This window comes from Pelophylax lessonae (genome assembly GCF_965119305.1).
Source record: "Pelophylax lessonae genome assembly, chromosome: 1".
NCBI lineage: Eukaryota > Metazoa > Chordata > Amphibia > Anura > Ranidae > Pelophylax > Pelophylax lessonae.
In genome coordinates, this window is record NC_138768.1 from 863614086 (window position 1) to 863902443 (window position 288358).

Genomic DNA, 288358 nt, shown 5'->3' on the forward strand with positions numbered 1-288358 from the left:
TCTGTCCGCCGCAATGTCGCAGTCCCGCTAATAATCACTGATCGTCGCCATTACTAGTAAAAAAAATAAAAATGACATAAATCTTTCAGTCTAGTTTGTAGACACAATAAATTTTGCGCAAACCAATCAAAAAACGCTTATTGGGATTTTTTTTTTTTTTTACCAAAAATGTAGCAGAATAAAAATTTACCTAAAATGATGAAAAAATTTTGATTTTTTTTTTTTTGGGGAATGGTATACAGGCATACCCTGCTTTAAGTACACTCACTTTAAGTACACTCGCGAGTAAGGACACAGCTTGTTCAGCTTGGCATGACACTACTCCCGGTTTTTAACATTGGCGTCTATAGGAAATCTTGGTCAGCTTGACATGGCACTGCTCCCAAACCATAAGTGACAGGGTTACCAAACTTAGGGAGCACCGAGAGGGGACCCATGACTACAACATATCTTGTTTGTGGCTGGCCAGCTTGCCTAGGTAATCTACTATGTCATAGTCCTGGATCCCCTTAACATGCTCCCCAAGCTTGGTGTCCTTGTCACATGGTTTGGGAGCAGTGCCATGTCAAGCTGACCAAGATTTCCTATGGAGCTACTGTATTACATACATTGAGAAATGAAAAAAGGTATTGCTTCACTTTAAGTACGTTTTCATTTTACATACATGCTCTGGTCCCATTGTGTACTTAAAAGTGGGGTATGCCTGTATAGCAGAAAGTGAAATATATATATATTTCAGAATTGTTGCTCTTTTTTGTTTATAGTGCAAAAAAAAAAAAATCACACAGGTGATCAAATACCATCAAAAGAAAGTTCTATTTGTGGGAAAAAAAGGACATCAATTTTATTTGGGTACAGCGTCGCACAACCGTGCAATTGTCCGTTAAAGTAATGCAGTGCCGAATCGCAAAAAAAGGGATCTGTGTTCCTAAATAGGAGGAACGCTGGAGCTCTGTGCTGCCATGTTTACAACAGCAGACCGCCGTTCTCTCTTCGCGGGGAGCGATCGCGGGTGCCCGGCGGCAAACGCGGCTGCCGGCCCCGTGGATCAGCTTCCAGCTCCCTCGGACCGCTGTAGAGGTATGGAGATTCGCGGGAACCTGCAGACCTGCTGCTGTATAACTGCGGCGACTGGTCAGAAAGTGGTTAATAAATTACTATGTAGCAATGTCCTCACTTGACTTTATTCTTGCTGTTTTTTTTTCTTTCTTCAAAGATAATATTGTTTGCTTCATTGATCTTTTTTTTTTTTTTTTCTGTAATATCCCTTCTCACTTTGTTCTGTCTTCACGGTATTGAGTTGATCTTTTGTCTTCAGAGCTCCTAATATGTGAGGGTGAATCTCTCCAGTGGCGTCCAGTCCATTAACTTCTGGCAGATGCATCCCCTAAAGCTGGCCATAGATAGATCGAAATGCGGCCAGTTTACCAAGGACCAGCCGAATTCCGATCCATCTATGGCTGTTCCCGTTCATGAGATGTCAACCAAATTATTGATTTCTCACAAAAAGGCTTGTTGAAAATTTTTTGTTTGAGCAGCGATGCAGCCAATCAGCTACAGTCAGAGGATTCTGACCGCGGAGGAGTCCCTGCAGTCAGAATACATTAGCGCAGTGGAAAGAATTTCCCCATCTACCTCGATTGTGAGGAAGAGAATCTGTACCATTATTTTTTTTTTTCTATCAGTCCTCAGGCTGATCCAAAAAAAATGATTAACTGTTTCCCACCCGCTATATGAATATACAGTGCCTTGCGAAAGTATTCGGCCCCCTTGAACTTTGCGACCTTTTGCCACATTTCAGGCTTCAAACATAAAGATATAAAACTGTAATTTTTTTGTGAAGAATCAACAACAAGTGGGACACAATCATGAAGTGGAACGAAATTTATTGGATATTTCTAACTTTGTTAAAAAATAAAAAACTGAAAAATTGGGCGTGCAAAATTATTCAGCCCCTTTACTTTCAGTGCAGCAAACTCTCTCCAGACGTTCAGTGAGGATCTCTGAATGATCCAATGTTGACCTAAATGACTAATGATGATAAATAGAATCCACCTGTGTGTAATCAAGTCTCCGTATAAATGCACCTGCACTGTGATAGTCTCAGAGGTCCGTTTAAAGCGCAGAGAGCATCATGAAGAACAAGGAACACACCAGGCAGGTCCGAGATACTGTTGTGGAGAAGTTTAAAGCCGGATTTGGATACAAAAAGATTTCCCAAACTTTAAACATCCCAAGGAGCACTGTGCAAGCGATAATATTGAAATGGAATGAGTATCAGACCACTGCAAATCTAAGTAGACGTTTTTTGTGAAGAATCGACAACAAGTGGGACACAATCATGAAGTGGAACGAAATTTATTGGATATTTCAAACTTTTTTAACAAATAAAAAACTGAAAAATTGGGTGTTCAAAATTATTCAGCCCCCTTAAGTTAATACTTTGTAGCGCCACCTTTTGCTGCGATTACAGCTGTAAGTCGCTTGGGGTATGTCTCTATCAGTTTTGCACATCGAGAGACTGACATTTTTGCCCATTCCTCCTGGCAAAACAGCTCGAGCTCAGTGAGGTTGGATGGAGAGCGTTTGTGAACAGCAGGTTTCAGTTCTTTCCACAGATTCTCGATTAAATTCAGGTCTGGACTTTGACTTGGCCATTCTAACACCTGGATATGTTTATTTGTGAACCATTCCATTGTAGATTTTGCTTTATGTTTTGGATCATTGTCTTGTTGGAAGACAAAGCTCCATCCCAGTCTCAGGTCTTTTCCAGGCTCCATCAGGTTTTCTTCCAGAATGGTCCTGTATTTGGCTCCATCCATCTTCCCATCAATTTTAACCATCTTCCCTGTCCCTGCTGAAGAAAAGCAGGCCCAAACCATGATGCCCCCACCACCATGTTTGACAGTGGGGATGGTGTGTTCAGGGTGATGAGCTGTGTTGCTTTTACGCCAAACATAACATTTGCATTGTTGCCAAAAAGTTTGATTTTGGTTTCATCTGACCAGAGCACCTTCTTCCACATGTTTGGTGTCTCCCAGGTGGCTTGTGGCAAACTTTAAATGACACTTTTTATGGATATCTTTAAGAAATGGCTTTCTTCTTGCCACTCTTCCATAAAGGCCAGATTTGTGCAGTATACGACTGATTGTTGTCCTCAGCTGTAGATCTCTGCAGTTCATCCAGAGTGATCATGGGCCTCTTGGCTGCATCTCTGATCAGTCTTCTCCTTGTATGAGCTGAAAGTTTAGAGGGACGGCCAGGTCTTCGTAGATTTGCAGTGGTCTGATATTCCTTCCATTTCAATATTATCGCTTGCACAGTGCTCCTTGGGATGTTTAAAGCTTGGGAAATCTTTTTGTATCCAAACCCGGCTTTAAACTTCTCCACAACAGTATCTCGGACCTGCCTGGTGTGTTCCTTGTTCTTCATGATGCTCTCTGAGCTTTAAACGGACCTCTGAGACTATCACAGTGCAGGTGCATTTATACAGAGACTTGATTACACACAGGTGGATTCTATTTATCATCATTAGTCATTTAGGTCAACATTGGATCATTCAGAGATCCTCACTGAACTTCTGGAGAGAGTTTGCTGCACTGAAAGTAAAGGGGCTGAATAATTTTGTACGCCCAATTTTTCAGTTTTTTATTTTTTAACAAAGTTTGGAACATCCAATAAATTTCGTTCCACTTCATGATTGTGTCCCACTTGTTGTTGATTCTTCACAGTTTTATATCTTTATGTTTGAAGCCTGAAATGTGGCAAAAGGTTGCAAAGTTCAAGGGGGCCGAATACTTTTGCAAGGCACTGTATGTAGCCTTATGTAAACATATTTCTGTGCTGAGAGTGCGTGCCCTGCACCCAGGGCCGGTGCTAGACTATTTTACGTCCTAGGCAAGACCAGCTACTTGCGCCCCCCCCCAAAAAAAAATAAAAAGGAAAGGGTTAAAAACTCCTCTATGTAATACCCAGTGACCCTGATCTGATGGTTCCTCCATGTTATGCTGTCGTACCCAGTGACCCCCATATTCCTTCATGTCCTTATGTCCCTCTATGTCACACCCAGGGACCCTGATGTTTTTCCATGTCACATCCTGGGAGCCCAATATTCCTCAATGTCGTGCTGTCATACCCAGTGAACCCAATGTTCCTCTATGTCACACAAGGGGCCCCTGATGTTCCTCCATGTCATACTCGGAGAGACCCTGATGTTTTTACATGTCACACCTGGGGACATCAATCCCCCATGGCACACGAAGGGACCCCAATTTATCAGGGCACACATGGTGACCCCAAACCCCTGTTACACCCAGTGACCCCTATCCCCATGTCACACCTGGTGACTCCGATTCACCATGGCAATCCTGGTGACCCTGATTCGCTTTCACACCATGGATCCTCCATGTCACACCCCGGGACCCCGATCCCCTGTTCTGGGGACACCCACTGGGCAGTATGAAGAGAGTGGTCCACTGTAGTAGTGCCCTCCTTCACCGTGATTCCTTTTCCCAGGACGCTCCACTCCTGGACCACAGTGCTCACCACGGCTCCAACCAGCTTGTGGTGGATGGAGAAGCAGCAGTCAGTGCCGAGCTCCGGCTCAGGTTCAGCTCTCCTCTGCTCCCTGCTTAATACCAACCCAGGGACGTGAACAGCTGCCCACCAGCTCAGTGCAGAGTATCACTTCCTGCTCGGGGTTTAGGCCACTCAGCTCCAGCCGAAGAGGATCATCATGCAGGCAGCACTCCGGTGGACTCCCTTCCTGCCTATTGGGCCCCCCCCAAACAGTGGTGGAAAGCCAAGGCCTGGTAGTTCTGCCACTGCCCCAGACACCTATCATCTTCCTCTGTCCCTTCTTCCTCCCCCACTGCCGCCTCTCCCCTCAGCTCACAAGGATCATTATTGATGGAGAGAGAGTGCCAACTCATGGCTGCGCCCCTAGGTGGCAATGCGCCCTAGGCGGCTTCCTAGTTTGCCTAGTGGAAGCACCGGCCCTGCCTGCACCCTCCCAGCACAGAGACCAGCAGGTACTGGAAAGCTCCTGGTGCATACTTGTGATCAGGAGCTTTCTGATCATGTGACCGCTGTGACAACCAATGACAGTGATCACATGATTTGGAATGCCCACCTGTGCCTCCTGGCATTTACAACCTCTTTAACCACTTATAGACCGCACACCGTTACACTGCTGCAGGCATCCCCTCCTGTGCAAACTGACGTAGGTATAAGTCGGTAGCGCACCTGCAGCTAGGGGGCGAGCGTGTGGGGACTCCGATGCATGGGGCAGGTGGCTCCAATTGCCGCCTGACGCCCACGATGTAGGTCTACATCGCTTGCCCTCAGGAGCCTAGGAGGCGCGCTCGCACCGCCAGCGGCGCGCTCCCGCCCCCGCTCGTCAGTAAGGAAGCCAATGCATGTGTCAGGCGGCTCCGATTGCCGCCTGACACCCGCGATCATTCCCCGCTGAGAGAGAAGAACGGTCGGCTGTTGTACACACAGCTAACCGTTCTTCTCCCTGGAATGATCATAGAGCGCCTGTGATCCTTCTATATATGATCGCAGGTCTCTATGATCATTTCACAAGCCACACCTCTATACAGTTAGAATCACTCCCCTAGGCTCACATTTAACCCCTTGATCACCCACTAGGTTAACCCCTTTCCTGCCAGTGTCATTATTACAGTGACAGTGCATATTTTTAAAACTGATTACTGTAGTAATGTCACTGGTACCCCCAAAAGTGTCAAAAATGTCAGTTAGGGGTCCGATCTGTCGCAGTCCCGCTACAAATCGCAAGATCGCCGCTATTGCTAGTAAAAAAAAAAACAAAAAAACAATAAAAATGACATACATCTTTCCCGTAGTTACATAGTTACATATGGTTACATAGAAGATGAGGTTGAATAAAGACAATAGTCCATCCAGTTCAACCTGTGTAGGTGTGTGTGGCCGTAATCATCTCTCATATCCCTGAATGTTCTGATCCTTGAGATGTACGTCTAAGAGTCTTTTGAAAGCCACCATACTTCCCGCAGAAACCACCTCTTGTGGTAGAGAATTCCACAATCTTGTAGCCCTAACAGTAAAGAACCCCCCACGTTGCCTGAGGTTAAAACGCTTCTCCTCTAATCGCATTGTATGCCCTCGAGTCCTCATGCAATCCCTGCGACTGAACAGCTTTTCTTCTAAGCCTAGATCCCCATTGAGATAGTTAGTAGACCCAATACCTTTTGCCCAAACCAATCAAAATACGCTTATTTTATTTTCACCAAAAATATGTAGCAGAAAACAAATTGGCCTAAAATGTTAAAACATTTTGATTTTTAATTTTTTTTTCTTTTTTTTGGGAATGTCCTATAACGGAATGTGAAAAATATTTTTTCTTTTTTTTTTCAGAATTGTCGCTCTTTTTTTGTTTTTAGTGCAAAAAATAAAAATCGCACAGGTGATCAAATACCACCAAAAGAAATCTCTATTTGTGGGAAATATAGCACATCAATTTTATTTAGGTACAGTGTTCGTTAAAGTAACGCAGTGCCGTATTGCAATAAATGGCCTGGTCATCAAGGGGGTAAAATCCTTCTGGTCGAGAAGTGGTAAGGGCAAGCGACTTCCCATGGGGGGCACTGGACAGAGAGGAGAGGCCAAGAGCGCAGGCAGAGGACATAGTTGCATAGTTAGTCAGGTTGAAAAAAGACAATAGTCCACCTGACTCAACCAATAAAAGAAGAGGAGGTCACAGGCCACTCTGTGCAATTCTATTGCATAGAACAGGTAAGTATAGACATGTTTGTTATAAAATATATATATATATTACCTTTACAATCGCTTTAACCTTTTTTTTTTTTTTTTTTTGCCTTTCATTACTTTCTTCTGTCTTGGCAGCATTGTGTCACACTTTCATATTTGGAGTCAATATATGAGGGTGTATCCATCCAGTGGCATCCAGTCCATTAACTGTGAGTCTGGCAGAATTTTCTCCATTGTGGGACTTCCTAAAGCTGGATACACACTATCCAATTTTGGTGGTTAGATTTTCTTTAGATTTACCTTTTCTATGTAGTGCAAGGGCCTGCCAGATTGCATACAAATTGAAAGTGTTTAGGTTTGACCTCATATTATCTGGTTTTGGTAAGTCTAAAGGAAAAAGTCTTCAGAAAATCTTATAGTGTGTATGGCCCATAAAGGTGGCCATACATGGATCTAAATGTGGCTGGTTCAGCAAGGACTGGCATAATTGTGATCCATGTATGGGCAGGCTGGTTGTACAGAAGTTGATCTACTGATTGACTTCTGTATAACCAGCCTGCCGGATTTTTCCTGGAATGATCAGCGCTGATGGCTAACGCCGGCTGCACTGATCACTGTGTTCTGACAGACAGGAAGGCTCCCTGCCATTAGAAAATGCAATAGCGCAGCAGGAGTGATTCCTCCATCCACCTCGAATGTGTGGATGGGGGGACCGGGTCATTTTTTTCTGTTCAACCTGCTGGGTGAACAATAAAGAGGATTCATGTATGGCCAGCTTTCGATTCTCTTGGTTTTCAATTTGAAGGCTCTTTTAATAAAGCTATAACATTGCACTCACTTGACTTTATTCTTGCCGGTTTTTCTTTCTTTGAAAATAAGTCGAAGATAATACCATTTACTGCATTGATCTTTTTTTTTTTTTTGTAATGCCCCCTATCACTTTGTTTTGTCTTGATGATATTGAGTCGATCTTTCACCTTTGGAGTCCGCAGTATGTGTGAGTATGTCTCACTGGAGACACACATATGATCTAAAGGACAATAAATGGTCCTCTCTAGGTCTCCCCTGCAGTGTCATCCAGTTCATTATCTGTGCGTTTGACAGACTGATCTTCCTCGTGGGTCTTCCTTCTTTTGGGTTCCAAGTTTAAGCCCCTGCTAATAACCATGTCCTCACTTGACTTCATTCATTACTTTTTTCTTTCTTTGTAGATAAATATTTTTGCTTCATTGATTTTTTATTTATTTTTTTGCTTTTTTGGACTTTCTTCTGTCTTGGCTATGTTGAGTAAATTTTTCATCTTTGGAGACTACCGTACGTGAGAGTGTGCCCCCCAGATATATATATATATATATATATATATATATATATGCATAGGACAATAAATGGTCCTCTTCATGTATTCCCTGCAGTGCTGTCCACTCAGTCCATTAACCATGAGTCTGGCAGAAATTGTCCTCATTGTGGGTCTTCCTTAGTTTCTCTTGGTTTCCAATTTGAAAGCCCCACTGAGAAATCTATATCCATGTACTCACTTGGCTTTATTCTTGACTTTTTTCCTTCTTTGAAGATAATTCTTTTTACATCAATATTTTTTGGGGTTTGTTTTGTCTCTTTTTACTTTCTTCTGCCTTGGCTAGGTTGAGTTGATCTTTCATCTTCGGAGACTACAGCATGTGAGAGTGTGTCCCCCCAGAGACACATATAGGATTTAAAGAACAATAAATGGTCCTCCCCAAATATTACCTGCAGTGCTGTCCAGTCCATTAACCATGAGTCTGGCAGAATTGTCCTCATTGTGGGACTTCCTTAGCTTCCTTTGAAAGCCCCACTAAGAAATCTATATCTATGTCCTCAGTTGGCTTTATTCTTGACTTTTTTCTTTCTTTGGAGATAATTATTTTTGCATCAATATTTTTGGGGTTTGTTTTGTCTCTTTTTACTTTCTTCTGTCTTGGCTAGGTTGAGTTGATCTTTCATCTTCGGAGACTACAGTGTGTGAGAGTGTGTCCCCTCAGAGACACATATGATTTAAAGAACAACAAATGGTCCACCCCAAATATTACCTGCAGTGCTGTCCAGTCCATTAACCATGCGTTTGGCAGAATCGTCCTCATTGTGGGACTTCCTTTGTTTCTTTTGGTTTCCAATTTGAAAGCCCCACTAAGAAATCTATATCCATGTCCTCACTTGGCTTTATTCTTGACTTTTTTCCTTGTTTAAAGATAGTTCTTTTTGCATAAATATTTTTTGGGGTTTGTTTTGCCTCTTTTTACTTTCTTCTGTCTTGGCTAGGTTGAGTTGATCTTTCATCTTCGGAGACTACAGTGCGTGAGAGTGTGTCCCCTCAGAGACACACATATGATTTAAAGAACAATAAATGGTCCTCCCCAAATATTAACTGCAGTGCTGTCCAGTTCATTAACCATGAGTTTGGCAGAATCGTCCTCATTGTGGGATCTCCTCACTTTCTTTTGGTTTCGAAGTTGAAAGTTCCACTAAGAAATTTATATCCATGTCCTCACTTGGCTTTATTCTTGAATTTTTTGAAGATAATTCTTTTTGCATCAATATTTTTTGGGGTTTGTTTTGCCTCTTTTTACTTCTGCCTTGGCAAGGTTGAGTTGATGTTTCATCTTCGGAGTCTACAGTGCGTGCGAGTGTCCCCCCCCCAGAGACACATATAGGATTTAAAGAACAATAAATGGTCCTCCCCAAATAGTACCTGCAGTGCTGTCCAGTTCATTAACCATGAGTTTGGTAAAATTGTCCTCATTGTGGGATCTCCTTACTTTCTTTTGGTTTCGAAGTTGAAAGTTCCACTTGGAAATCTATATCCATGTCCTCACTTGGCTTTATTCTTGACTTTTTTCCTTCTTTGAAGACAATTCTTTTTGCATCAATATTTTTTGGGGTTTGTTTTGTCTCTTTTCACTTTCTTCTGTCTTGGCTAGGTTGAGTTGATCTTTCATCTTCGGAGACTTCAGTGCATGAGAGTGTCCTCCCAGAGACACAAATATGATTTAAAGAACAATAAATGGTCTTCCCCAAATATTACCTGCAGTGCTGTCCAGTTCATTAACCATGAGTTTGGCAGAATTGTCCTCATTGTGGGATCTCCTTACTTTCTTTTGGTTTCGAAGTTGAAAGTTCCATTTGGAAATCTATATCCATGTCCTCACTTGACTTTAATCTTGACTAGTTTTTCTTTGCAGATAGTTCTATTTGCTTCACTAATCTTTTTTGTCTATTATTACTTTCTTCTTCTTACGTCTTTGTATTGCGTAACTTTTCCATCTTTGGAGACAGTATATGAGGGTGTGTCCGTCCAGTGGCATCCAGTCAATTACCTGTGAGTCTGGCAGAATTGTCTTCATTGTGGGACTTCCTAAAGGCGGATATACATGAATTGAAATTCGGCTGGTTCAGCAGGGACTGGCAGAATTTTGATCCATTTATGGGCAGGCTGGTTGTACAGAAGTTTATACTCGAACAATCAGTGCTGCCGGCTATATCTGATAGAACAGATAAGTGTGCTCTGACAGAGGTGAAGGCTCCCTGCTGTCGTAACATAAAGGCAAAGCTGGATTAAATCCCCCATCCACATTGAATGTGGGAATTGGGTCATTTTTCCTGTTTAACCCGATGGTTGTAAGATACAGATGATTATTGTATGGCCAGCTTCAGTTTCTCTCAGTTTTCGGTGAAGGCCCTTTTTAATGAAGCTATAACAATGCACTCACTAGACTTTATTCTTGCCGGTTTTCCTTTTTTTGAGAATAATTCTAAGATAACACAATTTACTTCATTGATCTTCATAAAAAAAAAAATGTTTGTAGTGCCCCTTATCACTTTGTTTTGTCCTGGTGGTATTGAATTGATCCTTCACCTTTGGAGTCCGCAGTATGTGTGAGTGTGTCCCACTGGAGACACATAGATGATTTATAGAACAATGAATGATCCCCTCAAGGTCTACCTTGCAGTGTCATCTGGTTCATTATCTGTGAGTTTGACAGGATGATCCCCACTGTGGGACTTCCTTCTCTTCCGTTCCAAGTTGAAGCCCCTGCTAATAACCATGCCCTCACTTGACTTTATTCTTGACTTTTTTCCTTTCTTTGACGATAATTCTATTTGCTTTATTGATTTTTTTTTCTTGCTTTTTACTGTCTAAGGCTAGGTTGAGTCGATCTTTCATCTTCAGAGGCTACAATACGTGAGAGTGTGTCCCCCCAGAGATACATACTGTATATGATTTAAAGAACAATAAATGATCCTCTCCAAATATTCCCAGCAGCACTGTCCAATCCATTAACAGTGCGTTTGGCAGAATCATTCTCTTTGTGGGACCTCTTTGGTTTCTCCTGTTTTCCAAGTTGAAAGCCCAAGAAATCTATATCCATGTGCACACATGACTTTATTTTTGACTCTCTTTCTTTCTTGGCAGATAAATTCTATTTGCTTCTTTAAGAGTCGGTTCACACTATGGAGACACGACTTCGGGGGCGACTAGTGAAGTCGCTGTGCACCGCGACTTTGGTCGCGACTTGCACGGACTTCACATAATGGAAGTCAATGCAAGTCGCTCCGACTTCGGTCAAAAGTAGTACAGGAACTATTTTCTAAGTCGGAGCAACTTGAGTCACTCCTATTAGAACGGTTCCCATAGCACAGAATGGAGCACGACTTGTCAGGTCACCAAGTCGCCTGACGAGTCGCGGTAGTGTGAACCGGGACTTAACCTTTTTTTTTTTTTTTTTCAATGCCCCTTCTTACTTTCTTCTGTTTTGGCAGCATTGTGTCAATCCAATGGTGTCCAGTTCATTACCTGTGAGTCTGGCAGAATCGTCTATACTATTGTACTTCCTCATGCCTCGTACACACGCAACGATTATCGGCCGACCAATCGTCCGACTTTTGTCCAGTGTTGTTGTGTTGGTTGGAATGTGCCTAGACTGCACACAAATTTTTTCGGCCAACAAAAATCTACTTCAGAAGTGATGTCATGTGCTGGTTTACTTTCCGTGTGTTTTTTCTTCTCTGAGCATGCCCAGTCTTGCCCATCAGATTTTTGTATGCCGAAATCTGTACTGACTGACGGAAAATCGGCCGTTGTGTTGACGGCCAACATAAATTTTATTTTTGTATACAAACTTTTATTGAAAGAAAACAGAAGATGGTGGTACAAAGAGAATTGGTACATTAATATGACAAATAATGGTATCACGTAGAGTAAATAGAAATATAACCATCTTAAGTAATTTCAGGTTGTCTCCATTAAATATGGGAGTTTGATATCAAAATAACAACAAGGATATCAAAAATATAGTTCTTGGATATAGGTACATAGCAGTATAGTTAGAAAGAGAGTTTCATAACACTAAATTTTATAGCCTGCACACCAGATTTTTTCGGCCAAGAAGTCGGAGTCAGTTGTCGGAAGCATCATACTAACAAGCCGAAAAACGGCCGATCGGACGTTGGCCGAAAATTCACGGCCAATAATCGTTGCGTGTGTATGAGGCATTAGTCTTCATCTTTGGAGTTCACAGTACCTGTTTCCCTTGGTCTTCACAAGTTGAAGACCCCACTAATAAAATCTTTATCTATGTCCTCACTTGACTTTTTTTCTATTTCGAAGATAATTCTATTTGCCTCATTGCTTTTTTTTAATGCCTCTTTTGATTTTAAGTTGACCTTTCATCTTTGGATTCAGTATATGAGGATTTGTCCATCTGGTGGTGTCCAGTCTAATAACTATGTGTCTGGAAAAAAATGTCCCCATTGTGGGACTTCTTTCGTTTCTCTTGGTTTCCAAGTTGAAGGCCCCAACTATAACAATGTCCTCTATTCTATTCTTGCTGTCTTTTTTTCTTTAAAAATAATTATATTTTGATCATTTATCTTTTTTTTTTTTTTGTGTTGCCCCTTCTCACTTGAAGGACCCTCTAATAACCTCACTTAAATTTATTCTTGATGTATTTCTTTCTGAAAAATTATTTTATTTGCTTTATTGATCATTTTTTAAATGCCTCTTCTCACTTTCTTTCCATCATGGAGGTATTAAGTCAATCTTTCATTTTTGAAGTCCATTATGTGAGGTTGTGTCCCTCTGGGGACACATACAGTATATAATTTAGAGAACAATCAATGGTTCTCTCTATGTATTCCCTGCAGTGCCGTTCTGTCCATGAACTGTGAGTTTGGCAGGATAGTGAATAACACAATATATCTTGCTTACTGTAGTCTGGTCACATGTTATGAAGTCAGTCACCCTATCTGGGTGAAAAGAAAAGGTATCTCTGGGATAAAATACACTGACTGTGAACCCCACAGGTCTTCTTTTGAGGAGTATTTAAACAACAAAAAAATGTAATATATTCCAACTTACCAGTCCCTGTGGTGGCTGCATTAGTTTTACATTTTCAGGTGTTTTTTTCTTTATCTTTTCCTGTGCCAGGGTGCCATTGCTGGTTCCCCATACTGACCAACATATTAGTCTCAGCCCCTGGGACAATGTCACCCTTGCTCAATGCCCACTATTAACATGCCCACCTTCCAGACAGTCCTGCTAACTTTCTGGGCAGTCCCACCTCACCCCTGCCCATGGCCCTTACTCGACACACCCACGTTCTTCGGCAGTGCTGCCTAATTTCCAGGTGATCCTTCCCCTAAATATTCTTGAACTGCCCACTTGTGGCAGTGTTATGTAATGGTATCAGCCAAATGATCAGACCAGTGGTGATGTGCAATTTCTACTTTACTTAACAATGTAGAACATAGATTACATAGGAGATCATGTGGAAGGAGGGGTTTGCAGTACAAAACAGCAATATGAGGAAGGGAGAAACAGGTATAACACATATGAAAACAATTCTATTGCAGTTCTACTAATGGCCACTAGATGGCAGCAGAGTGCTCTGAGTTCAGGTTACTGATAGGATAAAGAACTGAAGATTCTCACGTGTTCCAAGAGATTGATCGCTCATTCAGAAGACTGTGAGCTGAGGGGATTTCCTGCTGGCACAGACTTCACGCTGGCACTGCTGATGCTGACTTCGGTCAGGAGGCTCTGGGGGCCATAGATAGGACACACCCACTGCTTGGACAACTTCTCCACATGGACTGTAACAGAGTCCTCTCCAGTGACTGGGGCTTGGATAGATGCTGCGTGCTCTTGTGCTCACTGCTGGTGGCCCACACACCAGACTGATCGAATGAGGACCCAGCACCTGGGGACAGCTCACTTGCCCAGTCACTGCTGTCCCATCAGGCAGGATCTCTCTGAGCACAGGAAGCGGGGCGGAGCTGGCATTTATACTCCCTGGGCGTGTCCTGGAACTCAGGGGATGCTGGGAGCCCAGAGGATTGTGGGAAATTGAGTTAAAGGGACTTGCACCTGCATCTGGATAAAGGGGCACACCACTACAGCCACTATTCCTCAATTAATATATTCTTTGAGTTATTGTGCAAGCCCAGTAATGAACATAATAAATGCGATCCTGGGGCACAACATCATCTAAATGGAGGACCAACATGTAGGATTGTCCCAGAAAACCCAAGGCAGTTGGCATCCATGTCTATAAAAGCGCAACATTGTTACCCAAGGTGAGAACTATGGTAATCCCCCCACCACCACCTCTTCTCTTTCAACTGCGGGTATAGGATTGTGTACATGGGATTGTATGGTTGGGTTTTCATTACTGTTTTGTTTTTTGTCTTTTTATTGTTTGAGCCAGATGGACTTGTGTCTTTTTCAACCTGACTATGTAACTATGTAATAACATATGTGGGAGGGGTTTTGTATTCTGCAAAGGTTGCTGGGATTAATGTTAACTCATTAGGGTGCAGCACAGGTAGTTACCAGCTCACTGGATTTATGGCTGGATTAACTGGTATTGTTTGTTTGTTTTGGTCAGAACCACATTGTTACTCCAGTTCATCACATGGATTTCTGAGACAATGGGAAATATTCTCTAGCGGCAATACGGAGTGTGAGAACCTTGGTCACAGCAATCACAATGGTGATTCAGGCAGTGGCAGCTGGTGCGTTGGGGGTGCAGGGGCGCCGCCCCCTATCCGTCTGGCCCCCTAATTTACATGCAGGACGCCGGACGCATGGAGTTCAATGGGGTTTTTTTTTTTAATCACCTGATTAGAGCCAGAGGCTCTAATATGCTTCAGAAAAGGGTGGAGTCGGGGCGCAGAGCAGTGTGCCCCGAGCCCACCCATTGTGTGACAATAGCGAATGAAAATTCGCTATTGTCACACTGATCCTCCTCCGAGACCCGCTTCCTGATCGGCCGAAAGGTGAACGCATGCCATTGGCCGAGGAGGAGGCAGGAGGACTCGAGGAGACCCAGGAACTGACGTCGCTGCAGGTAAGTCTCTCTGCATTGAAGGGGGCACGCTGGTCACTCTGCATTGAAAGGGGGCACACTGGTTTCTCTGTATTGAAAGGGGGCATGCTGGACACTCTGCATTGAAAGGGGGCCCGCTGGTTACTTTGCATTGAAAGGGGGCATGCTGGACACTCTGCAATAAAAGGGGGCACGCTGGTCACTCTGCTTTGAAAGAGTGCACGCTGATCTCTCTGCATTGAAAGGGGGCACACTATACCTTATATTACTGAAGGCCCCTTTCACACTTTTGTGACCTCAAAGTCACGGCCTTATTCCAGAGGGGCTCCAGCCTCCTTTACTACCTTTTTCTAATTCTTACCAAGTGGAATCCACCCTGTGAATTAGCTTAGATGCCAACTGCCCTAGATTTGCAGGAACATGCACAACGGAAAAATTGTTTTGTTTCAGATCTGTTTGTTAAGTTAATAATTTTGTTTCGTCTTATTTGTTATGTTACAGTGACTCGTTTTCGGAATTTGTTTTGTATATTCAGATTTAATTATTAGTTAGATTTGGTTAGTATAATCGTTAATTTCGAATCGATGCGGATTTCAGAAGACAGTTATATTTGTTCAGTATATTCTATTCTATTCTAATTTTTTCTATTCTTTTCTATTTTAATCATCGTCTTATTTCATTTTCTTACCTTACTGTATTGTGGCAGGGCGAGGCCGTGTCACTGGGTTTTATGGCAGTCTGGACCAGGTTTTCCAGGAAACAAAACACATTAATGGTGCAGGTGTGAGCTGGCTTTATGTTAGAGACCAGTTAGAGGTCAGTGCCCCACCATCCTGAGGGGGTCGGTGTGTGAAGGGAGCAGTGAGAGGTGCATGTCTGCACCGTGTTATCCAGGTCAGGACAGACCAAGGCCCAAGCCAGGGGCAGACTGGCAACTTTCGGCCTAGGGGGCAAGTACAAACCAGAGGTCCATGGTGCAGCGACTCGGTCCTCCCACTCTCATTCTTCCCATCCTCCTCCTGACCCCCATTCCAAGCTGAAGCCTTGCTCCAAATACTCTCTACTTAGCAGCTGAATCCGGGTTCCCAACCTGGCAAGCAGGGTGCGGTTGGGGGGAGCTGGGACAGCTATGTCGGGGCTGGCCGGTGGAGAAGAGTCTCCAGTGGGGCATGGAACCAGCTTCTGCTCAGACATAGTTTACACCATCCATGCTGGAGGGGGGGGGGCTGTGCTCTGTCCTTGTCTTCAACCCGCACTCATCAGGAATCCTTTAGACATGTCTGTGGTAGAAGCAGTGCAGCCTTTTTACGGGGCATCAGAGCAGCCCAGGGGGAATTTGCCTCCCTGCCCCCTGGCCCAGTCCTCCCCTGGCCCAAGCCTGAGAGAGAGAGAAATAGTCTATGAGAGACGGAGAAGCTGGGAAGCTGCAGGAAAGCCAGGCTGACAGAGGTACATCGTGTGGTGCATGAGCACTTGGAAATGTGTTTGATGGTCAGGAGGATTGAGGCACGAGGCCTTAACCGCAGGGCTGATACAGAGCCGGGAGTCTAAATTCTATGTTTTGTTGCATTGATGGTAAGAAGCACCTGCATGGGAAGATATTAATTTGTGAACTTTTTTTAGTTTAAATAAAAGTTTAAATAAAAGTGGGCTGAAAAAGCCCTGCAAAGACATGAGTAAACTCCTTGTTTTGCACTACCACTGAGCTACAAAACCCCCAACATGCCACAGTATTCATTGGAATATATTTGCATTCTGAATTCAAATTCATTTTTACATTTCCTGAATATAAATTTGTTATTTTGTTTTGATTTGTTACAATTTTTCTCAGATTTGTTGAAGTTTGTTACTATTGTGATTCGGAAATTCGGATACATCCGAATTAGGGATCGTCCAATTATCGGCAAAGCCGATATATCGAGGGCCGATATGCACTTTCCCCGATATATCAGAATCGGCCCCGGAGGTTACCGATATTGCCGATATTTCGGGAAAGTGCTTATATCGGAGTGATGCTTGAAGCTAGAGGCATCACCCCGGTACCGGCGTCCATAGCCGAAGGTCAGCTATCTTGTAATGACAACCGATGCGGCTGAGAAGCCGCTCGGCTGTCATTACAAGGAGCGGGAGGGGACATCCTCATTACAAGGAGCGGGAGGGGACATCCTCATTACAAGGAGCAGGAGGAGACACCCCCCCCCTCCTGCCACCTTCCGCGGCTCGCCCGGGCCCCCCATGCCACCCGGAGACGCGGGCAACCAGCCTGCACGGCCGCCGAACACCCGATCAAAGCCGCATTCGGCTCTAATTGGGTCTCCATGTAAAAACCCGGAAGTGATGGACATCACTTCCGGGTACTCGGCGCCAGATTAAAAAAAAAATTACAGCATTCAAAACAGCCAAACTTGGCGTTTTGAATGCTTTTAAGTGCAGAGGAGGGGTTTGGGGTCTTTTAGACCCCCAGATCCCTCCACAAGAGTACCTGTCAAGAAAAAACAAAACATTTTTTTAATGGTACGAAAATATCGGCCCATATCGGCCGATACCGATATGCATTGGCCAAGATATCGGTATCGGCAACGAAAAACTGATATCGGTCGATCACTAATCCAAATCTCCAACAACAAACTTTTTATTTGAAAAATGAAACATGTCTAGCAGGATCAGTCCTGCATCTTTGTTCTCTGTCCTTCGAATGCTGTGTCCTGGGCCATGTCCTGGGATCACAGCAGCAATCCTATTTCAGTTACTGCACAGGCGCTGTAACTCCTAAAAGCATTCAATGTGAGAACTGGGGCCACAAAGCTGACTGACCTGTAAAGCTGATGCAGTAAGCAGTTCCTGTATATTTTGGGGGTTGGGTCTTGGAGGAACCAGCCTATAAACACTTGACGACCACCTTATAGCAAATTTACTGCTACAGGGTGGCCGCGCTGCACAGGATCACGTATATGTATATGTATATATATATATATACACGTAATCCTGCACTCCCAGGTATCAGGCCCGAGAGTGCGTCGCCAGCGGCTTGCTCCCGCTGTGATTCTACACAGTGGAAGCTGATCAGCAGGTCCTGCAGACCCAATGTCTGCCGGCACCCACTGATCGTTCGGTCCACAGGCAGTTCGCCATTCTGTCAGTAGGGAAGACATTGATCCTGTGTGACAAGAGTCCATCCCTTCCACTAGTAAAAGCACCTCCCACACTGTTAGAAAACACTGGCTAGGCACACAGTTAACCCTTTAATCGCCCCTACTCTTGAAGGTCACGGGCTCCATCATGATTAATATTAGTATATAGTCACTGCCTGTAGGTATTATAAATCTTATAGCTAAATAACGTTATAAGTATAATAGTTGAGAAACGGTGGCGCCCGTGACCTTCAAGAGTATGACGCCGACCCGGGTATATATTGACTGACAGCCCTACCGTCCAAGTACCATTTCCCCTGAGGAAGACACGTGGCCCTGTGTCGATACGCGTAGGGGAGGGGCCAGGACGGTGACGACACCTAGTAACCAATGTGGAGCTGGAGGCTAGGTCTGTTTGTGAGCCTGCTTTTTACACTGGATTGTCCCAAAAACGATGTATTTTTGGATTGTGAATGCTTGTATAGGTTTGGTGCGCTGCAAGCACCTGTAAAGAGTGAGTACCCTGTGATTTATTTATTTTTTTTAACCTCTTGCTGATCCCCCACCATAGTTTTACTGCGGCACGGCTGCGCAAAATCACGTAGTACTATGTGGTTTTGTGCACAAGGTTTCGGAGCCACGCTCTCGCTGTGTTTAACCACTTAAGCCCCGGAGGATTTTCCTGCTAAAAGACCAGGGGGTATTTTGCGATTTGGCGCTGCGTGACTTTAACGGACAATTGCGCGGTCGTGCGATGCTGTACCTAAACGAATTTGACGTCCTTTTTTCCCACAAACAGAGCTTTCTTTTGGTGGTATTTGATCACCTGTGCGATTTTTTGATCACGCGCTATAAACAAAAAAAGAGCGTACATTTTGCAAAAATAACAATATTTTTCATATTTTTTTATATGAAATTCCCCCCAAAAAAAATGTAAAAATCAAAATTTTTTAACATTTTCGGCCAATTTGTTTTATGCTACATATGTTTGGTAAAAAAAATCGCAAAAAGCGTATTTTTATTGGTTTGCGCAAAAGTTATCGCGTTTACTAACAAAGGGAAAGATTTTTGTTGTTTTTTTTTTAACGCGTAATGGCGGCGATCTGCGATTTTTTTTGCGGTACTGCGACATTGCGGCGGACAGATCGGACCCTTGATTGACATTTTTGACACTTTTGGGGTTACCAATGACATTTCTACAGTAATCAGTGCTATACATATGCACTGTTACTGTAAAAATACACTGGTAGTGAAGGGGTTAACTTTATTTGGGAGGGAGGGGCTGTGTGTGTCCCTAGGGGCGTGCTTTCTACTGTGATTGGCTGTGGCTTGAGCTGTAAGGACACTGATCAACGGATCTACATAGTAGATCCATGTGATCAGTGTCTTTACAGCGAGGAGAATGACAGGTGGCTTGTTTACACAAGCTGCCTGACATTCTCCCTCTCCCCCGCCGATCGCCGAGTGACCGGCGGACAACGGGTCCGCTGGTCACACGCGTGGGGGGGTCCGTGACCGCGCGGGAGCGCGCCTCCGCGGGCGCGCGCTCGCTCCCCAGACCCTCCCAGGCTAGTGACGTTAATTAACGTCACTCTGCCTGGCAGGGGCTGACCGCCGCAGTAAATCTACTTGCGGCGGTCGGCAAGCGGTTAAACACAGCAGGAGGTGGACCATGGGAAAAGCAGCGGCGATCACCGCCTTCCTCCCACGATCATCAGATAAACTGACAGAAGACCAGCCTGCTTATGTAAACAAAGCAGGCAAGTCTTCTGTCACACAGGCAGGGAGAGTTTAGGAGTTTCAGCTAAGCTACAACCCTGATCTCTCTGTGCCTGTCACAGAACCCTTCCCCCACACAGTCAGTAAGCATATTTAGGCACACATTAACCCCTTTGATCACCAGGCAGATGGCTCTAATTGCTGCCTGACACCCGCAATCGTTCCCCGCTGAGAGAGAAGAACGGTCGGCTGTTGTAAACACATCTGACCGTTCTTCTCCCTGGAATGATCACAGAGCGCCTGTGATCCTTCTATATAGGATCACATGTCTCTATGATTATTTCACAAGCCCGCCCCCATACAGTTAGAATCACTCCCCTAGGCTCACATTTAACCCCTTGACCACCCACTAGGTTAACCCCTTCCCTGCTAGTGTCATTTATATAGTAACAGTGCATATTATTTAGCACTGATTACTCTATTAGTGTCACTGGTCCTCAAAAAGTGTCAAAAATGTCAGTTAGGGGTTCGATCTGTCTGCCGCAATGTCGCAGTCCTGCTAAAAATCGCTGATCGACGCCATTACTAATAAAAACAAAAAAATAAAAATTCCAAAAATGTATCCCGTAGTTTGTAAACGCTATAAGTTTTGCGCAAACCAATTTAAATACCAAAAATATGTAGCAGAATACAAATTGGCCTAAACTGATAAACAAAAAATAGATTTTTTTAAATTGTTTTATTGGGAATGTTTTATAGCAGAAAGTAAAAAATATGGGTAGGAACCAGGAAAGGCAAAATATAAGTGGGTTAGACTTCAACTTTATTAATAATCACACTCCTGTGATAAGAGATGAGACATGGAGGGTTACGCATTAAAAATCCATCCTGAAATAGAAATCTGCAGGATATATTTATCCAGGTGACAGGGAATCGGAGAAGCATGACATGCCCTGCAGTAAAACAAACCATCTACCTGCAGACTGCACACCTACTGGAGTCAAAAGGTGAAGAGATTGGATTACAGATTGTGTGATTTTATTTATGTACAGTATTTTTATTTTTTATTTATTTATGTATTTATTATTTATTTATGTATTTAATATTTATTTGTTTTTGTATGTTTGCACTTATTATTCATTTGTTTGTTTTTGTATGCAAGTACTTATTATTATTTTTTTTAATTTATGTATTTATTATTTATTTGTTTATTTTTGTATGTTTATATTTATTATTTAATTGTTTGTTTTCGTATATATGTACTTATTATTTATTTACAACATGTGTATATACAGAATGTACACTCACCGGCCACTTTATTAGGTACACCTTGGTAGTACCGGGTTGTACCCCCGTTTGCCTTCAGAACTGCCTTCATTCTTCGTGGCATAGATTCAACAAGGTGCTGGAAACATTCCTCAGAGATTTTGCTCCATAGTGACATGATAGCATCACACAGTTGCTGAAGATTTGTCGGCTGCACATCCATGATGGGAATCTTCCGTTCCACCACATCCCAAAAGTGCTCTGTTGGATGAGATGTGGTGACTTGAGTGTGGAGGCCATTGTTATACAGTGACCGGATTTGGTGAGTGTGGAGGCCATTGAAGTACAGGGACCGGATCTGGGGAGTGTGGAGGCCATTGGAGTACAGTGACCGGATCTGGTGAGTGTGGAGGCCATTGGAGTACAGTGACCGGATCTGGTGAGTGTGGAGGCCATTGGAGTCCAATGACCGGATCTGGTGAGTGTGGAGGCCATTGATGTACAGTGACCTGATCTGGTTTGTGTGGAGGCCATTGGAGTACAGTAACCGGATCTGGTGAGTGTGGAGGCCATTGGAGTACAGTGACCGATCTGGTGAGTGTGGAGGCCATTGGAGTACAGTGACCGGATCTGGTGAGTGTGGAGGCCATTTGAGTACAGTGACTGGATCTGGTGAGTGTGGAGGCCATTGGAGTACAGTGACCGGATCTGGTGAGTGTGGAGGCTATTGGAGAACAGTGACCTCATTGTCATGGTGAAGAAACCAGTGGTGAGATGATTGGAGCTTTGTGACATGGTGCATTATCCTGCTGGAAGGAGCCATCAGAAGATGGGTACACTGTAGTCATAAAGGCATGGACATGGTCAGCAACAATACTCAGGTAGGCCGTGGCGTTTAAATGATACTCAATTGGTACTAAGGGGCCCAAAGTGTGCCAAGAAAATATCCCCCCACACCATTACACCACCACAACCAGCCTGAATCAGTGATACAAGGCAGGATGGATCCATGCGCCAAATTCTGACCCTACCATCTGAATGCCTCAACTGAAATCAGACCAGGGAACATTTTTCCAATTTTCTATTGTCCAATTTTAGTGAGCCTGTAAGAATTGAAGACTCAGTTTCCTGTTATTAGCTGACAGAAGTGTCACCCAGTGTGGTCTTCTGCTGCTGTAGCCCATTGAGTCCTAACACTAGTATCTAAGTGGCACACCATATGTGATGTTTGTAAACCTTTTAGGCTAAGTTCACCATCAATGATGGAAATGCATGCAACATCATGCGCTTTCCCCCCACACACAGAAACACGCTGCCAATTAACATACAGTGCCTTGCGAAAGTATTCGGCCCCCTTGAACTTTGCGACCTTTTGCCATATTTCAGGCTTCAAACATAAAGATATAAAACATGTGGAAGAAGGTGCTCTGGTCAGATGAAACAAAAATCGAACTTTTTGGAAACAATGCAAAACGTTATGTTTGGCGTAAAAGCAACACAGCTCATCACCCTGAACACACCATCCCCACTGTCAAACATGGTGGTGGCAGCATCATGGTTTGGGCCTGCTTTTTTTCAGCAGGGACAGGGAAGATGGTTAAAATTTAAGGGAAGATGGATGGAGCCAAATACAGGACCATTCTGGAAGAAAACCTGATGGAGTCTGCAAAAGACCTGAGACTGGGACAGAGATTTGTCTTCCAACAAGACAATGATCCAAAACATAAAGCAAAATCTACAATGGAATGGTTCACAAATAAACATATCCAGGTGTTAGAATGGCCAAGTCAAAGTCCAGACCTGAATACAATCGAGAATCTGTGGAAAGAACTGAAAACTGCTGTTCACAAACGCTCTCCATCCAACCTCACTGAGCTCAAACTGTTTTGCAAGGAGGAATGGGCAAAAATTTCAGTCTCTCGATGTGCAAAACTGATAGAGACATAACCCAAGCGACTTACATCTGTAATCGCAGCAAAAGGTGGCGCTACAAAGTATTAACTTAAGGGGGCTGAATAATTTTGCACGCCCAATTTTTCAGTTTTTTATTTGTTAAAAAAGTTTGAAATATCCAATAAATTTTGTTCCACTTCATTATTGTGTCCCACTTGTTGTTGACTCTTCACAAAAAATTACAGTTTTATATCTTTATGTTTGAAGCCTGAAATGTGGCAAAATGTCGCAAAGTTCAAGGGGGGCGAATACTTTTGCAATGCACTGTAACTCTTTGTAATATTTTGTTCACTTCTTTTGGCCATGACCACCAAATCTGTCTTCAGGACTCTGCTGAAAAGTTTTGTTTAAAGGCTCCGGGATGGCATAACGAGACAGAAGGATGACAGAAAGAAAGTTGGAGCAGCTCAGGCAGCCAGATTGCCGATGTCTTTGAGTAGACAAGCAGTTCTTTATTGAAGGGAGCAGCATTAATTAGCCATTCCCTAATTAGCGGATTAAAGACAAAACGTCCACACGGCAAGGTGAAGGCACAATCGACTAATTTTTAGACAATCTCCAGAAAGCAGAACAATGACAACCAGCTGTTTTCTGACAAGTCCACCCCCTCCAATTGCATTGTTTGTGGAAATGTAATTAGAACGCTCAACGACCCTCCTGTATGTTTCCTAGAGGATGAGAACCTTGACAGCTCACTCAGAGGGGTTGTGTAGTTGTCGCACCGCGCGAATGACAGCCGCTAATGTTTGTGTGGAAAGAACGAGGTAGAGGACAATAAAAACCCTTTGAACACATCCGGGAGAGAGAGAGAGCAAAAGCTTGTCTGTAAAAACAGGAGCTGCCATCTGCCGGGGCCCGGTGTGTGGGAGGACACTGGCTGATGTTGCAGTTGGAAGCGGCAGAACCATCTGCTCCACTGACAGGATCTTGGCGCTGTGCGTCCTCGCTATCTTAGAAGATAAAACAGACGCAAGAGCGTTTGTCGGCTTTGAGTATCTGTTATGGTGGTAATTGGATGAAATCTATGGTGGACCATTTACCAAGTCTCTCCTTCTTCTCAAAATTCTGGTACTCATGGCCTGGGACCTTCACACCATTTTAGGAGAGCCTGAAAAAAACCTAACCTTCCACGATCCAATATGAAAAAAAAAAAATTGCCTTCAGTTCTGCTTTGAGTCATGACATTTGTCCAGTAAGTAAGTTACTGAAAAGTCCGCTTTAGTCCACATGGAAGATGAAATGGAAGATAAAACAGACGCAAGAGCGTTTTTCAACTCTGAGGACGTCACCGGAAGTGACGAAACGCGTCAGATTGGACCGCACAGCGTCATTGCGTCACATCGAGGTGTAGCGCAAGCCGGAAGTAGCCTGTCTCTCTACGAGGAGGACGAGCAGCCCGCACCGCTAGACCACCAGTGATGTGATACGACCCTTTTAAACTACTATACCCGATTTATGGGCAATAAAGGATACCTTAAATTGAATTACACTATTTGGAGCCTCTCTTTCTTTCAAATACCGCTAATGACACCCCGGAATACAGCGGAACCATCTACAAGTGGATACCTATTAAGCCCTGGAGGCTTTTCAAACGTGAATGGTTCTAATACCATATGGTATATAGAACCCACTCCATCTGGTAAGTGATCCAGCTTATATACTCACAAAGGAATTGATGTCACAGCAGAATATACCAAAGCACGTGCACTTTTGAATTGAAGATCTAATTTCTGTCATTAAGGACATTCACCATGTTTTGAACACTGAAGTCACCTTTTATTTATTTTTATTCCTTGGGACTTTATATATACATTTCTGATCATTCACGGATAATTTTATAGAAATTAATTCACAGATACTTGATTTTTTATATATATTTATAACATTTAGTCACTAATAATCTGCACATTATTTATTAGATTAAATTTTTTATTCACATGTTGTATTAATTTTGCAAATATTTATACTGGTATCATATTTACCATTGAAACAAAGATATAGCTATTGGTATTCACTAGTTTGAGCAAGCGCTGTATTTGGTCTAATTTTAAGGCCATATATATTCCAAATTTGTCCAGTAAGTAAATTACTGAAAAGTCTGCTTTAGTCCACATGGAACATGAAATGGACGCAAAAGCGTTTGTCAACTCCGAGTATCTGTTATGGTGGTAATTGGATGAAATCTATGATGGACCATTTACCAAATTTCTCTTGATTCTAAGAATACTGGTACTCACGGGCTGGGACCATCACAACATTTTTTGGAGAACCTGAAAGAAAACCCTCTCTTCCTCAATCCAAAATAAAAACAAAAAAGCCTACAGGTCTGATTTTTGAGTCATGACATCATTTCTCCAGTTGGTAAGTTACTAAAAAGTCAATTTTAGTCCTCTTAGAAGATGAGAAAGACACAAGAGTCTTTGTCAACTCTGAGTATCTGTTATGGTTGTAATTGGATGAAATCTATGGTGGACCATTTACCAAGTCTCTCTTGCTTCTCAGAATTCTGGTACTCATGGCCTGGGACCTTCACACCATTTTAGGAGAGCCTGAAATAAACCCTCCCTTCCTCAATCCAAATTGAAGAAAAAAAATGCCTTCAGTTCTGCTTTGAGTCATTACATCATTTGTCCAGTAGGTACGTTTTTGACTTGCAAAGTTACGGAAAAGTCCACGACAGTCCCCTTAGAAGATGAAACCGAAGCAAAAGCATATGTCAACTCTGAGTATCTGTTATGATGATAAATGGACAAAATCTTTGGTGGACCATTTAGTGCCAGTTCACATTGATCCGACTTGGACCGCGACTTGTCAGCCTGACAAGTCGCGGTCCGTCGCGCTCCCATTGTTCGGTACAGGAACCGTTCTAATAGGAGCAACACAAGTCGCTCCGACTTAGAAAAAGGTTCCTGTACTACTTCGGGGGGACCTGGAGTGACTTGCATAGACATTCATTTTATGAAGTCCGTGCAAGTCGTGCCGAAGTTGCGGTGCACACGACTTCACAGGTCGCCCCCGAAGTCGTACCGCTGCAGTGTGAACCGGCACTTACCAGTTCCTTCTTGCTCTTCAGAATTCTTGTGCTCATGGGCTGAGACCTTCACAATATTTTTCGGAGAGCCTGGAAATAAAAAAAAAAAAACACTCCCTTCTTCTTTTCAAAATGGATAAAAAAAAAAGTTTTGCCTTCAGTTCTACTTTGAGTCATGACATAACTTTTCCAGTAATTAAGTTTATGACTTGCAAAGCTACTGAAAAGTCCACTGAAGTCCTTTTAGAAGAGCGTTTGTCAACTCTGAGTATCTGTTATGGTGGTAATTGGATGAAATCTATGGTGGACATTTTACCAATGCCCCAAAGACACCAGCTCTAGATAAAGGTCTCTGTTGGACTTTGTACTGCATGCAGTGCCGGTACAAGGTCATCCAGCGCCCAGGGCAAGGATGCCAAACTGCGCCCCCCATTCCCTTAGGTTTAGGGTCAAGATGCCCCCCCAACCCTGCAATAAAGCATTGCGCCCAGGGCAACCGCCCCCTCCTGCCCACCCTTTGTCCCGGCCCTGACTGCACGAATACTACCTTTGCAGATATACCAGGGAAGCACACAGCCTGTAGTTAGAATTAGGGATTCAGGGAAGAATTAAGCTTTTGAGCATTGGACTTTGTAATTACGTTTTCTAAGTAAATCATTCGGACTGTTTTCCTTGACTGATCTGAAGTTACAGAAAGGGGTGTATTGCAAGTAAACTGCACACACATAGTTTACCGAGTTGGTCTTAACCACTTCTGGACTGGAATTTTTTTCCCCCTTAATGACCAGGCCATTTTTTGCGATTCGGCACTGCGTTACTTTAACGGACAATTGTGCGGTCGTGCGATGCTGTACCCAAATAGAGCTTTCTTTTGGTGGTATTTGATCACCTGTGCAATTTTTATTTTTTGCGCTATAATTAAAAAAAGAGCGACAATTAAGAAAAAAAAAAAACGATTTTTCACATTCTGCTATAGAACATTCTCAAAAAAATAAAAAATTTAAATATATTTTTTTAAACATTTTAGGCCAATTTGTTTTCTGTTACATATTTTTGGTAATATAACATTCTGAAAAAAAAAAAATATATATATATATATATTTTAACATTTTAGGCCAATTTGTTTTCTGCTACATATTTTTTGTAAAAAAAAAATCGCAATAAGCGTATTTTGATTGGTTTGTGCAAAAGTTATCGCGTCTACTAACTACAGGAAAGATTTATGTCATTTTTATTGTTTTTGTTTTTACTAATAATGGCGGCGATCTGCGTTTTAGCGGGACTGCGACATTGCGGCGGACAGGTCGGACCCCCAACTGACATTTTTTACACTTTTGGGGGACAGTACTAAAAATATGCACTGTCACTGTACTAATGACATTGGCAGGGAAGGGGGTTAACATTGTGAGCGATCAAGGGGTTAAATGTGAGCCTAGGGGAGTGATTCTAACTGTGGGGGGTGTGGCTTCTGAAATGACAATAGAGACCTGTGTTCCTATATAGAAGGATCACAGGGGCTCTATGATCATTCCAGGGAGAAGAACGGTCAGATGTGTTTACAACAGCTGACTGTTCCTCTCTCTCAACCGGGAACGATCGCGGGTGTCAGGCAGCAATCGGAGCCGCCTGACCCGTGCATCTGCTTCCCCGCTGCCAAATGGGGGCGGGAACGCGACGCCGGTGGCGTGTGCTCACCCCCTAGCTCCCTGCTCGCGACCGACGTAGCCCTACATGGTAGGTATTTCAGAGTCTGGGCCACGGTTTAGCTGATAAGGTGTTCCAAAATAACAAGATATAATGCCTCTTGTAATTAAATGTATTTTAATGTATTTGCTTGTGTAAATTCTAGTGTATGAATTATAATGTGCAGTGAGGAAAAAAAAAAAACTCTTGATCTCCTGCTGATTTTGTACGTTTGCCCACTGACATGATCAGTCTATAATTTTAATGGTCGGTTTATTTTATCAGTGAGAGACAGAATAACAACACAAATATCCAGAAAAACGCAGTTAAAAAAAGTTATGAATTGATTTGCATTTTAATGAGTGAAATAAGTATTTGACCCCTGTACTTGGAAAAGCCCTTGTTGGCCATCACAGAGGTCAGACGTTTCTTGTAGTTGGCCACCAGGTTTGCACACATCTCAGGAGGGATTTTGTCCCACTCCTCTTTGCAGTTCCTCCTCAAGTCATTAAGGATTCCAGGCTGACGTTTGGTAAATCAAACCTTTAGCTTCCGACACATATTGATGGGATTAAGGTCTGGAGACTGGGCCAGTCCAGCACCTTAATGTGCTTCTTCTTGAGCTATTACTTTGTTGCCTTGGCCGTGTATTTTGAGTCATTGTCATGCTGGAATACCCATCCAAGACCCTATTTCAATGCCCTGGCTGAGGGAAGGAGGTTCTCACCTAAGATTTGACGGTACATGGACCCATCCATCGTCCCTTTGATGAGGAGAAGTTGTCCTGTCCCCTTAGCAGAAAAAACACCCCCAAAGCATAATGTTTCCACATTCATGTGTGACGGTGGGGGATGGTGTTCTTGGGGTCATAGGCAGCATTCCTCCTCCTCCAAACACGGCGAGTTGAGTTGATGCCAAAGAGCTTGATTTTGGTCTCATCTGACCACAACACTTTCACCCAGTTCTCCTCTGAATCATTCAGATGTTCATTAGCAAACTTCAGACGGGCCTGTACATGTGCTTTCTTGAGCAGGGGGACCTTGCGGGCGCTGCAGGATTTCAGTCCTTCGCGGTGTAGTGTGTCACCAATTGTTTTCTTGGTGACTATGGTCCCAGCTGCCTTGGGATCATTGATAAGATTCTCCCGTGTAGTTCGGGGCTGATTCCTCACCGTTCTCATAATCATTGAAACTCCACAAGGTGAGATCTTCCATGGAGCCTCAGACTGAGGGAGACTGACAGTTATTTTGTGTTTCTTCCATTTGCGTAAAATTGAACCAACTGTTGTTGTCACCCTTTCACCAAGCTTGGCGATGATATTGTAGCCCATTCCAGCCTTGTGTAGATCTACAATCTTTTCTCTGACATCCTTGGACAGCTCTTTGGTCTTGGCCATGGTGGAGAGATTGGAATCTGATTGATTGATTGCTTCTGTGGACAGGTGTCTTTTATACAGGTAACAAGCTGAGACAGAGGCGTAACTAGAACCTTCAGGGCCCTGATGCAAGAAACCATGAAGGGCCCCCCAGACCCCTGGCCGGGGCCCTTACCTTCAAGCCCAGGGCTCTTCCCACTAATCCTGGGGCTCTTTACACGCGTTGCATGGCCTTTCATTACGGTCCCGCAGCAGGATTCTTTCACAAGTTCTGCAGTGGGCCCCCTTCCTGCAATCTTGTGGGCCCCCTTCCTGCAATCTTGGGGCCTCCCCACAGTGGTGCAATGCCAGGGTCCGGTCGCAAGTGTGACCTTTGCGATCCTGGAAGTTCACCCACTGGTTTGCTACCGGGCCCCCTGGAGCATGGGGCCAGGTAGCGATTGCAACCCCTGCAACCCCTGTAGTTACGCCCCTGAGCTGAGATTAGGAGCACTCTCTTTAAGTGTCAGTTCACACTGATCCGACACGACTTCGGGCGACTAATGCCGTCGCCCGTGCACCGCGAATTCGGACCGGCTTGCAACGACTTCACATAATGGAAGTCAATGCAAGTCGCTCCGACTTTGCAAAAAAAAAGGTGCAGGAACCTTTTTCTAAGTCGGAGCGACTTGAGTCGCTCCTATTAGAACGGTCCCTATTGCACAGCATGGACCGCTACTTGTCAGGCGACCAAGTGGCCTGACAAGTCGGAACAGTGTGAACCGGCACTAAGAGAGTCCTCCTAATCTCAGCTCATTAACAGGATAGAAGACACCTGGAAGCCAGAAATCTTGCTGATTGATAGGGGATCAAATACTTATTTCACTCATTAAAATGCAAATCAATTTATAACTTTTTTGAAATGTGTTTTTCTGGATATTTTTGTTGTTATTCTGTCTTTCACTGTTAAAATAAACCGACCATTAAAATTATAGACTGATCATTTCTTTGTCATTGGGCAAACGTACAAAATCAGCAGGGGAGTAAATATTTTTTTTTCCCTCACTGTATTTCATCTGTATCCCCACGGTACAGCACCCTTGACTTTGGATATTCCAGCACTGCATCAAAGAGACGATGGACAGGGCCATGTACTGTCAAATCTCGGGTGAGAACCTCCTTCCTTCAGCCAGGGCATTGAAAATGGGTCTTGGATGGATATTCCAGCATGACCAAGACTCAAAATACACAGCCAAGGCAACAAAGGAGTAGCTCAAAAAGAAGCACATTAAGGTCCTGGAGTGGCCCAGTCACTCATTTGCCTTGCCTGAGGATTTCCGCGTGTGTTATTATTTTCTACTTATAATCTTCACTTTTACTTGAAACATATTTCTTCTAAAAAAAAATGTTTGAAACCTTTTACGCAGAGGTTGCTTCTTTTCTTATCAAGAGAAAAGACAAGAGAAAGAGAGAGAGAGCAGTCATGTCTGATCTTATGTAAAAATCCGCACGCTATTAGTATAATTGTGCATGCTTACTTATGAAAGATTTATATTTTCTGCCGCATTTACTGTATCTGAAGAAGACTCTTAAGAAGAGAAGTCAAGGGGTCTAACGGTAGCTGCTTTGTCAACTGCTCAAACTCAAGTCTTCCCAATACTTAGTAGGAATGAGAGATTATGGTTAAATTAATACTGATTCCCGAAGCTGAACCTCTTAGGCTGCATTCGCATTTTACGTTCTGTAAATGCGTGCAAAATCACGGCATGTTTTTGCGCCATGTCCACGGATTTTAATAAGCTGTGCGAAAAATTTGTCATTTTTTTTTCATTAACCACTTTATCACCAGGCCTATTTTTCGACACTTTTTGTTTACAAGTTTAAATCAGTATTTTTTGCTAGAAAACTACTTAAAACCCCCAATCATATATATATATATATATATATATATATATATATATATATATATATATATATATATATATATATATATATATATATATATATATATATATATATATATATATATATATATATATATATTATTTTTTTTAGCAAAGGCTCTGGAGAATAGCCTTTTGTGATCATTGCAATATTTTTTGTCACGCGGTATTTGTGCAGCGGTCTTTCAAACGCCATTTTTTTGGAAAAATTACGAAAAAAACACATTTCACTGCATTTAAAAAAAAAATAAACAGTAAAGTTAGCCCATTTTTTTGTATATTGTGAAAGATGATGTCAAGCCGAGTAAATAGAGACCCAACATGTTATGGTTTAAAATTGCGCACACTCATGGAATGGCGACAAACTACGGTCAATAAAAATCTCCATAGGCAACGCTTTAAAATGTTTTAACAGTTACCACTTTAGAGTTAGACTGCAGCTCTTTTTTTTAAATTATTGCTCATGCTCTGGCAATCGCGGCGATACCTCACATGTGTGGTTTGAACAGCGACTTCCATATACCTTTTCTTTCGTGCGCGAGTTAACGGCGACGGGGGCGGCTAAATTTTTTTTTTCCCTTTTATTTTATTTATTTATTTATTTTCATTTTAACACAGGTTTTTAAAAAAATAAAAAATCTGATCACTTTGTTTGCTTTCACAAGCAATGTAAACATCCCTTGTGACAGCAATATGCAGTGACAGGTACTCTTTTTGGAGGAATCGGGGGTCTAAAAGACTCCAAACCCCTCCACTGCACTTCCATGTATTCAAAACGCCGAAAACAGCATTTTTAAATACAGTTGTTTTTTGAATCTTCTGACATCATGGACGACGCCTCCGGGTTACGTCATCGGAGACCCGATCGAAGCCGCTTCCGGCTTTTATCGGGACTCCATCCAGCCGGTGGACGTGCCGGCTGGGTGCTCGAGTCTCCCGGTGGGACGGGAGACCCGGGCAAAGCCGCGGAAGGCAGCGGGAGGAGGGGACGTCCCCTCCTGCTCACCTGGGTAACGATCGAGCGGCATCAGTCGTTACCGCCGAAAAGCCGACCGCCGGCTCTAAAAAGCATTCCCGGGATGATGCCTCTAGCTAGAGGCATCACCCCGGTACAACCACGCAAACTCTGCTGACGTAGGTCTACGTCGCTGGTCGTAATATTCCTTTTTTGAGTTTCCAAATTTGTATGTTTTTCTAAATGCGCGTCCCACTGCATTTCTTCGTGAAACAAACACACGTTTTTTTTTTGTTTTTTTTTGCCACGTTCGAAGTGCCATTAACAATGAATGACAATGCAAGAGCAATAGGCGTTTTTTTAATTTTTTTGCACATTTCATACAGTGCAAAAAATTGCGTGATTTTACACACATTCACAAAACACTAAGGCCCCATTTACACTTCTGCATAGCGGAAACCAGCATTCCCACTTGCGTGTTTCTTTTGTTTTTTGTTTAGCGATTTGCATGCAATTTACTTGAATAGGCTGCCCTATGTGGGTTTGTCACCCAAATAGAAGCTGCTTTTCTTTTTCAGGTGACAAGCTTCAAATGTTTTTGAAAGGCCCAACAATCGCAGCAGAATCGCATTACGTTTAGGGTGTCATTCAGTGATAATGGCAGCCAAAAGCACATTTGCAAATTGTGTAGCGATCGTCACACGATTTGGGATAGCAGACATGATCGCAAAATGATCCCAAAATGAGAGATGTGAATGGGGCCTCAGGTTGCATTCCAAAAGATGAGATGTGAATGGGGTCGCAGGCTGCATTCACACCCGAGCAGTGCGTTTTGTTGCATGTTCTTTGTGTTTTTGCACGTTTTGTTACAGCAGGTGTTTTTCTATTAGCCTTTAGAGAACAGGATCAGCTGTGACATCATTTGTTGCTGTGTTGACATCATGCACCTGAGCTCAGTTTTGAGTGTCATGGTAAAGGGCTGTGAATACTTATGTACATGGGATTGTTTTCGTTTTTTTATCTATAATACATTTTCAAAGATTTGAAACAAACTTCTTTCACTTTGTCATTATGTGGTATTATTTGTGGAATTTTGAGGAAAATAATAAATTTAATCCATTTTGGAATAAGGCTGTAACAATTCTAGGACAATATCCCCCCGGACAATTTCCCCCCTGGACAACATGCCCCCGGACAATATCCCCCCAGGCAATATCCCCCCGGGCAATATCCCCCCAGGCAATATCCCCCCGGGCAATATCCCCCCGGACAATATCCCCCCTGGACAATGTCCCCCGGACAATATCCCCCCTGGACAATGTCCCCCGGACAATATCCCCCCTGGACAACATGCCCCCGGACAATATCCCCCCAGGCAATATCCCCCCGGGCAATATCCCCCCGGACAATATCCCCCCTGAACAACATGCCCCCGGACAATATCCCCCCTGGACAATATCCCCCGGACAATATCCCCCCTGGACAACATCCCCCCGGACAATATCCCCCCTGGACAACATCCCCCCCGGACAATATCCCCCCCCTCTAACCCTAACCCTCTAACCTTAACCCTAACCCTATGTCCAGGGGGATGTTTTCTGGGGGGATATTGTCCTGGGGGATATTGCCCGGGGGATGTTGTCCCAGGGGGATATTATCCAGGGGGATGTTGTCCCGGGGGGATTATGTCCAGGGGGATGTTTTCCTGGGGGATATTGTCCCGGTTGTCCCGGGGGATAATGTCCGGGGGGGATATTGTCCTGATACCGGCTGTAACATAACAAAATGTGGAAAAAGGTAAGCGCTGTGAATACCTTCCGGATTCACTATAACTTAAAAAACGACTACATGTTTTTGGCACAGGAACAGGTCCAGGATAGTCGAAAGAAGCTTCAGAAACCCTCATAAGCCATTTAAAGCCAATAGCACTCAACCACCAAAAACCCTTACTTTCTTCCTTTCCATTAACTGCAGTATTTTTCACCAAAATTATGAAATTTTGCCAAAATTTTCGAATGTTTTAGGGAAATGAAAACTCTCACTTTTGCCTATCCCTAATTATTTTCAACCATAACAGTATCTCACACAGAGCCCTGTAGACATGTACATTCTTCTAAATCAGGGGTCTCCAAACTTTCTAAAAAAAGGGTCTGATTACTGTCCTTCAGACTTTAGGGAAGCTGGGCCATGGTCAGCTAGGGTAGAAAATGCCCCAGGGTCAGAGGGAGTAAACATTGCATCAGGCTTGATTGTCAGTAGGAGTAAGACAATTAAATGGTGACTGTTGTCAGTGAAAAATGAAATGGTACCCCACCATTGGCACTGGTGGGAAGGATAGTGCCTCATTGTTAGTGTCAGTGGAAGGAATAGTGCCTCATCTGTGGTGTCAGTGAAAGGAAAAGTTCCCCATTGTTGGTGTCAAAGAAGGTTATAGTGTCCTATTGTTGGTATCAGTGAATGGAATAGAGCCCCATCGTTAGTGTCTATGAAGGGATGTCCCTCATATCAGTGGAAGGAATAGAGTCACATCATTGGTTAAATGGAGGGATAGTCCCTCATATCAGTGGAAGGAATAGAGCCCCATCATGGTGTCAATAGATGGAAAGTTCCTCATATCAGTGGAAGGAATAGAGCCACATCCTTGGTGTTAATGGAGGAATAGTCCCTCATATCAGTGGAAGGAATTGAGCCCCATCTTTAGTGTCAGTGAAAGGAATAGAGCCCCATCGTTGGTTTCAATGGAGGGAAAGTCCCTCATATCAGTGGAAGGAATAGATCCCCCTCATTGGTTTCAATGGATGGAAAGTTCCTAATATCAGTGGAATGACTAGAGCCACATCATTGGTGTCAGTGGATGGATAGTTCCTCATATCAGTGGAAGGAATAGAGCCACATCGTTGGTGTTAATGGAGGAATAGTCCCTTATATCAGTGGAAGGAATTGAGCCCCATTTTTAATGTCAGTGAAAGGAATAGTGCCCTATTGCTGGTATCAGTGAATGGAATAGAGCCCCATTGTTTGTGTCAATAAAGGGATAGTCCCTCATATCGGGGGAAGGAATAGAGTCCCCTCGTTGGTGTCCATGGATGGATAGTTCCTCATATCAGTGGAAGGAATAGAGCCACTTTGTTGGTGTTAATGGAGGGATAGTCCTTCATATCAGTGGTGCCCTATGTGTGACGAGTGGAAATGCTCCACAATAACCATGAGCGGGAACTCAAGTTCCTGCTATGCTCAGGTGTGAACCCAGAATAATGGTGAAAAGCCTCTAGAAATGTTGACTCCTAAAATGCCAGATTTGCCATATTATTGTGCTCTTTGCAGCCAATATCTTGCTCTTATCACTCCTTCTGCCATCCATATCATTGCTACCACTCATTACCGACCTTTGGCTTGTTCCTTCACTACACTTCTACTTGATCCCAACATGCTACTGGATCCTGGCTTGCTCACCTCCTAGTGGGATGTACCTGAGGACTGCCACTTGGTACTAACACGCAGCAAAATCCCATCTCCACCATCAGGAGCTCTGGTGAATACCAGTTAGTAGTATCAGGGTTTTTTTCTCAGGTAATAGGTGCAGGTACTCCCCCCACCCCCCTCTAAATCACCGCTTGTCTCCGCCTTCTACCTAACTTGGAGCACCGTCCCTTGGTTCCACCCCCGACCACCTCCCAGTAAGGAATACAGAACCAAGTAATTTGTACGAAAGTAATTTCTATGGGATTTGACACTGATAGCAAGAAAAGCAAAAAAAACAAACAGATCCCCTGCAGCCAGCAATAGACCCCCCACATCAACAATAGATCCCCCCCCCCCAAAAGATCCACCCTGCAGCCAGCATCAATAGACCATTCCCTCAACAGTCGATCCCTCCCAGCAACAATTGACCCCCCCTCCCCCCTCCAGCAATAGTAGATCCTCCATCAGCAACAATAAACCTCCCCAGCAACACTAGACTCCCCACACTGATAGACCATAGATTCCCCAGCACCCAGTATCAATAGACCCTCCAGTACACCCTAGTACCTCTACATTCTGTGCTGGAGGTGCCGAAACTACGTTCCCCCACATTGCCGCGGAAAAAAAGCCCTGGTAGTTAGACTCCGTACCTCAGATAAGCCCTCATCATCCACCAGGATGACCTTCTTGTTCATCTATCCTGCTAGTCGTTGGGAGTTTTTCTACTGTGATAGCTACTGGCCTTCGGGCCTGACCCCTGACCATGACAGTAGTGTGTGGTAGTATAATGTACTACTATGGTCCAAAATTGATTGTTTTTGGGCATGGCCAAAAGTGAACCATGGCGCATTTTCCATACGTAAACTTTCTACAATAAATCTTGCTGTCTACTGTCTGAGATGGCTTCAGGTTCGCGTATTTCGTTGACTTATTGGGTCACTAATTGAGTTCAGTTCAGGTTTCTTCTTTCGTGGGGTAGGGACTCTTGTATTTGGACAATATTTGATTATCCGGAGTTCAGTTTTAATGAATGACACAGATTGGAAAAGAATGTAAACAGCTTTTGGCATTTCATTGAGATGTTAAAGCTTTGATGAGATTTTGTTAGGTTGGGTTGTCATCTACTTTTAAAAGGAAGTTATTACGGCATGGCTTGGTGGGATCCAACCACATCACATACAGGAAATATTCCACAATTTGCTGTGACTAAAGAGATTAACCGTAAAAAACACGAATGTCATTAACTCATTTATAACCCACCAATAGCTTCTAAAACATATTAAGATTTGTGGGGCGGGATCAAAATTCTGGCATTTAAATGCGCTCAGTAATGAAAAGCGTTGAGCCCATATCCTGTGTATATAAATGTTAGAAAATAAGTCTGGATACGTGATATTTTATCTTCTAATGCCAAAGACTCATTTACATATCAGTCAGTCTCTGCCGCCCATCTGACATTTACCGAGCACATACCATTCAATAACTGTGGGCGTTTAACGAGGGACACCAGGAACAGCACAGAAAGCAAGAGGACAAAATGTATAAAGTATAACTAAAGGCAAAACTTTTTCTTTAGTTTTGGATAGAATGGAGAGGGATTAGAACCCCTGTCAGTTTTTATTGCTGTCAATGCCCTCCAGTAACCATCCAATTTCTGAGATTTGAGATCAGTATTTTTTGGTAGAAAATTACTTAGAACCCCAAAACATTATATATATATATATATATATATATATATATATATATATATATATATATATATACATATATATATATAATTATCCTGTATAATAATAATAATAATAATAATAATATAGAAAAAATGAAGTAGGGGGTTTCTGCACAAAAAGTAATTTTATTCCAGATATAAAATTACATAATTACATACGTATTTAATTATGGAATTTTATATCTGGAATAAAATTACATTTTGTGCAGAAACCCCCTACTTCATTTTTTCTATATATGATCTGTGGGAAGGTCTGGGTGCTAGCACAAGCTTGAACTGCCGTAGTGCACCTCACCCTTTAGACTATATATATATATATATATATTAATGGTTAACGGAGGTATGAAGGTGCAGGAATTGGGTTGATCTGAGGTATGAAGAAGCAGTAATTGGGGAGATCTGAGGTATGAAGAAGCAGGAATTGGGGAGATCTGAGGTATGAAGGTGCAGGAATTTGGCAGATCTGAGGTATGAAGAAGCGGGGATTGTGGAGATCTGAGGTATGAAGAAGCAGGAATTGGGGAGATCTGAGGTATGAAGGTGCAGGAATTTGGCAGATCTGAGGTATGAAGGTGCAGGAATTTGGCAGATCTGAGGTATGAAGAAGCAGGAATTGGGGAGATCTGAGGTATGAAGGTGCAGGAATTTGGCAGATCTGAGGTATGAAGAAGCAGGGAATGTGGAGATCTGAGGTATGAAGAAGCAGGAATTGGGGAGATCTGAGGTATGAAGGTGCAGGAATTTGGCAGATCTGAGGTATGAAGGTGCAGGAATTTGGCAGATCTGAGGTATGAAGAAGCAGGAATTGGGGAGATCTGAGGTATGAAGGTGCAGGAATTTGGCAGATCTGAGGTATGAAGAAGCAGTAATTGGGGAGATCTGAGGTATGAAGAAGCAGTAATTGGGGAGATCTGAGGTATGAAGGTGCAGGAATTTGGCAGATCTGAGGTATGAAGGTACAGGAATTGGGGATGATCTGAGGTATGAAGAAGCAGGAATTGGGGAGATCTGAGGTATGAAGGTGCAGGAATTTGGCAGATCTGAGGTATGAAGAAGCGGGGATTGTGGAGATCTGAGGTATGAAGGTGCAGCAATTGGGCAGATCTGAGGTATGAAGGTGCAGGAATTGTGAAGATCTGAGGTATGAAGGTGCAGGAATTGGGCAGATCTGAGGTATGAAGGTGCAGGAATTGTGAAGGTCTGAGGTATGAAGGTGCAGGAATTGGGAAGATCTGAGGTATGAAGGTGCAGGAAATAGGAAGATCTGAGGTATGAAGGTGCAAGATTGGGGTTATCTGATGTGTAAAGGTGCAGGAATTGGGGGGCTGGGTGATCAGAGGGGTGAGGGTGCAGGAATTGAGTTCACCTATGGTGTGAAGGATCCAGGATTGGGTCTGAACTGAGGTCTATCATATGCTATTGTTCACTGGCACATTGGTTTGTACTTTGACACATAATGTGGATATAGTCCCGGACCCCCTCCGCCTCAAAGACTTTTCTGTTGTTTCTAATGGCGGAGATCTTTGGATTTAATGAAGAATAATTCTGCCAAGTCTCTTAAGCTGGAAAAAATCATCTAATATACATTGTAACTCAGAGGTCAGAGATAACCGTAACTTGGTTCTACTCTGCCAACTTCCTGATGTCCCGCTAATTACACCTCCAGATTGTTCTTAATGTGGTCCTTCACCCATCAGAGAAACTAAATCTTTTCTGCTTGTGTTTGTGTTATGTTTTTGTTTTATTATTAATATACAGGATTTATTTTAGCTAGGTAGGGTGAAGTTCCTGATAGCAGAATCCTGTAGTTTAGAACAATGGTCTCCAAAGTGTGGCCCATGGGCCAATTTTGGCCCTTTTCCTTTATCTGGCCCTTGGGGCACTATTTCATCCACTGACACCATTGAGGCGGCATCCCTTCCACTGACACCAATGATTGGGCATAATTTGTCAGGACAATAGGACCTTTAATGTATTTAGCAGATTTACTGTAAAACTTGGACTTTTAATGTGCTGACAAACTGTCCTAACAAATTGCAGTCGACTTTAATCCATAATATACTTCTGTCCTGTAGTAATGCAGTATAAATACCTCCACTAATTGCATGCATTGAGCAGGGTCAGGAGGGGCGGAGAAATGGAGAGGCAGTTGTCCAGGGTGCAGTATGCGTTGGGGGGGAATCACATACACATCAATAAACATCTTATTATTCCGCCGCTAGACAAGTGCTAATGACTGGATTCCACAACATTGTGCATTGAAAGGAAAGCTTGCTGTGCGGGGCAGTAGAGGGGTCAGGTCCTCCTGGATGTGATCTCTGTGACCCCCCGTTCTCTGTCTCTAACCTCCTACGCATTTCATCATGAAATTTACCTAAATTAGGCTTTTACCACTTCCATGACTTTAATTGTTTGCAGATTTTTTTGTCTAGTCTTCTGGGGTTTAACTGTCTTGTAGCTGCAACTAAACATATGAGCAGATTTCTGTGTGTGCGGCTTCTCTCCTGAGGGAGGCCTGAGCTGCACTGTGTATGCCTGCCATTTACCATCAGGATGGGATGATTGCAGCAGCAATTTGTATGCATAAGGACTCCGACAAAAAGGTCCTTTCAGCAACTGTCAATTCTCCGCTTTCAATCACAGTGCGGTAATTAATTCTTCCTGAGAGCTGCGCTGATGTGACGGATGTGAAGGATCGACTTGTGTCTTTTTCCAGAAACAAAATCGTGTAGACGCCGGGAACTTCTACTCTATTATTGCTGCATCTAGTTGTCACTGGAGGTGATTTATCCCTGTTTACTTTATACAGCAGCATGAAGGGTGATTCAGCTATATCAACGATTAATAATAATAATAATAATAATAATAATAATAATAATAGTAATAATAATAATAGTATTAATATTAATCATAATAGTCATAATAATAATATCAATTTGAGTAGTAGTAGTAATAATAATAATCGTAACAATCATTATAATAATAGAAGCAGTAGTAGTAGTCATATTATTCATAATAGTAGTAGCAGTCATAATAATAATAATAATAATAATAATAATAATACTATTGTGGTTATTGTTTTTGTTAATGGTATTATTATTATTATTATTATTATTATTATTATGACTGCTACTACTATTATTATTATGAGTATTATTATTACTACTACCACCATAATGATGATGATTAATTATGACTATTATGATTAATAATATCATTACTACTACTACAATAATAATAAACATTGTTATTAGTACTACTATTATGATTAATGATTACTAGTATTGCTACTATTATTATAATGATTTTTATTATCAATATGAGTATTATCATTTGAATTATTACTACTAGTATAATAATAATAATAATGATGATAATAATAATAATAGCAATTCTTATTATTGTTAATGATATTATTATTGTTAGTATCATTGTTATTAATAATATTACTGTTTGTATTAGTAATAATAATAATAATAATAATAATAATAATAATAATAATAATAATAATAATAATAATAATACAAGTAGTAATAATTGAAATGATAATATTCATAATACTATTAACAATCCTCATAATAATAGTAGCAGTACTAGTAATCATATTAATCATAATAGTACTAGTATATTAAAAATAATATAAGTTGATATTATTATTATTATTATTATTGTACTAGTAGTAGTAGTAGTAGTAGTAGTAGTAGTAGTAGTAGTAGTAGTAGCAGCAATGATATTATGAATCATAGTAGTCCTAATTATTCATCATCATCATCGTCGTAGCAGTAGTAATAATAATCATAATGACAACAATAATAATAATAATAATAATAATAATAATAATAATAATAATAATAATATCAATTATATTATTCATAATGATAATAATACTTATTATAATAAAAGTAGTAGTGGCATGCAATATTGACAATAATATTCATATTAATAATATTAATTATTATTATTATTATTATTATTATTATTACAATTAATATAATGGATATTATAATAATAATAATAATAATAATAATAATAATAATAATACTCATATTAATTGTAGTAATAATAATATTATTATTATTATTATTATTATTATTATTATTATTAATATCAATTATATTATTCATAATGATAATAATACTTATTATAATAACAGTAGTAGTAGCAATAGTGAAAATAATATTCATATGAATAATATTTATTATTATTATTATTATTATTATTATTATTATTATTATAATATTAGCAGCAGTACTATTAATAATTATAATCATCATAAAAGTACTAATAATAATTATATATGTGTATATATATATATATATATATATATATATATATATATATATATATATATATATATATATATATATATATATATATATATATATATATATTTATTTTATTTTTTTTCTATCGATACTATTTTATATGCGCACAACTGACAGTTCAGACAGCAGTGCATTAAAGTGGTTGTAAACCTCTGAAACAAAAAAATCAACAAAGCATATTCTTCTATAGTATGTACCGGCCTCAATCCAAATCACCTTCTATGATTCCTATCTGCTCTCACTTCCCTTTGCTACCTGCATGAGTCATCTCTGACAGTCTATGTCAAGACCACAGAATTCTGGGGACAGCCCCTCCCCCCCCTTAGCACGCAGAAGTTGATTAAAAGCCTCATCTGTGCATGTTTTCCTATGGGACTCAGGTCTCAGATTACACTCAGCTCTCTGCTGTGCAGTGAGTGACGTCAGATCCCTTCTCCCTGCCTTCTGGAAGCTCAGAATTTCTGTGTAACTATACACTGTGAACAATTGTGGTGAGAGAAGGCTGCAGATAACAAGGTACATCTTATGTAGGAGGATTTGTTTCATCTCTGTGTATCACGTGAGGCCAGTCACATTCGCTGGGTGTATGTGAGGGTTTATTATCACTATATGGGTTTTGTTAGAGAGAAGAGGTCCTATCTGTACATATTTTATGTTTGGATTAAACCATATTTGTTGGCCATTGGCCAGCATTTGATTCTGATATTCAAGGTGCTTATAACAGTTCTAGGAGCACTGAGCAGGGAGCAAATGTTGAAATAAATCAGGATTTCAGGTCATTATCTCCATGTATTGTGTATCAAAGCCACGGGGAATATGGGACTGATGGGAGATCAGGACTGAGCAATGCATGGTCTACATAGAACTTATAACAGCTCACTGGTAAAATAAATATTTCACCATCTAAAAATGTCCTATGTTTAAAACTGACATTTAATCGGTTTACACACTCATCTGCCACTTTATTAGGTACACCTTGCTAGTACCGGGTTGGACCCCCTTTTGCCTTCAGAACTGCCTTCATTCTTGGTGGCATAGATTCTACAAGGTGTTGGAAACGTTCCTCAGAGATTTTGCTCCATAGTGACATGATAACATCACGCAGTTGCTGCAGATTTGTCAGCTGCACATCCATGATGTGGATCTATCACATCCCAAAGGTGCTCTATTGGATGAGATGTGGTGAGTGTGGAGGCCATTTTAGTACAATGACCTGATCTGGTGAGTGTGGAGATCATTGGAGTACAGTGACCGGATCCGGTGAGTGTGGAGACCATTGGAGTACAGTGACCAGATCTGATGAGTGTGGAGCCCATTGGAGTACAGTGACTGGAGCTGGTGAGTGGGGAGGCCATTGGAGTACAGTGACCGGATCTGGTGAGTGTGGAGGCCATTGGAGTACAGTGACCAGATCTGGTGAGTGTGGAGGCCATTGGAGTACAGTGACCTCATTGTCATGGTGAAGAAACCAGTGGTGAGATGATTGGAGCTTTGTGACATGGTGCATTATCCTGCTGGAAGGAGCCATCAGAAGATGGGGACACTGTAGTCATAAAGGGTTGGACATGGTCAGCAACAATACTCTGGTAGGCCGTGGTGTTTAAACGATTCTCAATTGGTACTAAGGGTCTCAAAGTGTTCCAAGAAAATATCACCCACACCATTACACCAACACCAGCCTGAACCGCTGATACAAGGCAGGATGGATCCATGCACCAAATTCTGACCCTACCATCTGAATGTCGCAGCTGAAATTCAGACTCATCAGACCAGGTAACATTTTTCCAATCTTCTATTGTCCAATTTTGGTGATCCTGTGCAAATTTTAGCCTCAGTTTCCTGTTCTTAGCTGACAGGAGTGGCACCCGGTGTGGTCTTCTGCTGCTGTAGCCCATCTGCTTCAAGGTTGGATGTGTTGTGTGATCAGAGATGGTATTCTGCATACCTTGGTTGTTACGAGTGGTTATTTGAGTTACTGTGATACTGTATTTGGTTGGTTCCTCAAGCCAAAAGAAACCATACATGAAAAAGACAGTGAGGAGGAAAATGAGGAAGGAACTAGCAGTATGCCAGTATTTCGGAAAAAATCAAGCAAATTTCCTGCACTAAGCCTTAACCCTGCAATATCACTTTTTGTGAGACAAACTAGCCAAGACATAGAGAAACTTGGCATAAAACAACACAAAACTGACAATCTAACTAAATTACAAAGAACCTCCCTCTTAAATCTACAAAAAAACGAATCGATAATCATAAAAGAGGCTGATAAAGGAGGGAACATAGTGGTGATGGACAAATCCCACTATAAACTTATGTGCTTGAAATTACTCGAAAACAGGCAATGCTACAAACCAATCTCACCCATCCTCATAAAAACTTATAATGAGGAATTCTATAGGAAAATAGACCGATCGTTCAATAATGGTACGATCTCCAAAACCCTCTGGGAATATATTCGCACACCACATCCACGTACTCCAACCTTTTATGCACTGCGAAAGGTACACAAGAATGCGCAGGACCCACCGGGAAGACCAATAATATCGGGGAACGGCAACATCACCGAAAAAATTAGCCAGGTCATAGACTCTTACCTCAGACCTCATGTGACTAACCTCTCATCCCACATAAAAGATACAATCCACTTCTTACAGATCGTGGAAGGATTGGAAGTTCCAGAAGACGCCTATCTAGTGACTATCGATGCCGAGTCACTTTATCCCCCATGAAAAGGGTATTAAAGTCATCAAACATGTATTAGAACAACAGAGCCTCAAGGATCAAGCCTTTAACGATTTTATTTTATTAATGTTGGAGCACATACTCTCATACAACTATTTCTCCTTTTCAGGCTCTTACTACTTGCAAATCTGTGGCGTAGCGATGGGGACCAGTTGTGCCCCCTCCTACGCCAACCTATACCTGGGGGCTTGGGAACAAAACTTCTTATCCAATGAAGATAACATTGACTTTTCACAACATATTATGTTGTGGCTCAGGTTCATAGACGACCTCTTCATCATTTGGAATGGTCCTGAACAAAAACTCAAAAACTGTATCCAACAAATGAATAAGAACAACTTTAATCTCTTCTTTACCATGTCATACGATATACAAAAGGTAACCTTCCTTGACACTGAAGTTCAAAAAGACAGATCAGGAAGAATACAGACCAGCTTATACAGAAAGGACACAGCTGGAAATACCATTCTACATGCTGATAGCTTCCACCCAGCACCCCTGATACAATCGATACCATACAGTCAATTTCTTCGAATAAAACGTAACTGCACTAAATATGAGGATTTTCAAAAAGCTTCGGATGCCCTAACTGAACGATTGTTAAAAAGAGGATATACTAAATCATGCCTCAGAAGAGCCTTTAACCGGGTGAGAACACAGGAAAGACTGGACATACTTTTTAAGTCCAAAACTAAACCCTCCCAAGATGTGGAGAAAGAGACTCCTCGTATCATACTCAGATATACCGACAAACACCAACAAATCAGAAAAATTATACAGAAAAATTGGAACATCCTGACACAGGACAATACCACCAAGGAACTTATATCTCAAGTACCAGCCATCACATTCAGGAAAGCGGGCTCAATAAAGGATTCTCTTGTTCAAAGTGAATATCATGATGCCCCGAGAAAAGACCCCTGCCGAGACAAGGGAACATACCCTTGCGGCAGCTGCAAACAATGCAGTGTAATTTGTAAAAGCAAATCCAAAATACTCCCCAATGGAGAACTATTTCATCCCAAACATTTTGTCAATTGTAAGACGAAGGGTGTCGTATATATCATGGAATGCGAGTGTGGAAGTTTTTATATATCGGAAAGACTCGCCAACAATTTGGCGATCGAGATAACAAACATGTGCAAAGTATGTCCATCGCCAAGTTCTATCTTCCACTCGGCAGGCATGTTAAAACCATGCATAACAACAGGATGCCCAAAGTTACCTTCTCTGCTTTGGATCGTGTCCATATACCTTCTCGAGGGGGGGACTGGAACAAAGTCCTCCTTCAAATCGAGATGCGATGGATCAAAAGACTGAATGCAACTGTACTCCCAGGTTTAAACGATCATGAAAGTTATCGCCCGTTCCTGGAGGGCTTTTCCTCCGGGAAAACGGACTAAAAAACCCCCCGACTTAAAGCGGAGTTCCACCCAAAAGTGGAACTTCCGCTTTAGGGAGTCCTGACCCCCCGACATGCCACATTTGGCATGTCATTTTTTGGGGGGGGGAGCGGGTACCTAGTTTTGACAGGTACCCGCTCCCACTTCCGCTCGGAGCGCCGCGGCGCCCTGAGCAGAAGTTCTCCTCTCCCCCTCCCTCCCTGCAATCTTCTGGGACACGTCAGAGGTCCCAGAAGATTGCCGGCCAATCACGGCGCGCAGCGCGACTCGCGCATGCGCAGTGGGTACCCGGCTGTGAAGCCGCAAACTGTAACAGCCGGGTGCCCACAGCAGTGATGCCGGCGCCGAGGGAGAGGATCGAGGCTTCCGGCGGCCGCATCGCTGGACCGTTGGACAGGTGAGTAAATGGCTGGAACTCCGCTTTAACATCACATGCATCTTAAACTTGACAGATGTCCCAACTGATGTACTTATCAAATACTTATCACACAATTAACCACCTACAACAGACACGTAGGATCCCCCCATTGTTGAAATGCCTAAATCTCTTCTGTCTTCTAATTTGGGTAAAATTGATCATTGTATATAAATTATATTGTGAAATGTCTTAAATATCGTGTGTTTGAATATACCTAAATGGTATATCTTCATACCAAATAATATGCTAGTTGCGATTTATTTGCTGCATTATATGCTTTCTGGGCGATTGTGAAGGAGATCTCTGGAACAGCCTTGCTTCTGTGGGTGAACGGGCTGGCAGGTACTGGTTTCCGTTCGTTAAACCCAGTCCTTTTCCTGATCTGCTCAGAAGCATTAGCAAAAACGCATGAATATTGTCTAAGAATGTAAATATTTTTTCTATATCTTGTTTCCATTGTATAAAATCACTAATATTTAAATTATTTACTTTTCTAGAAAATTTTTGGTGATACCTTGATAAAGGCTATATCTCTAGAGCCGAAATGCGTCGGAAACCGTTCAGTTTGGCTCACATCCAACCCGGATGTCTTCACAGCTCAAACGACGGATCACCTCAATAGAATTTATGTAATAAGTAAAACTAGCGACAGCTATAAATACTGTTATCTTTACTGCACTTATATGCTTATTGTATTTAATAAATATATTTTTTAACCTATGCTACTGCCTACACAATCCCAATTCTTTTGGCTTGAGGAACCAACCAAATACAGTATCACTCATTCAGGGATGATGGCAACCACCTTTACTCTTTAGTAACTCCATAGACACCCAACAAAATTTGAGTTACTGTTGCCTTTCTATCATCTGGAACCAGACTGTCCATTCTTCTCTGACCTCTGACACCAACAAGGCATTTTCCTCCACACAACTGCCACTCACTGGATATTTTCTCTTTTCCCACCATTCTCTGTAAACCCGAGAGATGGTTGTGTGTGAGAATCCTAGCAGATCAGCAGTTTTTGAAATACTCAGACCAGCCCGTCTGGCACATGCAAAGTCACTCTTCACCACGTCTAGATGCCTAAATACATTGAGTTGCTGCCATGTGATTGGCTGATTAGCAATTTGTGTTACCAAGCAATTGAACGGGTGTACCTAATAAAGTAGCCGGTGACTATATTTTGCCTCCTCTGGTTCCTCCCTCCCCCTCCATCATCAACATGATAATTATATTATTAAATTTAACCTTTCGTTTTGGAAAAAAAAAAAATTTAACCTTTTCCTTTTTATTATATTTTATTTTCACTGCCATCGCTGGTTTTCTGTGCTTCTCTATGCAATGCAGGCAGAGTACGGCTGGTGGGAGGGGCCAGCAGTTGCTGTACGTAACCTACCTGATATCTTTGCTGCTGGATTTGTGTTGGAAAGAAGAATGTAGGGGGGGGGGGGGGCAGGGGGTAAGAATTGTTCTAAGAGGGGAAATTTGGGGAGCGGTGATTTGGGGGGATTCATGTGGGTATCTGTGGCAGTCAGCCCTTCCTGCGCAAATCGACGTAGCCCTACATCAGATGCGCACCTGCTACTAGGGGACGAGCGCGCGCCGCCGCTGGCACGCTCCTTCCTCCCACTCGGCTAAATAGCGACAATTGTGAAAAAAAAAAACAATATTTTTCACATTCTGCTATATTAAATTTCCCCCCCAAAAAATTATAAATCAAATTTTTTCATAATTTTAGGTCAATTTGTTTTCTACTACATATTAAAAATCCCAATAAGCGTATTTTTATTGGTTTGTGCAAAAGTTATTGCGTCTACAAACTAGGGGAAAGATTTATGTCATTTTTGTTTTTTTTTTTTTTACTAGTAATGGCAGCGACCTGCAATTTTTAGCAGGACTGCGACATTGCGGCGGACAGATCGGACCCCTAACTGACACTTTTGGGGGGGACCAGTGACATTACTACAGTAATCAGTGCTAAAAATATGCACTGTTGTTATTGTAATAATGCCATTGGCAGAGAAGGGGTTAACCCATGGGGTGATCAAAGGGTTAAATGTGTACCTAGGGGAGTGTTTCTAACTGTATGGGGGGTTGGGCTTGTGAAATGACCATAGAAACCTGTGATCCTATATAGAAGGATCACTGGAGCTCTGTGATCATTCCAGAGAGAAGAACGGTCTCTCTCAGCGGGGAACGATCGCGGGTGGCAGGCGGCAATTGGAGCCACCTACCCCGTGCATCGGAGTCCCCGCTGCTGAGGGGGGGTGGGAGCGCACCGCCGGCGGCGCAAGCTCGCCCCCTAGCTGCAGGCGCGCGACCGACGTATACCTATGGCGGTTCATGCAGGAGGGCCAGCCTGCCGCAGTATTTCTGCGGCGGGCAGTCCAAAAGTGGTTAAAGTGCAACATATCAGTGGTGTTTCCACATAGAGTAACACATCCTGCTGTGCAGTGGATCGACGCGTTTCGTCCACAACATGAGCTTCCTCAGGTTCCAGATGTGTTATAGAGTTTGCAAAATATACACCCCGAATAAAATCAAATAAATGAATGTCTCAAACCAATGCAAAGAGGTCTTAACCACTTGCCGACTGTATTTACTGCGGCGGTCAGCCCCTCACAGGCAAAGCAACGTAGGGCTACGTTGCTAGCCTGTGAGGGTCTAGGGAGCGAGCGCGCGCCGCCGGAGGTGCGCTCCCGCTCCCACGCGGTCACGGACCCCCCCGGCACTCGCGATCTTCCGTTACACCGGAAGAAAGGCAGGCGGCTAATGTAAACAAAGCCGCCCGTCATTCTTCCCTGTGTAAGAATGGAGATCATACGGTTCTACTATGTAGGACCGTTGATCTCTGTTCTTACACTAGTAGCCACAGCCATTCACAGTTAGAAACACGCCCCTAGGACACACTTAACCCCTCCCTCTCCAATACAGTTAACTCCTTCACTGCCAGTGTCATTTTACAGTGACAGTGCATATGTATAGCACTGATTACTGTAGTAATGTCACTGGTACCCCCAAAAGTGTCAAAAATGTCAGTCAAGGGTCCGATCTGTCCGCCGCAATGTCGCAGTCCCGCAAAAAAAAATCGCAGATCGCCGCCATTACTCGTTAAAAAAAAAAAAACAACAAAAATGACAAAAATCTTTCCCTTAGTTAGTAAACGCGATAACTTTTGCGCAAACCAATCAAAATAAGCTTTTTGCGATTTTTTTTTTTTTTACCAAACATATGTAGCATAAAACAAATTGGCCGAAAATGTTATAAAATTTAGATTTTTACATTTTTTTTTTTGGGGAATTTCATATAAAAAAATGTGAAAAATATTGTTATTTTTGCAAAATTGACGCTCTTTTTGTGTTTATAGCGCATGATCAAAAAATCGCACAGGTGATCAAATACCACCAAAAGAAAGCTCTGTTTGTGGGAAAAAAAGGACATCAAATTCGTTTAGGTACAGCGTCGCACGACCGCACAATTTCCGTTAAAATCACGCAGTGCCGAATCGCAAAATAGGCCCTTGTCAGGAAGGGGGTAAAATCTTCCGGGGTTTATGTGGTTAAATAATGAGCTGAAAATTGGCTGTTTGGTCTGGGCAGGAAAGGTAATTGTAGAATCCCCCATGGAAGGATAGTTCCATCAAACATTGGGCAAAACTAACCCCTCAAGCCAAAAAAATATATTTTTAAACACCACATGGATCAAGGGTTCAAATCCAATATGAAAAGATCCCGTATCAGAAAGTGATCAGTCCTCCATCTGCCCACACCGCAAAGAACTGGACCAGAATCTGCAGGAAGGAGATTTTGGAACTTTCCGGTGGAAGATTATGGAGATCAGGGTTAAAAGTGGAGTTTTCCTTTTAATACGGGTAAATGGATGAAAAGGACCTGCTGGCATCCGATAAAAGCCACCTGCGTCACGCATCTCATTTCTGAGGACAATGGAATTCCTCCGTCTCCACGTTCTATTATTATCTCAGTTTGCTCCGATACAATTTATGTAACGAAAGGCGCTCCATCGGGAAAACACAATTAACGATGGCACACCTGGAGCTCACCCCCCACCAGTCCTTCCTTCACAAAGACCATCCAGAGCCATCAGGGCCAATGGATGAATGGAGGAAACACAGACTTCATTAGAATCATATTATGATAAGAACTTCCTCAGCCCGGATTTCACTAATTGTAAAAATAATTCTATACACAGGGAGGAGGACAGGGAGCTTCCCAGAATCCTCCACGAGGAAAACATTGTGAGCCCTCCGAGAGATCCCTTCAATACACAGAGAAAAATATAGAAAAAAAGGTGCAAGAGAGCGAGAGATGGGAGAGGAGGGGAGAGAGAGAGGCAGAGAAAGGGAGAGATGGCAATAGAGATAGGAAGAGAAAGGAGGAGAGGAGAGAGGAGAGGGGAGAGGAAAAGAAAAGAGAGAGGAGGGGAGAGAGCGAGAGAAAGGAGAGGAGGGGAGAGAGCGAGAGAAAGGAGAGGAGGGGAGAGAGCGAGAGAAAGGAGAGGAGGGAGAGAGAGAGAAAGGAGGGGAGAGAGAGAGAGAGAAAGGAGGGGAGAGAGAGAGAGAAAGGAGAGGAGGGAGAGAGAGAGAGAGAGAAAGGAGAGGAGGGAGAGAGAGAGAAAGGAGAGGGGGGAGAGAGAGAAAGGAGAGGAGGGAGAGAGAGAGAGAAAGGAAGGAGAGGATGGAGAGAGAGAGAGAGAGAGAGAAAGGAGAGGAGGGAGAGAGAGAGAGAGAAAGGAGAGGAGGGAGAGAGAGAGAAAGGAGAGGGGGAGAGAGAGAGAGAGAAAGGAGAGGAGGGAGAGAGAGAGAAAGGAGAGGGGGGAGAGAGAGAAAGGAGAGGAGGGAGAGAGAGAGAGAAAGGAAGGAGAGGATGGAGAGAGAGAGAGAAAGGAGAGGAGGGAGAGAGAGAGAGAAAGGAAGGAGAGGAGGGGAGAGAGAGAGAAAGGAGAGGAGAGAGAGAGAGAGAAAGGAAGGAGAGGTGGGGAGAGAGAGAGAGAGGAGAGGAGGGAGAGAGAGAGAAAGGGGAGGAGGGGAGAGAGAGAGAAAGGAGAGGAGGGGAGAGAGAGAGAGAGAGATAGAGAAAGGAGAGGAGGGAGAGAGAAAGGAGAGGAGGGAGAGAGAGAGAGAGAAAGGAGAGGAGGGAGAGAGAGAGAGAGAGAAAGGAGAGGAGGAGAGAGAGAGAAAGGAGAGGAGAAGAGAGAGAGAGAGAGAGAGAGAAAGGAGAGGAGGTGAAAGAGAGAGAGAGATAAGAAGAGAGAGAGATGAGAAAGGAGGGGGGAGAGAGAGAGAGGAGAGGAGGGGAGAGAGAGAGAGAGGAGGAAGGGAGAGAGAGAGAGAAAGGGGGGAGGCAGGAGAGAGAGAGAGAGAGAGGGATAAGAAGAGAAAGAGAAGGGAGAGGAGGGAGGAGAGAGAATGGAGGGAAGAAAGGAGAGGAGGGGAGAGAGAGAGAGAGGCAGAGAAAGGGAGAGAGTGAGACAGAGATAGGAAGAGAAAGGAGGAAAGAGTGAGAGAGAGAGAAAGGAGAGGAGGGAGAGGAAAAGAGAAGAGGGAGGAGGGGAGAGAGAGAGATAGAAGAGAGAGGTGAAAGAGCAAGAGAGAGAGAGAGAGAGAGAGAGATAAGAAGAGATAAGAAGAGAGAGGAGGGTGAGAGAGAGAGAGAAGGAAGAGGAGGGGGAGAGAGAAAAAGGTTGGGAAGGCAAGGAGAGCAGGAAAGGGAGGGAGAGAGAGGAATGAAGGGGGGGGGGGTGAGAGAAAGAGAAGGGAGAGGAGGGAAGAGAGAGAGAGAGAGACAGGAGGGAAGAAAGAGAAGGGGTGAGAAAGAGAGAGGAAATGAAAGAGAGAGGGAAAGGGAGGGAGAGAGAGAAGAGGGAGGAGAGAGCGAAAGAGAGAGAGATAGGAAGCGAGAAGACAGAAAGAGAGAGAGAAGTGAGAGGAGGGGAAAGAGAGAGAGAGGGAGAGAGAGATGGGAAGAGAAAGGAGGAGAGAGAGAAGGAAAAGGAGGGGATAGAGAGAAAGTAAAGGAGGGGAGAGAGCGAGAAAGAAGGAGAGAGAGAGAAAGGAGGGGAGAGATAGAGGGAGAGAAGAAGAGAGGAGAGAGCGAAAGCAAGAGAGATGGAAAAAGTACGAGCAAGAAGAAGGAGAGAGAGAGAGAGAACGGAGAGGAGGGGAGAGGAAGAGGAGGGGAGAGAGAGAGAGAAGGGAGAGGAGAGGAGAAGAGCGGAGAAGAGAGGGGAGGTGAAAGAGCCAGAGAGATAAGAAGATAGAGAGAAGGTAGAGGAAGGGGGAGAGAGAGAAGGGAGAGGAGGGGAGAGAGAGAGGGAAGGGAGAGAGTGAGAGCGAGAGAAGGTAGAGGAGAGGAGAGAGAAAGAGGTTTAGAAGGCAGGGAGAGAGGGAAAGGGAGGGAGAAAGAGAGGCAATGAGAGAGAAGGGAGAGGATGGGAGAGAGAGGGAGGGAGAGAGTGGGGAAGGGCAGGAAAAAAGGGAAGGGGGAGAGAGAAAGGGAAGGATAGAGAGAAATGGGTGGGGGTGAGAGAAGGAGAGAGGAAGGGAGTAAAAGAGAGAAGGGAGAGGGGGAGAGAGAGGAAGGGAAGGGAGAGTAAGGAAATGGAGGGAGAGAGGATGGGAAGAAGAGAGAGAAGTGTGAGAGAGAGAGAGAGAGAGAGAGAGATGAAGAAGAGAGGGAGGAGGGAAGAGAAGGAGAGAGAGAAAGGGAAGAAAAGAGGGTAAGGGAGAGAGAAGAAGGGAAGGAGAGAGAGAACAAAAAGAGGGGGGTGAGGGAGAGAGAGAGAGAGGAAGAAAGATAAAAAGAGAAGTGAGATGGGGGGGGGGGGAGAAAGGGACTGCAAAAGAAAGGGAGGGAGGGAGGGAGGGAAATTAATTAAGAATAAAAAAAAAAAAGGAGAGAGAGGTAACGAGGGGAGGAAGAAAGGGGGAGAGAGGGAGGAAGGGAGAGGGGGAGAGGATGGGATGGAGAAGGAGAGAACAAGAAGGCAGAGGGAGATAGGAACAGAGAGGAAGAAAATAAGTGAGAAAGAGAGGAAAGGAAGGAGAAAGAGGGAGGGGAAGAAGAAGGGAGGTGAGGAAAGAGGAGGAGTGGAATGGAGGGGAGGGAGAGAGGTAAGAGAGAAGGGGGGGGGGGAGGACTTATAAACCCTCTGCATGGACTCACCTCCTACCCCCCCCCCCTTTATATTATCTTTTATCCCCCCAAACCCTCCCACTCTGAACCAAGGAAGGAAATGAAGGGGAGGAGGGAAAGGTAGGAAAGGAAGGAAGGAAGGAAGGAAGGAAGGAAGGAAGGAAGGAAGGAAGGAAGGAAGGAAGGAAGGAAGGAAGGACAAGGTAGTGCAGAGAGACAGAACTGAATAGAAGTAGGAGGGAGAGTGAGACAGCGAGAAGAAGGGGGCGAGCTGGAAGGGGGTTGGAGATGTTAGCAGAGAATTAGTGAACGCTGGAATAGTCAGCACGGTACTGGACAGAGAAGCTCTTTGTAAATAGAGAAGGAGAAGCTCTACAGTTGTTCCTACAGATCTTCCAGAGACATGTTGCCACCTCTCCTTCCAAGCCAGCCAACCCTACGGGCAAAGTGTACACACAGTCAATTAAAAGGAATAATTGCCTTCATGCTTGGAAGCTCTCAATAACTTCAAACCATTTTGTGGCTGAAATTTTACACCAAAAAATTCCATCCCCCATCTCGCTCCTTGGGGATTTGGGGGCTCTCCTTCCCCCCCTAAGGTGTATAACATAATGGAGATATAGTCAACTGGATCCACGTTGCTTCTAGGGCAACATTAAAAATACATTCTGCACAAGATACAGAAGTGTAAAAAGGCATCTGCTGCTTTCCTGTGGGTTAGCTGCCTTTTGCCGTAGAATATTTTTTACAAGTGTGGTGCCCTTTCAGAAAGCGCACCAAACCTGCAAGATATAATAGAATTCTATGTGCCCTGCACCTGCAGATCAGTTTGAAAGCAGGCTGAGAACTATTGCAGAACTGATAACATAGATATGATGCCCGTTTCTGAACTGTAAATGATATATAATGATATATAATGTACATTGGCCATTAATTTAATCCTCCACTTTCTGATCTGCAGCAATTGCCTCTCTGCTATAGAGAAAGCATTAGCTTAAGCGTCTCTGCTCCCTCCACAGCCGCTTGCTTCCTCTGCTGCCAGTTCCATCTACACCGTGATCTGGGCTTGCCGACCCGCCATCCCAGAGCAGCAGGTTTTAGGCCACATCAGAAGTCTCCACGGGCCACCGGTTGGGCACCAATGTTATAGAGACTATGCAATGCAGCCAAGTGTTACCAGAGACATGGATGTTAAGAGTCCATGTTTGTACAGCCTATATTATTCTGCAGTGTTTGCATGGTTTTTGCCATTCTGAACCTGTTTTGCATTATTGATTCTGCAAGTTACAGTTACTCTCTGTCTGATCATTCGGCTAATTACCTATTCTGGTAAAGGTGATCATTGTTCTTGCATTTAGTCTTTTTTTCCTTTAAATAATGCAGCGGCTTGCTGTGATCAAAAAGCATTTTAGAGAACAAATGGACGGCAACAAGTGAATGCGCCGCTTTGAGTATCTTAAACTTACAAAAGGCCCTATCAACATAAAATAAAAGCACACAAAAGGAAGAAAACCCCCGAAGGGCTAATTAAAGCGTCCTTTCCTAACTGGCCCTAATTGCCCGTTATGCAGTTTTTTTTTTTTTAGCTTTCTCTATCCTCTATCTATGACAGTTTCCAATCTGGCTGTTATTTGCCCACTTTATAATGAGGGGCTAGTGTATCCAAAACCATTCTTACTGGCCCTTCTAAGCTTGTTGGCCATAGTTCAAAGGCCATGAAGTGCATTATAGAATAAAAAAAAAATATTCAGGGCGAATCTGCACACAATTGTGCTGGGGCCCTGAATCTTAGACCCAAAGACAAGGTAGCGACAAATGTGAACCCCATCCCTAATAGCCAGTAAGTAATTAAAGGGTAAGTTCACCTTTTTGTGAAAAATGAAAAGGTGGCACTGTATGAATTGTTCCATGTTGCATGCTAAGAAGGAAGCTTTGGATAATACAACCTTGAGCAAATTTGATTCCATTTGGTACTTTTTTGGTAATGCCCTTGTGCATGCCGGCTCATAAGTTATGTGAATATCTGCCCTATTTGAGATTTACAGAGATGTATAGTAACTAAGTAGAACTACTTCACTACTGTACTTAAGTACCGAAAGGCGGTATCTGTACTTTCCTAGAGTAGAATTTTTTTCTCCTACTTCCACTTTTACTTCACTACATTTTTTCGATGATTTCAATACTTCTACTCCGATATTTTTTTTTTGTGCTGCATAGTTACTCGTTACAATTATAAAAATGACCACTGCCAGAACAGTAGATGGCAGGTTTCATGAAGCTCAAAACATGTGTATTATCAGCGCATAGGAAAATAAATGCTACTGTATGTATAAATAAAAGCTGCATGTTCAAACTTTTGACTTCTTTCTTTAATAACTACATAACGCAGTACTTGTACTTTTACTTTCAGTACTTGAGTAGCAATTTTTTTTTCAAAACTACTGGTACTTTTACTTTCAGTACTTGAGTAGCAAAAGTTTTAAAAAAAAACTACTTGCAGTACTTAAGTACAAAAAATGTTGAATACTTAAGTACTTCTACTCAAGTCACTTTTTGATTGAGCACTTCCACTTCTACTCAAGTCACTTTTTGATCGAGCACTTGTACTTTTACTCGAGTATGGGTTTAGAGTACTTTATACAACTCTACTTCTCACTCTTTCATAGTTACATAGTTGTTGAGATTGAATAAAGACAATAGTCCATCCATTTAAACCTGTGTAGGTGTGTGTAGCCGTATTCATTACCCATACCCCTGAATGTTTTGATCTTGGAGATCAAAATGTATGTCCAAGAGTCTTTTAAAAGTAGCCATACTTCTCGCAGTTACTACCATTTGTGGAAGCGAGTTGCACAATCTTATTTCCCTTACTGTAAAAAACCCTTTGCATAGCCTGAGGTTAAATCGCTTCTCCTCTAATCGCATTGAATGGCCTCGTGTCCTCTTGCACTCCTTGTGACTAAATCGTTTTTTTTTCTATGCTGAGATCACCTTTGAGGTATTTGTAAATTGCTATCATGTCCCCTCTCGTGCGTCTCTTCTCTAGGGAGAATAAATTGAGCGCTTGTAAATGCTTCTCATAATTTAGGTCCTCCAATCCCCTAATTAGTTTAGTTGCCATTCTTTGGACTCTTTCCAGTTCCAGCACATCCCTCCTGAGGACCGGCGACCAGAACTGGACAGAATATTCCAGGTGTGGCCAGACCAGAGTTTTTTAAAGTGGTAGGATTATAGATTTATCTCTGGAATACATCCCTTTCCTTATGCATGCCAATATTCTGCCGGCTTTGGCAGCTGCATCTTGACATTGCATGCTATTGCTTAGTCTATCTTCTACTAAGACTCCCAGATCTTTCTCTTCTTTCCCTTCTTTCCTTGACTCTATCGTCTTCTCATCCTGTCCTTTTCTGCTTGCCCCCCTCTTTTCTCTACCCTTTATCCCCACATCCTTATTATGTTGCTTTATTTATCTACAATAATTCATGGCTACAATTATTTATTATAAACTCAGGTCCTAATTCATGATGCCTTTAGAGGACTCTCCATGTCTGGACTATGTTTTAATGTTTTTATTGTGCCAAATGGAACACAGTTCGTCTTGATGCTCCACAATTCTCATGATAGATAAGTCTGTATGATGGATACTCTCCTCGTCTGTTCTTTCTCCAGGTCAAAGTTTGAACCCTTTAGGGGTGACCTGGAGGAGATCATGACCTTGTTCCATCTTTCCTTCTACCCCGCTTGAGCTCTAAATTTACAGTATAATCTCCATGTCTCAAATTTGGCAGTCAAGTTTTGTCCATGTTTGGACCCTTTGTTATACATTTTTATATATTTGGAAAATGGCTTACATATCCTTATTGTATCTGTTGTATGTTCATAAAATTAATAAAATATTTTGAACGAGAAAAATGAAAAGGTGAATTAGCTCCAGATATCCTGGATACCCCTCCAGAACCAGTTGCACATAGCAGCTGCAATGTCCTGTGGTGCCTGTGTAACGATCCGTACACCATGCAACACAATACACAGCCTTCAGTTTGAGTATTCCTCATAATGCTCACAATTGCAGGTCAGCATGGCCATGTCAGCATGAAAGACTACAAGCATTGAACTTATTCTCTCTGGAGAGGAGACACTTGAGAGGGGATTTGATAGCTATGTACAAGTACTGTACTGGTGACCCTAGCATAGGGAAAAAAACTTTTCAGTGAAAGAGAATTTAAAAAGAAGCAGCTATTCACTGAAATTAGAAGAGAAGAAGTTTAACCTCAAACTGTGTAAAGGGTTTAACCTCAGAGTGGTAAGGATGTGGAATTCTCTTCCACAAGCAGTGGTATCAGCAGGGAGTGTCGATAGTTTTAAAAACCTATTAGATGGGCACCTTAACGATCCCAACCTACAGGGATATACAATGACACAGACACAAGCACACACTCCACAGGTTGAACTGGAAGAACTGGTGTATTTTTTCAACCTCACCAACTATGTACTTTAACTCTGCCTACAATCTGAGGCTTCTTCTTCCAGTAAGGTGTCCCAGAAGAATGATGTATTTTGTGACCATGCTTACCAATGAGAAGCTATCTGAGGCTTCTTCATCCAGTAAGGAGTTCAAGAAGAAAGAAGTACCTTGTGATCATGCTGACCAATAAGAATCTCATCTGGTATTTCTTCTGGAAAGGTGTTCCAGAAGAAAGGCATACTTTGTGACCATGCTGACCAAAGGTCAGCATGGCCATGTGAACGTGCCTACCAATGAGAAGCCCATTTGAGGCTTTTTCTTCCAAGTGTCTCAGAAGGAAGAAGTACCTTGTGATCATGGAGAAAGATATATAATAGATAGATACTCAGCAATATCCCTATATATATATAGTAGCGCAAACTTGTCAAGAAGCAAGTGCCAAAAAAATACTGTGCCCACTGCACAAAAGTCCGAAATGCAATAGATGTCACATAGGCAGCAGGAAAAAGTTCAGAAATGACTCAAACAGTCCATAATCCTTCACTCCATCTCCTGGGATGATAATGTACGAAGACGTGTTTCTCAAAAGGATCACCACCACCACCGTGCTCCAAGGGGGGAGGAGAATTGCCCACTCACCAGATGCTGTGGCCCAACCCACTTTCGTGTTTGAGCATTCAGGCTTATAATGATGGTCACTGGTCCAGAGTATCCACAACAGGAATCGCACCAGCGCAGTCAAAAAAAGCTCAGCAGCATATGGGGAGGAGAGAACATAATCCCAATAGCGTGATACCGTTTGAAAGGGTTTTATTAAATAAAATAAAACATAAGGTAACACACTCACATGTCTTGTATGTCATCCAACGCAAAAAAACAGTCACGAATAGGGGAGGGATACCCTTCGGGAGATGATGTCCAGGCTCCACGCCGTGGACGCCGCGCCTTCTGGGTAATCCGAACTCCTCTTACACAGCCTGGTTACACCGCCTGGTCACGCCCCGACGCGTTTCGTGATTTCCACTTCTTCCCCGGGAGCGTGACCACGGCGGCTTGGCGGTAACCTTAAATACCCATGCCCATCAACCCACAGGGCGGGGCCAGGGTTGACATCATCGGCCATTGGTGGTTGCTCAGGTGTGTCGACCAATCACAGACTAGATTTACAGGATCACTTCCTCTCAATTCACTAATCTCTATGGTACATTACCCTATAACCCGGAAGTAGGGTGGTGCCGAGGTTCACACCATCGGTTATTGGTGGATGCCTGTAGAATACTGGCCAATAGCAGGCTAAGACAGCACAGTAACCCTCCATCTCGCCACTATTCACTACAATGGGCCGTCCTACGACCCGGAAGTATAGCACAACGGAAGTTAATTGCACCCTTATGCTGAAAGCAAAAAGACACCAACCACTCAACCACCAATAGACCGATAGTATCCATACAAAATCGCTAGTGTATATACATACTTAAAACGCTGTAAATTACATCACTTTCCATTGGTAGTGACGATCGTGCTCTGACCAATCATAGTGATTCAGCTTTACGCCCAATCAGCTAAAACTTCCTCCTTAATTGACATATGACCCGGAACAATAATAGCACGGATTCCCGGCCGGATGTAAGGTCTCCATGACCCGGAAGAATAATAACATAGAGTCCCGGCCGGATGTATGGACTCCACCCACCAGGAAGACCAAGAAGTTATTTATGTGTACTCAGTACACTATGCACAACAGCGCCATCTACCAATGGAAGTGTAACAGTGTAAAGAAAATTTGTATGGAAGTTTAATCCATATACCAAAAATATCATAATAATAAACAAAAACATGTCACACCAGAAAAAAGAACACGAATCTATTGGAAACTAATAGGCAAAACTAAATATATAAAAAAGTAAAATCATTAAAATATTTAAAATAACCCTAAGCCCATAACCAACGCTAGACAGCATGAGTCACAAGCCTAGGGACATTTGTGTGTGCGGACACTTTGGGGGATCACGGTCCTCCCAACGCACATCATCCAAAGATGAAAGATCAAATAACAAAAAAGATCAAGTATAAAATAATATAATATAGAGTTGGAAACTAAAATCAATGATCACTAATAAAACAATTTAAATCCAACTCTATATTTAATCCTACAGGGCTCAAAGATTGGATCTGGAATATCCATTTTGTTTCGCACTTTGATAATTCCCTAACCCAATTGGCACCCCTCCACGGGGGTGTGACCCGCTCGACACCCCAGAATTGTAAACAACTGGGGTCCCGTTGGTGATGTGAACGGAAATGGGCTGGGACACTGTGCTCTGTTTTGCCCTTAATAATATTGCTGATGTGCTCCCCAACTCTAATTGTCAAAGTGCGTTTAGTTCGTCCTATATAAATGATTTTGCAGGGACACATTAAAGCATACACCACATGCGTGGTATCACATGTGATGAAATGCCTAATGTCGAAACTCTTGTCAATTGCTGCAACATAAAAGGACTCACGTCTCCTCTGATTTTGGGGGGTATACGAACATGACTTACATCTCCCACATTTGTGAAACCCTCGTCTACCCGGAAAGAAGGAAGTATCCGGGGGATTAAGGATCTTCTTCACCACCCTGTCCCCAAAGCTCGGGGCCCTACGGTAAATGAAGGATGGAACATCGGGCAACACAGGTCCCAATACTGCATCCATCCGCAAGATGTTCCAATGGGTTTTGAAGATGGCTTCTACTTTTTTGTGGTCCTCACAGTAATCAGACAAAAAACTCCATTGTTTATCTTCAGATCCATTTGTGGGTCTCGTCACGTTCTGCAAGCATGCAGCTCGAGGGATATCCAGAATATTTTCAATCTCTTTCTCAAGACATTGTTCGTCATATCCCTTTTGGATAAACCTCTCCTTAAGAACATTGGTTTGGGCGATATAGTCTTCTTCAAATGTACAGTTCCGTCGTACTCGCATGAACTGGCCACGCGGTATATTACGCAGCCAGTTCGGGTGATGTCCACTTTGAATAGACAGGTAACTGTTTCTATCTGTAGACTTGAAGAAGACCGACGTAGTTAGTCTGCCCGAACCCTTCTTTATATTTACGTCCAAGAAGTGGATATCCGTTAAACTCCAATTGAACTCGAGTTTGATGTTATTTGTATTAGTATTCAAATAGCTCATGAAGTTCAATAATGAGGAATCTGTGTCGTTCCATACAAAAATAATATTGTCTATGAATCGACGATAGAAAAGGAGTTCTGGTCTCTCCCTACAAAATACATGTTTGTCCTCCCACTCTGCCATAAAAAGGTTGGCGAGAGATTGCCACACCTTTCTTCTGGCTGTAGAAGGACTGATTATACCAGAAATAGTTATGCCCTAGACAAAAGTCCAGGGCATTCCGGATAAACAACCAGAAGTTGCTGTCTAGCGTTGGTTATGGGCTTAGGGTTATTTTAAATATTTTAATGATTTTACTTATTTATATATTTAGTTTTGCCTATTAGTTTCCAATAGATTCGTGTTCTTTTTTCTGGTGTGACATGTTTTTGTTTATTATTATGATATTTTTGGTATATGGATTAAACTTCCATACAAATTTTCTTTACACTGTTACACTTCCATTGGTAGATGGCGCTGTTGTGCATAGTGTACTGAGTACACATAAATAACTTCTTGGTCTTCCTGGTGGGTGGAGTCCATACATCCGGCCGGGACTCTATGTTATTATTCTTCCGGGTCATGGAGACCTTACATCCGGCCGGGAATCCGTGCTATTATTGTTCCGGGTCATATGTCAATTAAGGAGGAAGTTTTAGCTGATTGGGCGTAAAGCTGAATCACTATGATTGGTCAGAGCACGATCGTCACTACCAATGGAAAGTGATGTAATTTACAGCGTTTTAAGTATGTATATACACTAGCGATTTTGTATGGATACTATCGGTCTATTGGTGGTTGAGTGGTTGGTGTCTTTTTGCTTTCAGCATAAGGGTGCAATTAACTTCCGTTGTGCTATACTTCCGGGTCGTAGGACGGCCCATTGTAGTGAATAGTGGCGAGATGGAGGGTTACTGTGCTGTCTTAGCCTGCTATTGGCCAGTATTCTACAGGCATCCACCAATAACCGATGGTGTGAACCTCGGCACCACCCTACTTCCGGGTTATAGGGTAATGTACCATAGAGATTAGTGAATTGAGAGGAAGTGATCCTGTAAATCTAGTCTGTGATTGGTCGACACACCTGAGCAACCACCAATGGCCGATGATGTCAACCCTGGCCCCGCCCTGTGGGTTGATGGGCATGGGTATTTAAGGTTACCGCCAAGCCGCCGTGGTCACGCTCCCGGGGAAGAAGTGGAAATCACGAAACGCGTCGGGGCGTGACCAGGCGGTGTAACCAGGCTGTGTAAGAGGAGTTCGGATTACCCAGAAGGCGCGGCGTCCACGGCGTGGAGCCTGGACATCATCTCCCGAAGGGCATCCCTCTCCTATTCGTGACTGTTTCTTTTGCGTTTGATGACATACAAGACATGTGAGTGTGTTACCTTATGTTTTATTTTTATTTAATAAAACCCTTTTAAACGGTATCACGCTATTGGGATTATGTTCTCTCCTCCCCATATGCTGCTGAGCTTTTTTTGACTGCGCTGGTGCGATTCCTGTTGTGGATACTCTGGACCAGTGACCATCATTATAAGCCTGAATGCTCAAACACGAAAGTGGGTTGGGCCACAGCATCTGGTGAGTGGGCAATTCTCCTCCCCCCTTGGAGCACGGTGGTGGTGGTGATCCTTTTGAGAAACACGTCTTCGTACATTATCATCCCAGGAGATAGAGTGAAGGATTATGGACTGTTTGAGTCATTTCTGAACTTTTTCCTGCTGCCTATGTGACATCTATTGCATTTCGGACTTTTGTGCAGTGGGCACAGTATTTTTTTGGCACTTGCTTCTTGACAAGTTTGCGCTACTATATATATATAGGGATATTGCTGAGTATCTATCTATTATATATCTTTCTCCATATGTTTTAGTTAAGTAGCTGCATAGCCAATTTATTTATTGGTGAGTGGTCCTCATTTGAAGCGCTTGGGATAGCTTATACCTTTATTTGGTTTTCGTTGGGCATTTAAGCTGTCATATTATATACCTTGTGATCATGTTGACCAATAGGAATCCCATCTGGTGTTTCTTCTTCTGGTAAGGTGTGCCAGAGGAAAGATGTACTTTGTGACCATGCTTACTAACGAGAAGCCCATCTAAAGCTTCTTCTTCCAGTAAGGTGTCCCAGAAGAACAATGTATTTTGTGACCATGCCTACCAATGAGAAGCCCATCTGAGGCTTCCTCTTCCAGTAAGGAGTTCAAGAAGAAAGAAGTACCTTGTGATCATGCTGACCAATGAGAATACCATCTGGTATTTCTTCTGGAAAGGTGTCCCAGAAGAAAGGCATATTTTGTGACAATGCTGAGAAAAAGGTCAGCATGGCCACGTGAACGTGCCTACCAATGAGAAGCCCTTTGAGACTTTTTCTTGCAAGTGTCCCAGAAAGAAGAAGTACTTTGTGATCATGCTAAACAATAAGAATCCCATCTCGTGTTTCTTCTTCTGGTAAGGTGTCCCAGAGGAAAGACGTACTTTGTGGCCATGCTTACCAACGAGAAGCCTGTCTAAAGCTTCTTCTTCCAATAAGGTGTCCCAGAAGAAAAACTTACCTTGTGACCATGCTGATTAATAAGAAGCCCATCCAAAGCTTCTTTTTCCAATAAGATATCCCATAAGATCACTTGTGACCATGTTGACCAATGAGAGGCCCATCTGAAGCTTCTTCAAATAAGGTGTCCCAGACGAAAGAAGCACCTTGTGACCATGCTAACCAATGGGTGATTGCCATTGCGTCTGTTATGATAGATTTTCGTTCTGGGACATGGGTCATCGCGGTCGCTATGTGCAACGGGTTCTGGAGCGGTGACTAGGATATCTGAAGTTAGTCCACCTTTTAAATTCATCCTGAAAAAACTGTGAACTTACCCTATAAATGCTTTGAAAATAAATTAGTGATGGCAAGAAAGAACGTTCTAAGAAAGATCTTGTAAATGTTTATACAGAATTCCTATATTGTATGGTCAGCCTAACTGGCTGGATCGCCAGATGAAAATAAAGGAAAAAAAGAAGGAGAAAACGAATGCAGCCACCTCATCTAAAGAATTGGCAAGCTGCAATATATTACATTATTGCTTTTAGGTTTAATACCGCTTCAAGCTGTAAAAGTCACATTATGTCTTGTTGTCTCATTTTTTTTTCCTTCTATTTTCTTCGAACTGTGAAATTAAAATACAGCTTACCGCAGTCCCTGCAGAGTCAGCGTCGCGCCCCTTTGTGCCACCGAGTGTTTATAAAACTCTTTTATTATATCAATGACGGTTTATTGCCCTTATGTAGCTTTCCAATGACTTCAGCACATTGTACACAACCTCTAGAGCCATTTCAAGAAATTTGATTCTGAAGAAACCTTTTATATTATTCATGCCAACAGTAATAAGACTCTCCTGTTCTATGATGGAGCTTGAGGTTCGTAAATCACGTAAATCACGTATTCCTTATGGGTGTCGTGCAGCACAAAAGCTTTACTACCTTTGAAGTAGAACTAGCATTGTGTTGATTGAAAAACAATATCGTCAGCTATACACCTAGTAATTATCATTGCAAATCTTCACCCAGTTCTAATCTGTAGGGATGAAGGCAACGGTTACGGCAAAATTACTATTTGTGCCAAAATGGAAACTCTCTGTTGCTTAAGCAAAATATGCTAGAAAAAAAAACAGGGATATATATATATATATATGTATACAGTACTTTTATACTTCTAAAATACTTCTAAAATAAGTAAAAAGAAAATATGAATAAGTGAGTACACCCCTCACATCTTTGTAAATATTCTTTAACCTTTTTTTTATATTTTTTTATGTGACAACACTTTGCTACAATGTAAAGTAGTGAGTGTACAGCTTGTATAACAGTGTAAATTTGCTGTCCCCTCAAAATAACTCAACACAGCCAAAAAAAATGAGTATACCCACTAAAGGAAAATGTCCAAACTGGGCCCAATTAGCCATTTTTCCTCCCCCGTGTCATGTGACTGGTTAGTGTTACAAGGTCTCAGGTATGAATGGGAAGCAGGTGTGGTAAATTTGGTGTTATCACTCTCACTCTCTCATACTGGTCACTGGAAGTTAAACATGGCACCTCATGGCAAAGAACTCTCTGAGGATCTGAAAATTCTCCAGGAGAGGGTTTACCCTGAGGAAGCTTTCTCAGGAGAGAGCTTCCCTTGATGAGGATTTCTTCTGTAGAGGGTTTCTTCTGAAGGGTTTTTTCTCAAGTTGGGCTCCTCCCCTGATCCTGGGACATAGGATCACTGAAGATGGGTAAAGACTGTTGCAATTATTACCACAATGTTTGCCTGCTGAACTTGCTGCTGTATCATGGAAATCTATCCGGCAAGTCCTTAAAGATATTGACTTCTACTTGGAGTGATGTTATTTAAAGGAGATGCCTGAATACCTGAGTGGGGGTCAGTGCATAGTTAGGCTGCAGATGGCTGGATAGACCCATAATAGACTGATCTGGTGACAGGATCTTGAATACAAGAGACATGTATAACAATGGTCAGGCCGGCAGCTAGGTGTGACTAGTGAAAAGAGGTCTACACTCCTGTCAGAGAGTGACTTTAACTGAAACAGATGGAATTGGCAGGTAACCTAAACCCCCCCCCCCGAACAAGGAGATTGAGTAGGGCTTTGGGAGGGACCAAACAGGCCCCACTGACTGCAGGCTGCCTGCGGAAAACTACAGGAGGGGCAGAGAGACAGTCACCCTGCAAAGGAGATAAAATAGACCCGTGGGAGGGACCAAACAGGTCACACCCACTACAGACTGCCTAGAGAAAAATACAGAGGGGGCGGGGACAAAAGCAGTCATCCTGATCAAGGACAGAGAGCAGCAGTGAGTGGTCTTTAATACAAAAAGCCCCTGCACAAAGATAGGTTTTACACTGGATTACTGCACAGGTCTGGAAGAAATACACAAAACACACCAAGAGTTAAGGGAGAATACACACGGCTCTTGTATTAAGACAACATTTGCCTATCCTTAAGTTCAGATTTGACTCTCCAGCATTCAGAGGGATTCCTCTGGAAAGGGTTTCCCCTGGAGAGGGTTCCCCTGAAATGGGTTTCCTTTGGGGACAGTTTCCTCTGGAGAGGGTTTCCCCTGGAGAGGGTTTTCTTCTGGGGAGGGTTTTCCCTTGGAAAGGGTATCCTCTAAAGGGGGCTTCCCCTGGTGCTGGGTTCCTCTGGACAGGATTTCCTCTGAAAGGTGTTTTTACTAGACAGGGTTTCCTCTGGAGAGGATTTGCCTTGAGGAAGGTTTCCCCTGGAAGGAGTTTTCTCTACAAGGGGTTCCCCAGTAGAGGGTTTCCTCTGGCTAAGGTTTTCCCGGAACAGGTTTTCCTCTACAAAGGGTTATTTGCCCTGAAGAGGGTTTAACCCTGGAGGGCATATCCTCTGGAAAGGGATTCTCCTGGAGAGAGTTTACCCTAAGGAAGCTTCCTCAGGAGAGAGCTTCCCTTGATAAACATTTCCTCTATAGAGGGTTTCTTCTGGAGGGTTTTCCCTCGAGTTGGGCTCATCTCCTAAAGACTGTTGCAATTATTACTACCACAATGTTTGCCTGCTGAACTTGATGCTGTATCATGGAAATCAATCCTACAAATCCTTAAAGATATTGACTTCTAGCTGGAGTGACATTATTCAAAGAAGATGCTTGAATACCTGAGTGGGTCAGTGCACAGTTAGGCCGTAGATGGCTGGATAGACCCATAATAGACTGCCCTGGTGACAGGATCTTGAATACAAGGAACATGTGTAACAAGGGTCAGGCTGGCAGTTGGGTGTGACTAGTGAAAAGAGGTCAGTGAGTAAGGACCCTTTAACTGGAACAGATGGCAGGTAACCTGACCCCCCTGAACAAGGAGATAGAGTAGAGCTTTGGGAGGGACCAAACAGACCCCGCCGACTACAGGCTGCCTGCAGAAAACTACAGGTGGGGGCAGAGACAAGACCAGTCACCCTGCACAAGGAGAGAGGGCAGCAGTGAGCGGTCTTTATTACAGGAAGCTTCTGCACAGATCTGGAAGAAATACATAAAACACACCGAGATTTAAGGAAGAATACACACGGCTCTTGTATTTAGACAGTATTTGCCTATCCCTGAGTTCAGCTTTGACTCTCCAGCATTCCCCAAAAAATAAATTGCCGGTTGTTAGTGGACAGATTCACTATAAATCGTTTTCTTGAAACGATTATGTACAGATTGTGACAGGCAGAAAATGATTTGATGGTTTTAAGAAAGGAGAAGCTGGGATTGCTGAGAATTCCCATTTAAATGAGGGCTCTCATGAATAATCCTGAACTGCGAGATGAATGCCTCGTTACTGCTAAACACCAAAACATCGCGGCAATATTGATGAGAAACAAAAACTCAAATTACATAAATCTCTCCTCATTTGCATTTATTACTTAGAAATGCATGAAAAAAAAAAAAAAATAAAAACTGCATGACAGGCAAAGAAGATATACAGAGTGGAGGGGGATGGGTGGGTGCCCCCCAAAAAAAAGGATGGTGACTGAAAATTCCTCAGGCTGGATTCTTATTTTTCTATTGCATTAACACACATGGCATACTTACCAACGCTTTAGTCCAGGTCCGTGGGACACAATAAACCTTGCCAACAGTAAGTCTTTTTTCCTGTCTAGACCCTGCCCATCACCAGAGTTACCCACCCAATTTCCATCTCTAATCATGTGGATACTGCCCACTCATGTGAAGGAAGGAGTTAGGGTTCTAGTAGTAGTGGGCCTCAGGGCCTAGCCACTTTGCACAGCCACTTTTTTATTTATTTTCCGAGAGCCTCTCGACCAAGTATTCGATGGTATAAAGATATTGACCTCTACCTGGAGTGACGTTATTCAAAGGAGATGCCTGATTACCTGAGTGGGTCAGTGCACAGTTAGGCCACAGACGGCTGGATAGACCCATAATCGACTGCCCTTGTGAGGTATACAGGATCTTGAACACAAGGGACAAGTGTAACAATGGTCAGGCCGGGAGCTGGGTGTGACTAGTGAAAAGAGGTCTACCCTCCTGTAACTGAGTAAGGACCCTTTAACTGGAACAGATGGCAGGTAACCTGACCTGACCCCCCCATGACACAGGGGCTCTCAGTGAAATTGCCAGGACCATAGCCTTGAACCACCCAACCAGAAAACAATATAAATTTATAAATGTATACATTATAAATGTTTTAAAAAAAAACACTTAAATGTTTGCAAAAAATAAATATATCAATATTAATATAAAACATATATGAATAAATAGATCATAAATATTTAAAAAAAATGAATATATTTAAAAAAACATAGGTATATAAAAACATATGAATAATTATATAAATAAAAAACAAAATATATAAAAATATATAAAAAATAATATAAAGAATCTATTAATCCCTTGACGACGTATACAGTATATGCTGCCACTCGGCGGGTGGGGCCTTAACGCCGAGCAGCTGCATATATGTGGCCCTGTTAAAATACCTTGCTGTGCTGGGAGTGTGCTCTCGACACGTTCCCAGTAATGTAGCCGGTGGGGATCAGGATACTACGATGCATTTTGCGACAGCCAATCACAGCATTCACCTGACCTAAATGCCCGACTCCTGCTCCCGCCATTTAGAACTCTTTAAAGGGCCAGGAGGTGGTCAGTTTGAAGAGGTCAATCATAAGATAGATAGGTAGAAAGAGAGATTTAAAAAGTCCTTGGATCTGTGATCTATGTGATCATATACCACCAATCCCACCAATGCACCACAGAAAATCAAGTGAAAAATATTATTAAACTGTGATAATGAATAATCTGCTGCCACTTTAAAATAGATAGATAGATAGATAGATAGATAGATAGATAGATAGATAGATAGATAGATAGATAGATAGATAGATAGATAGATAGATAGATAGATAGATAGATAGATAGATAGATAGATAGATAGATAGACAGATAGATAGATAGATAGATAGATAGATAGATAGATAGATAGATAGATAGATAGATAGATAGATAGATAGATAGATAGATAGATAGATAGATAGATAGATAGATAGATAGATAGATAGATAGATAGATAGAAAATAAGAAATAAAAAAATCTACAAAATCATAAATATTTTAAAAAATAAATATATAGATAGTAACAAACTATATAAAAATATATATAAATATATACATAATTAAATATTATATATATGTTATATTATAATACAATATTATATATACATTAATATATACATTTGGGGGCTCGTCCGGGATGTCGCCCTGGGTTTTCTTTTCTGAGTTTTCTTTTTTTGTATTTCATTAGAACTTGGATGGGAGAAGGGATGAGTGGGATACTCCAACTTGCTAACTATGCACAATCTTGAGGACTTCTATCTGTATTGAATGCGGCAAGGCCGCTGCTTCACCCTGCCACTGAAGTGAAGTATTGAAAGGTGAACTACTTGGTAGATTACAACTGAAATAATCAAATGTATATAAAACATGTCTCTATAAATAAAAATTATATATAAAAAATAAATATGAAAAAAATAAAAATGTATTTTATAAAATATTACACTATACAGTACATTTGGTAATTATATGAGTACATAAGGCTGAGGGTTCTTGAGGGTAATACTGAGGCAAGTGCTGAGATGTTTTCAGAAAGCTATGTACAGCACTGTGCCAGCCCCTCCCACCAGCCACGATCTGCCTACATTACATAGAGAAGCACAAAGGCTCAGTGATGACATCGCTATGTATAAAATAAGGTATGTAATGATAACAGGTTTTATTTATAAATGTCATTAGCATGATGATTAGCGGGTAAGTAGAGACCAAAGAAGACAAAATATAAAGGGACCAAACTTCAGCTTTAACAGACCACGTGCAGGCAATGTGTGCTGCTCCGGCTGCGTTGGGGCATGCTGGGATATATTGCTCCTCAACATCAGAATCCAGGCAGGTTTGCCGACCCTTTTCCTTGATGTTATTTTAAATCACTTAAAAATGTATAGGCAATTAATTTGCCATTTTCTATAAAGCTCTGTTATTGTATTGCTGCCAAACATTCGCTCCCGCGTCCGCGGCTAATCTGCTCAATTTGATGTCAATGTTTACTGCAGTGTTCACATCACAGGCTTGTTAATTTGCTGCATGCTGTGTGGAAGGACTGCAGTTTGCTGACCTCTCTCCTGTGGAGGGCGCTCAATCCGCCACGTGCCATGCTAAGGTCACTAATTGTTCAAGAGCGTCCAGTGACCTCTTTACTCTAATAAGAATCAATTGCTTGGAGTGTGGGGGGGGGGGGGGGGCGACGACGACTTAGAGAACAGCAAACAGCTCCATTCTGAACAATAGGGGGCCAGTAGATATATACCATTCTAATATGACTGTGTGGACAGAAGGGGGAGGGGTGAGCAGTACAGAGGGGCCAGAAATATTAACTGCTTGATTTCCCAGGCCTTTACTCACTAAAACCCCCTTGAGTCTTGGAAGGTAATGATGATGATGTTCTGCACATTATACCTTTTAGCATTTGTAGTCTACCCTAACCTATAACATCATCATTTTTATCATATTTGATAGCAAATTTGGATACATATATTTTTATTTTTTCGTTTTTTTTTTTTTTTTTTTTTTAAGAATATATAGTAAAAAAAAAAAAAATCTGCATTTACCTGTAATTGTTACCAATGCAGCATTTATGTATGTTATGCATCCCCATATAAATTATCCTAAAATACACTATATTGTCGAAAGTATTGGGACGCCTGCCTTTACACACACATGGCATCCCAGTCTTAGTCCGTAGGGTTCAATATTGAGTCGGCTCACCCTTTGCAGCTATAACAGCTTCAACTCTTCTGGGAAGGCTGTCCACAAGGTTTAGGAGTGTATCTATGGAAATGTTTGACCATTCCTACAGAAACGCTTTTGTGAGGTCAGGCACTGATGTTGGATGAGAAGCCATGGCTCACAGTCTATGCAGGCCAGTCAAGTTCCTCCACCCCAAACTCGCTCCTCCATGTTTTTTTTTTTTTTTTTGGACCTTGCTTTGTGCACTGGTGTGCAGTCGTGTTGGAACAGGAAGGGACCATCCCCAAACTGTTTCACAAAGTTGGGAGTAGAGATGGGCTTGGGCTTGTTCGAGTTCCTCCCCGCCAGGGAGTCGACACTGCACACCTCTAATCACAGGCACTGATGTTGGACAAGATGGCCTGGCTCGCAGACTCTGCTCTAATTCATCACAAAGGTGTTCTATCGGGTCGAGACCAGCCAAGTACTTCCACCTAAAACTTGCGCATTCATGTCTACATATCCCATCTGCCATAGCAAGCAATGTGTAGAGAACGCTGGTCATCCATCCTCCCTCTCCACTCGATAGTCCAACCACACTTCTTCCAGTACTTCTATAAAGATAGAGGAAAGCTGAGGGCGGATAGATAAAGGAAATGTCTAATGGTGTGAAGGTAGACCACAATTCTTAGGGTGTGAAGGTAAAGGACAGTTTTGAAGTTGTGAATGGCTGGAACAAATCTTAGTATGTAAAAGCAGAGGACAGATTTAAAGGTAAGATAGGACAGGACAAGTCTTAGGGTGTGAAGGCAGATGATAGGTTTGAGGGTGTGAAGGTAGAGAGCAGGTCTGAGGATGTAAAAGTGGAGTAGAGGTTTAAGGTTTTGAAGGGATAGGACAATTCTGACGGTGTATGGAGGTGAAAGACAGGTCTGAAGGCATAAAGGTAGAGGACAGGTCTGAGGGTGTGCAGGCAGAGGTCAGGTCTGAGGGTGTGAAGGTCAGGGACAGGTCTGAGGGTGTGAAGGTCAGGGACGGGTCTGAGGCTGTGAAGGTCAGGGACAGGTCTGAGGGTGTGAAGGTAGAGGACAGGTCTGATAGTGTGTAGGTAGAGGACAATCTGGTGATGTGTAGGTAGAGGAGAGGTCTGGGGCTGTGAAGGTAGAGGACAGGTCTGAGGGGGTGAAAACAAGGGACAGGTCTGATGATGTAACGGTAGAGGACAGGCCTGATGGTGTGAAGGTAAAGGACCAGTCTGGTGGTATGAAGGCAGAGAACAGGTCTGATGGTGTGAGGGGAGAGGACAGGTATGATTGTGTGAAGGTACAGGACAGGCCCAAGGGTGTGAAGGTACAGGACAGGCCTGAGGGTTTGAAGGTAGAGGACAGGTCTAAAGGTGTAAAGGTAGATGACCGGTCTGAGAGTGTGAAAGTAGAGGACAGGTCTGAGAATATGAAGTTAGAGGACAGGTATGAGGGTGTGAAGGAAGAGAACAGGTCTGTTGGTGTGAAGGTAGAAGACAGGTCTGAGGGTGTGAAGGTAGAAGACAGGTCTGATGGTGTGAAGGTAGAAGACAGGTCTGATGGTGTGAAGGTAGAAGACAGGTCTGATGGTGTGAAGGTAGAAGGCAGGTCTGATGGTGTGAAGGTAGAAGACAGGTCTGATGGTGTGAAGGTAGAAGACAGGTCTGATGGTGTGAAGGTAGAAGGTAGGTCTGATGGTTTGAAGGTAGAGGACAGGTCTAATGGTGTGTAGGTAGAGGAGAGGTCTGAGGGTGTGAAGGTAGAGGACAGGACTGAGAATATGAAGTTAGAGGACAGGTATGAGGGTGTGAAGGAAGAGAACAGGTCTGTTGGTGTGAAGGTAGAAGACAGGTCTGAGGGTGTGAAGGTAGAAGACAGGTCTGATGGTGTGAAGGTAGAAGACAGGTCTGATGGTGTGAAGGTAGAAGGCAGGTCTGATGGTGTGAAGGTAGAGGACAGGTCTAATGGTGTGTAGGTAAAAGACAGGTCTGATGGTGTGAAGGTAGAAGACAGGTCTGATGGTGTGAAGGTATAAGGCAGGTCTGATGGTGTGAAGGTAGAGGACAGGTCTAATGGTGTGTAGGTAGAGGAGAGGTCTGAGGGTGTGAAGGTAGAGGACAGGACTGATGGTGTGAGGGTACATGACAGATCTGAAGGTGTGAAGGTAGAGAACAGGTTTGAGGGTGTGAAGGTAGAGGACAGGTCTGATGGTGTGAAAGTAAAGAACAAGTCTGATGATGTAAAGGTAGAGGACAGATCAGATCGTGTGAAGGTAAAGGAGAGGCCTGATGGTATGAAGGTAGAGGACAGGACCGATGGTATGAAGGTACAGAGCAGGTCTGATGGTGTAAAAATTAGAGGACATGTCTTAAGGCATAAAGGTAGAGGACAAATCTGAGGAGTTGAAGATAGAGGACAGGACTGATGGTGTGAAGGTAGAGGACAGGTCTGAGGATATGAAGGTAGAGGACAGGTCTGATGATTTGACAGTGCAGGACAGGTCTTAGGGTGTGAAGATCAGGGACAGGTCTGAGCAGTGGCAGGCTGGCAACTTTCGGCCCAGGGGGCAAATACAAACCAAAGGCCCATGGTGCAGCGACTCGGCCCCCCTCCCACTCTCCCTCTTCCCGTCATCCTCCTGACCGCCATTCCAGGCCAAAGCCCTGCTCCAGGTACTCTCTACTCACTGGCTGAATCCTGTTTCCCAACCTGGCCAGCAGGGGGTGGTTTGGGGGAGCTGGGACAGCTCAGTTGGGGCTGGCCAGGGGAGGAGGGTCTCCAGTGGGGCATGGAACCGGCCTCTGCTCAGACACAGTTTACACCATCCATGATGGGGGGGTCCCTGCGCTCTGTCCTTGTCTTCAACCTGCACTCAGTAGGTCAGTGGTGGGGACAGAAGCAGTGCAGCCCTTATACCAGACATCAGAGCGGCCCAGGGGGCAATTGCCCACCTGCCCCTGGCCCAGTCCTCCTCTGGATCTGAGGGTTTGAAGGGAGAAGTCAGGTCTGATGGTGCAAAGGTATGGAAAAAGGTTTGAGGGTGTGAAAGGAGAGGAAAAGTCTGGTGGGGCTGTGAATGGGAAGGACAAGTCTAAGGTTGTGAATGGGGAGAACAGGTCTGTTGTTGGAATAAAATAGTGAATAAAAGGACAGACAAAGCAAATATTATCAATGTTGTTATAATTTCATAAATACCTATATTTCTGGGGTAAATTTATCCATTTTAACCCTACTTGGTTTTGTGTAAGCCACACATTATCTTTTATAAGTTGCCATGGCAGTGCTAGTTGATTAGGATTCAGGGGAGTTAGGTGCAATTGGCTTTGGCATAACCGATTGTCTGTTGAGTACAGAGTGAGCTGTAGAAATGAAATATATTTTATCATAAATATATAATATTGAAATAAAATATAATGGAGACACATTTTCAAATCACACTGGGATCCTATATCCAGCTTTTTTAGATCAAAGTGACAAAAATAATAACTTTAAAAGCTAGCTATAGTGAAAATTGTTGCAATCTTTCAAAGCTCAAAAGGTTCCTTCATCTGCCAGATTAAGAAGAAGAAGAAGTAGCCTCTGAAAAGCTTTGAAAGCTTGCAATGGTTTTCACTATGGCTCGCTTTTCAAGTTCTCAACTAATGGGCAGACCTAGCAAGATAAAGCAATATGTTTAACTGTAAAGTCTACAGTGCCCACATCACTTTTAAAATTACTGGATTAAAAATATATAAAGTCATGCAAAAAGTTTAGTTGTGCCCATCCCATGCTGCCAGCTCAGTTTAGCATGCAGAGAATTCCGAAATGTTAATACTGGGAGTGTGTACAGGCACACAACAGCACTAGATATTCTGCTATATACAGGTGCATTTTTAAAAAATAGAATATCTTTAAAAAGTTAATTTATTTCAGTAATTCAATTCAAAAAGTGATATATTTCAAGCATTTCTTTCCTTTAATTTTGATGACTATGGCTTACAACTAGAAAAAAAACAAAATTCAGTATCCCAGAAAATTAGAATATTACATAAGACCAATAAAAAAAAAGGATTTTTATTACAGAAATGTTGGCTTACTGAAAAGTGTATCCATGCACAGTATAGTATGCACTCAATACTTGGTCGGGACTCCTTTTGCATAAATTACTGCATCAATGCGGCATGACATAGAGGCGATCAGCCTGTGGCACTGCTGAGGTGTTATGGAAGCCCAGGTTGCTTTGATAGCCATATTCAGCTGGTCTGCATTGTTGGATCTGGTGTCTCTCATCTTCCTCTTGACAATACCCCACAGATTCTCTATGGGGTTTAGGTCAGGCGAGTTTTCTGGCCAATCAAGCACAGTGATACCATGATCATGTGACCAGGTATTGGTAGTTTTGGCAGTGTGGGAGGTGTCAAGTCCTGCTGGAAAATTAAATCAGCATCTCCATAAAGCTGGTCAGCAGAGGGAAGCATGAAGTGTTCTAGAATTTCCTGCTAGATGGCTTCAAACTTAAAAATATACAGTGAACCAACAATAGCAGATGACATGGCTCCCCAAATCATCACTGACTGTGGAAACCTCACACTGGACCTCATGCAACTTGGATTCTGTGCCTCTCCACTCCTCCAGACTCAGGGACCTTGATTTCCAACATTTTCCACAGTCTGTGATGACTTCGGGAGCCATGTCATCTGCTGGTGTTGGTCCACTGTGTTTTTTTAACTCCAAAATCAGCGCAGCCCTCTATCAGGAAATTCTAGAGCACTTCATGCTTTCCTCTGCTGACCAGCTTTATGGAGATGCTGATTTAATTTTCCTGCAGGACTTGGCACCGCCCACATTGCCAAAAGTACCAATACCTGGTCACATGATCATGGTATCACTGTGCTTAATTAGCCAGCAAACTCGCCTGACCTAAACGCCATAGAGAATCTGTGGGGTATTGTCAAGAGGAAGATGAGAGACACCAGACCCAACAATGCAGAAGAGCTGAAGGTGGCTATCAAAGCAACCTGAGCTTCTATAACACCTCAGCAGTGCCACAAGCTGATCACCTCCATGCCACGCCGCATTGATGCAGAGACTTGTGTCTCTTTTTCAACCTGACTAAGTAACCATGTAACTATGTCCCTCTTTGAGTCATTTACCAGTCTAATACGTTAGTGGAAGGGTTGTGTCCCTCCTCTGCACTGCCTGTTCACAAGTCTGAAAAAATAGTGGATGAGGTATGTCCTTCCTCTGAGTCATTCACTAGTCTAGTAAGGCAGATTAAGGAGATGTGTCCCTCCTCTGAGTCATTCTCTAGTCTGATAAAATAGTGGAAGGGGTATGTCCCTCCCCTGAGCCATTCACCAGTCTGATAAATAGTGGAAGGGGTATGTCCTTCCTCTGAGTCATTCACTAGTCTAGTAAGGCAAATTAAGGAGATGTGTCCCTCCTCTGAGTCATTCACTAGTCTGATAAAATTGTGGAAGGGGTATGTCCCTCCTTAGAGCCATTCACCAGCCTGATAAAATAGTGGATGAGGTATGTCCTTCCTCTGAGTCATTCACTAGTCTAGTAAGGCAGATTAAGGAGATGTGTCCCTCCTCTGAGTCATTCACTAGTCTGATAAAATAGTGGAAGGGGGCATGTCCCTCTCTGAGTCATTCACCAGTCTGATAAGATAGTGGCAGGTGTATGTCCCTCCTCTGAGCCATTCACAAGTCTGATAAAATAGTGGAAGGGGTATGTCCCTCCTCTGAGCCATTCACCAGTCTCATAAAATAGTGGAAGGGGTATGTCCTTCCTCTGAGTCATTCACTAGTCTAGTAAGGCAGATTATGGAGATGTGTCCCTTCTCTGAGTCATTCACTAGTCTGATAAGATAGTGAAAGATCTGTGTACCTCCTCTGGCATGTGTGCCAGTCTGATAACATAGTGACAGGGGCACGTACCTCCTCTGAGTCATTGACCAGTCTGATAGGATAGTGAAAGGAGTATGTACTTCCTCTGAATTATTTGTCAGTCTGATAAGATAGAGGACGAGGTGTGCCCCTCCTCTGAGTTATTACCCAATTTCACAAGATAGTGGAGGGATGATGCCCCTCCTCTGAGTCATTCACTAGTCTGATAAGATAGAAGACTGGGTGTGTCCCTCCTTTGAGTCATTCACTAGTCTAGTAGGAGGATAGAGGGGGCATGTCCCTCCTTTGAGCCATTCACTGATAAGATAGTGGAAGTGGTATGTCCCTCCTCTGAGTTATTTACCAGTCTTCTAAAACAGATAGAGGGGGTGCGTCCCTCCTTCGAGTCATTCACCAGTCTGATGAAATAGTAGAAGGGGTATGTCCCTCCTCTGAGTCATTGACCAGTATGATAAAATAGTGTAAGGGGTATGTCCCTCCTTTGAGTCATTCACCAGTCTGATAAAATAGTGGAAGGGGTATGTCCCTCCTTTGAGTCATTCACCAGTCTGATAAAATAGTGGAAGGGGTATGTTCCTCCTCTGAGTCATTCACTAGTCTAATAGTACAGATAGAGGGGGCATGTCTCTCCTTTGAGTCATTCACCAGTCTGATAAGATAGTGGTAGTGGGGTGCCCCTCCTCCGAGTTATTCACTAGTCTACTAAGACACATATAGGGGGTGTGTCCTTCCTCTAATAAGATAGTAGAAGAGGCGAGTCCCTCCTCTGAGTCATTCACCAGTCTGTGTAGCCTGATCTCCATGCCATGCAGGTCTATATAATAAAAATAGTTGGTCGAAACCAGGATTAAGCCTGTAGAATAGATAGTTGTTTTTCTGCTTGGAGTGTTAGCAGCTGCCAGTTTCTAAACATTAAATATTAATATTCAGTGTTTAATGTTTGCAGGATTAAAAAATGAATGATATAATAAACCGAGGTTTAAAAAGTTTATGAAGACTGGGAGAAATAATAAAGCTTGGCGAACAAGAGTCTTCCTGATTGTGAAGGCCAAAACAATTAAATATATTGGATTAAAAAAATAAATAAAAAAAAGAGACTATGACTTTAAATTATTTAATCTTTGTGACTATGGAGATTTTAGTCTTTTTTTTTGTAGCAGGTGGCAAGTATATATTCATTTTGAGAATGATGAAAAAATAATCTGGCACCAAAAACAATCGATGGTTATACGTTTTCCTAAAGATGTACTATAGTATTTAGTTGCTGCTAATTGGCTTCAGACATGTGCAGCATGAGGCGAATCAGCAAGTTGTAAATCAGCGCAAATCTACACTATAGTGTACTAAAAAAATTCCCTATCCCAAAAGAGTGCAAGTGAAAATCCTATTGGTGGTTGGTATTCATCCAAAAATTACATATTTTGAAAAATATAAAAACATGTTAAAAAAAAACACTGCAAAAAATATTTAAAAATATTATCTCAAAAAAATATAAAACATATACTGTATATCATATATAGGTAATCAATGTGAAAAAACAATCATATAATAATAAAAAAAAAACATTGTCACAGAAGATTTATTTGCACTTTCCTGCACTTTATTGGATTTTCTTTTGGGGCGTTTAGGAATAATAATGAATGGACATTATATACAATGAATAATTTTTTGGACTTTTTTATAATATTTATTTACTTCATTGAGATTTTTTTGCACTGATATGAATGTTTTTTTTTTTTAATATGATTGTTTTTTCACATCGATTATCTATATATGATATATATTTTTTATATTTTTTTTAGATCATATTTTTACTTTTTTTTTTGCTCTGTTTTTTAACACATTTTTATATTTTTCAAAATATGTATTTTTTTTGGCGAACACCAACCACCAATAGGATTTGCATTTGCACTTTTTTGGGATAGGGAATTTTTTTAGGACACTATAGTACTTAAGTGTTGATTCGCGCTGATTTACAACTTTCTGATATATTCATTTTGCTTTTTTTTTTTTTTTTTTACATTTTGAGGTGATATCTGGAGGTCCCAAAACTTAATAAGAACAAGAATGCTTAAAGCAGAAATACAGCCTTATCCATATATTCTCCCCTGCAATCATTAATGTGAACGGAGTTCAGCCTTATGTATCAAAATGAAAAAATCCCAGTTTTTCCCCCTTTATTTTGCAGTATTCAGTGGTGTCACATGACTACAATCCCTCTTCCTGCTGAGTACAAGAGCAGCAAGTGGGCGTGGTTACTGAAAGTCAGTGACAATGATCATAGTACAGGCAACCACACTGAGTTTACGTTTCCACTAGCGCAACTTGTCATGTGACTTTGGATACAAAGTCGCATGACAAGTCAACCCATTGGTTGTCGCATGACAAATCACAGCCCGTTGATTTCAATGGCACCTGTTCCCATCTATGCAACTTTGAAAATCAGCAACTTTGAAAAGGTACCTGCACTACTTTGCTGCAACTTTTGATGCAACTTTGATCCAGAGAGTGTAAAGTTGGATCAAAGCTGCACTCCAAAGTCACACTCTAGCCTAGTGGCTACATTTCAACTAGTGTGACTCCAAAGTTGTGCGATTTAGATTGTGACTTTGAGTGCAGCTTTGATCCCACTTTACACTGTCTAGATCAAAGTCGCCTCAAAGGCGCTGATTTTCAAAGTCGCATCGATGGGAACAGGTGCTGTTGAAATCATTTTTATGTGCTGCTGGAACTATGAAGAGTGGACATAACATACTTCCAAAGGCTGCCCCCTCCCTCTCTCTCTCTCTCTCTCCCTCTCTCCCTCTCTCTGTCCCTCTCGCTCTCTTTCCCCCCTCTCTCCCCCCTCCCTCTCTCTCCCTCCCCCCTCTCTTTCTCCCCCCCTCCCCCCTATATCTCCCTCTGTCTCTCTCTCCCCCCTATCCCCCCTCTCTCTCTCTCTTTCCCCCCTCTCTCCCTCTCCCCCTCTCTTTCTCTCCCCCCCCTCTCTCCCCCCTATCTATTCCCCCCTATCTCTCGCTCTGTCTCCCTCTCCCCTCTCTCTCTTCCCCCCCTCTCTCCCTCTCTACCCCCTCCCTCTCTCCCTCTCTCTCCCTCTCCCCCCTCTCTTTCTCCCCCCTATCTATCCCCCCTATCTATCCCCCCTATCTCTCGCTCTATCTCCCTCTCCCCTCTCTCTCTTCCCCCTCTCTCTCTCTCTTCCCACCTCTCTTCCTCTCTACCCCCTCCCTCTCTCCCTCCCCCTCTCTTTATCCCCTCTCTTTCTCTCCCCCCCCCATCTCTCCCTCTCCCCCTCTCTCCCCCCTCTCCCTCTCTCCCCCTCCCTCTCTACCCCCTCCCTCTCTCCCTCTCTCTCCCTCTCCCCACTCTCTTTCTTTCTCCCTCTGTCTCCCTCTCCCCGCCCCCTCTCTCTCTTCTCAGGAAGAGCTGCTGGCCTAAACGAGGCTTGGAAGACAGGAGATCATGTTCTGTGAAGGATAGGAGGGATTGGGAGGGGGGGGGGGGTGGGCAGGTCTAGGCATGCCTGTCTAAGAAAGACCGACAACCTTTTCAGGAAGTGAAAGACAGCTTAGCAAATTCAGATAAAGGGAGATAGAGTTGTCAGTGAAGAACAGGAAGAAGCTGATTGTCCAGCTTAGATAAGACTTTCTAAGCTGCACAAGCAGCTATCCAGAACAATGAATAATATCAAAGATAAAGGTATTAAACATACTAATAATAGGAAATGTGTAATTTTGACTGGGGTTACCCTTGATTAAAAAAAAACTTTTTCTTTTAAAAAATAGACCCCAATTCTAGTATTACTTTATAGAACCCGAAAGCGATACATTGTAACAGAGAGAGCTGTCTACATTATCTATCGCTGATTACTGACCCCTCTCCTTAATCCCCGTCCTTCATCTTGGTGTTGCCGCACCTCCATTAATGTCAAGCACTCAAGAGGATCTTGCAAGGCTCCCCACTTGTCATCCTGAGTTAATAGCCTACTCCAGGCTGTCTGCTAATGCAATCCATTCCAGGCTGACACGGCGTCTGCTACGCCACATGGTAACACCGAAGCCTGAAGTGACTCCGCCACCGATCTATTCCCACCGCGCAGCTGCTCGGGGGCTGCTGATGGGCTGTTAGTGTATAACGGTCTGGAAAACCATTAATTCCTTCAAGCGTCCTGTCACGGTGTATATCAGCAGCATCCATCTTCTTTTCTCCCACGCTGCACAAATTGATAAAAATGGTGCTCCACCAAAAATGGGCCTTTTCTTATCCCGGTAAATGGCCGGCCTCTCAGCTGTCTCTCTCTGTTACCATCGCTCATGGTGAGGAACAAGCGCCAGAAGACAGGCAAGCTTTTTTGGGGCTAAAAATAGCATGCGTAGACCTGGCAGAATTCTCTTGTCACTGCGAGATACGCTCTGGTACTCTCAGCACCAATGTGCTCAGTCCTGCCTGAACTGCTGAACTCCCGGCAAACAGCTATATATAAAGTGGAAAAACCCAAAAATGTGTTTTTTGCAAATAAGTCCTTAAAAATCCAATGGTGGCTATTAAAGCTCCAAATATTCCCACACTGGTGACAGACTTATAACAGTGTTTGCTCCACTTCCTTACATGCCAGCATATACCACACTCACCAGTAGAGTTGGGCGGACACTTCGAGCCGAGCAAAAGTTCAGCCAGAACATCACCTGTTCACTCGTTCTGCAAACACTTGAATTTGCGGGACGCTCTACGAGATGTTTGCCCGCCGAGCAGGGCCATCTTACTGAATGGGCTTGCTGGGCAGTTGCCTGGGAGGCCTCTCCTGCCCAGTGACCCATCCCCAGCCAAGCATTAGTCCCGATTCCCTTGTGCATCCCGCTGCCAAACTTAGGGAGTGGCAAGCACCTGTCGGCCCTGCGCTGCTGTCAGGCCACTTGGGCAATGGAGGGGGAGCCCACAACTGCAGGAATGCCTGTCTACCTCCACAGGAACAGGCACACACAGGAAAGTCGTGTCTGACTCCTGTCTGTGTGTGTGTTCATAGGACCCAGCTGCCGAACTTGGAAGCCATCTTACCGAATGGGCACACTGGGCAGTTGCCCGGGAGGCCTCTCCTGCCCAGTGACCCATCCCCAGCCAAGCATTAGTCCCAATTCCCATGTGCATCCCGCCGCCAAACTTAGGGAGTGGCAAGCACCTGTTGGCCCTGCCCTGCTGTCAGGCCACTTAGGCCATGGAGGGGGAGCCCACAACTGCAGGAATTCCTGTCCACCTCCACGGGAACATGCACACACAGGACAGTCTAGTCTAGTCTGACTCCCGTCTGTGTGTGTGTTCATAGGACCAAGCTGCCAAACTTGGAAACTGTCATTAGCCTGGCACTGCTGTACCAATAAATATCGCCTGATCAATAATTTGCATTTTTATTCTTGTGGGTGATTGTGTGTGGGGGGGGGGGGCAGTGCACTGCATTGCCCGGGGCCCTTTAATGCTCTTAAGATGGCACTGCCACCGAACGCCCCACAATGCACTGCATAGCCGGTTGTGGACTGGAAAGCCGACTGCGGTGTCCCTAACAACGGATGAGTCATTAGCTGTCAATGGGCTTCCCCGCTGACAGCTGAATAAAGAAAAACATTGCCGGCAATAGAAAAAAGTGAAAAAAAATGGCCTGGGGGGGGGTCCTCCCCCAATCAAAATGGCCCTTATCTGAGCATGCAGCCTGACAGCTCCGGGAAATGGGGGCAGGGGGGGGGATGAGCAAGCGAGGGGGGTGCTTGGGGGCAGCACACAATGTATCCCATACTTAGTCACATAGGGAGGGGGCCGGGATCTGGGGGCCCCCTTGTTAAAGATTCCCTGTGCCCCAAAGCACCCCCCCATGTTGCGGGCATGTGGCTTGGTATGGTTCAGGAGGAGCTCACCCCCCCCTTTTCCTGACCTGCCAAGCTACATGCTCAGATAAGAGTATGGTATGGATTTATAGATTTGGGGGGGGGGGGGGCACTCCGTTTTTTTTTTTTGCTGTGGGGTTACCCTTAAAATCCATACCAGACCCGAAATACAAAAAATGGTGACTTCCCCCACCTATAACTGGTCAGACCCGAAATGCTTGGTATAGATTGGGGGGGGGGGGGACACACCCTCACTGTGTTTTTTCGAACATTTTTGTATTGCTGGCAATTTAAAGTGGAACTTCAGTCTTCCAATTAACACTGATTATTGATAACCCTTATGCTGCTAGCATTAGTAAATAGATAAGAAATTATATCATATTTACAGTACTTGTATTTTTTTTTTTTTTCTTCAGTTACTGTACTTCCTGTTTTTTTTTTTTGCCTAGGCAAATGATGTCATACATCCCAGGAGTCTTCAGGATGGGGGGGAGCAGGAGGGGTTTTCTCAGCTAAGCACACTCTCCTGCATGCATGCCTGAGCTAAGGGCAGATGGATTCCAGAAAGTAAATGCTACATGAATCATCTGCCCTTACTCAAGATGGTCATGGCCAGAAATGCTAGAGGTTCTTTTTTCAAAGCGATTTCTCAACAAAATAAAGCATGGAGACATGGATGGATGGGGGAGTTTGCTTTGAATATTAAAAATGAAATAAATAGTGTTTTTTGGTTTGTGGTGCTGAGATACAGTGAAGATCCGCTTTAAATGTCATTTTTTTTTCTTTATAACTGTCATTTTTGATGCAGCAGGTTCTATACATGACACAGATGCGCCACTACAACACTAGCCCAGCAACACTAGACCCCCCCCAAAACTTAATAACCCCACAGCAACCATAGACCCCCCATCAGCCACCATCAATAGACCCTCCAGCACACTCTGGTACCCCTTGCCTACATTTTGTGCTAGAGGTTCCGGAACTGTGTCCCCCTGTGTTCCTGATGAAAAAAAGCCCTGCTCTATACTATTTTAATTCTACAAACACATACAATGTTATGTAGGGAGGTGAGGGGAGGGGTGAAGGAGCTGTGTCTGCACAGACAGTAATTAGACATTCCCAGAAAAGGGGAGGGGTAAGACATGCAAGGAGGGAGCGAGATGTGCTAAGGAGTTGACTCTTCCTGGAGCAGTCAAATTTTCTTGCAATTTTAATCACTTGCCGACCGCCAGCCGCGTATATTCTGCGGCAGGCTGACTCGGCTGCGCTCCTAGGGGTACGACGGTTTGCGGGAGTGGTGCCACCGGCAGCACGCTCCCGCTCCCACTAGGCAGCGGGGATACAAATCCACGGGGCCGGCAGCCGAGATTGCCGCCGGGCACCCGCGATCGCTCCCCGCTGAGAGAGAACGACGGTCTGCTGTTGTTCGTGCCTGTGATCCTCCTATTTAGGATCACAGGTCTCTGTGTTAATTCAGTAAATACATCCCCCCCCCCCCACACAGTTAAAAAACACCCCCTAGGTCAGTGATGGTGAACCTTGGCACCCCAGATGTTTTGGAACTGCTTTTCCCATGATGCTCAACTACACTGCAGAGTGCATGAGTATTATGGGAAATGTAGTTCCAAAACATCTTTGGGTGCCAAGGTTCGCCATCATTGCCCTAGGCTCACATTTAACCCTTTGCGCACCCTTGGGTTAACCCCGTCCCTGCCAGTGTCAATAATACAGTATAAACAAGCAAAAAATTGGGGGAGCAAACCCTGAACATGTATATCTAAAGCCAGTGCAGCTATGGACCAAGCAATATGTATATTAAAAAAGAATAGCGCACACATGCAAAAGAAATGGCTATCAAATATGGAGACAATCCATAAATAAAAATGGGGATTTAGTCCCAACATATGGCCATATCGTGCACAAGGCCACCACTGCTTCAAAGTACCCCATTATCAGTGGGTCCTACACTATCCATAAAAAAGGGGTGAATCCAGCCTCTCCAACCCTTGGAGACAACACTCCTTGCTGGGAGAGATGTGCTAATGCACTACAGGGGACTCCTCCTATATCTACTTGATAGTGGACACCAATAGAGTACAGGTGTGTGACAGTGCATATTTTTAGCGCTGATTACTGTAGTGACGTCACTGATCCCCCCAAAAGTGTCAAAAATGTCAGTTAGGGGTCCGATCTGTCCGCCGCAATGTCGCAGTCCCGCTGAACATCGCAGATCGCCGCCATTACTAGTAAAAAATAAAATATAAAAATGACACAAATCTTTCCCCTAGTTTATAGACGCAATAACTTTTGCACAAACCAATCAAATTACGCTTATTAGGATTTAATTTTTACCAAAAATATGTAATAGAATACAAATTGGCCCAATGATGAAAAATGATGGATGGCCTGATGATTGAAAATGATGAAAAAATGTGATTTTTACATTTTATTATTTTTTTTTGGGGGGGGGGGGGTGGTGTTATATAGCAGAAAGTGAAAAATATATATTTTTTTTTTTAATTGTCGCTCTTTTTTTGTTTGTTACTACTACTAATAATAATAATAATTAATTATAATAACAATAAATACTTGATTTTATTTTGTGCTTCTAACACAATTCTTTTAAAGTTGATGACAAGGTATCTTTGCGCTGTTCCTGTCTTTTTACCATGCCTATGTCCTTCTCTGGCCTGCAGGAGGATGGGTGTGTTGATGTCCAAGAGGCAGACGGTGGAGCAGGTGCAGAAGGTCAGCATCGCCGTCTCTGCATTCAAGGACGGGCTGAAGGATCGGCCGCCCAGCAAGAGGAAATCTGAGGGCTGCATCCGGAAAGGGAGCAAAGGGGACATTTTGGACAAGGTTCTGGAAGAGGACAAAGATGAAACTGACTCGAACAATGGATCCCCATGCCAGTCCCAGCCTCGGCAGGAGAACCCCATAAACCGAGCGGCCTGGGAGAGACTGCGAGACGGCAAAGGGGTAGAACCCGACGAATTTGATAAAACCAAACGTTTCACCCCGCCCGCCTTCATCAGACCTACTCGGGCTTTGAATGACGACGATCCTCCAGGGATCAGCCTGGAGCAACGAGAAGAGGTGAGGAGATCTATGACATTTTCACCGCTGCTTCTACTGTAAATACCTTCTGTAATATACATTAAATGTTTCCTAATTCATGCTAATTATTTGGGTGCTTCAGTTCAACAAATCCATTCAACCGAAATGTAGTCAACATATAGGTGACTTTATCCATATGCTATGGAGATGTCCGAAATTAGTGAGATATGCAATACATACAGTATCACAGGTCTCTCAGGTTCCTTTGGCTGTTGACCCACTAGTGTGTCTATTGGGTACCTTAGATCCTGAACCATTCCAAACAGGGACCTACACTATGGCACTTAGCTAGAAAAATGGTTGCTAGATTTCGGATGAGTTCTTCTGTTCCAATGGATAATGGATAAATTCCAATGGCACAATGGATAAATCAAGTTAATTCTATTTTGTTGAGAGAACAACTGGCCTACCGCCACCGTAATGCTGCTCGAAAATTCTATACGGTCTGGCAGGGTTAGCTTGACCACCCAGGACTGGCCCCGTCACAACTGGTGATGAGCAGGATAATGCAAATTTAACCTTGGTAACTGTCATTAGCCCTCTTCTTGAGGACCTCACCTCTTTTTCTCTCCATTTTTTCCTTCCTTCTCCTCTCTTTCTTTTCTTGCTTTTCTATGCCACTTCTCTCTTCCTACTCTTCTACATTATATTCTTTCTCACCACAGGATATATACAGTTGGCTAGTTCACTGCACGAGCTGTTGTGGGCCACTAGTGGTCTTGACCTTTGACCCTGATTTTTTATGCCAATATTTGCTGATGTGGAAAATCGAGATTTGCTAATTGGGTTTTATTGTACTGTGTATCTGTTGATGTTTTTCTCTTATTTGTTTGAATGTGTGGTTACGAATACTGTACAATGTAGTGATCGACCGATTTTGGTTTTTCATTGCCGATACCGATATTTTGCCCATTGCATATCGGTATCGGCTGATATTGGCTGATATTTTCGTACATTTAAAAAAAAAATTATTTTTATCACTAGACAGGTACTCCTTTTGGAGGGATCTGGGGGTCTATAAGACCCTAAACCCCTCCTCTGCACTTAAAAGCATTCAAAACGCCAAGTTTGGATGTTTTGAATGCTGTCATTTTTTTAATCTGGAGCAGAGTACCCGGAAGTGATGTCATGACATCACTTCCGGGTTTTTGCATGGAGACCCGAATGCGGCTTTGATCGGGTCTTCGGCGGCCGTGCAGGCTGGTTGCCCAGTGGGATTGGAGACCCGGGCGAGCTGCGAAAGGTGGTGGGAGGGGGGGGGGGTCGTAATCGGTCGATCACTAGTACAATGTATTCATGCACTACTTGCTCTATGTTCCTATCTTTGTCTTTTTGGTAATTAATATAATAAACTTTGGATTAAGAAAAATAAATCCATTCAAGTCCTTTAGTACTTTTCAAAAGGTTCATAGATCCATGACTTGCTGGACACCAGAAGTGACATCAGTTGCTTTGCCCGACGCGTTGCATCACACGTCGTCGGGCAGAGCAAGTGACGTCACTTCCGGTGTCCTGCATGTCGTGGGTCTATGAGCGTTTATTATGGAGGAAGAAGGGATAACATCTTAATTACGGTACCCGCGATATTGCTATAAGGCTCTACTTCCGGTTCCTCTCTTACTGCTGAGTCCTGAGACGGGGAGGAGAACAAGTAATATGCTGACTTACATCTTACTGTCGGTGAGTGTAAATTCAGGAGGGGAACATTATGATTTCACCTATACCTTAGTTTTTTGAAAAGCACTAAAGGGCTTGAATTTATGCACTGCAATTTAATTGTTATTATTTTTTTATGCATTATTTATGTACCACGTCAAATATAGGTTTTGGGTTATGCGCTATTTTAAAATAGAAAGGTTATATGAATGGATTTGTTGAACTGAAGCGCCCAATTATTTTGCATGTATTGGGAAACATTTAATGTATATTACAGAAGGTATTTAGAAGCAGTGCTGATTTACTCTTTTTTTTTTTTTTTTTGTGTTGTTGGAGGTTTCAAAACCTTTATAATCAGCTGCAGCTTTTTTAGAAATGTAATTAAAGCTACATAAAGGTACACATCTATTCATTTATTTTTAGCGCGGGTATTCACGTTTATTCATTTATTACATTTTCACGGGTAGATCTGTTACCCTAAAGTGCACGTGACCACTTTAACCTGTTGCCGACCGCCCCACATCTCTTGTGTACTCACAAAAGTGAGTACACCCCTCACATTTTTGTAAATATTTTATTATATATTTTCATGTGACAACACTGAAGAAATGACACTTTGCTACAATGTAAAGTAGTGAGTGTACAGCTTGTATAACAGTGTAAATTTGCTGTCCCCTCAAAATAACTCAACACACAACCATTATTGTCTAAACCGCTGGCAACAAAAGTGAGTACACCCCTAAGTGGAAATGTCCAAATTGGGTCCAAAGTGTCAATATTTTGTGTGGCCACCATTATTTTCCAGCACTGCCTTAACCCTCTTGGGCATGGAGTTCACCAGAGCTTCACAGGTTTCCACTGGAGCCCTCTTCCACCCCTCCATGATGACATCACGGAGCTGGCGGATGTTAGAGATCTTGCGCTCCTCCAACTTCCATTTGTAAATTATAAAAAAAAAAATTGAATAATATGTTATTATTTCTGGTATTAAGGGTTGAACACGCACTACAGACACAAATTTACCCATTGTGATATATAATGTCTTTATAAATAAAACTAAGTTCCATAAATAAATATATTGCTTTTTGACAAGCAGAAGTACAACTTAACCACTTGCCGACTGCCGTCAGTATATTTACTGCGGCAGTCAGCCCCTCACAGGCAAAGCGTCGTAGGGCTACGTTGCTCGACAGTGAGCCTCTAGGGGGCGAGCGCGCGCCGCCAGAGGCGCGCTCCCGTTTGTTCACGGACACCCCCGCGCGTGTGCGCGGCGGACCCGATGTCCGCCGGCCACTCGCGATCGTCCGTTGCAGAGGGAGAAAAGCAGGCGGCTAATGTAAACAAAGCCGCCTGTCATTCTCCCCTGTGTAAGAACAGAGATCATATGGTCCTGCTATGTAGGATCGTATGTCTCTGTTGTTACACCACTAGCCACGCCCCTTTACAGTTAGAAGCATGCCCCTAGGGACACACTTACCCCCTGCATCACCAATAAAGTTAACCCCTTCCCTAACAGTGCATATGTATAGCACTGATTACTGTAGTAATTTCACTGGTAACCCCAAAAGTGTCAAAAATGTCAGTCAAGGGTCCGATCTGTCCGCCGCAATGTCGCAGTCCCTCAAACAAAATCGCGGATCGCCGCCGTTTCTCGTTAAAAAAAAAACAACAAAAATGACAAAAATCTTTCCCTTTGTTAGTAAACGCAAATAACTTTTACGCAAACCAATCAAAATACGCTTTTTGCGATTTTTTTTACCAAAAATATGTAGCAGAAAACAAATTGGCCTAAAATGTTAAAAAATAGATTTTTGCATTTTTTTGGGGGGAATTTCATATAAAAAAAATGTGAAAAATATTGTTATTTTTGCAAAATTGTTCTGTTTATAGTGCATGATCAAAAAATTGCACAGGTGATCAAATACCACCAAAAGAAAGCTCTGTTTGTGGGAAAAAAAGGACGTCAATTTCATTTGGGTAAAGCATGACCGCGCAATTGTCCGTTAAAGTCACGCAGTGCCGAATCGCAAAATAGGCCCTGGACAGGAAGGGGGTAAAATCTTCCGGGGCTTAAGTGGTTAAAAAAATAAAAAAAATAAAAACTGTACACTCTATTGGCTGTAATGCCATTGCACATATTACCTGAATATAGTGCCAATATAAAATATTACCAAAAAAAAAATAAAAAAAAAATAAGAAAAGCCTTTTTCTTAATTTTCTTTTCTTTTCTACAGCTTAGTAGATGCCCGATTCATATTCTTATGTGGTGGTGCAGTGTTACTTTTGACGTCAATTTAGTTTTAGTCATAGTCTTTTGACTTAAATGACATTTTAGTTTTAGTCGTATTCTAGTCATCTCAATTATTTTAGTTTTAGTCATATTTTAGTCAACGAAAATGTTTTCGTCAACTAAATTAACACTGGTACCCACTGAGCGCAACCCATTCAAGTGAATGTGGAAAGTCTTCGCATTTCACGCTACATCAGTGCTTAATTATGTGAGTCATCATTAACCACTTGGATACCGGGCACTTTCACCCCCTTACTGTCCAGGCCAGTTTTCAGCTTTCAGCGCTGTCACACTTTGAATGACAACATGCATGCAACACTGTGCCCATATGACATTTTTATCATTTTTTTCACACAGAGTATTTTTTTTTTTTTTTTTTTTTTGGCATTTGATCACCACTGTTTTTTTTTTTTGCTAAACAAATGAAAAAAAACCCTGAAAAATTCAGAAAAAAAAAAACATTTTTTTCATAGATTTTTATGATTTTGCAAACAGGTAATTTTTCTCCTTCACTAATGTGTGCTGATGAGGCTGCATTGATGGACACTGATAGGCTGCACTGATGGGCACTGATGAGGGTGGCACTGGTGGGCACTGATGAGGAGGCACTGATGAGGCTGCACTAAAAGGTAGCACTGATGGGCACTAATAGGTGGCACTGATGGGCACTGATAAGGCAGCACTGATGGGCACTGGTGAGGTGGCACTGGTGGGCACTGATGAGGAGGCACTGATGGGGTTGCACTGATTGGCACTGATAGTTGGCACTGATGGGAACTGATAGGTGGCACTGGTGGGCACTGATAAGGAGGCACTGATGGGATGGCACTGATAGGTGGCACTGATGGGAATTGATAGGTGGCACTGATGGACACTGATAGATGGCACTGATAAGTGTCACTGGCAGCACTGGTGGGCATTGATTGACAACACTGGTGGGCACTGTTGGGACTGCACTGATAATCAGGACACAGATAATCAGTGCCCTGATTATCAGTGCCGATATCCCTTTAACACAAGCTTCTCTCAGCGTGAGGAGAAAAAGGCTGATAACTGGCTTGTGTTAACATCCGTGATCAGCTGTGATTGGACACAGCTGGTCATGTGGTAAAGGGCCGCTGTGATTGGACCTTTACCTGGTTCTTTGGAAGCGCGATCATGGGAGGACGTCAATAGACGCCACCCTGGCAAAGTAAGTCCGTAAGTCATTTGGCTATAGCACGGGCGGCAACAGGTTAAGTGCTGAAGAAGTGTGAAACGCGTAGATTAAATGGATAACAGTTGGGGGCGGTACAAATGTCGCTCAACCACAGTGTTTTGCCTCCCCATCCGACCCCCCCCCCCATGCCCCCCCCAGCTTCTAGTGTAAATGAGCCCTTATTACTCTTAATATGAATAATCTGTCCTCACATATTTAATTCCCCATTGGGATCAAACATATTTGAATTACATTGTTCACATAATTTTTTTTTTTATTGCTTGTTCCTGTCTGGCTGTGGAAAGTCATTTCATGTTCCTCATTCTCGGCCAGGAAAACAAAACCGGAGAGAGCGCGGCAGCGATCGGTACATAAATTATAGCGGCGCAGATCTCATCCATAACTCAGCACTTAGCGGCTGGAGACGGCCCCGATCAATGCAATAACAATTTGTATCAGAACTTGAAAGCTCAATATTCCATCTCAACCATTTGCAGCGCCTCGCCGAACAAATGACATTCGATTATTCAGGTAGCCGGCCATTAACCCCCTTCTGGACGCGGCGCAGAATATCACTGTTTCTTAGTTCTGATCTGAACATCTTTAAATATTCATTACAGTTTTATACTGTGTACAGTATCTCACAAAAGTGAGTACACCCCTCACATTTATTATTTCTTTTCATGTGACAACACTGAAGAAATGACGCTTTGCTACAATGTAAAGTAGTGAGTGTACAGCTTGTATAACAGTGTAAATTTTCTGTCCCCTCAAAATAACTCAACACAAAGCCATGAATGTCTAAACCGCTGGCAACAAAAGTGAGCACACCCCTAAGTGGAAATGTCAAAATTGGTCCCAAAGTGTCAATATTTTGTGTGGCCACCATTATTTTCCAGCACTGCCTCAACCCTCTTGGGCATGGAGTTCACCAGAGCTTCACAGGTTGCCACCGGGCTCCTCTTCCACTCCTCCATGACGACATCACAGAGCTGGTGGATGTTAGAGACCTTGCGCTCCTCCACCTTTCCATTTGAGGATGCCCCACAGATGCTCAATTGTTAGGTCTGGAGACAAGCTTGGCCAGTTCATCACCTTTACCCTCAGCTTCTTTAGCAAGGCAGTGGTCGTCTTGGAGGTGTGTTTGGGGTCGTAATCATGTTGGAATACTGTCTATTGGCCCAGTCTCCGAAGGGAGGGGATCATGCTCTGCTTCAGTATGTCACAGTACATGTTGGCATTCATGGTTCCCTCAATGAACTGTAGCTCCCCAGTGCCGGCAGCACTCATGCAGCCCCAGACCATGACACTCCCACCACCATGCTTGACTGTAGGCAAGACACACTTGTCTTTGTACTCCTCACCTGGTTGCCCCCACACACACTTGACACCATCTGAACCAAATAGGTTTATCTTGGTCTCATCAGACAACAGGACATGGTTCCAGTAATCCATGTCCTTAGTCTGCTTGTCTTCAGCAAACTGTTTGCGGGCTTTGTGCATCATCTTTAGAATAGGCATCCTTCTGGGACGAAAGCCATGCAGACCAACTTGATGCAGTGTGCAGCGTATGGTCTGAGCACTGACAGGCTGACCCCCCCACCCCTTCAACCTCTGCAGCAATGCTAGCAGCACTCATACGTCTATTTCCCAAAGACAACCTCTGGATATGGCGCTGAGCACGTGCACTCAACTTCATTGGTCGACCATGGCGAGGCCTGTTCTGAGAGGAACCTGTCCTGTTAAACCGCTGTATAGTCTTGGCCATAGTGCTGCAGCTCAGTTTCAGTGTATTGGCAATGTTCTTATAGCCTAGGCCATCTTTATGTAGAGCAACAATTTTTTTTTTCAGATCCTCAGAGAGTTCTTTGCCATGAGGTGCCATTCTGAACTTCCAGTGACCAGTATGAGAGAGTGAAAGCGATAACACTAAATTTAACACACCTGCTCCCCATTCACACCTGAGACCTTGTAACACTAACGAGTCACGTTAACTATCTGCTGCCATAACCCTGGTATTTAATGTCAAGTACCGATGTAAATACATGGTGGGCGGTTTGTAAGTGGTTAACGGTAGCACATGTGGAGAGTAGCAGCTTGTAACCTTTCCTTCTGCTTCCTTTGTGGCCACTGATCCCAGCACCACTTCTTTAGGCAATGCAAGCTCATCTGGGTACAGCTGCCTTTTTTTCACCATCCCTCCTGGCTGCCTCTCTACACCAGTCTGCCCAAATGACTCTTAACCAGCCCACCCAGCTGACTCTCTCTGGAGATCTCTCAGGGAAAAAGTTAGACGACTTAGGTCCACCCCTGTGTTCAAGGGAGACTGGCTACATGTGGCAGTCTTCCCACTTTGTTAGCTCCCACCAGTGTTGCACTACCCACTCTGTCCTCTGTTTGCTCCTGTACTTCCAGAAAAGCCTTCTCCCTTTTTTCTGTGGCAGAATCCTTCCAGCACCCGATCACAGCCACTGACAGCCTCCTCAACACTGCTTCTCCGTTTTCCGTCCAACTGCCCCTGCTGGCATGGCCCATGTCTATATATGAGGTTATCTCAGTCCCCCCTGCCAGCCCACTACTGGGGATTGGCTGAGGCCTCATAAATATGCATGGAAGCTCCTCCTAACCCCTGCCCTCTAATTCTAGAAGGTTCTCCAACCTTCTAGACATAAGGGAATGCACCAGAGAACTGCCAAGATGAGTCATCCAGCCCTGGCCTCTGATAAACCTGACCCAATTTACTGACTCTGGTTATTCCTGGCCAGAATATAGTTTACCTACTCTACCAATACTAGTATCTCACACCAGAGGGTGCTACACCTGTTTATCACATAATTTAAACACAACACGTTTGAGGGTTTGAACACTCCCCCTTTATCAGGGCTGGGATGTTGTATAAGTCCTTGTAAAGACTTAATTAGGACAATTAACAAACTCAACTTATTTGAGTTATTCTAAGTTTATCCAGAAGCAAAAAAATAGTTTTTAGATAAAGTTCAACAGGTACTTTTCCAACGCAAAGGCAGCCAGGTACACAGCAACAGTCTATTCACTCCGACTCATTGAACAGTCTAGGGCAGTGATGGCCAACCTTGGCACCTCAGATGTTTTGGTACTACATTTCCCATGATGCTCATGTACTCTGCAGTGTAGTTGAGCATCACAGGAAATATAGTTCCAAAATATCTGGGGTGCCAAGGTTCGCCATCACTAGTCTAGGGAACTTTTTAAGTTTAATTGCTTGTAGAACTGGTAAGAGGAGGGGGTCTGTGGTGATGTGGGATACTCCAAAATGTTAGGTAATGTTAGTAGCTGCCCCCCTCCTCTCAACTCACAGATCCATTCCCTCAGGAGGGAAAAAAATTCTCCTCAGGATTCCGGACTACTTAACAGCAGCCCAACCACCATCTGGGTACACCTCCCCAGGGATTGGCTCGGCTCTGCTCAATACTCAGGATGGTCATCTGAATTCTCCCTCCCTAAGCTCCAGAAACTTCTTCCACTGGCAGGGGAAAGCAATTAAACCCCCAGCCTGTGAAGCCCTGAACAGGCAAGACCAAACAACCACTGCTCCTCTGATTACAGAAGAAGCCAAAAATTACCAAAATTACCTAGCAACCTAACTAGGAGGGTGCTACACAAGAATATACACATGGAGGGAGGGTGTTCAATCATATTCCCCCCCCCCCCCATACACTAAATTGCTAATTTGTTTTGGACACCTAATTATCACACCAATATGATCTTGATGAATATCATATAAGCAAACAATGGCCAGTAATAAGAATTTGCCCAACCTCCCCCTTTGTAATTTTAACACCCTCCACTCTTCAGGATGGCTTTCCACCAGATTTTGGGAAGTATCTCTGGGAGGTACTAATGTTGGATGAGAAGGTCAAACTTTCAATCTGCATTCCAATTCATGTTCAGGTCAGGGCTCTGGGAAGGCTTCCATTCTTCAGGAAGGCTTTCCACCAAATTTTTTAGTGTATCTCTGGGAATGTGTGCCCATTCACCCCAAAGAACATTTCTGAGGTCAGGTACTGATGTTGGATGAGAATATCGGACTTGCAATCTGTGTTCAAGTTCATTCTAAAGGTGGTCAGTAGGGCTCAAGTCAGGGCTCTGTTGAGGCTTCCACCATTTGGGAAGGCTTACCAAATGATTTTAGGATGCATCGGTGGGAATTTGTGCCCATTCAGCCCAAAGAACATTTCTGAGGTCAGGTACTGAATGTTGGATGAGAACATCGCAATAGACATTCCATTTTATCCCAAAGGGGGTCAGTAGGGTTCAGGTCAAAGCTCTGAACCCTGCTGACCACTTCCTTTCTTTGGGAAGGCTTTTCACAAAATGTTAGGGTCTATCTATAGGAATGTGCGCCAATTCCGCCCAGAGAACATTTTTTTAGGTCAGGAGCTGAATCTGTGTTCCAATTCATCCCAAAGGTGTTCAGTAGGGTTAAGGCCAGGGTTCTGTGTAGGCTGCTTAGGTTCTTCCACACCAATCTGATCCAACCATACCTTTATGGTGCTGTCTTTAGTCACAGTGACACAGTTATGCTGACACAGAAAAGGGCCTTCCCCAAGCTGGTACAGGAGATGTTCAGTAGGGTTAAGGTCCAGGTAACCTTGTTTGACAAGAACAGCTTCACCAGAGACTTAAGCTGGGTATACATGGACTGAAAATTGGCCTATTTAGCAGGAACCTGTCACATTTCAATATGTGTCTGCGCCTGTCTGTACAACCAAAGTTGGTCTAACAACTGGATTCGGTCATACTGGAAAACTAGCATTCAATCAGTGCTTGCAGCCAATGACTGCAGTGCTGATCTGTGTATCATGAAGGGGGAGGAGCTCTTGTTGTCAGAATACAATAGCACAGCAGGGGAGATCCCTGCATCCCCATTGCTTGGGATCTGTCAGGTTTTTTGTTTTATGTTCAACCTGGTATACCCTGTTTTAGAAATTGGTTTGACATTCTGCAATTTTACATAACTGATTATCAGTATTCCAGAGAAAAAAAAGAGAGGTATGGGACTTTATATGAGGTGTGCCTAAAACCATGGGTGTGATAGATGAACATGTGCACACGTAAAGACACAGCTCCCACAGTTCCCGGTATAGACTTTTCCAGTAGACCCTCAAACCCAATCCCTTGGGGCCATTTTTTGTATCAAATTGTAAGTACAACCAATGATGGGTATTGCATTTGTTATATGCATACTTGGATACATTACTATTCTTACACATGTATGTTTTGTAGATATATGAATTGCACCTGCTCCTGAAGAAGTGAATGTCACGAAACGCGTAGAGCAATTTAGGAGTCAATCCTTGTGGTTTTCATCATGTAAAAACTATATTTTCTGTACATATATCCATTGTTGTCTATAATGTATATTTATTATTCTATTTATTTATTGATGGTTCCCTATATGCCATGGCTCTACTATATCACCCATGTACCAAGTCATTATATGTATGCTTCTATTATGACATTACAATGTGACCACCTATCCATAGAATTTAATAAACTTATGATTCTATATACGTTTGTACATGTTTACTATGTTCATCTATCACACCCATGGGTTTAGGCACACCTCATATAAAGTCCCATACCTCTCCTTTTTTCTCTCAGATATAGGGATGGAGGCACATCAGGGTATGAGCCTCATTTAAAGTCCCAAACCTCTCTCCTCTATGATTATCAGTATTCCAAGCGCCTTTTCTGGTATCTACTGGCAGAGCTCCTAACCCTTTCCTTCAGAGAAGCTGAAGTCACCCTCCTGGCTGTGCTGTTTAGCACAGGTGTTTGATCGCAGAAGTAGCTGGAGAGAACTTCATATTCTTTGATAGATAAGATGGTTCACGTTGATATATCTTATCCATGTATTCAGCTGCTTGCCTGGAGTGCAGCTTGGTTTGTACTGTACATTGCTTTATCTGGATGGGGGTCCCCAGTTCTCTAAGGCTTTCTCTGCAGAGGTTCAGATGTTCTCCTGTGTTTGGGTGCAGTTTAAGGGAGATACCGCCGCCCTACAGAATCCAAAAACCCTATAGTTCACTCAATTGGTACATCTCTTGCCAACCTGCATCCTGTGGGAGATGTTCTCATTGTTAAACAATATCTTTTTGGTTTCAACAGTAGTGCGGCTCTATCTCGCTTTATTTTTTGAGTATGCATATGGGCAGGGATGGTGCTAGACTATTTTGCACCCTAGGCAAGACTAGCTACTTGCACCCCCCCCCCCAAAAAAAAACACATGGCCCCCTTTCGTGTACATAATGCCCCCCTTTTAACCCCACTTTCCCCCTTCTGTACACATTGCCCCCCCCCCCTTCCTGCACACACCACCCCCTTTAGTCCTACACCCCCCTTCATATACACACTGCTTCTCTTTAACCCTACAGTCCCTTTCATATACACACTGCCCCCCTTTAACCCTACACCCCCCATTCCATACACACTGCCCCCCCCTTTAACCCTACACCCCCTTCATATACACACTGCCCCCCTTTAACCCTGCCCACCCCTTCATATACAAAGTGCCCCCCTCTCTAAAGGTGACATCCATTGGGGATGAGGAGGTGACAGGAGAGGAATGTGGCACTGGCCATGGCTGCGCCCCTAGGTGGCAGTGCACCCTAGTTTGCCTAGTGGTAGCACCGGCCCTGCATATGGGGTGAATCCATGAGGAGCCTCAAGCACCTGCGATCAGTATTTGAATGTTACTAGAATCAAGAGCACTACCTGCTGTGTTTTAATATTTTAGAAGCTGTGATTTTTGCCCTGCTACCTAAAATAGTGGTTGTAGAATAAATGGCTTTAAACCAAATTGGCTCTGAATAGTAAGCTTCTTTGACGTCATTAGTGAAAACGATCAATATGGTTTTCGTTGTACATAATTAATTAGTGTACATATATAAATAACTCTTGTATTTGCCTTTCCTTTGCTTCCTATTCAGCTGCCGGAAGCAAAGAGAGGACCAGGTGCCTGAGTTCCAAGTGCCAGTGCGGTGACATGGGAGGAAGGATATTGAGTCACATGCAGCTCTATATACTATGGCAAAATATTAGTGGACACCTGCCCACCACACCAATATACAGCAAGCTTGAGTGGCCTGCACAGATCCCTGACCTCAACCCCACCGAACATCTTTGGGAGGAATGGAAACACTGATTGTGAGCCAGGTCTCATTTAACAGCAGTACCTAACCTCACAAATATTCTTTTGGTTTTACTGTTCCAAAACCATGGACATTATCATGAAGTTGATCCCCTTCCTTTGTAGCGCTTCACAAGATATCCACAGGATGTTGTTGGAATGTGTGTCAGTTTAACCAAAAGAACACTTGTGAGGTTGGGTACTGGTGTTGGATGAGAAGACTTGGCTCACAATCAGTGTTTCGATTGATTCCAAAACCGTTCAGTAAGGTTGAGGTCAGGATGCTGCAGGCCACTCAGGTTCCTCCACATCAAACTGGACAAACTATGTCTTTATGTAGCTGGCTTTGTACACGGGGGTACAGTCATGCTGAAGCACAAAAGGGCCTTCCCTAAACTCTTACCGCAAGGTTGGAAAAGCACAATTGCCTGGAGTGTCTTTGTATGCTGTGGAATTACCAATCCCTTTACTTGGGTACACCTGAACTCAATCATTTGGAGGGCTGTCTCCATAGTCTTAACTAAATAGTGTAGGTATGATGATCAGGTGGCTACATACTGTTGACTATATAGTGTAGATATAGTGTAGATGTGATGGTCAGGTGGCTATATAGTGTAGGTGTGATTGTTAGCTTTCCACATACTGTTAGTCATATAGTGTGATGGTCTTATGTCCACATACTGTTGACCATATAGTGTAGGTATAATGGTCAGGTGTCCACATACTGTTGACCATATAGTGTAGATGTGACAGTCAGATGTCTACATAGCTCTGGCCATATAGTGTATGTGTGATGGTCAGGTGTCCACATACTGTTGGCCATATAGTGTAGGTGTGATGGTCAGGTATCCACATACTGTTAGCCATACAGTATAGGTGTGATGGTCTACTGTCCGCATACAGTTGGCCATATAGTGTAGCTGTGATGGTCAGGTGTCCACATACAGTTGGCTATATAGCGTAGGTGGCATGGTCAGGTGTCAACATACTGTTGGCAATATAGCGTAGGTGGGATTGTCAGGTGTCCACATATCGTTGGCCATATAGTGTAGGTGTGATAGCCAGGTGTCCACATGCTGTTGGCCATATAGTGGACATTATCATGAAGTTGATCCCCTTCCTTTGTAGCTCTTCACAAGATATCCACAGGATGTTGTTGGAATGTGTGTCAATTTAACCAAAAGAACACTTATGAGGTCAGGTACTGGTATTGGATGAGAAGACTTGGCTCTCAATCAGTGTTTCGATTGATTCCAAACCTGTTCAGTAGGGTTGAGGTCAGGATGCTGCAGGCCACTCAGGTTCCTCCACACCAAATTGGAAAAACCATGTCTTTATGGAGCTGGCTTTGTACACGGGGCACAGTCATGCTCAAGCAGAAAAGGGCCTTCCCTGAACTCTTACTGCAAGGTTGGAAAAGCACAATTGCCTGGAGTGTCTTTGTATGCTTTGGAATTAACAATCCCTTTACTTGGGTACACCTGAATTCAATCATTTGGAGGGCTGTCTCCATAGTCTTAACTAAATAGTGTAGGTTTGATGATCAGGTGGCTACATACTTTTGACTATATAGTGTAGATATAGCAGACATCCCAACCTGCAAAAACTCATTTCAGGGAGGTGGCAAAGTCATTTCAGGGAGATGAGCCCCCCCCCCACACGTACGCCTGCGCCGCACCCCCCTTTCCAATTTAACACTACCAGAGAATAATGAAACTAAATGTAATCAGTATACCTGGTCACTGATGCTGGTACTGGTCACTGATGCTGGTACTGTTCACTGGTGCTGGTACTGTACTGCTCTGGTAACTGGTGCGGGTACTGGTCACTGGTGCTGGTACTGGCGCTCGTACTGGTCTCTGGTACTGGCCTAGTCACTGATGCTGGTATTGGCCTGGTTACTGGTGCTGGTTACTGGCGCTGGTACTGGCCTGGTCACTGGTGCTGGTACTGGCCTGGTCACTGGTGCTGGTTACTGGCGCTGGTACTGGCCTGGTCACTGGTGCTGGTACTGGTGCTGGTCACTGGTGCTGGTGCTGGTGCTGGTCACTGGTGCTGGTCACTGGTACTGGTACTGGTGCTGGTCACTGGTGCTGGTCACTGGTGCTGGTACTGGCCTGGTCACTGGTGCTGGTACTGGTGCTGGTCACTGGTGCTGGTACTGGCCTGGTCACTGGTGCTGGTACTGGCCTGGTCACTGGTGCTGGTACTGGCCTGGTCACTGGTGCTGGTACTGGTGCTGGTCACTGGTCACTGGTGCTGGTACTGGCCTGGTCACTGGTGCTGGTACTGGTCACTGGTGCTGGTACTGGCCTGGTCACTGGTGCTGGTACTGGCCTGGTCACTGGTGCTGGTACTGGCCTGGTCACTGGTGCTGGTCACTGGTGCTGGTACTGGCCTGGTCACTGGTGCTGGTACTGGCCTGGTCACTGGTGCTGGCCTGGTCACTGGTGCTGGTCACTGGTGCTGGTACTGGTGCTGGTCACTGGTGCTGGTGCTGGTCACTGGTGCTGGTCACTGGTGCTGGTGCTGGTCACTGGTGCTGGTACTGGTCACTGGTGCTGGTCACTGGTGCTGGTACTGGTCACTGGTGCTGGTACTGGCCTGGTCACTGGTGCTGGTACTGGTGCTGGTACTGGTACTGGCCTGGTCACTGGTGCTGGTACTGGTCACTGGTGCTGGTCACTGGTGCTGGTACTGGCCTGGTCACTGGTGCTGGTACTGGTCACTGGTGCTGGTCACTGGTGCTGTTACTGGCCTGGTCACTGGTGCTGGTACTGGTCACTGGTGCTGGTACTGGCCTGGTCACTGGTGCTGGTACTGGCCTGGTCACTGGTGCTGGTACTGGCCTGGTCACTGGTGCTGGTACTGCTCACTGGTCACTGGTGCTGGTACTGGCCTGGTCACTGGTGCTGGTCACTGGCGCTGGTACTGGCCTGGTCACTGGTGCTGGCCACTGGCGCTGGTACTGGCCTGGTCACTGGTGCTGGTCACTGGCGCTGGTACTGGCCTGGTCACTGGTGCTGGTCACTTGCTGGTACTGGCCTGGTCACTTGCTGGTACTGTCACAGAGTGGGGTGTCACAGTGTCACAGTCCCGCGCGCACCAAAATGCCTCCTGGAGTAGAATGTGGCTGTAGTAGAGAGCAAAGCCGCTTCTTGCTCTTTGCAGCTCCTCCCACAGGCGGAGTGCATGACTCATATCACTCCGCCTGTGAGCCGGATCTACTTCGGCTCCGACGTGATGTCTGTGCAGGCTCAGCTTGCTGACAGCTGTCACACTCCTGCCTGCATCGATCGATGAGTCATCTCATCTGACTCACTCACACACAGAGCCGGGATATTGCTCTGAGCTCGCGGGTGTCCGTGAGCTCAGGGCGGATAGCGGGAGTCTCCCGCGACTTGCGGGAGACTTGAGATGTCTGATATAGTGTAGATGTAATGGTCAGGTGTCCACATACTGTTAGCCATATGGTATAGGATTGATGGTCAGATGTCCACATACCATTTTCCTATATTGTTTAGGTGTGCAGTTCAGATGTACACTTACCATAGCCAGATGTCCACATACTATTGGCTATATAGTGTAGGTGTGATTGTTAGCTGTCCACATACTGTTGGTCATATAGTGTGATGGTCATATGTCCACATACTGTTGACCATATAGTGTAGGTGTAATGGTCAGGTGTCCACATAGTGTTGGCCATATAGTGTAGATGTGACAGTCAGATGTCTACATAGCTCTGGCCATATAGTGTATGTGTGATGGTCAGGTGTCCACATACTGTTGGCCATATAGTGTAAGTGTGATGGTCAGCTGTACACATACTGTTGGCCATATAGTGTAGGTGTGATGGTCAGGTATCCACATTATTTTGGCCATACAGTATAGGTGTGATGGTCAGATGTCCACATACTGTTAGCCATACAGTATAGGTGTGATGGTCTACTGTCCACATAGAGTTGGCCATATAGTGTAGGTGTAATGGTCAGGTGTCCGTGTACAGTTGGCTATATAGCGAAGGTGGCATGGTCAGGTGTCCACATACCGTTGGCTATATTGTGTAGGTGTGACGTTCAAATGTCCACTTACTGCTGGCCAAATAGTGTAGGTTTGATTGTCAGATGTTCACAAACCATTGGACATATAGTGTAGGTGTGATAGTCAGGTGTCCACATACAGTTGGCTATATAGTGTAGGTGAGATTGTCAGGTGTCCACATACCTTTTCGCCATTTTGTGTAGGTGTGATGTTCAAATGTCCACTTACTGCTGGCCATATAGTGAAGGTTCGATTGTCAGATGTCCACATACCGTTGGACATATAGTATAGGTGTGATAGCCAGGTATCCACATACTATTGGCCATATAGTGTAGGTGTTATGGTCAGGTGTCTACAATCTATTGGCCATATACAATCTATTGGAGAGGTAGTAACATGACCCGGGGGGTTTCCAAGCTAGAAACCAGCTGGATATATAGGCTTAAGTCCTATACCCCATTGGGTCTGAACATAGAATGGGATCTGAATGCGTTCATTAACAATTCTTGATATTACCCCATTACTATGTTCCCCAGTTTTTATATATTGTGCTTTGACTTGTTTTGGATATGATTTTTGGTGTTCTATAAGATTCTGATTTAGAGTGCTAACATTAAGAATTGTATTCATTGTCCAATTTTTCAACTTTTTTAATCCTTAATTATGTGTTATAATGTTTTTATATTTTGCTTTGTTCCGTTATGTGAAGAGAGTGTTGTTTCTTTTCCCCCTTCTGTGGTCTATAGTGTGACCACCAGAGGGCGCTGTGATCTCTGATCAAGCAGTGTGTTGACTTTTGGTAACGGTGATCACTGTTATAAAAGTCTAATATTCAAAAGGCTTTTTTCCTCTTTTTTGCCTAAATCGATCCCATATTATGTGGTGATCGGAGTGATGGGGCTATTATGCCTCTATGTTTATCTTTACCATTCCCACATCCGGGCGGTGGAGCGCAAGCTGGCCGTTTCCGGGTGGTGGTGAATTGGACTACTTCCGCCCGTCTCAATCCTATATATATGGCGTTGATTCCGTAGGACCACACCCCTAGACGACGTCAGCTCTGACGAAACGCGTCGGGTGGAGCCTACGGCGACGCACGCCACACGAGGAAGAGACACGGCGGCCATTTTTCTGGTGGGATGCGCGAGCACCCGACCGTACGGAGGTGGAAATAAGCAACGCTCTCTAATTGCGGCTGTCGAGTAAGTGCAATTTTATCCTTTGGGGACAATAAAACCTTTTAGCAGTGTACACTATGTGTTGGTATTTTGTTTCCTCACATGGGGACCCTGCAAGGACTTAACGACTGCCCGCTTGATGGATAACATCTAATGAGGAGGAGTGAAGGATCCCGGCTTTCCAGGGCTTGTGCCATTAGCGTTTTTGACCTTTGTGATGAGGGTCATTGGGATCTGGTAAGGATCAGTGTGTGCGGGTGCCTGGTGGTGGTTTCCCTCGCTGAGGATCTTCACATCTCTCCCCTTCTTTTGGAAGTTTTTATTTATCCATGGGAAAGAATTGGAACTGTTGCTTATTATCCACTAATATCAAAGATTTCTTTGATTAATCTTACAAGATTAGCGCCACATTTGTATTTATATAGCGTAGGTGTGGTGGTCACTGGTCAGGTTTCCACATACTGTTGGCCATACAGTGTAAGTGTGATGGTCAGCTGTACACATACTGTTGGCCATATAGTGTAGGTGTGATGGTCAGGTATCCACATTATTTTGGCCATACAGTATAGGTGTGATGGTCAGATGTCCACATAATGTTAGCCATACAGTATAGGTGTGATGGTCTACTGTCCACATAGAGTTGGCCATATAGTGTAGGTGTGATGGTCAGGTGTCCATGTACAGTTGGCTATATAGCGAAGGTGGCATGGTCAGGTGTCCACATACCGTTGGCAATATAGTGTAGGTGTGACGTTCAAATGTCCACTTACTGCTGGCCAAATAGTGTAGGTTTGATTGTCAGATGTTCACATACCGTTGGACATATAGTGTAGGTGTGATAGTCAGGTGTCCACATACAGTTGGCTATATAGTGTAGGTGTGAAGTTCAAATGTCCACTTACTGCTGGGCATATAGTGTAGGTGTGATAGCCAGGTGTCCACATACTTTTGGCCATATAGTTTAGGTATTATGGTCAGGTGTCTACAATCTATTGGCCATATAGCGTAGGTGTGGTGGTCACTGGTCAGGTTTCCACATACTGTTGGCCATACAGTGTAGGTATGATGGTCAGCTATCCACATACTGTTGGCCATATAGAGTAGTCTATGTGACATTTCCATTGTGTTTTTCTAGGAGGAGCAAATACACAAAAAACATGAACTAAATCTTGATACTGGAATCTTTCACAAATATGAGAATCTTGTGCAAGTTTAAATGCACTGATGCCTGTCTAAAACATAAATATCAGTTTTAGGAGGACATTTGTTTATGATATGTTCCTCTACATTGAATAATATACTTTATATCCTTTTTATAGATCAGAAATGATGAGATGTGTGAAATTTGCGAAGTGTGGACTGCTGAGAGCCTCTATCCATGCCGGATCTGTTCTCGGGTCTTCCACGATGGCTGTCTGCGCCGGATGGGCTACCTGCTCAACGACAATGCACTTGAGGTTACAGAAATGGCACATACAGAGACAGGATGGAGCTGTTATTATTGTGTAAGTAGGCGTTGGCTTTCAATGTTTCACTGAGCTAAATTAGTACATCATCAGGACTTTGGTCTGACATATTTTGGTTTGCTTTTAAAGGCTATTGCTATTATAGGCTGTCTATATAAAATGATAAATAGACTAATCAGTATGTTTTGCCTAAAGTAATATTATGAGCTCATTTATACAGTGCCCTCTACCCAAGATGTCCCACACTGGCAGGAACAGGACTAGCACTTCCTAGCTATCTTTTGTATACCTCACTCACTAGCAGCTTCCTAGGCACTTACACAGCCTACTCATTACTACAGTGCTACCAACGCTAACTATTGTGACATCTAGAAGTTAATTGGTGGAGCTAAAATGGGTACCTCTGTGCCCCTACCTTACACAGCCACCTGTGCTTGTAATCTCTACTCTGAACAGGTCAAGTATAGCCAAAAAACTACTGTAACCCTCAGGAGCTATTTAAAGATCACTGAAGCACTACAAATCACCCAGAACCATCAAAGTGTATCTAAAGTCAACAACCAAAATGTAATCTAATACACCTTACTAGTCTTTAGATATGGTGGGTACATTTGCTTTCTTTTGATAAGCTAAGCCACAGGTGTCAAACACAAGGCCCGCGGGCCGAATGCGGCCCCCCAGGCTATTTCATGTGGCCCTTGCAACTCTCCTGTAGCTGCAGCACCCCCTCCTGTCTCAGTAGTCGGCAGCAGTGGGGACAGAACTCTTTTGCCAGATCCAACGCTTCTCTGTACAGCTGCAGAAAGGCTCGTCTTTGCTACCCCCACCCCCCCCCCCCTTTCTCAGCAGTCCGCAGCATCCAGATCCTGCACCCCTCTGTGCAGCCACACCACCTTGTCTCTGCCTCCCCTGGTCTCAGCATTCAGCCGACCCTGGAAGCTGACTCCAGCCCTTCTCGGGTCCTCCTCCAAACCCTGTACTTTCTTCCTCCCAGACCCACCTGTATCTTCTTCCTGGCACAAGGTAAGGGGTGCTTTGTGATGTAAGGAAGGGTGGGTGACTCTTGATTTCTTATGGTGGGGGGGGGGGGCTCTTGACCTCTCATGTAAGGGTGTATGGGGTGCTCTGGACATCTAATCTTACAGATATAACCGGCCCTTTGAGGGCAACCATAATGCTGATGTGGCCCGGGATGAAATTGAGTTTGACACCCCTGAGCTAAGCTCTCTTTTTTAATGTCTAGGAAATGTCTGTTGCTAATAAGCCAGTATGTTTAAATAGCTTCCTGTGCACTCAACCGAAATCTCAGCTTTTTTTTATCTATCTTATGTGAACTACAAGAGACTTTAACGTCATTGGCGCCAATTAATTTTGGCAGAATTTTGAAATTTGATAAAATTATCATGCATTATTGTTATTATACAGGGTTAATATAACAACTATGTACAGAATGGAGAGAGGAAGTACATGTACATAACAGTTGAAAACAAGAGGAAATAGAGGGAACTGCTCTTTAGAGCTTACAATCTAAAAGGAACAGTCAAGTGATACTAAAAGGCAATAACTATGGAGGATGAGCTGATGGAGAAAGTAAAATTACACTTTCTTAGGCAGAAATGAGACAGGCCTCTCTGAAGAGATGGGTTTTTAGGGAGCGCCTAAGGACGGATAGAGTAGGACAGGGATTCCCAAACGACAACCCTGCAGCTATTGCAGAACTACACATCCCATGAGGCATTGTAAAACTCTGACATTCACAGACATGACTAGACATGATGGGAATTGTAGTTCCTGAACAACTGCAGGGCCATAGTTTGGGAATCCTTGGAGTAGGAGATAGACAGATTGGGTTAAGGAGTTCAAGAGGATAGGAGAGGCGCTGAAGAAGTCCTGGAGGAGAGCATGGTGGACGGTGACAAGGGAGCTAGAGTTCAGGAGATCTAGAAAGGTGAGGAGAGAACAGTTTGGTTGGTATTTCGAGACGAGGTTGGTGATGTGGCTCGGGGCTGAGTAGTGTATGGCTTTGTAGGCTGTTATTAGTATTATGAAATGTATTCATTGGTCGAGTGGAAGCAAGTGGAGGGATTAGCAGAGCGGGGTAGCGGACACTGAGCAAGTGGATGAGTCTGGTAACAGCATTCACAATAGACTAAAGGGGGGGGGGGGGCGGGGTAGCCTGTATAGACATAGGCCAGTGAGGAAGTAATTGCAATAGTCAAGGCAAGCGATAACACAAGGAGTGGTGTTTTTGGTTAAGCAGGGGTGTATTTTGGAGATGTTACAGAGATTAAAGCAGCAAGATTTGGTCAGTGATTGGATGTGGGGCTGAAAGAAGAGTCCAGGATATACCTAGCACCCTTCCATGAGGGGAGGTGTTGATGGTTGTGCCATTGATCTCGACAGAGAAGTCAGAGGAGCTCAGTTTTGAAAAGATTGAGATTGTGGAGATAAAGAGGAGTGGAGTATTGATGGCAACGTGGTAATCCTCCTGTCAGCATTCAAAGTGATGTTTATCTTGTGTACCTCCATCCATCAAAACCACATTCACTGACCTTTGTGACCCCCAAATTATAGGAAGGTCATTATGTGCATGTGTCATCTATGCATACACTGGAAAACCCTTCTAATTCACTACAACCTTATAATGGTCACAGAAATTCCTGGCAGATAGGACCACCAAAATACAGACAGGTTCATGTGCCCATGAATCATCAATTCAAACATTGGAAATTTTTATCTATCTGCTGCAGCTCAAAATGTTCAGAAGAATGCCCAAAAGACAAAATGCTTCTGATATTATAATATGCAGCGCTACCCTTGTAAGAGCCACTGAATAGAATGGGTCCTTCTGTTCTTCACACTGGACTCTTTACATGTCTCAACCTCTCTGTCCCACCTGGTTGGGTGGAGGTCTGTATAGCCTCACAAATGTGCCAGGCAGTATCTGACACCCAGCAATAAAGTTCTACTAGACAGACAAGCACCAGGGCAAATAGTAACAAGACAGCGTTCTGTAATGTAAATACAACCAATAGATGGCCAGTTAAATACCACATGGATTGAACATAGCATTAAAAGAGAAGTTTGGGTTTTGTTTTTTTAAATCACACTTTCCTAGGTGGATGCAGCATCAGTCCGATGCTACATCTGTCCCCTGCCACCTCTAAGACTGAGCAATCAAACACTGCTGATCGCTCAGTTCTCAGTGCTCCGTGAGCAGAGAGCTGCTGACTGTCAGTCAGTCACAGCTTTCTGTCCTTCCCTGCCCTTCCCTGCCCCCCGGTGCTCACTGAAGCACTGGGCTGTGGAGCGGATGGCTCAGACTTTTAGTGGCACACTGAGAGGCTGACCTGGGTGCCGGTCCAGACATGTGGGTGGATCCCGACCATATGGTCGTGATCTTTTCCCAGCCTAAACCGGCCCTGTGACTTCAGCAGACAGCAAGCTTTAGCATGTTGTCGTCTAAAAATGGGTCACAGGAGTGCAGAACGGACTGCACTCCTGTGATCCACAGGAGGAGTACAGCCAAGTGAGTTTTGGCTGTACTTCTCCTTTAACATTATCGATATACAGAGCATCACTACCAGAGTTTAAAACAATATTTGTGTTTAACTTCCAGGTCCGCTTAAACAGTAACAAAGCCCCAAAAATGCAGAAATGAGTAGTGGACAAATTAGAACTACTAAACTATATATATATAGTTATATACTAAGGCTATGTTGTCAACCTGCACTCATGATGGCTAAGCCAGACCTAAATTGACTACATGGTCATAAACCATAAAGCAATTAAATGCTAAGTGGAAAACAAATGAAGAGTAATAAAAGAATTGGGAGGGGGAGTCTCTAATAATGATCTCCAGGTGGCTACCATTGGGGCCTTTTTAAAATGCTGGTGCACTTAGTAAGAGTCTCTTTTAAGAAGTTATAGATGGTGAGTAGGCAGAGAATACCGGCTGGTTTCAGAGTAGCCTTTAAACTCTACAATCAGTAGCCGTTGTAGTTTAGCATCCCTGCGGCACAGACACTTTGGGGATGGTGTAAAGCAATGTCAATAGCTGGGTGGCTGACTGGGCATGGGTTTCTGTTGCGTAGATAACCTGCTTTCAGTGGATCTTGTAAATAACAACAAGAAAACATGGGCTTGCATCCCTCTCAGCGACACCTGGACTCAATGGTTTACTCTAGCGATGGAAGGGGTCCCCTCAGTTCTACTTTATGCCTGTAGCAGTGGGCTTGCACACCTGCAGCCTCTCAGTGCCACTGATAAGAATGTTGCTGGCTGTCTTACGTATCTTCTGTTGAATGGATCTGAGCCCGCTTGGCTCAACCTGCTGTGTCCCTGTGTCACCAAGCGAATGGCTTTTCTAGGCAATTCTACTTAAGCTCTCTTTGGCCCCTCTTCTTTGGCTCCTCCTCCGCCCCAAAGCATGTTGGGATATGTAGTTTAAAAGCCCAGTTGCTCTGTTGCTTTGGACTATACCTCCCAAAGCTCCTAAAAGCTTATGGGTTCTCCTAGCCTTATTTTTCCCCTGCTGACCAGAGGGAGGATGATGTAGCATGTCTTCGGTACCAAACAAAGAAAAAGAAAAAGATATGACAAGGCAACATCTCAATTTTCATATTACTGTAGTCCAGAACATGACTAAATTTTTTTTATAAAAATGCAGAAAAAAAACAATAGGAGACCTTCTTAAATGTGAAAAGTGCTTGAGTAGTACTATACTTTTCAGAAGCATCATAATAAAGTGGTTGGGTGGCCACAGTATAATGTGTAAAGATGGGGGAGATCAGTATAATACTTAACCCTCCAACAAACAGCAGAGCATTAACAGACCTCCTCAGAGTGGCACATGATGACGTCTCCGCTCTACGCATTTCGACATAAGGTCTTTGTCAGGCAATGCTCAATTTAGCCAGCAATTTCCTTTCCTGGCAGGTTTGATGCATCAAACAAATACCTTCTGCTGTGTTTCCATTTTGGAGTCCTGAAGTGCTTCTGATGTTCTAAACCTTTTTATTTTGCAAAACCGCCCTGCTGCAAAGCATTCACTGTATATATTCTGTTTGCGTCGGCTTCCCCCCCGGCTGCCAGTAAGTTATTAATTATGCACAATGGTATAGAACTTGAAGGTGGCAACACAGCACTTTTAGGTCAAACTCAGAGCAAAAAAACCACAAAGCTACATGAAAGCCGAGCACCTCCAGAGACCCAATAGGATGAATTTTACCCTCAAACACCCAATAAAAGAAAACAAGCAGAAAGAGACACATTGATCGCCCGCGCAACCGCCAGCAAGATCCGCACGCTGCTTTTCAAGTCGTCTAATAAAGATACGGCGCTCTCTCCGTCTAATTTTATAACCACAAGGCATCGGATGAGATGTGAGAGAGCAGACCCACAGAAAGCCCTGCTGGGATTCATCCCTGAATTCAGGTTCAGCAAAGGCCAGAGCGGGGTAATGTGCGCACAGACGCAGAAATAAAATTCCACTGCTTGTCCAAAAGCGAAGAGAGCGTGTCTGCACAGAATAGTCTCAGCAGAGCAAAATTACATGACAGCTGTGAGAGCTGAACGGGAACAATGAGGTGTCAAGTGTTACAAGAACAAGAAGGAAAATGTTCTTTCAACTGGGAAATCTTACCAAACATGTTTAAAGGGAAACCTCTAGGGGTATAACTGTCTGTATGTCAGACACTGCAATCTGTACCTCTGCTGAACAACTGGTATTGTTAGGAGAAAGCAGCAGGGATAGCCAGATCTGCGTAGCTATACTCAGGAAATTGACACATGACTATATATGACTTAAGATTTATTTATAGCGAGAAAAGAAACACATCCAAACACCAACATACAGAAAATACAGCAAGCGTGAAGATACAAGTGAAACATAAGACAAAGACAAAATACCTTACAAGCAACCTAACTGAGCAACAGAAAACCTATCTAGCAACTAACTATACAATATATACAAAATGGGGAACACAGAAAAACAGGGCAAAACTGAAGAACAGTCAGAAAAAGGGTGGAACCAAGACTGGGATCAGGAACAAGGTGGAGTAGGTAGAAGGAAGGCAGCTTACTAGACAGGAGCATCATATAGGTACACGGCAGAAGCAGGAACAGGCAAGCAGTATCTGGCTAGTAAAGCAATACACTGACATGAGAAGACTAAATACCCTTCCAGCAGCCAGCATTAGGTGGAGACTGATAACTGGAATCTGCTGGCTGCTGGTAGATACCCACTAGTGGACACTGGAACTACAACCTCCTGCACATTTCCACCAGCAGGTGATCTAGGTCCTGACAAGAATGAGAGAGGAAGGGAGAGAGGAGAGGAGAATAGAAAAAGAAAAAAAAAAGGAAAGGAAATAGGAAAGAAAGGGGGAACTGAAAGAGAAAGGATGAAAAGGGAAAAGGGAAGGAAATTGAGAAAAAATAAAAGGAAGGAAAAAGGAAATCAAAAGGAAAAGGGGGAAAGGAAAAGAAAAGAAGAGGAGAGGAAAATCCAACATAAAATAAGGAAAGGAGATAGGAAAGAAAAGGAGAAAGTCAAGGAAAAAGGAAAAAGAAAAGAAGGAAAAGTAGGGACAAGGGAAGGAAAAGGAGACAAAAAGGAAGGGAAAGAAAAGAGTAGAGGAAAATACAAAAGAAAACAAGGAAAGGAGATGGGAAAGTCAATAAAAATAGAAAGAGAAAGGAAAAAAGTAAAGAAAGGGGAAGGAAAAGGAAAGAAATAAGTAAAAAGGAACCAAAAAGAAAAGGGGAAAGGAAAGTAGAATTCAAAGGCAGAAAAAAGAAAAAGAAAAAAAAACAAGAAGAGGAGAGGAAAATACAAAATAAAAAGAAGGAAAGGCAATGGGAAAGAAAAGGGGTCAGTCAGTGAAAAAGGAAGAGAAAGTAAAGAAATTGGAAGGAAAGGGAAAGAAAGTAATGAACAAGGAAACAAAGGAAGAGGGGAAAGGAAAATACGGAAAAAAAAAAGAATAATTAAAAAAAAAAAAAAAAGAGGAGAGGTAAATTCAAAAGAAAAAACAAAGAAAGGTGATAGGAAAGGAAAGAGGACAGTCAGGGAAAACGGAAAGAGAAAGGAAGAAAAAGGAAAGAGGACAGTTAGGGAAAAGGGAAAGAGAAAGGAAAAAAAAAAGAAAGAAAGGGGAAGGAAAAGGGAAGGAAGAAATGAAAATGGAACAAAAGGAAAAGGGAAAAGGAAAGGAAAAATACAAAGGAAGAAAAGGGAAAGGGGATGGGGTGTTTGTAGTAGTCGGTAATGGTATTGGGGATGTTGGCAATATACAAGTCTTTGTAGACCAATTGCTCTGGAGGAAAAGGAAAGGAGACTATATATGTCAGACACTGCAATCTGTACCCCTGCTGAACAATATATGAAAGAAAATAAAGAACAGAGGATGGATAGGAAGGAAAGTGAGGAAAAGAGGAAAGAAGGAAGGTAAAGAATAGAAGAGATGGGAAAAGGGAAGGCAGGGTGGGAGGCAAAGAAAAACATAAATGCAGAAAAAGAGAGGATGAAATGAAATAAAAAAGAGAAAAGGAAAACAAAAAAGCAAAGTCTGTGATAAATGAATAGTAACAGTAAGTGCAACCAAAGAAAGGAAACTATTCCTTACAATCTGCAATCTTACAGAAGATGTTTTTTCCCCTAAAGTGGCAGTTATGTAGCTGTCCTGGCCATGAAGGAGTCACATTTTAAAATGCAAAAAATCTTGAGATCATTGCAGTAAAACTGCAGCGACGGTCCTCCTTCCAAGTGTCACAGCTGTGCTCAGCCCCCCGCAGAGAGCCACAACATAAGTAAAGGGAAGTCTTCTTTTAATTCTTAGCCTGGCTCTCAATAAATTGGAGTGACTCTGGCTCCTTTCCAGCACAATGTTCCGCTGCAGCTCAGATTCATTATTAATGGCCCATTATCATGGCTAGATCACCGTCTCTCTGCTTTAAGAGCTATCGTTGACAAGCAATGGAATAATCAATGCGGAGTGTTGGCGGGCAGACGCACATCCAGGCACCGGTCCAGATTTAATCTGTGCATCCCACGCTCATCTAGATGCGCTATATAAGTTTGGTGGGGGTTGGGTGTTGCTGTCAGAAGAAATATAAGGGGGTCCCTGGAAGGTAGATTAATTTCTGTAGCATTTCTGCACTTCCTTGCTTTTCCACTGGGCGCGCCATATTTCATGATGAGTCAGAGATGCATGTCCACCGCCAGCCAGCAGGTGTCTCTCTTCATCATCATCCCCCTATATGGTTCTCATCTATACCTGGCTTTCCTTTTGTGCCAGGGGCCTTAGCATTTTAATCGAATGCTCCTGTTCTGTGGATCACCACTGTCTTGCATTTGCCAGGTTATAGTACCACCCCCTATGGCAGTGATGACGAACCTTGACACCTCAGATGTTCTGGAACTACATTTCCCATGATGCTTAGCTACACTGCAGAGTGCATGAGCATCATGGGAAATGTAGTTCCAAATCATCTGGGGTGCCAAGGTTCACCATTACTGGTCTATGGGATGAGGGCAGTGCTGTAATATCCAAAGTCAAGAGTGCTGTACCATGGGGAGTGTCTTCTAATCTGGTAACAAGCTGAGACTAGGAGGACTCCCTTAAAGGGAGTGCTCTTAATCTCAGCTTGTTACCTGTATAAAAGACACCTGTCCATGGAAGCAATCAATCAATTAGATTCTAATCTCTCCATCATGGCCAAGACCAAAGAGCTGTCCAAGGGTGTCAGGGACAAGATTGTGGACCTACACAAGGCTGGAATGGGCTACAAGACCATCGCCAACAGCTTAGTGAGAGAGTGACAACAGTTGGTGCAATTATTCGCAAATAGAAGAAACACAAAATAACTGTCAATCTCCCTCGGTCTGGGGCTCCAAGCAAGATCTCACCTCGTGGAGTTTCAATGATTATAAGAACGGTGAGGAATCAGCCCAGAACTACACGGGAGAATCATGTCAATGATCTCAAGGCAGCTGGGACCATAGTCACCAAGAAAACAATTGGTAAAACACTACGCCGTGAAGTACTGAAATCCTGCAGCGCCCGCAAGGTCCCCCTGCTCAGGAAAGCACATGTACAGGCCCGTCTAAAGCTTGCTAATAAACATCTGAATGATTCAGAGGAGAACTGGGTGAAAGTTGTGTAGGTAGATGAGACCAAAATCAATCTCTTTGGCATCAACTCAACTCGCCGTGTTTGGAGGAGGAGGAATGTTGCCTATGACCCCAAGGACACCGTCCCCACCATCAAACATGGAGATGGAAACATTATGCTTTGGGGGTGTTTTTCTGCTAAGGGGACAGGACAACTTCACCGCATCAAAGGGACGATGGACGGGACCATGTACCGTCAAATCTTGGGTGAGAACCTCCTTCCCTCAGCCAGGGCATTGAAATGGGTTGTGGATGGATATTCCAGCATGCCAATGGCCCAAAACACATGGCCAAGGCCACAAAGGAGTGGCTAAAAAAGAAGCACATTAAAGCGGAGTTCCGGCCTCAAATACCTTTTTTAACTAAAAATACCCCCATAATACTAATCCATCGCCCTTTACAGAACCGCTATTCTCATACTTACAAGGTGTACAGTATTGGATTTTTTGTCAAAATCTTACTTTTAAAAACACTTTCTGGGCGTGGCCATCTTGGATGTGGGCATCTGAAGCCGCAGTGTAATCTGCTGTGTCCTTCTTCCTGATTCCAGGGAGGGTTCTGGGAGTTCTTCCTGATTCCAGCCTCCTGGGAGTGATGACAAGCAGCTACCAGGATGCAATGCAAAGGCGGAAGTGATGTCGGTGGCTGTGGCCACAGAGAGGGGAGAAGGAGGAAGTACAATCAAAAAATGCCCTGAAAATAAGGTAAGGGACCCCCGAAAAAAATTGAAAATGCCCAATTGTTGATCAGCATAGCGAGCACTCCAGGAATCACTTAAGTTGCAAAATAGGCCGGAACTCCGCTTTAAGGTCCTGGAGTGGTCTCCAGACCCTAATCCCATAGAAAATATGTGGAGGGAGCTGAAGGTTTGAGTTACCAAACATCAGTCTCAAGACCTTAAGGGTTAAGACTTGAAGAGGATCTGCAAAGAGGAGTGGGAAAAAATCCCTCCTGAGATGTGTGCAAACCTGGTGGCCAACTACAAGAAACATCTGACCTCTGTGATTGCCAATAAGGGTTTTGCCACCAAGTACTAAGTCATGTTTTGCAAAGGGGTTAAATACCTATTTCAGTCATCAAAATGCAAATCAATTTATAACTTTTTTTAAATGTGTTTTTCTGGATATTTTAGTTGTTATTCTGTCTCTTACTGGTAAAATAAACCGACCAATAAAATTATAGACTGATCATTTCTTTGTCAGTGGGCAAACGTACAAAATCAGCGGGGGGTTCAAATACTTTTTTCTCTCACTGTACATTTACAGAAACTCTTTTAGCTGCCAAAGGATTTATATCTCTGTCCATCCAGTCCTGAGATTTACACAGCTTTGTCACACAGCACAACCTCGCCTGGTTTTTCTCTGCTGACGTTCACTAGTACTTCTGTATTTTCCCTGCTCCAGCCAGTCTGCAGACAGTGAAAGGAGAAGAGGACAATGTCAGTAGAGGAGAGGTCGGTGTCAGTAGTTTTTACTATTGTATTTTTTTTTTTTTTTTACAATTTTTTTTGTTTTACAATTTTTTATCAACCCTTTTGGGGGGCTTTGGTGAAATATCATGGGTCTAAACAGACCCATAACTTCTCACTTTTGAGACAGAGCTAAGGACTGAGGGCAGATTCCCCAATCCCTTCCTCTACAGCCTCAGCTGCACTGGACAGTGAATGAATGGAAAGTGCTCTGTGCTGAGCAGGGTCCTGTTCATTCACAAACTGAAGCATAGGTAACAGCCAGCTGGCAGCACTGCAGGGGGGCAAAGGGGGCACATGTGGAGGCGTGTGATCATACAGCTGTTATTGATGGGCCTCACCCAGCTGACATTGGTTGACTGGCTGGGCCCCCTGGATCACAGTGATGTGGAAGGTCAGTAGTAGAAGTTCCATGAGAAGCAGTAGCGTAGCGGCCAACCTCACCATCCTCCTGATCCACCCAGCTTTTAGTGTCCGCCCACTCGAGCTGGCTGACTCACGCTCTCCAGGTCCAGGGGGTCCAGCCAGCTGCAGGAACCAGAGGAGCCACCATCACTAAGGCAGCACTTCAAAGTGACTGAACAACAAGAAGGAACAAAGCCCAAGGGAAAGCTTTCCCCACATTCTACAGCTTCCCCATGCCTCCCCCTTGTACACCCCCTACCTTATCCTCCTCTGCCCCCAATTTTGCCACTCCCCCTTGCCCCCTCAGCTCCTGCAGCTTCCTAATCCTCCTCCCCATTCTGTGCACCCCCTGATACCCCCTCACCTTGTTCCCCCCCTTACCTTGTGCAGCTTCCCCCTGCAACCTGCCCCCCCCACCCTGTGCACCCCCACCACCTTGTGCAGCATCTCCATACCCCCGTGCCCCCCTCACCATGCAAAGCTTTCACATGGCTCCTGGAGCATTGACCTTGTAGCTGTGGTGCCATCCCTCCTCCAGAAACTGGTAGCATATGGGGTCTTACATTGCAGTACATGTTGTGGTTCTCCAGCTCATGTCGGTTGAGGTGGAGGTCTTCCAGTGTCTCTGGTGGTGGAACCAGGCTGTGGCCAGGGGTCCTTGGGGTGGATGACACGGGAGGCAGCAGGACAGTAGATGACGTCGCACTGCTGATGGTGGCCCCCTTCAGGCTCTGAAGGGTGGCTGCCGCCTCTGCTGGTAGAGCTCCAAGACGCCCTCCAAGACCTGATATAGCTACACCAGTCACACACAGTTTATCTCTTCAGTAAGACAAAGAAATTTAATTCAACACAATTTTACCTCAGCTAATTGCAGTACAGAGGATGTTTATTTTTCATTATTTTAAAGTGTAAGAAGACAATGACTTTCCTAAACCCTGTCTTTGTGAATAACTAACTGACTAAACCCACTAGCACTAAACGGGAGGGGAGGACAGAGGAATATACCGAAATCCTATTAGTAAACAATTGTAGTGGTCAGGAGCCACCAGAAGTTGTCAGCATACTACAGAAAACGGATAACCTAATGTATTTCAATACAAGACATAAAAAAAAATACATGAAAATAAGGCGGAACAGAAACAAATATAAAGCTTTCTACCATTAAAACAATTAAAATCCTAGCTATTCATATTCTTGGGTCCCTTGGTTCCCATGGTTCTTTAGTACATCACATCTGCTTTGTTAAAATTAAATTACAGATCGGCTGTTCGTATTTTTGCAGCCTTGCTGCTATTCCAGAGAGCAGCCAGTTTATGTAGAGATTAAGGGAATGGCATACGGTGTTAACATTCGCCTCATGCCGTCCTCGCCCTTCCAGTTATTTCCCAGCGTTTATGGTGGCTTAGATTCCCAGGCACTGGCCCTGCGTGGCTCCATCTGGTCCTTCACTGCTTGGCAGGACCCGTGTATTGCACAGATATTAGAGATGATTAGTCTGTCTGTTCACATAATATGTCCTCTGTGCAATTAATAGGCTTAGGAAGGCAATGAAAGTTTGTTAAGCATGTACAGTATAAGTTGTGTTAAAAGACTGGATTGACCTTTCCTAACTTCTACAAAGCAAACAGAACAATTTTGTCAAAATAAATAAAGTCTTTATAAACCCAAAAAAGAAAAGTGTATATATTGTAGCTTACCAGTCCCTAGACATGGTTGTAGAATACCGTTGTAGCCTATTATGGGCACAGGGTCAGCCTTTAGTTAGTTGACCACTAGAGGTCCCCACTTTTTGTATGGTGCGGAGGTAAGTAACATGGAGGAATGATAGTGTGTAGTGTGTGGAGCAGGGAAGAAGACAGTTGTTAGTCAAGACTGCTGTGTGGACCACTGGGGTCATTGGGGCCTGTTCTTGCTAGAAATGTGAAGCACCTGTTGTGGGCTTCCTCTTAGGGATAAATGCCAGCTATGTTCCCTGTAGTGGACAGCCAGAAAGCTGGAAGGCTATACTAGAGAGAACCCTGCAGTGGGCATATTAATATACTAAACCAGCCATCTGATGGAACCATGAGACTGGTGTGTATACCTTAGCCCCATTTGGGGTCATTGAGGCCTGTTCTAGCTAAAAATGTGAAACAGGTTGTAGGCATCCCCTTGGGGCAAATGCCACCTATGTTTCTCTAAATGGGTATATAGAAAGCTGAAGGACTATATAAGAGAAAACCCTAAAGTGGGTATATGGATATACCAAATTAGCCACGTCTGATGAAACCATGAGACTGCTGTGTGGACCTTAGCCCCTTTGGGTGATTGGGGCCTTTTCTTGCTAGAAATGTGAAGCAACTGTTGCTGGCTTCCCCTTAGGGGTAAATGCCACCTATGTTCCCCATAATTGGGTAGCCAGAAAGCAGGAGGACTATATTATGCCCTGAAATGGGCATATTGATATACTGAACTAGCCATCTGATGAAAACATGAGACTAGTGTGTAGACCTTAGCCCCATTGGGGTCATTGGGGCCTGTTCTAGCTAAAAATGTGAAGCAGGTTGTAGGCATCCCCTTGGGGCAAATGCCATCTATGTTTCTCTTAGTGGGTAGATAGAAAGCTGGAGGACTATATAAGAGAAAACCCTAAAGTGGGTATATGGATATACATAATTAGCCACGTCTGATGAAACCATGAGACTGCTGTGTGGACCTTAGCCCCTTTGGGTGATTGGGGCCTGTTCTTACTAGAAACATGAAGCAACTGTTGCGGGCTTCCCCTTAGGGGTAAATGCCACCTATGTTCCCCATAATTGGGTAGCCAGAAAGCAGGAGGACTATATTATGCCCTGAAATGGGCATATTGATGTATTGAACTAGCCATCTGATCAAAACATCAGACTAGTGTGTGGACCTCAGCCCCTTTGGGGTCATTGCTAGTAGTGTGAAGCTCCTGTTGTAGGCTTCTCCTTAGGGGTAAATTTTACCCATGTTCTCAATGGTGGGTAGCCAAAAAACTGAAGGACTATATTACTGAGAACCCAGGAGTGAGCATATTGATATACCAAACCAGCCATTTGATGGTACCATGAAGAAGTGGTCTGTTTGTCTTGAACAACTGAATCCTATGGTGTATGGACTTTTATGATGCTTGTTGCGTAAGTATAGAAAAGTTCCAGCAAGAAGCAGATTAGACCTATTCATTCCAATGGCCTATTCCTGGGGCACAAGAAATGAGAACACTGGCTCTGGCAGGGGACTAGTGATGGCTGGGAGAAGGAGTGTCAGCCCACCTGGCGGTGGTGAACAATCCTCTTTCAGAACCATGTGCTGGAGGACACCTGTGGCCATGTGCATTTGTGCCAGGCTGGTGGCACAAACTCTCACAGACATGGCCTAGCAGGGGAGGACTGGCAGCCTTGGGCCTGGGGGGCAAGTCCAGTCAAGTGGCCCATTGAACCACCGAGCTCACCATCTATGCCCACCTGGTTTATAACGGATATTGATGTTATAAAGCAAGACAAATATGATACAATGTGGTAACATAATTTAATGTTAATAGCAACAAAGGAGGTTTAACAAAAATAATGCATCAATGCAGCCTCACCAGTGCCCATCAGTCCAGCCTCATCAGTGCCCATTAATGCAGCCTCACCAGTGCCCATCAGTCCAGCCTCATCAGTGCCCATTAATGCAGCCTCACCAGTGCCCATCAGTCCAGCCTCATCAGTGCCCATTAATGCAGCCTCACCTGTGCCCATCAAGGCATCCTGATCATTGCCCATCAATGCAACCTGACCAGTGCCCATCAATGCAACCTGACCAGTGCCCATCAATGCAGCCTGATCAGTGCCCATCAATGCAACCTGACCAGTGCCCATCAATGCAACCTGACCAGTGCCCATCAATTCAGCCTCACCAGTGTCCATCAATGCAGCCTCTCTAGTGCCCATAAATGCAGCCTCACCAGTGCAGCCTTATCAGTTGCCATCAATGCAGCCTGATCAGTACCCATCAATGCAGCCTCACCAGTGCCCATCAATGCAACCTGATCAGTGTCCATCAGCTCAGCCTCATCAGTGAAAGAAGATTATTGGTGAACCCAACAAAAACTGCGCAAAATGAATGTGATGTATAAATAAATAAACACTACTCATATCTATAAATGTGTTTAGGGTGAAATTGCTTCCACTCTGCGAGCTGCAAAATCAACGTGAATAACGTGACAAATGAAAAAGTGAAAAAATGTGGCGCTCAACAGTTTGATAAAACACAAAGTAAATTATTCCAATGTGCAAATGTTCGTGCAAAAAACTGTTTCTAGTGTCCAAAAAAAAAAAAGGGTTAAGCAAACAGCCAATGATGGAAACACAGACTTGATAGGAGTGAATCTCAAAAAAGCCTCCACCTCCACACGCTCACCCAGTGAAATGTATAGGTACCGCTTACCAGAACCACTGGACCCCTTAGTTATAGGGGGTCAAACATGCTTATTGATCCATATCAGATCCGACCTTGCACATCCCCCTCTCACACAGGCGAGATAGGAGCCGCCGCTCCACGCCTGCGTTCCTTAGACCCTTAGATTGGGAACGTGAGACCGTAAACTTCCGGGTCTAAGGAACGCAGGCGTGGAGCTGGGTCTCCTATCCACAGCAAACTGAAAATGATCCTTTGATGAGTAATACTGCACCATGAGAGCCTGTTTGTCATTTCTCTCCATCTATGACTTGGTTCTTTAATGCTCCATCGATTTGGCTACACACTGTCGCCTGTGTGAGAGGGGGATGTGCAAGGTCGGATCTGATGTGTATCAATAAGCGTGTTTGACCCCCTATAACTAAGGGGTCCAGTGGTTCTGGTAAGCGGTACCTATACATTTCACTGGGTGATCGTGTGGAGGTGGAGGCTTTTTTGAGATTCACTCCTATCAAGTCTGTGTTTCCATCATTGGCTGTTTGCTTAACCCTTTTTTTTTTTTGGACACTAGAAACTGTTTTTTTGCACGAACATTTGCACATTGGAATAATTTATTTTGTGTTTTATCAAGCTGTTGAGAGCCACATTTTTTCACTTTTTCAGCCTCATCAGTGTCCACCAGTGCAGCCTCATCAGTTTCCATCCATGCAGCCTCATCAGTCCCCATCAACGCAGCACCACCAGTGTCCATCAGTGCAGCCTCATCAGTGCAGCCTGATCATTGCCCATCAATGCAGCCTCACCAGTGCATATAAGCTCAGCCTCATCAGTGCAGCTTGATCAGTGCCACCTATCAGTGTCCATCATTGCCACCTACTAGTGCTGCATATCAATCCAGCTTATTTATTGCTCCTGATCAGTGCTTACCATTGCCGCCACATTCTCTGCCCTGCTGACCCCGTCCTATGTCCCACTGACCCCCATCCTCTGCCCTCATGTCCCAGGGTCTGATAAGGAAGCCGCAGCCATTCATTGTGAACAGCTGTGGCTTCCTCATCAGACCCTGAGACAAGAACAGTATACTGTGGCTGGGGTGGGATAAATGTAGATGGGGGTGCCCGATTTAAATCTTGCCTAGGGTAGCACAAAAATAAAATACACCACTGGACACTGATGCAGTAGTGACTAGTGGCAGTCATTAACCCCTTTGTGCTGCATTAGTTGTACCAGTGTCAGTGTTTATTAACCATTTCATGCTGCACAATACAGGGGTTAATTAACACTGACACTGGTGCCACTGTCACTAATGCAGCACAAAGGGGTTAATTAACTGTCACTGGTCACTAATGCATTAGTGGCCATTGGCAGTACATTAACCCCCTCCATGCTGCATTTTACAAACAGCATTGTAAATTAACTCCTCGCCTCAATGAGTTAATCACTTGAGCCAATTCACACATCTACAACACTGACATAACATTGCCTTATGTAAGGTGTATTATCAGCCTGAGCAGCCTCTGAAAACTCACTATTCCACAGGGCTTCACTGGGCTGGCTCCTCGCAGTTCCTTGCAGAAACACTCTCCTCCGTCCTTTCTTCCCGCCTCTGGATGACATCACACTCGGCCGGGACTAGAAAGCATCTGTCGGGTGGAGATCACTCCGCCTGACAGGGAAGTGACTGGACTCACCAGTCAAAAAGGCCACTCGCTCCGCACCGATTCCACCCCTGCAGACAGGCATGACACCCGCCGGCCGCCGCTACATTATAGTATACTTGCAGAGCTGCAGCAGAGCAGTGATGCTCCGCAAGTATAACACAATGTAGCGGCGGCCGGCGGGTGTCATGCCTGTCTGCAGGGGTGGAATCGGTGCGGAGCGAGTGGCCTTTTTAGGAAGCATCAGAGCGGCCTGGAGGGCAATCGCCTCCCTGCCTCCCGGCCCAGTCCGCCTCTGTGGCCTAGAACCACTTTACTGAAGCTCCTGCGAACTCTGTTGCAAATGATTTAGGTAAGGGGGTGCATGTGCACAGCTCACCAAGATAGCCGCTTAGCCTCTGAGCTGCACACCTTACCAGCCATTTCCAGCCCACCATGGCAGCCCAGTGGACCTGACACCCACTGCAGCGGGGTGGCAAGACCTCAAATAACACCTACATCACAGCTGTATGGACTAATCGGCAGGCCCATTACCCACCTCTGCTAGTCAGCAGCCTCAGGCAAGATGGCGACAGCTTCCTCTCAGCCTGCACCACTAGGCGCCAGCTCCCCAGGAGAACCTGGGGAGCTGGGGCTCCAGCAGCCAGCACAAGGACCTGCCATCTCCTGGGAGCAATTCACCACCTGTTCATATAAGTCCCCGGCCTCTACTGAATCGCTCATTGAGCGGACTCTGGACACTTCCTTATGTCTTAGCAACCACAATATCCTATTAGTCCTGCCATGCCGGAATCTGAGCTCAATGTACTTCCACTGGCAGACTCCAATCACCAGACTCTCTGCCAAATTCTCTGAGCTATTTGAAAGAGATCTAGCTAAGACAGCACAGCAGATCACCATGGCCATTAAAGCGGATATTAGGGATCTGGAAGTTAGATTTGGGACCATTGAGACTAAGCTGGAAGCCACCATATTGCACTTACCAAAATACTACATGCCTTGAGAGTCTACAACAGCTGGATTGGGCTCCGGCAAAGATTGATGACCTAGAGAATAGATCTAGGAGTTACAATTTTCATCTGCAGGGTCTCACAGAGTTCATCAAGGAACTTGAGGCAGCAGTTTGATCTTTCATGGCGGACCATCATTTGGATCTCGATAGGCCCCACCTCTTCAATCTGATGGTGCTCTACAAGACATTACAGTTAAGCCTCATTACTACAAAACCAAAGAACTGATACCGCAGAAATATAGGGAAAGGTCCACTCTTTCTCTCATGGGCCACACTGTTCAAGTGTTTGCTGATATACTGTATCTCCATTTACTGTGCAAATTATGTATGTAGTCCCCTTAAGGAAGGCCTTCCTGGAATGAGAGCCATAGCTCAGGAAAGGTTTCCAATCCACCTGACTGGATGTTTTTTACGTAGGACTCTAGTGCAGGAATTTGCTTCACAACCTCCACTATAGAGCACTACGTGGTAGCAGCTTAACTTTTTTTTTTTCTGTCTATTACTTGGTGTTCTGACCAGTAAGGCGCTTTTCCACTGCATGGAACCGAACGGTTCGGCTTGCTTTTGTGCTTTTCCACTGCTGGTACCGTATTGTACGGTGTAGGAACGGTTCGGTACGGTACGGTACGGCGGCGCTTTTCCACTGCATGGAACCGAACGGTACAGCTCTCAAAAACAGTACCACCTCGATTATGGTTCCAAGAGGTACCATACCCAGTACCATATCCCACAATCCTTTGCATGCAGTCACTACTAGCCACTGATTGGTCAGAGAATCGTTGTTATCCCACCCACTTAACTTTAGTACTACTTTAGTGGAAAAGCAAACCATACCGTACCATACCGAACCGCTCCAACACCGTACCATGCGGTACCAGCAGTGGAAAAGCAAACCGGGCCAAGCAGGGCCAAGCAGGGTCGAGTAGAGCCGAGCCGGTACTTGCAATGTAAAAGTGCCATTACTATCTTGAGATGGCTATGCTCACTGATGCACTGTATCTATGGAGAAACAATGTAGCCACCCTTAGACAGCAGCATGTAAATCTGTGTAGTTTTGGATAGACTGTAGCAGATTTAGATGGAATTCACACAAATTGAAGCCTAAATCCAGCTGGACGTGAAGGTTAAAAATGTATGAACAAACGTGATCATTGTAGGCACCCTTATCTATATTTTAAGGTATGTCACAACCAGGGCTATTTTGTGCCAGAGTATTCTGAAATATTGTCACCGGGTCTCAACCCTCAGGATCACCCCACCAATGAGATAGCAGGAAGAAGTATAGACACTGTATACTAAGTGGCAGACAGAATAGTTCAGTCCAAGCAGGGGTCAAGGCAGGAGGTAAGCAAGAGAGTAGTCAGATCCTCTAAAGGTAACCTCTACTCAGGGCTTTTTTAGTGCTGGTATATCATGCTGGCAACTCCTAGCACAGTCCTGTGCCCTGAGAGCAACTGTTTTAGGCTCTCTACTGTCAGCCACATACAGTGCTGCTTCAACCAGGAGGAAAAATTATTTAATTTCCAGGTCAGGGGTTTAGGGGAGCCTGATTGACAAATAATGTTTGATAGAAGTTTTTGAGAAGACTTCACTGCAAACTGTCACCCGGTTGCAACTCTTAGGATCACCCCATAAAAGGGATAGCAGGAGTACAACGACTACGGTGGGGAGACTGTACACTAGGGTTACAGGCAGGAGAATAGTCAAGTCCAGGTAGGGGGGTCAAAGCAGTCAGGTTGTCTAAAGGTAACCCTTGCCTGTTACTGTGAAGGAGTTTCCAGTAACTGGAATGGGAAGGAAAACCACTGAATTATATGTATCTCACCTGGCCAAACCTTGAAGTCCTTATTCTAAATTATGGTTCGGGAGGTAAAAATGTGGGTCATCTTTTCAGGGTAATCCTAGTCTCCTGGGCTACTGCCTAGAGCGGACATGTGTCTAGAACAGGGGTGGGCAAACCTTTTGAATCGAGGGCCGCGATGGGTTCATATATTGGACCCGGGGGCCGGACCAAGAGTAGATGGACAGTGTGTATGTGTGCCCCCTTTCAATGCAGAGATGCCAGCGTGCCCCCTTTCAATGCAGATATGCCAGCGTGCCCCCTTTCAATACAGATATGCCAGCATGCCCCCTTTCAATGCAGATATGCCAGGCCCCCCCCCCCCCGCGAGACCAGTGCACTTACCTCAGGCAGCGCTTCTCTTTAGTCCCCAGAAGTCTCTGAGTCCTCAGTCCTCCCGCCTCCTCCTCGGCCAATGGCATGGGGTTTGCCTTTCGGCCAATCAGGAAGCAGGAGGACCCGCTTCCTGATTGGCCAGGAGGAGGATCCATGTGACACGCAATGGGCGGGCTTGGGGCACACTGCTCTGTGGGGAGGCTCGGTACCGTTTGATCCACGGTACCGGTCCGCGGCCCGGGGGTTGGGAAACACTGCACGCTTCGCGGGCCGGATTAAAAGGTCCGCCGGGCCGTAGTTTGCCCATTCCTGGTCTAGAATGATCTCTACTTGGGCCTAACCTCAGCCTGGGGCATATGCCAGAGGCCCAGGAACAGTTGGCCATCACTAGAGCTCCTAAAGGCGGAGGTGGACTCTAGTGGTCCTGGTTGACTTCACTGCAAACTGCCGCATGGTTCCATATCTCAGGATCAGTCTTCTAAGGGGATAGCAGGAACACTATGACTATGGTGTGGAGACTGTACAATAAGACAGCAGGCAGGAGAATAGTCAAGTTCCACCTTCAGGAAATCTAATGAAGGCCAACTGTCACTTACAAGAGCTTCACTAGAGCTCCTTAATGAGGAGGTGGATCCTAGTGGTACTGGTTTACTTCAGTACAAACTGTCACATGGTTGCAACCCTCAGGATCATGCCACCAAGGAGATAGCAGGAACACCAACTACTTCAGGAACTCTAGTGAAGGCCAACTGTCACTTACTAGAGTTTTACTAGAGCTCCTTAAGGAGGAGGTGGATCCTAGTGGTCCTGGTTGACTTCACTGCAAACTGCCACATGGTTCCAACCCTCAGGATCTACTAAAGGGATAGCAGGAATATTACGACTATGGTGTGGAGACTGTACACTAGGGCAGCAGGCAGGAGAATAATCAGGTCCAGGCAGGTAGCAAGCAAGAAAATAGCCAGTTCCTTTAAAGGGTAACCTCTACTCAGGGCTGTTTTGGGCTGGAATGTGCCGGTACACCAAGCACTGCCCTGTACCCTGAGACCAGCTGTATAGGGCTGGCAGCCACCTAAAGCTTACTCACTCATTGCTCTGGTGATACCTGAAAACCTGGTGATAAGCTTTTTTCTTCTGGTTCACGGGTTCAGGGAAGCCAGAGAGACAAGGGAGTGAGATATCTCTGCATCAATAGGCAGCACTGTATGGGGCTGGTACTGTACAACTATATACAGCTGTATGGCTGCTGTGTTGCCATAGTGACAATGTACCCAGTGTGCACTGTGCGTTTTGGTGAAGAAACACAACTAGAAACAGTTATATTTACATTTTTCTGAGCTCTGCAGGTTTTCCCTAAGCTCTGTGCATTGATTGCTTCTGCTTGTTACTGTGAAGGAAGTTCCAGTAGGAAGGACAAATAATCATCATTATGTATCTGACCCAGTCAATCCTTGAGGACCTTATTTCGAGTTCTGGTTTACTCTCCCAAACCATAACTCTGGATGTACAGGCAGCCAAAACTTACATTTGAAGATGGCTGGGATTGCAAGTCCTTGTCACAGCCTGGGGTAAGCATCCTTGAGCCTCTGACATATGCCCCGGGCTGAGGAAAGACCCAATTAGAGATTTTTTTAGGCACATGTCCTCTCTAGGCTGTAGCCCAGAAGGTTCCGAAGCAGAAGGTTTTACCCCCTTGCATGACCAGGCCTCCAATAGTGAAATATTGTTTATTCTATTAAAACATACACTAAAGGATAACAATTTGCCTCTTACTATTTGTTGTGCCCTCCTGGCACTGGGCAATTCGGCAGTACAGATTGTATGGGTATTGGGAAGATATCCTCAGGGGATCTGCAGCACCCTCCTGTATCTCCTATCCCTGTTCTGTTTGCGGCGGTCGGCGTGCGTCCCAGCCACTGCTACGAATGCCTGTGTTCCTGTTTCCGGGTTTAGCAATGACCACAATGCATTTCGCTCTTGTGCGTCATCAGGCGGTGACCTGCAGATCCCCTGAGGATATCTTTCCAATACCCATACAATCTGTACTGCCGAATTGCCCAGTGCCAGGAGGGCACAACAAATAGTAAGAGGCAAATTGTTATCCTTTAGTGTATGTTTTAATAGAATAAACAATATTTCACTATTGGAGGCTATTTTCTTCTATATCTTTATATGTGTGGACTACATGGTCCATTTCGAGTAACGTAGGAGCAGGATATTCAGGTAATCGAGGAGAGGTCTGATCCACCCAGTTAAAGGGATCACAGGCGTTGGGGGTCCTTGTGACCTGTTGGAAGCTGGTAAGAGGCCACGTGTGATACACCCCAGCACCTGGAGCACTGTGAAAAAGAAAAAATCAAAGAATTTAAAAGCACTATCTGGTTGCATGAATTGCCCAGAATTTTAGAGACACTTTTTTGAGCACTTGTATTGTTATTGTATGTGATTTAATTTATTGGTGGATACACTAGCAAGCACTTTGTTGATTTATTATAAATTTTTTGTAAAATCAAGGTCAGCACTTGCACTTTAAATATATTATGCACTAGTAAGCACCTTTTTGTTTGTTGCACTAATTGGATAATAATACATATATATTTTATGCACTAGTAAAGCTAGCACCGGTAATTGTAGCTCTAGTAAGCACCTTGATACGTATGAATCACATTTTGCACTTTATATAAGCACGTATAATCTTATATTTTGTCTTACTTTAGTGATGCTGTGATTGGCCTACAGCTATCACATGGTACAGGATGCTGTGATTGGCCCAGGTACCATGTGATAGTTGTGAGCCAATCACAGCATCACTAGAGTAAGCACAGCTGTTATGAATGAAATTCATTCCTCACAGTTTTGTTTACATTGTGATCATGTGATAGCATAGTGGGCAGAATGGTAAGTGGTTAAAAACACTCTGGATTTATGACCTCATGGGCTACTGACTGGAGAGGATGTGCCTAAAAGATCTCCACTTGGGCCTTACCTCAGTCTGGAGCATGTGCCAGAGCCTCAAGGACTCTGGTACTTGCCCCAGGCTGAAGCAATGTCTTGCAATTCCAGCTACCTCGAAATATATCTTTTGGCTGCCTGCTGGAGTGTACATATGGAGGTAGCTGGGCTTTCAAAGAATCTTCTTGCTGAAGAGTGTTTCCGAGGAAATAGGTAGAAGATACTGCGGGATATTGCAAAAAGGAGTTATTGCCTGCAAATCAAGGTATCTTTGACTGCTATCAGAGGGTCTAGAGCTAGATTTATTAGAGAGAGATGCACTACAACTCAAGAAAGACTTAGAGGGTCAAAGATCCATCTGTGTGCTCTAGTGCCAGCAATTACCAAGAGGGGCCTACTACTTTCAGAATACCTGTCCTATTTTTTTTTTTGGTTGTCCTACATTCCTAAACCTTATCTCCTAGATTTGAATCCAACAATAAAGGGTAAAAAGACTAAAGTGACCCAACTTATTTTTCACCCCCTCATGCACCAAGGACCAGAGCCTGAGTTGGTAACGTTAGCCTGTTCTGGACTTCCGCCCTATCCCAAGAGAAGGAATGCTATACTGAGAAAGGATAAGCTCCACTGGTCCCATGTTATTCTATTGACACTATTAGGCATGAGATCAATCCTCCACTGCTCACTGCTCAAGGAATTCCTAACAAATTGTAGAGGAACCATGGTTGAAGTCTTTAATATTGTGGTTGTAGGCAGGGCTCTCAATACGTAGGCATGGTATTTTAATTTCAGGTACCACTAACAGGCCTCAAGCCCCAATTTAACATTAGTGTGAGTCCCTGCTCCCAGCAAATAGAACATTCACCACCCAGTACATGTACAGTAACATACCTCACACTTTAACCCACATTCTTCCCAGCAAAACCAGATACCATTTCCTAGGGTAGGCCAATAGTAGTAAGAAAAAGAGAGGCTGATACATTTTCACAGCTTTATTGCACAACTTCAAGGTAAGCAACTTTGGGGCATATAACTTCAGAGCATTCGACTTCAGAGCATACAGCTTTTCACCATTATGGCGGCGGTCATCTGCACTTTCCCAGGTTGAGTCATCTATGTGCCGTCCCCATCCGATCTCCTCACAGGTTGACTTTCATAGGAAAACTGATAAGGAATGTAAAATACATACCCCATAAGAGGGCTTATAGTGGAGTTGATTGAGATGGAGGTGTTCACAGGTTGAACTTCATAGGAAAACTGATGAGGAATGTAAGATATGTGATGGTTCTCTCCGTCACTGGGAGTGAAAGACAGATACCTAATCGTTTGGATTGCTTCAAGTGGGACAGTAATTTTTGTCAGAAATATCTCTCAAGAAATATGAAGATTTAATCCCACTTTACACTGTGAGACCTATAGCCTGTTGCCATGAAGTCTGACTCCTAAATAATCATAGCAATACGTAGATGTGTTTTCCATGTAATTCAATGTAGGAGATGGACAGACTGTCATTGGCAGTCTTGTCCTATTGTCTGTTTTGAGGTGGGATGTGGATTGTGTTAAGTCTGCCTGTCCCATTGTTAAATGTTAATGAGCCCACATTGTTCTGTCCAGATGGCTAGATAATTAGTTCAGGTTAATTTTGTTTCTGTATACAATTTTATCTGCATATGATAATGTAATCAGGTAACCCCTGACCTGTGTGTGGCATTTTGATCAGGAGGGGGCTGTGCTCATGTGTGTATAAATTGAGTGTGAAACTGTTCAATAAAGCAAATTGTACAAGCTAAGTTGTTGGCTAGCTTTGTATGAGGGCAGCTGGGAAAATCTGGTATGTTCATGACTACAAGGAAGCCGTATACTGACGGAAGACCACAAGCACAGTGTGGGTCGGCAGTTCCGTTACAGATATGTACCCCATAAGAGTGCTCACGGAGGAGCCTATGGAGATGGAGGTCCTCACAGGTTGACCTTCATTGGAAAGCTAATGAAGAATGTAGGATACGTACCCCATTAGGGGACTTTTGGAGGAGCTTATGAAGATAGAGGTCCCCACAGGTTGACCTTCATTGGAAAATCGATGAGGGATATAGGATACATACCCCATAAGGGGGCTTAAGGAGGGGCATCGCCTCCAGTAATATTTGATAGTATGTTTTAATATCCTTTTAAACTATATTTATCTTCCATATCACAGACCTGGCCTATATTATCCACCATGCCTGCGCAATGATGAGCTTCTGATAACAAAATGGACAGCGCCAGCAGCTGCGGGAACCCTTTCCCAGGACAAGCAGCTCATTGAAATGCGTCTTTGCTAAGCTGGATTTTTTTTCCCCTTTGATGTCTCCGTGTGGTGGGCGAGCGGCTTGTTTGCTTCTCTGTCAGTTATCAGCAGCCTGCTCCCCGCCTATAATTTATTCCTCGCCTGCAGAGAGATGCCACATCAGCTTTAATCTCCTGTGACGCCCGTGGAGATGTGTCGGACGCGGCGTGTTCTGTCATCCTTGTCATTCAGTCAGGAAAGACACATAATCATCCTGTCTCGTTGGTTTCGAAGAGTCCCCTGTGTGCCGAGGAGGAGACAGGAGAAGTGAGGGTTAAATCCCGGGCCTGCTACAAAGGCTTGCTTCCGTAAGATCACATGGATAGGCCAGATACACGCTGGAGGGATCTATTAGAGGGAACAAGTTATGTTGGCAGGTACCTGGCACGACCAAGACCCCTGTGCAGCCGTGGATGCTGCTGACTCTGGGTAGCGGTACCAGCCTATACCTTATTTTAGGCCCAATTAAATCATCACTGGTTCTCTGTGGTTCTTTCTGCAATGTAGACATTTGGAAACAATGGAGGAGCCCCACCAGCTTGTGCAGTCATTTGAAAGATTTAGTTTTGCAACAGACAACGCGTTTCAGGGGCTCAGTATTGTGTCAATGCCAAGCATTCTCCAGCTAGGAAATGAGGTGGGGTCTGTCTGACTTTCTGCAGCTTCTGGTGCACATTGTGAGAAGCTCACAGGGTGCAGTGAAATCAGAGAAAGCCATTTCAGTCCAGGAGAGGAACCGGTACATCTGTGCAAGGCTGAAGGGAAGGTTGGAGGTCAAATGTTTACTGATCTGAACACCTTCCTCTAACTGTACGTCTAAATGAGCTGAAAGAATAAAGCATGGATAGATGAGTCACCAACATCCAGGGGAGGGTACACTATACTGCACTGTCTGTGCAATGCATCCTGGGAATTGTGGCCTGGGGGCTCTACCTGCGTCATCAGCTTCTCATGGCTGTGTGACAGAGGGGCTCTGAGGATGCATTGAAAAGATGTTGGGAGGCGTCTGGACGGAGGACTGAGGGGGATGAAAAAATGAAAACAGTTCACAATTATATTTAAAACAATGTAGGAAGGAAGCAGAAAATCTCATATACAGGTGCATCTCATAAAATTAGAATATCATCAAAAAGTTAATTTATTTCAGTAATTAAATTCAAAAAGTGAAACTCATATATTTTATATAGATGTTACACACAGAGTGATATATTTCAAGCCTTTCTTTAATTGAATTTGATGATTATGGCTTACAGCCAGTGGATACACGACATTCAGTATCTCAGAGAATTAGAATATTACATAAGACCAATAAAAAAAAAAGGAATTTTAATACAGAAATGTTGGCTTAGTGAAAAGTCTGTCCATGTACAGTATAGTATGCATGCAGGTGCATGGAGCCAAGACAAAAGCTGGTTATGAAGCAGCTGTCTCCTTGCTATCTGCGTTGTTGGATGGCTACAGAAATGGGGAGGGGGGGCGACGACACCTTGCTCGACCACGTACCTAAGCTTACAAAGCACGTAGAGACATGGGACAAAGTACTACATGTACAGAACACTGTAGCTACGAGGTTGGACAGGGCTCCAACAATGTGGCGACAAGAGGGATGGGGGGGGGGGGGCTATCGAACAAGTTGTCCCCCCCCCCATTTCTGCAGCTATCCAACAACGCAGCTAGCAAGGAGACAGCTGCTTGATAACCAGCTCTTGTATTGGCTCCATGCACCTGCATGAGTCAAGCAGCAGCAAGAAGAATGCAGAGGGATGGAAGGCTGACATGCCCCCCTCTCCCCCATCCCTCTGCATTCTTCTTGCTGCTGCTTGTCTCATGCAGGTGCATGGAGCCAATTCAAGAGCTGGTTATCAAGCAGCAGTCTCCTTGCTAGCTGCGTTGTTGGATGGCTGCAGGAATGAGGGGGAGGGGGGGCTACACCTTGTTCGATACCAAGCTCTTGTCTCGGGCAAGTTATCAAGCAGCCGTCTCCTTGCCAGCAGTGTTGTCGGAAGTCACGGGAGGAGGAGGAGCGTCCTATTCGACCTTGTAGCTAGGTTTACAATGTGGCAGCTAGAGGAATGAATGGGGGGGGGGCATATCAGCCTTCCGTTCCTCTGCATTCTTCTTGCTGCTGCTTGTCTCATGCAGGTGCATGGAGCCAAGAAAAGAGCTGGCTATCAAGCAGCTGTGTCCTTGCTATCTGCATTGTTGGATGGCTGCAGAAATGGGGGGGCGACACCTTGTTTGATACCAAGCTCTTGTCTCGGGCAAGTTATCAAGCAGCCGTGTCCTTGCCAGCAGTGTTGTCGGAAGTCAAGGGAGGAGGAGGGGCACCCTGTTCGAATCCTCGTAGCTAGGCTTACAATGTGGCGGCAAGAGGAATTGGGGGGGGGGGGGCTGGGCATGTCAGCCTTCCATCCCTCTGCATTCTTCTTGCTGCTGCTTGTCTCATGCAGGTGCATGGAGCCAAAAAAAGAGCTGGTTATCAAGCCGCTGTCTCCTTGCTAGCAGCATTGTTGGATGGCTGCAGGAATGAGGGGGGGGGGGGGGGCGACGACACCTTGTTCAATACCAAGCTCTTGTCTCGGACAAGTTATCAAGCAGCCGTCTCCTTGCCAGCAGTGTTGTGGGAAGTCAAGGGAGGAGGAGGGGCACCCTGTTTGAATCCTTGTATCTAGGCTTACAATGTGGCGGCAAGAGGAATGGGGGGGGGCATGTTAGCCTTCGATACCTCTGCATTTTTCTTGCTGCTGCTTGTCTCAAAGCACATAGGAACATGGGACAAAGTACTACATGTACAGAACACTGTAGCTACGAGGTTGGACAGGGTTCCAACAATGTGGCGGCAATAGAGATGGGGGGGGGGTATGCCAGCCTTCTGTCCCTCTGCATTCTTCTTGCTGCTGCTTGTCTCATGCAGGTGCTTGGAGCCCAGAAAAGAGCTGGTTATCAATCAGCTGTCTCCTTGCTATCTGCGTTGTTGGATGGCTGCAGAAATGGGGGGCGCGACACCTTGTTTGATACCAAGCTCTTTTCTCGGGCAAGTTATCAAGCAGCCGTCTCCTTGCCAGCAGTGTTGTCGGAAGTCATGGGAGGAGGAGGGGCACCCTGCTCGACCTTGTAGCTAGGCTTACAATGTGGCGGCATGAGGGATGGGGGGGGGGGGCATGTCAGCCTTTTGTCCCTCTGCATTCTTCTTGCTGCTGCTTGTCTCATGCAGGTGCATGGAGCCAAGAAAAGAGCTGGTTATCAGTCAGGTGTCTCCTTGCTAGCTGCATTGTTGGATGGCTGCAGGAATGAGGGGGGGTGACGACACCTTGTTTGATACCAAGCTCTTGTCTCGGGCAAGTTATCAAGCAGCCGTCTCCTTGCCAGCAGTGTTGTCGGAAGTCATGGGAGGAGGAGAAGCATCCTATTCGACCTTGTAGCTAGGCTTACAATGTGGCGGCAAGAGGAATGAATGGGGGGGGGGGGCATATTAGCCTTCCGTCCCTCTGCATTCTTCTTGCTGCTGCTTGTCTCAAAGCACATAGGAACATGGGACAAAGTACTACATGTACAGAACACTGTAGCTACGAGGTTGGACAGGGTTCCAACAATGTGGCGGCAATAGGGATGGGGGGGGGGGGGGTATGCCAGCCTTCTGTCCCTCTGCATTCATCTTGCTGCTGCTTGTCTCATGCAGGTGCTTGGAGCCCAGAAAAGAGCTGGTTATCAATCAGCTGTCTCCTTGCTATCTGCGTTGTTGGATGGCTGCAGAAATGGGGGGCGCGACACCTTGTTTGATACCAAGCTCTTTTCTCGGGCAAGTTATCAAGCAGCCGTCTCCTTGCCAGCAGTGTTGTCGGAAGTCATGGGAGGAGGAGAAGCATCCTATTCGACCTTGTAGCTAGGCTTACAATGTGGCGGCAAGAGGAATGAATGGGGGGGGGGCATATTAGCCTTCCGTCCCTCTGCATTCTTCTTGCTGCTGCTTGTCTCATGCAGGTGCATGGAGCCAAGAAAAGAGCTGGTTATCAAGGAAGAGGGGCACCCTGTTGGACCTGGTAGCTAGGCTTGCAAAGCACATAAGAACTTGGCACCAAGTACTACATGTCCTATGTCCCCAGAGGTCAGAACACTGAAAAAAAAAAATCAAAGCGAGAGTTCTTCTTTAAATGCTCATTGATAAGGTTTTATTTGCATAGAGTGAATCATGTTGAATTTTTAATCCAAGACCGTTTTAAAAAGAAGAAAGATTATCTTTACCGAACACCCTGCGCTCGCCTACCTGCAGTGTTCTGTGACGCCAGTGGAAGGAGCAATCAGACGGTAGAATTTGTGTCGTCTTTTTATTTTTTTTTATTTTATGTTGTACTAAATAATTCATGGCGGCATCTCTAGAAAGGGAATTTTCTCCTCTGCTTTTCGTTTAAAATCTATGAAGTGTACAGCGCGGTGCCGGCTCTGCCGTGTAAATCCTTTGCGCTAGACAAGGCTGGGACAGCTGGTCATAAATTATTACATTTATTGCAGGATCCGGGAGGACTTACCTGTAATAGATTGTAAATGAGGACGGTCACGTTTTTTTTTTCCTGGAAGTATCGGCAGGCAATTTGTTTTAGGAAAATAATAAGTCAGGGTGGTAATAACCAAGGCAATTCCTGGGAACAGCTGGGAGGTTAAGAGAAGTGGAGTGTGAAGCGGCGGCTGGGAGATTGGGGTCTTTCTCCCTTGGGACACTTTGACTTCCCAGTAACAGGAACTCAATTTCCATTCATCAACTCACTACGCCGTGTACACACTGCTCAAAGAGAACCAGTCGAGCAAGAATCTAAATAAAGCTGAACTCCAGGCAAAGGGATTTGTTTTACCCGCTGAAGCATTTTCACAGCTCTGCCACACAGCATAGTCCTGTATAGCAGGTCAAGAGACTTGAGTTTTCTCTGATGGAGTTCAAAAACACTTACAGGTCTTGTCCCGTCACCCAGTCTGTGACTGGACATTGAAAAGAGAAGCAGAAGACTGATAAGCTCATCTCTCGGTGTCTGTGCTCTTTCCTCCTATCAGCATGCTTATTGTTTACATACACTATGTTGTCAAAAGTATCGGGACGCCTGCCTTTACACGCACATGAACTTTAATGGCATCCCAGTCTTAGTCCGTAGGGTTCAATATTGAGTTGGCCCACCCTTTGCAGCTATAACAGCTTCAACTCTTCTGGGAAGGCTGTCCAAAAGGTTTAGGAGTGTGTCTATGGGAATGTTTGACCATTCTTCCAGAAGTGCATTTGTGAGGTCAGGCACTGATGGGGAAGGGAAGGCCTGGCTCGCAGTCTCTGCTCGAATTATTCCCAAAGGGTTTTCTATCGGGTTGAGGTGCAGGCCAGTCAAGTTCCTCCACCCCAAACTCGCTCATCCATGTGTTTATGGACCTTGCTTTGTGCACTAGTCCAAATCATTTGGTGGAGGGGGGATTATGATGTGGGGTTGTTTTTGGGGCTGTTTGACCATTCTTCCAGAAGCGCATTTGTGAGGTCAAGCACTGATGTGGATGAGCACTTTAATGGCATCCCAGTCTTAGTCCGTAGGGTTCAATATTGAGTTGGCCCACCCTTTGCATCTACTGTATAACAGCTTCAACTCTTCTGGGAAGGTTGTCCACAAGGTTTAGGAGTGTGTCTATGGGAGTGTTTGACCATCCTTCCAGAAGCGCATTTGTGAGGTCAGGCACTGATGTGGACAAGCAGGCCTTGCTCGCAGTCTCCACTCTTATTAATCCCAAAAGGTGTTCTATCAGGTTGAGGTCAGGACTCTGTGCAGGCCAGTCAAGTTCCTCCACCCCAAACTCCATGTCTTTTTTTTTTATATTGTTTGAATTAAGGACTAGTGATGTCGCGAACCTAAAATTCGCGGTTCGCGAACGGCGAACGCGAACATCGGCAAATGTTCGCGAACCGGCGAACCGGGCGAACCGCCATAGACTTCAATAGGCAGGCGAAATTTAAAACACACAGGGACTCTTTCTGGCCACAATAGTGATGGAAAAGTTGTTTCAAGGGGACTAACACCTGGACTGTGGCATGCCGGAGAGGGATCACGCAAAAAAAGTTCTTAAAAATTATAATTTTTTGATAGAGAGCCAATTATTGGAAAAATTAAAAAAAAATAAAAATAAAAAATTTCTTTGGATTTAGCATCTGGGGGGTCTAAAAAGTGTACCTGTGAAGTTTCAGCTCTGTAGCATGTCCAGAACCCCTAAAAAACAGCATTTTTCTTATATTTTCAGGAATATGGCTTCTCTGCGGCTGGCTTTTTCTCTTGCAGGCATTTAGCGGGCATTTTTTTAGGCAGGCATGTCATTTTTTGTATTTAGTGTCTGGGGGGTCTAAAAAGTGTACCTGTCAATTTTCAGCTCTGTAGCATGTCCAGAACCCCTAAAAAACAGCATTTTTCTTATATTTTCAGGAATATGGCTTCTCTGCGGCTGGCTTTTTCTCTTGCAGGCATTTAGCGGGCATTTTTTTAGGCAGGCATGTCATTTTTTGTATTTAGTGTCTGGGGGGTCACAAAAGTGTACCTGTCAAGTTTCAGCTCTGTAGCATGTCCAGAACCCCTAAAAAACAGCATTTTTCTTATATTTTCAGGAATATGGCTTCTCTGCGGCTGGCTTTTTCTCTTGCAGGCATTTAGCGGGCATTTTTTTAGTCAAGCATGTAATTTTTTGTATTTAGTGTCTGGGGGGTCTAAAAAGTGTACCTGTCAAGTTTCAGCTCTGTAGCATGTCCAGAACCCCTAAAAAACAGCATTTTTCTTATATTTTCAGGAATACGGCTTCTCTGCGGCTGTCTTTTTCTCTTGCAGGCATTTATCGGGCATTTTTTTAGGCAGGCATGTCATTTTTTGTATTTAGTGTCTGGGGGGTCACAAAAGTGTACCTGTCAAGTTTCAGCTCTGTAGCATGTCCAGAACCCCTAAAAAACAGCATTTTTCTTATATTTTCAGGAATACGGCTTCTCTGCGGCTGTCTTTTTCTCTTGCAGGCATTTATCGGGCATTTTTTTAGGCAGGCATGTCATTTTTTGTATTTAGTGTCTGGGGGGTCACAAAAGTGTACCTGTCAAGTTTCAGCTCTGTAGCATGTCCAGAACCCCTAAAAAACAGCATTTTTCTTATATTTTCAGGAATATGGCTTCTCTGCGGCTGGCTTTTTCTCTTGCAGGCATTTAGCGGGCATTTTTTTAGGCAGGCATGTCATTTTTTGTATTTAGTGTCTGGGGGGTCTAAAAAGTGTACCTGTCAATTTTCAGCTCTGTAGCATGTCCAGAACCCCTAAAAAACAGCATTTTTCTTATATTTTCAGGAATATGGCTTCTCTGCGGCTGGCTTTTTCTCTTGCAGGCATTTAGCGGGCATTTTTTTAGGCAGGCATGTCATTTTTTGTATTTAGTGTCTGGGGGGTCACAAAAGTGTACCTGTCAAGTTTCAGCTCTGTAGCATGTCCAGAACCCCTAAAAAACAGCATTTTTCTTATATTTTCAGGAATATGGCTTCTCTGCGGCTGGCTTTTTCTCTTGCAGGCATTTAGCGGGCATTTTTTTAGGCAGGCATGTCATTTTTTGTATTTAGTGTCTGGGGGGTCTAAAAAGTGTACCTGTCAAGTTTCAGCTCTGTAGCATGTCCAGAACCCCTAAAAAACAGCATTTTTCTTATATTTTCAGGAATACGGCTTCTCTGCGGCTGTCTTTTTCTCTTGCAGGCATTTATCGGGCATTTTTTTAGGCAGGCATGTCATTTTTTGTATTTAGTGTCTGGGGGGTCACAAAAGTGTACCTGTCAAGTTTCAGCTCTGTAGCATGTCCAGAACCCCTAAAAAACAGCATTTTTCTTATATTTTCAGGAATACGGCTTCTCTGCGGCTGTCTTTTTCTCTTGCAGGCATTTATCGGGCATTTTTTTAGGCAGGCATGTCATTTTTTGTATTTAGTGTCTGGGGGGTCTAAAAAGTGTACCTGTCAAGTTTCAGCTCTGTAGCATGTCCAGAACCCCTAAAAAACAGCATTTTTCTTATATTTTCAGGAATACGGCTTCTCTGCGGCTGTCTTTTTCTCTTGCAGGCATTTATCGGGCATTTTTTTAGGCAGGCATGTCATTTTTTGTATTTAGTGTCTGGGGGATCACAAAAGTGTACCTGTCAAGTTTCAGCTCTGTAGCATGTCCAGAACCCCTAAAAAACAGCATTTTTCTTATATTTTCAGGAATACGGCTTCTCTGCGGCTGTCTTTTTCGCTTGCAGGCATTTATCGGGCATTTTTTTAGGCAGGCATGTCATTTTTTGTATTTAGTGTCTGGGGGGTCACAAAAGTGTACCTGTCAAGTTTCAGCTCTGTAGCATGTCCAGAACCCCTAAAAAACAGCATTTTTCTTATATTTTCAGGAATACGGCTTCTCTGCGGCTGGCTTTTTCTCTTGCAGGCATTTATCGGGCATTTTTTTAGGCAGGCATGTCATTTTTTGTATTTAGTGTCTGGGGGGTCACAAAAGTGTACCTGTCAAGTTTCAGCTCTGTAGCATGTCCAGAACCCCTAAAAAACAGCATTTTTCTTATATTTTCAGGAATACGGCTTCTCTGCGGCTGTCTTTTTCTCTTGCAGGCATTTATCGGGCATTTTTTTAGGCAGGCATGTCATTTTTTGTATTTAGTGTCTGGGGGGTCACAAAAGTGTACCTGTCAAGTTTCAGCTCTGTAGCATGTCCAGAACCCCTAAAAAACAGCATTTTTCTTATATTTTCAGGAATACGGCTTCTCTGCGGCTGTCTTTTTCTCTTGCAGGCATTTATCGGGCATTTTTTTAGGCAGGCATGTCATTTTTTGTATTTAGTGTCTGGGGGGTCACAAAAGTGTACCTGTCAAGTTTCAGCTCTGTAGTATGTCCAGAACCCCTAAAAAACAGCATTTTTCTTATATTTTCAGGAATACGGCTTCTCTGCGGCTGGCTTTTTCTCTTGCAGGCATTTATCGGGCATTTTTTTAGGCAGGCATGTCATTTTTTGTATTTAGTGTCTGGGGGGTCTAAAAAGTGTACCTGTCAAGTTTCAGCTCTGTAGTATGTCCACAACCCAAAAAAAACAGCATTTTTCTTATGATTTTTAGTAGAAAACTAATGCAGTGTCTTTCCAGCTGTCTTTTTTTCTTTCTGGCAAGCTGAAATATGATATGCCAAGGCAAACATGCCTATCAGTTGAGCTATGACACAGACAACACTGCACACATGGGGAAATATGTAAAACAAAAAACAGGACAAGGAAATTAGGTGACGGTCACAAAACATGATATTGTGATTGGCCAAATAAAAAGTCACCTCGCGATGAGGTCGCGCCAAAGTCGCGCTAAGTCGCGCCAAAGTCGCACTGGAAGCGACGCTACTTTAGTGGTAGCGGCAGTGTAAACCAGCACTAAAACATCCAGTGTGTGAATACGATCAGGTATGATGTTTTATCGGTCAAGTAGTGTAAGGGTTACGCCCGTCGCCCGCTTCACAGTGACAGACCAAACTCTGACAGACCAAACTCCCCGTTTAACAGTCAGTCAGTCCATTTGCACAACCGCAAACTCCCAATTTGCACAAGGTTGGATACCAAGCTAGCCATGTCCCGTTCCTTGTCCTCACTGACATCATTGAAGGTCTCTTCCTCCACCCAGCCACATACAACACCAAGGGTCCCCGAAAGGTGAGAACAAGCCCCCTGGGACGCCTGCTGTGGCTGGTATTCCACCTCCTCAAAGCCACCTTCCTCCTCTGACTTCTCTTCTTCAGACTCCTCTCTCTGCATTGCCACAGGTCCAGCAATTGACAACGACAAGGCTGCTTCTGGTGGTGATGAGGACCACAACTCTTCCTCTTCATGCTCATCTACAGCCTGATCCAGTACTCTTCGCAGGGCACGCTCCAGAAAAAACGCATATGGGATGAGGTCGATGATGTTGCCTTGGGTTCGACTGACCACCAGGGTTGTCATCTCTGCAAAAGGACGCATGAGCCTACAGCCATTGTTCATGAGCATTCAGTAACGCGGCCAAAAAATACCCAGCTCCGCAGAAAGAATGAAAGAAAATGAATGTTTTTTTTTATGAAAAATTATCCTGCGGATCGCTTTTGGTCTGTACACAATGAAGCAACGACCTTATCATCTGGGGTGTGCCAACACAATCCTAGAGGTGATCGCTTCATTGTGATACGCAAGCCCCTTCACCACGACAAGGTAACGATCACGAAGGGGAATTGACACATGTATGTGCCTTTTTTTTTTGTTTTTTGTTTTTTTGCAGCCACAGTGTAGCACCAGAGGCCAGAAAAATTAGGCATGTACACATGCATGAAAAAGTAGGTATTGTTGCAGCCGCTGCTGTAGCAGCGGCCTGAAAAATTGAGGTTTTAAGGCAGAAAGTGCACTAAAACATTGCTGCTTGAACCGTAGTTGGTGGCGGAGACGTCACGTAAGTCATCCGGCATGCAGAGAATGATTATATACAGCAGCGTGTGGACCATTTTTAGGCCAAGGCATCTCAGTCATCACCAGGCCTTTTTTAGTCAAATGCATCCCCCACTGTCAGTCCCTTCGGGATCCATGCCTCATTCATCTTAATAAACGTGAGGTAATCAAGACTTTTTTGACCTAGGCGACTTCTCTTCTCAGTGACAATACCTCCTGCTGCGCTGAAGGTCCTTTCTGACAGCACACTTGAAGCGGGGCAGGCCAGAAGTTCAATGGCAAACTGGGATAGCTCAGGCCACAGGTCAAGCCTGCACACCCAGTAGTCAAGGGGTTCATCGCTCCTCAGAGTGTCGATATCTGCAGTTAAGGCAAGGTAGTCTGCTACCTGTCGGTCGAGTCGTTCTCTGAGGGTGGACCCCGAAGGGCTGTGGCGATGCATAGGACTAAAAAAGCTCCGCATGTCCTCCATCAACAAGACGTCTGTAAAGCGTCCTGTCCTTGCCGGCGTGGTTGTGGTGGTAGGAGGAGGATTACTTTCACCTCTTCCCCTGTTGGATTCCCGTTGTGCTGTGACATCACCCTTATACGCTGTGTAGAGCATAGTTTTTAACTTATTTTGTAGCTGCTGCATCCTTTGCGACTGCCGGTAATTGGGTAACATGTCACAGACTTTCTGCTTATACCGGGGGTCTAGTAGCGTGGCCACCCAGTACAGGTCGTTCTCCTTCAGCCTTTTTATACGAGGGTCTCTCAACAGGCATGACAGCATGAAAGACCCCATTTGCACAAGGTTGGATGCCGAGCTACTCATGTCCAATTCCTCGTCCTCACTGATGTCATTGAAGGTGTGTTCTTCCCCCCAGCCACGTACAACACCACGGGTACCAGATAGGTGACAACTAGCACCCTGGGATGCCTGCTGTGGTTGGTGTTCCTCCTCCTCAAAGCCACATTCCTCCTCTGACTCCTCTTCCTCACACTCCTCTTCCAGTGTTGCCGCAGGTCCAGCAATCGATGGTAAGGCTGTTTCTGGTGGTGGTGATGGTGACCACAACTCTTCCTCTTCCTCTTCATGCTCATCTACGGCCTGATCCAGCACTCTTCGCAGGGCACGCTCCAGGAAAAAAACATATGGGATGATGTCGCTGATGGTGCCTTCAGTGCGACTCACTAGGTTTGTCACCTCCTCAAAAGGACGCATGAGCCTACAGGCATTGCGCATGAGCGTCCAGTAGCGTGGCAAAAAAATACCCAGCTCCGCAGAGGCTGTCCTAGCACCCCGGTCATACAAATACTCGTTGACCGCTTTTTCTTGTTGGAGCAGGCGGTCGAACATTAGCAGTGTTGAATTCCAACGTGTCGGGCTGTCGCAAATCAAGCGCCTCACTGGCATGTTGTTTCGCCGCTGAATATCTGCAAAGTGCGCCATGGCCGTGTAGGAACGCCTGAAATGGCCACACACCTTCCTGGCCTGCTTGAGGACGTCCTGTAAGCCTGGGTACTTCTGCACAAAACGTTGCACAATCAGATTCAACACATGTGCCATGCACGGCACATGTGTCAACTTGCCCAAATTCAATGCCGCCAACAAATTGCTCCCGTTGTCACACACCACTTTGCCGATCTCCAGTTGGTGCGGGGTCAGCCACTGATCCACCTGTGCATTCAGGGCGGACAGTAGTGCTGGTCCGGTGTGACTCTCTGCTTTCAGGCAAGTCAACCCCAAGACAGCGTGACACTGTCGTATCCGGCATGTGGTGGAATAGCCCCTGGGGAGCTGGGGGGGTGCAGTTGGTGTGGAGCAAGACGCAACAGCAGAAGAGGACTCAGCCGAGGAGGTTAGCAAAGAGGATGGAGTAGGAGGAGTAGAGGAGGTGGCAGCAGGCCTGCCTGCAAGTCGTGGCGGTGTCACCAACTCCTCTGCAGCAGAGCCACGCATTCCATGCTTGGCAGCCGCCAGCAGGTTTACCCAATGCGCAGTGTACGTTATATACCTGCCCTGACCGTGCTTTGCAGACCAGCTATCAGTGGTCAGATGGACCCTTGCCCCAACACTGTGTGCCAGACGTGACATGATTTCCTTTTCCACAATAGAGTACAGGTTGGGGATTGCCTTTTGTGAAAAATAATTTCGGCCGGGTACCTTCCACTGCGGTGTCCCAATAGCGACAAATTTTTTGAAGGCCTCAGACTCCACCAGCTTGTATGGTAAAAGCTGGCGGGCTAAGAGTTCCGACAAGCCAGCTGTCAGACGCCGGGCAAGGGGGTGACTCTGCGAGATTGGCTTTTTACGCTCAAACATTTCCTTCACAGACACCTGACTGTGGGCAGGTGACGAGCAGGAACTGCTGAAGGTGAGAGGCGGAGGGGCGGGTTGTTGATAGGGGGCATGGAGGACAGCAGTGGTTGACGTGGCTGAAGATGCTGGACCAGGAGGAGGATGGTGGCTTTCAGTTTGTGTGCTGCTTTTACTCATGTGTTGATCCCATAGGCGTTTGTGATGTGAGATCATGTGCCTTCGCAAAGCAGTTGTACCTAGGTGGGTGTTGGACTTCCCACGACTCAGTTTCTTTTGGCACAGGTTACAAATGGCATCGCTGATATCAGAGGCAGACACACAAAAAAAATGCCACACTGCTGAGCTTTGCAAGGACGGCATTCTGGTGGTGGCAACAGCTTGCGTTGATTGGCGTGCTGTCTGGCTGACCCCGGGTGCCGAATCTACATGCTGTCTGACTGCGCCACTAGCTCCTTGCGATGACCTCCTCCCCCTGCTTCCAACTCGTCTCCTCCTCCTCTCTGTCTCCCCATCTGAACTTTCCCCCTCTTCTTCTGCTGTTCGAGCAGGCACCCAGGTGACATCCACAGACACATCGTCATCATCAGCCGCTTCACTTGACAACTCAGCAAAGGCAGCAGCAGCAGGTACAACATCATCATCATCACAATGTACGTCCATGTGTATAATGCTGCCTGACTGAGACATATCCCTGTTATCTACATCCTCTGGCACTAATAGTTGCGCATCACTTATTTCTTCAAACTGATGTGAAAATAACTCCTCTGACGGATCAAGTGAAGCGGCTGTGGTGCTAGTGTTGGTGGTGGTGCCGGCGGGCTGGCGAGTGGTAAATTGAGAGGTGCCCGAAGCTGAGCTGGAGGAGGATGGTGCATTAAGGTTCCGAGCGGAAGCTGTAGACGATTGGGTGTCCTGTGTAAGCCAGTCAACTATGGCCTCAGAATTTTTTGAGTTCAGGGTCTGTGGTGGCCTCTGAACACTGGGCATTATTCTAGGGCCTAAGGAAATCACAGCACCACGACCACGACGGCCCTTGCGGGGTGGCCTGCCTCTGCCTGTCATTTTTTTTTTAATGTGTTGTTACTGTTGTACTATGAGTGCAAGCTGCTGTGCCACCTTATATATCAGTGGTGGGTGGGCAGTGGCACAGTACACTCTCTGTGGACCTGACAGCAGTCACTGGCACCCAGGCAACTGCAATTTAAAAAATATATATATATTTTTTTACTTTGCAAGCTGCTGTGCCACCTTATATATCAGTGGTGGGTGGGCAGTGGCACAGTACACTCTCTGTGGACCTGACAGCAGTCACTGGCACCCAGACAACTGCAATTTAAAAAATATATATATATTTTTTTACTTTGCAAGCTGCTGTGCCACCTTATATATCAGTGGTGGGTGGGCAGTGGCACAGTACACTCTCTGTGGACCTGACAGCAGTCACTGGCACCCAGGCAACTGCAATTTAAAAAAATATATATATTTTTTTTACTTTGCAAGCTGCTGTTCCACCTTATATATCAGTGGTGGGTGGGCAGTGGCACAGTACACTCTCTGTGGACCTGACAGCAGTCACTGGCACCCAGGCAACTGCAATTTAAAAAAAAATATATATTTTTTTTACTTTGCAAGCTGCTGTGCCACCTTATATATCAGTGGTGGGTGGGCACACAGTGGCACTGCAGTGGGCACAGTACACTCTGTGGACCTGACAGTCACTGGCAGCCCAGGCAACTGCAATAATAAAAAATATTTTTTTTTTCAATTTATTGCAACAAGATGCTGTGCCAACGTATATATATCAGTGGTGGGCAGTGCACTGCAGTGGGTACAGTGCACTCTGTGGACCTGACACAGCACTCACTGCAATTATGACAGAGGAAAAAAAAATATTTTTTAAAATGCCAGGTACTGTGCCTGTGCCACCCGAAATGAGTGTGGTGTGCACACAGTACAGTCTGTGGTAGGTCTGTGGCCTCTCACACACAGCGGGCAGGCAACTGCAGTGTACAATAGATATATATATATATATATATATATATAAAGAAAAAAATCTATTACCTTACCAGCCCTTGAAAGGGCTTTTGGGGACACTGTATATATATATATATATGTATATATATAAATAAAAAAATCCTCAATTACCAGCCCTTAAAAGGGCTTTTGGGGACACTAGATAGATATAGATATATATATATATATAAGAAGAAACAACTCAATTACCAGCCCTTAAAAGGGCTTTTGGGGACGCTAGGTATATATATATATATAAAAAAAAAAAAAAAAAACACAAATACCAGCCCTTAGAAGGGCTTTTTGGGGTGCTGATATTACAGCAGTAGTGGACCAAGAACACTGCAAGACCAGGAACACTGACTAACTGTCCCTAGCTTAACAGCAGCAGCAGCAGCAGCAGCAGCTCTCCCTACTCTCACTACACACACTGCTTCAGAATGATCTAAGATGGATGCTGCCCTTGCTTATTTATAGGAGGTGGGAGGGTGTGGGAGGGAGGTACGCTGATTGGCTGGAAATGTGTCTGCTGACTGTAAAGTTCAGGGTCAAAGTTTGCCTCAATGATGTCTTATGGGGGGCGGACCGAACATCGCATATGTTCGCCGGCAGCGGCGAACGCGAACATGCTAAGTTCGCCGGGAACTGTTCGCCGGCGAACAGTTCTATACATCTCTATTAAGGACTGCAGTTCTATAGTTAAACACCCCCGCCACAGGATTTTCAGTATCCAACCAACCAATATCAGGCTCATGGGGTAACAAAATTTCCCAGGTATACTAATCTTCTGAAAATGCTATTCACATGGGTCGCTCCAATTTCCATATTTTAGGTCACTTACCCTATATAAGCATGCACCAAGCAAAGTCCATATGCATGGGGGAGGAACTGTCCGTAATGGAATATTTGATCCTCTGTGGCTGTAACAGTCTCCCAATCTTGGAAGACTTTCCATAACATTTTGGAGCGTGGAAATATGTGCTCGTTTCTGAGGTCAGGTACTGATGTTGGAGATGACCTGGCTCAGAATCAGCACTCCAATTCATCCCGAGGGTGTTCAGTAGGGTTGAGATCAGGTATATATGCAGTATACTCAAGTTCCTTCACACCAAGCTTGTCAAACCATGTCTTTATAGAGAAAAGTGTCACCGACACTGGCTGCAGGGATCACGTCAAACCATGTCTTTATAGAGAAAAGTTGTTCAGTAGGGTTGAGGTCAGGGCTCTGTGTAGACCATTAGAGTTCCTTCACACTAAATTCATCAAATCATGTCTTTATAAAGAAAAGTCGTTCAGTAGGGTTGAGGTCAGGGTTCTTTGTAGACCATTAGAGTTCCTTCACACTAAATTCATCAAACCATGTCTTTATAGAGAAAAGTCATTCAGTAGGGTTGAGGTCAGGGTTCTTTGTAGACCATTAGAGTTCCTTCACACTAAATTCATCAAACCATGTCTTTATAAAGAAAAGTCGTTCAGTAGGGTTGAGGTCAGGGTTCTTTGTAGACCATTAGAGTTCCTTCACACTAAATTCATCAAACCATGTCTTTATAAAGAAAAGTCGTTCAGTAGGGTTGAGGTCAGGGTTCTTTGTAGACCATTAGAGTTCCTTCACACTAAATTCATCAAACCATGTCTTTATAAAGAAAAGTCGTTCAGTAGGGTTGAGGTCAGGGTTCTTTGTAGACCATTAGAGTTCCTTCACACTAAATTCATCAAACCATGTCTTTATAGAGAAAAGTCGTTCAGTAGGGTTGAGGTGAGGGTTCTTTGTAGACCATTAGAGTTCCTTCACACTAAATTCATCAAACCATGTCTTTATAGAGTAAAGTCGTTCAGTAGGGTTGAGGTGAGGGTTCTTTGTAGACCATTAGAGTTCCTTCACACTAAATTCATCAAACCATGTCTTTATAAAGAAAAGTCATTCAGTAGGGTTGAGGTCAGGGCTCTGTGTAGACCATTAGAGTTCCTTCACACTAAATTCATCAAACCATGTCTTTATAGAGAAAAGTCGTTCAGTAGGGTTGAGGTCAGGGCTCTGTGTAGACCATTAGAGTTCCTTCACACTAAATTCATCGAACCATGTCTTTATAGAGAAAAGTCGTTCAGTAGGGTTGAGGTGAGGGTTCTTTGTAGACCATTAGAGTTCCTTCACACTAAATTCATCAAACCATGTCTTTATAAAGAAAAGTCATTCAGTAGGGTTGAGGTCAGGGCTCTTTGTTGGAACTGGCTTTGTGTACAGGGGCACAGTCATGTTGGATAGCCCATTCCAAACCCATGGTTTTTAATATGGTCTCTTATAACCAGTTATAAATCCTATAGGGCATCTGTAGGAATGTGCGCCCATTTGTGAGTTTAGATACTAATAATGGATGAGAAGACCTCACTTACAATCAATGTTCCATTTCTTTCTAAAGGTGTTCAGTAGGGTTAAGGTCCTGGCTCTGTACAGGACACTCGAGTTCCTCCACACCAAACTGGCCAGACTATATATTTATGGAGCTGGCTTTGTACATATTGGGGGGGGGGGGGGGCACAGTCGTGCTGGAACAGAAAAGGGTCCTCATCAAACTGTTACCACAAGGTTGGAAGGAACAATAGTCCAAAATGTCTTTGCTGTAATGTTGACTGTAGCCTTCACTGGAAACACCTGAGCTCCATCATTTGGAGTGGTATCCACATAGTTTTGGCACTATAGTGTACTGTATATCCTAAAAAGAGACCATATTTGTCCAATATAAATGCAGACTTTGCTTGCTTGGTAGTAACTGTGCATTATTAACCCCTTAAGCCCCGGAAGATTTTACCCCCTTCCTGACCAGGGCCTATTTTGCGATTCGGCACTGCGTGGCTTTAACAGACAATTGCGCGGTCATACGACGCTGTACCCAAATGAAATTGACGTCCTTTTTTTCCTACAAACAGAGCTTTCTTTTGGTGGCATTTGATCACCTGTGCGATTTTTACTTTTGCTATAAACAAAAAAAAAAGAGCGTACATTTTGAAAAAATAACAATATTTTTCACATTTTTTTATATGAAATTCCCCCCCAAAAAATTTAAAAATCAAAATTTTTTAACATTTTTGGGCAATTTGTTTTCTGCTACATATGTTTGGTAAAAAAAAAATCACAATAAGTGTATTTTGATTGGTTTGTGCAAAAGTTATTGCTTGTTTACTATCTAAGGGAAAGATTTCTGTCATTTTTGCTGTTTTTTTTTTTAACGAGCAATGGCGGTGATCTGCGATTTTTTTTTGCTAGACTGTGACATTGCGGCGGACAGATCGGACCCTTGACTGACATTTTTGACACTTTTGGGGGTACCGGTGACATTACTACAGTAATCAGTGCTATAAATATGCACTGTTACTGTAAAAATGACACTGGCAGGGAAGGGGTTAACTTTATTGGTGATCAAGGGGTTAAGTGTGTCTCTAGGGGCGTGCTTCTAACTGTAAAGGGGTGTGGCTAGTGGTGTAACAACAGAGACATACGATCCTACATAGCAGGACCGTATGATCTCTGTTCTTACATCAGGGAGAATGACAGGCGGCTTTGTTTATATCAGCCGTCTGCCTTTCTCCCTCTCCACGGGGAGATCGCGAGCCGGTCACTCGCGCGGACATGTTAGGGAACGCGCTCGCCCCCTAGAGGCTCACAGGCTAACGACGTAGTCCTACGTCACTTTGCCTGTGAGGGGCTGACCGCTGCCGTAAATAGTCGTGCGGCGGTCGGCAAGTGGTTAATCTTGTCCTAGTGCGATCTGTAAATAAGATTCATCAGGCTATCTATGTAGCTATTTGATTATCTCTCACCTTATAGGGCTCTTTCACACGGGCGGTCCGATCAGATCCGCCTGTCAGTTTTTTAGGCGGATCTGATCGGATCCTCCATGCAGCTCTATGGGGCAGTGGGTGTCAGCGGAGACACCTCTGCTGACACCCGCTGCCATCCGTATCCGATCCTGTGCTGAAATCTGGACGGATGGAAACTCTATTTTTCCATCCGTTCAGTAATCGGTGCGGAGCGGATCTGATGAGAGTGGACAAGCGGTCCGCTCCCCTCCGATCCCCCATAGAGGGCAGCGGGTGCCGAGACACCTCCCTCTCCGCTCTGCAAGCGGAGACGGAGCTGTCACCCGCCCGGCTCAGGGGGGATCGATCAACAGGGGAGCTGAGCAATACGGATCCGCCTACGGAGGCGGACCGTGTGAAAGAGCCCTTACAGCTCCATATTTGTTGTTCTCCCTCTCCCCTGTTCAGTCTATCATCAATTCTGCTGCCAGACTCAACCACCTATCCACCTTACCAACTGTTCAGTCTCCACCACCCTCCATTGGTTTACACTCCTTTAATAAATACAATTAAAAATACTAACACCAACAATCAAAGTCATCTGTAGCACCCTCAGAGGTAGGTGCTAGGAAAATTTATATGTGGCCCTGCCTGTTTATCAGGGGGCCTGAATTGTTAGCTAGCTGTCACATGTTTCCAGGTGTGTCTGTTGAGTCTGCCACTGTGTCCAATGAGGGATCGTGTTGGTCAGTGGAGGAAACCTAGCCAATAGCACACCAGGGTTTATGACTGTCTCAGTGGGTGGGGTTTACCGCAATGCACCCTGGGATTGGATATAAATCTGTAGGAAGCATGTGACAGAGCATCTTCTGGCAGGAGCATTAGTCCGAAGAGGAGGTGACGGCTGTTCCTCTCCTGAAAAGTGAAAAGGCGGTCCAGGCAGTCGGCCTAGGGACTGGAGGTTGAGCTGGGCTGCAGAAAGTATCCAGAGTTGCTGACCGAGTGGAGCAGCGGGGCAGAGGTCTCCAGGAAAAACAGTGACGTGAGTACTCGAGATCTGCCCAGGGGTCTGCCTAAGAGAGAGGGGACCACTCCAGAAGGTCAAGGGGATCCAGGAGCCAGCGAACTAGTGATGGTGGCAGTGAAAGGGGATGCCAAGTATTAAAGCCCTGAAGATAGGGGAGTAAAGGGGGCGCCAGTGTGGGCCCTGAAGTGTTCAGCAGTGCAGTTAAAGTGTACAGTCCGCTAAAGCCCCGTACACACGCACAGATTGTTGGCCGACCGATCGGCCAACTTTTGTCCAGTGTTGTTTGTTGGTTGAAATGTGCTCTAGACTTGCACTGGACTTTTGTTGGCCAACAAAAACCAACTTCAGAAGTGATGTCATGTGATGGTTGACTTTCCCTGTGTTTTTCCTTCTCTGAGCATGCCCAGTCTTGCTCATCTGTTTTTTGTCTGCCGAAATCTGTACTGACTGAGGAACAATCGGCTGTTTTTTGTTGGCCAACAAATGTTTTATAGCATGCACACCAGATTTTTTTCGGCCGAAAATTCGCAGTTGGTTGTCAGAAGCATCATACTAACAAGCCTACAATCGTCAGATCGGACGTTGGCCAACAATTTACGGCCGACAATCTGTGCGTGTGTACAGGGTTTAACTCAGGAAGGAGTACCTCAGGGAGCTAAAAAGGACTTTGACAGTCAAAGGCAAAGTCACAGTGTCAAGTCAGTGTTAACGGGCATTCAGCCAGCATTAACCAGGGTTAAAGCGGAGTTCCACCCTGGGAAAGCTTTTTTTAATAAAAATACCCCCCGGACAGTCAGGGCTAGTACATTCCACAATGGATAGCCTCTGAACTGTCCCGGGTTGCACTTACCTTTTAGAAGAAATACTTACCTTGAAAAAGTATTGTCCAGCGCTGCCATCTCAGGTGTGGGCAGCTGAAGCAAGCGCGTCCTCTTCTGCGTCCTCTTCCGTCTTCTTCGGTCCCACGATGCACTGCACCGGCCCCGCCGTCACTTCCGGTGCCGCAGCGTCATCCCTGCACAGCTTCTGGGCATGCCCAGAAGCTGTTTAGCAAGGTATGACGGCGCCTGCACCGGAACTGACGTCGGGGCCGGTGCAGGCGCATTGATTCCTGGGAGCGATGACGTTCAGCTCCCAGGAATCATTGCAAGCCAGGAAGTGACGAATCACCGTGGCCGCCGAGGGTAGGAAGAGGAAGTAAGGTAAGCATATTTTCTTCTAAACCAGGTAAGTAAAAAAAAAAAAAAAAATTGCGATTATCCATTTGTTTTTCAGGTGACCCCGGGCATAAAGATGGAGGTAAGTTTAATTTTAGGGTGGAACTCCGCTTTAAGTCAGCGTTAACAGGCATTCAGCCAGCGTTAACCAGCGTCAAGCAGCATTTTCTAGAGTCCCTGCCTAATTGTGTATAGTTTAATTGTTGGAGTTTCCCACTCATCCCTTCTCCCATCCAACTTCCTAAATAAACCAAAAAAACCCAAAGGTACTGGACTGGTTTTTATCTCAGTGCTCACACTTGGAGAACCATGTTCAAAGGTACTTTTGTTACCCCCGGTGACCCAGGGGGACCCCCAGCCAGCACCTATGCTGGGAATTCTGCTACACATCCATACGTCATCCCCTTAGAAATATCACCAATCTCGTCTCAAAATATCACCCAAACCATTGTCTCCACTCACCCCTAAGACTCCATTCACACTAATACGACTTGTCAGGTGACTTGGTCAGCCTGACAAGTCGTGCACCGTCACGCGGTCCATTGTGTGCTACAGGAACCGTTCTAATAGGAGCGACACAAGTCGCTCCGACTTAGAAAAAGGGTCCTGTACTACTTCGGGGGCGACCTGGAGCGACTTGCATAGACATTCATTTTATGAAGTCCATGCAAGTCGTGCCGAAGTCGCGCTGCACATGACTTCACAGGTCGCCCCCGAAGTTGTGCCGCTGCAGTGTGAATGCAGTCTTAGACTTGCTACTGTCTAGCCACCTCATCCCTTCCTCTTATGCTCACTTGCGGGACTTCTTCAGAGCCTCTCCCATCCTCTAGAACCTTGTTACAAGTTAAGGGTTCTCTAAGTTGGGGGTCCCACCTAAATGTTGTTTGGCAACATTTTTCTGTCACTCATATTTGTTTATATAAGTGATGGTATGTGGACCTACTGGGTATTTTGGGTATTTTAACAGCAGAAGCAGCTAAGGAGGGATTCTTCTCGTACAGAGGACACACCAAAGAACACCAGTGGGTGCTCATAGCGCTGGCTTGTGCTCTCCCCTTTGTGTGAACATTGGGACAACTGCTTAAATGACAGGGGAGGAAAAAGGTATGTTGACCCTTTGTTAGAAAGAGAATATAGAGAGAAGTCAGTTGTGTGCACATGGGTCTCCACATTGGAGCTATGGTTTTGGACAATTTATAAAGTATGGAACCACGGACATAGTTGAGAAGCTGCCCCTGTTGAAGGTGGAGTCTTGCTAGAGATGTTCAGGTAAAGACTGCATCTTCATTAACCACTTTACCACCGGAGGATTTTCCTGCTTAACATCCAGGCCACTTTTTGCAACTTGGCACTGCGCAACTTTAACTGACAATTGCGCGGTCATGCAACCCCCTACCCAAACAAAATTTACGTCCATTTTTTCCCACAAACAGAGATTTCTTTTGGTGGTATTTGATCACCTCTGCGCTTTTCATTTTTTGCAAAATCAATAAAAAAAGAGCGAAAATGTTGCGAAAAAATTGACATTTTCTACTTTTACAGTTAAAAAATATCCAATATATTCAATTTTTGTCATACATTTAGGCCAAAATGTATTTAGCTACATGTCTTTGACAAAAAAAAATCCTCAATGAGCGTATTTTTAACCGCTTTAAGACCGGAAGATTTTACCCCATTCCTGACCAGGCTATATTTTGCGATTCGGCACTGCGTTATTTTAACGGAAAATTGCGCGGTCGTGCGACGCTGTACCCAAATTAAATGGATGTTCTTTTTTTCCCCACAAATAGAGATTTCTTTTGGTGGTATTTGATCACCTGTGCGATTTTTTTTGAAAAAAAAAAAAACAATATTTTTTACATTCTGATTATATAACATTCCCCCCCCAAAAAAATTTATAAATCAACATTTTTTAACATTTTAGGCCAATTTGTATTCTGCTACATATTTTTGGTAAAAAAAATCACAATAAGCATACATTGATTGGTTTGCGCAAAAGTTATTGCGCTTACTAACTACGGGAAAGATTTATGTCATTTTTATTGTTTATTTTTTTTTTTACTAGTAATGGCGGCGAGCTGCGATTTTTTTTTTTGCGGGACTGCGGCATTGTGGTGGACAGATCGGACCCTTGACTGACATTTTTGACACTTTTGGGGTTACCAGTGACATTACTACAGTAATCAGTGCTATACGTATGCACTGTTACTGTAATAATGACACTGGCAGGGAAGGGGTTAACAGTGGTGGTGATCAAGGGGTTAAATGTATGCCTCATGCTTACTGACGTGTGTGGGGGGAGGGGATTGTGTGACACAGACACAGATCGCAAGGTTCAGCTATGCTGAATCCTGTAATCTGTCCCTGCCTGTCACCAGGACTTTTTTTCTCAGAAAAAAGGTGCAGGAACTCAACCACGACCCTGTATTTACAAGTGATAGTGATGAGCAGGGAGCAGAGGGACTGAGCCAAAGGTGGTGGAACTGAGTTCCACCAAGTTCCAGCTGAAAAAAAGCCCTGCCTGTCACATAGGAGAACCGAGCCTCCGGCGGCGCGCGCAAGCCGCCAAGAGAGGGGAGAGTCTGGTGACGTAGGTCTACGTCGCCAGACGATAACGAGCCACTTTGCCACAGTAGCAGCTCAGTGAGCGGTCGGCAAGTGTTTAAAATGGAACCTCTATCTAGACAATTGTTTATTTCTTAGGGGGGGGGGGGTCCCTTTATGAAGATCCTGTGTATAGTGAGAAAAGGACAGATAGCAGTGAAGAGTGACGGGCTCTGAAGTGATGCTGTTAATTAGGATGGATCCTGTTCAGTATTCCCAAAGGGGTAAATCCTCACACCTATTTCTGCCAACCTATAGGAGTCGGGACTACCGGCCCCTGTGTTCGGATCAGTTCCAGATTTATGAGGTGGCAAAAGGAGCAATTGCCCCGGGGCCCTGCCTGCCAAATGGGGGCGCTCAACTTCCTTTATTAAAAAATGTAATTAATTTTCCCTCAAGACTTCAGTAGCGTGTTCGGTGAGGAAATTGTCCAGTTTGCAGCCTCTGCCGAGAACCGGTCATTTCTCGCTCCATCTCAGATAGCAGTTTTATTACATGATGAAAAGCTTGCTGATACCTTTCCAGGAGTTAATGTAGCTCTTAGAATATACATGAGCATGAAGGTCACTACTCACTAGTTGTTCGGAACAAAGGTTGTTCAGCAAATTGGCACTGATCAAGAATTATCTGAAAACCACGATGACCCATAAAAGACTAAGTGCCTACTGGCTGGCGAGAGCAGTGTCCTCAAGATGATACAGTTTGATGAGTTAAGCAGCCCACAGATTATGAAATTTACTTTCCTTCCATCACGAGTGTAAGGAAAGAAAATCACTTGATTCCCCCATCAACACTGACTGTTTTGATGGGGTAACGCCTCCCGCAGCGATATTGTTTTCTGTTGGCAGGGGGCGGGCAGCCTTCCCGGCAGGCAGAACAGAGTGATTACTGGTAGGCAGTAATCACATGCAAACAATATCTAACAGGCTGGTTTTACCCAAGTCAGGGACGTAACTACAGGGGTTGCAGGGGTTGCAATTACAACCGGGCCCTATGCCCCAGGGGGCCTGTGTGACTCCCCTGTATACCTGGATAGGAGGGGCGGCGGGGGCAGGATGTAGAGAAATCACTGTCCTCCTTTTTCCTTCTGCAGCTGCAGGAGGAAAATGGAGGAGATTGGTTCCTCTGTATGCTGCCCCCCCCCCCCCGCCACTCCTCCTATCCAGTTCACTCGTGTTCTGCTGTCTCTGGGCTCCTGTGTGCTCCCCCCGGGTCCTTCCCCTCTCCTGCCAGCTGCTGCAGGGGATGTGTCACAATAGAGAACCAGGAAGGGGTCGGTAAATATGTAATTTACCAGCTCCTTCCTTTTCTGACTGGACAGAGTCATAGTCAGTGACATTGTAAAAAAATAAACTAAAATGATACAAAATAATAAAATTAAAACATCAAAAAATAAAAGCTACTGACACCAGTGGGTGAACTTCCAGGATCGCAAAGGTCACACTTGTGACCGGGCCCTGGCATTCCACCACTGTGGGGAGGCCCCAAGATGGCAGGAAGGGGGCCCACTGCATAACTTGTAAAAGGGTCCCGCTGCGGGACCGTAATAAAGGGTCCCAGGATCAGTGGGAAGAGCCCCAGGCTTGAAGGGAAGGGCCCACGACCAGGGGTCCGGGGGGCCCTTCATGGTTTCTTGCACCGTGGCCCTGAAGGTTCTAGTTACACCTCTGACCCAAGTTGACTTGGATACAGCCCACAGATCAGGGTTTCTCAAACTTTTTTCAGTCGAGGCACCCTTTAAAATTATAGACAATCTCAAGGCACCCTTTAAAACTATGGACAGTCTCGAGGCACCCCCTTCTAAAATGCAAAAAACGGTTTTAATAGATTTACACAACGCCGCAACATCCACACGTAGGACACCCAGGGCTCTGAGGAAGAGGCTAGGCCTCGAAACGCGTCAGCCGTCATCATATCGATTATGAACGATTGTATGGACTACACCCGGACATTGGAGCAATCTAGCTTGATATGATGTATTTTCATCTACGTCTGTGAGTAGCCATTTTTTATTGTTACATAAATAAAGCCTTCTACTGAGGATAATGCGCTAGGTCGGTGCGCCCTTTTTTGTTTTCTTTGATTCTAGTACCGGTGGACTACCCCAGTCCAATATGGGCAGCAAGACTTAAGCCATTTGAGAAGCCAGTTGTGAGTCCCGTGAGGAGTGTGGTCGAGGGGTTTGGATACCAAGCGCAGGAGGAGGGTGGTCACACCCTATTGGTTTTTGTAGGACACCCAACGTTAGAGGTGGTTTGTTCTTCCAAAGCAAATACACTTTTGCACACTGGTACTGACTAGTATTCCAATGTTTCTATTCTCCCTCAATCTCTCTCTATCAGTTAGTTAATGTCACCCCAGTGCTGAGGGAGAGGGGCACAGGAGTGTCAACCAAGGATGCTGTGGAGGCAATAGATATCTTCCTTTAAAAACTGATGATGTCATTGGTTGTTAGGATGCCAGTATGAAGAAAAGCGTGTAGCACCCTCCTAGATAGGTGCTAGGTAGGGAGTGTATTTTGCTCCGTCTGCTTATCAGGGAGCAGGATTTCTAGTTAGGCCTGTTGCATGTGTCCAGGGTGTGATTCACCTGGGCTGAGGGAGTGTCCCCACTGAATCCAATAGGGAGGCCTGTTGGACAGTGGAGGAAACCCAGCCAGTGACACACAGACTTTGTAGCTGTCCCAGTGGATTGGCACAGACAGTCGTGCATCCTGGGATAGGATATAAAAGCCAAGGACACATGTGGCAGGGGTCTTTGGGCGGGAAGCCAGGTCCCAGAAGGAGGGTGACGGCTGTCTCTCCTTCTGTTTGCTGAGGATGGTGGTCACAGGTGGTCGGCCTTGTGGACCAGGAGTGTGGTGCTGAATCCAGAGGTCCAGGAAAGCTTACTGGTGGAGGTGAAGGCAGAGCAACCTTGGGAAAAACAGTGTCTGAGTATCGGGAAGCTTGCCAGGGGTCTGCCCAGGAAGGGGACCACTCCAGTGGATAGAGTCAGTGGACGGGTGTCAGCACACGCAGGCAGTGAAAGTAAAGGGGGTGCAAAGTTTAGAAGCCTGAAGAGGATAATCAAGCAGGAATCTTTAATACTATCTTGCCGCATTCTACCGTGAGTTGTCCTCAAGATTGTGCATAGTTCATAGTTGGAGTATCCCACTCATCCCTTCTCCCATCCCAGTTCTAAATAAAACCACAAAAACCAACATCCCTTGATTGATTGTTGACTGAGACAAGTCAATGCTGTTTGTCTGCTATCAGTTACTAAGGGTAACCCAGGGGAATCCAGAAAGTGTAATTCTCAGCAGTCCTCTAGGGGGCAGTGCTACACACATAATGGTGCATAATGAAAACCCATGGCTTTTGTGTAACTAAAAGGCAGGGTTCATTCACCTGCTGGCTGTTATACTATTTTTGATAAATGTTTAGGCATTTTGCCAAGGCACCCCTGAGGAAACCTCAAGGCACCCTGGTTGAAAAAGGCTGCTATAGATGATTAGAATCTTGGCTGGTCCCTGCTGAACCAGCCAATATTCGATCCATCTATGGCCGGCTTAATTTAAAGATTTTTTCAGATGCTAAGCACAGGAAAATATACTTTATGTAAATATCGTAGTGTGATGCATAACTGTGATGTATGGCCTTTTTAGTTCAAATTACCTGCGTAATGTGTATTCTTACACTCAATAAAATTGAGGAAAAAAAATCAGACAAGTGTCTTCTTCAGGACATAACTTAAGAACAAATGCGGTTTATCATTCATTTTAGTTCACTTGTTTATTTGTCATATCATTTAATTTATATATTGAAGGGCCCCCAAACTTGAAGTGCCCAGGATCCCCAAGGTCTAAATTCTGCACTGGTTGGGATCTCTGGGAAGCCCGGTCAAAGATTACATTGAGGCTACCTTGTGGCCTCATCTAAGGCTTGTGCTCCACCCAGTGGCTTGAATAGAGAAGGACTGAGAGTTCGGGAGGCAGAGCTCTGACGCCCTGTAAATGGTTTCCTGTGCCCGAAAGGGTTCATTGCTCTCCAGGGTAACCCCATTATATCAGTACCCCAATTTGTCCCACTATCTCCTACTCTGTTCACCTTTGGATGATTCCCTAAAAGCTCAACTTTTTAGAAAAGCCTATCCTGCCTCTCCCTACTTCAAATGACTGGTTAAATCTTGCTTCCTTAACCATTGTAACATTTCCAAAACTTAAAGTGATCGTAAAGGACCTTTTTTTTTTAACCTCTCCATTGCTCGTGCTATAACCAAATCACAGCTACAGCGCAGACCTAAATTTCTGGGAGGATGAACATTTACGTCCTCCTGTGCATGAGCTGCTTGCGTGCTCCCTGCGGGGCCCTGTGATCAGCGAGAGACCGTTTCCGGCCCTTTACCACGTGATCAGCTGTCAGCCAATGACAGATGATCACATGATGTAAACAGGGGCGGTATTCTGCTTTTTTTTTTGTGAGGAGAAAAAAAAAATGCCGATCACCGGCTGCTGTCAGAGGAACATCGGTCCTGAAGAGGGAGAGCCACTGCCACCTCATCTGTGCCCACCAGTGCCACCTACCAGTGCCCACCTGTGCTACCTACCAATGCAAGTCAGTGCCACCTATCAGTGCCCACCAGTGCCACCTATCAGTGCTGTCAATCATCATCTGCATAGGATAATGTAATCAGGCAACCCCTGACCTGTGTGTAGTAATTTGATCAGGAGGGGGATGTGCTCGTATGTGTATAAACTGAGTGTAAAACTGTTCAATAAAGGAGAAGATTCCAAAACTTGTACAAGCTAAGTTGTCGGCTAGCTTTGTATAGGGGCGGCTGGAATATTTGATATCTATGTTCATGACTGCAAGGAAGCCGTATACTGATGAAAGACCACAATTACAGTGTGTGTCGGCGGTTCTGTGACAGGTGCCTTGACTGCAAAAAAGTTGAGAAATGTTACATTAGGGTGTGCATCCCAATCCCCAAACATATATGCCTTTCTCTGCAGCATCAGCTACACAGGGTAGTGAATAAATGTGGAGGGTGCCCAGACTGAAGCATAGTAAACACAGTATACTATGCTTTGGTTATGCATGGACACGGTGAGGAAGTTTGTTCACTGTGTTCATTTAGAAAAGGAAGTGGCTGGTAAATTATATATTTACTAGCCCCTTCCCCTACTCTCCATCCTGAAACAACCCCTGCGGCAGCTGGGGGGGGGGGGGAGAGGAAGGAAGTAGTCAGCAGCACTGTGGGGGGGGGGGGCAACAATGTTAGGGAAGCCTGGGCAGTAGGGGGAATCGGCACCGCACATAGTGATTAGGGTGTTCCCAGGCACACCTGGCACACTCCCTGTGCACGCCTATGGTTTGAACTTTATATCCATTGAGGGCCATATGAAGTGGAATCTGCTTAAGGGTGGAAGAGTGCTGCTGTTCGATCAATTGTATTCTGTAACAAGTGCCTTTGACCGCTGTATATAGTGGTCCACTCCAGATGTTATGAGTCAGTGTGTGTACATCTGTCGGTGGAGGATCTCTTACAAGATTTTCTATTTTGGACCCCACACCTATTGGACTCTTTCTGTTGAATTTCACATCAAGGACTTTCTGTTAGTTTTTAGCGCTGCGCCTTTGTGTGTTTTTCATTTCAGCAACTACCTCTTTTCTATTCTGCTCCTTGACCTAAACTCACCCTCTATCACTCTGCACACAATTTATAAAAGAGGGCGCTACCTATTGTGCTAACACCCCTTTACAAGCAGGGCCTCCCTAACCCTCTTATATTAAATTGTATTGTAACTGCACAGCCTCCCATAGGTGTGGGCAGCCCATTACATTAGGGTGTGCACCCCAAAACTCAAACCCACCTGCATTTCTCTGCAGCCTCAGCTAAACGGGACAGTGAATGAATGGAAAGTGAGGGGCTTCCTGTTTATACACAAACTGAAGTATAGTAAACACAATTAACTATGCTTCAGTTATGATTGAAAACAGTGAGTGAGCGTGTTAAGAAAGAAGAAAAGTGTTTTAGAAAAGGAAGGGGCCAGTAAATTACGTATTGATTAGCCCCTTGCCCTGCTCTCCATCCTGAAACACCCACTGTGATGGTACTCACCATCACTGGGAATGAAAGACAGACACTATATGTGGGACCCTTGGAGTAATGTTACTTTGGATTCAAGTCCATGTCTTCCCAAGACAGTCAGACTCATAGCAGTTGCTAATATCATCAGCTCAACCACCTGTCTTCCACACATTGTTGAATATGCTGATTTAATCACCTGTTATCTAATGTGGGTTCTGTGTTTACACTTATGATAATGTGTATTGTATATCAGGAGCTCGAGGGGGGCAGTCTGCTAGTTAATTGTCTCAGGTTGATTTAATAATTGTCATCTATTAGTTTCTGGTGGAAAAATAGAATGCTGTTTGTGTTGGTTGTTCTTTAGATAACTAGTTCAGGTTAATTCTATTTCTGTACACAATTTCATCTGCATATGATAATGTAATCAGGTACTTGACCTGGTGGGGTAATCTGATCAGGAGGGGGATGTCCATCATGTATATATTCGGTGTGAGTTGGAAACATTCCCCTGTGGACTATTGATGCACATGCAAGATTTTATCTTACCATTTGATGAGTGAGTTTTCTGGATTTTAATACGTATGCTGAACGTACTGCACTATGAAGTGTCTTTCTTTCTATATCGGAACTATAGGTGTTTGCAGCCTATTGCATTAGGGCAGCCTTTTTCAACCAGGATGCTCAGGCAAGGTGCCTTGAGGCTTCTTCTTCTTTAGATAATTAGTTCAGGTTAATTCTATTTCTGTACACAATTTCATCTGCATATGTTAATGTAATCAGGCACCTAACCTCGTGAGGTAAACTGATCAGGAAGGGGGATGTCCATCCTGTATATATTCGGTGTGAGTTGTTCAAAAATGGTTCCAGTTCTCTACAAGCTAAGTTCCGTCTAGTTTTGTATGTAGGGTGGCTAGAATATCTGATATCTATGTTCAAGACTGGAGGAAGTTGTATACTGACGGAAACACACAAACACAGAGTGGGTCGCGGTTCCTTTACAGCCACTGAAACAATCAGGGGGAGAGGAGAGGAGAGGAGGGAAGCCAGCAGCACTGTGGCGGGGAGGGCAACACAGGGGGAAGCCCAGGCAGTAGGGGGAAGCTGCACCACACAGATTAATCAGGATTTTCCCAGGCACACCTGGCACACCCCCTGCGCATGCCTATGCAGCCCACCTTTATATTGTAGAGTGCAGCACCAAATGTCAGTGCAAAATAAATCCTGTATATATAAAATAATAATAATATTAGATTAGCCTCCCCCTCTCATAGTTTTCTGCTAGTGTTATGTGATTTCCTTACACCTCTACACCTTCATGGGTCTCAGTATAATGTAGGAATAATTACATTTCTATCCCAGGGCACTGAGCCATGACCGCCCAACCTCACTCATTTATGGAGTCTGCGTGAATAAATGGATCCGTATATACAGGAAGCAAGTACACAAAGTCATTTATCACTGCAAGCCGTGCGTCTCCAGACCCTTCATGGTCTAATATAGAGATGCAATAGTAGATGGCTCGCTGTGATGAATAACTGTAATTACATACAGCCTCTTGTGCATTAATATTGTTCCTGAGTTTCTTGGAAAGCCCAATTCATCGATTTATAATCAGCATTAAATATATTCCTTTTAGAGAGCCAAACGCCATAGAGGAGTCCACTAATGAGAGCGTCGCTGTCACCGAGTGATAATTACCAGACCACAGGACAAACTATTTATGGACTTACCCCGATGTTAATGATCCGATGATGTTATTGATGTTAATGACCCAGCCATATAAAAGGTGTTAGAGATCCGGAATCTAATTTATAGTTATAATTCTATAAAACTGAATTATTGGTAAGAAGAAAAAAAGAGCGTGATAATAACTAGCTCCCAACTGTCTCTGATTTCGAGGGACTGTCCCTGATTTGGGACAGAGTCTCTCTGTCCCTCTTTCCTCCTCATTTGTCCCTCATTTTGCACTGATCTATATAGTTACATAGTTGGTGAGGTTGAAAAAAGACACCAGTCCTTCCAATTCAACCTATAATGAGGGTTTGTATGTGTGTTTGCTGTTAACCGTACATTGTATACCCCTGTATGTTGTGGTCATTAAGGTGCCCATCTAATAGTTTTTGGAAACCATCGATGCTTCCTGCTGATATCACTGCTTGTGGAAGAGAATTCCACATCCTTACCGCTCTGACAATATAGAACCCTTTACGCCATGGTTTCTCAACTAGGGTTCAACCTGAGGTTGCTAGGGGTTCCTTGAGCAATGGGCAATTTCTTTTTTTTCCACTTCCAAGCAATGGGCAATTTCTGCCTCTCAGATAAGTTCCCAATGACACCATTGTTCCTTTTAGCTATCTGTAAGGGGGTAATTCTTCCCAATGATGACAAGAGTAAGGAGCATTCTTCCCAGTGATTGTACACTAATCAGGGCCATCTTTAACACAGGGCAAAAGGGGCAGCTGCCCCGGGCCTAGCCATTGTTGTGGGGCCCAAAGCAGCTGCCCCTTTGAGCCCTCACTGCCCCACAAATAGAGGATAAGTGCATTTGGTAAGGCCCAAGAAAATATTTGCCCAGGGTCCAATCAATACTAAAGACGGCCCTGACACTAATGTGTCATGAGTTGTAGATTTTTAATTTTTAGCAGGGGTTCCCCGAGACCAGAAATTTGTTTTAAGGGTTCCTCTGTGTTGAAAAAGTTAAGAAAGGCTGCTTTACGCAGTTTAAGGTTAAACCATTTCTCTAATTTTAGTGAATGGTTGTGTGTCTTTTTAAATTCCCTCTCGCTACAAAGTTTTTCCCTACACTAGGGTCACCAGTACGGAATTTGTACATTGATATCATATCCCCTCTCAAGCGTCTCTTCTCCAGAGAAAATAAGTTCAATGCTTGAAGTCTTTCCTCATAGCTGATGTCCTCCAGTCCCCTAATTATTTGTGTTGCCCTTCTCTGGACTTTCTCCAGTTCCAGCACATCCTTCCTGAGGACCGGTGCCCAGAACTGGACAGCATACTCCAGATGTGGCCGGACCAGAGTCTTGTAGAGTGGGAAAATTATCGTTTTATCTCTGGAGTGAATCCCCTTTATTATACATTCCAGTATTCTGTTGGCTTTGGATGCAGCAGCTTGGCATTGCATGCCCTTGCTGAGCTTGCCATCTACTAGGACCCTCAGGTTCTTTTCCATCCTAGATTCCCCCAGAGGTTCTCCCTCTAGTGAGCAACTTGCGTTCGTATTTCTGGCACCCAAATGCATTACCTTACATTTTCCAACATTAAACCTCATCTGCCAAGTAGTTGCCCACCCCATTATTTTGTTCAGGTCTTCTTGCAAGGTTTCCACATCCTGCTTAGAAGTTATTGCCTTGCTTAGCTGTGTATCATCTGCAAATACTGAGATTGAGCTGTATATAAAATGCACTTTTGATCTTTTAAAAAGTGTTTCCCAGTGCTAAACCTTTCATCCAATTTCTAAATTGCTGCATTTGTAAATTTCAAAAGCCAATATAAAGAAATAGAAGTGGTAAAAAAAAGCACTTGTGGGTTTAACTAATAATTTTAGTACAATTCCCCTTATGCCTATATATTTTTGCAAATAGGAGTCCTTTGTTCCGATCTCAAAAAGTTGGGAAGTATGTAATAAAGGTCATAGCCAAAGTAAACCTGTCCATACACATTGCTAAGTTTATGCATAGAGCTCTATGTTGTCTACACAGTCTGTACACACAAGGCTGCTGATAAAGCAGTACAATTGGGCCCAGGGTTTATCAGTTAAATAGGGGGGGGGGGGCATGAATGGATTTTACTAGCTCACACCCCTGCTTCTAGTTATTTATGGGAGCTTAAATTACATTTCCCTGTGCCCCATCAGGTCAACAGTGGGGCCCAGGAGGCAGGGTCGGGACAAGGGATGGGCAGGAGGGTCGGCTGCCCTGGGCACAATAGTTTATTGCAGGGATGGGGGCACCCTGAACCTAACCTAGGCGCTGGATGGCCTTGTCCCAGCACTGCCAGGAGGTGGGACTTTTTTTTCATTTTTGGAGAGTAGGGGATAAAGTCAGTGCTGCTGTTTCGCTGCACTTTTTTAACATTTTTTCAAAATTTTGATTTTTCCTTATTGGATAAGTTATATAGCAGAAAGTAGGTGTAGCACCCTCTAGTGTGTGCTAGGCGTAATGCGTAGAATAGACAAACGATACAGTGACTCAAAATGTGTGAGTCTGTAACTGGGTCAAGGTTATTAAATTTTAGGGCTGAATAACTCATCTTGGCAGCCCTCTCGTGCCTCCCCCTGGCATCTGGAAGGTTGGAGAACCTTTTAAAATTAGAGGGCGGGGCTTAGGAGGAGCCACTATGCATATTTATGAGGCGTCAGCCAATCTCCAGTAGTCGGCTGTCAGGGGACTAAGTCAACCTCATAAATAGATATGCAGGGCAGTTGGGTAGAAGATGGAGATGCAGTGTTGAGGAGGCTGTTGGTGGCCCTGAGGGGTACCCCCCTAGTCTTGGAAGAGGGGGGGGGGCTGCCTTGGACCAGGGCTTGGGTGCTGAGGAGCTCCTGCCAAAGACACAAAGGGAGGAACCTTTCCTGGAGGCACAGGAGCAAGGAGTGGACAGAGTGAGTAGTTCAACACTGGTGGGGACCACATGTAGCCAGTTTCCCTTAAAGAGAGCAGTGTGCCAAGTCTTCAGTCCTTTCCCTGGGAGATCTCCTGAGAGTCAGCTGGGTGGGCTGGTGTAGGCAACCTGGAGGGCTGGTGAAAGATCCAGCTGCAGTCAGGTGGGCTGGCAGGGCTCGAAGAGGTGGTGCTGGGATCAGTGACCACATAGAAGCAGAAGGGAAAGTTACATGCTGTGTCACTCCATGTGTGCTACTGTTAAGGGACTGTGAGTTCCTGCCTGTAATGGATCACTACTGAACTGACAAGGAGACTGTTAGGTTCCCCCAGGATTGTACCAGCAGAGGCTGACCAAAAGAGAGGCCAAGAGTGTGCAGAAGGAAGGCTGAAGAGGAGACTGTATATTACTGTATATAGCAGGGGTATTGAATAAAAATTCAAGTAGGTCCGGTCCCTAAAATTTTCTTTGGTCTGAGGTCCGAATCACAAGTCTGTGCTATGATGGGCACATTTTATGTTGAGGGGCACGCTGATGGGCAAAAAAAAACATGTCCATCAGAGTTGTTCTTAACAAACAATATGCCCATTAGAGTGCCTATTAACATAAAATGTGCCCATCAGTGTGACCCTTAACATAACATTTGCCCATCAGCGTGACCCTTAACATAAAATAAGGGGCACTCTGATGGGCACATTTTATGTTAGGGGCACTCTGATGGGCACATTTTATGTTAAGGGCCACGCTGATGGGCAAAACAACACGTGTCCATCAGCGTTGCTCTTAACATAAAATATGCCCATTAGAGTGCCCCTTAACATAAAATGTTCCCATCAGTGTGACCCTTAACATAAAAAAATGTGCCTATCAGTGTGACCCTTAGCATAAAATTTGCCCATCAGCGTAACCGTTAAAGAGGTTGTAAACCCGTACCATTTTTTTATTTATTTTTTGCAACCTGTAAGAGAAAGACATAATGAGCTAGTATGCATCGCATACTAGCTCATTATGCAATACTTACCTTAGAACGAGCCCCCGCCGTGCCGCTCACTCACCTCTATGACGGGCGACATGTCCAGTCGCCCGTCTTCCGGGATTGCGGCATCCGGCCATCTGATTGGCCGGAGCCGCGGTGACGTCACTCCCGCGCACGCACGCGGGAGCCAACAGTCACAGCACGGGTCTCTGAAGGAACGGCACGAGCGGCCGTTCCTTCAGAGCCCCTGCACCAGTGATGTCACTGGATGCATCTAAGGTAAATATCTCCTAAACGGTACATGTTTAGGAGATATTTACAGTACCTATAGGTAAGCCTTATCATAGGCTTACCTATAGGTACAAGTTGTAGAGGAGGGTTTACTTTCACTTTAACATAAAATAAGGGGCACGCTGATGGGCACATTTTATGTTAGGGGCGCTCTGATGGGCAGAACAAAATGTGCCCATCAGCGTGAACCTTAACATAAAATATGCCCATCAGCGTGCTCCTTAGCCTAAAATTTGCCCATCAGCGTGCTCCTTAGCATAAAATTTGCCCATTAGCATGACCCTTAACATAATATAAGGGGCACGCTGATGGGCACCTTTTATTTTAGGGGGCACTCTAATGGGCACAACAAAATGTGCCCATCAGTGTGCACCTTAACAAAATATGCCCATCAGTGTGCAAATATTCTCATCAGCAATCCCCTTTAAAATGTGCCCCACATACCTTAAGGGGCAGGAGTCAGCAATCTGCAGGGGGCGGAAAATGCGAGATATACCTCGCAAGGTTTGAGAGCCAGGAGCCGCGAGCAGCAGGGGGGCGGGGCGCGCACGTGATGTCACGCCCCCAACTCGCGGCCCAGCTGAGAGTGAGAGTCGGGAGCTGCAGTCAAGAGCAGGGGGGCGGGTCGCGCACGTGACGTCACGCCCCAATTCGCGGCCCGGCTGAGAGTGAGAGTCGGGAGCTGCAGTCAGGAGCAGGGGGGCGGGTCGCGCACGTGACGCCACGCCCCAAATTCGCGGTCCAGCTGGGAATGAGAGCCAGGAGTCGCAGTCAGAAGCAGGGGGGCGGGGCGTACACACAGGACGTCACTGGTTCCTGGGACACCCGCGGTCCCAACAAACCAATGACTGCTCATAGGTAGCGGCCTGACGGTCCAGGCGGAAGCATCGTGCAGCCCGTTCTTGGACCGCGGGCCGCCATTTAATGACAGCTGGTATATAGGAAGAGTTGTCCTTGAAGTTTGCGAAAGTCAAGTGGGCATCCCAAAACCTCCCATCTAAGTTGTTAACCCCCTAATTAACAACAAAAACAAAGCTACTGATTGTTCCCTGACTGTGTGTGCCTGTGAAGATTCCGTGTGCCTGGCTGTGCTGGAGTGGAGGGATCCTTGTTCATCTGCAGCTCCTACATGGGGAGTGCTACATAAAAAATGTTGTTTTTTTTTTTTTTTTACATTTTCGGTATGTTTTTGTTTATATCACAAAAAAACCCAGTGGTGATCAAATACCACCAAAAGAAAGCTCTATTTGTGTGAAAAAATTATATAAATTTCATAGCATTGCATGACCATGCAATTACAAGTTAAAGCAGCGCAGTGCTAAATGGCAAAACATGGCCTGGTCTTGAAGGGGGTAAAACCTTCTGAAGGTCAAATGGTTAAATTGCTGGCAATTGACCGCTGCCAGCCTCTTCTGTTTGTAAACAAAGCAGTTGGGGATTCCCTGCATCCATACCAGACCCTTATCCTAGATCATGGGCCTCCAAACTTTCTAAACTAGGGGCCAGGTTATGACCCTTTAAACGTTAGGGGGGCTGGACTGTGGCCATTGGTTGTAAACATTGTCCTGGCATCAGTGGGAGTAAACAATGCATCTTTGGTATTGGGGGAGTAAGAGTTTCTCATAGTTGGTGTCAGTGGGAGGAATAATGCCCCATCATTGGTGTCAGTGGGAGGAATAGTGTTCCATCATTGGTGTCAGTGGGAGGAATAGTGTTCCATCATTGGTGTCAGTGGGAGGAATAGTGTCCCATCATTGGTGTCAGTGGGAGGAATAGTGTCCCATCATTGGTGTCAGTGGGAGGAATAGTGTTCCATCATTGGTGTCAGTGGGAGGAATAGTGTTCCATCATTGGTATCAGTGGGAGGAATAGTGCCCCATCATTGGTATCAGAGGGAGAAATAGTGCCCCATCATTAGTGTCAGTGGGAGGAATAGTGCCCCATCATTGGTGTCAGTGGGAGGAATAGTGCCCCATCATTGGTATCAGTGGAAGGAATAGTGTCCCATCATTGGTGTCAGTGGGAGGAATAGTGCCCCATCATTGGTATCAGTGGAAGGAATAGTGCCCCATCATTGGTGTCAGTGGAAGGAATAGTGCCCCATCATTGGTGTCAGTGGGAGGAATAGTGCCCCATCATTGGTGTCAGTGGAAGGAATAGTGCCCCATCATTGGTGTCAGTGGGAGGAATAGTGCCCCATCATTAGTATCAGTGGAAGGAATAGTGCCCCATCATTGGTATCAGTGGAAGAAATAGTGCCCCATCACTGGTGTCAGTGGGAGGAATAGTGCCCCATCGTTGGTATCAGTGGAACGAATAGTGCCCCCTCGTTGGTGTTAGTGAGAGGAATACCCAATCGTTGGTATCAGTGGAACGAATAGTGCCCCATCGTTGGTGTCAGTGGGAGGAATAGTGTCCCATGGTTGGTGTCAGTTTGAGGAATAGTGCCCCATCATTGGTATCAGTGGGAGGAATAGTGCCCCATCATTGGTGTCAGTGGGGGGAATAGTGCCCCATCATTGGTATCAGTGGGAGGAATAGTGCCCCATCATTGGTATCAGTGGGAGGAATAGTGCCCGATCGTTGGTGTCAGTGGGAGGGATAGTGTCCCATGGTTGGTGTCAGTTTGAGGTATAGTGCCCCGCCTTTGGTATCAACGGGAGTTATAGTGCACAATTGTAGATGCCAGTAGTAGGAATTGCGCCCATTGTTGGTGTCAGTGGGAGGAATAGTGTCTAGCATCAGTGAGAAAAGTGTCCCAAGGGCTGGATAAAGGCAAGAAAAGAGCCACATCCGGCCGCAGTTTGGAGACCACTGTTTTAGATGATGTTAATGGGGGATACCAGAATAAAACAAAAATGGAATGAAGTCTGGTATGGATGTCAAAGGGGACCCCAAGCAAAAGAAAAAACAAAAGCATTGTGGGCCTCCATGCATAAAAACAAGAAAAAAAGTGTCAAGGTCCCCAAAATCCATAGCAGACCCTTATCCAAGCATGCTGCTTGGAATGTCGTGAACCTTACAAGGGTATTTTCCCTCAAAATAGGGGCTACCAGCCAGTGGGGCCCCCTTGGAAAAGTACTTTGTCCCCATGTTGATGGGAACAAGAGCCTCTTCCCCACAACTCTGGCCTGGTGGTTGAGGAGGTCTGCGGGCAGGGGGACTTATCAGAACCTGGAAGCACTCTTTAACAAGAGGCCCCAAATATTGACTCCTCATGTAAATGTGTAAGTGTGAGGGGTACATTGTTTCATCGGGACCTATGTCCAAGATGTGTAAGTATCCCAACCAATCCAGGACACTTTTACTGGAACAGATTGAATAGCAAAGGATAAGGACTGAAACACATTTTTTCACTGCAGTGCATTTTGCAGAGATGAGCATTACCTCAGCGCATACTACGAGTGTTAGTGTATCATGGTGCCATTCATTTTAAATGGCAACTCCAAAGCACTAAGGCATTGCAGCTTTGAGGTATATGCATGGCGGTGCACCACAATGAACGGGAAAGTGCAACCATGAGCTGCATGAGCTGCATTCCTGTGCATTGGCTGCCAGTTCAAACAAGATTTGCCTAATTGCAAAGCATGACAACATGTGATTCAATGTACTTTACCACAACGCACAGGAAGGGACAAGTGTAAACTGGTCCCAACAGTCCAAGTGTAGCACCTTCCTAGCATAGGATACTAGATAAATTTAGCTTTCGCTCCTCCTGTAATCAAGTGAGCAGTGATTGTCTGTTCTAGCCTGTACAGGGTCTCACAGGTTCGGAGTTTGATTACTTTCCCCTGCCTCTAGAAGAGGATTCCAGAGCTTAGGGCAGGATATTCAAATCAACCAGCCTGAATATTTATCAGGCACAAGGCTATCCCTGGAGGTAAAGTGTCCAGTAGGGGGCTGGAATGTGGATAAATAGTTTGAGACATTGGAGAGCTGGGTTCCAGAGATGCAAGGGCTGCTGCTGTCAAGTAGCCCATGGGCTGAACACTTGCTCTTAGAGGCCTAGGGCGGGCCATGAATAAAAGCCCAAATGGACTTTGCTCAGATCTGACAGTAGAACCACACCCCAAGGGATCTGGTCCAGAGAGGTATCATCTTTGGTTCCTGAGGCAGCTGGGAAAAGAGAGTTATCCTGGGAACTTGTGAGTAGTGACTTTAAGTTGATCCTTGAGACTATATGTGCTGGATGCTACGCTGGGTACCGATAGTCACGCACTGGCACAGGGTAACCTAGATGCTCGAAGATTTGTCCCATGGTCTTCAGCTGTGGGACCTTGGACTGTTCATTATTAGTTACTAGAACTAGAAAGTAGAGTCGTGGAGCGCTTCAGAGTATCCCATGCCCTAATCTCCATCCTGTTCCCGAATTTACCAGCAATAAACCACAAACAGAAAACTCCTAGTATTTTTGGAGCTGGAGTGACTGAACTGTTGCTTGGGTGGATGTGGCTTGTAGTCTCTGCGCTGTATTGGGGAGAATCAGTAGCAATTTACCGGCCCCTGAAGTAATAGTGCTACACAAGCAAAAACAAATAACCTTATCTGTGACTTAAAATAGATTTTGTAAACCTAGAAAGCAAGAAAACAAATTGGGAAAGGGTGCTGAATATGGATATGAGTCTGGAGACAGGCGGTACATGTATTGATGTGAAATGATTGGTGTGTTTCTCATTGCAGGACAATCTGAACTTACTGCTAACGGAGGAGGAGATGTACAGCCTGAATGAGACCTTCAGCCAGTGTAAAGTCATCCCAGGTGAGCCATGATCCCAGTAAAGAGGAGAGGAAAAAGTAGTTTATTGATCTGTGTCCCTCTGCCAAGCTGCACAACCACCGATGGTCATCCTATTCCTCAACATCTATTGGCATGCTGTATCTTTCTGTGCCCGGTCCCCCAACTCCCTCTGTAGGCTTCATAACTGCTATGGCTTTTGTATGTGATTGGAAATTTTAAAATACGTAGACTGCATATAAAATACTTTTCATCATTATCAGTAGGTCAGATAGATTAAGGTGTGTCCATATATGAATTATAATAAGTACCAAAAAATTACCACAACGGTACCAACGTCCCCAAGTTACATATTTTGAAAGAACACTGCTCTGAGGTCACAGAGCTCTCGCCAAAGCGAGGCAATTGAGGGCTGTAGAACCAAAAAATGGGACTTTAGCGGTACCAAATAGACATAAAGTATTAACACGGAAATGTAAAATATAAAATATTAAAGCTTTATTCAATTTACATATAAAATCATCCGCTTAAACAATAAGCTGAATGAGGAAGAAAGAAGAATACAAAAAGAAAAACCAAAAGAAACAATTTTGTGGGATATATCACATAGATAAATACAACAGTTTTACCAAGACCATATATAAAGGTTATATGAGAGTGGCTAATCCGGTGGATAGTCGGGTTCTAGTCCACAAAGAGGCGCCCAACGTGTTTCGCCAAAGGCTTCTTCAGGGGGCGGTAAACTGTTGAAATTATGGTCATAATACTCTATCAAAAAATAAAAGACATATGTTACATAAAATTAGTACACACAAAGCATTGATTATGTGGGCAATGTGCCATGCAGATCCAAAAAGGGAAGCCACACCAGTTGGAATAGATAGATAGTTGGAATAGATACCCAAAAGTCCAGAAACAGATAGCCACAGGGTGAAACGCATGCAAAGGGTTGTGGGACGCGCAAGGAAAAACTGGAGGGGACGAGTGCGGGAGCCGATATTGAATAGCTCTAGTTATACATAGAAGTGAATAGATGGAATCCTCTGCATCAGAGGCGTAACTAGAACCTTCAGGGCCCCCGTGCAAGAAACCATGAAGGGCCCCCCCCGACCCCTGGCCGGGGCCCTTCCCTTCAAGCCTGGGGCTCTTCCAACTGACCCTGGGGCCCATTACTCTCATTGCGGGGCCCTTTTTTTACGGTCCCGCAGTGGGACCCTTTTACAGGTTCTGCAGTGGGCCCCCTTCCTGCTATCTTGGGACCCCCCCCACGGTGGTGGAATGAGTGTGACCTTTGCAATCCTGGAAGTTCACCCACTGGTGTCAGTAGTTTTTATTTTTTGGTATTTTAATTGTATTTTTTATCATTCTATTTTATTTTTTTACAATGTCACCGACTATGACCCTTCGCAAGCACGCCGCCTCTGGTTTTGATTTTGAATGTAGAAGCTGTTCGGGAGAAGAAGGGGACAGCAGACAGTTGGCTATCCAAAAGAAGAAAAAGGGGGAAAAAAAACATTCTGAAAACTACACATTCAAGTGCGTGCAAGGATTTGTTATGAAGCAGTGGTGAACAGGTTCTGGCTCTATATCCATCTAACATTTCTGCGCAGTCTGCTCTTGTGTGAGAACACCTGAGCATTGAGTTCTGGTGAGTGGCCAATCCTACTATTTTGTGGTGTGACACCTGGTGGTGGATGGTGACCTAGCAATCCAACTCACTTTCACTTACCCTTGGATTTCATGGACTGAATGGACATTAGTTCTTCCTCTTTTTTGATTACTTTTTTGAAAATGTTTGTTTAGCAGTATTCTTCATAGCTTGCTTACAACATCTTGAGTCACTTATAGTTGATCTCGTGCGCTACTTTGTTCAATTCGTATTCGGAATTCATTCTATGTACTTTTTTGAATTTTCTTAACATTTCTTATTTTTTTTTTTCTGATTCGAAACCTTGTCAGGATTCAAAAAAATATTCTTTGGGGGGGGGGGGGGGATTTTTGCTGGGGGCAAATGGGAAGAAAGAGAATTTAACCTGGGGAGGATGGGGGGGCAAAGATCTGTGCTGGGAGGGGGTATTTATGCTTGGGGTAAGCATGCAGATTAATGGCTGAGGAGGAGGAGAATTTTGCTGACACATAATGCTCATACATCTTGGCGGGGGGGGGGGGGTAATTTGGCACGTTGGCCCAGGGCTCTAGATGACCTTGTCCTGCCATCGGTGACTAGGGATACTGTTGTTGGCTGCAGTGGCTGTGGTGACACTGGCAATGGTGTGGCAGCAATCAGGAACACAATTGCTTGCTGGCTTTCACTGGTCTGGTGACATTGTACTGGTGTGGCAGCGATCAGGAACACTGTTAGTGACTTACACTAATCTGGTGACACTGGGACCAGTATGGTATCTGTCAGGAACACTGTTGCTGGCTGTACTGGCTTGGTGCAGTTGTGATCAGGTGCACAGTTGCTGGCTTGAACTGGTCCGGTGACACTGTACTAGTGTGGCAGTGATCAGAAACACTGTTTCTGATTTACACTGGTCTGATGACACTGAGACTGGTGTGGTGGCGATCAGGAGCATTATTTCTAGCTTACACTGGTATGGTAAAACTAGGCGTGGTGTGGCAGTGACTATGGAAACTGTTGTTGGCTGCGGTGGTTGTGGTGACACTGGCACTGGTGTGGCAGCGATCAGGAACACTGTTGCTGGCTGCACTGGTCTCATGACAATGGGACTGGTGTGGCAGCAATCAGGAACAGTGCCACTGGCTTATACTGGTCTTGCGACACTCTATTTGTGTGGTGGAGATCATAAACACTGTTGCTGGCTTGCACTAGTCTGGTGACATTGAACTGGAGTGGCAGCGATCATGTTTTCTGTTTTACATTGGTCTGGTGGCACTGGGACCAGTATGGCAACTGTCAGGAACACTGTTGCTGGCTGCACTGGTCTGGTGTGGAGGCAACCAGGAATGATGTTTCTGGCTTACACTGATTGGGTGACTTTGAGACCGGCGCAGTGGTGATTGGATACACTGCTGCTGGTTTGCACTGGTCAGGTGACTGTTGCTGATTTGCACTGGTCTGATGGCACTGTGACTGGTGTGGTTGCGATCAGGAACACCATTTCTGGCTTACACTCGTATGGTGAAATTGAGAGTAGTGTGTCAGTGACTAGGGACACTGTTGCTGGCTGAACTGGTCTCATGACACTGTGAATGGTGTGGCGGGTATCAGTAACAGTGTTGCTGATTTACACTGGTCTGATGGCACTGAGACTGGTGCGGTGGTGATCAGGAACACTGATGGCTTACACTGGTCTGGTGACCCTGGGACCAGTATGGCAGTGATTAGACATGTGCATGACAAAAAAATTTGTTTTGTTTAATTTATATTTGTTAATCTGGTTATTTACTTTAGTAAAATTCAGTTGATTCATTCAATTCGTATTTGTAATGCGTTTCTATGTATTTTTTTAGAATTTTCCTAAAATTTGTACATTTTTTTTTCCGATTCAAATTGTTGGAATTGATACATTTTTGAATCAGTCAAACTCAAAATGTATTTATTTTTTTTTTAGATTTGAATGCGGCAGCCAAATTGTTCGCATTTAGGAAGTGCATTTTATTTCAGAACTGACTGAAGTACCTACTGAACTGAGTCTGACCAAGATTAGTTTGAACCATCTATGGCCAGCTTAAGGGACTCTGGTTGGTCTAGGTCAGTGATGGTGAACCTTGGCACCCCAGATGTCTTGGAACTACATTTCCCATGATGCTCATGCATTCTGCAGTGTAGTTGAGCATCATGGAAAATGTAGTTCCAAAACATATGGGGTGCCAAGGTTCGCCATCACTGGTCTAGGTTGTATGCTTAAGGTTATTGTCTTGTTGGAAGGAAGGAGAACATTCAGCTCAGCCTAAGGTATGAAGTGCTGTGTTTGGATGCAGAAGAAACTTTGATTGAGCCTCAAACCATGGACCCTGAAAAGTCTACTTGTCCCAGACCAGTCTATAATGCTGCTGGAAAACACACACATCCCCGCAGCAGGACACTGCCTGCCACCACCATGCTTCACTGCTGGGATGGCATTGGGCAGGTGATGGTGGGATTCCTACCTAAATTACATTTACACTTAAGGCAACAAAATTCTATATTTCTCTTTCTTCAAACCAGAGAAACATTCTTGTTCCTGACAGTCTAAGAGTTCTTTAGGTTCTTTATTGAAAAATCAGAGAAGACTTTTATGTGTTTTGCAATGAGGAGAGGCTTCATCTAGCCATAATAAAGGCCACATCAGTGGGGGCCTGCAGTGATTGTTGTCTTTGTAGTTCTCAATCTCAAAATTGTCCCATCTACACACGGGATCTCTGGAGCTCTGTCAGAGTGACCAAACATCTGGTTGTGTTTTATTCACATTAATCTTTTTTATATTAATAATAAGTTTACATTATTTTATAATGCTTACATTGGATGGCTTCTGGCACTTTGGAGAGGTGTTCTATTCATGGAAGACTTCACTGTACAGGGCAGATGGCAGACAGCGTGTATGGCGTTGTGTGGGTAAGCGGTTTGCTGATGTCAACATTGTGGATGGAGTGGCCCATGGTGGTGGTGGGGTTATGGTATGGGCAGGCGTATGTTATGGACAAGGAACACAGGTGCATTTTATTGATGGCATTTTGAATGCACAGAGATACCGTGACGAGATCCTGAGGCCCATTGATGAGCTATTCATCCACAACCATCACCTCATGTTGCAGCATGATAATGCACGGCCTCATGGTGCAAGGATCTGTACACAATTCCTGGAAGCTGAAAACATCCCAGTTCTTGCATGGCCAGCATAGTCACCGGACATGTCTCCCATTGAGCATGTTTGGGATGCTCTGGATCGACGCATAGGACAGCGTGTTCCAAGTCCTGCCAATATCCAGCAACTTCCCACAGCCATTGAAGAGGAGTGGACCAACATTTCACAGGCCACAATCACCAACCTGATCAACTCTATGTGAAGGAGATGTGTTGCACTGCATGAGGCAAATGGTGGTCACACCAGATACTGACTGGTTTTCGGACCCCCCCCCCCCCCCCCAATACAGTAAAACTGCACATTTTAGAGTGGCCTTTTATTGTGGCCAGCCTAAGGCACACCTGTGCATTAATCATGCTGTCTAATCAGCATCTTGATATGCCACACCTGTGAGGTGGATGGATTATCTCGGCAAAGGAGAAGTGCTCACTAACACAGATTTAGACAGCTTTGTGAACAATACTTGAGAGAAATCGTCCTTTTGTGTATATAGGAAAAGTCTTAGATCTTTGAGTTCAGCTCATGAAAAATGGGGGCAAAAACAAAAGTGTTGCATTTATAATTTTGTTCAGTGTATATGTTACTTGTTTCTTTTTATCAGATTTACACTGGCATAGTGAACAAACAAAAGAAAAATCTTCTTCAAATGTTTACAATTTATTTTTAAATCACCTTTGTCTTTCAAAAAAACAGCATTATTCCGAAATGGAACACTAATAACACACACAGTCTTTGATTTCAACAATATGTTTACAGTTCAAATTCAAATTGAATTTGATGTAAAATTTGAGTTAAATTTCAATTTGAATTTTGTGAATTCAGACAAATTTCGGAAATTCTGAGAAATTTTGTCTGGTGTAGAAGAACTCAACAGACTAATTTTGTTTAGTTATTCAGAGAATTCAGTAAAATGAGTTTGTACTGTAATATGGGGATTTGGATATAGCCGAATCTCCAAATAACCAAAAATGTGTCAGAATATTTATTCAGAACGAAACAAACCGCACATGTCTAATGTTTGGACCAGTTTGGTGTTGAGGAACTCAACTGGCCTACAACTGGCCCTGACGTCAACCCTACAGAGCACCTTTTCTCCTCAAAGACATGGTTGGACCAGTCTGGTGTGGAAGAACTGGAGTAGTCTGACCTCAACCCTACTGAACACATTTGCTACATAAAAACCTGGTCGGACCGGTCTGGTGTGGAAGAACTCAACGAGTTTTGTTTCGTTATTCGGAGAATTGGGTAAAATTAGTTTGTACTGTAATTCGGGGATTTGGATATACTTGAATCTCCAAAAAACTAAAAAAATGTGTCAGAATATTTATTCAGAAGGAAACGAACCGCACATGTCTAATGTTTGGACCACTTTGGTGTTGAGGAACTCAACTGGCCTACAACTGGCCCTGACGTCAACCCTACAGAGTACCTTTGCGCCTCAAAGACATGGTTGGACCAGTATGGCGGCAAGAACTGGAGTAGTCTTCACAGAACCCTGACCTCAACCCTACTGAACACATTTGCGAACAAATTTTGTTTCGTTATTCAGAGAATTCGGTAAAATTAGTTATGTACTGTTTTCGGGGATTTGGATATAGCCGAATCTCAGAATAACTAAAAATTTGTCAGAATATTTATTCAGAATGAAACAAATTGCATATGTCTAATGTTTGGACCAGTTTGTCGTTGAGGAACACAACTGGCCCTGACGTCAACCCTACAGAGCACTTTTGCTCCACAAAGACATGGTTGGACCAGTATGGTGTGGAAGAACTGGAGTAGTTTGCACAGAACCCTGACCTCAACCCTACTGAACACATTTGCTACATAAAAACTTGGTTGGACCAGTCTGGTGTGGAAGAACTCAACGGATGAATTTTGTTTCGTTATTCGGAGAATACGAAACGAACCGCACATGTCTAATATTTGGACCAGTTTGGTGTTGAGGAACTCAACTGGCCTACAACTGGCCCTGACGTCAACCCTACAGAGTACCTTTGCTCCTCAAAGACATGGTTGGACCAGTCTGGTGTGGAAGAACCGTAGTGGTCTGCACAGAACCCTGACCTCAACCCTACTGAATACATTTGCTACATAAAAACTTGGTTGAACCGGTCTGGTGTGGAAGAACTCAACAGAAAAATTTTGTTTTATTATTATGGGAATTTGGTAAATTTATTTGTACTGCAATTCAGGGATTCGGATATATCCGAATCTCTGAATAACGAAAAATCTGTATGAATATTTATTCAGAAAATAAAAAGAACCACACATGTTTAGCAGCGATCAGGAACACTGTTGATAGTTTATACTGGTCTGGTGACACTGGGACCAGTATGGCAGCTATCAGGAACGCTGTTTCTGGCTTACACTGGTCTTGTGACTCTGAGACTGGTCCAGTGGTGATCAAGTACACTGTTGCTGGCTTACACTGGTCCGGTGATTCTGAGACTGGTGTAGTGGTGATCGGGTACGCTTTTGCTGGCTTACACTGGTCTGGTGACTCTGAGACTGGTCCAGTGGTGATCAAGTACACTGTTGCTGGCTTGCACTGGTCCGGTGACACTGTACTGGTGTGATGGTGATCAGGAACACTGTTACTGGCTGCACTGGTCTAATGTGGTGGCAATCATGAACACCATTTCTGGCTTACACTGGTCTGTCGACACTGGGACTGGTGTGGTGGCGATCAGGATACTGTTTCAGGCTGCACTGGTATGGTGACACTATACTGGCGTCACCACAATTAACTTGACCTTTTATCAATACACTGGGCCTATAGTACAGTTTTCTGGTAGAACAACTGATGGACTCCACTCCACCAAATCAGCAACAGAAGGAACTTTCTATTCCTAGCTCACCTTTACCTCCAATTATAAGGCCAGATTTTTAATTTTTTTATTTTATTTTCGCGGTGGTGCAAAAACCTACAACAAAAAAACCCGTAAATGTACAAAAAATGTGCATGTGAGCACACACTAAAAAGTGCACTTAAGGGTGTGCTTTTAGTCCACCTCCTGAAATGGTAGGACCTCTACCCTGATCCCCCAAGGTGCGAGGCTCCTGACAGGGACAAAGGTTTACATGGTCTGCCTGGCGAGAAGGCTTGGTTGACCCCGTTCTTCTAGGCCAGCCGAAGCTGATCCCGAATACTTGGTCGAGGGGCTCTCCTGAAGAGAGACCCCCCAGAGGCAGGGGAGGAAGGAACCTGAGGGCCACACATCCTCCCCCTAGATGCCAGGGTAACCCTTCATCCGTGAGAAAAACACACAAAAGTGAAAGAGTGACAAAATGTGGAAGAGAAATAAATAAAAAATAAAAAAGTGGCCGTGCCAAATGTGAATTGGCCTATGCCCTGAGACCTGGTAGACAAAAATTGCCCCCGGACTTAGGCCGAAAGGCCAGGTCCTAAAAGGCGCAGTGCAGAAAGAAAGCAAGTTTGGTGCCTTTTCACACCGTGGGAGTCCCACACCCAAGTGTTACTAAGAGCATCCCTAGAGTGACCACTTCCAGGGGGCACAGACACCGTGGACCTTCTCTCCTCCTGGCTCATGGCCAGACAAGATAGACCATTCAAATCAGGAGGCAATGGTCTCTTCCACCTTTCCCGGGGGGAATTATTCCCGTGCCTCAACTGCCTGTGGGCACCCCGGTTTCTGCTCCAGTCGGTACTAACCTTCCAAGCCCCCATCACTCCAGCAGGTTTGCATAGCCACCACCCAACCTTGGTCAGGTCAGATGACAGCACAGCGCCCCCCACTGGATCACTGATAAGAAACAGATACTACACTTGGTCTTAGCCAAAAGGCCGAGAAGCGAATTATAATGGCAGATGTTGCACTCGGGACACAAGGTTGTGAGAAGGGTCATACAGTCAGGGGCCCTTAAAAAATATGATGGGGCCCCACAAAACCTAGTTATACCCCTCTGTGGAAGCTGAAATGCGTAACATGCTTTCCTTGGAATACGATAAGATGGGGAATTTGTACCAGTTTTACGCATCACTAAATTCTTAATTGAAAGTGCCAGCTGAAACCTGACATCAGCTCGGCGCAACTTTGAACACTAATTGCTTTGCTCCATCAACACGTCCGGAAAGTACTACATGAAGCATTTTCTGAAATGCATCGCCGTCCTCTGCTCTGGGGGGACAGCCAAGCAGATTGAAAGGGATGCTGAGCTGGTATTCGGTTTTTCAGCTTCAGGAAATAGAATCCTTTTAAAGGACAGTGTAAAAATAAATAAATAAATAAATGAATAAAGTAAAAAAAAAAAAATGATCAGTAGGATTACATGAAATATAGATTGAGAACCTGTCAGAGACCTGAGGACTCAACCTGAGAAATTCAAACCCAGCATCTGCTGAAAAATGCAGACGATGCTCAAAACTCTTGCTTGGTCCACTGCAGCTGTTAGGGAGTAATTATGAGAGGAGAAATTTGATCAAATCACTTTTGTCAATAGTGAAATTTAGCTGAAGTCGAAAGTGGAGCTGCCTTTGCAAAATGGTCTTGAAAAGAAAAAAATATCTTGTATTATTATTTTACACAGTATTTTATTGAGATTTTTCAGGTTTTTTTTTTTTTTTTTTTGCAAATTGTTATTTTTTTTTTTTACTTTTTTTTTTTTTGGTGGGGGATATATTTAAATTAGTTTGATTTATTTCAATAAGGGGTGTATTTCCAGCATTAAAAATGTGCAGAGCTATTTGTCCTGTGAAACTGCTTGTACATTACTTCTGTGCGTTGAACAGAAAAATCAAATGTTGCTAAGCTATTTTTTCCTTCAGGTCAGATGTTCTTCATGGATAAGAATAATGTGAATCAGGAAAATAATGCATTATGGCCGGTAGATGGAGCTAGTGATCCAAACCAAAAATAATTAATGATCATCAACTCCATCTAGTGACCAAAATGTGGTATTTTCCTAATTCACGCTATACTTATGAATGAAGAATATCCGATCTAAAAAGGAAATAGCCTAATAACAATCAATTTTGCCAACGTTAGTTAAGGACAAATGTAAACCCTCTAAGTGTTCTTTGTGGGTTTTTTTTTTTGTACTTCACTGTTATTTTTTACATATATTTTACTTTGAAAGATATAAAATAATATTATTAATAATAAACATAATTCTATAAAGTAAATTATAATAATAATAATAATAATACTATTAACAATCCTAAAATCAATTATATAGAGTTAAAGTTATAGTGGTGAAAATAAAAGTAATAATAATAATAATAATAATAATAATAATAATAATAATAATAATAATAACATTATTATTAATAATAATAAAAATAATACTAATAATAATAATAATAATAATAATAATAATAGTAATAATAATAATAATAATAATATAGAAAATGAAATAATAATAATAATAATAATAATAATAATATATCTATTTAGGAGCTAGAATAGGCGTATGAAGCACACCTGGTTGAATTACTACTTGATTTATGCTTTTAAAGTGTAAAATACGTCTGTAAAGATGAGAGAGCCGTTTTTCTCTGTTGTTCCTGATGAAGCAGCTATTGGTTACAGCAATTTGCGAAACGTGTTGAACCGGCTTTTTATGTCACCATTTACAGTTGATACAGTCTGCAATTATGATGCAATTTTTCAATGTCATTGATGTCTGTTGTTTTTAAGCAATTTCTACCATAATAAAATTAATTTCTCTTACATATGCTCACCGTATTATTGAGTCTCAGACCCTCAAAAGTCCTATAATTAGGCACTATCATGATTGGATCTTAGGACCATGTGATTGTATGCCTGTGTCTTCTTTTTCTAGTTCTAATAATATATCTATATTAGAAATAATTAAATAATATATAAAAATAAAATAATAATAATAATAATCAATAATAGTAATAATAATAATAGTAATAATAATAATAATAATAATCCCTTCTAGATTGTAAGCTCTAACGAGCAGGGCCCTCTAGTTCCTCCTGTATTGAATTGTATTGTAACTGTATTGTCTTCCCTCACATTGTAAAGCACTGTGCAAACTGTTGGCGCTATATAAATCCTATATAATAAATAATAATAATAATAATAGAAATATATCTATATTAGAAATAATTAAATATTTACAAATATAATAATAATAAGAAGAAGAAGAATATCAAGTTTAGTTTAAGAATATAATGTATAACACATTTTGTACTGTAAGGCGTTTGCAAAACGGGTGGAACTCTGCTTTAGAGTCGTCTGGTGGTCTACCACAGGAAATAAGTATGCTTTTTAGAGCCATCTATGGGCTATCATAGGAAATAAGTATGCTTATTAGAGACATCTAGTGGCCTATCATAGGAAATAAGTATGCTCATTAGAGACATCTAGTGGCCTATCATAGGAAATAAGAATGCTCTATAGAGCTATCTAGTGGATTATCATAGGAAATAAGTATGCTCATTAGAGACATCTAGTGGCCTATCATAGGAAATAAGAATGCTCTATAGAGCTATCTAGTGGATTATCATAGGAAATAAGTATGCTCTTTAGCCTATCAATGGAAATAAGTATGCTTTTCATCACCATCTAGTGGCCTACCATAAGAAATAAGCATGCTCTTTAGAGCCATCTAGTGGTCTATCATTGGAAATAAGTATGCTCTAGTGGCCTATCATATGAAATAAGTATGTTAGGTGGCCTATCATAGGAAATAAGCATGTTCTTAAGCGCCATCTAGTGGTCTATCATAGGAAATAAGTATGCTCTTTAGAGCCATCTACTGACTTATCACAAGAAATGAGTGTGCTCTTTAGAGCCATCTAGTGGCCTATCATATGAAATAAATATGCTCTTTAGCCTGTACCCTTTTTAGCACCATCTAGTGGTCTATCCTAGAAAATATGAATGCCTCTATGCTCCTTAGAGCCCTCTACTGGCCTATCGTACTAAATAAGTATGCTCTTTAGAGCCATCTAGTGGCCTATCATGGGAAATAAGTATGCCCTTTAAAGCCATCTAGTGGCCTATTATGGGAAATAAGTATGTTTGGTGGCCTATCATAGGAAATAAGTATGCTCTTTAGAGCCATCTAGTGGCCTATCATGGGAAATAAGTATGTTCCTTAGAGCCATCTAGTGGCCTATCATAGGAAATAAAGTATGATATTTAGCCTGTCATAGGAAATATGTATGCTTTTTAGCACCATCTAGTGGCCTACCATAGGAAATAATTATGCTTTTTAGAGCCATCTACCGAATTATCACAAGAAATGAGTGTGCTCCTTAGAGCCATCTAGTGGCCTATCATATAAAATAAGCATGCTCTTTAGTCTGTACCCTTTTTAGCACCATCTAGTGGTCTATCCTAGAAAATATGAATGCCTCTATGCTCCTTAGGTTTAGAGCCCTCTACTGGCCTATCATACTAAATAAGTATGCTCTTTAGAGCCATCTAGTGGCCTATCATGGGAAATAAGTATGTTCCTTAGAGCCATCTAGTGGCCTATCATAGGAAATAAAGTATGATCTTTAGCCTATCATAGGAAATAAGTATGCTTTTTAGTGCCATCTAGTGGCCTACCACAGGAAATAAGTATGCTTTTTAGAGCCATCTACCGGCTTATCACAAGAAATGAGTGTGCTCCTTAGAGCCATCTAGTGGCCTATCATATGAAATAGGCATGCTCTTTAGCCTGTACCCTTTTTAGCACCCTCTAGTGGTCCATCCTTGAAAATATGAATGCCTCTATGCTCCTTAGAGCCCTCTAGTGGCCTATCATAGGAAATGGGCCACTAGATGACACTAAAGAGCATACTTATTTCCTATGATAGGCCACTAGATGACACTAAAGAGCATACTTATCATAGGAGATAAGTATGCTCTTTAGTGTCATCTAGTGGCCATATTGAGGTAATATCTGCATTCACACATTCGAATTACAGGAAATATAGCTGGAGAACATTTGATTTTGCCCCTATTCACACAGAATACATGCAGTTTCAATGAACAAATAGCTATGTAAATTTTGTGAAAACACACTTTTTAATGTTATGCATTAGTTAGCACATCATACTTTTTCATCAACAAATATGTCTGACGCTAGGCCCGCTTTCATATAGTGGTTACCTTGGCCAACTGAAATGCATTTGTTTTTTGGTGAGAAGCCAAACGCTCAGTCAATGTCCTCCAGCCAAAATGAATTCCAAAATGTAGCAATAACGTAGCGATAAGTTTATATTCCATAATGTAATCAAACACCAGAAGCGTGCACCCCCGCGCGTGGATAGACAACTGCGAGGTGCTACAACAGTAACCATGTTTCTTGTTTGTGTGCCGCGGCTGAGCGTACAATTTTTCAGTTTCTAATTGGCTAATTAGAGCTGGCTCTGTGCGCTCTGCTCGGGCTTGTTACAAGCAGCAATCATTTCATTAGCAATCAATAGCATCGAACATCTGGTGCACGGAGGGCGCAGGGCGCAGAGGATCCTGCAAGGAGGTGGGGGGGGGGGCAGTGTGTTCCCGGATGGAGAGGAGTGGGCAGACAGCCAAAATTGTGATACCAGGGAAGAAAGAACGACTGAGATTTGGGAGATGTCGAGTATATCCTCCAGTCTGCTCACTGGGATTTATAGGAATGTTCTCATTTCTAGACCTCCTTCGTTATAGGATCAGAATAAAAGTAGCTGTCAAAGGAAGACTGTGAGGATTCCCTCTGCTGGGCGATAAACAGAGAAATAGGCGTTTGTCTCTATGCAAAACACTGAGAACTTCAATGGAGCAAATCTTATTAAAGAAAAGGCGGAAAACATGCTTAAAGAACAGAGGTCCCAGAAATGAATAAGCAGTCAGGCAGACTTTATACCAGGGGCGTAACTACAGGGGATGCAGGGGTTGCAATCGCTACCGGGCCCCATGCTCCAGGGGGCCCGGTAGCAAACCAGTGGGTGAACTTCCAGGATCGCAAAGGTCACACTTGCGACCGGACCCTGGCATTGCACCACTGTGGGGAGGCCCCAAGATTGCAGGAAGGGGGCCCACAAGATTGCAGGAAGGGGGCCCACTGCAGAACCTGTGAAAGAATCCTGCTGCGGGACCGTAATAAAAGGCCATGCAACGAGTGTAAAGAGCCCCAGGATTAGTGGGAAGAGCCCTGGGCTTGAAGGTAAGGGCCCCGGCCAGGGGTCTGGGGGGCCCTTCATGGTTTCTTGCATCAGGGCCCTGAAGGTTCTAGTTACGCCTCTGCTTTATACTAATATATTCAATAGTCATTGACTTACAGTACATAGACTTTCCAGCTACAGCTATTGTGCGGGGGGTCTAAACATGACTGTGTGCTCCAAAAAGGGACCCAGTGCATCCTGTAACTAGCACTCAGTAAGTGCCCCCTGTAATCAGCACTCAGTAAGTGCCCCCTGTAATCAGCACTCAGAAAGTGCCCCCTGTAATCAGCACTCAGTAAATGCCCCCTGTAATCAGTACTCAGTAAGTGCCCACTGTAATTAGCTATCAGTAAGTGCCCCCTGTAATCAGCACTCAGTAAGTGCCCCTGTAGTCAGCACTCAGAAAGTGCCCCCTGTAATCAGCACTCAGAAAGAGCCCCCTGTAATCAGAACTCAGTAAGTGCCCCCTGTAATTTAGCACTCAGTAAGTGCCCCCTGTAATCAGCACTCAGTAAGTGCACCCTGTAATCAGCACTCAGTAAGTGCCCCCTGTAATCAGCACTCAGTAAGTGCCCCCTGTATTTGGCACTCAGTAAGTGCCCCCTGTAATCAGCACTCAGTAAGTGCCCCCCGTAATCGGCACTCAGTAAGTGCCCCCTGTAATCAGAACTCAGTAAGCAGCACTCAGTAAGTGCCCTGTAATCAGCACTCAGTAAGTGCCCTGTAATCAGCACTCAGTAAGTGCCCCCTGTATTTGGCACTCAGTAAGTGCCCCCTGTAATCAGCACTCAGTAAGTGCCCCCCGTAATCGGCACTCAGTAAGTGCCCCCTGTAATCAGCACTCAGTAAGCAGCACTCAGTAAGTGCCCTGTAATCAGCACTCAGTAAGTGCCCTGTAATCGGCACTCAGTAAGTGCCCCCTGTAATCAGCACTCAGTAGGTGCCCTGTAATCAGCACTCAGTAAGTGCCCCCTGTAATCAGCACTCAGTAAGTGCCCCCTGTAGTCAGCACTCAGTAAGTGCCCCCTGTAGTCAGCACTCAGTAATTGACCCCTGTAGTCAGCACTCAGTAAGTGCCCCCTGTAGTCAGCACTCAGTAAGTGCCCCTGTAGTCAGCAATCAGAAAGTGCCCCCGATAATCAGCAGTCAATAAGTGCCCCCTGTAATCAGCAATCAGTAGGTGCCCCCGATAATCAGCACTCAGTAAGTGCCCACTGTAATCAGCACTCAGTAAGTGCCCACTGTAATCAGCACTCAGTAGGTGTCCCCTGTAGTCAGCACTCAGTAAGTGCCCCCTGTATACTGTGGTATATGTCAGAGCTATATAAATGTATAATAATAGTGTGTGACTGTGGGGGGACATTAGAGTGTAAGCTCCTCTGGTACAGAGACTGATGTGACTGGCTCAGTGATATCTGTACAGCGCTGCGGTATATGTCAGAGCTATATAATGTTCGATAAGTTCTACTGAGCAGGGCCCTCTGATTCCTCCTGTATTGAATCGTATTTTATTTGTACTATCTGTCCTGAACTGTTGGCTCTATATAAATCCTGTATAATAATAATGTATGGAATGCTGTACTCACTGCTGCCCCCTGCTGTCTGTGCACAGAATGTCCGCTGACCCTGGATGACTTCCTCCACTACAAACATCTGGTGAACCGGCGTCTGCAGGAGAAGCAGCTGAGTGACGAGCTGGAGGAACACGCCACTCTGCAGTTCTCCTCCATGGATCCTGAGAAGAAGGGACAGGTAGAATGGGCCGATTTCCTTTCTCATGAGTCCGTCTGCCTACTGCAAAAACTGCGCACCCAGGTGAGCCCTCAATGCTGATTGGTCGTTGGATATGACAGGTAGGGGTTACTATCTACAGAGGGGTCATGCTCCAGGGGAAGTCGGGGAATCTCCTAGAACTCTATTTCTCTGTAGCATGTGTTTTGCGCTGCAGCCTTAACCCTTCCCTGGTGGCCAGACCATTTTTGCTATTGTTTTTTTACAATTTTTACAATTTTTTTTACATTTTTGTTTTTTAAGTTTATTTTCTTTTTTTTTTTAACAAACAAACAATACATTTTTTGGAAGCACAGGAGCGGTAGATTTAAAAGGTGAAACATATTTTATTGTTTTTTTGATCGTTGGAGGAATGTAACCACTTTGACAGCCAATCACAATGGTCACATGAATGGACAATCCTTAAGGCCCCCCAGCTTACAGACCCTGTTTAAAGGACGCCAGGACTGGGTGGCCATACACTAGCAGAATTTATTTAGAAATGTTTCATATAAACCCCTGTAGTTTGGGGCCGGGACAAGGGGTGGGCAGAAGGGACAAATGCCCTGGGCACTGAGGTATCATGAACAGTGGGGAAGCGCGGAAGCCGTTTTAGTACACTAAGGTACCTTGGAAAGCACACTTGGATGGAGGGAAGTCACACCTCCTGACCTTTAAGGCCATGTCCCTTGACCTTTAAGGGACATCTTTATCTCTATCCCTAGCTGCTGACCTTCAAGGGAAAACCCTAAGCCTAAAACTAACCCCTAACCTTAACCTCTAACCCTAAATTGTGTTGGGAGGGGGAATTTAGGGGGTGGCAGGGGGTATTAGTTGTTCTGGGGGGGGGGGGGGTGATAGTACAGATGATTGGAAGGTATTAGTGATAAGAGGGGAAATTTGGGGAGGGGGACTTGTGATTGGGTGGTGGATGGGGAGGAATTTGTGCTGGGAGAGGGTATTTGGAGTGGGGGGAGAGGATGTGTAATGGGAGGGGAAATTTGAGGGGCTGAGAATTTGGGCTAGAAGGAGTGAATTTTTTTGTGGGTCGATTTGTGTGAAGGGGATTTGCAGAGAGGGGGGATTTGGGATGCAAGGGGGCAACGATTTGTGATGGGAGGGGGGATTTCAGCAGGGGGTAGATTTTTCTTGGCAGGAGGGGGGAATTAATGCTTAGGGGGGGGGGGGGTAAGCATGCAGACTAGAGCTCTCTTTTTTTATCTTGGAGGGGGGGTGCACTGTTTGGCATATTTACCCCGGTGTCCTATAGTGGGACTTTAGCAAAATCTCCACTAGCACGAGCTCTACATCCCCTTGACCATACTAGTCCACCTGGCTGCTTGGTGGAAGTGTTCCAGCTTGTAGGAGCTCTAAGTCCCCTTTCTCTCAAAATACCAGTCTCCTGTCTGCTTAGTGGAATGTCCCAGGACAAGAGATTGGGTCACAGTCTATCTAGCACAGTCCCAGAAAAACTTACTGAATATTGCATCTGGCAGACTTAACCCTTTTGGCCCTGGGGGTTTGGAGGGACTCACACTGTCCCTGGAAGTCCTGCTGCTTCAGAAGTGATAACCGTTCAGGCCTCCTGCTGCCCAGGTCCTTCCACGCAAGCTAGGGGTCTCCTAGCAGAGACTGTGGGGTAGTGGAGATCCAAATGTCCTTCCTTTCTCTCAGCTCCTAGCCTGGTGGCAGAGCCCCCCTCAATGCCAGGGTCCCCTCCCAGGCTATACGATACAGCTTCCTCACTCAATCTTCCACCCAACTCGCCTTGCTGGCCAGGCTACCCGATACAGCTTCCTCACTCAAACTTCCACCCAACTCGCCTTGCTGGCCAGGCTACCCGATACAGCTTCCTCACTCAAACTTCCACCCAACTCGCCATGCTGGCCAGGCTACACGATATTTAAGGGCTAATCCAGCCACCTTGCCAGGCCTCCTGCCTGGGGATTGGCCAGATTCCCATAAATATGCAGATTAACACTCCTGACCTCCACCCACTAGTTTCCTGAAGTTTCTAGAACCAGGTAGAGCCCACCAACCTGACCTAGAGTAACCTGACCCAATTACAGACTCACACAACCACAAGAGTCACAAAAACAAATGTACCTACACTAGTTTAGCACTAGAGGGTGCTACATCACTTACAACACAACATATGGCAAAAAGCTAGGCCCTAACGCCCACACGCAGCACATATGCGTCCATGGCCTTCCGATGTTTTTGTACTGAGAGCGTGCTCACTTTACACCCCCACACCACAGAGACCGAGCTGTGAAAGACAGCACTTGGTCTGTATCTGGCGGGACTGATTTCCGATCATGACTCTTTGTGACTCACATGATTGACTGATCTTTCCCATCCCCTGGGGCGGTACGCAAAGACAAAAACCCGTAAGAGAACAAAAAATGCCTTTTGGCTAAGATCTGTTCTTATCAGTTTTCGGAGGGGAGAATGTCAGTGCCTCTTATTGAGTGGGGGCGCTGGCGAGTATCCCTTCTGATGTAATTTGGTAAGGAATGGTGAGAGGACCTTTTTCCTCCTGGGTTGAATCTGGCCTTGTGCACAAGGCTTGTCCCCAGTTGCAGGCAAGGCTCTTCCTAAGCTGTCTAAATTCTGATGCCTCCTGGTAGGGATGGGGTGGCATTTGTCTGACTGAGGGCTGGGCAGTGAAAGAAGCCTGTGGTGTAGGCACCCCTAGGCTGTCGTAGTACTCACAGTGTATGGAGTTCGCTTTGAGCTTACTGGCACCAAGGCCACTGCACCGTGTCACACTTTTTTTCCACCTGTCTCTAGGACTGGGCCTTTTGGCTGGGACCAGAGATTTTTTTTTTTATTCCTGGCCTATGGGCCTGCTATGGTATTGCACTATGGCACTAAGCACTTACCTTCGTTCATTTCTCTCCTTTTTATGTGTATTTGTCACTTAGCACAGTATGCACTTCCTCACAGCACGATTAGGAGGGTGTAGGTCCTCGGGCCTGTCCTGAAAGTCTTGGGAGGGGATGTACATGGCCTTCTGGTCTGGTTTGCTCTTTCTCATGGGGTCTTCCTACGGGGGAGCCCCACCCAGTACTTAGGGTGTACTGTCTCAACAGTCTTTCCAGAGAACTGGGTATGCCTGGTTTCGGCTGGGTGGGCCATTGAGTACTCCAGTCCCTGTCAGGAGCCTCAACTCCCCGGGGGATCAGGGCAAGGGTCCTTTCTCTTTCGGAGTTGGACCATGTGTACACCCTGTGCATTTTTTGGGGTTCTCACTTTTGTGTGAACACTTTCTTTTTTTTTTTTTTTTTTTGCAGCGGTTGCTAAGTTTTAAAGTGTGTTTCATGACACCACGGGACTTAATCACTTAAGGACCGGGGCTTAATTCTGTCATTTGTTGTTTACAAGTTAAAATCAGTATTGTTTGCTAGAAAATTACTTAGAACCCCCAAACATATACACACACACATATATATATATATATATATATATATATATATATATATATATATATATATATATATATATATATATATATGTGTTTATTTATTTTTTTTAGCAGAGGCCCTAGAGAATAAAATGGAGATCATTGTAATACTTTATGTCACACCCTATTTGTGCAGTGTCTTACAAATGCAATTTAAAAAAAAATAAATAAATAAAAATACACTTTATTAAATTTAATAATTAAGAAAACAGTAAAGTTAGCCCAATTTTTTTGTATAATGTGAAGGACTAAAAAATTGAAAATTGATACCGAACATGTCATATACAAAATATACATTAAAATGGCGCCTCCTAGTGATGAAACAAAATATGTGTCCTTGAAAACAGCCGTCAATTTTGGTAAATACCAATCTTAGATAAATTATTTAATTTTGAGGCGTTGTATGAATGTAATCTCCTAAAGTGCTAAGTGCTAATTAAAATAAATAAATAAATAAATAAATGTATTCAATTGAGCAAGAAGAATAAAATATGCAACCAACAATTTAAAAGTCATCAATTGGACTTTTAAATTGATGACTTTTAAATTGTTGGTTGCATATTTTATTCTGGTTGCTTAATTGAATACATTTGTTTTTTTGAATTAGCACTTAGTACTTTAGGAGATTACATTCACGGCATCAGCATACGGCACCTCAAAATGAATTAATTTGCCTAACATGTCATGCTTCAAAATTGCGCACACTCGTGAAATGGCGACAAACTACGGTACATAAAAACCTCCATAGGTGGCGCTTTAAAAATTTTTACAGGTTAGCAGTTTAGAGTTACAGAGCAGTTAAAATTATTGCTCTCACTCTAACGATCCTGGCGATACCTCACATGTGTGGTTTGAACACCGTTTACATATGTGGGCGTGACTTGCGTATGCGTTCGCTTCTGCGTGCGAGGAGGGATGGGGTGCTTTACATTTTCTTTTTCTTATTTATTTTCCTTTTTATTTTTACACTGTCCCATTAAAAAAAAAAATATTCATTTTTATTCTTATTACAAGGAATGTAAACATCCCTTGTAATAGAAATAAATATGACAGGTCCTCTTTAATGAGAGATCTGGGGTCAAAATAGACCTCAGATCTCCCATTTAAACTTAAAAAAAAATGTAATTTTACTTTTGCCAATAAAAAAAAATTGGCTTTTTAAGGCCGTTGGTAAGAAGTGACATTTGATGTCAGTCCGGTCCTCCGGGGGCATAGAGTAGAGTGGGGCGCCATCTTGCCCTCACTCGACTTCCTGCCCATTCACGCATGGAATCGGATAATTTTTCGCCACTACCGACCACTCTGGTAAGCAGGGAAAATGACTGGGAAGCCCTTAAGAGCCGGTTCACATAGGCGCAACCCGACTTGCCGGGGCGACCTGTGAAGTCGTGGTGCGCAGCTCGCACCGTGACCTCGGAGCGGCATGCACGGACTTCATATCATTGAAGTCAATGCAGGTCGCTCCAGGTCGCCCCAAAGTAGCTCGGGACCCTTTTTCCAAGTCGGAGCGACTTGTGTCGCTCCTATTAGAACGGGTCCTGTGCTAATCTATGGCAGGCGACTTGTCAGACGACCAGGTGTGAACCGGCTCTAAAAGTGAACCCGTGGTGAATCTGCCACCGCGACCACTTTTATCAGATTCCGGATCGCCAGCTGTGTAAAAACATAACGGGGTTATCACACCTCCCAACTTTTTGCAATAGGAATGAGGGACACCTATTAGCAAAAGTATGTAGGCATAGGACACACCCCCTGCCACGCCCCCTTTAAGGGAAATTATACAAAAATAATGATTAGTTAACCACTTCTTGACCGGAAGATATTCCCCCTTAATGACCAGGCCATTTTTTGCGTTTCGGCACTGCGTTACTTTAACGGACAATTGCGCAGTCATGCGACGATGTACCAAATTACACTAAAAATACCTTTTTCCCACAAATAGAGATTTCTTTTAGGGGCATTTGATCACCTCTGCAATTTTTATTTTTTGCGCCATAAACAAAAATAGAGCGACAACTCTGAAAAAACAAAAAACAATATTTTTCACTTTCTGCTATATAACATCAAAAAAATTGAAAATCTAAATTTTTTAACATTTTTAGGCCAATTTGTATTCTGCTACATATATTTGGTGAACAAAAATCTCAGTAAGCGTATTTTGATTGGTTTGCGCAAAAGTTATCGCGTTTACTAACTACGGGAAAGATGTATTTCATTTTTATTTTTTACTAGTAATGGCGGCAATCTGCAATTTTTAGCAGGACTGTGACATTGCGGTGCACAGAACGGACCCCTAACTGACATTTTTTACACTTTTGGGGGGACCAGTGACATTACTGTAATAATGACACTGGCAGGGAAGGGGTTAACACAGTGGGTGATCAAAGGGGTTAAATGTGAACCTAGGGGAGTGATTCTAACTGTAAAGGGGTGGGGCTTATGGAATGACCATAGAGACCTGTGATCCTATATAGAAGGATCTCAGGCGCTCTGGGATCATTCCAGAGAGAAGAATGGTCAGCTATGTTTACAACAGCCAACTGTTCTTCTCTCTCAGCGGGGAGCGATCGCGTGGGCCAGGCGGCAATCGGAGTGGGGGCGGGAGTGCACCGGCGGCGCGGGCTCACCTCCTAGCTGCAGGCGCACGACCGACATGGCCCTATGGGCTTAGAAGTGCTTTTTCTAACCACTAATATTCCTTTATATTGGCTTTTAAAATTTACCAATGCAAAAATTTAGAAACTGGATGAAAAGTTTAGCACGGGGAAACACCTTTTTTCACCGTGCCAGTCACGGTGAAGGACACTTCCAGAACAAAAAACATGATGAGATTCTCACGTCCTTTCCTACTGCTGCCCCTCGCTGAGCAACAGGTTCCTCTGAGAAACATCTTTTGAAAGATAAAAAGTGCATTTTATATAAAACTATGTAGATCAGACCAAAATGAGGAACAAATGAGGGACAGAGGGACTTTGTTCCAAATCAGGGACAGTCGTGAGCTATGGGTTATGGCAGCTAGCTGCTGCCATAACCCCGGTATTTATTGTCAAAGTACCGACTTAAATACACAGTGGGCGGTCCTGAAGTAGTTAAAAAAAAAGTGTACTTAAGGGTGTGCCTTACAGCATGTCCATCCCCCTGAAGGGGTAGGACCTTACCCTGAACCCCCAGGGTGCAAAGCTTCTGGCAGAGACAAAGTTTCGAACATGGTCCACCTAGCCAAAAGGCCTGGAGGACCCCTTTCCTCATGATCAGCTGAAGACGACCAACAAGCACTAGGTTGAGGGCTCTCCCGAAGTCAGATCCCCCAGTATTTATTGTCAAAGTACCGACTTAAATACACAGTGGGTGGTCTGGAAGTAGTTAAAAAAAAAAGTGTACTTAAGGGTGTGCCTTACAGCATGTCCATCCCCCTGAAGGGGTAGGACCTTACCCTGAACCCCCAGGGTGCAAAGCTTCTGGCAGAGACAAAGTTTCAAACATGGTCCACCTAGCCAAAAGGCCTGGTGGACCCCTTTCCTCATGATCAGCTATAGCCGACCAACAAGCACTAGGTTGAGGGCTCTCCCGAAGTCAGATCCCCCAGTATTTATTGTCAAAGTACCAACTTAAATACACAGTGGGCGGTCCGGAAGTAGTTAAAAAAAAAAAAGTGTACTTAAGGGTGTGCCTTACAGCATGTCCATCCCCCTGAAGGGGTAGGACCTTACCCTGAACCCCCAGGGTGCAAAGCTTCTGGCAGAGACAAAAGGCCTGGTGGACCCCTTTCCTTATGATCAGCTGAAGCCGACCAACAAGCACTAGGTTGAGGGCTCTCCCGAAGTCGGATCCCCAGGTTCAGGGGAGGAAGAAACCTGATGGCCACACATCCTCCCTCTAGACCTCAGGGTAGCCCTGAGGACCCGCACCCTCCATCCAGTGAAAGAAGACCCAAACAAAAGTTGAAAAGTGATAAACGTAAAGAGAAAAAAATAAAATAAAATGGCTTTCCATATATATAGTTATAATAAAAGCCAACTGTGTCTTTCCCAAACAGAATTCTCTGCTGCGACTATTATCCACCAAGGAGCGGGAGCGAGCCCGCGCTACCTTCCTATCTCTGGATCAGGACAATGACCAGCTGATCACCGGCAGCGAATGCCGAAGGGCGCAGCATGGCTGGTTTCTCAAGCCGGCTAAAGAGGCAGCTTCATGTAATGTAAGGTAAGGAACAATGGTGGCATCATGTATTCTTCATAACCATCCAAACTCCAATCTGATGTTCAGATCGAGGGTTACACACCCAACAATAGCATTGTCCAATCATCAGCAGAAAATGCTGAAGGGCCCAGCATAGCTGGTTCCACCATCTGCCTTGTCTTACAACCATATTGTCCAATCTACTAAATGCTGGTATCAGGGGCGTAACTACAGGGGTTGAAGGGGTTGCAATTGCAACCGGGCCAGAGGCGTAATAAGAACCTTCAGGGCCCCGGTGCAAGAAACCACAAAGGGACCCCTTGCTGGCGCCCTTCCCTTCAAGCCGGGTGCTCTTCCCACTGATCCTGGGGCCCTTTATTATGGTCCCACAGTGGGACCCTTTCACAAGTTCTGCAGTGGGCCCCCTTCCTGCCATCTTGGGGCCTCCCCACGGTGGTGGAATGCCAGGGCCCGGTCGCAAGTGTGACCTTTGCTATCCTGGAAGTTCACCCACTGGTGTCAGTAGTTTTTTTTTTTTTTGGTATTTTAATTGTATTATTTGTTATCATTTTATTTATTTATTTATTTTTACAATGTCACTGACTATGACTCTGTCCATTCAGAAAAGGAAGGAGCTGGTAAATTACATATTTACCGACCCCTTCCTGGTTCTCTATTGTGACACATCCCCTGCAGCAGCCGGCAGGAGAGGAGAGAAGACACAATAGTGGGGGGGGGGCTAGAGGAGCACACAGGGGCCCAGAGACAACAGAACACAAGTGAACTGGATAGGAGGGGTGGCGGGGGCAGCATTCAGAGGAACCAATCTCCTCCGTTTTCCTCCGGCAGCTACAGGAGGAAAAATGAGGACAGTGATTTCTCTACATGCTGCCTCCGCCGCCCTTTCTATCCAGGTGTACAGGTGAGCCGCACAGGCCCCCTGGAGCATGGGGCCCGGTTGTTACGGCCCTGCTACCTGAATCATGTCCCTTATGAAGATGGCTACGGGACAGAAATGCCAGGGTGTTTTTTTAAAGTGATCTCTCAAAAAAAATAAAGCAGGGAGACATGGATGGATGGGGGAGTTTGATTTAAATATTAAAAAAAATGTTTTTGGTTTGTGGTGCTCAGATACAGTGAAGGTCCGCTTTAAAGCTCAACGCCAGTTAACACTTTGCAGTTGCAGCAACTTCAAAAAGAAAGAAAAAAAGCTTGTACCATGTAGTACTGACCCCTTTTAAAGTGGTAGTAAACCGCGGCAGTTTAAAAAAGAAAAAAGAAAAAGAAAACCACCTGTAAGGCAATTGCATATTGCGCTGCATCGCATACCAGCACAATATGCAATACTCACCTTGGAACAAAACCCTTCAGCGGCGTGCTGTCACCACTGACAGGGCTTCCATCTTCCCTTGGTTGTTCTTCCGGGTTCGCGGGCTCTGGCTGTATAAGTGGCCGGGGCCGCAATTACGTCCTTCTGCTTGGGCTCCATGGTATGCTGGACCTTCAGAGCGCATGCACCGGTGATGTAACTGGCTGAATTGAGGGTAAATATCACCAGGGATATGCAAACTTTGGCCCCCCCAGATGCTGCAAAACTACAACTGCCACCATGCCTCTGCCTCTGGGTGTCATGCTTGTGGCTCTCAGAGTCTTGCTATGCCTCATGGGACTTGTAGTTCTGCAACATCTGGAGGGCCACAGTTTGCATATCCCTGTCCTACACAAGTTTAGAAGATATTAATTTTACCTACAGTTAAGTCTTCTTATAGGCCTATCTGTATATAAAAATCAGAAAGGGGACATTACTATAGGGTGACCATACTTAAAAAATGAAATGAGTCCTGTGCCAAGTGCTCTGTGTATTTCCTGTGTCATTTGCCATTTTTTAATGGCAAATGGCACAGGACATACACAGAGCCCTGGGCACAGGACTGCATAATACACAGAGCTCTGGGCACAGGACTGCATAATACACAGAGAACTGGGCACAGGACTGCATAATACACAGAGCACTGGGCACAGGACTACATAATACACAGAGCGCTGGGCACAGGACTACATAATACACAGAGCGCTGGGCACAGGACTACATAATACACAGAGCGCTGGGCACAGGACTACATAATACACAGAGCGCTGGGCACAGGACTACATAATACACAGAGCGCTGGGCACAGGACTACATAATACACAGAGAACTGGGCACAGGACTGCATAATACACAGAGCGCTGGGCACGGGACTGCATAATGCACAGAGCGCTGGGCACAGGACTGCATAATACACAGAGTGCTGGGCACAGGACTACATAATACACAGAGCGCTGGGCACAGCACTACATAATACACAGAGCGCTGGGCACAGGACTGCATAATACACAGAGCGCTGGGCACAGCACTACATAATACACAGAGCGCTGGGCACAGCACTACATAATAAACAGAGCGCTGGGCACAGGACTACATAATACACAGAGCGCTGGGCACAGAACTGCATAATACAGAGCGCTGGGCACAGCACTGCATAATAAACAGAGCGCTGGGCACAGGACTACATAATACACAGAGCGCTGGGCACAGGACTGCATAATACACAGAGCGCTGGGCACAGCACTACATAATAAACAGAGCGCTGGGCACAGGACCACATAATACACAGAGCGCTGGGCACAGAACTGCAAAATACAGAGCGCTGGGCACAGCACTACGTAATACACAGAGTGCTGGGCACAGCACTACATAATACACAGAGCGCTGGGCACAGGACTACATAATACACAGAGCACTGGGCACAGGACTGCATAATACAGAGCGCTGGGCACAGCACCACATAATACACAAAGTGCTGGGCACAGGATTACATAATACACAGAGCACTGGGCACAGGACTGCATAATACAGAGCGCTGGGCACAGCACTACATAATACACAGAGCACTGGGCACAGGACTACATAATACACAGAGTGCTGGGAACAGGACTGCATAATACACAGAGCACTGGGCGCAGGACTACATAATACACAGAGTGCTGGGAACAGGACCGCATAATGCACAGAGTGCTGGGCACAGGACTGCATAATACACAGAGCACTGGGCACAGGACTGCTTAATACACAGAGCGATGGGCACAGGACTACATAATACACAGAGCGCTGGGCACGGGACTGCATAATACACAGAGCGTTGGGCAAAGGACTACATAATACACAGATCGCTGGGCACAGGACTGCATAATACACAGAGCGCTGGGCACAGGACTGCATAATACACAGAGCGCTGGGCACAGCACTACATAATACACAGAGCGCTGAGCACAGGACTACATAATACACAGAGCGCTGGGCACAGGACTGCATAATACACAGAGCGCTGGGCACAGCACTACATAATAAACAGAGCGCTGGGCACAGGACTACATAATACACAGAGCGCTGGGCACAGCACTACATAATACACAGTGCGCTGGGCACAGAACTGCATAATACAGAGCGCTGGGCACAGCACTACATAATACACAGAGCGCTGGGCACAGCACTACATAATACACAGAGCGCTGGGCACAGGACTACATAATACACAGAGCACTGGGCACAGGACTGCATAATACAGAGCGCTGGGCACAGGACTACATAATACACAGAGCGCTGGGCACAGCACTACATAATACACAGAGCGCTGGGCACATGACTGCATAATACACAGAGCGCTGGGCACAGCACTACATAATACACAGAGCACTGGGCACAGGATTACATAATACACAGAGCACTGGGCACAGGACTGCATAATACAGAGCGCTGGGCACAGCACTACATAATACACAGAGCACTGGGCACAGGACTACATAATACACAGAGCGCTGGGCACAGGACTGCATAATACACAGAGCACTGGGCACAGGACTACATAATACACAGAGTGCTGGGGACAGGACTGCATAATGCACAGAGTGCTGAGCTCAGGACTGCATAATGCACAGAGCGCTGGGCACAGGACTGCTTAATACACAGAGTGCTGGGCACAGGACTGCATAATACACAGAGAACTGGGCACAGGACTGCTTAATACACAGAGCGCTGGGTACAGGACTGCATAATACACAGAGCGATGGGCACAGGACTACATAATACACAGAGCGCTGGGCACAGGACTACATAAGATACAGAGACAATGGCATCTGAGCCACCAGGCTGTTCCTCAGCCAGCATGGGGTGCCCTATTTACGTTATTCTGGCCCTGAATCCGGGGACAAACTTGATCCGGGGACAGTGTCCTCAATCCGGAGACTGTGCCTTCTCATACAAGTACATGGTACAGCAGCCACATATCAGGAATATGAAGTGTTGGGGTAACAAATCCTTTAGCAGAGGCAGGCAGAAGCAATTAAAAAGTTGTTAAGCCTCAAGATGAAATTGCTGGCATCCTCTCTGTTTCAGGCATATATAAAGCACTGTGTGTCAATTTTTTAAAAATTATATTCCTAAATACCTTTTTATACAGCTCCGCTGTGCGGTTACATGACCCTCCACTCTCCTTCCCCGATCTCAGGAGAACAGCGGGAGGGGCTGAGATTCCCCTCTGATGTCAGCCGGCCAGCAGAGGGACACCACGTGACCTACAGCCTAGCTGCAAACATTCAATTTAGACCAGGGACACTCCAGCTTAGAAGAAGTGGAAAATGGCGTATCGGCAGGATCAACAGCTATTAAAATTATGTTACGAGGGCTCAGAAAACAAACATTGCTGCTATAATTAAGATCTAATGGGTGAAACATCGTAGAGTGGAAGGTCCCTAGATGGGCACTTGTTACAGTGCCTTTGTGCAATCAAAGCAATTGGTGGCTGACTGCCTGTCTCCTTCATGGTATGTTTGGAACATAGACAGCTCATTTCCGGCCAGGCACCCAGTTCTTGGGAAACAACAGGGAATGTAAGCTTGCGCATATGTTATTATTTTTTTTTTACACTTGTAGCACCCTCCTAGTAGGGATGATCGAACGTTTTTTGCGGTAAAAGTTCGGAATTCGGCCACCAGAACTGCCCAAAATGAAATGGGACAGGAACTGGGCTTTAAAAGCCGTGATTGGCCCAGAAACATTAGTAAAAGCAGATTGGAGTGACTAGGGGGTCCAGAGGCCAATCAGGAGTGAATACGCCCCCCAGTATATAACATAGCCCCGCCAAATCTCTAGCACTGTAATAGAGAGGCTGTGCAATAGAGTGGAAGCATTTCTGTTACTCCTGCTGCTCCAGTGTCATTTTGCAATTATTAGTGTGAGGAAAGGGATATGCAGTGTAGTTAGGGTACTATATACCACTATAGTTAGATTCAATAATCTAGTTTCTTTAGGGAAAGTGTTAAGTGTCAGGGTGACCGCAGTGTAGGGTGAACTGACTCTGCTATGCCAGGGTGACTGAACTCATCCATGTCAGGGTGACCGTCAGAAAAAAAAGATAATTTTTCTTAGAATTTCAGTAGCGCAGGGATGGGGCTCCGCTCCTTTCACACCTATATTTGTGTATGTGTATATATATATACATATATATATGTGTGTGTGTGTGTATATATACCCCTATACAGAAGTTCAGATGTCATGCCTGCCTCCAAAGACACACATAAAACGCCCAATAAACGCCTGCAACAAAAACGCCCAGGTGTGAAAGGAGCGGAACCCCATCCCTGCGCTACTAAAAATTCTAAGAAATATGATCTTTTTTTTCTGGTTCTGGACATGCTACAGAGCTGAAACTTCACAGGTACACTTTTTAGACCCCCCAGACACTAAATCCAAAGAAATCTCATTTTTTTTCCAATAAGTTTTCAATAATTGGCTCTCTTTCAAAAACGACAATTTTTAAGAACTTTTTTTGTGTGATTAATAGTCCCTGGGGCATGACCCAGAACCCTAGGCACTTTTTAGGGGCATTTATTGGGTTTTAGGGCTTCAAAATGGTGTTTTTTGATTCCAGAAGTTCAGGTCCCATTGATTTCAATGGGATTCTGGAATCCAAACTGGACTTTCGGGAAGTTCGGGTGTTCTGGTCAAACCAAACTTTTCAAAAGTTCGATCATCCCTACCTCCTAGCATAGGATGCTGGGAAAATTGTATTTTTGGCTCCTTCTGTAGTGAAGGGAGCAGTGATTGTTTGCTGGAGGGCCTGGAGTGATCTACCTGAAGAGTTGGCTGTGGGACTTCACCATAGGGATCGGGTCTGGAGAAAGGTTGTCTCCCTCACTGGACCGTGTCCGGAGGAAACTGGAAGGTGGCAGCTGTCCTAGAGTCTTAGGAGTAATGACCCCACATTTTATTACTCTTGTAGCACCCTTCTAGCATAGAATGCTGGGAAAATTTTATTTTTGGCTCCTTCTGTAGTCAAGGGAGCAGTGATTGTTTGCTCACGTTTGCTCAGAGTTTCATGGGCTGGGAGTTTGACTGCTTTCCGATTATAGAGAGGGAGAATCAAATGACCAGCCTGAATAGTTATAATGGCCTGGCCAATCCCTGGAGGGGAGTGTCCAAAAGGTGGCAGGGGAGGTGATAAATAATCTGAAGCCATGAGGGGATGGTTCTTTCCTTGATAAGGAGGGTTCCAAAGTCTCAGAGGCTGCTGTCCTAAGGCAGCCTGTGGACTGTGTAGCTGTTTTTGAGGCCTCAGTGGTGTCAGGGTTGAGGGCCTGGAGTGATCTACCTGAAGAGTTGGCTGTGGGACTTTACCATAGGGATCGGGTCTGGAGAAGGGTCATCTCCCTCACTGGACCATGTCCGAAGGAAACTGAAAGATGGCAGCTGTCCTGGAGACTTAGGAGTAATGACCCTTAATTAATTCCTGGTGACTGTGTACTTTTGTGATGTAGCAATGGACTGTGGTGGCTCTCATAGGATCTCAGAGTACTGGGCTTTCCCCTGTCCTCAATAGAATCCTGGAGTGTGAGCCTAGAGAAGTGTGTCTCTTATCACTGTGCAGTATTTTGGAGTATCCCATGCCCTAACCCACATGTCTCAAACACAGGGCCCGTGGGCCGAATGCGGCCCTCCAGGTCATTTCATGTGGCCCTCACACCTTTCCTGCAGCTGCTGCACCTCCCTCATCTTCACCCCCAACTTGTCTAAGCAGTCAGCAGCAGAGAGGACAGATCTCCTCCTACAGATCTTGCTCTTCTCTGTGCAGCTGCAGAACACCATGGCAGAACCAATGTTCTCCAATACAGTTTCTTGTGGATGATACCAGTGAAATGAGAACCTCCTTTTCAGACTTGCATTCTCTGCTACAGGAGTGTGTGGGCTCCTTGCCGGTCTTCCCTTGTCCTTCAAAGCTTAAGTCTTAACTTATTACAAAAAACAGTAATAATTGAATGCAGAGGGAATTGTTTATGATGATAAAAAGTAGATACATTTATATGGTATTACAGATACAACCGGCCCATTGAGGGCAATCATAATGCTGATACGGCCCGCAATGAAATTGAGTTTGACACCCCTTCCCTAACCCCTCTCCAGTTTAAAGTTCTTCGGGCAATGAAATATCAAAAAGACACCCCCTAGATTGAGTTATTGAAGCCGTAGTGAATGGACTGGTGCTTGTGGTGGTACTATTAAGGAAGACCTAGCTATTACCATCGGCCCCTACTGGGTACCACTACACACTTTAAGTAGAGGTCCATGTGTTATATATGACTGATCTAACACATTAACCTCCTTGGTTAATGTTCCTTGGTTATTATGCTGCTCTTTTGGCTTGAATACTATCTGAACCATTGACCCAACTTAGTTTGCAGTTCAGGAAAGTCATAAAAAGTCAGACATCCCTTCATACTTGCTCTGGGTCAGCAAAGCAACAGGATCAGCATTCAGGCAACTGGAATTGGAACGAGAGACCAGCCACTGCAGCCTCCATGTTTTTCTCATTTTCTCTTCTAAGGCATTTAAGTCAAATGTACCCTTAGACTCCTTGTATCTGCAGCCAAATTATGTTTTGCTAGTTTTGAGTGGAGTAAGGAGGGATTAGACCCCCTGTTAGGTTTTTATAGCTGTCTATGTGTTGGGTTGGCTATGAAAACATTGTAAATCTTTTCTCTTTCTTGTTTGCCTTCAGTATTAGCCATGTCGGGCCGATGTCAGAGAGCAGTCCGGCCAGCAGCACTAGTGGAAAAAGCCAGGAGAAGATCCCTCTTACCACAGAGTCCGATGACAGCAGGTGAGAGATGATGTTACATCATATATTACTAGAGATGTTTAAGAGGAGCTCGAGCTAAAACTCACCTTATCTTATTTTGCAATAAGCAAGGAGGGGTTACAACTTTGCCACTCTATTGCTCAAGCCAAAGACAAAAAGAAAAGGGCGCCAAACCAGAAAGTGAAAGCCACCAAGATGTAACCTATGTGTTTCGGGTCAACCAGACTCCCCCTTCTTTAGGGCTTGGATCAGGGGTAGGTGACCTTGGCACTCCGGCTGTTGTAGAACTACAAGTCCCATGAGGCATTGCGAGATTCTGACAGCCACAGATATGACTCCCAAGAGCAGAGGCCTAATGGGGTTTGTAGTTTCAGCACAGCTGGAGTGCTAAGGCTGCCTACCCCTGGCTTAGATAGTGAAATAAGGACTTGAATGGGTCCAAAGGTTACAGTAGCCCAATTCATCTATATTAGATCACTCTAGATTCTCCTATATGGACTACAGACATTTGGTTAGTGGCAGTTGGAACCCTAACCACAATGTTATACTCCTTCTGTAAACTAATAATGTAGGCTAGTTGAGTTCTTCCACACCAGACTGGTCCAACTAAGTTTTTATGGAGGAAATGTGTTTAGTAGGGTTGAGTTTAGGGTTCTGTGCAGACTACTCCAGTTCTTCTGCACCATACTGGTCCAACCATGTCTTTATGGAGCAAAGGTATTCTCTAGGGTTGACATTAGAGCCACTTGTTGGCCAGTTGAGTTCCTCAACACCAAACTGGTCCAACCATGTCTTTATGGAGCAAAGTTATTCTCTAGGGTTGACAGTAGAGCCACTTGTAGGCCAGTTGAGTTCCTCAACACCAAACTGGTCCAACCATGTCTTTATGGAGCAAAGGTATTTTCTAGGGTTGACATTAGAGCCACTTGTAGGCCAGTTGAGTTCCTCAACACCATACTGGTCCAACCATGTCTTTATGGAGCAAAGGTATTCCCTAGGGTTGACAGTAGAGCCACTTGTAGGCCAGTTGAGTTCCTCAACACCAAACTGGTCCAACCATGTCTTTATAGAGCAAATGTGTTCAGAAGGGTGGATGTCAGGGCTCTGTGCAGGCCACTCAGGTTCCTTAGGGTTAAGGTTGAATGGGTTCAGCAGCTAAATGGAGCTATATTAGGTCACTCTACGCTCTCCTATATGGACTGCAGAAATGTGGTTAGTGGCAGTCGAAACCCTAACCACAATGTTATCTTCCTTATGTAAACTAATAATGGAGATAAAATGGGGACGGCATGTCCAGCCTAGGTGACAACCATGTCTTCCTCCACAGATACAGAGGAATGCGTGTTGTCACCTTTAAACGAGAAGTGTAAAAAAAAAAAATGAAATATGTATACTATTGCAGCTGCCACATCTAAGGATTTATAAGCTGCTAAATATAGTTTCTTAGATTTTTGGTTCAGGTATGCTTCAATAGGCAGTCAAGGAGTGGGAGATAGGGAGTCACCTCATACACTGCAGAGGCTGAGAGCTACCAGAACTGCACTGGTGTTCACAGCCCTTGCTTGAGGCCTGCATGTGGACCCCTCATCCAGCACCCTGGTAAGATAGATAAAAAAAGGTGATTTACCATTCCAGTGTGTTGCAAATACTGGAGAGTGTGCTAGGTTCTGCTGTTCCAAGACAAATGTCCCATAATGCACTGTACAGAAAAGCTCATCCACTGGATCAATCTACTTTTCTGGAAAAGGGGGTAAAAATCCACAGATAAAAGAGGTCTGATGCATTTCAGTCAAGAATGGCCTTACTCATAGCAAGGCAAGATCATTCTGGGCTGAAACGCGTCAGTCCTGTTTTATCTGTACACGATGGAAAAAAGCTGCGCTGCAAGGAATAATGTAAAAATAGCAGCTAACACACAGTGAAGGATATGCAATACCAATACAATAGTGATATATATACAGTATATATATATATATATATATATACACATATACATATAGGGCTTTTTTTCTCACACAATAGGTGCAGGAACTCCCCCTTTTCGAGTCACCCCTTGTCCCAACCCCCTACCCACCTCCTACATCATTTCTTGGTTCCACTCCCTACCCACCTCCAAGTGCTGCCCCTTTTAGAGAATACTGACCCAAGTAACAATTGTGGTGCTAAGTAATTTGTATAGAATTTCTTAATGATAACAAGAAAAGCAGTAAAATAGATCCCATGGAGCCAGCAACAATAGATCCCCCCAGTAGCAATGGACCACCCACAACAAAACATCCCCTCCTAGCAACAAAAGATCCCCAGAAGCAACAACAGATCCCCCTGCAGTCAGCATCAATAGACCCATCCCTCAACAGTAGATCTCACCCCCAGCAACAATAGAGCCCCACCAGTAACAACAGACCTCCCCAAAAACAATAGAACCCCCCTGCAAAATTAGATCCTCTCCAGCAACAATAGATCTCCTAGCAGGTAGCATAAATAGACCCTTCACCACTTGCCATTATGTACATTCAGTGCTGAAGGTGCCGGAACTGTGTTCCCCCTCATTCCTGCTGAAAAAAAGCCCTGTATATATATATATATATATATATATATATATATATATATATATATATACATATATATATATAATGTGCAGTGCGAAGACAACAGATAACATTGTAGTATAATTTCCACTTTAGCTTTATAAACGAGTGTAAAAACACCCTGCGTCCTCCACCGAACACTCTGAGGCTTACCAGACAGTGTGTGACTCTCAGCAGAGAAGTCAAACAGCGCTTGTTGCCACGATAGCAGTCAATCCCCATAGAGCTCCACACATCACATAGCGATTCATTCCTCCATCTTAATCACCAAACGGGCATATGACATGAAAGAGAACCAAAACCACTTCATATAGTGTAATTCCAACAGGTATATTTATTAAAAATTGGTTAGCAACACGTACATGAATTCTAGAGCAAAAGCCACATTAAAACTACAAAATCCAGAGCCCTTCGTGAGGTGTGCTGACATCACAGCTTCTGGCTCCGCCCAACGCATTTCGTCAGAAATTACATTGTCAGGGGCATGTTTTGATGAGGGGCACGTGGTGTTTTTACACTTGTTTATGAATCTGAGGTGGAAATTATACTACAGTTTTTTCCCCATTGTCTTCACTCAAGTATTCACTGTGGTGGACACTTGGGACTTTCTGATATAGTTTATTTTTTATTTTTTTTTATGGTTCACTTTTTTTTATGTAAATGTTAACTTGTAGCACTGCACTGTTTTATCTGTAACATTTTTTTCTTATAAAGAAACCTGTTCAACCGTGGACGAATTCTATCTTATGTATACACAGCACCCCCCTTTGCACACTGGATATTTGTTCCATCTGGGCAGGGCCGTCTTTATTATTGATTGGACCCTGGGCAAACATTCTCTTGGACCCTTCCAAATCCACTTATCAACTATTCGCAGGTAATGCAGGCTAAAGGGGCAGCTGCTTTGGGCCTCACAACAATGACTGGGCCCGGGGCAGCTTCCCCTTTTGCCCTGCCTTAAAGACGGCCCTGCATCTGGGTTGAGCACAGTGGGTTTTCTTTGGATTTTTCCATAATGCAACAGTGATTGTGCTGTGAAGCATCCAGTTGAACTCTTCATAGCACATTCCTCCCCCCTCCCTCTCTTTTATTAGCAATTAATACTGCAGTGGGACCATCCACAAGAAACTGCTGCCAGGCCTGGGTCCACCTGCTAACCTGATGAGACCTGAGCCTGGTTTAAAAGTCCTACCTGCTCTCCTTATCAGCTGCCAAGAGTTAAACTAGAAAAAGGAAAAATAAAAAATAGAAGGGGTAAACATTCTCTGCCTCCTTTACATTTTAATAGCGAGAAATACCTTAACCTCTATTTCATCAGTTACACTGATCGTGACTATAATTACTAGATGTAGCGGTTGCGTATGACTGAGCTTTAATTTATGACTGCGTGTTGAAATGTTGTAAAGACCTTGCTACAGCTAAATTATACAGCTCGTAAAAATGTGACTGTTGAAAATGCGAACTTAATCGGAGATCGGTGCCAGACGTGACAGCAGGGAAGAAACTATAAAACAGGGCGATGATAACTGGCACTACACGAGAGGAAAGACAGCTGGCACAGAGTGCAGTGTGCCACAGGAGCTTAAATGTTTGTGTCCTGAGTTCTAGCGGAGGGGTGTGGGACATGATGACCTCATCATTCAGTACCTGGTGCCTTTCTTATTGAAGAGGATCTGTTACTGTGTGGGTCGAGGCTTTCAATTATTTCTACCGCTAGCTGAGGACATCCCACCATGCAAAGTATCAAATGGCCCCCAGGCCTCACCCTACTTTTAGAGTGTAGGGGTTTACGAGATGTATCTAAAAAGTTCAGTGAATGATATTAGAAAACAAACAGAAGATGCATACAAATACAAATAATCTACACGTAATATTCCACCCCCATTGTGTTTAGCTGGTTAGTGGGCATGGAGGAGAAGGGAGGGAGTGGGCTGTCATTTACCACTGTTTATACGCCCACATGTGTGACTCTATAGTCACATGGGCTGCTCAAATTTGATAGGGAGGAAATGCTCAGATAGGAAACTCACAAAAAACCGAGCATGTGCAGAGTTGTCACTAAAGCTGCAAATTCCCTAGCTGAATTGGGGACATGAACAGAAGGTGGAGATAGAGAGCAGCAAGATCAACCAGGTATTTTTTGCAGAATACAGAAAACAAATCTCATAGTGACTGAGTGAGTATGAGCAGCAGGTAATACACAATTTATTGATAGTATGATGTGGGTTTAGTGACAGTTTAAAGCATGAATGAGGTCAGGTACTGATGTTGGTTGGAAAAAGCAGTGTTCCATCCAAAATATTTTCAATAAGGTTGAGGTCAGGGCTCTATGTTCAGTAGAATTGAGGTAACGCTCTGTGTTCAGTAGGGTTGAGGTCAGGGCTCTGTGTTCAATAGGGTTGAGATCAGTGCTTTGTGTTCAGTAGTGTTGAGGTAACGGCTCTGTGTTCAGTAGGGTTGGAGTCAGAGCTCTGTGTTCAGTAGGGTTGGAGTCAGAGCTCTGTGTTCAGGAGAAAGAGGTCAGGGCTCTGTGTTCAGTAAGGTTGGAGTCAGGGCTCTGTGATCAGGAGAAAGAGGTCAGGGCTCTGTGTTCAGTAGGTTTTTTGCCTGGGCTCTGTGTTCAGTAGGGCTGAGGTCAGGGCTGTGTGTTCAGTAGGGCTGAGGTCAGGCTCTGTGTTCTGTAGGGCTGAGGTCAGGCTCTGTGTTCAGTAGGGCTGAGGTCAGGCTCTGTGTTCTGTAGGGCTGAGGTCAGGCTCTGTGTTCTGTAGGGCTGAGGTCAGGGCTCTGTGTTCTGTAGGGCTGAGGTCAGGCTCTGTGTTCTGTTGGGCTGAGGTCAGGCTCTGTGTTCTGTAGGGCTGAGGTCAGGGCTCTGTATTCTGTAGGGCTGAGGTCAGGGCTCTGTATTCTGTAGGGCTGAGGTCAGGGCTCTGTGTTCTGTAGGGCTGAGGTCAGGCTCTGTGTTCTGTAGGGCTGAGGTCAGACTCTGTGTTCTGTAGGGCTGAGGTCAGGCTCTGTGTTCTGTAGGGCTGAGGTCAGGCTTTGTGTTCTGTAGGGCTGAGGTCAGGCTCTGTGTTCTGTAGGGCTGAGGTCAGGGCTCTGTATTCTGTAGGGCTGAGGTCAGGGCTCTGTGTTCTGTAGGGCTGAGGTCAGGCTCTGTGTTCTGTTGGGCTGAGGTCAGGCTCTGTGTTCTGTTGGGCTGAGGTCAGGCTCTGTGTTCTGTAGGGCTGAGGTCAGGGCTCTGTATTCTGTAGGGCTGAGGTCAGGGCTCTGTATTCTGAAGGGGTGAGGTCAGGGCTCTGTGTTCAATAGGGTTGAGATCAGGGCTCTGTGTTCAGTAGGGTTGAGATCAGGGCTCTGTGTTCGGTAGGGCTGAGATCAGGGCTCGGTGTTCTGTAGGGTTGATATCAGGGCTCTGTGTTCAGTAAGGTTGAGGTCAGGGCTCTGTGTACATTAGGGTTGAGATCAGGGCTCTGTGTACATTAGGGTTGAGATCAGGGCTCTGTTCAATATGGTTGAGGTCAGGGCTCTGTGTTCAGTAGGGTTGAGGTCAGGGCTCTGTGTTCAGTAGGGATGAGGTCAGGGCTCTGTGTTCAGTAGGGTTGAGGTCAGGGCTCTGGGTTCAGTAGGGTTGTGGTCAGGGCTCTGTGTTCAGTAGAGTTGGGGGTCAGGGCTCTGTGTTCTGTAGGATTGACGTCAAGGCTCTGTGTTCAGAAACGTTGTGGTCAGGGCTCTGTGTTCAGTAGGGTTGAGATCAGGACTCTGTGTTCAGTAGAGTTGAGGTCAGGGCTCTGTGTTCAGTAGAGTTGAGGTCAGGGCTCTGTGTTTAGTAGGGTTGAGATTGGGGCTCTGTGTTCTGTAGGGTTGAGGTCAAGGCTCTGTGTTTAGTAGGGTTAAGGTCAGGGCTCTGTGTTCAGAACAGAAAAGGGTCTCCGCCAAAACTGTTACTACAAAGTTGGAAAAGCACAATTGTGTAAAATGTCTTTGTATGATGTAGTATCACCAGTACCCTTCTCAAACAGAGGAATACCCACATACGTTTGGTTATATATGTAGGTCAGATGGATAGGTGTCCACAAATTTTTGGTTGTTATGTCTGTTATAATGGCCTAAAGATGTGGATAACAGAAGCTGGTAGAGGTGGATCCTGATTCAGATACAAAAGAAGTGAAGGCTGAGTTGTACACAAGCACTCAGCTGATAGCTGGGAGGTATACAGGATTGAAACTACAGTAGATAGATGGGCATCCATCGTAGAAACCCTAAATTATAGGTTCAACCACTTTAGGTACAAATGTAATTACATTTGATTGTGACAGCTTTCAACATCTTTCTCTTTACAGACAAGTCAACTGGGACACCTTCCTGATGAAGAATGTTATTTTCATTCTTGCTGCTCGGCCAAACAGTTCTGCCATCCATCTAAAGCCATCAATATAAATAACCAGAGGCATAGTCATGGCTACCAAAAAAAAAAAGCCAACAAGAAGACCTTGAACATGGTCAGTTGAATGACATAACGCAAGGAATGCGTGTTTTAGCAGAATGAGAAACAGTCAGGCTGACCTGAAGAGCACAGAAGATTGATTTGCCCCAAAACTGTCTTCCCGTATGAGCCCGTCGCCCAATAACTGTATTTTTATGATCACCAAGATCCAAGTGATAGCTGTAGATATTGGATTGACTTTCTGAAGACTCATCCAACAACCTCACCATTATTAAGGTTTAGAGTTCACGGACAGTGTCACTCCTTATTTATTTACCTAGGATGTAAAAGAGATAGGGGCTTAAAATGATGACTTTAGTTGTGCCGAAATGTATAATTCAGGCTTTTACCTTTCCTTTTGGGTCTAAATCTTTTGTTCTTGGTTAAAGAATTGCTAATTTTGGGGGGGAAGGGGGATTGACATCATACAAAACATATTTAATGCCTAGTCTATAGTAGTTTGTTTTGCAAATTTTGTTTTCAGCTGTAAAAAACTGTTTAATGAAATGTTTATATATGTAACAAAAGGGATTAACATTTTTTTAAAATAATGGGCAGGCCTCCATTGCTGCGAGAAACGACTGCATTTTATAAGTAGTTGCAAGTACACACATATACAAAGACCTTATATTGACTGTTATCATCATTATCATTTGCTGGGTTGAACACTAACTAGACTTGTCGGGATTCTGGGACCTCCCTTTCTTAGATATTCCAAGGTGTTTCCTGGCCCACTGGGAAGTTAATCCCACCATTTTGGATTGGCCTATGGCCTTCTTTTAGATCAGGGATCCTCAAACTACGGCCCTCCAGCTGTTGTGGAACCACACGTCCCATGAGGCATTTTAACCGCTTGCCGACCGCCGCAAGTACATATACTGCGGCGGTCAGCCCCGGGCAGGCAAAGTGACGTATATATACGTCACTAGCCTGTCCCCGGCTTGTGAGCCAATAGCGGGCGCTCGCCCACCCTGGCTCGTTCACTAAGGAGTCCGTGCGGGTCCGCCGGTCACACTGCGATCGTCGGTAGAGAGGGAGAAAGGCAGGCGGCTAATGTAAACAAGCCGCCTGTCATTCTCCCCTGTGTAAAAATGGAGATCAGACGGTTCTACTATGTAGGACCGTTGATCTCTGTTTTTACAGTAGTAGCCACAGCCAATCACAGTTAGAAGCACGCCCCTAGGACACACTTAACCCCTCCCTCTCCAATACAGTTAACCCCTTCCCTGCCAGTGTAACTTTTACAGTAACAGTGCATATGTATAGCACTGATTACTCCAGTAATGTCACTGGTACCCCCAGAAGTGTCAAAAATGTCAGTCAAGGGTCCGATCTGTCCGCTGCAATGTCGCAGTCCCGCAAAAAAAAATCGCAGATCGCCGCCATTACTCGTTAAAAAAAACACCAAAAATGACAAAAATCTTTCCCTTTGTTAGTAAACGCGATAACTTTTGCGCAAACCAATCAAAATACGCTTTTTGCAATTTTTTTTACCAAACATATGTAGCATAAAACAATTTGGCCGAAAATGTTAAAAAATTTTGATTTTTACATTTTTTTGGGGGGAATTTCATATAAAAAAATGTGAAAAATATTGTTATTTTTGCAAAATTTACGCTCTTATTTTGTTTATAGCGCATGATCAAAAAATTGCAAAGGTGATCAAATACCACCAAAAGAAAGCTCTGTTTATGGGGAAAAAAAAGGACATCAAATTTGTTTAGGTACAGTGTCGCACGAGCACGCAATTGTCCGTTAAAGTCATGCAGTAAAAAATCGCAAAAAAACCCCTGGTCAGGAAGGGGTAAAATCTTCCGGGGCTTAAGTGGTTAAAACTCTGACATTCACAGACAAGACTAAGCATGATGGGAATTGTAGTTCCTGAACCACTGGAGGGCCATAGTTTGAAGATCCCTGTTTTAGATGGACATACTTGGAACCACTTTATTGGGAGCCATCAGGAGACATCAATATAACATGTCCAAACCATGTAACCTGTCATCTTAGGAGGTTTACCGTGATAATCATCTAGATCACAAAGACTCTTAGCCTTCTCTTAGATGGGCAGAAGGTCTCTTCGCTGCTGCTTGTACTTGTTCTTTAAGTCATTACCTATTGCTCTTGATCATAGGTCAAAACAGGGAAGTAGTATGGCCATTAAAATGGAAGTCTTGTCCGAAAAGGCAAATCTCGCTTCCCTGCCAAAGACTAATACAACCAAACTAGAGACTCTGACCTAAACCACTTGTCAATCTTATAGTCCTACTTTCTAACACGCATGAACTTGATCCTGAGATTCCGAACTTTTCTAGCAGAAGACAATGACAAAACATTGTGGCCTCAGATTGAGAATGCTCACCGTCACCTACCATCTACTCAAGGTTGAAGTTTACAGTCAGGTGGATCCAAATGGACAAGAGGTGTAATTGTTTTTTATGTTATAGAAACACACATCGGATTGTACTTCTGTGAATTCTCATGTTAAAACTGGTGGGCTGCGATTTAAATTCACTAGACAGAAAAGTACTTTGTCTACTGTTCCTTTTGCTTTTGGACTGTCCTAGATACACAGGGATTTTTCAAATATATGATTATAGCTAAAGCATCAGATTGTTGTACCATGCAGGGCCGTCTTTAATATTGATTGGACCCTGGGCCAAATTTTTTTTGGGCCCTCCCAAATCCACTTATCAACTATTTGCGGCCAGTGTGGGCTCAAGGGGGAGCTGCTTTGGGACCCACAACAATGACTGGGCCCGGGGCGGCTGCCCCTTTTGCCCTGTGTTAAAGACGGCCCTGGTACCATGTTAGCTGATAGGGAAATCAACAAGGATTTGGTGATGGTGAAAGGATTTGAAAGTTTATTTAAAAGAGGAAAATTAAAAAGTGAAGTTGGAAGAGTAAGAGATATCAACATGCACGTTCTTCAGAGACAAGGCAAGTGTAAAGGACCTGACCAAAGTGAAATGTGAAGCTTTTATGCCCCAGTCATGTACTGTAGAACCTCCCAAAAGTAAACCTTATTTTTAAAGTAACTCAATCATTTAAGATGTTGCAGAAGCAAGATATTAACTACAATAGACATTCATTTCTGTTATTTTGGAACATCTTATCGGCTTGACCGTGACATAGACTCTCAAATGTATATAATGAATATGGAGACCAACTCTCTTTCCAGATCACACAACAAGACATGCTAAGACATCGGGGAAAAACTACGATTCAGTAACATCGTTCTGCAAAGTAATTCTAGAACCTAATATTAGTACTAATAATAATGGAATTTAATCATGAGGCATATAATATTTTTTCTTTATCATACCGTCAAACAAAGCAAAGTGGAGGATAATTAAAACATTAGCTTTTCTATGCATCTGTAACTTGGGAGGGCTGGATGAACACTTCAAACCCAGCCAAAGCCTTAAACCTAATCCCTAAATCTAAAATAACTCTTAAAATTAATATTTAACCTCTACCCAAACCCTAAACCTAATTCCTAACCTTGCATACCCAATTACCCCCTGTAGCCTTCTCCTGCACATACTGTTTTCTTTCATACCCTCCACACTCTTCTCTTACACATATTGCCCCATCATCATTTTGGATTCCTCTCCTACACATACTGCCCGCTATCATATCCTCCGCATTCATCTATTTGTCCTTGGTGACATGCTGCCCTTACGTTTGTACAGCTAGGTCCACCATTCAACCGCAGAAGCTGTCAGACTCTCAGAGTTTGGCAGGCTGTTAGCAGTAGGGATGGATGGGTTAACCAGTGCCCTCCTCTCATAGCTAAACCCAGTGGCGGCCAGTGGCAGAGGAGAAACACAAGGCAACGGATTTACTTTCCTGCTCCTGGCTGACTGGAGACATCTCGCGACCGTCGACCATGCTGATCCTCCTCGCTCTGACCGGGAAGGTGCGTGAGTCAGAGTGACTGACGCACGCTCCGCCGCCACGACGACCTCAGAATGATTGGTCCAGGCTGGAGTCTGGACCAATTACAGGACTAGAAGTGCAGAAGTGGGAGTGTCGGGGCGCATTGCTCTGTGCCCCGATGACACCCAGAAGGCCTCCAATCAGCACCTCTGCTCTAGCCACGTGGGGTGCCAAACACCCCCCCCCCCCATAGATTGCAATTAGTTTGGCGCCCCTAGTGAGCTTTAAAAGGTAATTTTTTCTTTTTTTTTTCCTTGAAGATGCTGATTGGGGGAGCGGCGCCCCTGCACCCCCTATAGACCAGCCGCCACTGGCTAAACCCCAGAGTCCCATGCACAAAGGTTTGATGCCCAGTGCGCATGAGGCCTTAAAGGCACTCTGCAGTCAAAATTGGAAATGTATACTTGTGATGAATACTACAAACAGACTTCAAAGTAGTGCACACCTCCACCCCATTCCCTGTAAACTGATGATCTTGGAACACACCTGCTGGGGAAGCTGAAACACCTTCCATTCGGTCAGGGATGATGCCTGGAATGCAAGAAGTCTGAGTTTCAGGCATTCGTCCCTGAGTGACTGCTGCCCTAAATGTTTGTGTAGCTAGGTGCATCTTCAAACCTTGTTCAGCAGCATCTGTCAAACTGTCATAGAATTTGACAGGCTGATAGCAGCAGGGCTGGATGGGACACCTGTGCCCTTCTCCCGCAGCTAAACCCCAGAGCCCCATGCACTGGGGCTCCATGCCCAGTGTGCATGGGGCCTTAAAAGTATACTGCAGTCAAAATTGAAAATTTATACTTGAGATACATACAGAGAGCAGACTTCGGTGTAGTGCACCCATCCACCCCATTTCCTGTAAACTGATCCTGGAACACACCTGCTGGGGAAGCTGGAACACATTCCATTCGGCAAGGGACGAATGACCAGAATTCCATAAGTCTGAGCTCCTGGCATTTGACCCTGGGCACATGCTGCCCTAAACGTTTGTATAGCTAGGTGCACTGTCTAGCCCTTGTCCAGCAGTAGCTGTCAGACCCTCATATAGTCAGACAGCCTTTTAGCAGCAGGGCTAAATGGGACAACAGTGCCCTCCTTCCAGAGCTAAATGTCAGAGCTTCATGCTTAATGCCCAGTGTGCATGGTCATTAAAAGTATGCTGCAGTTAAAATTTAAAATGTATATCTTAGATGCATACAGCGAGAAGACTTCCCTGTAGTGCATCCATCCAGCCCACTCTCTGTCCACTGATGACCCTGGAACACACCTGCTGGTGAAGTTGGAACACTTTCCATGCTGCCTTTCACACACCAGTCCTGGGAAGCTGCACTGGGGGGGGGGGGGGGGGGTCTGTTTACTTTAGCAGAGCTTCTGTGCTTACTAGATAGCAGTAACTATCATCTCACTAGGCATTTCGATTTCTTATTCTGGTAACATCAGGGTATTGGCCACCTGAAGTTTGCCAACAACAGCTTGGGACCTATGCATAGTTGTTAGCTGCCCAAGATGTGCCACCTTGGACCTCAGTTCCAGTGATGTTGTGTCCCGGACAATGTCCCAGGATCACAGTACCACCATTATTTGAGTTGCTGTATATGTGCAATAAGACAGTAGGGCATTCATTATGGCGATTGGGGGCCACAAGTAAGCATTTCCCACATATTTTAAGGCAGGGCTTGGGCTGCCCATTCTGATAAGTGGGAGAGGTCTTGGCCGAACACCCACTCCCTTGGCATACCTGGGGTGCACTGTGGGTGGGGTTAACTGTGTCCAGGACTGAAATGTTGGTAAGTATGCCAGTGCCAAGGCTTTGGACACACAATCTGAACCAGAGAATTCTGGGAAGACTGATGTCATAAGATGGTAACACCTTCAGCTCTTCATTCATTAGAGTGAAGAATGAGTTTCTGGATTCAGGTCCTGGTGTGAGAGACAACTGATGTAGCTTTTTTTCCTTTCTGTAGCCAAAATTTGATTGCCTTCACTCTTTTCTCCTCTTTAGTTTCTGCTGGTGATTCTCTGATTTCTTTATGTATGAACTGTGTAGCAGTCATGATATATCTGGATGTAACAGAGTCAGCACTGGACTTTCTGTGGAATCTACTGTTTATTTTACAATAAAATGCTGCCTTATGTGAAGCACATAACCTGCAAGTTGTCTGTCTTCTGTCTCTAAACCAATCATCTTCTAACACCCCGAAAACACGTGAGCCAACTCACCCAAACAGTGGGCTATATAGACATTTCTGTTGGGGCGTCTGATGGCTCCTCAGTGGCCATTGTATAGGTTTAATGCTGGCTATACGGTCATGGCCAAAAATATTGGCACCCCTGCATTTCTGTCGGATAATGCACCACTTCGCCCAGAAAATTGTTACAAATGTTTAGGCATTCTTAGGTTTATTTCTTTTGTTTGTATTGGTATGACATAAAAAAAAGTGGAGAACCAAAAAGCCAAATAGGACACATTCCACGCAAAACTCCAAAAATAGACTGGACCCCTTTGAACACACCCCTTGGAAACAAAACTGAAATCAATTGCTTCCTGTAACCATCAATGGGTTTCCTATACTGTACCTCTCTACTGGCATTTTGGACCACTCTTCTTTCGCTAACTGCTCCAGGTCTCCCACATTGGAAGGGTTCCTTGTCCCAACTGCTGTTTTGAGATCTCTTCACAGGTGCTCTATGGGATTTAGATCTGGACTCATTGCTGGCCAATTCAGTACTCTCCAGTGTTTTGTCTTAACCACTTGCCGACCGCCGCCCGACTATATACGGCAGCGGTCAGCCCCTCCCCGGCAAAGTGACGTACCGGTACGTCACTAGCCTGGGAGCCAATAGGGGGGCGAGCGCGCACCGCCAGAGGATCGCTCCCACCCCCGCTCGTTCCCCAAGCAGCCCGTGCGTGTGACCGGCGGACCCGATGTCCGCTGGTCACTCGCGATCGTTGGGTGGAGAGGTAGAAAGGCAGGTGGCTAATGTAAACAAAGCCGCCTGTCATTCTCCCCTGTGTGAAAGCACAGATCATACGGTCCTGCTATGTAGGACCATTGATCTCTGCTGTTACACACACAGCCACATCCAATCACAGTTAGAAGCACGCCCCTAGGGACACACATAACCCCTCCTTCTCCAATAAAGTTAACCCCTTCCCTCCCAGTGTAATTTTTACAGTAACTGTACAGTAATTACTGTAGAAATGTCACTGATAACCCCAAAAGTGTCAAAAATGTCAGTCAAGGGTCCGATCTGTCCGCCGCAATGTCGCAGTCCCGCAAAAAAAAATCGCAGATCGCCGCCATTACTCGTAAAAAAAAAAACAATAAAAATGACAAAAATCTTTCCCTTAGTTAGTAAACGCGATAACTTTTGCGCAAACCAATCAAAATACGCTTTTTTGCGATTTTTTTTACCAAACATATGTAGCAGAAAACAAATTGGCCTAAAATGTTAAAAACTTTTGATTTTTACATTTTTTTGGAGGAATTTCATATAAAAAAATGTGAAAAATATTGTTATTTTTGCAAAATTGTCGCTCTTTTTTTGTTTATGACGTATGATCAAAAAATCGCACAGGTGATCAAATATCACCAAAAGAAAGCTCTGTTTGTGGGAAAAAAAGGACGTCAAATTCGTTTAGGTAAAGCGCCTCACGACCGCGCAATTGTCCATTTAAGTCATGCAGTGCCGAATCGCAAAATAGGCCCTGGTCAGGAAGGGGGTAAAATCTTCCGGGGCTTAAGTGGTTAAACCATTTCTGGGTGCTTTTTGACCTGTGCTTTGGGTCATTGTCCTACTGTAAGACCCATCACCTCTGATGGAGACCCAACTTTCTGACAATGGGGCCTACATTGCACCCCAGAATTCTCTGGTAGTCTTCAGATTTCGTAATGCAAACAACAAGAGAAAAGACCTGGTCAGCAAGTTCTAAATGAAGCAATTAATAATAATACACAGTGCATGGAGCAAACGTAACTGCTTCCGGACCACCCACCCCACAGTTACTGCGGCAGGGCGGCCCGACTGCGCGAAGAAACGTACCTGTACGTCGCATCTTCTTCCTGGTCTGAGGCAGTGGCCGCTGGCAACCCATTTACACTGTGATTGGACTTAGCGGGAGCCAATTAGCGGGTCCATCAGACGCAATGTCTGCCGGGACCTGCCAATCTTTCTCTTGAGAGGCAGAACGGCGGTCTGCCTATGTAAACAAGGCAGATAGCCATTCTGTCAGGGGAGTAGAACAGGACAGGAACGCGGATCTCGGTCTTCCCCCAGTCAGACCATCCTCCACACAGTTAGCAAGCACCTCCTAGGGACACATTTAACCCTTTGATCGCCCCTGATGTTAACACCTTCCCTGTCAGTGTCATTAGTACAGTAACAGTGCATATTTTTAGCACTGATCACTGTAATGATGTCACTGGTCCCTAAAAAAAATGTCAAATGTGTCAGTTAGGTGTTCTGATTTGTCTGCCGCAATGCCGCAGTCCCTCTAAAAATCGCTGATCGGCGATCAGAGAAAGGGAATACAATAAGACACGTGGCCACTCACTAAAACTAGAGGAAAGGCGGTTTAACCTTAAAATACGCAGGGGGTTCTTCACTGTTAGAGTGGTAAGGATGTAGAATTGTCTTCCGCAAACAGTCGTATCAGCAGGGAGCATTGATAGTTTCAAAGAACTATTAGATGGGCACCTTAAAGACCACAACATACAGGGGTATACAATGTACAACATACAGGGGTATACAATGTACAACATACAGGGGTATACAATGTACAACATACAGGAGTATACAATGTACAACATACAGGGGTATACAATGTACAACATACAGGGGTATACAATGTACAACATACAGGGGTATACAATGTACAACATACAGGGGTATACAATGTACGGTTAACAGCAAACACACACACACACATCATAGGTTGAACTGGGTGGACTGATGTCTTTTTTTCAACCTCACTAACTATGTAAAAAAAAAAATGCTTCCCCAGCATTGGTGTTAGTGGGAGGAATAGTGCACCGTCATTGGTGTCATTGAGAGGAATTGTCCCCAATTGCTGATGTCAGTGAAAGGAATAGTGCTCCATCATTAATGTCAGTGGAAGGAATAGTGCTCGATCATTGGTGTCATTGCGAGGAATAGTTCTCCATCGTTGGTGTCATTGAGAGGAATAATTCTCCATCATTGGTGTCATTGAGAGGAATAATTCTCCATCATTGGTGTCAGTGGAAGGAATAGAACCTTATCATTGTTGGAGGCCATTGGAAGGAATGCTGTCCAATCATTGGTATCACTGGGAGGAATAGTGCTCTATCATTGGTGTCATTGAGCAGAATAGTTCCCCATCGTTGGTGTCAGTGGAAGGGGTAGAACCCTATCATTGGTGCCATTGGAAGGAATGCTATCAGTGGGAGAGATAGTGCCTTATCACTCATGTCAGTGGGTGGAATAGTGCCCTGCATAAGTGGTGTCATTGGAAGGAATAGTGACTCATTGTTAAAGCCAGTGAAAGAAATAAAAATATTTCACCTCCCTGCTATGTCTCTAAATTTATGACTATTTCCTGGATGTCACACATAAAAGGAATTGAGAACACATGCCCAGTAGAGATACAGTAAGCAATAAACGCATCTTAAAGCTTACGTTTGTTTTGCAGCCAATGTGCTCCCATTCAGAGATTTCCCCTCATTCCATGCCCCAGTGACAGGTGTCAGAACAAATAGAGAAGTCTCTTATATTGGGCAACAAACAACAATCCCTCAGAAATTCAAAATGTTCTCCACTCAATTAAAAAATTTAAAGAAAAAAAATTTTGGCTGGCTTTCAATAAGGCAATTTTATATACTAGAGAAACAGTTAATATAATATGGACATCCCCAGCATCTTATGACTAAATTGTTCTTTGCTCCTCTGTTCTCTCTTGTGATTGCAAACCCCCCCCCCCCAATATATAACAATGGGTTTGTGTACACTTGACCATCACACCCATTCCAAAACCATGCCCATTTACATATAGCTGGCCCTCCTTTGTGTCTATTGCAGCCTTTACACTTCAGTGAAGGCTTTCCAAAAACATTTGGCATCTGTCCAAATTTTTTGGTCCCATTTGTGAGGTCAGGTACTCTGTTCTCTCTTGTGATTGCAACCCCCCCCCCCCCCATATATAACAATGGGTTTGTGTACACTTGACCATCACACCCATTCCAAAACCATGGCCATTTATATGTAGCTGGCCCTCCTTTGTGTCTATTGCAGCCTTTACACTTCAGTGAAGGCTTTTCAAAAACATTTGGCATCTGTCCAAATTTTTTGGTCCCATTTGTGAGGTCAGGTACTCTGTTCTCTCTTGTGATTGCAAACCCCCCCCCCCCCCAATAGATAACAATGGGTTTGTGTACACTTGATCATCACACCAATTCCAAAACCATGCCCATTTATACCTAGCTGGCCCTCCTTTGTGTCTATTGCAGCGTTTACACTTCGGTGAAGGCTTTCCAAAAACATTTGCCATCTGTCCAGACTTTTTGGTCCCATTTGTGAGGCCAGGTACTGATGTTGGATGAGAAGACCTGGCTTACAATTGGCGTTTCAATTCATCCCTTCCAAAGGTGTTCAGTAGGGTTGAGGTCAGTTCTCTGTCTTGAGTTCCTTCCAAACTGGTCAAGCCATGTCTTTACGGAGCTGGGTTTGTGCACAGGGGCACAGTTAGGGGTGGAACTACCTGGGTCCCAAAGATTGCACTTGTGATCAGGCCCTGCCGTTCTGCCACAGAGCTCAAAGGGAAGGGCCCGAGGTCAGAGGGACCCTTTGTGGTTTCATGTACCATGGCCCTGAAGGTTCTAGTTACACCTTTGGGCACAGTCATGCTGAAACAGAAAATTAGCTTGCAAAAAATGTTGCCACAAGGTCGGAAACACAAAATGTCTTTATATGCTGCAAAATTAACAGTACTCTTCACTGGAAACACCCAACCCTAAAGTATAGTAAAAATAATAAAAATTAAAAAAAAAAAAAAAAAAAACAGCACGAGGAACATGACTTACTATTTATCCGAAGTGTACCTTGTGCTGCTGACTCCTGCTTGAAATCTTCATCCTCCAAACCCCCCTGTTCTGCCTCCAGCAAGATATTAAGTTATTTTGCCTGCAATATCAGATTTGACCACAAGATGAAGCCGGTAGTAAATTGACTGTTTTTGCAGAATCTAGAAACTGTTTACCTTTAACAGAAGTTCCCATCTTTCTTCAGTCTAAGGAAGAGAAACAGGTGCATCCTGGGAACTCAGACTCCATCTTAGAGACGGAAAGAAGGAACCACCTATCAGAACACATATTGGAATAAAACTTGCATCCCCTTAACGCAGCATCGCTGATAAGAAATACTTTTCCCCATCTACAGCCTAGCTTGTTCATTGTATTTCTGTATACTTCATATACTGATTGTATGTATCTGTATTTGTTTTTTTCTCAATAGTTTCAACCATCCTGTTTTGTGAATAAAGCTTCAAAATGACATCCAGACTGGCTTATTGCAGAATAGGAGGGTTTAGCTGCATGTCAAGCAGGGGTAGACTGGCGAATTTCGGTCCAGGGGGCAAGTACAAACCAGAGGCCCATGGTGCAGCGACTTGGCCCCTCTCCCACTCTCCCTCTTCCCTCCTGACCCCCATTCCAGGCTGAAACTCCACTCCAAGTACTCTCTACTCACCGGCTGAATCCGGGTTCCCAACCTGACCAGCAGGGGGTGGTTGGGTGGAGCTGGGACAGCTCATTTGAGGCTGGCCAGGGAGGCAGAGTCTCCAGTGGGGCGTGGAACTGGCCTCTGCTCAGACAGTTTAAACCATCTATGCTCGGGAGGGAGGCCTGCGCTCTGTCCTTGTCTTTAACCTGCACTCAGTAGGTCAGTGGCGGAGACTTTTTACTTCTCTTCACCAGGAATCCTTTAGGCATGTCTGTGGCAGAAGCGGTGCAGCCTTTTTACAGGACATCAGAGTGGCCCAGGGTACAATTGCCCCCCTGCCCCCTGGCCCAGTCCTCCCCTGCATGGAACCGGCTTGTGCTCAGACACAGTTTACACCATTTATGCTGGGGGGGGGGGGGGGGGAGGCCTGCGCTCTGTCCTTGTCTTCAACCCGCACTCAGTAGGTCAGCAGCAGGGATTTTTTTACTTCTCTTCACCAGAAAACTTGAGGTATGTCTGGCAGCAGTGGTGCAGCCTTTTTACAGGGCCTCAGAGTGGCCCTGGGGGCAATTACCCCCTGCCCCCTGGCCCAGTCCCCCCCGATGTCAAGTTACACACAAGGAAATAGGTAGTGGGGACAGAACACCCCCACCCCCGTAATCTATGGGAGCTGTGACAGGTACTCCTCAAGAGTACACAACTATTCCCACCTTTTCCGTCCCCCTTACTCCATTTATAGAAGCTATAACTACAGGTTCTATGAATGAAATATGATCTATGAATGAAGGATGGTCAGGTGACTGATAGGTCCACCTCCTCCATTCATAGGTCATGTTTCATTCCTAGAAGCTGTAGGTACAGCTTCTTTGAATGGAGGAGCTAGATGAAAAAGGTGGGCATAGTCAGGCCCTCTTGATAAATGTCTGTCAAAGCTCCTTGGGTTTTATCAACACTTGCCGCAACTGTAGATTATGGCGATGTGGGTAGGTGGGGTCGGAGGATGAAGATTTAAAGAAAAGCAGGGCCTAGCAGCACAAGGGACACATCAGATGTATAGGAAATCATGTCCCTTGTGCTTTTTTTATTTTATTTAGACTAAACCTAGACTTTATTCATTTAGTGGGCTTGTATCTTCTGTACAGTGGAAGTACCGTAAGCGTATAGTGAAAATCGTTGCTGTAGCTCAGAGACTAAGGGAAGATTGTCTGATGTGTTTTAGATGCATCAGGTGAACAAAAAAAAAATGTATTGGGGTTTAATTATTCCTAAATGAAAAGTAAGAAATCCCTCAAATGCTTTCTACAATTCCATTTAAAAGGCTACCATTTAATCCTCTATTGCTGATCTATATGAGACACTAGGGGTTATTTGATGCACTTATTACTTTATTCATTAATTCAGCTGCTCGTATGAAGTGTACGAGATAATTACCTTCCTATCAAACTGCGGTAATTGACCATTAACTGGTGCTCTTCAAATCCCTTGACTGCTTGTAAAGTCCATGTCATCCTGGAAGATCTCTTACTCTTTCATCATTAGAGTTTATAGCTGAAAGATGAATTCCAGGTACGCAATTTTTATATAGTTACATTGGTCTAACTTGAACCAATGTAAGTATATATGTATGTGCCATACCTCTGGGATCAGGGCTGGCCCTACCATGGGTCCCACTGGGTCCATTGGACCCAGGCAGCCCTTGGAGAGGGGCAGCATATTGACTCCCAAGATTTTTTTTTACAGCATTTTTGTGTGTTATGAGTTTGCGGCGTGTTACGGGTGGCATTTCCCCATCTCATACTGCCACCCGTAGTGAAAACTGATGAGCATGAGGAGGCGGAGCGTATCCTCCGGGGAACATCTCTCACGTGATCGTGCTGTGCGCAATGACCTTAGACATCAGCGCCCTCCATCTCACGTAGGGCAGGCTGGATCTTCTAGGGTGGTGGGCACTGCAGACACAGGAGTGACCGGAGGACCAGAGACAGACAGTGGGTGTTTGGTGGACCGGTCTGGTGGTGAGTCATGATATTTTCCAAAGGTTATATTTATATAAAATCATGGATGTTGGGGCCTTTTATTGGGCGTGAATTTTTTTGTTTTGGGGGGGGGGCAGCATTTCATTCTTGGACCCATGCAGCACAATGTCTTGGGCCAGCCCTGTCTGGGATCCCCATAGATGCTGGAAGTCAATCCTCCAGTGATCTTCACTAGCTTCTGTGTCCCGTGCCGAGTGGCTGCCCCGCTGCACTGTAAACACTGGAGGTTGGCCAATGGGTACAGGTGCCATTCAGAGAACCCTTTTCTTATCAAAGAATGCAAAGTGTTCTTTGATTGGACGAGGTGAAGATTGTGACATTCCCACCTTATCCAATCAGAGAATGCTTTGAGGCAATTCAGGCAATGCAGACTATTCTCTGAATGGCACCCCTGCTGAGTGAGTAGCCTCCACTTGGCATGGGACCTAGAAGCCCGCAGTGACCACTGTAGTAACAATGCCTACAACAGTGATTTCCAGCTTCAATGGGGATCGGCCAGGCATTGAATGTACATATTTTTATTTCAGGTACTTATATAGCGCTGCCAATTTACGCAGCGCTTTACATATACATTACACATTGACATCAGTCCCTGCCCTCAAGGAGCTTACAATCTAAGGTCCCTAACTCACATTCATACATACATAGTAGGGCCAATTTTATACAGGATCCAATTAACCTACCAGCATGTCTTTGCAGTGTGGGAGGAAACCGGAGTACCCGGGGGAAACCCACGCAGGCACAGGGAGAACATGCAAACTCCAGGCAGGTAGTGTCGTGGTTGGGATTCGAACCAGCGAGCCTCTTGCTGCTAGGTGAAAGTGCTAACCACTACACCACTATTAACATTGATTCAAGTTGGACCAATGTAACTATATAAAATGGGTAGGACAGCACTGTTGCAAAGTATAATATTAGAAAATGCTACATATGGGTGTAATGTTCTGGTACCTTTGGGTACCCTAATTACTCTTTCATAAGTGTATGCGCCCCACCATTCTCTTTTGGTAAGGTGCGCATACACCTTTAAGACTGATGCTGTCATCACTGAGCGCCGGACTGGATGGCTATTTAGATCGCCGGCTCTCACTCACATGTGTTCGTTCAAACTGCTTTGTGCCTTGATGCTAACCTGTCTTGAAGCTCTCATGCTTGCAAGCATACCTCGCTGTCGGAACCACGCTGCGCTGATCCCTGTATCCCGCTACCGGATCATCCGCTCTTGCCGAACCTCTCCTCTGCTACATTGCTATTAGTGATAAGTACCCCACAGGGGAAACCTCTATAACCTTTATACTAAAGCTTACACTATCTAGCTCTGCATACTAAGGACTATTACTAAATCTGCATTATCTAAGATTGCTAGCTCTTGAGCCTACTACCACCTGTTCTTGCACTGGGTTGATCTCTCTTGTATGTCCACCTGCTACTCTGTCATCTGCTACCATACATGATTGCTAAACCTATCTGCATCCCATCTGCTACTATCTTACTTTCAAGAACATTTCCTTTCAAGTGTCTGTCATCTACCATCTCTACCCAACCTGTCTCTTCAGCCTATCATCACTGTGTTACTATATACATAAGTCACTCTAGGAAACATCTTATTGAGTGTGTGTATTTACTTGCTGAATTGAGATCATCCACACATGATGAGTCATTGGGAGTTGGGATTGGTGTCTCAGCGTTTCTCTACATGACTACTGAAGTGGAATATTTCTGCAGCTGAAAATCCACATCATACGTAAAACGCAGGAGCGTTACAATGGGTGCCTCATCCATACCTAACAGACAAAGGAGAGGGTCAGGATCTTGCAGGCTTTACTGGTACCAGAGAAGGACAGTGAAACAAAATTGAATAAAAAAAAAATATATGTTTATTACAAAAAAATTTAAAAAACATCCATAAAACCATATAGGGAATGCCTAATTGGTTGATGTAAGCCCTACAGTCAAAACTGCAACAGTATTTATTTTCTATATATTGCTGGAGGTCGACCCGTTTCGCAAAAAAACTGCTTCCTCAGGACCTTGTTATATTGTTAGCAAAGAGCATTGGCCTATACCAGAAAGAAAAGCACAACGATCATGATTAAATACCTTAATTTATTTAACTTATTTTATCATGATTGATGTGCTTTTCTTTTTGGTATAGGCCAATGCTCTTTGCTAACAAGATAACGAGGTCCTGAGGAAGCAGTTTTTTTGTGAAACCCGTTGACCTGCAGCAATATATAGTAAAGAAATACTGTTGCAGTTTTGACTGTATGGCTTATATCAACCAAGTAAGCATTCCCTATATGGTTTCATGGATGTTTTTGTTTTTAAAGAATTTTTGGAATAAACATATTTTTTTTAGGCAACTTTGTTTCACCGCCCTTCTCTTGTACCAGTAAAGCCTGCAAGATTCTGACCCTCACCTTTGTCTACAGTAGCTAAGTAGTTAGCACCTCTGCCTAGCAGCAATAGGATCGTCGGTTTGAATTAAAACTACTGCACAACCTGCTTGGAGTTGTTCTCCCTGTGCCTGCATGGGTTTCTTCCTACACTCCAAAGACAATGCTGGTAGGTTATTTGACTCCTGTCTAAATTGGCCATAGTATGTGTGTGATGGACCGCCTAGCACTCCGCCTGGGGGTTTCCACCAGGATACAGCTTCCTCTGCTTTGGAACCAGGAACCAGGTATTATAGCTGAGCAGTGTACCCAAGAACTTGCCGACACTAGCTTAAGTACAAACTGGAACTGACTCTTAACCACTTTCCCACTGCTCACTGTGCTGCTACTGCGGCACAGTGGCTCGTTATCGTCTGGCGACGTAGACCTACATCACCAGACATTCCCCTCTCTCGCTCCCGCTGTATTCAGTCACAGCGGGAGTCGGGCCAGGGGAGGAGCGGCAGTGATCACCGCTGCTCTTCCCCGATTGTCAGGGGAGTGTGGAGATCCGCCCGCTTGTGTAAACAAAGCGGGTGGATCTCCTAAGTGACAGGCAGGGTCAGATTGCAGGATTCAGTATAGCTGAACCTGCGATCTGTCCCTGTGTCACTAAGTCACCTCCCCCCACACACGTAATTAAGCACCAGGCATACATTAACCCCTTGATCACCAATAAAAGTTAACCCCTTCCCTGCCAGTGTCATTTTTACAGTAACAGTGCATATTTATAGCACTGATTACTGTAGTAATGTCACTGGTACCCCCAAAAGTGTCAAAAATGTCAGTCAAGGGTCCGATCTGTCCGCCGCAATGTCGCAGTCCTGCAAAAAAAAATCGCAGATCGCCGCCATTACTCGTTAAAAAAAAAACACCAAAAATGACAGAAATCTTTTCCTTAGTTAGTAAACGCAATAACTTTTGCGCAAACCAATCAAAATACACTTATTGCGATTTTTTTTTTTACCAAAAATATGTACCAGAAAACAAATTGGCCCAAAAATTATAAAAAAATTTAGATTTTTACATTTTTTTTGGGGGGGGGGGGAATTTCATATAAAAAAATGTGAAAAATATTGTTATTTTTTCAAAATTGTCGCTCTTTTTTTGTTTATAGCGCAAAAAGTAAAAATCACACAGGTGATCAAATACCACCAAAATAAAGCTCTGTTTGTGGGAAAAAAAGGACGTAAATTTCGTTTGGGTACGGCATTGCATGACCGGGCAATTGTCAGTTAAAGTCGCACAGTGCAGAAACGCAAAAAGTGGCCTGGACGTAAGACAGCAAAATCCTCCGGTGGTAAAGCGGTTAACAAGGTATATTTTAGTGCGTTAGTGCATGTATAATGCAGTATATTTCAGTGTGTTACTGTGCGTTTAACACAGTATATTTCAGTACGCTACTGCACATTTAACGAGGTATATTTCAGTGTGTTACTGCACGTGCAATGCTGTATATGTCAGTGCGTTATTGCATGTTTAACGCAGTATAATTTAGTGTGTAGGTGCCTGTTTAATGCAGTATATTTCATTGCAGTATATTTCAGTGCGTTACTGCACGTGCAATGCTGTATATGTCAGTGCGCTACTGCATGTTTAACGCAGTATATTTTAGTGTGTAGTTGCCTGTTTAATGCAGTATATTTCATTGCAGTATATTTCAGTGTGTTACTGCATGTTTACCACAGTATATTGCAGTGCGTCAGTGCATGTTTACTGCAGTATATTGTAGTGTGTCAGTGGAGTGTGTCTTTGTAGTGAGTACTCAAGTTAAAGTGCACCAAAGACCACTTTCCATTGGTAAAAGTGCATCCACGTACACATATCAACATTTGTTACACTTTTGTAATAACTTTTGTAAAACCTCCTTATTAGGGGAGTATCCCTGTGTTTAAGTCGTTGCCATAGAAACATTTGTAAAGGGAAGTTAGTTAGATGACCACGCCCATGTGGGGGCGCCAGAAATATTTCTGTACCCAGGTGTCTGTAACCCTAGGATCGGCCCTGCAGAGGGGACCACCTTGGCAAAGCACTACATTGCTGTGGACAAGGCCTCCTTTACAAAACCCTGGCTTGGTGGTTTTGGGGGTCTTATCACAATCTGAAGCCCCTTTAAAAATATAGAGGGCCTCTAGATAACCCCCCGCCCGCCTTCCCATGTGAATGAGTAAGGGCTTGTGGACACCTAAACAATTTTCAGCTTGTAAAACGCTCAGCTCTGAAGCTCTTGAACGCCCAACAACTAAATTTGATTAATTTCAATGGCCCCCGTTCACATATGAGCGTTCTGTCACCAGAAGCAAAACGTCTGAAGTTCAGAAAAGTACATGAGCTTCTTTTTTGCAGATTACAAGCGTTTTTTGCCCCATAGACTTCAACAGAAATGCCTCCTCGTAAAACGCACAAATAGCAGCTCCCCACCCCTAATTTCCACTCCCTCTCCTAGTGCTTTCTATTGGCTAAACAAAAATGCCTGAAGCTGTAAAAGACTTGCATTACACTTCTACAACGCTTTAAAAAAAAGCTTGTAAAAAGCTGCAAAAAAGCACCCAAGAAACACCAGTAAATCAATGCGCTCAGCTGTGAACGGAGCCTAAGGGGTACAGAGTAAATGTCGTTTTAGGAAAAAAAAAATTCTTAAATACCAATCAATTGGCAGGTGATAAAGTTCCCCTATACGCAGGACTGGCCCAAGACATTGTGCTGCCCGGGTCCAAGAATAAAATGCCACCCCTCAACCCCCACAAAACAAATCACGCCCACCAAAAGGCCCCCATATAATGATCCTTAAAACTAAAATATATCAGGAAGTCCGATTTACATGCAACAGCACCTTGTCTATATGGAAAACTTGTAAGGGGCTGCATTGTTGTGGGGTGTTAAGGGGCTGTTTTGTGGGGGGGGGGGGGAGGACTGCTTTATGGGGGGGGGTTAAGGGGCTGAATTGTGGGAGGGGGGGTAAGGGGCTATATTGTGTGTGTGGGGGTGTGGGGGGGGGGGGTTAGGGGCTGCTTTGTGGGGTATAGGGACAAAAAACAAACAATAATAAAAAAAAAACAGTAATAACTTTATATTAAATATAAAATGTAGAAAATATTATATATACTGTTATCTTCTTCCATAACTCACCACCAGACCGGTCCACCAAACACCCACTGTCTGTCCTCAGTCCTCCTGTCACTCCTGTGTCTGCCGCGCCCAACGCCCTAGAAGATCCAGCCTGTCCTGCGTGAGACGGAAAGCGCTGATGTCTGACGTCATTCCGCACACCATGATCAGGTGAGGGGACGCTCCGCCTCCTCAAACTCATCAGTTTGCACTACGGGCGGCAGTATGAGATGGGGAAATGCCGCCCGTAATGCGCCGCAAACTGATGACACACAAAACTGCTGGAAAAAAAATCTTGGGCGTCAATTTGCTGCCCCTCTCCAAGTGCTGCCTGGGCCCAATGGACCCAGCGGGACCCATGATAGGGCCGGCCCTGCCTATATGTGTTTCAGCATTGTGTTTAGCTGTTTGCCTGGATTTTAGCCACATAAACTGAGTGAATTGACTCACTTCAGCAACTCTCTGTGATTACTGCACAGCTTTAGCAGCTCATTGAATGTGTTCAATTGTTATCTGAAATTGATCTTTAACCTTGCAGTCTACGTAGCTGACCTAATCGGATTATCCTTTACTTAACTGAACTGGAGTGTCACTTTAATTGTCAGTCCTGACATAGCAATCTGACCTTAGCTTCATGCTTGACTTACTGCACATTCACCATGCATATATACACTATATAAACCAAAAGTATTGGGACGCCTGCCTTTACACACACATGAACTTTAATGGCATCCCAGTCTTAGTCTGTAGGGTTCAATATTGAGTTGGCCCACCCTTTGCAGCTATAACAGCTTCAACTCTTCTAGGAAGGCTGTCCACAAGGTTTAGGAGTGTGTCTATGGGAATGTTTGACCATTCTTCCAGAAGTGCATTTGTGAGGTCAGGCACTGATGTTGGACGAGAAGGCCTGGCTCACATTCATCCCAAAGGTGTTCTGTCGGGTTGAGGTCAGGACTCTGAGCAAGTCAGTCAAGTTCCTCCACCCCAAACTCGCTCATCCATGTCTTTATGGACCTTGCTTTGTGCACTGGTGCGCAGTCATGTTGGAACAGGAAGAGGCCATCCCCAAACTGTTCCCACAAAGTTGGGAGATTGAAATTGTCCAAAATGTCTTGGTATGCCGACGCCTTAATAAATTCCCCTCACTGGAACTAAGGGGCCAAGCCCAACCCCTGAAAACGACCCCACACCATAATCCCCCCTCCACCAAATGATTTGGACCAGTGTACAAAGCAAGGTCCATAAAGACATGGATGAGCGAGTTTGGGGTGGAGGAACTTGACTGACCTCAACTCTATAGATCACCTTTGGGATGAATTAGAGCGGAGACTGCGAGCCAGGCCTTCTCGCCAACATCAGTGCCTGACCTCACAAATGCGCTTCTGGAAGAATGGTCAAACATTCCCATAGACACTCCTAAACCTTGCGGACAGCCTTCCCAGAAGAGTTGAAGCTGTTATAGCTGCAAAGGGTGGGCCAACTCAGTATTGAACCCTACGGACTAAGACTGGGGTGCCATTAAAGTTCATGTGCGTGTAAAGGCAGGCGTCCCTATACTTTTGACAATATAGTGTATGTGGGACTTTTAGGGTGCCAGGTAATGCACATAAACTATACTGTTAAAATGTAATAACTTATTATAAAATATTAAAACGTGTCCAATTTAGACTTGAGAAAAAACACATATACATATTACATAACATAGTACATAGAAATTATTTCCTTATGTTTCAAAATAAATCAATATCCATTTCTCTCCAGTCAATATGACTTGACTCCTTATTGGAAATTGGGGGAAAGCAATATCATGAATCACGTCGAATTTTGTGGGTCTCAACCCCTACTTCCTCAGGTTCTATGAAACTATAAATAATAATCAGAGTACACTCAATCAATATTCTGAACATCTACACAAAATGTTTGTTATATAGTTATATAAATACCACTAAACAATTAGAGGCAACGATCATAGCCTTGGTACCACATCCCAGAATTTAGACTATTCATAGAAAAGCAGGTAATAAAGGGATACCTACCATGAAGAGACAAAAAAGGCCAATGAAACTTGAAAATGCATCATAATACGTTTGAACATGGTCACATCTTTGTCACATTTTAAAGCTTGTGGTAGATCAATACTTCGACATGTTTCGCCTTATACGGCTTCATCAGGAAGAATTTACTGAACCACAAGAAGCGAGCACCACTTATGGGGATCCAATGATAGATGATAACCTGATTAAATGAACCCAAACAAGTGAATAAGAGATGGTATGAATGGGGTTTATTCATAATATGAGGAAGTCCTGGCGGCATAAAGCACACTTCAGGAGGGATATAAAAAGACCAGCCCGGCTTTTTTTTCTAACCTCGACTATAGTACAGTAAAAAAATACCAAATGGTGCCTAAGATGTCCAAAAGTCTTCCACAAGAGGCTCCAAGTGGATATTTGATTTTCATTTGAAGGCAAGGACAACATGGGCTTCCAAAATGGCTCTGCTGGAGCCATCTTTGGCATCATTTAGTATTTTTTTTTTTCGACTAAAGTCGAGGTTCAAAAAATAGGTGGGTTGATCGTTTTTATATCCTTCCTGCGGTGCACTATATGCTGCCAGGACTTCCTCCTGAGTGCATATTATCATTGAATCCCATTCATACCATCTCTTGTTCCCTTCTCTGGGTTCATTTATTCAGTGTGAGTTTATCATCTATCAATGGATCCCTAACTGATGTTTGCTTCTTGTGGTTCAATAAATTCTCCCAGAAGAGTGTGTATAAGGCGAAACATACATATTTATATATCTTATGTTGTAAGAAAAAGGTATCCAAGTCTTTGGGATCTTAGATCCCAAGATAAAATAAATAAAATAAATAAATCTTGGATTTATGGGCCTGGGGAACACTATGCAAACCAAAGCTCCCCCTGTAGATGGTGGCCCCAAGGCCAATAAATTCCAGCCTTGGGTAAATTAATCTTACAACGTAAAGTAAATAAATATGTGAAAAACATTTTATGTACATGTTCAGAATATTAGTTGATTGTATTCTGATTATTTATAGTTTCACAGAACCTGAGGAAACGGGGATTGAGACCCACGAAACGCGTTGTACTTCATTTTGCTTCCCTGACTGGACCTCAATTTATAATTAATTGATTTTTAATTAATCAATAATGAGTTGAGTCATGTTGAGTGAAGGGGAAGGAATATTGATTTATTGTGAAACACACGGAAAGGATTTTAAGTAATACGTATAAGTGTCTGTTCTCAAGACTAAATTGTAATATTTTATACTAAATGATTTTATTTTAGCAGTATAGGTTATTATATGCATTTTTGGCCCCATAAAAGTCCTACATATGTAAGAATTTGTTTTGATTACCACATATTAAACCACATTTTCTTTTATAGGAGAAAAAAAAAAAAAAGTATAAACAAATTTAATAAAAAAAAAAAAAAAAAAAAAGGAGAAAAGCAATTAATTCACAGAACAGGCTAAAATAATTCTATTCTGCTAATTTCACAATGAGAAGTTCAGTAATTGTGTACAGGTTCCTCCGCGGGCGGGCTTTAATTTAGGAAGGAGCTCTTTTCTGCTTTGTCACTTTTCCGACAAATTAGCCTCTGGACACTCTGGCATTTAAGCCCTCATTTAAGATAAAGTTCTAGAGGAGGAAGTTCTCTCCTTCCTCTGCCGTGGTTTATTAGCAATTATATTGGCTTGTCTGGCTGGGATTAGGTAATATCTGAAGCCTAATTAGCGGATGGTCAAATCGACTGTCAATGCATGAAGAAAGTTTAACCACGTCCTTCCTGGGGGCCAGTGCTTGGAAGAAGACCTCGGTCATGCCAAAAATCCCCGAAGACATTTCATAACACCAACTATGTTCTCAGGACCTGTCTTTATATCCGACCTCCAGCCACAAGGCTCCTATGAATCTTCTTATTGGTCTTCATTGTCTTCCTAAAATCAAAGAGATTTTTCAGGAGTGATCAGCAGGGACTTAGCAGTCAGTTTGTTGCTAGTAGTAGTTAGTCACAGTAAACTGGAATAGTTCTGTAATGGTAAAGTGATTGTTATTTAAAAAAAAAAAAAAAAAAAACATGTTATACTTACCTTAACCACTTTTCCACCGGAGGATTTTGCTGTCTTTTACGTCCAGGCCACTTTTTGCGATTCGGCGCTGTGCGACTTTAACTGACAATTGCGCGGTCATTCGACGCCGTACCCAAACGAAATTCACGTCCTTTTTTCCCACAAACAGAGCTTTCTTTTGGCAATATTTGATCACCTGTGCAATTTTTACTTTTTGCGCTATAAACAAAAAAAGAGCGACAATTTTAAAAAAATAACAATATTTTTCACATTTTTTATATGAAATTCCCCCCCCCCCCCCCCCCAAAAAAAAAATGTAAAAATCAAAATTTTTTATCATTTTAGGCCAATTTGTTTTCTGCTACATGTTTTTGGTATAAAAAAAATGCAATAAGCGTATTTTGATTGGTTTTCGCAAAAGTTATTGCGTTTACTAACTAAGGGAAAGATTTTTGTCATTTTTGGTGTTTCTTTTTTTAATGAGTAATGGCGGCGATCTGCGATTTTTTTTGTGGGACTGCGACATTGCGGCGGACGGATCTGATCCCTAACTGACATTTTTGACACTTTTGGGGGTATCAGTGACATTACTACAGTAATCAGTGCTATATATATGCACTGTTACTGTAATAATGACACTGGCAGGGAAGGGGTTAACTTTATTGGTGATCAAGGGGTTAAATGTATGACTCATGCTTACTGACGTGTGTGGGGGGAGGTGACTATGTGACACAGGCACAGATTGCAGGTTCAGCTATGCTGAATCCTGTAATCTGTCCCTGGCTGTCACATAGGAGATCCGCCCACTTTGTTTGCACAAGTGGGTGGATTTTCTCACTCGATCCCCGACGATCGGGGAAGAGCGGCGGTGATCACCGCCTTTCCTCCCCTGGCCCGACTCCCGCAGTGTCTGAATACAGCGGGAGCGAGCCTCCCGAGAGAGGGCGTGATCCAGTAATGTAGGTCTACGTCAATGGACGATAACGAGCCACTTTGCCGCAGTACCAGCTCAGTGAACGGTCGGCAAGTGGTTAATAAGGATTGAGTGGAGAGTAATTATCTATCAGAAAAATAACAGCACAAAAAGAAACAATTCCTCATTTCTGTCACTTTTCTCCCCCCCCCCCCCATGACCATTTTCAATCTTTGGTCTCCCACACTTTTCTTCGATATGTGCATGTAGTTGTATATGCACATATAAGGTTTTTTTTTTCTTTTTCTTTTTGCTCCCGGGTTGCTCCCCCCATTTGCTAAATGTATACAAATGTGATCTGTATATTTTTATAATATACAGATATAGATTCTATGCATATTGATATATATGTGTGTATTGATTATTTATATTATTTTATTTATTATAAAGTGTATATATTATCTCTGGAAAAGTGTGCTACATATCCGGATCCTGAGGAAGCCCAAAGCGTGGGTGAAACGCGTCGATCCATCACATTACAGGATGCGTTACTCTATTTGATACACCTTTTAGATGTTACATTGATGTTTTTAGCATTATGTCTTTAATAAAATTTATATAAAATTTTTATAATCAGTTTTTTTATTCGAGATTCTTATGGCACATTAAATCACAATCTTTTCCTCGCCTACAGAGTTTAACCTGTTAGACTTGGTTTACCTTTTGCATGTTATACTTACCTTCTCTTTGTAGTTGGTTTTGCACAGAGCAGCCTGGATCCTATTCTTCTCGGGTCCCTCTTCGGCGCTCCTGGCCCCTCCTTCCTGTTGAGTGTCCCCACAGCAAGCAGCTTGCTGTGGGGGCATCGGAAGCCGAGTCACAGCTCCCTGTGTCCATTCAGACCCGGCCCCGCCCCCTCTCTCTCCTGATTGGCTGAATGATTTTAATTGACAGCAGCCAATCGCTCTACACTGCTGTCTCAGCCAATGAGGAAGGGAGTCCCAGGCAGCTTAGACACTCCTGCAGCTCCTGGATAAAGACAGGTTTAGGTAAGTATTATGGGGGCTGAAGGGGGCTGCTGCACACAGAAGGTTTTTTTTTTATCTTAATGCATAGAATGCATCTTTTGCCTTTACAATCCCTTTAAAGACGTTTTTTTTACTTTCATCCAAGTAGATTCCTGATATGAAAGTGTAGGGAACATCCAACAGCAATTATAGCCACAATTTAGTCCCAGTAAAGCCTTATGCTCATTAGGCATTTAGCCTAGGTACATAAGATCTTAGAGTTTGGTGCAAGTGGAAGGAAAAGGTGCACTGTCCAGTCCCCACAACCAGCAGCCTTTAAAAGTCTATGATAAGCTAAAAGCTGCTGTGGCTGGATGGGGCACCAAATAGTATGAACGCTTAAGGCAGTATGCACCCAGGGGCGAATGCCCAGAATGCAAGAAATATTTGCATTTTTGACATTCATCCCTGGGTGTGTACTGTGCATTTGATATATGTAGGTAGGTGCAGTCTACATTCTCTACTGCAGGTGGCGCTCAGTGGCACTGCAGTTGGAAAGGAAGTCAAGAGGAACACAGCTCCTCTATGGTTTCCTGGGGTCACTGTAGAGGCATCTAATATGATGTTGCTGCCTCATGTGACACTGGCAGCCATCTTGGGTCAGGTAGACCCTATTTAATGCCCTGGTTGCCAGGTTTGGCACGCATTTGTCAGTTGGTAGAGTAAGGACATGTACATCGCCTGGTAGAGACAGAACTAGCAGCAGGGAAAGGTTCCTGATAAGGAGGGAAAGCTTAGGGCTTGCAACTTCTCTGGCCACCTGCCTGTTGGGCACAAGATGGCCCCAATGCATTTCACTCTCTACACACTGTTGCACCCGTGAGTGTTCCGGGTGGGCTGCCTTCCCACTGGGTTGTTTGTGAACTGTCTCTGCATTATCTCAATACAAGTTCTTTCATTGCAGTGTGTTATTCCAATGAACCTCGCTGCACCCCACCTACATGTTGACTTTGCTTCTACTTGAATCCAATCAGCATGGACTGTATCAATGTCAATTGTCCAAAATCTATGGTGAGATTTGTGAAAGTAAGTGAAACGACTGTTCTGTTGTCATAATGCCGGTGGTTAGTGAAGGGGCCAAGCATATTTAGCACCCTCCTAGGTAGATGCTAGAAAAAAGCATCTATTGCTCCTGCTGCGCATCAGGGGAGCCTGATCTATTTGGTTGCCTGTCACATGTTTCCAGGTGTGATTCACTGGGTCTGAGGGAATGTCCCCACTGCATCCAATGAGGGAGCTTGTTGGACAGTGGAGGAAACCCAGCCAGTGACACATCAGGTTTTATGACAGTCCCAGTGGGAGGGCATTCCTGCAATGCATCCTGGGATTGATTATAAATACTGAGGGGACATGTGACAGGGCATCTTTGGCGGGAAGCAGAGTCCCAGGAGGAGGTGGACGGCTGTCTCTTCTCCTGAAGTGTGAGAGGAAGATTGTCTTGGGCAGTCGGCCTAGTGAACCGGGTGTGGAGCTGAGCTGCAGAGGATCCAGAGTGCTGACAGTGGAGCTGCTGGCAGAGTCTCTCAGGAAAAACAGTGTCCGTGAATACCAGGAGATTTGCCTAAGGGTCTGCCCAGGAATGGGAACCACTCCAGTGAAGTCAGGGGATCAAGAAGCTAGCTCACACAGAGAGTATTACAGAGAAAGGGGAAAAGGGGGGGGGGCGTACAGATAACCCTGAAGAATAGGGACAAAGGGGGTGCCAGGAAGGGCCCTGAAGAGTGTTCTGCAGTACAGTCAAGTTTATCTCAATAGTTCATTAACTACTTCTTCACCGCTACTGACAAGGTGAAGCAGCGGCCTTGCCGCACTCAGCAATATTCAGTCATCCCAGCAAATTGTGCATAGTTATATAAGTTGGAGTATCCCACTCATTCCCTTCTACTACCCAAAAAACACAAAAACCAAAGCTACTGGACTGTTTCCTGACTGAGCTAAAACACTTGGGAAAATGTTGAACTGTCATGCTGTTGCTAATGGTAACCCAGGGGAACCCGTAACCAGCAGCTCCCAAGGGAGTAGTGCTACACATACAAACCCCTTCATTACCAGAGTATCCATCACCCCTGTCATGTCACCATTTTCCAGGCTGGTTGGTTGCTTTAGCAATTGACACAAATACGGGATTTATGTCAATTAGCAAATGCAATAAAGCCTCCCCCGGGACAGCTTCTCTACTTGTTAGACCTCTGTAATGTATCTTCTGTAACCTCTCCAGTCCCCTGTTGTATGACCTGTTCTTTTGATACTCCTTACATGTCCACCTTCAGAGACTTCAGACCAGACAGATTAGATGAACAATAAAGATCTTTTACAGAAGTAGTTGAAGACAACAAACAAACAGTTCTCAAAGACATCTTCTACACACATTCTTGTACAAAGTTCTCTAAGTGCTCCAAAGTAGTGCCATATAGGCAGTACATCCACAAAAGGTAGCAAAAATCCATAACAAGGTTCAGCATAAGGTAGCACAAGTCCATAAATCGTAAGTCCATAGGTTTCAGACCCCACTGGGAACCCTGACTGGGCTCCCAGTAGTAAAGACCAGGGCTTTTTTTCAGCAGGAACGCGGGGGAACGCAGTTCCGTCACCTCCAGTACTGAATGTATGCAAGAGGTGCTGGGGTGTGCTGAAGGGTCTACTGGTGCTTGCTGCTGGGTGGTCTATTGTAGCTGGAGGAGGTCCATTTTTGCATGGGGGGGGGGGGTCTATTGTTGCTTTGGAAGTCTATTGATATTGGTGGAGGATCTATTGTTGGTGGGGTGGGTCTTATGTTGCTGGGGGGGGGGGGGTTAATTGATGCTGGGAGAGTTCTACTGTTGAGAGAGGGGTCTTTTGATACTGGCTGTGGGGAGATTTGTTGTTGCTGTCGGGGGTCTATAGTTGCTGGGGGTCTATTGTTGTTCTGGGGGATTTTATGTTGTGGGTGGTGCATTTTTTTTTTGTGGGGGGGGGGTCTATTGTTGATGTAGGGTCTATTATTGTTGTTTTCTAAGGGGGATCTATTTTACTGCTTTTCTTGTTCTTATTAACAAATTATTTTCCACAAAAAAAGTTATACTTGGTTCTGTATTCTCCATAAAGGGCAGTACTGGGAGATGGGCAAGGGATGGAACCAAGGAACATTCCTCGGAGGTGGGAAGGGGGTGGAGAAAAGAAAAGAGAAAGGGAGAGTTCCTGCACCTATTCTTTGAGAAAAAAAAGCCCTGGTTAAGACTGACAGCATAATGGCTAAATTATGACAGTATTTCCCCAGGCAAACTCTCTCTAGGGTACTAATGAGATCTATTTATATGGTATGACCTGTAGTGGGCGGTAACCTTCCTGAAAAGAAAAAGAAAACCGTCCAGCAGTGTTAACACTTCCTTCTCAGGAACCACCAGTTTAGCAGTTCATCCTAAGAACACAATGCAACAAACTTACATTGCAACAATTGGCACCCCAGATGTTTTGGAACTACATTTCCCATAAAACTAAACTACACTGCAGATTGCATGAGCATTATGGGAAATGTAGTTCCAAAACATCTGGGGTGCCAAGGTTCGCCATCACTGCGCCTTGAGCATGTGCATTGCAGAAGGAAAAGTTTTGGACTTTTGGAAGCACCTGCTTACAACCACTAAGTCACCGTGCTATCCTATTTATGCCCAGTTTGTGTTCCAGTGGGCAGTGGGAGTCAGAAAGGAGATGATGATCTGTGTAGGTAGGTTTTCCCTAGACTCCAATGTCCACAGAGGTCACAGCACTCCCCATGACAATGCCCCGATTTTGCTTATCTTTCCAAAAGGAAGGCATATGCGCTATGCAAAGACATCTTTCAGGAAGTATGATGACATCATTCAAACATCATCATACTGCCTAGAATGAGAGGCTGGCTCAGAGATACATTATATTGTCAAAGTATTGGGACGCCTGCCTTTACACACACATGAACTTTAATGGCCTCCCAGTCTTAGTCCGTAGGGTTCAATATTGAGTTAGCCCACCCTTTGCAGCTATAACAGCTTCAACTCTTCTGGGAAGGCTGTCCACAAGGTTTAGGAGTGTGTCTATGGGAATGTTTGACCATTCTTCCAGATGCACATTTGTGAGGTCAGGCACTGATTTTGGACGAGAAGGCCTGGCTTGCAGTCTAGAATTCATCCCAAAGGTGTTTTTTCAGGTCGAGATCAGGACTCTGTGCAGGCCAGTCAAGTTCCTCCATCCCAAACTCGCTCATCCATGTCTTTATGGGCCTTGCTTTGTACACTGGTCCAAATCATTTGGTGGAGGGGGGATTATGGTGTGGAGTTGATTTTCAGGGGTTGGGCTTGGCCTCCTAGTTCCAGTTGAAGAGACAAGAACTCACTGCTCAAGGTGGTGTAATTGCCTGATGACTCACACCGGTGCATGCCCCGACTCGCCTCCGTAAAAACTTGATAAAAGAAAAGGAATTGGCAGCACTCCAGGTTGGGTCAAAATCCAGATTTATTGACTGGACATCCAAATATGACAATCGTGACAAGGTAGACGCGTTTCACACACTGACTGTGTGCTTAATGATTACGCAATGATTAAGCACACAGTCAGTGTGTGAAACGCGTCTACCTTGTCACGATTGTCATATTTGGATGTCCAGTCAATAAATCTGGATTTTGACTCAACCTGGAGTGCTGCCAATTTCTTTCTCCTAGTTCCAGTGAAGGGAACTCTTAAGGCGTCAGCATACCAAGACATTTTGGACAATTTCATACTCCCAATTTTGCGGGAACAGTTTGGGGATGGCCCCTTTCTGTTCCAAAATAGCTTTTTTTTTTCTCACGCTGACAGCATTGTAACATGTAATTCAGGGTTGCTCATGTCTGTGCAAAAATAGCCCAAAAACTCTAACTGGGCGTTGGTATTGCAGTACTGGTGTGTCCAACTTTTTAATAAAAAATGAAACATTTAAAAAGGCTGGTGTAGCTGTTCTGAGATATTAAATACATAAATAAGTAATAAAAATGGTTTTCCCCTGTATTATAGTCAGGATGCATCAGAATAGATCTCAATTCAATGTCCTTGTTCCTGAACCTCTTATTTTTCCCCTTCGCTGTAATGAACTGTACGGAAATTATGAAGCCCATTAGGCTGATATAATTTGATCACAGTCCCTTCTGGGAAACAATTCTCTTGATGAACGGCTTTGTGTCCAGTATATCAAATGGACATCGGTAATGTTGTGCGGAGGACTGACTAAATATTTAATAATGTACATGGAGAGAGCCGGAGTGGACGGCAGTGCAGGCAGCAGGGGGGGGGGGGGGGGGGATTATTTCACTGGTCGTAATAACGGAAACCCTCAGATTTTTATCTTATCAATTTTAATTTCAAAATGTTTAAGGATTTAAACCATGGTCTTATGCAGAGGTGATACTGGCACTCCAATAGACCATGCCAACTTTGCTGAAAGGGTATAAGACTAATAGGGGTGAGTTTTGGGATTGGATGTTCACCTGCCTGCCATATACTGATGATATGTAAAACTTTACCAACACATGCCAAAGTTGCAAAACTTGACTCAGGTCTGTTTTACTTTCCATCACCAAAGTCATTAAAGTGGGTATAAAAGGCACAAGGTTTTTTACCTTATTACATTCTGTGCATTAAGGTAAAAAAAAACCTTCTATGTGCCGTGACCCCCCCCCCCCCCCCCCCCCCACAGCAGTGCCAGGACAAGGTCAACTAGAGCCCAGGAGAACATGCCAAGTCGGGCCCCCTCCACCAGATGTATGAGCATTTTTGTGTCAGCAAACCCCCCCCCCCCCCCCACCAAAAAAAAATTAAACACGAATCTTTAGCTCACCCCTAGTACACAAACCCCCCCCCTCAAAAAAAAAATAAAAAATTATATTATTTTATTAATTATTATTATTATTATTATTATTATTATTATTATGATTATTATTATATTAATAAAATAATAAAAATAAAATAATAATAATCATAATAATAATAATAAAATAAAAAATATAATAATAATAATAAAATTATAATTATTATTATTATTATTGTTATTATTATTATTATTATTATTATTATTATTATATTTTTATTATTAGATTAATATAATAATAATAATAATAATAATAATAATAATAATAATAATAATAATAACAACAATAGTAATAATAATAATTATAATTTTATTTTTACTATTATATTTTTATTATATTATTATTATTATTATTATTATTATTATTATTATTATTAATAATAATAATAATAATAATAATAATAATAATAATAATAATAATAATAATATATAATAATAGTAATAAAAATATAATAAAAATAATACTAGAAATACATAATTGTATTATTATTATTTGTATTATTATATTTTTATTATTATTATTTTTATATTATTAATATAATAATAATAATAATAATAATAATAATAATAATAATAATATAAAAAATAATAATAATCTTTCCTCTCCTAGCACAAAACCTTTACCCCTCAAATTTCCCCTCCAACACAATATATCCCCCCCACTCCAAATCCCCCCCCCCCCCCAAACACACATACACACATTTCCCCTCCTAGCATAAATACCTCCCAATCATTCCTACTAGCACAAATCCCACCCCCCCCCCTGCAAAAGAAAAAAGTCCCCTCTACCATAATACTTTTAAAGCACAACCCCCCAAAATCCCCCTCCTACCACAAATCCCCAAATTTGCCCTCCTAGAAAATTTGCCCCACAAATTTCCCTTCTCAACACAAATCCCCCCCCCCCCAATCCCCTTGCAGTGCCCCCCCCTCAGCTCACATGATACCACAGTGCCCAGGGCAACCACTCCTCCTGCCCACTCCTTATCCCGGCCCTGCTCCACAGACCCCCCTAATACTTATCTGAGCCCCCTCTTGATCCAGAGATGTGCACAAGAGCCTTGGCTGTTCCAGGAATCCCTCTCCTCATTGGCTGAGACAGCAGCGGGAGCCACGTCCAATGAGGAGAGAGCAGGGGTGGGAATGCATAGAGCTCACACCAGTGCCCCATAGCAAGCGGCTTGCTATCGGGGGCTACTGGTCAAGGAGGAGGAGTCACAAGCTTCTGCAGGGGACCCAAGGAGAGAAGGATCAGGGCAAAACTATTGTACAGAGCTGTCCCGATCCTCTTCATCTTGGGTCCCCTGCAGAAGCTTCTGGCTCCTCCTCCTTGACCAGAGCAGGTGGCTCTGCTCCCGCTGTGATTGGACAGCAGACCATCATGGCCACCGGGACCCACAGATCGTTCAGAGGAACAAGGCAGACCGCCATTCTGTCACAGAGGAAAATGGAGATCTTGTGTTTCTACTAAGCAGAAACAGAGATCTCTGTTTTCCTCTAGTACATCCATTCCACACACAGTTAGAAAGCACTCCCTAGGAGCACACTTACCGTTTGATCGCCCCTAATGTAAACCCCTTCCCTGCCAGTGTGATTTATACAGTGTAATATCAAAACAACTGATCAACCAGTGTGATTAATCAATCCTTGACAAACCAAACCAAACTAAAAATCGCTGATCAATAATAGTAAAAAAAACTCCCCAAAAATCTATAAATGTATCCCATAGTTTTTAGACACAAACATCCCATGTAATAGAAATAAGCAGGACAGGTCCTCTTTAATGTGAGATCTGGGGCCAAAAAGACCTCACATCTCACATCTACACTAAAAAGCAAAAAAAAAAAGGTCTTTTTTTTTCTTCAGCATGAAAATAAATGGGCCCATTAACCAATTCTGGACCAGAAGGATTTTCCCTCTTAATGACCAGGCCATATTTTGCGATTCGGCACTGCGTTACTTTAACAGACAATTGCGCGGTCGTGCGACGCTGTACCCAAATAAAATTGATGTCCTTTTTTTCCCCACAAACAGAGATTTCTTTTGGTGGTATTTGATCACCTGTGCGATTTTTACTTTTTGCGCTATAAACAAAAAAAGAGCGACAATTCTGAAAAAAAAAAAAACAATATTTTTCCCATTCTGCTATATAACATTCCCAAAAAATATTTAAAAATCAAACATTTTCATCATTTTAGGCCAAATTGTATTCTGCTACATATTTTTGATAAAAAAAAAATAAAAATAAATCCCAATAAGCGTATTTTGATTGGTTTGCGCAAAAGTTATCGCGTCTACAAAGTAGAGGAAATATTTATGTCATTTTTATTTATTTTATATTTTTTTACTAGTAATGGCGGCGATCAGCGATTTTTTAGCGGGACTGCGACAATGCGGCGGACAGATCGGACCACTAACTGACATTTTTGACACTTTTGGGGGACCAGTGACATTACTACAGTAATCAGTGCTAAAAATATGCACTGTTACTGTAATAATGACACTGGCAGGGAAGGGGTTAACACCAGGGGCGATCAAAGGATTAAATGTATCCCTAGGGGGTGTGTTCTAACTGTGTGGGGGTTGGGCTTCACATTCTGCTATATAACATTCCCAAAACATATTTAAAAATCAAAATTTTTCATCATTTTAGTCCAATTTGTATTCTGCTATATATTTTTGGTAAAAAAAAAAAAATTGCGATAAGCGTATTTTGATTGGTTTGCGCAAAAGGTATTGCGTCTATAAACTATGGGAAAGATTTATGTCATTTTTATTTATTTATTTATTTTTACTAGTAATGTCAGTGATCTGCGATTTTTAGCAGGACTGTGACATTGCGGCGGACAGATCGGACCCCTAACTGACATTTTTGACACTTTTGGGGGGACCAGTGACATTACTACAGTAATCAGTGCTATACATATGCTTTATTACTGTAATAATGACACTAGCAGGGAAGGGGTTAACCTAAGGTTGATCAAAGTGTTAAGTGTGAGCCCAGGGGAGTGTTTTCTAACTGTATGGGGGCGGGGCTTGTGAAATGACCATAGAGATCTGTGATTATATATAGAAGGATCACAGGGGCTCTGTGATCATTCCAGAGAGAAGAACGGTCAGCTGTGTTTACATCAGCTGACCATCCTTCTCTCTCAGCGGGGAGCGATCGCGGGTGCCTGGTGGCAATCGCGGCTTAACGGTTAAGTGTGAGCCTAGGGGGTGTTTTCTAACTGTGGGGGAGGGACTTGTGAAATGATCATAGAGACCTGTGATCCTATATAGAAGGATCACAGGCGCTCTGTGATCATTCCAGAGAGAAGAACGGTCAGCTGTGTTTACAACAACAGACCGTCCTTTTCTCTTAGCAGGGAGCGATCGCGGCCGCCGGCCCCGTGGATCGGCATCCCTGCTGCCTAGTAGAGCTACGTCGGTTCGCGCAGGAGAGCCAGCCTGCCGCAGTAAAACTGCAGCGGGCGGTCGGGAACCGGTTAAGGCCGCTGGGAGGAAGCGACATATAACGTCGCTGAGTCCTTAAAGGCTATAGAGTGGAGTGGGGGGCCAGCTTGCCCTCGCTCGACTTCCAGCCTGGGACATGGACGGACCGGATCGTTTTCCCTGCTGCCGACGGCTCCGGTAAGTGGGGAAAACGACCGGGAAGAGCCGGGGGGGGGGGGGGGGCACCTCTCCTGCCACCCACAAAAGTGATCTTGCGGCAAATGAGGACCGCCCGCCCTATAAGAAAATACCAGGGTTATGGCAGCTATCTGCTATCTGCTGTCATACCCCGGTATTTAACGTCAAAGTACCGACGTAAAACTGTGGCGGGCGGTCCAGAAGTGGTTAAAGCGGTAACCACTTAAGGACCGGGCCTATTTCTGACACTTATTGTTTACAAGTTAAAATAATTTTTTTTTGCTAGAAAATTACTTAGAACCCCCCCCCCCCCCCCCAAACATTATATCTTTTTTTAACAGAGACCCTAGAGAATAAAATGGAGATTGTTGCAATATTTTTTATCACACCGTATTTGTGCAGCGGTCTTCCAAACGCAAATTTTGGTAAAGAAAATGCACTTTTTTTTAAATTAAAAAATAAGAAAACAGTAAAGTTAGCCCAATTTGTTTCTATAACATGAAAGATAATGTTACGCAGAGTAAATAGATACCCAACATGCTACAAAATTGCGCACGCTGGTGGAATGGCAAACATTGGTACTTAAAATTCCCCATAGGCAACATTTTAAAAATGTATTTAGGTTACCAGCTTAGAGTTACAGAGGAGGTCCAGTGCTAGAATAATTGCTCTCACTCTAACGATCGCGGAGATACCTCACATGTGGGCAGGACTTGCGTATGCATTCGCTTCTGCGTGCGAGCTAACGGGGACAGGGCGCTTTTTTTTCCTATCTATTTTATCTATTATTTTTTATTTCTACACAGTTTTTAAAAAAAAAAATCATTTTTGATCATTTTTATTCCTATTACAAGGAATTTAAACATCCCCTGTAATAGAAATAGCCATGACAGGTCCTCTTTAACCACTTAAGCCCCGGAAGATTTTACCCCCTTCCTGACCAGGGCCTATTTTGGGATTCGGCACTGCGTGAATTTAACGGACAATTGCGCGGTCGTGCGACGCTGTACCTAAATGAATTTGACGTCCTTTTTTTCCCACAAATAGAGCTTTCTTTTGGTGGTATTTGATCACCTGTGCAATTTTTTGATCATGCGCTATAAACAAAAAAAGAGCAACAATTTTGCAAAAATATCAATATTTTTCACATTTTTTAATATGAAATTCCCCCTCCCCCCAAAAAATGTAAAATTCAAAAGGGGGGCACCTCTCCCGCCGCACCGTAAGGGGGGACCTCTCCCGCCGCACCATAAGGGGGACCTCTCACGCCGCACTGTAAGGGGGGGCACCTCTTCTGCCACACCGTAAGGGGGGGGCACCTCTCCCGCAGCACCGTCCCGGGGGGGGGGCACCTCTTCCGCCGCACCGTAAGGAGGGGCACCTCTCTCGCCGCACCGTAAGGGGAGGCACCTCTCTCGCCGCACCGTAAGGGGAGGCACCTCTCTCGCCGCACCGTAAGGGGAGGCACTTCTCCCGCCGCACTGTAAGGGGGGCACCTCTTCCGCCGCACTGTAAGGGGGGCACCTCTCTCGCCACACCGTAAGGGGGGACCTCTCCCGCCGCACCATAAGGGAGGACCTCTCACGCCGCACTGTAAGGGGGGGCACCTCTTTCGCCGCACCGTAAGGGGGGGGGCACCTCTCCCGCAGCACCGTCCCGGGGGGGGGGGCACCTCTTCCGCCGCACCGTAAGGAGGGGCACCTCTCTCGCCGCACCGTAAGGGGAGGCACCTCTCTCGCCGCACCGTAAGGGGAGGCACCTCTCCCGCCGCACTGTAAGGGGGGCACCTCTTCCGCCGCACCGTATGGGGGGGCACCTCTCTCGCCACACCGTAAGGGGGGGCACCTCTCCCGCCGCACTGTAAGGGGGGCACCTCTTCCGCCGCACTGTAAGGGGGGCACCTCTTCCGCCGCACTGTAAGGGGGGGCCACCTCTCCCGCCGCACTGTAAGAGGGGGCACCTCTCCCGCTGCAACATAAAGGGGAGGGCACCTCTCCCGCCGCAACATAAGGGGGGGCACCTCTCCCGCCGCAACGTAAGGGGGAGGGCACCTCTCCCGCTGCAACGTAAGGGGGGCACCTCTCCTGCCGCACCGTAAGTGGGGGCACCTCTCCCGCCGCACCGCAAGGGTAATCCTGCGGTGAATGCGCCGCTGGGACCACCCTTATCTGAAAGAGGACCGCCGGCAGTTCAAAAAACGACTGGGGTTATGGCAGCTATCTGGTATCTGCTGCCATAACCCCGGTATTTAACGTCAAAGTACCGACGTAAAACTGCGGCGGGCGGTCCGTAAGTGGTACATTTTACCTACAGGTAAGCCTATAATGCGGCCTATAATAAGGCTGACCTGTAGGTAAGATTAATATCTCCTTAACCTGCCCGGTTTAGGAGATATTCACCCTGCATGCAGCCGCTGACACCAGACCACGCCGGACCTTCAGAGCTCCTTGCCGGAAAGTGAACTCCCACGCATGATGTCATTGCAGCTCCGGGCCACTCACAGCGCTGGAGCCGCCGAACCCGGAAGAGATGCAGAGGGAAGATGTCAGCTCCCTCAGCGGTGTCCGGGCGACCATGTCGGGGGCTTCGTTCTAAGGTAAGTATTTCATAATGTGCTAGTATGTGATGTATACTAGCACATTATGCCATTGTCCTGCAGGGTTTGTTTGTTTTTTGTTTTTTGTTTTTTTGGGGATAGAACCGCTTTAATACTGCTTTGAGAATTTGCACACGGAAGGAACACATCAACCATTACAAGAGACATTATTTCTGTTATTTTGGAACAGGTGATCATGACCCAGATAGAACATAAAGAGTAACCGTCTGTCCAAATCGGACAACAAAACAGTCCAAGGATCAGGAGAGCAACAGATTGTTCCAATAACATCTTCCAGCAATTTCTTTCTATCGTTCTGCAATCAGACCGGGGATTATATAAACAGCATTACTTTAGCATACAAGCACTTAACCACTTCTGGACCGGAAGGATTTGCCCCCCTTAATGACCAGGCCATTTTTTGTGATTCGGCACTGCGTCACTTTAACTGACAATTGCGCGGTCGTGCAACGCTGTACCCAAATAAAATTGATGTCCTTTTTTCCCCACAAATAGAGCTTTCTTTTGGTGGTGCGATTTTTATTTTTTGCGCTATAAACAAAAAACAAAACGACAATTCTGAAAAAAAAAAAAATATATATATATATATATTTTTCACATTCTGCTATATAACATTCCCAAAAAACAAAAAAATTTAAAAATCGATTTTTTTTTAACATTTTAGGCCAATTTGTTGTCTGCTACATATCTTTGGTAAAAAAAAAAAAATCGCAATAAGCGTATTTTGATTGGTTTGCGCAAATATTATCGTGTCTACAAACTACGGGAAAGATTTATGTCATTTTTATTGTTTTTTTTTTTTACTAGTAATGGCGGCAATCTGCGATTTTTTTTTAGCGGGGCTGCGACATTGCGGCGGACAGATCGGACCCCTAACTGACATTTTTGAAACTTTTGGGGGGACCAGTGACATTACTACAGTAATCAGTGCTATACATATGCACGGTTACTGTAATAATGGCACTGGCAGGGAAGGGGTTAACCCTGTTGGTGATCAAGGGGTTAAATGTGAGCCTAGGGGAGTGATTCTAACTGTATGGGGGCGTGGTTTGTGAAATGATCACAGAGACCTGTGTTCCTATAAAGAAGGATCACGGGAGCTCTGTGATCATTCCAGGGAGAAGAACGGTCGGTTGTGTTTACAACAGCCGACCGTTCTTCTCAATCAGCGGGGAGCGATCGCGGGTGTCAGCCGCCTGTCCCATGCATCGGCGCCCTCTAGCTGTCTGTGCGCGACTGACATATACCTCAGCGGTTCGCATAGGAGTGGCTAATAATGTCATCTTATCGCTAGTAAAACGTATCAGAATTATTTTTCTTTATCAGTAAATAATACATTTTTCAATGCAAAAAGTTTTAAGTACCTAACTTGACTTGAACAGCAGAGGGGGGGGGGGGGGTCGAAGCAGCACAAGAAGCCAATAAGAAGTTGTGCTGCTGTGCAAGGAACATGTTGATAGGAGGATCAGAGAGATGATCTCCTCAGTCTGCTGCTTCTCCTTTCACTGTCCAATCACAAACTGGGGGAGGGACAAGACCTGTATATACCTGCCAGTCAGAACTGTGCTGTGTAAATGTCAGGGCTGGATTTAGGGGTGGGCAGGAGGAGCATTGTGAAATCATGTGATTTGTGCTGGGAGGGGGAATTTGGATGGCTGAAGGGGGTAAGAATTTTTATAGGAGGGGACATTTGGGGAGATGTGCTGGGAGGGAGAATTTTGTGGGGTTTGTGCTAGAAAAGGTACTATGGTAGGGGGGATGGGGAAAAAATAGTTGTGCTAGGAGGGGATTTTTTTTTTCGGGGGGGGGGGGGGGGGCTTTGTGCTAGCAGGGATGACTAGGGGTATTTGTGCTAAAAGGGGAAATTTGAGGGGGGGGGGGGGATTTATGCTAGGATGGGGGATTGGGAAGATTTTGTGCTGGGAGTGGGGGATTTGGAGTATGGGGGAGAGGTTTTGTGCTTATAGGGGATATTTGAGGGGGAAGAGGATTTTTACTAGGAGGGGGGATTTTTTTTTTTTTTTTGGGGGGGGGGGGGGGGCGGTTGGATTTATGATGGAAGCATATGGGGAGATGATTTGAGCTGTTGAGGTGTCTAAAGGTTTGTGCTGGAAAGGGGATTTTAGCAGGGGATGGATTTTTATTGGGAGGGAGAGATTATGCTTAGGGGGTAAGCATGTGACAATTTTTTTTTTTGGGGGGGGGGGATTTTTGCTGACACATAATGCTTGTGCATCTTGGGGGGGGGGGACGCAATTTAGCACGTTCGCCCTGGGCTCTAGATGACCTTATCCCTGCACTGACTGGATGGACAGAAATGCAAACCCCGTGCCAGACAATACAAACCCCTTATATTTTATATACTGTATGTGTTAACCACTTCTGGACCGCAAGATTTCCCCCTTAATGACCAGGCCATATTTTGCGATTCGGCACTGCGTTACTTTAACGGACAATTGCGCGGTCGTGCGACGTTGTACCCAAATAAAATTGATGTCCTTTTTTTCCCACAAACAGAGACTTCTTTTGGTGGTATTTGATCACCTCTGCAAATTTTTTTATTTTGCGCTATAAACAAAAAAAGAGCGACAATTCAGAGAAAAAAAAAAAAACAATATTTTCTACTTTCTGCTATATAACATTCCTCAAAAAAAAATTAAAAATCTCATTTTTTCATCATTTTAGGCCAATTTGTATTCTGCTACATATTTTCGGTAAAAAAAAAAAAAAAAATCCCAATAAGCGTATCTTGATTGGTTTGCACAAAAGTTATCGCATCTACAAACTAGGGGAAAGATTTATGTCATTTTTATTTATTTTTATTTTTTTACTAGTAATGGCGGCGATCTGCGATTTTTAGCGGGACTGCGACATTGCGGCGGACAGATCGGACCCCTGACTGACATTTTTTTACACTTTTGGGGTTACCAGTGACATTACTACAGTAATCAGTGCTAAAAATATGCACTGTTACTGTAATAATGACACTGGCAGGGAAGGGGTTAACACCAGGGGTGATCAAAGGGTTAAGTGTGAGCCTAGGGGGTGTTTTCTAACTGTGAGGGGGAGGGGCTTGTGAAATCAGTACAGAGACCTGTGATCCTAAATAGAAGGAGCTCTGCGTTGATTCCTGCGAGAACAACGGTCTGCCGTGTTTATAACAGCAGCCGCCGTTCTCTCTTCACAGGGAGCGATCGCGGGTGCCCGGCGGCAATTGGAGCCACCAGCCCCGTGGATCGGCTTCCCCGCTGGCTAGTTGGCGCCGGAAGTGCGCGCTCGCCCCCAGGATCGCTCCCGCGGACCGCCGTACAGGCACGGCGATTCACGCGGGAACCTGCTGCTGTATAACTGCGGCGGCTGGTCGGTTAAGCGGTTTAAGCGGTTTGCCTGGAGTTCACCTTTCCCCTCAATACTGGTAATATGGACTTCAAGAAAACCTAACATGGGCCGCCACTACTGAGCTCTCCTGAAGAAAATGCTAGCGTCCTGGCTGACCTGCGGATGCTTTAACTTGGATAGATTTTTAATCACTAACCTGGAAAAAAAAAAAAAAAAAAATGATCAAGCGCTCACAATTTTTTTCCAGCCTTTGCCATATAATCGTACTGCTTTAACCACTTTACCACCGGAGGATTTTGCTGTCTTACGTCTGGGCCACTTTTTGCGATTCGGCGCTGTGCGACTTCAACTGACAATTGCGCGGTCGTGCGATGCCGTACCCAAACGAAATTTACGTCCTTTTTTCCCCACAAACAGAGCTTTCTTTTGGTGGTATTTGATCACCCGTGCGATTTTTACTTTTTGCGCTATAAACAAAAAAAGAGCGTTTATTTTGAAAAAATAACAATATTTTTACCTTTTTTTTATATGAAATTCCCCCCCAAAAAAGATGTAAAAACCAATTTTTAAAAAAATTTTTGGCCAATTTGTTTTCTGCTACCTATGTTTGGTAAAAAAAATCGCAATAAGCGTATTTTGATTGGTTTGCGCAAAAGTTATTGCGTTTACTAACAAAGGGAAAGATTTATGTCACTTTTGGTGTTTTTTTTTTTAACGCGTAATGGCGGCGATCTGCGATTTTTTTTGTGGGACTGCGACATTGCGGCGGACAGATCGGACCCTTGACTGACATTTTTGACACTTTTGGGGGTACCAGTGACATTACTGCAGTAATCAGTGCTATATATATGCTCTGTTACTGTAAAAAATGACACTGGCAGGGAAGGGGTTAATTTTATTGGAGAGGGAGGGGTTAATGTATGCCTGGTGCTTACTAACGTGTGTGGGGGGAGGTGACTGAGTGACACAGACACAGATCACATGTCCAGCTATGCTGAACACTGCAATCTGTCACTCCCTGTCACTATGGAGATCCGCCCGCTTGTGTTTACACAGGCGGGCGGATCTCCACACTAGATCCCCGGCGATCGGGGCAGAGCAGCAGCGGTCCTCCCCTGGCCCGACTCCCGCTGTGAATGAAAACAGCGGGAGCGAGCCTCCGGCGGCGCGCAAGCCCCGCCCAGAAGGGGGAGTGTCTGATGACGTTAATACTACGTCGTCAGACGATAACGAACCACTCTGCCGCAGTAATATTACTGTGAGCGGACGCAAAGTGGTTAAAAAAAAAAAAAAAAGAAAAAGGAAATAAATAAAAAAATTAGATAAAAAGAAAAAAAAAAATCAAGAGAAAATCATCAGATGTTAACCGCAAATGAGGTGTTACATAATAATAATTTCTTGGAAACAGAAGATTATCACATTATTCACACTCACCGCAGACAGAAAAAAAATCCAGTAACGAAGAAAACTCACCAAGAACACTTCTAGATAGTAAATCTTAAAGTGAAACAGACATAAGATTCTTTTTTTTTTTTTTTTTTTTTTAGACCATTTTTATTATTTTATTTTATTTTTTTTAATCTTTGGTTGAGATTGGTCGTCCTTTCTCCTTACCCCAACTGTCACATCATGGTCTCTGTTCTGCTTCACTTCCATGTATTTTTTATGTTTTGCATTGAACTGCATGACATTATCATTATTTTTTTAGCATTCTGGCACCTAGTGGCGGTTTTGGGCCACTGCAGCTTGCATACAAATGTGATTTTGGTTTAAACCTACTGTATGTCTTCCCCTTCTGGTTAGGGCTATTTAGTTTAGTTGTGACAGTCAGGGGTCCTGCTTGGAGACCAGTAGCTATAGCAAATTAAAAAAAAAGGTGGTGGTGGTGGGGGGGGGGGGGGGGGGGTTTGGGGGGGGGGTTGGGACTTTGAATTACCCATCTAGGGCTTAATGCCTCCATCCCTATTAATAAAGAAAAAAAAACCCTTCCCTGTCAGTGTCACTAGGACACTGACAGTGTATATTTTTTAGCACTGATTACTGTATTGGTGTCACTGGCCCTAAAATGTGTCAGATTTGTCCGCCGCAATCCCGCTAAAAATCGCTGATTGCCACCATTACTAGTAATGTAAAAAAAAAAAAAAAATTCAATAAAATGATCCCATAGTTTGTAGACGCTATAACTTTTGCACAAACCAATCAATATGCGCTTATTAGGATTTATTTTTTTCACCAAAAAATTTTTTTACATTTTTTTATTGGATGTGTTTTATAGCAGAAAGTAAAAAAATATTGTTTTTTTTTTTTACCCAAAATTGTCGGTATTGTTTTGTTAATAGCGCAAAAAATAAAAACTGCAGAGGTGATCACAAAACACCAAAAGAAAGCTCTATTTGTGGGAAAAAAAGGGCATCAATTTTTTTGGGTACAGCGTTGCACAACCGCATAATTGTCAGTTAAAGTGACGCAGTGCTGAATCGCAAAAAAATGGCTTGGTCATTAAGGGGGGAAATCTTGCGGTCCAGAAGTGGTTAACACATAGAGTATATAAAATATAAGGGGTTTGTTCTGTCTGGCACGGGGTTTGCATTCCTGTCCATCCAGTCAGTGCCGGGACAAGGTCATCTAGAGCCCAGGGTCTTTAACCACCGGAGGATTTTGCTGTCTTACGTCCAGGCCACTTTTTGCGATTCGGCGCTGTGCGACTTTAACTGACAATTGCGTGGTCGTGCGATGCCGTACCCAAACGAAATTTACGTCCTTTTTTTCACACAAACTGAGCTTTCTTTTGGTGGTATTTGATCACCGGTGTGATTTTTACTTTTTGCGCTATAAACAAAAAAAAGCGTTTATTTTGAAAAAATAACAATATTTTTAACATTTTTTTATATGAAATTCCCCCCCAAAAAAGATGTAAAAACCAATTTTTTAAAAAATTTTTGGCCAATTTGTTTTCTGCTACCTATGTTTGGTAAAAAAAATCGCAATAAGCGTATTTTGATTGGTTTGCGCAAAAGTTATTGCGTTTACTAACAAAGGGAAAGATTTATGTCACTTTTGGTGTTTTTTTTTTAACGCGTAATGGCGGCGATCTGCGATTTTTTTGTGGGACTGCGACATTGCGGCGGACAGATCGGACCCTTGACTGACATTTTTGACATTTTTGGGGGTACCAGTGACATTACTGCAGTAATCAGTGCTATATATATGCTCTGTTACTGTAAAAAATGACACTGGCAGGGAAGGGGTTAATTTTATTGGAGAGGGAGGGGTTAATGTATGCCTGGTGCTTACTGACGTGTGTGGGGGGGGAGGTGACTGAGTGAGTCATGGACAGATCGGATGTCCAGCTATGCTGAACACTGCAATCTGTCACTCCCTGTCACTATGGAGATCCGCCCGCTTGTGTTTACACAGGCGGGCGGATCTCCACACTAGATCCCCGGCGATCGGGGCAGAGCAGCAGCGCTCCTCCCCTGGCCCGACTCCCGCTGTGAATGAAAACAGCGGGAGCGAGCCTCCGGCGGCGCGCAAGCCCCGCCCAGAAGGGGGAGTGTCTGATGACGTTAATACTACGTCGTCAGACGATAACGAACCACTCTGCCGCAGTAATATTACTGTGAGCGGACGCAAAGTGGTTAAAAAAAAAAAAAAAAGAAAAAGGAAATAAATAAAAAAATTAGATAAAAAGAAAAAAAAAAATCAAGAGAAAATCATCAGATGTTAACCGCAAATGAGGTGTTACATAATAATAATTTCTTGGAAACAGAAGATTATCACATTATTCACACTCACCGCGGACAGAAAAAACATCCAGTAACGAAGAAAACTCACCAAGAACACTTCTAGATAGTAAATCTTAAAGTGAAACAGACATAAGATTCTTTTTTTTTTTTTTTTTTTTTTTAGACCATTTTTATTATTTTATTTTATTTTTTTTAATCTTTGGTTGAGATTGGTCGTCCTTTCTCCTTACCCCAACTGTCACATCATGGTCTCTGTTCTGCTTCACTTCCATGTATTTTTTATGTTTTGCATTGAACTGCATGACATTATCATTATTTTTTTAGCATTCTGGCACCTAGTGGCGGTTTTGGGCCACTGCAGCTTGCATACAAATGTGATTTTGGTTTAAACCTACTGTATGTCTTCCCCTTCTGGTTAGGGCTATTTAGTTTAGTTGTGACAGTCAGGGGTCCTGCTTGGAGACCAGTAGCTATAGCAAATTAAAAAAAAAGGTGGTGGTGGGGGGGGGGGGGGGGGGGTTGGGACTTTGAATTACCCATCTAGGGCTTAATGCCTCCATCCCTATTAATAAAGAAAAAAAAACCCTTCCCTGTCAGTGTCACTAGGACACTGACAGTGTATATTTTTTAGCACTGATTACTGTATTGGTGTCACTGGCCCCAAAATGTGTCAGATTTGTCCGCCGCAATCCCGCTAAAAATCGCTGATTGCCACCATTACTAGTAATGTAAAAAAAAAAAAAATCAATAAAATGATCCCATAGTTTGTAGACGCTATAACTTTTGCACAAACCAATCAATATGCGCTTATTAGGATTTTTTTTTTTCACCAAAAAATTTTTTTACATTTTTTTATTGGATGTGTTTTATAGCAGAAAGTAAAAAAATATTGTTTTTTTTTTTTACCCAAAATTGTCGGTATTGTTTTGTTAATAGCGCAAAAAATAAAAACTGCAGAGGTGATCACAAAACACCAAAAGAAAGCTCTATTTGTGGGAAAAAAAGGGCATCAATTTTTTTGGGTACAGCATCGCACGACCGCGCAATTGTCAGTTAAGTGACGCAGTGCTGAATCGCAAAAAAATGGCCTGGTCATTAAGGGGGGAAATCTTGCGGTCCAGAAGTGGTTAACACATAGAGTATATAAAATAAAAGAGGTTTGTTCTGTCTGGCACGGGGTTTGCATTCCTGTCCATCCAGTCAGTGCCGGGACAAGGTCATCTAGAGCCCAGGGTCTTTAACCACCGGAGGATTTTGCTGTCTTACGTCCAGGCCACTTTTTGCGATTCGGCGCTGTGCGACTTTAACTGACAATTGCGTGGTCGTGCGATGCCGTACCCAAACGAAATTTACGTCCTTTTTTTCACACAAACTGAGCTTTCTTTTGGTGGTATTTGATCACCGGTGTGATTTTTACTTTTTGCGCTATAAACAAAAAAAAGCGTTTATTTTGAAAAAATAACGGAAAATTGTATCATACTTACCGTAATTTTCCTTTCCTGGTGCCTATCCATGGCAGCATACTAGTGATAGAGCTCCGCCTCGACTCCACCTTCAGGATCAGTGAATAGCATAAATTAAAAGGTATAGCCCCCCCCATCATTCTCCGTAAATAGGAAAACCGAGGGAGGGATCGTATGCTGCCATGGATAGGCACCAGGAAAGGAAAATTACGGTAAGTATGATACAATTTTCCGTTTTCCTGGTGCCTCCATGGCAGCATACTAGTGATAAATAACTAGCTTACACGGGTGGGATAATGCTTAATCAAAAAATAAAGTTTAATTAGACAAAGACATTGCTGCTTGAACAACTCGTCTTCCAAATTCAACTGTCGTTAGAGCCCCTGGATCAACTCTATAGTGTCTGAGAAACGTGTGCTGTGACGACCAAGACGCCGCCCTGCATATTGTCTCCAATGAGACGTTTGCTCTCGTTGCCCATGAAGTTGACACTGCTCTTGTTGAGTGTGCGTTCACTCTGGAAGGAACATCCATGTTTTGTGCAGTATAGGCTTTTTGAATGGTCTTGACTACCCAGGATGCCAAGGTCCTTTTTGAGGCTTCCTTTCCTCTGTTTTTACCCCAAGGAATCACGAAAAGCTTTTCCGAATTCCTGAAGGCTGCTGTCATTTCCAGATAGGCTTTTAGTATCTTGGGAACATCTAGTTCCTGACACGAATCTGAGAAGACTGGTAATGCCCATGGTTCACTTAAGTTGTCTGGCGTAGTCACTTTCGGAGTGAAACCTCGAAGAGGCCGTAGCTCCACCCTGTCAAGGAAAAACGATATATGCTCCTCCCCTATTCCCAGGGAGTGCAAGTCTGAAATTCTTTTGCCGGACGTGATCGCCACTAGAAAAACTGTCTTCAAAGTCAGGTTCCATAGCGAAATTTGTTCCACCGGCACAAAAGGGTGTTTGGACAGCATCTCCAGAATCAGAGGAAGGTCCCACTGAGGAAAGGGACTTCTACTTGGAGGACGAATCTTAAGAACTCCACTGAGAAAGGTGATTACCAGCGGATTATCTGCCCATCTGATGCTGGTTGCCGCTGAAATCGCTGACACCTGAACTTTAAGTGTACTCAAGCCGAGACCCCTGTCTAGGCCAGACTGAAGGAAGGCCAATACGTTTGAAACAGAAGGCGTGATGGGATCAAATTCTTCTGTTTCCGCGTAGGACACAAACCTATTCCAGATCTTAGCATATACGGAATTGGTTGCTGGCTTTCTGGCTTTGAGGAGAGTATTGATGACTTGCTGGGAGCATCCTAAGGATTCAAACCGCCTCCTCTCAACAGCCATATTCGAAGGTTCAGAGTCTGTGGTCTTGGATGGAACCTCCCCCCCTGTGATAGTAGGTGAGGAAAGGGAGGAATCTTGATCGGGGAGCATACGCTCATGCGTAGGGCCAATGGAAACCAAGGCCTCTTCGGCCAATACGGAAGGATTGCCAGTATCTGTACTGGTTCCCTCGTCAATCTCAGTAAGAACCTGTGAATTAGGGGACGTGGTGGAAAGGCGTAGCCTGTCGTGAACCGCCATGGGCAGGACAGAGCATCCACTTCCTCCGCTTGCGGGTAAGGGAGACGTGAGAAGAAACTCGGGAGCTTGGAGTTCTCTGGAGTTGCGAATAGATCCACTTGTGGGAGATCCCATAGGCTGAGGATCTGCTGAAAAATGTGCGGATGTATTGCCCATTCGTTGGCGTCCTCGAAGTCTCTTGATAAATGATCCGCCACTGTGTTCAATCTGCCTGGTAGATAGGCTGCTCTGAGGGCCACCAGATTCCTTTCTGCCCAGATCATAATGGGCTCTACTTCCCTCAGGAGGGTCCTGCTGCGGGTCCCTCCCTGCTTCTGGATGTATGAAACCGCTGCCCTGTTGTCTAGGCGTAGTAGGACCCTCTGCGCCCTCACCTGAGGAGCTAGTGAGGTTAGTGCCATGAATGCCGCCCTCAGCTCTAGAATGTTGGAAACCAAGTCTTTCACCGGAAAGGACCATCTCCCCTGAATCTGTATTGTTTCGCAATGCGCTCCCCATCCCTGGCTGCTCGCATCCGATGTGATCATGGTCCAGGAATGAGAACCCAGATGGTGAGGTTTGGCGAGATTCTCCGGATCTGTCCACCAATGAAGGCCTCTGCGCATTATCGATGTTATCTGGATCGTTTGCGAGAGTTGACGTGTGCGCCACTGGGACAGGAATCCCGACTGAAAGAACCTCAGGTGCCAATGTGACCATGGCACTAGAGGGATGCAGGAAGACATTGAGCCGATCAGACTCATACATTGTGAAGCTGACATGTAGTCCCTTCCTATGGCATGAAGTGTCTTTTGAATTATTGCTGTTGCCTTCATTTGGGGTAGAGAGACCGTGCCTCTGGCCGTGTTGAATTCTGCCCCTAAGTATACCATCACCTGGGTTGGAGATAGTTGACTCTTCTGCCGATTTACTAACCACCCTAGATCCTTCAGGGTTTGTAGTAGAATGTCCCTGTGGAGAATCAATTTCCGTGGACAGTCGGCTAGGAGGAGGATATCGTCCAGGTAATGATATACTCTTAACCCTTTCTCCCTTAGGGGGGCAAGGGCCGATATCAAGACCTTTGTGAAGACTCTTGGGGATGTGCACAGGCCGAAAGGCAGAGCTTGAAATTGTAGGTGGACATGACCTACTGCGAACCTTAGATATTTTTGGAAGGCGGGAAGTATAGGAATGTGTAGGTAGGCATCTTGCAGATCCACAGATATCAACCAATCCATAGGCTGTACTGTTTGGATTATTGTCTGTAAGGACTCCATCTTGAATCTTTCCAGATGAATATAGCGGTTTAGACCTTTCAAATCTATAACCGGCCTCCAACCCCCTGTCTTCTTCTCCACCAGGAACAGGGTTGAATAGAAACCTGTGAAGCGTTCCCCATAGGGTACCGGTACCGCCGCTTGTTGAAGTTGAAGTGAAACTAGAAAGTCCTTTAAGGCCTGTGCCTTCTGTGGGGATGATGGTAGTGTCGTCTTTTTGTAAGTCGCCCGAGGTGGTTGCTGTTGGAATGTCCAGAAGTGACCGTAACGGATGGTAGAAAGGACCCAAGGGTCCTGGCATTTTGTCATCCAATTTGGTAAGAAGTGACGAAGTCGGGCTCCCACTGTATCGGTCACTTCTTTTCTGGCGTCAAAAGGACTTTGTCTCCCCTTGTGGGGTAGTGAGATTTTTATTTTTTCTGGATGCCAGAAAGGAAGACTGGGTACCTTTCCAGGGCCTCTTATTGTCCCTGAATGGACGGGTCTGTCTGTAGCCTCTAGAATTTGACTGGCGGAACCTTGAGAGGAAACCCCTTGTTCTGCGTTCCTTCCTATCTTGTGGAAGAATACCAGTCTTTCCTCCAGTGACCCTGGAAATGGCCTTCTCCAATCTTTCACCAAATAGCGATTTACCATCAAAAGGTATTTTGCACCAGCTCTGCTTTGATGCCAAGTCAGCCGTCCAAGGCCTTAACCATAGTGCCCTCTTAGCCATCACTGAGTGGAGCATTGAACGAGAGGCGCACCTAATTGTGTCAATGGCGGCTTCTCCCACGAAGTCTGCCGCTAACTTCAATTCCTCAAGTGACTTGATAATATCCTCTTTAGGGACATCCTGTCGCAGAGCTGTCTCAACGTTGACAGTCCAGGAATGAATGGCACTTGAGACTGAAGTCAGCGCAATAGCGGGCTTACAAGCTGCCCCTGCGGCCAGATAGCATCTTTTTAGGTCAAGATCAATGCGCCTATCCAATGGATCTTTAAATGAAGTTGAATCTTCCATTGGAAGGGTCATGTTCTTCGCTAGACGCACCACCGCTGCATCCACTACTGGCATGGAGGATAAGGCTTGTATTCCTTCTTCCGGCAACGGATAAAATTTATTCACTCTGTTGAAGGAGAATTTTTTATCTGTCTTACTCCATTCATTCTCAATCACTTCCCTTATTTCTCCCATTAAAGGGAAAGCGACTTGTTTCCTCTTGAGGAAAGGGAAATATGACTTTGACTTAGGCCGGGGTTCCGCTGGTTCATCCCAGGCGATGGCCTGCTTAACCGCCTGAATAAACGGCTGAACTAAAGCAAAGTTGAAACCTGAAGGCTCTTCTTCATCTGAAGATTTGTCCGAATGTTCCTCCGAGGAAGGATCTCTAGTGGCTGGAACTGCGCTAACAGTGATAGCGGAAGGACCTGCGATCACCGGATCCGATTCCTGTGGCTGAGAAGCCTGTGGTATAGGACGAGCTGGGATGGTGGACACCAACTCTGCAATTGAGTCCTTCATTGTTTGTTTAAGTAGATCAACTACTTGGCGGCTCTCCGTGTCACAACTGGCCGCATAATCCCTGAGACAGTCTTTACAGACCAGCTTTCTCGGGAGGGGTTCCGCGCCACAAGACCAGCACTTTTTTCTTGAAGAATAATGTGGTGAAGGAGAGCGATAACGGCTTCTGGATCTTGATCTCTCTGGGTATCTTGAGGAATGTGACCTGCGATCAGGACTGTGGTCATCCCGTCTTCCCGATGATTTTTGAGATCTCTTCGATGGTACTGGACTGTGACAAACCAAAAATAATGGATGTCAGTGGCGCACTCTTTTTTTTTTTTTTTTTATACTCACGAAAAGTTGGTCCCATACCTATTACGGTCAGGTGGATCTTGGTTTCGTGAGGAATGACTCATGGTAAGGGCAAGAGGATCAGCTGAAAAAGGAAAGATTATAGTAGAAAAACATGTATACATATATATATATACATATACACACATACACCTATATACAGAGAAAGAGTAAGAACCAAAGCATAAAAACCACCTACCGAGAGAGAGCAAACGAAAATGGTCTGCAGGGCAAGGCTAGTTGAAACCGAAGACACCGCCTCTCTAAACTTCCTGGTTTAAGTACATCAGGCTCCACTCCACCTGAGCCGAAGCACCAATAGAAAGGCAGGGAAACCATTGACTGGATTTTTTTTTTTTTTTTTTAAAACAACACTGCCCCTTTAAGACATAATTTGTAAATGTGCTGCCCTATACCTGAGCCAAAACCTAACTTCCTGTAACTTTTTTGAATTCTGCCTTCTTCAAAACAACACTACCCCTCTTTATTTCTTTATACTGCAGCTTTAAATAAATTATTCATTTATATACATATATTTTTTTTTTTTTTTTTTTTTTTTTTTGAGACCACGGCAAAATGGCCGCCGTTGTCTCTACCGCGCATGCGTCGTCCCGCAATTCTTACTGCGCATGCGCCGCAACCCGACATGTCGCCGCACAGAGACTCCCACCGAAAAGATGGCCGCTGTGGGAGTCAATGCGCATGCGCCGGCCGCCGCGTCATCACGGCGCGACCCGGCGCGAACAGGGGAACAGGACGCCGTAGCCATTAGAATGCTGCGTGGGGGAATCGCCCCCAATTGCCCTAACGCCAGACAAGGTAGCCATAACACACGCAATTAAGAATATAACTGGGAATAAACATCACAATCAGTGCCCACAAAACTATGCATAGTGATGGAAAGACAGAGAAGTGTAGAAGGGAAAGCTGATCTCTCTGCCACCATGAATCCCCACATTATACATGTATCCTTATCCACATACTCATGAATATTATATATATATACATATATATTTTATGAAAAGACGGCATATTTGTTCCACATTAGGAAACGCCGTTACTCACAGACCCCAGAAGATCCACAGAAGGGGTTCCCAGTCTTATTAGCGCGTTTAGCGGCCCAAGAACAGGGACTGCACACGGGAGAGGCTGAACCCGGTGGAAGCTGCCCGTTTTCACAGGCAGAGGTAGGGACATACTGCTGCAATCTTCACTGTTCAAGAGGTTTGAGGAAAAAAAGGAGAATGATGGGGGGGGCTATACCTTTTAATTTATGCTATTCACTGATCCTGAAGGTGGAGTCGAGGCGGAGCTCTATCACTAGTATGCTGCCATGGAGGCACCAGGAAAACAATATTTTTAACATTTTTTTTATATGAAATTCCCCCCCCCAAAAAATGTAAAAATCAAAATGTTTTAACATTTTTGGCCAATTTGTTTTCTGCTACCTATGTTTGGTAAAAAAAAAAATCACAATAAGCGTATTTTGATTGGTTTGCGCAAAAGTTATTGCGTTTACTAACTAAGGGAAAGATTTCTATCATTTTTGGTGTTTTTTTTTTAACGCGTAATGGCGGCGATCTACGATTTTTTTTGCGGGACTGCGACATTGCGGCGGACAGATCGGACCCTTGAATGACATTTTTGACACTTTTGGGGGTACCAGTGACATTACTGCAGTAATCAGTGCTATACATATATGCACTGTTACTGTAAAAATGACACTGGCAGGGAAGGGGATAATTTTATTGGAGAGGGAGGGGTTAATGTATGCCTGGTGCTTACTAACGTGTGTGGGGGGGGGGGGGGTGACTGAGTGACACAAGGACAGATCGCATTTTCAGCTATGCTGAACCCTGCAATCTGTCACTCCCTGTCACTGAGGAGATCCGCCCGCTCTGTTTACACAAGCAGGCGGATCTCCAAACTAGATTCCCCGATGATCGGGGAAGAGCAGCGGCAATCGCCGCCGCTCCTCCCCTGGCCCTGCTCCCGTTGTGACTGAACACAGCAGGAGCGCGCCTCCGGCGGCGCGCAAGCGCCACCTACAGGGGGAGGAGTCCAGCGACGTAGGTCTACGTCGCTGGACGATAACGAACCACTTTGCCGCAGTACAGTCAATGTGACTGGTCGGCAAGGGGTTAATGGGTAAAATCTTCAGGAGCTGAAGTGGTTAATATATCTAAAAAACGTTTGACCTGGAGGGAAAACCAACCTAACATTCGTTTTCACCCAGAAATAAGGTAAACGCAGTTTTACAGGAAGAATTATTCTGCAAGTTTTTTTTTTATAAATACACCCCATAGTAACTTTGATTCGGGACTTGTCATTCAGGAGCCTTTAGAAGTACTTTAGTAATTGTTTTTATTAGGGTTCGACCGATTATCGGCAATGCCGATATATCAGGGGCCGATATGCACTTTCCCCCATATATCGGAATCGGCCCCTGAGGTTACCGAAATTGGCGATATTGCTGTGAAAGTGCTTGTACCAGAGTGATGCCTGCAGCTAGAGGCATCATCCCGGTACCAGTGTCCATAGCCGACGGTCGGCTGTCTTGCAATGACAACCGATGTGGCTGAGAAGCTGCTCAGCTGTCATTACAAGGAGTGGAAGGGGATGTCCCCCCCCCCCCCTCCCACCGCCTTACGTGGCTCGCCCGGGTCTCCCGTCCCATCGGGAGACCCGGGCATCCTACCTGCACGCCCGCCAAAGAGAAGACCCGATCAAAGCCGCATTCGGCTCTGTTCAGGCCTCCATGTCAAAAACCCGTAAGTAATGTCATGACATCCCTTCTGGGTACTTGGCTACAAATTAAAAAAAATGCGAGCATTCAAAACAGCCAAACTTGACGTTTTGAATGCTTTTAAGTGCAGAGGAGGGGTTTGGGGTCTTTTAGACCCCCCAGATCCCTCCACAACAGTACCTGTGAAAAAAAATAAATAAATAAAAAATGTTTTAAGTGTCCAAAAATATCGGCCAATATTGGTCAATACTGATATCCGATGACCAAAATATCGGTATCGGCACTAAAAAAACGATATTGGTCGATCACTAGTTTTTATCCAAGCTTCTGAATCAAATAATCTCCAGCAGACGCTTGTTGTTTTGTTGCCATAACGAGTTTCTCACCTTCAAATCTCACGTCACATTTAATATACTTGAAATGACAGTTCAATTAAACTTATGCATGAATCAGGTAACTCACATGCCAAATGACCCCACCAGAAACGCATTAGGAATGAACTCCATCTGTTTAATCGTGTTGTGCAAATCTGAAAACTTGATTATCAGCTCGGGTTATGAGTTAATATTTGACTTATGAAAATATTGATTGTGTAAGACTTGCACAGTGCGGGATAAAGCCCTAACGTGATCCTCCACGTGAGAGAGGGAGAAAATCCACGCTAGGATAGGTAAATTTTGGCTGCAGCCTACCTCCTAAATATAGTCCAAAAGGATATATAATAATGGAAAAAGGGTTGAGGGGAAAGGTAAATGGCGCTGCCCAATAAGAACAAAGAAAAAAGGACCCAAGAAAGGGTGCATCTCTGTACCGTGTCAGTACAATTAATTAATAATAAAATTGCAGATAAATTCACCAAGTACTGAGAAATACTTATTTGTGTGAGCAATTGAGTATAAGTGGCTAGGACATAAAGTGACTAGGTGAAAAACTCAAATATACTTCATATAGCACATAAAAATGTGACCCAGTGCAACAATAGATGAATAAATAAATAAATAAATGTGTCTGGATCTTTTAGGCCCCGTTCACATTGCGGCGATCCGACTTGGGGGGGCGACCTCCGAGGTCGCGGTGCGAGCAGCGCGCCGCGACCTTGGAGCGGCCGCCACGGACTTCATAACATTGAAGTCTATGGCGGTCGCCTCCGGGTCGCCCCAAAGAAGCTCCGAACCCTTTTTCTAAGTCGGAGCGACTTGTGTCGCTCCTATTAGAACGGATCCGCAGCTTCCCTATGGAAGGCAACCTACGGCGACCTGTGAGGCGACCAGGTCGCCTCACAGGTCGCCTTAGTGTGAACGGGGACTTAAAGGGTCAGTAATCAAGGTGACTTAGTGAAAATAGTGATATTAAAGAACTTATATAAATATCCACATAAGTGTATAAAAAAAATCCAGTGCAAAAGTCCAACAATTAAATCACATATAAAGGGACTGTGCTGTAGGAGAGTCCAAACAAGTGCTCATGTCCAAATCTTGTGACTCTCCAGGTATATGGGTAAAAATAATTCAGTGCAAACATTCAACGATCAAATCACATATAAAGGAGTCCAAAAGGTGCTTGTGTCAAAATCTTGTGAGTCTCAAAGTGTGGCCGGTGTGATGGATCACTCGTGCTCCCCTCACTCCCGGGACCACACTTACCAGAAGTACTCACCCCCAGGGGGGTAGTAAGCCTTGGGTATAAGGAAAAGTATGGCTCCTATGGACCTCCAATGATATCCCATGGTTCCTAATGGTATCCTAGGGTATATATGAGGAAAGAAGGGGCTTGTATAGTGTAGTACCGTTAAAATATATTAAAAATTTTATTAGTAATGTACTCACATACTGTAGATAGCTGATTTACAGGCAGTAAAACAATGCACTAGCAGTGCAGTAGATGTGGCGGAACACTTCTGGAACGCGATGCATTTCAAGCGTCCGGAAGTGCATTCCACGGAGACAGGAAGTGACGCTCTACGTGTTTCGTCTAATTGACGTCATCAGTGATCCTCCACGTGATATACAATATATATAGTGACAAACAGCCCCTGTCAGTGTAGGTAAAAGTTGTGGATGGAATGTACCTGTCGTACACATTTTGGCATTTCATGATTAACTGGGGGGCAATGAAAGGTCTCTAGCAGTTACTCCTTCTAAAATACTCACTTTTGAATCTCTTAGGTCTTCACATGATATCCCTTTACGCGAACACTACAGATATCTGCAACTCAGACATTTTCTCCAACAACTCACCAATTCCAAACCTTTACAGCCTTTTGCAGGGCAAGACCTCATTCACCTGGGCTTATATCGCTTATTTACGCCTTTATAATCTCCCACAATAAACCTCCGCTTCTGACTTATCATTCACAGTGGGAAAAGGACCTGGGGAGGCAGTTGGATGGGGAGGATTGGCAACATATGACCACTGTTCTTTCTAAATGCTCTCAAAATGTACTGATATTGGAGAATGTATCAAGTACCTGATCAGAGGTTGAGGTGCTGAGAGGGCTTCCCTTGTGGCTAAGTGCAAGGCACCCCTGGAGGTGGAGACAGGGAGTGCTATGCTCAAAGGAACAGGGGTCGCCGGCTGCAGCAGGCTCCGGTGGAGAGGTGACTGCTGTGGTAGTAGACACATAGTGCATGCTCTAATGCAGGTTGCCTTGAAGGCGGCCATAGGAGGTAGCCAGGCGTGAGACAGGAGCGAGGTCAAGGTCAAGCCAAAGGGTCAAACACAGTTCATTAAGCAGTAGAGGAGTCAGAAGGAGCAAGCCAGGGGTCATACACAGTTCATCAAGCAGTAGAGGAGTCCGAAGGAGCAAGCCAGGGGTCATACATGGGCTCAGCAGACTGGAGCAGAGTAGGTAAACAAGCCAGTGGTCGGAGCCAGGAGGAGAGATGAGACAGGTGAGGCAAGCCAGGTCGTTAACAGGTAATCCAAGTAAACAGGAACAGAAGCTCACTGGGAAGCTGAAGATACTCCAGCAACTAATGGCTGGAGCAGGCTGGTTTAAATAGGCCACTGGGCGCCAACAATCATCACGTCTTGCGTGCGCCTAGGTGTTCGTGCATGCGCACTGGCACCTAGGCGTTCACTCATGCGCACTGGCGCCTGAATCTTCGCCGCGGATGTGCGTTTGCGTATATGTGCCGTAGCGCTCGTGAGTTTCTATGCACCATTGCATTAGTGTAGGCGGCAGATCCAGCTCTCTTGTGGGAAGTTCCCTAACAGAATGCTTGTTTTATAGATGGTATTACACTCCGGCTAGGTTGGCCAGGTTTTCACCACCTTATTCTCCCTTATGCTTTAGGGGATGCTCCCAGGAGGGAACTATGGCCCACATTTGGTGGACATGTCCCAAGTAGGGATGATCGAACTTTTGAAAAGTTTGGTTCGACCAGAACACCCGAACTTCCCGAAAGTTCGGCGCGGATTTCAGAACCCCATTGAAATCAATGGGACCCGAACTTCGGTAATCAAAAAACACAATTTTGAAGCCCTAAAACCCAATAAATGCCCCTAAAAAGTGCATAGGGTTCTGGGTCATGCCCCAGGGACTATTAACCACACAAAAAAAGTTCCTTAAAAATTGTAATTTTTAATAGAGAGCCAATTATTGAAAAAAATGATTGAAAAAAAAGATTGTTTGTATTAGAATTGCAGTAGAGCAGGATAGTGGCTCCGCTATTTTCGCACCCGGCCATTTTTGTTGCAGGCAGAGATGTATAGTAACGAAGTAGAACTACTTAAGTACTGTACTTAAGTACCGAAATGCGGTATCTGTACTTTCCTAGAGTAGAATTTTTTTCTCCTACTTCTACTTTTACTTCACTACATTTTTTCGATGATTTCAATACTTCTACTCAAGTATTTTTTTTTGTGCTGCATAGTTACTCGTTACTTTTAAAAAAATTACCACTGCCAGAACAGTAGATGGCAGGTTGCATAAAGCTCAAAAAAATGTGTATAATGTCATTTGTAAATCAGCGCATACGAAAATAAAGGCTGTGTATAATAAAAGCTGCTATACCAAATCTTTCCAATAAAAAGAAAATATGAAACAAACAAATAAATGGTGCTACAGCGCTTAAAGTGCATCAAGAAACTACTAACAAACACAGGTTAATCATTTCAATAAATCATTTGAAATAATAAAAAACAATATGATGTTCAAACTTTTGACTTATTTCTTTAATAACTACATAACACAGTACTTGTACTTCTACTTTCAGTACTTGAGTAGAAATTTTTTTTCAAAACTACTGGTACTTTTTACTTTTAGTACTTAAGTAGCAAATTTTTTGAAAAAACTACTTGCAATACTTAAGTAAAAAAAATGTTGAATACTTTAGTACTTCTACTTAAGTAACTTTTTCTGTGAGCACTTCCACTTCTACTCAAGTCACTTTTTGATCGAGCACTTGTACTTTTACTCAAGTAGAAATTTCGAGTACTTTATACAACTCTGGTTGCAGGCGTTTATTGGGCTTTTTTGTGGACGTCTTTGGAGGCAGGCATGACATATGAACTTCTGTGTAGGGGTATATATACACATACACATATATAGGTGTGAAAGTAGCAGAACATTATGCCTGCGCTAATGAAATTATTTGCAGGCATAGGACTTCGCTCCTATCACACCTATATGTGTGTATGTGTATAAATACATTTATGTGTGTGTGTATATATACCCCTATACAGAAGTTCAGATGCTATGCCTGCCTCCAAAGACGCCCAAATAATGCCCAAAAAAAAAACGCCTGCAACAAAAACGCCCAGGTGTGTTGTTGCAGGCGTTTTTTTTTGGGCATTTTTTGGGCGTCTTTGGAGGCAGGCATAGCATCTGAACTTCTGTATAGGGGTATATATACACACACACACACATATATGTATTTATACACATACACACATACAGGTGTGATAGGAGCGAAGCCCTATGCCTGCAAATAATTTCATTAGCGCAGGCATAGGGTTCTGCTACTTTCACACCTATATACACTGAGGAGAGGCTTCCGTCGGGCCACTCTGTCATAAAGCCCCGACTGGTGGAGGGCTGCAGTGATGGTTGACTTTCTACAACTTTCTCCCATCTCCTGACTGCATCTCTGGAGCTCAGCTACAGTGATCTTTAGGTTCTTCTTTACCTCTCTCACCAAGGCTCTTCTCCCCTGATAGCTCAGTTTGGCCGGACGGCCAGCTCTAGGAAGGGTTCTGGTCGTCCCAAACGTCTTCCATTTGAGGATTATGGAGGCCACTGTGCTCTTAGGAACCTTAAGTGCAGCAGAAATCTTTTTGTAACCTTGGCCAGATCTGTGCCTTGCCACAATTCTGTCTCTGAGCTCTTCAGGCAGTTCCTTTGACCTCATGATTCTCATTTGCTCTGACATGCATTGTGATCTGGAAGGTCTTATATAGACAGGTGTGTGGCTTTCCTAATCAAGTCCAATCAGTATAATCAAACACAGTTGGACTCAAATGAAGGTGTAGAACCATCTCAAGGATGATCAGAAGAAATGGAAAGCACCTGAGTTAAATATATGAGTGTCACAGCAAAGGGTCTGAATACTTAGGACCATGTGATATTTCAGTTTTTCTTTTTTAATAAATCTGCAACAATGTCAACAATTCTGTGTTTTTCTGTCAGTATGGGGTGCTATGTGTACATTCATGAGGAAGAAGAATGAACTTAAATGATTTTAGCAAATGGCTGCAATATAACAAAGAGTGAAAAATTTAAGGGGGTCTGAATACTTTCCGTACCCACTGTATGTGTATGTGTATATATACATACATGTGTGTGTGTATATATATACCCCTACACAGAAGTTCAGATGTCATGCCTGCCTCCAAAGACGTCCACAAAACAGCCCAATAAACGCCTGCAACAAAAACGCCCAGGTGTGAAAGTAGCGAAGCCACTATCCTGCTCTACTGCAATTCTAATACAAACAATCTTTTTTCTATGGCGGTCACTCTGAAATGGAAGGGTTTGGTCACCCTGCCATAGCAGTCAGAGTCAGTTAACCCTACACTACACTACAGTCACCCTGACACTTAACACTTTCCCTACAGAAACTAGATTATTAAATCTAACTATAGTGGAAAATAGTACCCTAACTACACTAGATATCCCTTTCCTCACACTAATAATTGCTAAATGACACTTTTGAAGCAGGAGTAACAGAACTGCTTCCACTCTCTTCCACATCCCTGTATTACAATGCTAGAGATTTGGTGGGGCTATCTTATATACTGGGGAGCGTATTCACTACTGATTGGCCTCTGGACCCCCTAGTCACTTCAATCACATTCCTAGCATCCTCTTGCCCCCTCAATTGGCTTTTTACTGATGGTTCTGGTCCAATCACTGGCTTTTAAAGCCCAGTTCCTGTCCCATTGCATTTTGGTCGGTTCTGGTTGTCGAATGCCGAACCTTTTCAGCAAAAAGTTCGGAATTCGGCCGAATTTCAAACAGTCAATGTTCGGGTCGAACCGATGGTCGACCCGAACCGTTCGATCATCCCTAGTCCCAAGGTGTGCAGACTATGGGTTAAGGTTTACGCCCTGCTTCGCACTATTCTTCATGTCAACCTGAAGAGTGACCCCTATGAAGCTCTTTTATGTAGGCCAATAATTGAGTTATCCCGTTGACAGCGCCAATTGGCTCAGCATCTGTTCATTGCTACAAAATTGACTATTGCTAAGGCTTGGAAAACCCCACTGTTCAGTTTTGAAGCAGTCAAAAACCATATGAACGACATTATGACGAACAAAAAATCGACAGCTATAGCTTCTGATTCTCATTATAAATTTCTTAAAGTGTGGCACCCATGGATGACGTATATCACACCGTCCAGATTCAATGCTACACTGCTCTCAATTTAGATAATCCCTTGATCCCTTGATACCCCTTCCCTTGTTCCTTTTTTTTACTCTTTCTTCTATCCTTTTTTCATTTTCTCTTCTCCTTTCTTCTTCCTCGTGTCCCACCTATGATGACACGTCTTTGCATTCTTCATCGAATGAATATGCCTAACTACTGTATTCTCTCAATGGAACTTATTTATGTTTTTTTCTTAGTCCATAGCTAGTCTGGTGCACATCCATGCTACCCGAGAGTGGGGGACTACCTGTCCCTACCCTGAGGTTTCCTTTATAATAGAACACTGAAGAATACGCATTGTTATATTTCCTTACCTGTCTTTGATCAAGCTTTTTGTTCATATGTTCCATTTTGCTGTATTCATTCATACGGAATTGTTGTATACATTATGCTTGCTATTCAATAAAAACTTTTGTAAAAGAAAGGTCTCTAGCACTATCTTGAGGTTAAACACTTTCCACACTTTGTTTCCAATGTGCAAACAGAAGGAGCAGTGCTACTACCCATACAGCTCACCAATAAAAGAGTTCCCGGGTGCCCGGTCCAAAGCCGTTTAACTGAGTACATATGTAGAAAGACGATCCGCACACCGATAGTTGTCATTAGGCAGCTGTGGGTGATGGGGCTTGTGCAGTCCCAGTTCAGAGGGTGATTGTGGGGGGTCCTTAAAAGGTACTCATAAGACTGGGGTGCGAGGTCACCACGGGGATGGCTTGGTCAGTAGGCAGAGGTTTTAGCTCCTTTTCCCGAAAAAAACAATATACCTCCAGAGTGCCCCTTACATCTTCCTCCAGAGTGCCCCCTTGGGATCAGTGGCAGAGGGATGGTGGTGGGAATGGGATCAGTGGCAGTGGTGGGGGGATGGGATCAGTGGCAAAGGGATGGTGGTGAGGGGTGTGGACCAGGGACAGTCAGGCCTGGGAGAAAAAGGTGCCGCTAGATGATGCTGAAAGTCCTCTATCAAGGAAATAGGATGGGCTCTATCTTACTTGCTGCAGCATCTAATGCACATTGGAAGAAGCTCACAGTGTGCAGAGAAATCAGAGTAATCAATTTCAGTCCAGGAGAGGAGCCGGTACAACTGCTGGAGGTGACGTTAAAGCTGGGTTCACATATATGCAAATTGGATGTCGGTTTCCCTACATCCATGACAGGCGAGTGTGACCGACTCTCAATGGAGTTGAGGTCCAGGACAGCCGTGGTCCACATTCCAAAAGGGTCTTGTGTGTCTATGGGTCTGGCTTAGCTGCGAATTTAGGCAAAAATTCGGACCTGAACCGATGAACATATGTGAACCCCACCTTAATGAAACGCACAACATAAGTGAATGGCAATCAGTATTTGCACCAACCACATAACTGAATTCATCAGGTGGAGCATTTTATTGATCCTCTTGTGGTCACAAGGGTAGATCTTCTAATCTGACCTCAGAACATGGTTTCTATATCTGTATGGAGTGGTTCTGTTGGGAAATGTTATCTCTGCAGCCGCGATAATGAGAGGACCCTGCTGTTCTGTTGAATCATCTCCTCTTGACAGGAAGACCATTAGACCAGCATCTTCTAATTACTGGATAATTATGGAGGAAATTAGGATCCCGTCTGCACAGGAGATCACAGGCGACACACAACACTTGGCTGAGGAACAATACAAAACTGCATCACATACTAAGACTATAAATAACTAATATCGTGTACAATATTGATATCTGTCTATTGTAGGCCATATAGTATTTATCTACTATATACAATATCTGTCTATTGTAGGCCATACAGTATGGATCTACTATATACAATTTATATCTATTTGTAACCACTTACTCCTCCCTAGATTCTATCTATCTATCTATCTATCTATCTATCTATCTATCTATCTATCTATCTATCTATCTATCTATCTATCTATCTATCTATCTATCTATCTATCTATCTATCTATCTATCTATCTATCTATCTATCTATCTATCTATCTATCTATCTGTAGCGCTACCCCCATAGGGGCCGCTGGTGAATGTGGTCGACTCCCATCCTGCACAGCCAGGCACACAATTTTCCATTCACTTTAGAGACAAGAAGCAGTCCTTGCAGCTTTGTTCATTTTTTTTATTCGGGGAATTGAGGGTTGGAAAGGGAAGGGTTGATATGAGATGCCCATTTGATCAGTAGAACTCTTTAAGGACTTGAACTATTGAACTTTAAGGACTTGAACTATATACAGTACACCCAGTATATACACACTCTCCTTTTCTACCTCCAGCACAGACTTGATTGCGGAACAACAACTCCCAGGACCAGCTAGCACAAGTTACAGGTTCAGTACAATCTCAACTGGATCTGGACAAATGCCCTTTGGAGGCAAGGACCGCGGGCCCCTATGTTGTAGCAAAAATGGAAGTCCTTGGTGGCAGCAGTCCTCTCTGTGGCTACTGCTCCCAGTGCCACCTCTTCAAGCACTGCCAGCCCCCCTGGCTGCAGCTGCCCCTTCTGCCCATGCCACCACAGTCCTCCTAACTGGCTCTGCATCAATTCCAGACTGCTCCATTGTTGTCCTCTCAGAAGAGCCCCCCAGTCCTCCTGACTGTGTGTCACTCTCCAACCCTCTTAGCTGTTCCTATTCCTCCTGGAGATTTGCTCAGCAGTGTTCTCCCTCTGTCCTCTCCTTGCTCCCATGCCTCCTAGCCATGACACCTCTGTTTGTCATAAAGAGGGTCCTGTCTCCACCCAAACCCAGGCCCAAGGTCACCCCCCCCCCCCTCCAAGACTGGGGAGCTTCCTCAATGGCTACGACAGCCTAACACTCCATCTCCAGCTTCCACCCCAACTCTCATGCCCAGCTGGGCTGACCCAGAGTATTTGAGGGGGGCCTGCCCCCTGCCAACCCAAGTTGGGGATTGGTCAGGGCCCTCAGAATACTCCAGCTAGCTCCTCCTGAACCCCTCTCAACTGCTATGCCTGCATACTTTTGCTGATAGGTTTCCCTCATTCCCATCTCAAAAAGTTGGGAGGTATGATGAGAATGGGAGAAGAGGATTCATCACCCCAGGAGCTGGGGAGAGGCTGCTTTGCCAAACATCTCTGCATCCTATTAAAGAGGAGCAGTATTGTTTGTTTGAGACACCTATACTTGGGTTCAGAGGGACTGAATTTTAGGCACACCAACGCTGGTTTTGGGCCCCAACCTGCTGGCCAGTAGGGAAAGTGTTTGACAAAGACTGCCAAACTAATATCTCAGCATTGCCCTTAGAGGGGACCTTCCTAAGTGTAGAGTTTGAGGGTCATTATTTGGTCTAGTTGCTTATTACCATCTGTATATTCTATTTTGTTACTGTTTTACTAATTTAATCAGGAGTTATTGCCATTTTATTTCCTTGGGTATTGTAGTATTATATACATTGTTGCAATAAATATCCGCTCTTCAGTCCGGATGTGTCGGAGAGAATAATTCTGCTTACAGAGTGGCAGACTCTGGGACAGGGGACTAGAGAATACAGTGCTTCCCTTGGGGGTAATCACTACAATTGCTTTGTTTACCCATCACTAATAATGAGTAATGAAGTTATGCACAGGGGGCTGATAAAAGCTTTAATCTAGGCAGAGCTGCGGTGGACTAATCCAATCCGCTGCCTAAGTGTTGATGGTAACTTTAGGTTTTTGAAGCCCTTGCTCTGCATTTTTTAATTGTGCTAAATTGAGACGAGTCAATAATAGAAAATCCTCTCCACTTTATCATTTCACTAATTGAAAAGCGCAGATATTCCGGCATCAGGGCAATTCACTGTTTTCAGGAAAGTATTCTCAGGTTAGTGATTTGTTTTTATTGTTGCTTTTTAGCAACAGAAGCCGCTTGGTAATTTGGGTTCTCTGTTCAGCTTCTCAACTCCAAGAACAACCTCAGTCCCTCTGATGCACCTGGTTGAATGAAAGTAAAGCCCCGTACACACGCACCGATTGTTGGCCGTAAATTTTCGGCCAACGTCCGATCGGCCGATTGTCGGCTTGTTAGTATGATGCTTCCGACAACCGACTGCGACTTTTCGGCCGAACAAAATCTGGTGTGCATGCTATAACATTTTTGTTGGCCGTCCCCAGAACGGCCGATTGTTCATCAGTCAGTACAGATTTCGGCCGACAAAAGTCAGATGAGCAAGACTGGGCATGCTCAGCGAAGAAAAAACACACGGAAAGTTAACCAGCACATGACATCACTTCTGCAGTTGGTTGTTGTTGGCCGACAAAATTTGTGTGCAGTCTAGAGCACATTTCAACCAACACAACAACACTGGAGAAAAGACGGCCGATCGGTCAGCCAACAATCGGTGCGTGTGTACGAGGCTTATCTGCAAGCACTGATAGGAACATTTATCTCAGTTGTGAATTAGCAGCAGGTAATAGACACAAGACCGTTTAGTGGTAAATGAACTCAATGTATTGGTATGGGTTAGAATAAATGGTGGTTTGAGCATTATTGAACACATAGAAGGTAGGTTCAGACACAGTCTGCTGGACAGTATGATCAGTGGCATCACTAGGGTTGGTGCCATTGTCACCTGGTGCGGGAAAACATTCCACCTGAAATCCCCTGCACCGTATCCTCTCTACCCTCTCTCTCATCCCCACTATCCCTGCAATGTGACCCCTCTACCTTGTACCTCCCCAATACCCCTGCACTGTGACCTCTCTACCCATTACTCCCCTGATTCCCCTGCAATGTGACCCCTCTACCACATACCTCCCCTGATACTCCTGCACTGTGACCCCTCTACCCATTACCCTCCCCGATACCTCTGCAATGTTACCGCTCTACCCATTACCTCCCCCGATACCCCTGCACTTTGACCTCTCTACCCATTACCCCCAATTCCCCTGCAATGTGACCCCTCTACCCAGTGGCGTACCTAGAGCATTTGGCACCCGGGGCGGATCCTATATCTGGCACCCCCCCAACTTTAAAATGTAAAAACACCCACAAAAAATTGTAATGTGTTCAAGAATATTTTTTGCACAAATTTCACAGCCCCCCATCACAGTGCCCCTTGCAGTCTGCCCTCCGTCTCTCTAATCACAGTTCCCCCTTTTGCACTTTCTGCCTCCCCTGCACAGTCCTACCTTCAGCATAAATAGATAGCTAATATTATTAGCAATGTGTTTAAGTTTGAGTAAGAGATTGGAGAATTGCTAAAGGAGATATTCAGAGACTACAGACATGATACAGGAGATGGTCAGAGACTGTAGACATGATACAGGAGATGGTCAGAGACTGCAGACATGATACAAGAGATGGTCAGAGACTAAGGACATGATACAGGAGATGGTCAGAGACTGAAGACCTGATACAGGAGATGGTCAGAGCCTGAAGACATGATACAGGAGATGGTCAGAGACTACAGACATGATACAGGAGATGGTCAGAGACTACAGACATGATACAGGAGATGGTCAGAGACTACAGACATGATACAGGAGATGGTCAGAGACTACAGACATGATACAAGAGATGGTCAGAGACTAAGGACATGATACAAGAGAAGGTCAGAGACTGAGGACATGATACAAGAGAAGGTCAGAGACTGAGGACATGATACAAGAGATGGTCAGAGACTGAGGACATGATACAAGAGAAGGTCAGAGACTGAGGACATGATACAAGAGATGGTCAGAGACTGAGGACATGATACAAGAGATGGTCAGAGACTAAGGACATGATACAGGAGATGGTCAGAGACTGAAGACCTGATACAGGAGATGGTCAGAGCCTGAAGACATGATACAGGAGATGGTCAGAGACTACAGACATGATACAGGAGATGGTCAGAGACTACAGACATGATACAGGAGATGGTCAGAGACTACAGACATGATACAGGAGATGGTCAGAGACTACAGACATGATACAAGAGATGGTCAGAGACTAAGGACATGATACAAGAGAAGGTCAGAGACTGAGGACATGATACAAGAGAAGGTCAGAGACTGAGGACATTTCTGCCTCCCCTGCACAGTCCTACCTTCAGCATAAATAGATAGCTAATATTATTAGCAATGTGTTTAAGTTTGAGTAAGAGATTGGAGAATTGCTAAAGGAGATATTCAGAGACTACAGACATGATACAGGAGATGGTCAGAGACTGTAGACATGATACAGGAGATGGTCAGAGACTGCAGACATGATACAAGAGATGGTCAGAGACTAAGGACATGATACAGGAGATGGTCAGAGACTGAAGACCTGATACAGGAGATGGTCAGAGCCTGAAGACATGATACAGGAGATGGTCAGAGACTACAGACATGATACAGGAGATGGTCAGAGACTACAGACATGATACAGGAGATGGTCAGAGACTACAGACATGATACAGGAGATGGTCAGAGACTACAGACATGATACAAGAGATGGTCAGAGACTAAGGACATGATACAAGAGAAGGTCAGAGACTGAGGACATGATACAAGAGAAGGTCAGAGACTGAGGACATGATACAAGAGATGGTCAGAGACTGAGGACATGATACAAGAGAAGGTCAGAGACTGAGGACATGATACAAGAGATGGTCAGAGACTGAGGACATGATACAAGAGATGGTCAGAGACTAAGGACATGATACAGGAGATGGTCAGAGACTGAAGACCTGATACAGGAGATGGTCAGAGCCTGAAGACATGATACAGGAGATGGTCAGAGACTACAGACATGATACAGGAGATGGTCAGAGACTACAGACATGATACAGGAGATGGTCAGAGACTACAGACATGATACAGGAGATGGTCAGAGACTACAGACATGATACAAGAGATGGTCAGAGACTAAGGACATGATACAAGAGAAGGTCAGAGACTGAGGACATGATACAAGAGAAGGTCAGAGACTGAGGACATTTCTGCCTCCCCTGCACAGTCCTACCTTCAGCATAAATAGATAGCTAATATTATTAGCAATGTGTTTAAGTTTGAGTAAGAGATTGGAGAATTGCTAAAGGAGATATTCAGAGACTACAGACATGATACAGGAGATGGTCAGAGACTGTAGACATGATACAGGAGATGGTCAGAGACTGCAGACATGATACAAGAGATGGTCAGAGACTAAGGACATGATACAGGAGATGGTCAGAGACTGAAGACCTGATACAGGAGATGGTCAGAGCCTGAAGACATGATACAGGAGATGGTCAGAGACTACAGACATGATACAGGAGATGGTCAGAGACTACAGACATGATACAGGAGATGGTCAGAGACTACAGACATGATACAGGAGATGGTCAGAGACTACAGACATGATACAAGAGATGGTCAGAGACTAAGGACATGATACAAGAGAAGGTCAGAGACTGAGGACATGATACAAGAGATGGTCAGAGACTGAGGACATGATACAAGAGAAGGTCAGAGACTGAGGACATGATAGAAGATAGAAGAACACTAGGGGGGCCGGAGAGCACAGACGAAGCAGAGAGCACTGGAGGAGCCGAAGGGCACGGTGGGGGGGGGGGACTGGAGAGAATTAAGAGGGGGTTTGGAAAGCATTGTAGGGGGGTTGGAAGGTGCAGGGGGTGGAGAGCACTGGGGGGACAGGGAGCACTTGGGGGGGAGCAGGGAAAACCAGGGGGGTGGGGAGCACAGGGGGAGACAGGGAGCACTTGGGGGGTGGGCAAGGAAAACCAGGGGGGTGGAGAGCACTGGGGGGGGACAGGTAGCACTTGGGGGGCGGGAGAAAGCACTGTGGGGAGCTGAAGAGCATCGGGGGGGGCTAAAGAACAGGGGGGTCTAGTGCACTGGGAGGGGCTAAGAGCACCGAGGGGGGGAGTTAAGGAACACTGGGGGGCCAGCAAAAGACGTTGTATAGGAGGGGATGGGGCAGCTGCATATAGATGAATTGATCTTTCCCTATTCTTCCTGCAGGAGGGAGAGGAGGAGAATCAGTTATTCAGCAGGCAGCTGCAGGAAGAATAGAGAAAGATGAATTCCTCTATATGCAGCAGCCCCATCCCCCTCCTATCCAGCACACACAGTTGGGCAATGGGCACTCACCTTCTTCCCGCCTAGCCTCCATCCCCTTCTTCCCGCCGAGGCCCCGCCCCCTTATTCCCGACGAGGCTCCGCCCCCTTATTCCCGCCGCGGCTCCGCCCCTTATTCCCACCGCGGCTCCGCCCCCCGCTAGCAGCACGGACTCAAGGAGCTGCCACTGCAGCTGCCTTCACACTGCGGGATCTGTCTGACTCTGAACACACACCGGGCAGGACACCGGCTGACACCCCCCAGAGCATGGCACCCGGGGCGGGCCGCACCCCCGCCCCCCCCATTGGTACGCCACTGCCTCTACCTAATACCTCCCCTGATAGCCCTGCACTGTGACCCCTCTACCCAGTGCCATCTTAAGAGCATTAAAGGGCCCCGGGCAATGCAGTGCACTGGGGCCCTGTGTACACAATCGCCCACGAGAATAAAAATGCAAATTATTGATAAGGCGATATTTATTGGTACAGCAGTGCCAGGCTAATGACAGCTTCCAAGTTCGGCAGCTGGGTCCGGTGAACACACACACAGATGGGAGTCAGGATCGACTGTCATGTGTGTGCCTGTTCCCATGGAGGCAGACAGGCATTCCTGCAGTTGTGGGCTCCCTCTCCATAGTCCAAGTGGCCTGACAGCAGCGCAGGGCCGAGAGGCACTTGCCACCTGCTAAGTTCGGCGGCAGGATGCACACAGGAATCGGGACTAATATTTGGCTGGGGCTCGGTTGCTGGGCAGGTGGGGCTCCCCAGACAAGTGGGGCCCCTGGGCAACTGCCCAGCGTGCCCAATCAGTAAGATGGCCCTGCCTCTACCCATTAACCCCCCTGATACCCCTGCAATGTTACCCCTCTGCCCATTACCCCCCGATACCACTGAAATGTGACCCCTCTACCATGTCATGTAGGCAGGCGGTGGTCCCAAACTCAGTGGCGCCCACACACATAGTTCTCACTCACAAGGCTAATCTTTGGGTTCTCAATGTATTACTGCTACTGGTTTTAAATTCCCCGCCCACACAATCCCCTTCACAGGCACAGCAGCACTGGCTGTACACTGGAGGTTGCAAGGTGGGCGGACACAGAAGGTGTTTAGGTGGGGGTGGAGCAGATTCAACCTCCTTCCTCTTCCATTCATCTGAAAGATGGGGGGGGGGCTGAGCTGTCAGCCTGACTAACAACACAGTCTTGACAGCTGCAACCAGCTGCCAGCGTGCCCCTGCTAGGCTCAGAGCCCTGGTCTTCTCTCTGCCAGGAGCCTCTTATGGGGCCCACTACTGGCCAGGAATCTTCGGCAGTGCCCGAGTGCCCAAATTGTTAGTCCGCTCCTATGATGGTGTCACCCCTCTGGTAGGTGTTACCCGGGAGCAGTCTGCACCCCCCCGTACCACCATAGCGATGCCACTGAGTAAAATAACTATGCCAAGGTAATTTAGATTAGATTTCTGTACCCCTAAATTGGAATTAACTCCTGAATCAGCAAAGTAACTGCAATGTGAAAAAAAAAATACTATAACAGTTGACTAGAATAGAGTGCACTCTAGGAGAATGCCTAGGATATGGTGCAATGTCCCATGAGGGGTACCTCTTAGCATAGGCAATTAGTAAAGGTCTCCATGTAGCAGCTGTAAAGGGGCAGTTTTTGATCCTAACTATTAAGCCAGCTAGCGTTGGGGCTCAGTTGTACAAATGGTGCACATGAGAATAGTGCTGTATGGTCAATTCCTAAAGGGCTCAGTTCCTCTAGCAGCAGATGGTAAATTCCTACGGCAGCACCTCTCCAGTCCCAGTGATATTGGAGCTCACCATCCAGTCACACACAGTTAGTCCACTCTCTCTTCTGCACCCACTTCTGCACCCCCAAAGCCAGCACTCCAGATCCTGGCCAGGCCGCTGATATGCACCAGTGGCTGTGCACACTTGACAGCAATGTGCACTCTCCAGTCTCCCTCTTGGCAAGAGGAAGCTGAGTCCTGTACAACTCTTCCCCCTTCTCCCTGCAATCTCCTCTCTGGGGAATGTAGTTCAGAAGCTCTTAAATACACCATAGAGTCTCTCCTCAGGACTACAGTTCCCACAGTGCAGTGCTGTCTGACTCACTCTATTAAACTCGTCCTGCTGTTAACAATTCCAGCACCACAGAGAAGCAGTTACAGAGAGAAGCTGCAGCCAGTGTTTCTCTCTGCAAACACCTGGTTACAGTATTAATCAATGCTTGTTCCATTTTCAGTGTGCCAGTAATGGAGGTATTTACAGAAAGCCTGCATCTGCCCTACCATAATATATTCAAGGCTCTAATTTCGCTGTCTACATACCTTCAGTTTAAACTTAGCTCTAGTATAAAAATCCTTTGCACTCTATTCCTCTAGTTACCATTATTAGAAACTGCTCATCTGCTGAAAAGAACCAGGGGACACAGAAGTTAGCGGCTGATTTCCATCTTCCACAAGGACTCCACAGAAAGAACACATACTGTACATACTTATGCAGCACCCTCCTAGGTAGGTGCTAGTGAGTGAGTATAGTTTTTGGCTCTGTCTGCCTATCAGAGGAGCAGCAGGCAAATCTATATTGCTTTCTGCCTACCAGAGAGCAGGATCTGTGAGTTAAGTCTGCTCAGTGTGCTCAGTGTGTGATTCATTGAGTCTAGATAGTGTTTCACACTGGTCCAATAGGGAGGCATGTTGGACAGTGGGAGGAAACCTGACCAATGGGTACACAGGCTTTGATACAGTCCCAGTGATTGGCAGAGATCGGCTGTCTCAGTGCATTATGGGATACTGTATAAAAGCCAGGAGCACGTGTGCTGCAGGGTCTTTGACTGATGAGCAGAGTCCCAGAGGGAGGGTGGCGGTGGCCTCCTCCTCTGTAGCAGTAGCACGTGGTCACAGGCAGTTGGCCTGTGGACCAGAGGATAGGGACTGAACCCAGAGGTCCAGGAGAACTGACTGGAGGGGTAGAGACACTGAAGACCCTCAAAAAACAGTATTGTGAGTACAGGGGATCGTGTCTAGGGGCCTGACCTGAGGGGGGCCACCTTGATGTAGGATAGTAAGAGGGCGGCTGTCACTCTGTGGAGTGAAAGGGGATACTAGGCAGGTATCCTGAAGATAATCTACCCAACTAATTTGTCTGTACAGAGACTTAACCTAAATCCATCTAGTGGCAAGGTGAATCTGCAGCCTAGCTGTATCTTCAGACAGGAGTCCTCATCCATTGTGAATAGTTAAATTGGAAGTATCCCACTCTTCCCTTCTCCCATCCCTGTTTAAAATAAAACACCAAAAACAACGACATACCCCTGGGACTGATCATTGACTGAGCCAAGAAGTAAAGTGTTAATCTGTGAATGCCAGTTTTGCTAACGGTAACCCAGGGGGACCCGAGAGTGTATTATCCAGCAGTCCTCAAGGGGGCAGTGCTACACTTACATTAGTCAAACCTCTGAGGAGCACTAGATCTTAGTTTGGAGTTTAAAACCATTGGCAGTTTGGGTATCTTGGTTTGTTTCTTACCCTTCTTCCCATTTTACAGTCCACATAATACATTTCTGTTCAAGTTTATTCTACCAAAGTGGTTGGTGCCCCAGAGGTGTAATTTGTTTGACAACCTGGAGAAGAATCAACCCTGATATGGATATTTCTGGAGCTTTACAGTCATGAAAGTTAACATGACGGCTACCATGTGACCCGTTTAACGATATGGTGGTCATTAGTCTAGAAATTCTTACATCTGCAAAGAATTTAGGCAGATCATGCAAATTTCTCAGCCAGGTTTGTGACCCTTATCAAACATGGGTTAAACACTTTTATCTGAAATCAAAGAAAGAGCCAAAGCAAGGGAAGCATGCTCTTCTCCTGTAGGAAAAAGATGATTTTTTTTTACATCAATATAAATAGATTAGAATATCCTTTGGAAAAGACTTGGGATTTCAAAGATAGATTTAACCACTTTACCACCGGAGGATTTTGCTGTCTTACGTCCAGGCCACTTTTTGCGATTCGGCGCTGTGCGACTTTAACTGACAATTGCACGGTCGTGCGACGCCGTACCCAAACGAAATTTACGTCTTTTTTTTCCCCACAAACAGAGATTTCTTTTTGTGGTATTTGATCACCTGTGTGATTTTTACTTTTTGCGCTATAAACAAAAAAAAAGCGTTTATTTTGAAAAAATAACAATATTTTTAAAATTTTTTTATATGAAATTCCCCCCCAAAAAAATGTAAAAATCTAAATTGTTTTAAATTTTTGGGCAATTTGTTTTCTGCTACATATGTTTGGTAAAAAAAATCACAATAAACGTATTTTGATTGGTTTGCGCAAAAGTTATAGCGTTTACTAACTAAGGGAAAGATTTCTGTCATTTTTGGTGTTTTTTTTTTAACGCGTAATGGCGGCGATCTGCGATTTTTTTGCGGGACTGCGACATTGCGGCGGACAGATCGGACCCTTGACTGACATTTTTGACACTTTTGGGGGTACCAGTGACATTATTGCAGTAATCAGTGCTATATATATGCACTGTTACTGTAAAAATGACACTGGCAGGGAAGGGGTTAATTTTATTGGAGAGGGAGGGGTTAATGTATGCCTGGTGCTTACTAACGTGTGGGGGGAAGTGACTGAGTGACACAAGGACAGATCGCATGTTCAGCTATGCTGAACACTGCAATCTGTCACTCCTTGTCACTTCGGAGATCCGCCCGCTTTGTTTACACAAGTGGGCGGATCTCCAAACTAGATTCCCCGACGATCGGGGAACGGCAGCGGCGATCGCCGCCGCTCCTCCCCTGGCCTGACTCCCGCTGTGACTGAACATAGCGGGAGCGCGCCTCCGACGCCGCGCGAGCGCCGCCTACAGGGGGAGGAGTCCAGCGCCGTAGGTCTACGTCACTGGACGATAACAAACCACATTGCCGCAGTACAGTCAATGTGACTGGTCGGCAAGTGGTTTAAGAGGAGCTTCAACCGACTTTTCTATTTTTTTATTAGTCCCCCCATCCTTGTCTGCTGGGTTGTCCTCAAATAACTTACATGCCCATGCCACGTCTGTTGAGATCCACCACTCCATTGCTGCATGTTGGGCCCAACACCACCATCTTTGTATGTTACATCCCTAGGGGCTGGCTATCTCTTCTGGGTTCTTGCAGCCAGCCCCTTGATGATGCTCCATGGCACATGCGAAGTGTGGTGCAGATGGTCCCAAAGCCTCCTGAGATGCGTGATGTGAATAGCCAAGGTGGCTATGGTTGGTATACAGTAGGTGTGAGTAGTCTAATGCATTTGTGTGTGCACCTCAAAGCTCAAACACACATGCATGAATGTGAAGCAGGGGAGGACTGGGCCAGAGGGCAGGGGGGCAATTGCCCCCTGAGCCACTCTGATGCCCCATAAAAAGGTTGCACTGCTTCTGCCACAGACATGTCTAAAGTTCTCTGGTGAAGAGAGGTAAAAAAATCACTGCCGCTCACCTACTGAGTGTGGGTTGAAGACAAAGACAGAGCGCAGGCCTCCCCCCCCCCCCCCTCCAGCATAGATGGTGTAAACTGGGTTTGAGCAGAGACCAGATCCATGCCCCACTGGAGACTCTCCTCCAGCCCCAACTAAGCTGTCCCAGCTCCCCCCCAACCACCCTCTGCAGGTATGGAACCCAAATTCAGCCGGTGAGTAGAGAGTACCTGGAGCGGAGCTTCAGCCTGGAACGGGGGTCAGGAGGAGGACGGGAAGAGGGAGAGTGGGAGGGGGGGCCGAATCGCTGCACCATGGGCCTTTTGGTTTGTACTTGCCCCCTGGGCCGAAAGTTGCCAGTCAGCCCCTGATGTGAAGTGCTCTTTGTTGAGCGGTTTCCTGTTAATAGTAAACAGTTTACTATGCTTCAGTTATGAATGGTCACAGGAGCAATCGGTACTGTTCATTCAGAAAAGGAAGGGGAAAGTAAACAACATATCCACCAGCCTTTTTGCCCGCTCTCTATCCTGAAACATCTGCCTGTATGTCTGCAGCAACTCCTGAAAGAGTAGAGGAGGGAAGCTGGCAGCCCTGCGGGGGGAGGGGCTTGGGCATCAGGGGGAATCTGCACCGCACAGGGTGATTTGGGTGTTAGACAGGGTTGATTTGGTTGTTTTGCAAGCTGACTGGTTAGTGTGCTGGGAAATCTCTTGTTCGTGTTGTGTGTTGCCCTTACTGCAAAGGTTAGCTATAGGTTGGGGTGGTTACCACTTTTTTGTACAGTTGATTAGGATGTACCCAGGCACAGCCAGCACACCCTATGCGCACACCTATGGGCTAGGGATGGCTGGAAAATGTAATTTTTTCCTTGGTAGGAAAGGTGAAAGTGTGGCACAGGATTACCCCAAAAAAGTAAGGACAAAAATTGTGAGAAACTGAGTTATTGTTAGTGTGTGTGGGGGGGGGGGGGGGGGGGGAGGGGGGAGCTGTGTAGTGATATCATGCAAAGTGTAAAAAGGGAGTGAAGTTACGCTTTAGGCTGGCTGGAATATGCATGCATTTCAGTGTATTTTCTTCTCATTCATACAAATTTCTTGTAGGGCAGCCCATTCATTTTATTGAATGAGAAACACAGAGAAGACGTCCCTGGCTCTTTTCCAAAACTCTGTCGCACTGTAAAAACGCGTGCATTAGCAGATGTGTGGGGGGGTGCCATTAAGAATAAAGCATGGCCCATTTTTGTGCGTGTTGGGAAAGCGCACAATTTTGTGAACCTACCCTTAAAGAGTTATCACACCTAAAAGCAGAAATGGAACCTAGTAAAAACTTTTGGTCCCCCCTCTGGATTGTACAGCTGTGCCCCATAGATTCCATGCAGGGTGCAGGCTGGGCAACGAGTCCATCTAAACTGCTTGCAATGTCTGAGAACAATAATGGTAAACCGCAAGGCGCACACCGAGCAATCCCGTACATCAGAAAGATGATAGCAGACTCAGTCTATACCACGACTAAGTGCCGTGAGCGTGACAAAACGCGTCAGAGGTGTGGCCGGGATCGTCGGGGGAATCGAGTTTGGAGATCTGCCCGCTTGTGTAAACAAAGCGGGCGGATCTCCTAAGTGACAGACAGTGACAGATTGCAGGGTTCAGCATAGCTGAACCTGCGATCTGTTCCTGTGTCACTCAGTTACCTCCCCCCCCCCACGTCAGTAAGCACCAGGCATACATTAGCCCCTCCCTCTCCAATAAAATTAACCCCTTCCCTGCCAGTGTAATTTTTACAGTAACAGTGCATATTTATAGCACTGATTACTGTAGTAATGTCACTGGTACCCCCAAAAGTGTCAAAAATGTCAGTCAAGGGTCCGATCTGTCCGCCGCAATGTCGCAGTCCCGCAAAAAAAACGCAGATCGCCGCCATTACTCGTTAAAAAAAAAAACACCAAAAATGACAGAAATCTTTCCCTTAGTTAGTAAACGCAATAACTTTTGCGCAAACCAATCAAAATACGCTTATTGTGATTTTTTTTACCAAACATGGGTAGCAGAAAACAAATTGGCCAAAAATGTAAAAAAAAATAGATTTTTACATTTTTTTGGGGGAGAATTTCATATAAAAAAAATGTGAAAAATATTGTTATTTTTTCAAAATTTACGCTCTTTTTTTTGTTTATAGCGCAAAAAGTAAAAATCGCACAGGCGATCAAATACCACCAAAAGAAAGCTCTGTTTGTGGGAAAAAAAGGACGTAAATTTCGTTTGGGTACGGCGTCGCACGACCGCGCAATTGTCAGTTAAAGTCGCACAGTGCCGAATCGCAAAAAGTGGCCTGGACATAAGACAGCAAAATCCTCCGGTGGTAAAGTGGTTAATTATTAATTAAATATTTTTGTGTTTTTCCATTGCTCTTGCGCTCTCTCTCAATATCTTTTATGTGTTTAAATGAGTTTCTATTGTTTTAAAAGTGTGTTTAAAGACCTTAAAATGCTTTTAAAAATATCGCAAAAGTTATAAAAACATGCCTAGGGTGTATTTAACCACTTAACGTCTAGCCACGTAGACCTACGTCGGCTGACTTTGCGTGGTTGTGCCGGGGTGATGTCCCTAGCTAGAGGCATCACCCAGGTACCGTTTTTTAGAGCCGGCGGTCGGCTTTCCAGCGGTAATGACCGATGCGGCTCGGGAGCCACTTGATCGTTACCCCGGCAAGCGGGAGGGGACGTCCCCCCCCTCCCGCCGCCTTCTGCGGCTTTGCCCGGGTCTCCCGTCCCACCTGGAGACCAGAGCAACCAGCCGGCATGTCCGCCGGCTTGATGGAGTCCCGATCAAAGCCGGAACCGGAGGCGGCGTCCATGACGTCATGTCCAGGTTACTCTGCTGCTAAAGGCGGCAGATTCAAAAAGTGTCAGTATTCAAAAATGCCGTTTTCTGCGTTTTGAATACATTGAAGTGCAGTGGAGGGGTTTGGGGTCTTTTAGACCCTCGATCCCTCCATAAAGAGTACCTGTCTATGCCTATTGCTGTCACAAGGGATGTTTACATTGCTTGTGACAGCAATAAAAGTGATCAGATAAAAAAAAAAAAAAAACCTGTGTTAAAATGAAAAAAATAATAATAAAATAAATAGGAAAAAAAATTTTAGCTGCCCCCGTTGCCGTTAGCTCGCGCACGAAAGAAAATATATATGGAAGTCGCACCGCAAATTAAATCGCTGTTCAAACCACACATGTGAGGTATCGCCGCGATCGCCAGAGCGTGAGCAATAATTTTAAAAAAAGATCCACTCTCTAACTCTAAACTGGTAACTGTTAAAAATGTTTAAACCGTCGCCTATGGAGATTTTTATTGACCATAGTTTGTCGCCTTTCCGCGCAATTTTAAACCGTAACATGTTGGGTATCTATTTATCTATTTACTCAGCGTGACATCATCTTTCACAATATACAAAAAAATGGGCTAACTTTACTGTTTAGTTTTTGTTAAATGCAGTGAAATGTGATTTTTTGTAATTTTTCCAAAACAATGGCGTTTGAAAGACCGCTGCGCAAATACCGCGTGACAAAAAATATTGCAATGACCGCCATTTTATTCTCCAGAGTCTTTGCTAAAAAAAATATATATATATATAATGTTTGGGGGTTTTAAGTAGTTTTCTAGCAAAAAATACTGATTTAAATTTGTAAACAAAAAGTGTCAAAAATAGACTCAGTGGTAAAGTGGTTAAACAGGGTATTTCTTTTTTTGCGGATTTTCACTTATTGCGGGTGGGTCTGGAACGTAAACCCCCGCGATGGAGGGGGGTGTACTGTATTACAGCACATCCTACAATGCAATGGATCGACGCGTTTCACCCACACTTAGGGCTTCCTCAGGATCCGGGTGTGTAGCAGGCTTTCTCAAAAAGTATATATATATATATATATATATATATATATACATATATATATATACACCCTTGATAAAAAAAAATACCAGACTATAATTCATCGGCCATGCCACAGAGCCTATAATGGTGTACTTAAAAGCATGCGGAGCATATACGTGCAATTCAAGCATAAGTGCAAAGACCAGAGGGTTCAATAAAACATATGGCTACCAAATATTATTTATGGTTCAAAGCTAAATGACCAATAAAGAGAAAATATTCATATCATTGTAGGAAGGAATGACATTGTGCAGCGTCCATGATGACAGCAAGCTTTATTTTTACTTTTCACTCTGTTTTCACCTGGTGATCTTGCCACACCTCCTCTATTAGAGCACTCCCACTCTGGATGAAGGAGCACAGTTAGACAGCAGCATTGTCAGTCTGTGGGGGAGGAGAGTGCTAGAGGGACTAGGGGATTTAAATACACTAACAAACTGAAGCCATACTCCGTCTAATACTTTATACGCAGTTACAGCAACAGTTTTTTTCCCTGGTTTGTCTCATCCCTGTAACTTCTACCACTGCAGGAGAGCTTGTTCTTTTAAAAAACAAGACTTACTGACCAGATCATAGGTGAAAATAAAATAATAGAAAAAAAAAACGGGATATGAAGTAAAAGAGATAGAATAAAAAACAAAAAAAGAATAGAATAGAAAAGAATAGAGTAGAACAGAACAAAATAAAATGGAAAATAAAAGAACAGAATACAATATAATAGAAAATAAAGGAATCAAATAGAATAAAATAGAATAGAATAAAAAATAGAATAAAACCATCTTCTAAAATTCAAATTTCAATTAGAAAATATTTGAATTTGAATACAATAGAAAAGAAATGAAAAAAAAAAAGAATATAATTGAATAGAATAAAATAGAAAGAATATAACCATTTTCCAAAATGTGAATCTTGAATAGAAGAAATTCTAATTCGAATAGAATAGAAAAGAACATAATAGAAAATAAAATAAAAGAATAGAAAATAATAGAATAGACTAAAATAGAATAGAGTCGAATATAAAGAATATGTCAATAAAACTGTTTTCTGAAATTTGAATTTAGAATAGCATAAATTTGAATTGGAATAGAATAGAAAAAAAAATAATATAACAGAATAGAATAAAATAGAAAGAATATAACCTTCTTACGAAATTTGAATCTTGAATAGAATAAATTCATATTTAAATAGATTGGAAAATAACAGAGTAGAAAATAAAAGAATAGAATAGACTAAAATAGAATAGAGTAGAATATAAAGAATCTGCCAATAAAACTGTTTTCTGAAATTTGAATTTAGAACAGAATAAATTTGAATTGGAATAGAATAGAAAAGAATAGAAAAAAAATAATATAACATAACAGAATAAAATAGATAGAATATAACCTTCTTCCAAAATTTGAATCTTGAATAGAATAAATTCAAATTTGAATAGAATAGAAAAGAACAGAATATAAAATAAAAGAATAGAAAAGAATAGAATAGACTAAAATAGAGTAGAATATAAAGAATATGCCAATAAAACTGTTTTCTGAAATTTGAATTTAGAATAGAATAAATCTGAATTGGAATAGAATAGAAAAGAACAGAACATAAAAGAACAGAATAGGAAAAAAAAAACAATAGAATAGAAAGAATATAACCTTCTTCTGAAATTTGAATTTTGAATAGAAAACATTTGAATTGGAATAGAAAAGAATAAAAAAAAAAAAAAGAATAAAATAGAAAGAATATAACCTTCAGAAATTTAAATCTT

General features: G+C 44.3%; 1 protein-coding gene across 1 annotated transcript; it reads left to right on the forward strand.

The window, feature by feature from the left end:
- Positions 1 to 85285: 85285 nt before the first annotated feature.
- Positions 85286 to 209765, forward strand: PHF24 (PHD finger protein 24; the record flags this gene model as incomplete). Its single annotated transcript, XM_082243954.1, has 7 exons — positions 85286 to 85681; positions 104556 to 104741; positions 170333 to 170411; positions 185941 to 186143; positions 193601 to 193767; positions 201837 to 201938; positions 208846 to 209765. 7 exons carry the CDS (start codon positions 85286 to 85288, stop codon positions 208940 to 208942), a joined length of 1230 nt encoding a protein of 409 aa, XP_082100080.1. The 3' UTR covers positions 208943 to 209765.
- Between the last annotated feature and the right edge of the window lie 78593 nt (positions 209766 to 288358).